This window comes from Rhipicephalus sanguineus, chromosome 2 (assembly GCF_013339695.2).
Source record: "Rhipicephalus sanguineus isolate Rsan-2018 chromosome 2, BIME_Rsan_1.4, whole genome shotgun sequence".
Lineage (NCBI taxonomy): Eukaryota > Metazoa > Arthropoda > Arachnida > Ixodida > Ixodidae > Rhipicephalus > Rhipicephalus sanguineus.
In genome coordinates, this window is record NC_051177.1 from 152653034 (window position 1) to 152900382 (window position 247349).

Genomic DNA, 247349 nt, shown 5'->3' on the forward strand with positions numbered 1-247349 from the left:
GTCGCGTACGTCATGAAACCCTTTCTCTCAGTCACGTGTGGCACATACCCGTAAACCAGAGTTAATGTTATGCGGGTACGTGCCACAGGTGATACAGGGTCTCATCCAACACAGCAACCGCGAACACACATTGACATGCAAGGAAAGTGATAATAATAATAATTGTTAAGGTTTTATGTTCGAAAACAAGGATATGATATGAGAGATGCCGTAGCTAAGGGCTCCGCAAATTTTCACCATCGGGTATTCTTTGACTTGTACCGAGAGCGCACAGAACACGGGCATCTAGCATCTAGCAGAACACGGGCATCTAGCAAGTGTGGAAACTGAAGACAGAACAACCCTGGAACACTCTCAACTACCATCCAGTCGTCCACGTGGTCCGCAACGTGGACCACGTGGATTACGCAAAAACCGGCGTCAATGCTTCCTACAATAAATCTGCTGAGAGAACCAGGCCTCTCATCATTACCGGTGACTTCAACATTGATTTATCAAGACACAACAACACTTCTTCCTTATACTGCGTGATAGACGGCTTGGATGTGGAGAGGGCATCAGAAGACCTCGCTGCCACGTCCACGACAGGAGGCATCAAGATCGTTTCATCGGAAGAGGCATCCAGGATTTCCACCAGCTGCACTATACCTCGCACATCACTACACTTAGACTCCTCATAACCGCGATCACGAACGGATCCGATTAACAAGTCCGGTCCAGCTGCTGGTGCTCACTGATCACGGTGATGATGACCTTGTTCAAGAACTGTCAAGAACCTCTTCTACACATACGGACGGGTTCGTGAAACGTGCGTGCCTTCTCCGTCATAACGGACAAGTATAAGCATAACAACTGTTTCTGTGACTGTAACGTACGTGCAGTGCGCCTGCGCGTGCGACTCGGCTGTGTATATATCTAGGGAAACTTTCCTGAATGAAGCTTAGTTGCGAGTAACGCCTGTCCTGTGCATCTGTGTTCCTTCTTTGTCCAGTTCGGATTCGCGCTATGCAGTATTGTAGTACATAAGCACTACATATCAGCTTACCGCGTCTGGTGTTATAACACCCATGTTGCTGTTGACATCGTTACGCAACTGTAAACAGCTGGTTGTATAATAGATATGCGACTCTTCAACATACGAGTGTGCGTATACAACGTCCGTATTTCTCTAGCGTCATTCCGTAACGTTTCGCTCAATGTGAAAAATTACGCGACTGTCACCATCCCGCGCATGCTTCGCATAACATCGATTCCCACGGTACGTGGGATCTGCGGAATTTTTTTTCTTGGAGTGTACGGTGAAGATGTTTTGAAATTTGAATGCTGAAGTCGCCAATGAATAGCGTTCATAGAGATGGTCTCGCTACGCAGATAACGCAGAACCCAATGAAGCTTAGGAATCCTGCAAGATGAATTTAATACAAACGTGCAGTCCTTCTCGCCTATCGGACGCTTCACTTTGACTGAACATAACGCTGCTCTCCGGGGAAAACGTCCAGTACTACCTGAATGCCTTCTTTGTTTTTAACTTCTAAAAACACACATGCCAGTGACGTGTTCGGCATATAAATTCGAGGCTGCATGCGCTTTTTCCATGTCAATGTGATGCTCTCTAAGATGCTGGTTGAAATAAACATGCTCACTCTGCATGTGGTATCGTGGCTGTCCTGAGTCCGCATAAAGCGTGGCTGCCTAAAAGTTATCTTAACACATTCAACTAGAATCACTGTATATTTATTCTACTAATAATGCACTAACGCGGACAAGCGGTACCATGTCAGAAGTCTATGCAAGATCTCTGAGAAATCTAACCCCTACTCAATAGATGGCATTCTCCTTTTTCGCTGTTTTGTGAACAACGAACGCATAAGAGATCCGAAACACAAAATTAAAAGCTCTTATTTTAATTCTTTTTTTCCTGTTTTAGAGAGTTTGTGATTGTTAAAACAATGGCTGCGCATATATCATTCAGAGAAAGTAACAAAAAATGAGAGTTTCATAATTTTAGGTCAGAGTGGAGTTTACATCTTCGAGCTAAACTCTTCGAAAGGGATATTAGTGCTTCCGTCGCAATGTCTAGTGTTCGCCTTGCGACTGCGACGGTGTAAGGTCTCAAAACAGTGATGCTAGATTCACATAGATTTTTACGTTAGTCGCTCGAATTTTCGATGCAATTGTCACGCTGGCCTAAAATCAACAAAACAAGTTTCGGCGGTCATTGGAATTATGTGTTGCTATTCCAATCACAGACCAGGCTGCCACGGCCAAACTTGTTATTGGGCGTGTCTGTTCGTGCTGAATATATCAGCTAAGGCGTTTTTTTTTTCCTATGGCGCAAGGGCCATTTGATATCCAACAGGTAAGGTGCAAATCCGTGCACGTGCAATCTTACCAGCTTAAATGCAGCGTACAAATCAAGAGGCAGGAACACAGGAAGGCAAGGGCAAGGACAGGCGAGCTTTTAAGCTGACCTTTTAAGAGAAAAAGAATTATTATACACAAGCAAAGAGTCCGAACAGTTCATGCGCTAAACGTATGCAGACCCTTGCCTGCAATACCACTGCAACACACCCGTGGCACATCCTTAATTTCATTCCTAAATGCGGTATTTCTTTATCGGGCACACTGAGCGATATATATATATATATACTTATCACAATTTTCATATCTGTGCAGCCTGAACCAGCTCACGCGCCATTAAGCTCTTATGTTAAAAAAGTAAACAAAAAAATCGAGCGAAAAACTGCATTACGATCACACTGCCGGCAATGCAGTGATAAGCGAGACACAGTTAGAATGAACTTTAATAAAACAAAGCAGTAGACAGATTAGGGCAGGTGTGCCCATTCTTCTAGGGCCTCGCCGGGCCTCACCAAGCGTAGCCCGCTCGCCTTCCAGGCTCAGGCGACAACCGCGCTCGTATTTATCGTGTAATCCTAGATTCGACTCTGTGGACAGATGCACTGTTATATGAGGAAGTGTTGGAGTGCCTCCGCTAAGGGACGTACGTCTGTGTATGTGTGGAGATATTGTGTGTAGTTTGTGTAAATTAGGATATGTGTGTCTATAAATGGCGCTAGTCCTACGATTGTCGCTTACTGAGTTTTTCGTGAGGCGGTGCCGTAGTTTTGCGGTGCAGGTGCTGTTTTTCAAGCATGCTCTCTCGTGTCACACCTTATGTAGGCAGGATAAATGAGAATTTCGGAAAGGCAGCGGAAAAAGACAAGCACGAAGACAGAACACTGTCTTCTTCAGCATTGTATTTTTGGCTTCGTTTCCTCGATTAACAGTGAACCAAGTCGCCGAAAAACAAAGTTCTATGTGAGAACTATCCGGGCCTTCCAGGGAATGTTCTTGCTCTGTCATTCCCGCGTTGAGTCAGCACCCCACCTGTCCAAATAAATACGATTTCACGATAGTCGGATCGAGTATACCGCAGTGATGTTTCAAGGTAACATAAGTGCGAGCACTTTGGCCGTATGCGTCGAAACCTTGTGACATAACTATGAATTGTCGCAATTATGTGTCACTCAGGCTTCGGTAATTCTGTACGATTGAGTAATATCGTATCTAGGAATAAAGTGAACGATGTGCCATGGGTGTCTTAAGGTGGTGTTGCGTGCAAGGGTCCGGACGTACTTCCCGCATGTACTGTACGGACGACTGCTTTGTACGTAATTGTGCTTTCCTTCTGTTGAAGGCTCAATTGAATGTAAGCCTTTGTCCTTGTCTATATGTCACGCTGTGCCAACGTCTCGGTTTTCACGCTATTTTCACTCACGAAGAATTCATAAGAACTGGCCCAGCTGACTACACTTCTATTACAAGCGCACGCGAAAAGGATAGACGCGAAAAAGTGCGGCTCGACGAGATTAATTCTGTTTCTAGATACAAATCCTTTTTGTGCATTTGGAGATGCACATGCGCGTGGTTTGCTGAGGCGGCGTGCTTATGAACTAGGTAATTTATACCATGGGAGAGAAAACTAATTATGTTTCATGTAATACAAGCGATTTATCATAGCTGCGTTACGTTTGCAAAATATTGCAGAGCGATAGCAAATAATGCTCAAAGCTTTCGTTCAGTGAATCTTAAAAGAAATATGCCTTAGGTTTGTAGTTTTTCTCTCCATATTAATCCACACAGACACAACGCACTTACCTTGTCCCGCTAGCAATTGATCAACTTGCGCTCTAGCGCAATAAAATAATAATAATAATAATAATAATAATAATAATAATAATAATAATAATAATAATAATAATAATAATAATAATAATAATAATAGTAATAGTAATAATATAAAATAATAATAATAATAATAATATCTGGGGTTTAACGTCCCAAACCACGATATGATTATGAGAGACGCCGTAGTGGAGGGCTCCGGAAATTTCGACCACCTGGGGTTCTTTAACGTGCACCTAAATCTAAGTACACGGGCCTCAAACATTTTCGCCTCCATCGAAAACGCTGCCGCCGCCGCCGGGATTCGATCCCGCGAAGCGCAATAAAAGAAGAGAAAAAAATAGAAAGACGTATCAGGACATACTTTGCATTTTCTCGCTGCCGTATGCATGCCCTGCTTACCTGGAATCTTTTATCCTGAGAGATCTGTGCGCGCGCAAGCATCCAGACTTTTCTGGGGTGCGACGGCAGCTGCCAAACAACTTCACTCTTTCCATCCGCTTTAACTTCCACCTACGTGCCAAGAATAACAACCACATAATTACCAGAAGAGCTTTCGAAGAAAAGCGAGGTATGATCGATTCAAGCGCCACTACAATGCGGCTATGAGGTAGCGCACTGAAACAGATCAATCAGAAAACAGTCAGAACTTAGGTGATGTGCTTAGTTTCTTATGAACTCGCCTCTCACGCCCACATTATCTCAGTTTCTAAATGTACTGCCGTATATAAAGAATTGTTTCATAGATCCCCACATTGGGATCTTCAGACCAGGGCTGTCATTTATAATATGATAATTGTTGGGGTTTATCTTTCCAGAACCACGATATGATTATGAGAGACGCAGTAGTGGAGGGCTCCGGAAATTTCGACCACCTGGGGTTGTTTAGCGTGCACCTAAATCTAAGCACACAGGCCTCAAGCATTTTCGCATCCATCGAAAATGCGGCCACCGCGGCGGGGATTCGCGACCTTCGGGTCAGCAGTCGAGCACCATAACCACTAGACCACTGTGGCGGGTAAAGACTGTCACTTAAAGTGCAACAAAAATATGCGAAGCTGTTGGACGCCACTCAGCCGATATCCCGGCAATTCCGTCGCACCGGCTTGCAAAAGCGTTGTGCAGCCTAAACCTCAGTGTCTCTTTTTGTCCCTTCCAGGAGTTAGGCAATAGAGACAGAATACTGCTAATTTTGTTTAGAAGAAGTGAATGATTGAGTCTCATTCATTTTATCTGTAAAGACCGAGGGTATTCAATGTAGAACGGCTTCTCTCTTGGTTTTTCGCAATTCTCCGTTTCACAATAACTGCTTCATCGCAGAACATAGATCAACATGCGAGAATGCATAGATAACGAGTCGGCGCATATATTTACATGGGTCAGCAAGTGCTAATTGTCATTTCCCGCAGTAAAGATTCCAGAGAAGACGACATAACGGAATTTCTCAAGGCCTCCAGTGCACCACTATGCTGGAAAACCGCCACTTTGATCTTAATACACAAGTAGACCGACGCAAATCTTCCGAGAATTATCGACCCACCAGCTTACTCTAAGCAATATACAAGGTAGTTACAAAGGTGGATTGAAGGAGTGCTAGAAAGTTTCGACTTCAATGAACACAAAGATCAAACTGGCTTCACGAAATGGTACTGCATAACGGATTACAGCCATGTGATCAATCAAGCAAGTGAGAAACCCGCTAGGTACAGGAAAGCCTTTATATGGCTCGTTCTTGTTCTGCGCTAGAAATGGAACAGGGGGACGACACGGGAACACAGACGTGCGCAAACTTTCAACTGTTTATTTGCGATCAACGCTCGTCAGTATATACACAGACATGAAAGGGCAAGACGCAGATACAGACGTGACGTAGAACATAAAAAGGCGTGCAAAATGGAAGAGGGTGCAAATCTACAGATTTCATGAAGACGCGTGTGTATTTACGTGATGGTTGTCTATGAAATTAAAAGCGGGCTTTCCCAGAGCCACGGAAGGAGAGCTTACGTATGTTGATTGATCATTTTTTTGCATGAAGTAGGCCTCCATGATTTCTCGCCCTTTTTTCGATTTGCTGTGTTCCAAAACCTTGGTGTCGCTGAACATAGGCTTACACCCGCAACGTGTGCAGTGCGCTGCTAAGTGCCCTGGAGACTGTAGCATTTCAGTCGCGTATCTATGTTCTCTTAATCTGATATTTAAGCATCGTCCCGTCTGTCCAATATATGATCTTTCGCACGTGAGGGGGATCTTATAAACTACGTTGTCCACACAATCCACATACCGGTTAGCATGCCTTATCCTGCAGCTGTTGCTAGATGGTTTTTCTTTTTCGGAATTAACTTTTTTGCAGAGCCCTTTCAATTTCAAAGGCGCTGAAAACACAACTTTTGTGCCGCGCTTTTCAGCTATCTTTTTTAGGCCATGTGAAATTTTATGTATGTAGGGTAACACGGTCACCTTCTTCCTACCTTCATCTGTGTTTTTGGCTGCAACCTTTCCGCCGCTCAGGCCCTTCAAAATCTTTTCAGCGACGGACGCTATCATAGAAGGGGGGTAACCACTGTCTCTGAGTCTAGAGACTTGACGCATCATACTGTTCTTGATGGTATGGGGGCACGACTTTCGGATAGACTGGTTGACGTTGGAGCTAGCTATGGCCCGCTTCACTAATTTTGAGTGTCCCGAATCGTAAGGGAGCAAACTCTTTTCACTTCTCGGTTTATACTCCCAACATGTATGTCCTGCGCTAAAAGTTAATGAAATGTCTAAAAACTGCAGGCATCCCTTATCTGGCATTTCAACTGTAAACTCTAATCCCGGGTGCGCTCTTGCAAACGCCTCGACACATTTCGATTCATTTTGCTCTGGAAATTGATGAAAAGGAAAACATACTAAAAAGTCATCAACATAACGAAAACATTTTACTGCTCCAAAGCTGCTAAGCTCATTGTGCAGAATTCTATCACCCTTTGCAAGAAAAATGTCACATAGTGCGGGAGCTAAACAAGATCCTATGCAAATCCCCGATTTCTGTAAAAACACCTTTCCCGCGAACGAAACATACGGGGCCTCGAGGTAGAGTCGCAACAAATTCAAAAAGACGTGCACACCTATTCCACTACTATTTTGGAACTTCACCGCACCGTAGGCATAAATACACTCTTCAACTGCCTGCAGGGCTGCGTCCTGTGGCACATTGTAAAAAAGTTCCTTCACATCTATGGAGAGGCACTTTACGGTCTGTCCTTGACTGAAGGACAGATTTTTTTTACAATGTGCCACAGGACGCAGCCCTGCAGGCAGTTGAAGAGTGTATTTATGCCTACGGTGCGGTGAAGTTCCAAAATAGTAGTGGAATAGGTGTGCACGTCTTTTTGAATTTGTTGCGACTCTACCTCGAGGCCCTGTATGTTTCGTTCGCGGGAAAGGTGTTTTTACAGAAATGGGGGATTTGCATAGGATCTTGTTTAGCTCCCGCACTATGTGACATTTTTCTTGCAAAGGGTGATAGAATTCTGCACAATGAGCTTAGCAGCTTTGGAGCAGTAAAATGTTTTCGTTATGTTGATGACTTTTTAGTATGTTTTCCTTTTCATCAATTTCCAGAGCAAAATGAATCGAAATGTGTCGAGGCGTTTGCAAGAGCGCACCCGGGATTAGAGTTTACAGTTGAAATGCCAGATAAGGGATGCCTGCAGTTTTTAGACATTTCATTAACTTTTAGCGCAGGACATACATGTTGGGAGTATAAACCGAGAAGTGAAAAGAGTTTGCTCCCTTACGATTCGGGACACTCAAAATTAGTGAAGCGGGCCATAGCTAGCTCCAACGTCAACCAGTCTATCCGAAAGTCGTGCCCCCATACCATCAAGAACAGTATGATGCGTCAAGTCTCTAGACTCAGAGACAGTGGTTACCCCCCTTCTATGATAGCGTCCGTCGCTGAAAAGATTTTGAAGGGCCTGAGCGGCGGAAAGGTTGCAGCCAAAAACACAGATGAAGGTAGGAAGAAGGTGACCGTGTTACCCTACATACATAAATTTCACATGGCCTAAAAAAGATAGCTGAAAAGCGCGGCACAAAAGTTGTGTTTTCAGCGCCTTTGAAATTGAAAGGGCTCTGCAAAAAAGTTAATTCCGAAAAAGAAAAACCATCTAGCAACAGCTGCAGGATAAGGCATGCTAACCGGTATGTGGATTGTGTGGACAACGTAGTTTATAAGATCCCCCTCACGTGCGAAAGATCATATATTGGACAGACGGGACGATGCTTAAATATCAGATTAAGAGAACATAGATACGCGACTGAAATGCTACAGTCTCCAGGGCACTTAGCAGCGCACTGCACACGTTGCGGGTGTAAGCCTATGTTCAGCGACACCAAGGTTTTGGAACACAGCAAATCGAAAAAAGGGCGAGAAATCATGGAGGCCTACTTCATGCAAAAAAATGATCAATCAACATACGTAAGCTCTCCTTCCGTGGCTCTGGGAAAGCCCGCTTTTAATTTCATAGACAACCATCACGTAAATACACACGCGTCTTCATGAAATCTGTAGATTTGCACCCTCTTCCATTTTGCACGCCTTTTTATGTTCTACGTCACGTCTGTATCTGCGTCTTGCCCTTTCATGTCTGTGTATATACTGACGAGCGTTGATCGCAAATAAACAGTTGAAAGTTTGCGCACGTCTGTGTTCCCGTGTCGTCCCCCTGTTCCATTTCTAGCGCAGAACAAGAACGATGCAGTACCAACTAGCCCCCATTGAATCCTTTATATGGCTTTCATAGACTCCGGAGAAAAATTCGGCTTGGTAGACATAGCAGTTGTTTTCGAAGCTTTGGGTAATAAAAAAGTATTAGAAAAAAATATTAGATACTGTAACCAGGATCTACAAAGGTTCAGCAACTACGCTGCTTCTACAAAAGCAAGCAAAAAAAAAGTTGATATCAAGAAAGGGGTCGCGCACTCAGATACGATCTCTCCAATGCTATTCGTAGCACGCTCAGAAGTATTGAAACGACTCGACTGGGAAGAAACTACAGTTAAATATAACCGTAAATATCGCAGCAACTTACGGTTTCAAGATGACAATGCGCTCTCCAGCAATAATAGCCACAAAGTGCCAATATTGATGAAAGACCTAAACCAGGAAAGTGTTAAAGCAGGACCGACGGTAAATATGCAGATAACAAAGGTAATGCTCATTGCACCGACGACAAAACTATAGGTTACGACTGGTAACCGTGCAGCGAAATCTGCGCAAGAGTCTGTATGCCTATACTAGATCAGTTAGAGTGGGACTTCTCGTGCAAAGGAAATTTAACCAGCAATAAGCACGGCCTGGAACGAATACGGTAGACATTCTCGTATGTTGGCTGCCAACTTATTGCTGTCCTTCGAGTGGTAAGTACATAAATATAGAGCAATTTTAATGACATCCTAAGAAATGTAATAGCCTCTTTAATCGCCTAGCTTGCTACTCCGGGTGTCGGGTGATGAAAAGAGCGGTAACTCTGTACTACCATTGTGTTATAACCCTAGCCAGGTGGTGATGGAAAGGGAAGGGGGAGGGTAAGAGCTGGATTGCTGAGCAGTTGGGCAGTAGAAAAGGCAGTGTGGAAGGTCTGCATATGTAGATGGGCAATTGGGACAGCAGGGGTTCGATCTATATTTATAAAGCTGGCTCGACTGGATCGGCGCCGAAGGGGAAGAAGAACAGCGTCGACTGATCGCACAGGTGGTCGAAATGCTCGGCCTATGAATTTGGCTGAATAAAAGTCTATTACTACTACTACTATAACCCTAGCAACATACGGGACAGAAACTCGGAAGATAACGAACGAACTGGACTAGTTAAGGATCGTGGAACGTCTGATGCGACGGAAAATGATCAGCGTAACATTTAAAGATAAGAAGAAAGCAGGGGCGTAGCTAGAAATTTTTTTCGGTGGGGGGCACCTCTTTGATCTAAAGGGGGGGGGGGGGGTCGGACAGGCAGACATGTTCGAGTGTCATTTTGAACTCTATGCCAAGGAAAAAAAAAATTTTCGGGGGGGGGGGGCACGGGCCCGGTGTGACCCCCCCCCCCCTGGCTACGCCGCTGGAAGAAATCATAGTGGACCAGAAAAGAAACACAGATAATCGATATTCTAGTTGACATCAAGAAAACAAAAAGAATGAGTCTGGGCGGGTGACGTAAAGCGTAGGATATATAACCGATAATCTGTGAGAGCGACGCAACAGATACCGAGGAATGGGAAACGCAGGTGTGGACTGCCAATGGTTAGGCGAGGTGAAGCAATCAAGCAATTTGCTGGCGTGAAATGAAATCGGCACGTGCCAAACACACGATATCATTATGATTAACGTTGAATTGCCGAGAGTGACGATCATTATTAACCACGAGGAATTCTTGAACGTGCGCCTTAGTCTGCAAGTATACAGTTGTTTTTTTTTACTAATTTGGCCCCGCCTATACGCGGTCGCCACGGCAGGGAATCTAACCTAAGACAAGGACATAGCCAGATATATTTCTTTTTCTTCTTTCTCTTTTTTTGGGGTGGGGTGTGAACCAACCATTATAATGTTCTTGCGTATGTTTGCATGTGCGCGCGTATATATATATACACGTGGACAGTTGAAAAATCCCGGGGTGGGGATTGACGTTTGAAGTGAGAATTTGTTAAATACTGTTATAACTTGACTTTTCTACTAATTTCCTTGTGTGCTTTAGCCTCATATATAAACGGAACAGAGAATTGGCTTTACTGACAAAGTTTCTATGTACATTCAATGTGACGCAGTCGCCAATCAAACGCTGAGGAATCTTCTTGTGTAACTGGCATTCCTACCTGTAAGGTTGGGTCAGTCGTTCCACCGTACTCGTACCAGAACTCCAGGCACTGAGGCTGGCTCTGTCCTGACCACTCGGGACTAGTGAGCAAGGCGCCATCAGGTGGTGCGTTGGTTGGCACGGCTGTCAAGGAATAAACTGCAGGAAAGAAATCATTTGCTTTGGTAAAGAATAATAATATACAGACTCGCACTTAAGGGGCTTTTTTTTCTTTTAATTGCGAAGCATTTTTTAGCGAACCTTTAGCACATTGAGCGTTTCTATCTATCTATCTATCTATCTATCTATCTATCTATCTATCTATCTATCTATCTATCTATCTATCTATCTATCTATCTATCTATCTATCTATCTATCTATCTATCTATCTATCTATCTATCTTGATAGTTTAGGTACGGTGAGCGTCTTAGAGGCGAGACAGCGACGGGACAGCAGTCAGTTTCCAAAAACGGAGCCAGCACGAGCACCAACCACAACAACCGTCTTCTACATCGTTTCTCTACGGTAACCGTATTTATCACTACAATCACTCCCCGGCAGAAAAGGAGTGATCCTGGCGACCTATGGCACAGGTAATACTGGTGGGTCGTAGTGAGGTTTCAATCGATCGACGTGAACAGTCTCGCGCCCGCGGCGGCGTTGATCCGTAGGTGGCTGAAAAGGCTCAATAACGTAGTTGACCGGTGAAGTCTGGCGGAGGACCCGGTAAGGACCGTCATACTTAGGGACGAGCTTTGCGGAAAGGCCGGGGGCAGATGAGGGCACGCGAAGCCACACGATTGTTCCAGGTGAATATGATGAAGCAGATAAGTTTCGGTCATGAGAGTGTTTCTGGCGGGCCTGGTCGTGCGTGGTAAGCGAGCGGGCGAGCTGCCGACATTCTTCGGCATAAGTGGCGGCTTCGGCTAGAGTCGTAGTTTCTGAGGGGTCCGGTCGGTACAGAAGAATAGTATCCAAGAACGAGGAAGGTTCCCGACCATAAAGCAGGAAGAACGGAGAAAACCCCGTAGTAGACTGAATGGCGCTGTCGTAAGCATACGTGACAAACGGCAGTATGCGGTCCCAATTCGTGTTGTCATCGGAAACATACATAGAGAGCATGTCGCCGAGTGTGCGATTGAAGCACACTCTACGGCTTCGGATAAGAAGGAACGTCCGCGGTCACTGAGTAGCTCGCGAGGTGCACCATGCCGAAGAACAAGCTTTCGAAGGATGAACAAGCCGACCTCACGCGCTGTGGCCTCTGGAAGCGCGGAAGTTTCAGCGTAGCGCGTGAGGTGGTCCACAGCGACGATCACCCAGCGGTTGCCATCTGGTGTGTACGGTAGGGGACCGTACAAATCGACCCCGATGCGGTCGAACGGCCGAGAGGGACAAGGCAGTGGCTGGAGTGGCCCTGTGGTCGTGTGCAGAGAGCTCTTCCGGCGTTGGCACTTGGAGCATGAACGTACGTACTGCCGAACAAAGCGGTACATTCCGCGCCAGTAGTATCGAATCCGGAGGCGTGCATATGTCTTCACCACACCAACATGGGCGCATTGCGGATCCGCGTGAAAGGAGGCACAGACGTCGGAACGTAGATGGCGAGGGATTACCAGCAACCATTTGCGGCCATCAGACAGGTAGTTTCGGCGGTACAGGAGGCCATCACGGATTTTAAAGTGGCAAGCAGTGCGTCGAAGCGAGCGGTTGGTTGTACGTGGAGACGCCTGAGACAGATACTCTAGGAGAGAGGCTATCCATGGATCCTGGCGTTGCTCAGATGACATGTCGGCATGTTCAAGAGATGAACAATCGCAGCTGGATATAGACGCAACACCATACTCATGGGGAAGTGGCGAACGAGAAAGAGCGTCGGCATCCGAATGCTTACGGCCTGACCGATAGATGACACGGATGTCATAATCTTGAGGACGGAGCGCCCAACGAGCTAGGCGACCAGATGGGTCTTTTAATGACGATAACCAGCACAAAGCGTGGTGATCAGTCACGACGTCGAATGGGCGGCCATATACGTAAGGTCGAAATTTCGTGATTGCCCAAACGATGGCAAGGCATTCTCTTTCCGTGACTGAGTAGTTCTTTTCTGCTTTAGTGAGAGTGCGACTGGCGTAGGAAACGACAAACTCGTCGAAGCCAGATTTACGCTGGGCAAGAACAGTGCCGAGGCCTACTCCACTAGCGTCCGTGTGGATTTCGGTTGGAGCATCCGGGTCAAAGTGGCGTAGGATAGGTGGGGATGTCAGAAGATGGCGTAAAGAGGCGAATGCTTTGTCGGAAGCGGAAGACCACGCCGAGATGTCTTGGTTGTCGGCAAGTAGCTGCGTGAGTGGGGCGATTATTGTCGCGAAATTGCGCACAAATCTGCGAAAGTACGAACAGAGGCCTATGAAGCTACGTAGTTCTTTTAGTGTAGACGGCCTGGGAAAGTCAGCGACAGCGCGAAGCTTGGCAGGATCGGGACGGACACCATTCTTGCTGACAACGTGCCCTAAGATGGTAAGCTGGCGTGCGGCGAAATTGCACTTCTTCAAGTTCAGCTGCAGTCTCGCGTCCGCAAGGCAAGTGAGGACGCTTGCGAGGCGAGTGAGGTGGGAGTCGAAGTCCTTCGAGAAAACGACGATGTCATCCAGATGGCACAGTCACGTGTTCCATTTTAGGCCTCTTAGGATGTTGTCCATCAGACGTTCGAAGGTGGCAGGCGCATTACAGAGGCCAAACGGCATCACGTTGAACTCGTACAATCCGTCAGGAGTTACAAACGCAGTCTTGGGGCGGTCGGCTTCATTCATAGGAACCTGCCAGTAGCTCGATCGAAGGTCTAAAGAAGAAAAGAACTCCGCTCCTTGCAGGCAATCGAGAGCGTCGTCGATTCTGGGTAGCGGGTAATCATCTTTTCGCGTGATCTTATTAAGACGCCTATAATCAACGCAGAATCTGATGCTGCCGTCCTTTTTTTTCACCAGCACAACCGGGGAGGCCCAAGGGCTGTGTGAAGGTTAGATTACGCCACGTTGAAGCATGTCGCTCACCTGCTCGTCGATGACCCGGCGTTCAGCGTGAGAAACTCGATACGGACACTAGCGCAAAGGTGCGCGGGTGCCGGTGTCAATGCGGTGAACGATGGCAGACGTGCTGCCCAAAGAACGTTGGTTATGGTCGAATGACGTCTTGAAGCGATCAAGTAGCGCCAAGAGTTGCGTACGCTGAGCAGGGGGGAGTTCAGAATCAATCGATGGAAGGAATGCCTCGAGAGATGAAGGGGTAGTGGTATCAGAGGCAATGCTGTTGACGTGAGGAGTTGTCGAGCCATCAGGTAGGTGACTGCAGTAAACAGAGACTATTTCCTCAAGGTGACCTTGAGTTCGCCGCGGAATAAGGTGGCTGGGGAAGAAAACGGGTTCGTGATATAGATGGCGCCGCAAGAGTTTTCTATAGTGACAACTGCGAATGGGAGAAGGAAGCTCTTGCGAGAGCCAAAGGCTTCGGAGGGTGTAAACAGGGCAGTGACAGAGGACGCGCCGTCGCAAGAGAGTGGCACAAGAACAGAGGACAGAGGAGGAATGTGAGTGTCCGCAGCGACGAGACTCGAGAAGATAATGCCTGGTCAGAGGGCCCGTCATACATCGGCGTTTGACACAGCGGCAGTTCACACATCGTTGACAACTCTAGTTCGGCACGCGCACAGTCAACGACGGCATGATGAGCGGAAAGGAAGTCCCAGCCCAAGATGATGTCATGCGAACATGGTGAAAATACAACAAATTCAACTGCATACAAAACGTTCTGTATGACCAGCCGAGCTGTGCACGCCACAGAAGGCTTGATGTGGTGCGAAGTTGCCGTACGGAGAGAGACGTCGGAAAGCGGAATCGTAATCTTCTTTAATTGCGGCACAGTTCACCACTCAGCACAGACACAGCAGCATCAGTATCAACGAGCGCTTGCACAGCTACACCATCAATATACACAGTTATTTCGTTGGCGGGTAGGCCTTGAAGTTTTTGATATGAGCGCAGCTCTTGCCTCGGGAACTGCGATGGTTAGTTTTCCACTGGGACGGTTGGCGGGCGACGAACCATAGGCGAAACGGAACGGCGCCGTGGTGAGGGTGACCGATGCCTGTCGAAGCCGCGACGACTTGACGATGACGTGTCCGACGTGGGGTGGAAGGAACTCGACTGAGGTGGCTCTGTACGATAGTAGCCGTACCCTTCTTCGCCAGCACCTTGGCGGAAATCACGACGACGACAGAAACGGGCGACATGGCCAGGGAGACGGCAGGAGTAGCAGATCGGCCTGTTGTCGGGTGTGCGCCAAGGATTGGAGGACGGTGGTGCGGGACGGCGAAAAGGAGGCGGGTCCGGGCGTACAGGCGGACTTGCTGCGTAGAAGGCATTAGTCTGTCGAGCGGGTCCGTGACTAGTGGTAGCGACAGCGATGGTCGTCTGGCGACCTCAGCGTAAGTCAGAGGTGCGGAGATAGGCGAATGATGGTAGGTGGAAAGGAGAGCGTCAGAGACTTGCTCCTCTATCGCTTGTCTGAGCGTTGGGGTCAGCGTATGCGCACTGGCCGGAACGTAAGGCACAAGAGACAATTGTCGCGCCACTTCTTCGCGGACGAACTGCTGTATCTGTTGCATTAACGGGGTCTGGTCGGTAGAAACAGCGCCAACGGTTAATGCAGACGTTGCGGCCGTGTCGAAGCTCGGCCGTCGCGTAGAAATGCGCTGTCTCCGCAGCTCGTCGTAGCTCTGACAGTACTGAGTTGCCTCTGCGGCAGTTTGGGGGTTTTTGGCAACGAGCATGTGGAAGGCGTCGTCTTCAATATCTTTCATAATGTGCCGGATTTTGTCAGTATCAGATATGTCTGGATTGACACGACGGTAGAGGTCCACAACATCCTCGATATAAGACGTGAAGGTCTCACCAGACCGCTGCGCGCGGCCGCGCATGCGCTGTTCGGCGCGGAGCTTGCGAACAGCGGGTAGGCCAAATACTTCCGCGAAGCGTGTCTTAAAGGACGACCAGTTAGGAATGTCAGCTTGGTGATTGTTAAACCACAGCTGTGCCACACCCGCGAGATAGAAGTGAAGGTAGCCAAGTTTATCGGCTTCATCCCACTTATTGTGCGCGCTTACTATTTCGTATGAAGATAGCCAGTCTTCGGCGTCTTGCTCGTCGGAGGTGTTGAAAAGCACCGGATCCCGCTGTCTTGGCATGCCGGAACAGGTAAGAGATGGAGTTGGGGTAGCAGCTTGCTGGGCCATGGCGTCAGGAATTGACGAGGCGGGGGGTAGAGTCCGAGAACGAAGTTCCAGGGTGAAGAACCCAGCACGCTCCACCAATTGATAGTATGCGTTTAATAGTTTAGGTACGGTGAGCGTCTTAGAGGCGAGACAGCGACGGGACAGCAGTCAGTTTCCAAAAACGGAGCCGCACGAGCACCAACCACAACAACCGTCTTCTTCATCGTTTCTCTACGGTAACCGTATTTATCACTACAATCTATCTATCTATCTATCTATCTATCTATCTATCTATCTATCTATCTATCTATCTATCTATCTATCTATCTATCTATCTATCTATCTATCTATCTATCTATCTATTTATCTATCTATCTATCTATCTATCTATCTATCTATCTATCTAGCCGCCTACGTCATGGGTGCTCCCATGATCGCCTCCTTAACTTGGTGTAGACCAAAATTGGTATGGCAGGGAAAGAGGATTTGACAAATATGACTGTCGGGTCATGACATGAATAACGTGAAAAACCTGACGAATGCGTCGCCAAACCCGTTCCTCCAGACACGTGTGCCACATACCTGTTTACCACGGACCGCGGTGTACAGGTATGCGCCACAGGTGTTTGACAGTTTTATCTACCCAGGAACTGCGAGAGCAGACAGTGATCATTTAAATGCGAGAGCGTTAAGAAAAGCCGACATCGGCAGCGTTGACCCGACGAAGGCAAAGAATAAAAATCAGGCCCCAGCAGGAATTGAACCCAAGCATTCTGCGTGACAGCCAGGTATTCTACCCCAGTGCCATGCCACGTCTTGAAACTGCTTTGGAAAAAGACCATATGCCGGTGGAATGTCGGTGAAACCTCAACTGTGGCTATGGTGCTCGCTATCTAATTTTAGAGGAAAGCAATTACTCCTATGATACAGGCGTCATATCGGATTAACGTCTGTGGTTCCAGTGTTAGATCCGCTTTTATAGCAGTCTCATAAACATTACATTTGTATGATTCAGCAAGCTAAATTGAAGCATTGCTCTACCCCGGAGGGATACATTAATGAAAGTTATGTACGATTTTCCAATGAAAGCACCATCAAGTGCACTTAGTTTCTATAATACTGACGTATGTACTCTAACGTGAGGGCTGACGTTACGTCGCACCATAACTTACCCTTTACCCGCCAGTGTTGTCGACGTGCCTGGTAAGCCCACGATGCGCACACAGCTACTACAGTTAAAAATCACGTCGATCCACCTCGTAACGCTTGGCTCAAATCCATAAAATACCGCATAGACGTACTCAAAAACTGCTTCGCATGAAACCGATTTCCACAACACGTGGGATCTGCCGAATTTTTTAAGTACTGAATATTTAGGAATGTCATCTTGAAAACTCTGAACAACTCGCGAATTTGCCGCCGTACAAAAAGGCACGAAATTGCATGGTTGTGTTCCACCGGTTTTGTAACGTAAGCATTGAACCGAACTCTCGAAGTCAACAGAGCATCTTAGCCACCAGGCTCTTGTCGCAGGCGGAGGTGACCGAGAAAGCAAGCCATAGTAAAGGAGGTTAGAGCAGTTCGATATGTCCCACGTCGAAACCGCCTGTGCGACGACCTTGCGTAGAACTAAGCTTTCGTCTTCACATTATTGTGAAGTTCTAAACATCCCCGCATTTCTTTCTCTCACCTATTTCCCAATCCGTCACGGCGAGTCAAGCACTCGCTGCCGAGACATGACGTGGCATGCAAGTGTTCGGAAGTACGCCTCACGGTACTATTGCCCACTTTGGCGTGAGTATGAATGACAACGCTGACTCACGAGAATTGACTGGTCCCGAGAACGCATCTGTGCCCACCATCGATGTAAAGGTCCTTTGCCTTCTCCATGTGGCTCCTGCTGTCCAACCACAGGTGTTGAACTCGAAGTCACAATAACCTGTGTGGGTAACGCAGGGTATTGATTTATTCCGGAAAATGAAAAATTAAGCCTACCCTAAGCATTGCCGTAATTCACTTAACACAAACGAAACGTGACAGATCTGTGGCTACCTATTGGTTGTGTCTCAGTGACAATTTGTGGCGAAAAAAAAGGCAGTCATGAAAGAAGACGTGAGACGGCATACAAGGGCACGTATATCCTCCCGTATCTTCTTTTATGACCGCGTTGTTTTGTGCTACAAGTAATTAATGTTGCAGGTATGTTAGGAAAAAGCTTTCATTTTAATTGGTACCACCGTCAATGACGTTTCATCGGCAGCGCTATTTTTGGGGATGTGTGTGTATATTTACTTCCTGGAAGTTATTGTAACCGATTTTCCTGAAGTTATTTCTTCTTTCCTTGATAAATATAGACTACCTTTGACTTGGTGCCGCTTTGCAAAACTTTGACCTGCATGCGTTATTATTCTAGAAATGTTTTTGTATGCGGCGATAAAAGTATATTACATGCAGGATATTTTCTTAAAATACAAAGGTACATCTTTATGAAAGAAACTGTGGTCTTCTTGGTGCATTTCTTCCTTCTTGCGCTTAGAAGGTTCTGGCATCCATTGTTATATTACTGCCCAGTTGCGCAGACAGCGGTCAGCCACCAGTTCTTCAACAATGTTCAGGCCGTACTAAATTTAGGAAAGTTGGGTGTCTCGCCGACTGTCGAGAATTCGTCTATTCGTAAGTGAGAGAAACATTTATTCGAAGAGAAATGAAATAAAAAAACTCCATCCCGTACTACTACGTACAGCGGGACAAAGAGGCAAAAGGACAGAGGAAGTAGACATGAAAATTCGGAAGAACAAAGACTGCCGTAGCAATAGAACCGCTACACTTTAACAACGCTCAGCGAAGAGACATTCTCAAAGAGGCAAGGGGTGAGGGCTAATACACATCGACAGATAAAGAAGACCTTACAGGGACAAACACAAAGAAGGCCGGCTCACCTTTTCCGTCCGTAAGAAAGTCGCACTCTCCCATGGTTAACTGAAGTGGTCCCAGGGCGACCACCACGTCTTTACGCAGGGACGGAGAATTCGCAACAGTGAAAACCATCTGTGAATTGGAAATAGTTGGTACAATCGCGCACCCCTGTGTTTCATGTCAAGAAGAGGAAGAAATCCGGAAAATATTGCGACTGCGGCATCATGCACACGATCGGTCTCGCCCAGCCTGGTAGTCGCGCAAAGAAACCACTCGCGCGGCATAGTGAAAATATTAGAGGAGAGGGGGGTCGACATATCAGAAAAACACATAACTGCCATGAATTTTACGTAGGTGCAGTCTTACAGCACGCGCATTACCTAATGCGAAAACACTGTTCGCTGTATGTATGCTCCTATTGGAATTATTTTTTGAGGAATCCACAGGTAATTGTGCATATAATCGAACAGCCATTTATGGACAGTGTTCTTAAAAACCGCGCAATAACATGTGAGGAAAAAAGAGGAGAGGCGCTGACTCCAATCGAGAAAGTTTACAGATTTTAGCTGACATCACTTACACACGATGATGGCACGTGCATTCTGAGAAATGTTATAAAAAGCAAGCATGCTAAGAAGAACGTGCGAATATACCAACATTCGCGTCCTCTAATATTTTATTGAAATAGCTTGGTATTCGTTTGGCTTACAAATGCAATCCTATTATTCAAATTATTCAAACACGTCGAAACTTCAAAACATATTTCAAACACGTGTTTAGAGCGTAGAAGTGACATTAGAATGTGATGGGGCCATCGTGCCATATAATTTCGTGGAATTAACAAAAAAACTGCTTTTTTATTTTACTTATAATTTATTGGGCCCGTAGTTTCGGCTAGACTTCCGCAGCGGCCCCGCTGAGAGCTGCGGGCGCCGCCATTTTAGTCTGGCCGGAAAACTAATTTCTCTGTCTTCAAATATGCCGCTTTGGCCATTCCCCCCCCCCCATTTTAAGTAAATACAAACAAAGCAAAAGCTTTCAGATTGTTCGAAGCTTTCCGATCCGCCGTGCTCCTTGCTCCTGGCATGATGACGCAACCGAAGGCATTGGGTGTCACAGTGGGCTCTCGATAGTTCCGTGCCCGCACTCATTAAGTTATCGTGAATCGACAATCATAGCTGCGCATCAATTTGCTAGCCGCAAACTGAAGTCGTCTAAGGTAAAAAAGAAAGCTTAATCGTCATATGAGTCAGAGCAACGCGTTTGTGGTGAACCTTACAGAAGGGCTACCGACCCATCGTTCGTTGTCCTTGACTTCGAGGCAAATGGCGTGTTCCCTTCTCGGACCAGCCGTTAAACATTTCGCAAATCGGTACCCGAGTTTTAGAATGAGATTGCAAGTTCAAAATTAGGTATTCGCACACCCCTATACATCGGTATAATCTAAGAAAAAAAATGCAACGCCCACAGAACCGCGGCGCGCCTGCCTGTCACCTGTGAAAGACAGCCACGCTAGCTGGTTTTCGCTCGAATGGCAAGTACTTTTAAAGTGACAGCGTTAAAGGGGTCATTTCGCAGAAATTCCGGTGTCGGTGTCGATGTCAGCGTCGTTGGTTGCGAGCAAAACATTATCATCTTGTCTGTGACCAAATGAAATAAATAATAAAGACGTCGGGTACTAGTGAGAATCAAACCCAGGCCGTCGGCATGGCAAGCAGGTGTTCTACCACGCAGCCACGCCTCTGCCCGGGACTCCACTGAAAGGAAATTTCATGCTTCACAAACATAGTAACTTTCGTGCTTCACAAGCATACGCGTCCGGTATACGGGTGTCACAGTACGAGATGTAATATCGCAGTGATATTGCGTGGTACAAGCGTACATTCCCATCGGGCCTCACACTATGTGAATATCAAGCGACTTGGTTGTTTAAAGCCAGCCACCCATTAGAAAAGGCACACATTACTGCGCGTATTCCCTTGTGACCACGTAGTGGGTGCATTGCAACTTCGAAAAAGTTTCTCGCGCATAGTTGCTCCTGGTTTAAAGCATGCTACCCAACGCATAAGGTACACACCTTAGTGCGCGCATTCTGTTACACACGCGTAGTGGGTGCACTGATACTTCGAAAAAAAAAAATGTCCCTCGAACAGACGTGCTCTCACGCCACCGGGCTCTAGACACGCTTGTGATGACTCGTGTGTCGTCTACTAGCGCCAACCACACTGCGGTGTCTTCCTCATCGGCGAGTTTTGGTGGGGCATCAGTGTCAAGTGGCGCAATGCAACGAGGGCGGCCAAGCAAGGCACCAAAGCTCGGCGTGCTGCGTCTAGGCGACCATATTGTACTTTGTCAATTACATTGCAGTAATGCGCAATCTGAACTTCTCAAGTAACAACATACAATAAGAAGTGCCCACTAAGTGCTCGAAGTACGCACTAGGAGCAGGATATCGCTATCGCGTTCATCTCTTAGAAGCGAAGCTTAAGCGTGCCCCAATATTTGTCCAAACTCTTGAACATCAATGTACAGTAAACAGTCAACTATATTTCTGCGAAGACATGGTCCAATTTCGTGTTATACCGATTCCCATGACGGAGGAATCAACAATGGTTCTTTTTTTTTTACCACGTTGTAACCTACTATAGTTCTAGGTAATTGCAAGAAAGCTCATATCGCCCAGGCATCGGCATTAAGCATGCAGCACAGATCTTAACCGTCGTCTTCAGTAGAAAATACAATTCACTCTGGGATAATGACAAGGAGAACTGGCAAGGGGGGGGGGGGGGGCTGATACACACATATTTTGCTTCACAAGCACGAAGCCACTCTACTGTCTGCCTTATTAGTTCACATATATTAATGATAGTACATTTTCGTATCTCTTTGTCGTCTTTCCTGCCCATGTGTTTGATTGCGCTGTTCTTAAAATAACCTGCCAAAGTGTCTGTTCATAGAAACCAGCGATGAGTTTGTATAACAGCGATATACCTTGTTGTGGACGCTTTCCAGGCTCACCGTCCTTCGCACGTTGTACCATCGGTCGGCTGTGGTGCGATCCCTTTGGAGAAAAAGCAGCGCGGTTTTCTTCACACCTCCCGTGCTGGGAGACTTATCTAAGGCCAGTTGGAGCCAAGCACCGCGGCCGCCGAACATGTGGTACCAAAACGAGAAGCAGGCTAGTTCCGACTGGGGTCCAACTAGTGGTGACTGAAGCGCCGCTGTTCCTTGGACGTTCGCCAGATTTGACCCTGTCATGTAGACTGTGCCACCTGTGTCAGAAACAAGCGGAATGGAAAATCAGAGCCGAAAAAAATGAGGACAACAGGCACTTTTAGTAATGGTGAATAAGATCAGTGTCGACTTCTTTGCCGTTTTTTATACATCGGCACCCGCATCGCATTGGTCAATTTATAATCTCACTTTTCGTGAGTGTCGATAATCGGGAAAGTTGGCTTGTACAATATAAAGTGGTACAGCGCCACAAGGAAAACGAAGTAACTGCCATTCTTACTTTTTTCCCCAAATTTCTGTTATGTTTATTCCTCTTAGTTGTGTTGGTTTACTTCTTTTGTTTTCTTCTTTTTATTTCGGTCAGAAATCGCACCACGCCTCCCATGAGGGAATATGTCTGAAGCGGCCTAAGTATAGAGACACTAAAAAAATTGCCTCGAAATTTCATTCGGTGTGTCTTTTTTTGTGCGAAGCGAAAGCCAACAATAAGACCATAACTAGCAGCATCCAGTAGTAGCCAACATAATCAGTGTTTAGCCAACACAAGCTAGCAATAATCAATACTGAAATTGTGCTTGAAGGGGCCCCCCGCATCTCATTCGCAACGGTTTCTTATTGGAGTTTTCTTTGAAAATAAATTAATTTGCTTACTTATATTTCACCTTGAATATGCTTTCATATATTAGTTTTTATGACCAACTTGAATTCACTGGCAGTTTGTTTTCCTTCTCTTAAACTTCCGGCTCAGAAACTGGCGTTTTCCGGTCAAGTATAAAATTCCTCTTTAGACTCCAGTTTACTTCGCATAACACGCTTTGCATTAACACGGTTTCTTTATTGGCCATTGCGTGACGCCTGCGGTTCTCTCATCGGTTTCAATAGTACAGATAGCACAAATGTTTCCGAAATAACAGCCTCTACACCGGCTCTATCACGCCGATCAATCGCTCGAATCTCAGCCTTATTGCCATCGCTATAACGCTACGCTAAGTGTTTTGTCGCATTAAGCCAGCAGCCTCTGCAATTAAGTAGCGAGAACATTTTCACATCTCCTATTCCGTGCCCATGTTGTTTCCATAACGCTTAATACGCCAAGCGAAAAAACCCAGCGCGCGACACTTACGTTTCTCTTGACATCAATAGATTAAAGGGGGGCTGCCCTTTATCTGAACAAAAATAATTAACCGAGAAATGACGATCTAAAAGAGGTCTTTCACTTGCCTCAATCTGTACTTTACACTTAAATTGCGCGGTTGTGTAAAGGGGTGCGTTATAAGTATCACTTCGCACTGCTTACTCATGCACGCTTGACACAAAATTCCAGCACACACAGTATCGGTAACTTTTAGGTTCTGGTTCTACGTGCATCACATTCTGTGCAATCTGGTGAGCCTTAATATTCTTTGAACAGATGTACTTACTGTACGCTGAACGTTGCGCACTCTGAAGCTCTATGCGGTTAATAAATAATGACGGTGGTAAGCGCTGTAAATATGTTTTGTCAATAAGTGTTCAAACTAAAAGAATAGCTACGAATAATGCATTGAACGTTGCGAATTAGCAGGCGTTCGCGTTAGGAGTTAAAGCAATACACTCTCCATGAGCAAGCAGGAAACAAGTTCGACAAGGATGGGCAAGTTCGACGAAGCATTCGTTAATTGAGTGTATAGAACAGCACAGAGCGAGTGGACGTAAAGTGACTTGCAAAGGCACTGGCTATAATTATGGTACTGTTGAACGCGAGAAATTACGGGTTGGCTTTCACTTTCTGATTGTCCCAGCGCTAGCTGCACGCACAGATCCAACCTTAAGAAACTCAACTATTGATTGATTGATTGATTGATTGATTGATTGATTGATTGATTGATTGATTGATTGATTGATTGATTGATTGATTGATTGATTGTAAACGTTACGGCAGAATTCGTCGCAGCCCTTGCACAGAGTAATTTTCGCTTAAAAATACTCTTCGTTCCCATTGACTGTGGCCAAACCAATTTAAACAAAATCTTTTTCGTTCAATCAGCTTAATCGAACAGTAAATGTGATAATGAACTTTGAGTTGCTTCAAAACTACATTTACCGAAACTTTCATTTGAAGCAAACTCCCATATACCTGAGTAGTTTGAAGAACTGGGGTGCTGTGCAGGATGGCCCGAGCTTCTCGTATACACGAGTTTCCTCCGAGCTCGCACTACGGCGGTCATGACAAGAAGACAGTGCAGAGCGCGCAAAGGCAGCGTAAGAAACCGGCTACGAAAACGCCTCATTCCGTCATAAACGCATGTGTGGTGTTTGCAGAGGCTTTCAATGGAACCGCACGTGCGAGCGCCTCAGTGCCGCCACTCAGCGAACACTTCAACAGTGCATCAACGCCAGCGTGACTGTCGCAGCATCTCTTTGCCAACTGAACATCCCGCCTCCCACAGGTGTGTTCGTGGGCAGTGATCCTCTTTCGGGCAAGTTCTTTCGTTCCACTTGGAACATTGACATTTCCACTTTCGAAGGCACCACGAGCGCACACGCAGCACTCTCGCACTCTCGTACAGCTTGTTTCACTTCAATCAAATATTGCATCTATTATTTTGTTACGTCAAATATTATGACGTTACGTCTCAGCTTATAGCTGAATCGTGCCGTTCACTGGCGTTGCGGCGTGAGTACTGCGCCTCGGCAAGAGCAAACGCGGTGATCGGCCGCGAGCCTTGCCGTGGGCGTCTGTCTACTTGGCACGCAAGCTCGGCTTCAAGCTCATTGACATTGAGAAGGCCCCTGTTTAACTCGTAGCTGTCATAGTGTCAGTGTGACTGCCAAGCGTTTCATGCAGTGGACGCAAATTACCAGCTTCTTTCAGCTTTTTATGTGGCTCAACGTCAATGCAGTCTTCTCGGTCGGCTCAGTCTGCTTCGGAGTGAAGTCCGCGTACGCTCGGTATTAATTTTCATTATATAAATTAGACTGGTCTTAAATATGTGTTTCAATTAACAGGGCATTGAATACACCAGCCTTCATGGGTATGGTCTTTATTACCATGACCACAGTCAGATTAGGCCTAATTAATTAACTAGACAATACTTCACATGAAGCTAATTAGAATAGTTTTAAGTAGCACTGTCTGAGTGAGCAAGGTTTTGATTAACTTGGTCGTGATTAGCGTCATCTAAACTAGCTTGGTATTCATTAGCTCGGCCTTACATGACACGAATGACACACATTTATTAGCGCGTCCTAATTAGCATGGTCATAATTGGAATGTTCTTAGTAAGACGTGGCTTAATAATCTCGCTCTTAGCATGACTTGGCTTAATTAGCTTAGTCATAGCTTTGATTGATTGAAATAACTTTAATGAGGTCCTGCGGGACGCGCCCTAGCGCGCAGTGGGCGATTCTCACGTCGGGACTGTTGAAAATAGAAGAAAACGACTGTCGCATCTGGGGCATACGCATCATCATCAGGGGATTAGGGTGTTCCCTGGTGTTCCATTAAAGCGAAGAGGACGGAGCAGCCATGGCATCGGTTTCACTTGTTTACATTTGGTGCCGTGAAACACGGGACCACGACTCCGGCTGGAACTGAGACCGCTAGGAGCACCTATGGACTGAAGTGACTGTAGGCGTCGTCTGGAGGCTCGCGAGACGGGAGCCCTCACGTCTAATTCTGCTCCGTGCTGACTCGCCCTTCACGACGATGGCCCGGTGTTCGCAAGGCAAGACAGTCCATGGAGGTCAGCAACGTCCATCTTGAGAGCCCAGCCACGTGACTGTAGGCGTCGTCTGAAGGCTCGCGAGACGGGAGTCCTCACGTCTACTTCGGCTCTGTACTGACTCGCCCTTCACGACGATGGCCCGATGTTCGCAAGGCAAGACAGTCCATGGAGCCCAGCCACGTGAATGCAGGCGTCGTATGGAGGCTCGCGAGACGGGAGCCCTCACGTCTAATTCGGCTCTGTACTGACTCGCCCTTCACGATGATGGCCCGATGTTTGCAAGGCAAGACAGTCCATAGAGGTCAGCAACGTTCATCTTGAGAGCCCAGCCACGTGACTGTAGGCGTCGTCTGGAGGCTCACGAGACGGGAGTCCTCACGTCTACTTCGGCTCTGTACTGACTCGCCCTTCACGACGATGGCCCGGTGTTCGCAAGGCAAGACAGTCCATAGAGGTCAGCAACGTTCATCTTGAGAGCCCAGCCACGTGACTGTAGGCGTCGTCTGAAGGCTCGCGAGACGGGAGTCCTCACGTCTACTTCGGCTCTGTACTGACTCGCCCTTCACGACGATGGCCCGATGTTCGCAAGGCAAGACAGTCCATGGAGCCCAGCCACGTGAATGCAGGCGTCGTATGGAGGCTCGCGAGACGGGAGCCCTCACGTCTAATTCGGCTCTGTACTGACTCGCCCTTCACGATGATGGCCCGATGTTTGCAAGGCAAGACAGTCCATAGAGGTCAGCAACGTTCATCTTGAGAGCCCAGCCACGTGACTGTAGGCGTCGTCTGGAGGCTCACGAGACGGGAGTCCTCACGTCTACTTCGGCTCTGTACTGACTCGCCCTTCACGACGATGGCCCGGTGTTCGCAAGGCAAGACAGTCCATTGAGCCCAGCCACGTGAATGCAGGCGTCGTATGGAGGCTTGCGAGACGGGAGTCCTCACGTCTACTACGGCTCTGTACTGACTCGCCCTTCACGACGATGGCCCGATGTTCGCAAGGCAAGACAGTCCATGGAGGTCAGCAACGTCCATCTTGAGAGCCCAGCCACGTGACTGTAGGCGTCGTCTGGAGGCTCGCGAGACGGGAGTCCTCACGTCTACTTCGGCTCCGTACTGACTGGCCCTTCACGACGACGGCCTGAGGTTTGCAAGGCTTGGACGTGCACATAGAGAGGAACATCTCGACAGCCTGCACTTCGACCAGTCAACGGTATCTCCGCCCATCACAAGATTTTCTCATCAATGAGAACTTCGAGACGTACGATGCCAGGGCGACAAATTTCTGTCCCGACACCCGTCCTGTAGGTCCAGCCTTCGAAGCAGCAGGAACATGAAGCGCAGGTGCACACTGCCATAACGAAGGCGGCTTCGATACTCAAGACCCTATAGGTGATTAATATGCTGAATCTTGATCATGCAGCATTGGCCCTTGAAAGCACCTGCTGTGCAGCCGCTTGCCTGATGACACTTCGCTACACCGGTCTATAGAAGATTCACGAGGCCAGGAAGCTGGACATCGCCAGCAGACGCATCGCAGCAATTGCTCTAACATATGCAGCAACGTTAATGACCGCCTGTGCCTCTAACTACTGAACTCGACGCAAGCCAGTTGACGAAGCTTCGAAGTGCTTAGGGACAATACTCGTCTTTCGATTCAGCGTGTTCATTTGGCGCCGGTGGGAATGTGTTGAAAATAGGAGAAAACGGGTGCCGCAACTGGGGCATACGTATCATCATCAGGGCATTAGGGTGTTCCATTAAAGGGGAAAGGACGGAGCAGCCATGGCGTCGGTTTCACTTCTTTACAGGGACTGTCAGTCCAAGCCTGTCGGCCGCTTCGCGGGCCTGCTGGACAGCCCAAAGCTGATCGGCCAGGAGCGGGCTGCGGATGGCCGCCTCCCACCTGGCCATGGAGGAATCGGGGCTTGACCGAAGGCACCCCCAGAGCATGTGTGCTAATGTGGACTTCTCCCTGCATGCGGGGCACACGTCATCGTCATCCGGATAGTTATCAGGGTATATTGCATGTAGTGCACAAAGATTCGGGTATGTCTCCGTCTGCAGCATTCTAAACGTAAGCGCCTGAGGCCTATTGAGTTTCGAGTGAGGAGGAGGGTATTCTCTGCGTGCAAGGTAAAAGTGCTTCGTAATTTCATTGTACGTAGCGGGCGCGTCCCTGCCGTCCATAACGTCGTCTTCGTCGAGCCCGATGCCGGCGCGGTCGGTGAGCGCGCGCGCGGCTGTGTGGGCCGTCTCGTTGAGGTTCGTAAGGACACCCGCTATGTGCCCGACATGTGTTGGGAACCAGATTAGCGAACAGTGTTTCATCATGTCGGGTCCGACACTTTAGAGTAGGCGAAGGGCTTGTTCGGAGATTACACCGCACTCGAATGCTCTAATCGCCGATCTCGAGTCGCTGTATATGACCTCAATGTTGGTATGAATAATCGCCAGTGCGATGGCCACCTGCTCGGCTATTATGTAGTTACCGGGTCGTTCATTCGTATGGATACGCAGTTTGTGAGACGCCTCTTGTCGTCCACGACACCCACAGAGAAGTTCCGCCCCCCCACGGTAAGCCGCATCAACGAAACTGGCCTTGCACTCTTCCCCATGGATTTGCTTGAGTACAGTGGTGTCTCTGGCCCTCCTTCTGCCCTTGCTGTGTTCGGGATGAACGTTTCGTGTCTCCTCGGCTCGTGCGTAAATGAATATCGCTCTCGGCCAACGGCTTCCATCCCTTGGGCTTGGGTCCCCTCCTCGTAGGGCGGTAGAGTAGCAGCTCCAACTTTTCGGCCGAGCATCTGAGCCCACTGGGCCGGAGAAATTCCTCGGTTACACCAATGGCTTCTTGTAGCGCGCTTTCGAATTGTCCGTCACTCCCACCAGTGCACCATATGGCAATATCGTCGGCGTAATCGTATGACTGATACCTTTGAGCTGCGAGAGCATCCTGGACAGTCCGATCATGGCAAGATTGAATAGAGTGGGCGAAATCACCGATCCCTGCGGTGTGCCCCGTGTTCCTAGCTCAACCTCTCGGAGTGCCGCCTTCCTCTGGGTGCCTTCATTTAATTATATAGGTCTACTGCCTACAGCTAATTAGCTAATCAACTGGGCGCAGATTTCGGGAAATGAGCAGAAGATGAAGAAGAGGACGAAGAGAGCGCGGGCCGGCTGATGAACACACTAGAAAGTAGAGGCCGTTCGTGATGATCATGATGATGATACATGTGGCCTTGGCAATTAGCCCTCGGCGCACCCTGTTGAAAGGCGTTCGGCCAGAGCTAATGTCGGAGGCCATAGTACTAATTATTCTAAAGAATATTTCGTGCAGGCATTAAACGCTTGAAAATGAGTTTAAACAGCCCGTGCCTCTAAAAATTATTATTAGTAAAATTTCTGGCACTTTTCTTGCATGCGTGCACTTATGCACTGAGGGGAACGACAAACAAATGAGAGAAGATGCCACTGGTTTGAAAACGTCCCCAATGTTGTCGACCGCCCTTCACGCGACGCCACACTCCATCGTAACCAGTGGAACGCGGCGCGTGCGGCGGGCTGGATATGACCTTTTCGTAGCATTAGTTCGTTAAAAATGGGACGTCGCCAGAGCTGGGAAATATTCCGAGTTTCGCCAAACTCGGGCCATCCTGTATAGCACCCCAAACCAGCCTTTCTTAATCAGCCCCCTCGAATCAATTAAATTTCCACAGCTAGATTGATCAATTCCATGTTATCGCCATGAAAAACGACAATATGAAAAGAAAAATCGTACAGTTATCTCTGGTATTTCTTGCGCTTTTCTGCGTTTAATACGTTTTAAGGGTGCATAAACGGCAAAGAAAACGAAAGATAGAGATAAGGTTGATTTGGAAACATTGGCCTTTGTGCGATTAAACATTTTCACGGACTTGAACCATTTGTGTTAAGTAAAAAATTTGCCAATCTCTGTTTTCTTTTTTTTTTCGCGTACTGTATAACTTTTTGAATCAATACGATAAACGTAGCCGCACGAACCAATTCATTTTGCGCCTCTTTTACGTCTTTTAGTATCCAGCGCGTGCATGCTTCAACATACAGTTTTAATATCCTTGTCGCCTAGCGGACTGTAACGGCCAATTAGAATTAAATGCAGGAATTGCAAATCAGCGCAACCCCACTATATTTCAAACAACTGCTCAAAGAAGGCATCGAAGTATAATGCTTATACTACAGAGTGAAACTGTTTGCTTATATATCATCATAGTGTGTCTTCTGCAGGCTTAATTTATATTGTGACACTTTGGGCTATTTTGCATTTGCGTCGTATTAAGTGCGCCTTTCAGTTAAATTAGCTAAAGAATCCGCAGCCTGACTCTGGCGTGACACTTTTGTAACGATATCACTATTCGCTTCGTTTACGGTGACGGTCTCTCCCTCTTCTTTCTCTTACTTCATACGCAACAGCACACCCTTAGTGCGAAAATAATACGATAATGATGATTACGCTGATGAAGATGCTCTGCCAAGATGAAACTAACGGTTCAATGGGTTGAAATAAGGCGCATTGTGAAGGCATCAGAACGATTACGCATGAATTCGCACCTTTGGCTGTATCCGAAGGATAGGAAAGAGGACCCAGTCTGGAGGATCGGTTGAGCCCAAACGTCCATTTAGGTGTCGAAGAGCCCGTTGACGACCATTTGCAGAAGTTCCAGTCGTAGAAGTCGCAGGTTACCAGCTCCGCTGCAATTGATCACGTGAAAATTTCAAAATGAACGCGCACAGCTGCTTTACTTTTTGCTGATGCACACCGAGAGAGAGAGAGAGAAAGAGCTCATGAGCCTCAAGGCACGCAGAGTGCCACATTGGAGTGCATAGCTTTGCATCCATGGGGAAAAACTTCAGTGAGATACCTTATCACGTTGGGTCTGATGTTATTGTTGGATGGAGCGAGAGGCAACGTCATGCGTTTTACAACTCCTGTTTGAATGGTTCATCACGCCGGGGTTGTGAAAGTTATTTGCTGCAGTCGTCAAGTCACATGTGTTTGGTTTCACCTTACAATCTATTTTACATGCGTTGGTTGCGATGTATTGCGACCAACAGAAAACCACGAACGTTAGTTTGTATAACTATTTACCGTATTGCTATACCCCAATGTGCGCTTCAACTATTGGGTGAACTGTGGTTCACCTAAAAAGTGACCATAAGAGCTATGCAACGATTGAGACTAAAAACGATCGTACTCTAGGTACGGTATGCTCACTGGTTACTCTGCTATTCAGGTAAGTAAGTCTTTCAAGGTCTGATACTTATACCAAGCCTCACAGGAAACGTACGATGTCACACTGTACTTCAATGCTCTCCCGGTCAGAAAAAAAAAGGATGGATTGGTATTTCCCAAGCGGCGTAGAGTAATGTATTTCATTGAAGTTGTAGATGCCGCAAACAGCTATGGGATTAATTTAGATGACCTAGCTGCATAAGCGTATCTACCGGGGCTAGCCCCCCCCCCCCCTTCCAAGGACAAATGGTAGGGAGCGGAGGCCCCCCTCACTTTCGATAGTGGTCACTGTCGGCTGCACGCTGGCAAAACAAGAACTGAGGCGAAGTTTTCCTTCAACACACTGGTCACGTAGTTGTGTAATGAAATTTCTCCCAAGCTTCTGCTGTGAAGATTGTCCGCCGCGTCTCACGACCATGCACAGTAGGCTCTCTGCGGTGCAAGCCGCTTGTGCAACACTTTCGCGCCTTGTACTCCAACAATGCAGAGCAGGCTAGCGCTGAGCAGGGGATCTATAACGTTAGATCAGTCTGTCATGCATTTATTCTGCTCTGTCTGGCCTGAAATTTAAATAATCGATGACGTGGCGGAAAGCAGTAAACGTTTTATGGAGCGATCCAACCTGTTTCTGTTTCAGGAAATTCATTTTCTTTCAGCGGAAAGGAATAGCATCACCGCTGCTCTATGTCCAGGCAGCTGTGAGTCGATGGGAGTGCAGAAGTGTTGAGTGTTTTAGTTTGGCCGAACTGGAAGCGATAAGAAAGGTTTCAGCTTTACTCTCCGATCAAACTGCTTAGCACTGCTTATCATATGGTAACTTGTAGTGATCGCGACGGCTTGAACCAAGGCGACGAATATGGCAGTGAACTCGAGCACATTGGGAAGCCCAGCTTTCAAGCTCGCCTCGCAACTCGATCTACCGGACGAGGGAGATGGTCAAGGTCCACGGTTTTCTGGACTAAGGAGACTGAATTACCTCCGCGCAAGTTGGTCTTGATTCATCCTGAATTAAGTTACAGTGCAAAATAAACAAGTAATACGGACGGCAAATAAGCACGCTAAGCGCCATTTATTAAAGACGATAGTCTTTCTTGGGGAACTTAGACGCAGTAATTTCGGTCTGTCTGTCTTTCTGTTTGTCTGTCTGTCACCCGATTCAGCCACCCGGCCAAAGTTAAACCACTTATCGAACGCCCGGCCATCTTGCACTGGTATCGCCGTTCATACTTGGCAACATTGTCGATCAAAAAGCAAATGTTACGCATACCTGAGGCGCAACATCAATACGTAAGTATTGGGATGTGTGTTCCTTTACTGGAAATTACAACATACGTAATTCTAAAGACCCTATTGTTTCTTGAGCTGCGCTGAAAATGTTAGTGTTTTTGGGGCTGCGCTGCAAATGCGACGCTAGGAGCCAGATGCTACGATTCAACATAGAGGAGCAGGACTCATGTAGTGCGGCCGGTAGAAGACTATCGTCTTTCGGCGACATTTGCAGCGAAGCACGCAGATACGCGGCCAATTTTTTTTCTCTCTCTTTCTCCCTCTTTTTCAGCTAGGATGAGTCCAAAGAGTTGTATACGCGCACAAACAGCTCAACATCGTTTTACTACAAATAAAAACATTTTTCTTACGCATAGGAATCCATCTCGCCAACTGCTATAAGTGCGCACTGCCAATGTGATCGGCGGGTAGGCTTCTTGAATTGTGTTCAGAAGGAGACACTGTTCGGCTGTACTATAAAATGTTTAGCTATTTTCAGCATATGAAGGCGCTGTTTAGTTTGCACACGTCATTTCAACGCGATGAGATTTCGCTGATTTGTGACGTCCTGCAACAAGCAGCTTATTTTATGGCACACCAAAAATTTCTGACGAATGCCGAAGAACTAGTTGCGCACAAGTGGTCATTACGCGATGAATCATTTTCGCGCCATTTGTTGCATGGCTTGACAAGCAAATGCTTTGTACATTATACAGAAAATTTCCACCGATCGTAAACAGCTAATGACCAATGCGAAAGGAAAAAATACGAGGCAGCTCAACGTTACAATCGCCAACATTTTTTTTCAAAGAAAATTTATGGTGGCACCGTTTGCATCGGTGTATTCACTTGGAGGTGCCGGAAGGCCCACCAAGGAATGTTGCAAATACAAATACCATGCGTATAAACAATGTACAACTCCTCTAATACCACAAATTCTTAATTGTTGAAACAGTACACGTGGTTGACAAATTAACAATAATAGTAATGCAATAATAGTAATTAGGATAATATTAACTACGTACTAGAAACACTATTCCGACTAAGAGCGAACAAGGCAAAATATAGTTAATATACGCAAACCTGAATATGTAGTTATTGCAACCTATATTAAAAGCAATTATTAATGAGCAGCCTTTACACATTACCGAAATTTCGTTTAATGACACAAATTTATACTACTTGGAAGGCCGCCATAGATATAATTGCATTCATGCATAAAGTTGAGTGGGTAATGTGTAACAGGTGTTGCTTGTAGTACTATTACCTGCAGAACACAGATGTGTATGGATGTCACAGCGTGCGCTATGTAATTGTACTTTGTCTATTATGTTATTCAACAGTGCTAAGGAAATTCTCTCCGTGTATACGAGCAATTGAGTATTAATGAATTTCTCTCTCTCTCTCTCTCTCTCTCTCTCTCTCTCTCTCTCTCTCTCTATATATATATATATATATATATATATATATATAGCTGCAATGTGGCAATTCTTTAAAGAGTGGGAGGGGTCTTTATTATGCCCTCTTTTTATTTCTGTGCCCAATGGTCTACTCGAAACTTGTGCCCACATGCAGCAGAAATTAATTTGCCTTCCTTAAGGGCATCTTCGTTTAAACTCAAGATGACTATTACGAGCTGACGGCTTTGTGGACGTACGGAAAACTTCTTCGCGTCTGTACGCCTGTCGCTACTTTCCTGCCAGTACTAATAGCTCAAGATTTTGCCACCTGAAACATTACCAATCTGCAGTTCTGCACTTCTTAGAGCTATAGTGCGCCACACCGAAGAAACAGGGTTTTTGTCGTTGACATTTTTTGGCTCAAAATTTTATTCCTGTCGTTACTTTAGACAAGAAGAAATCTTAAGATATGTTACCTTTGTTATACGGAAGCAAGCATGATATATATCGCATGTGAGTTAAAGAACAGCGTTTCAATCCGCTCAGGTTTTTTTTTAATACGAAGCACTCACTTGCGGAAAGGGCCTCGCTGCCTTTTGGAAAGGTCTCGCACCGATCGCGGTGCACGATGGCGATATCGTCGAGTGCGACGAACGCTGGTATTGAGGCAGGACGAACAGTTGCCCGGAAGATCACCTTGTTGATGATAACACCAGAAGTCGTGTTACCTGAGGTCCTTGTTTTCCTTCTGCTTGGAATGTGGCCAATTAAGCAGCAGTGCACAAACAACGGAAGCACTGGCACCTTATACTCTGATAAGTACAACCGGTACAAGTAATTTAAACGTTTGATTTCTGACGAACAGAATACATTACAAGAATTTGTTTTCATTGTTCATGTAAGCACTCAAGGTAGTGTAAAGTATAATTAAGCGTGTTTGTATACATTTCAGTCAATAATTTACCAATGTACGATGGCCAATGTACAGGATTATCCGAGTATATCTTTAGACTATCGTCATAAAATATTCAAGCTTAAGTGGACATGGAGTAGAGTGAGTGTCATCAATTTTACTGTCGTAATTTGCTTATCTATCTTATGCCGTAGATAAATGCGGTATTTTGGGAAGCCTTCCAAATAATCATCCATCCGCGGTATCACACTAATCTTTAAGCTAGCATTGAGCGTTTTCATTGTAGCCTGCTGTCTACTGCGCAATACCTCGCTTTTGAGGCTCAAAATCCATTAAAATATTTTTTGGCCATGGCCTTGTTATAGCTGCGAAAGGTGAAGTGTGTAGATTTTAAACCTCCTTAGAACACCCTGAGTTTTCAGTACTTCCATCATTATTGTTTTCTATTCATTGCCATGAACATCCGCCATCTTATTAAAACAATTACTTTTTAGGTTTCTTTCACCCGCATTCATTGGTGGGCTATGTGCATTGATCCCATTCGCGCAGAAATAGAAAGCACTTAAAGAAGAAAAAAAATTCATAATATGCATTGAAAAGAAATGGCAGGGATGATAAACATAATAGAATAGAAAGCAACAAAGTATTCAGTGCAGGAAAATATCAAGCAAGAAATCAATTTTAAAATGAAGGTATGGCGCAGCAGTGAATGCATGAAGGAATTTTTAAAATTCTAGGCTGCAATCAATCAATCGATCTCAATCGCATTCCTGCCTGCCAAACTGTTTTTTTTTGCATTTATTCGTTACATTCACCGGTATATATATATATATATATATATATATATATATATATATATATATATATATATATATATATATATTTTAAATTCACATAAAGTAAATATAGCATTTTCACAGCAAGAAAATAAATTTTGACCAAAGGGGGCCAAGGAAACTGAGATATGCCCCGTCGTGCAAAAGCGAGTCTCGAGCATTTTACGGAAAAGTTCTAGGTAGTTTCTACGAGATACAGCCGCTTAGTGTCGAAACCCAAGTCAGATTTTTGTGATAATTGTGGCGACTGTTTCAATGTTTCTTGTCTCACCCTATTCCTGTGGGGCACAGCGATGCGACCCATCTGCCATTCTGAGGATGCCCCGCTCTTTTGCTTCCACAAAGGAAGACGATCGTGCTCCGCCTCAGTTGGGTTTCGAGTTATCACCTGCAAACAAATGGCATTGAAGTGTAAAAAACAAACGTTAGTGCCATATATAGTCCTATTCAATCAGTATTGAATGTGAATGTCTCTAGAATTCCTTGCACCCCTCAGCCCTACAGCCTTACGTCTATTTCCTACTTTTACAATGCTGTTACGTTGCAGTGGCTGAGACTACACAGACACTGCTAAGAGGTGGATGAATATAGTAATTTTTTTGAACGCTGAAAAGCAGATTTCTTTTCCTATCTGTTTTTGTTATCACTAAAATCCCTTTTCAGATGGTACGTGTCATTATTCCTAATACATCTAATTTCGGCAGGAGCTCTACCTTTCCTTGACAACCCTACACATAAAAAGAAATTACAGCATATCCACGGGTGAATGATGAAGGGCTTGGGCGAAGCTCCTGAAGCAATCATGGTTACACAGTGAAATGTTCAGTGGTTTCGCCCTGCAGCAATCAAAGCGATATGCCGCTTTGATTACTGCACGCCATCTAGCGTGCTGGGTGCCGCTGCTTTTCAATTCTTTTTTTTATTCTCTTTTTTTGCACACATATTGCACACATCGCTATGGCATAGCGCCATCTAGTATATCGTCACCCAACTGCAGTTTACATGCAACTCTATGGGATAGCGCCATCTATTGAATGATACGGGAGACGCGACGGCGGGGACACGCCGCATGGAGTGACGACCGACCAGGTGATGCTATAAGGAGCTTCGCCCTTAAAAAACTGAATGCGTAACGGAAATGTCTGCATGTCGCAGCTGCAAAGTGCCCGTTGCAATGCGCAGTGTCAGACTTGGCGGATCTTTACATTGCAAGGTGCATGCGACAGTTACCAACATGATCATCACCGCAATAACATTCGTAAGGTATCATGACTGTTCCATAAAATGCGAAATGATGGCATATAACACATATTTATGTATTTCCCAAAGGAAGCATCACCTAGAGACCAGCGTTAGATACCTTAAAAACAAAAAAAGTTTGTTGTTCGTATAACATTGAACATAACGTGCCTCATATCTATTTTTCTTAACTTCGGCTGTCTACATTACTTATAGACCTGTAGGAAAACAGAGCTTTACAAATGGCCTCCGTAGAAGACTGAATGCCTACACCATCTATATGCATCACGCTGCACTCGAACATAGTATATTGCATCGCTGGTACCTATTTTAAAAAGTGCAGGACTTTCCCAAGTGTATATACACGCTAGCGTACCTTGAGTTCCGACTTGTCACCAGAGATGATGTACCAAAACTCCGCGCATTGTGTTATCTTGCTGCTATAGGAAAGAACCTCGCTGATGAGATCGCCTTGATCTCCAATATTCTGCTCGTAGTTGCTAAAGAAGACGTATGAACCTGTGTGAAAATGAAGAAACTGTTCTTTATAAACAGTGGGTCAGACGACCTGCGCTGGAAGAAGGTTTGCATCAACGCACTCATGCAAAACTATACGAACATTTCTCAGGTCTAAAAATATAGTCAGTTTCATGACGCATTTACAAGCACATTACAAAGATTTCAAGGACGCCCACAGCGGAATTTGAGCGCCTAAATGACGAATTAACTACGTCACTTTTGGAGTATTGGGCTCGAGCTAATCTTTTTCCATCCTAATAGGCCACCGTACCTGCTCAGCCCGCGTAAGCACCAAGTGTCACTAATGAAATGCTACGTACCATATTTTGGCGACGTGGAAAACAATTTCCGTCACCATCTCACGAAAAGTTTTCATCGAACTAGATTGTCGCAATCGCTTGGCGCCGTTGAGTACCGTCTGTTCTAGGACGACGCCATCAAAAACAGCATCGTCAAAAGGCGACCATAAGCGCAGATTTCTTTTATTGTATTTTGAGGGAATTTTATTTCAGGTGTGAAATTGAAACGAGGCCCATTTTCTTTCCCTCCACCTCCCCCCGCCCTACAGGGACGCACTCCATTTATGCCACTGGATCGCCATGACGTTCCGCATTAAGTTCAGATCGATAACATCACACCACATGTTGCGTGTTTATGTGCAAGTGAAAGAGTGCGAGGGCAGGCCAATGATCATTGCTCAAGATCAGTGGAAACGGGTCGGTCATCTCCGTCGTGAAAAAGGCGCCTAGAGGAGTCTTAGTGGATCCACCAGGCACTGCTCACGTTGACCTGCCAAGTGTGGTCGCCCGCGATCGCGCCCGTCGTATCGTTAAAGGAGATCAGCAGAAGTATCATACCTTTGTACGTGCTGTGTTCCAGCTGCTCGGTTTGCGATGAAGTGATAGACAGAACAAAGGTCGCTTCGCTCGCTACAGCGGCCACTTCCGTATGCGAGAATTTTGTTTAGTTAGACCAGGTCGCATTTTAAAGGAGTGAGTTGGCAGCACTACGTTATATAACATTCCAATTTCCTGCAGTCGAATTCGCCGCTTCACTCCTGAGGTGAAACTGTGACTTTTGTACACTCACGTGACGCCACAAAGAAGACGTGGACGAAGTTGATCCGCAGCTCGCACGCTCACGTTTCTTTAGACGAGATCAGCAGAAGTATCAAACCTGTGTACGTGCTGTGTTCTCGCCGCTCGGTTTGCTTGCGATGAATTGATAGACAGAACAAAGGTCGCTTCGCTCGCTACAGCGACCACGTTTCCGTGTCAGAGCGCTTTGTTTAGTTAGGCCAGGTAGCATACCAACTGAGTAGTTATAAGTTCTACTTCGTACAACATCGCAAACTGTTGTTGTCGAACTCATCGCGTCACCCTTGAGGCGTAATTGTGACTTTCTTTTGTCCCAAAGACGACGAAGATGACGCGCAATTCGCGCGCTCACGTAGTTTTATATTTTTAGGCCATATTTTTTGGACCTGACACGGCCTTCAAACATAGATATTTACGGCTTTCGCCTAAAAAAAGTTGCCACTGTGGGTGAAGTTTATCTTGTGTTGCATGGGTGCGCATGAGTGTGGGTATTCTGTCCAGCTGAATAATTGTCAATATATTTTTTTCCTCAAATATTTCTCATATTCTGCGCTCTGCTAAGCAATAAGGCCATTTCTGTGCCCAAAAAGACAGACTAACTAGAAGGTTATGGGCTGGAGCTAGTCGAACGGATGATTCATTGTAAACAGAGACCAAGAAAACAAGGACAAAAAAAGAGAAGATACATGCCTTTCCGATAAATGCTAAAAGGACAGGTTCGAGGGAAACAATGCTGTAGTCGTCGCACCTATGTGTCTTTTATCTCTCAGTCGGTCACAATTTTCAAATTAAGTATGGACTATCTCCTCCTAGTCAAGGTGTCATTCGTGTCCACTTCAACGCGTCCTAGAATCGTATTACTGAGCTCTCAGATTTAGCATACTTCGATACACTCCGTTCTAGCATTGCAAGGCTTCCTCGTTTCATTGCTCGAAATTTTTCATACTTAACGGTAATGAATTATTTTCAGGAGTGTAGCATTATGCGAATATTAAAATTACAGTTTGCTGATGTGCTCATTTGATTTAAATTTTTAGAGAAGTTTATTGAAGTGGCAGGCAAGGCAGTGCTGATGTGTTCATGACTCTCCCCACTAGGATGCAGGATTCTCCAGCGCTTTCCTAAGGCCCTATATGACGGCTATTGTGCGGGTAGCAGGGGCGTAGCCAGGGGGGTAGGGTGTTCAAAGTCCCCTAAGATTTTCAATTTTCTTGTGTATATATACAGGCGCACATACAGGCGCACGCACGAACATGCATGAAGTATGGTTGAACCCCACACCCCCGAAAAATATTTCTGGCTACGCCCCTGGCGGGTAGATAATATAGAAAGGGCTTGGCAATAAATCTAACAAAAATATGGCGTTTAGGAACCGCATAATCGTAGACACCATAGGATGGCAAACTCACTCATGAGTCGACTTACTCAGAATCATTCCTGGTCAGACCTACCCGTGAATCTGAGTCTTAGTGAATGTAAGTTGGGATAATGTGAATACGAGTGAGTTCAGCTGAATATAATTCAGTCTGAGCATGAGTCGCATTAAAGGGGTCATGAAGCACCCCTTGGGCTTGTTGAAAAAACATATCCTGCGGAAAGCTGACACGACTATGAACTGCTCTGCCAAATACTACAGTCGTGCGCGCCGCGTAAAGGCCACAAGCGGAGCGCGAAGTTGCCGCTTCCCCAGGCGCCCTCTTTTCAAACAGAGGCCGGTTCTCACTCTCGTCGGTGGGCGGGGCGTCTGTCAGTTTACGTCGCGGATCTGTCAGTTTACGTCAGCCGACGTAAATCGAGAGCGGCGTTCGGATCAGATGCGCTTCTTGCCGCGGGGTGCCGCCACTTGCCGGCGCCGCACTCCTCAGTACACGGTAGCCGCACTCGCGCAAGCAAATCACAGCGGGAGAGCGATCGCGTTTCATGACGCGCACTGACGTAACTTTTTTCCCCCGTGTCATCCCTCCCTGTCTAGCTTCGAGTGCGCTCGTCGGCACGAGAAAAGAGAGAAAGCGCTGGGAGCGTGCGCCAAACCCCCGTAACTCCGCTGATTCTTGACTGATTCGAGAAATTTTTGCGGCAATCGATTCGGGAGGCAGTAAACTCCGATACTAAGGTCATTAGATCATTACTTGGAAAAGTGGTTCATGACCCCTTTAAGCCCTTACCAGAAATCCATTTGTGCGTACGTATGAGTGAGTTCCACGAAAGTGTTGCTGAAAATGATAAGTCGCAATGTGCACATGAACACTATCTTGGCACTGGGGCTCTTCGATTTTCGGACTTCTGGCAGTTCTCTGGCAGCCAGAGATAGCCAGAGGGTCAGCCAGCTAGTTCCGGTAGGGACAGGAAACAGCGTCTTGGTCACGTGTGTGGGAAGCCCGAGACAACCCGAAGCTGCCCCAAGATTACAAAATCGAACGCTGGGACAGCCAGCGTAAACGTAAACAAACGCTACCGCCGTGGCAGCAAACGAAACTTTGCGCCGCGTGCGCGTTGGTTTTTCTGCATTGTCCGCTTGAAAATATGTGGCTAGCTTTGCTGAAGAGCTGAAGTGATATTCTCGAGCATACGGATTTGGGATACGATCACGTACGTTCGCAAAATCGTGCGCAACTCGCCCCGTCCGCGAACAAAACAGCCAGCTGGCGCACGGCGCCACGAAAGCGATGCAAGGTGAGCTACCGCGCCGCTAACGGCTTAACCAGCTCACGTCTGCTTAGTACGTGTAACAGTCGCTGCACAACACGACGCGAAAATCTCGCGAAAGTGATCGTGTCCCCAAAAGAGCTAAAGGATCTATCGCGTACTACGTCGCACACACGCGTTGACCAGCTTGCGTTTTGTCATAACTTGCGGCGGTATGCGGCGGTATGGGTACCATGCGGCGGTATGGGTACCACGAGTGCGCGTTATATCTAAAATAAACGTGCATGTGACGCGTCTTCGACTCGTTTTGGCAGATGTTGCCTGCGCCTCTTTTCCAGTCCTAAGTGGCACTCCAAAAATCTCATGCTCAAATAAAAGCTCAGCTTTTATTTGAGCTACTAGGTGATAACCGCGTACATACTGCATGGAATTATTACTAAGAGGTGGAAAAACACAAAGCCGACGATGAAATAAGCAACAAAAGGATGTATACATTTCTGAATTCATCTTCGTTTTTTCACATCGACGCGTCGTAGCATAACATAATACTATACCTCATATACTGGCCCGTAGATCGAAGTACGCTCGCACGCCGTTCGCGACCAACGAGGATCACACAAAAAAGAATGTCGCGATCGCTTTTATTCGATCAGTGCATTTTATCAACATCGAAGACCTAGTTGAAATAGTTAAGCTCTGACGGGGTTCACGCACGCAAACATACGACGGAGCGAAATAGGTAGTTCGATCACAATCGTCTCAGCTAAATGCACATAAAGTACACACGACACCACAATCGAATACTACTACGAAAAAATAAACTCGAAATGGGTCTCCATGCGTTCGTACGAACGTGTACATAACTTTTGGGACATGTGCACGACGCAGTTAGAATGGTTAGAACGCGACAGTTCGCCGCGTTGTTCACGGAAGGAAACTTCACGGGACACATAAGAAAAGCAATAAACATTAGCTCCAAATGCTCGCCGCCACTCGTAATCGCGCCATCTCGCACGGCGGAACGGCGCCGAGCGGCCCGAGCGTATGGACAAGCAAAGGTGTTGTCCGCAAGCGCCCGCATTGCAATCCGTCGAGTCCTCACAAAGATGGCGGCGAGCGCGTATCGTCTCTTTTCGGCGTCTGCTAGCCCGAAACCTTCCAGAGAGCTTCCACGACTAAATTGTCCTGGAAGGTTCTGGCGACCCTCGGGCTCCCCGCGGGTCGCCAGAACCGTCCAACCCGAGAAAAACGAACGCCAACCGGAAGTGCGCCGCGGGGGGGTCGGAGCAACCCGAGAAAAACGAGCGCGCTCTGGCTGGCTCTGGCAGCCCGCGGGTAGCCAGAAGTGGAAAATCGAAGAGCCCCACTGATGTGTCGGAGGTTACTGTAGAACAAGATTTCAGCTATCTGAAATGAACTAGATACATTTACCCTTTGGTCGCAGGTATAATTATTGTATATCAGCGTGATCACTTCTGACTGCATCTGCTCACACTAATTTCAGGGGCCTGAGTATGTCGATAAGCGAGCGACAAAAAGAGTGAGGTGACGTGAGTATAAACGTAATAAAAAAGAAGTAACTTTTGTTCCTTCTCGCGTACGCTCAGCAACAGTCACTATTTTTCATTCAGTGAGCGGCAGTCATTCTCATATTTATTAACGTCTTGCTACTCACCGGCTCAGTTCTCAGCTGTGGTTTAACTATGTTGTGTTTTCGACTGCATAGATAGGCAAATAAGCAAACTCACTGCTGAATCGACTCACTCAGACTCATACCGACCCCTGAGTTGGAATCTTGGTGAGCCCAGCTTAGTAAAAGCTTAGTACGATTGTGTCCGAGTCAAAGTCAGCCGTGTCGAGGAGAGTTTTCGTGCGTCTGAGTGAGCGAGTGAGCCCGGCAGTTATTATTATTAGTGAGCTTGAGTCTGAGCGAGCCCAACACGGCAACATTGCGTGAGCCCGAAGCCAAAATTAAATTTTTTGATTGAGCGCGTGTTAGTGAGTTTCATTTATTTGGCCGACGTATGATTAGGCAGCCACAGATATCAGTACTATTGTTTCAAGCGCTGTATAAGGCGCCGTATGGCTTTAACAGGTTACACCGAGCCCCTCATCTCGCAACTGGCTTTAGTGCATCCTTATCATCATGCGAGAAAAGAACTGGAAATCGGCTAATTACAAAGTACAAGGTAAGATGAGAGTTGCATGCGTATTGTTCCTCTTAATGGCGCCACATGCCGCTTAATTCGACTGGCGAACTCACCTGTGGCGTTCCCGTACGTATGATCGGTAGGTGGCCTTGCCAGTGTAGTCCTGATGTTTCCGCCACCCAACAGCCAAGAAAGACGAGTGAAACTGAACCGCGTGCTTTTCCAGGAACACCAGCCATCCTCAAAATCGCAGAAGCTATCATTCTGACCTGTCAAATTGGAATAAAAAACATTGATCCATTAATCATGTTGTCAAACGCGTCTATGCTGTAAACACCTCCCCTCACTTGAGAGCACAAGCAGCGCCATGTAAGATGTTCCGGGAGTGCGAATTTGGTACACCCTTCGGTAATTCTTTACGCTTGCTTTCTCTAATGAAGGATAGAGGTCAACCGCGAATCCCACATGTTTTCAGCATCTCTTGCACTGCAAAATGTACTTCGCCATTCCATATTCCTTGCCAAATGGCCCGCGCTTCCAACGCGCAAAGTACTTGGGCGCTCACGCGGCCTATCTTTTGCGCACTGACCGATTTCTCCAATGTATTGGACTAGCTCATACACGTCGTCGCTCTCGCACTGAAGAAAGCTTTCTTTTTGCTTTCTCTCGTAACTGGGTTTCTCGGAGCCGCAGCAGCTGGCCTTGCACAGATTGGACAGGTTGTTTGGTGGTGAACAGATCACCCTTGCATATGCGGCTTACATAATCACGCACATATTTTTCTGCGCGCGCTGCTTCCTGGTTTCTATACTTACTTGGATTGCTTCGTAAAATAAATCACTCATTGGAAGTGTGAGCTGTGTCCGTGTCGTACTGCTGTGTCGTGTTCCTTTTATACGCTATAGGTGTTAATAGAGAGTACCAACATTCCTAAGCTCAGGCTCTTTCGCATGCGTTTCTGCCATATTCCTGCAAAAAAAAAAGAAAACTCCCGTCTTTAGTAGAGATTTAAATGTTGCCGTAGTGGGCGAAACCTAGCTTTCTGAAAAAATTCCTCAGAAATGCAATTCTACACGGAACGCTATAAATATCTGCTGGTCGCTATAAAAAATAGAGCCTTATTATTCTCTCCCATTGGTGTCCGCTACTTTGTCCCATGATATGCGTTGAGGTGAAGCGATACGGTGATTCTGCTCCCTTTTTGTCATTTTTTTTTCTGAAAATTCTACAAAGTTTCTAAACGCAACAGCTACATCACATGGCTTGATAATTGCCAGCTCTCATGTCAAAAAAGGTAGGAAACTCCATGATAGTGTGGTTTCGAGGAAGGGGTGCAATCATTAAATACACCATCTCCCGCTAAAGGGGACCATGAGGCGATGCGAAGCAGCGTTTCGGCATGTCGAGCCCGCGTTTCATCCTTAGCAGTTTCCCGCCGACGTTGCCGTTTGCGCTGGGCTTCCCTAGCCCGGGGCTCGGGGTCCGCTTGCCGACGTTTACGTTGCGCTTCGCCGTGTCGAGCCTTCCGCTGCTCCGCGATCTCGGTAGGCGTTAAGGTATTACTGCAACTGGCGGCGACGTTGACGTTGGAACTCATGACACCGGCGCAGCCGGCGCAGTAACTGAGCGTGTGTACGACCTAACGCGAGCCTTTTATCTAAACGAGGAGGGGGTGTGGAGAGGGGAGAGGGGGTGTGGAGAGGCGAGAGGGGGAGCGGAGAGGAGGTGTATGGAGAGGGTTTGCGCATGCGGAGTAAGAGTTGTCACGCCGCACACCGGATTGAACTTCGCCATAAGCTGCTTCGCATCTAAAAAATGCGTGGAATTCTTGTGTCCTGGCACGTGCAGATTGGTGTTGCAGTCCAAGTGAAAATGCATATTTGCACTATTTTTGAAAGTGTATACAAAGGAGATTCATTTGTGAAAGCTTCGTGGGGGGCGATTTTTGTTTTCAGCGAGAAAAACATGTTTAACACTTTGAGCATCTGTCGCGTCCCTGGGAGCAAATATGCCCGCATCAATGCGTCGCGCATCCTTCAGGACACGGAACAACATGGTGGCCACGCTGCTCGCAAGATCGTATGCTGACTTGTGGTTTTTCACGCTTTGACAAGCATTCGGCGGATTTCTGCAGTGCCCTCGACAAAGTCTTGGGTCATTTGTTTAGAAAGCTGTTTCGTTTAGAAATGAACTATTACAGTAAAATAAAATTAGGTAACAAACACTAGGGTTACATTTGTTGCTCTTCTTTTTGCAGCATCCTTAAACGTGACTCACGCCAATCGTGCCTCGGAGCCGACTGCTGATCTGGTTTCATGCGTGGGGCTCTTCGGGATAGAGCTGAATATTGCTTCAGTAATCGCGTCACCGATCGAGCACGCGGCATCCGCGGATCGTCTTTCGGCAGCATCTCTTGGGAACGCGTAACATAAGCGTTGCGAATGGTGAATATACGGCTTCATTGTCATACTTTGCAAGGAGAGCCTATACAATGGAAAGTGGGAACTGCAAATATCTAGGACGGTGGAGGCTGTCATACCGCGCTCTACTTTTGATTATTTCATTAGGGAGCGTGGCGTTGTCAAGCAACTCTTTAAAGTAGTGTGGAAGAGTCATCACGTATTGGTGAATAAAAATTACAAGAGGCGGTGGTCTGGTCGAGTGATGGAAGAAAAAAAAATTAAGTTGCTTACTGAGCAACTTTGCTCCGCTTTTATGCAATCAACAAAGTTGAACTAATATGTGTTATATGTAAACTGCTGCATTAGGTCAGTTCACAGGCATCTGAATCTTAATTAATCGTCTACATAGTTAAGTGAACATCAGAATAATTGACTGTACCAATCATTCCAGTGATCGTGAACTAAGATCAACTCACCACGCTTGCCTTGACAGTCCCGAAGCTTTATGCCATCTATAGCGCAGAATGACTTGTAGACACTACGTCCTCTTATGACACATTGGATTATCGCCTGCGTGTAAGAAAATCCCTTTATTAAAGACAATGTAGCCGGACATCAATCCGCGCGAAATATCGTTTTTCTACATGACATGCAATCAACGTTAGGTAGAGTGCAACCGCATTTATTGCATTAAATTTCTGCGAAATATTCTTTTTTACGACTAGACGCACTGTTCCATGCATGTTAGATCTAAAAAATGTTACCGATCGACATTAGCGATTCATATAATTGCGTCCAGGGATATTTCCGCGAGATGTACATTTCGATATATGGCAAACAGCCCACATATATTAGAGTACAAAAACTATATTGATTGACACTTAAGGTCCGTGCACGTGAGTCCACTCACACTTCTGCGAGACATTATTTACTGTTTGACACCCTGTATCCGGCATATTAGACTACAACACTTGCAATAATTGGTATTTGAGGTCTATAGGCACAGCCCGATTGTTTTACTCCCACTAAGTTTATTCGTTTAGTTCATTGACCCTTGAGGTGCACATATTGAATCATTAAAGAGCGGTATTATCATGAAGAGAACATGCTCAAGTGTATACGTTCAGCACTGCCCTGCACAATCTTCCTACGAAAAGCGTTTGCAGAAATGTGTCTGCAAAGTGCCTTATTATGAATCTAATTCACTCTGCCTGCTTTCTTTCATAGATCTGGTTTACAAAAAATGAAGGCTGTGACTCTTTCAGCTGATTTTCTTTTTCAATGCACCGACCCTGAAGTCGTTTCCTTGCTTGAATGATATTTCCTTCGTAAACCAGGATCCTCTCAACAGCTCGCTCGTAGGCCATGTCCAGTGAGCTTCTTGAGAACCTTTTAGAGGAGAGAAATAAAAAATTGGATTTGTTATAAAGGCATTAAAGCGTGAAACAACCATTATAATCGATCGAACTTCTCACATTCTAGGAGGCGCTTTCGCGGCTGTATTCCAATTCGTGGACTCAAATACTTCCTTGACTGGTGTATTTTGCGAAATAGATTCTAATATTGCACTGTATCCTGAAACGCGTGTGTACGTGTGTGTGCGTGTTTTTGTTCTTTTGTGTGTATGAAGGTATACATCTGTGTGCGTGAGCGTTAGTGAGTATGTATGCTTGTGGCGTTAGTTCGTGTGTTTGTGTTTGGCTTGTGCATGTCTGCGTACATGTGTGAGTATGCACGCAAGTGTGCACACGTGCAAGTTGCCTTGCTGTGTATGTATGTGCGTCTACGTGCACCAATAGGCTCACGTATACGCATACACACAAAATAACAATTTCGCCGCAAGGGACAAGCTATGAACGATAGCAACAAACTAGAATGTCATACGAGGTAATGCGAGGAAATGATCAGTTGGTTCATGTTGGCTTTGCGATGCACTTATGGTTGAGAAATGCGACACAGGACACAGTAATAAGAACACAGGACACAGTATACGAAGTAACGCTAGCGGCTAACTCTTTTGCATCTGATCTGCTTAAAGGGACACTAAAGGCAAATATTAGGTTGACGTTGATTGTTGAAATAGCGGTCCAGACACCTCGTAGTGCTACTTTTATGCCAAGGAAGTGCTTATTTTGAAATAAAATCACATTTTAGTGGTCCGCATCGCTTTAGCTCACTTCAAATCGCCCACCTGAACGCGATATTTCGCACGTCACTGTTGCCGTGCCCAACGTTGCCCGCCTTTACTGCGCGGCGGCGTGCACTGGCGGCGTGCACCATTCGGGCATCCGGCAACATCAGATGAATGCGGCATTTTGTCGAACTTTCTGTCAGAGCGACTTTCACGAGCGTGCGAAACACACGTGGCATTACGCGAATCCGAAACTACCACTGAGACGCTACCGCGTGAGCGAAGCAGGGCGCCGGGCGAAGCGCAGTTCGGCGAAAAAGGAACTTTTGAACCACGCGCGCCGTTACCCATGGCAACGCCAAAGAGGTACTTTTTTCCATGAATGAAACAGAAACGATCAAGCAGCATTCTATTACGTCTCTTGATGCACGGAAGTTTCTTTCTTTATCGCAGCTAGTTTTATTACTAGCGAATAATTGTATTCAGACTCTCACAAATCATCGGGGTCTCTTCCAAAATGTCCCACTCGTGGCGCTCATCGTGTGATACATTTAGCTCAATTTCTCGGTAAGTAGGACACTTCTGTTGAAAATATTGCCGTTTTAGACGTTGTCATACATTGAGCTTTTACTCTGACATAAATTGTTATTTGCCTTTAGTGTCCCTTTAACTCAACAAAACGCTGGTTTAATGGAATACGGCCATTCCAGAGACCGAAGCGGTTTTCGCGCTGTCAATTCCCTAACGCGAAGTAAGCGTTGAGAGCACAACAAGCTTACAAGCGGTCTCCTGATGTCTGTCGAGATAGCACGCGCGCCAGCTCTTCCGACCACGCCCTTATGACCGAAGTTCGCAGTTGCTTAGGTATGCTCGACTGTGTCGCAAATATGTTTCGTGAAATACGGGTGGCAGCGAAAAGGAGAAAGTGAAGCGCCGACTACCAACTGTTTAAGGACACTCCGAGGAACGTACATGGAAAAAGAAAAAGAAAGACACCTTCCGCAGAGGCGTTAATAGCCAGCGTATGATGTGGAACGATACGGTCAAGATAACATGGTATCAAAAAAGCGCATTTCTGATTAATACAAAGTTATAAATGTGTCACTGACGCAATAAGACCCTTTCTTTTTTTATATAGAAGGCTTCCAACAACTCTTTAGCAGTTTGTTTCTTACTTTTGCCGAGAAACAGCTCTTGCACAAACCATGCCACAACACGCAAAAGGCGTTACAACAGGCGTTACAACAGGCGTTACACAGCAGGCGTTACAATGTGCGGGAAGATGCCATGCCAAGGGCAACTGCCGCCTCTCACTCAAATGCCCATCCCCGCAGTCAGCGGACTTGTTTTTAATGTCTGCCTCAGAGGTTTCTAGACGTATTTCTTTGTCGAAGGAACCAAACTAGACATGATAAGAGAACTGGTCAGCGGTTGCCAACAATTATTCTCAAGGCAACTTGATCCTCTTCTTTTTCTAAATCAGGTCTTCAAAAGTGAAATTGCTCTTTGACTTCTTTGTAATATAAAATTTAAATTTTGGGCAAGTTCGTTGTGCATAGTTCAAAGTATTCTGCGAGATTTCTGGAAACTGGTACAAAACACTGTGCTGATGGTAAAATATCGGCCTAATGATTGTTTTACATGTTCGAATGTTTACTTGCCCAGTTCAGTAACGAGGTGCGCACGCAGTAATTTCTTACGCACGTTTTCGTCGCTTTTTTTTTTTGCCCATATTGCAAGAATTCAGGATAATTGCGTTGAACTGGCCCTTTTTCCTCGATTTCATGCAGAAAAGGTCTTGTAACTTACCCTGTACAGACACATGAAGGAGATATGCAGTCTTCTCCCCGTTGTACGGAGGTAAGCGATAGCGGAAGTCAAGGCACTGGGTTCCGGGGCGGCCAGTTAGCTTTGGCGACGTTAGCATAGCACTTGTCTCGTTCCCTTTCAGCTCCAAGTACAGCAGGCCACCTGCGAATAAGTTGGATGTTACCGCCGACGTAATGAGATGTCGTTATAGTCCCGAGCGTTCCAAGAAACAGTATTGACTATTATGCAAGTCAGTGGAGGGAGAGATAAAATGCACTGCTCGCCAGGTTTGTCCGTCTCTTATGCACATATTTGTTTTAAGATGTTAAGATAGCTGTTTTAAAGATGTTCAAGCACTATTACCAGCTAGCCTAGTCGTCAATTCTTCTACGCAATTTGAGCAATGCCTTGGTTGCTTGAATTCTCGATGACTTATCAGTTTCTAGTGTCAACGGTCTATTTTGAAGACGAGCGAGAGCGAATAACAGACTTACACGAGCGACTGTAGACTTTTTAATGATGCCGCATACCGCACAAGAGTGCCGCTCTGCGCTGTGAAGTTATGTGTGTGCGTGTGTGTTCCCCTCTCTTTCTCTCTTTCTTTACTCTTCTTTCAATCTCCCCCATTCCTTCCCCCTGTACAGGGTAGCATACCCGTTATGCCAAACTGGTTAACATCCCTGTCTTTCCTCTCTCCCGTTTTCCTTCCTTCACGCAATATTACACCCGTTAACCGACGAACCCCTCCCACTACATTAAGGCTGTATCGTTTTTTTTTTCCCGACGCAGTTACGGTCACTGGCGTGGCGCTGTGGTAAAACACCTGCCTGCCACGCAGAAGGCCTCGGTTCAAACCTCAATCGAGGGGAAGGTTTTTATTCTGTATGTATTTATTTGCATCTACCTCGATTTGTCTCTCACGGACAATGCCGATTTTTCGCTCAGCACCAACGACACCGAAACCGCAATTTCTGCTAAACATGCTTTTAGCGCTCTCGCGCTAATACGCTGAATATTTCGTAAATGCTGTTGCGGCAGCACTATAGTAGTGATGAGGACAGTGTGGGCTTTAGGTGTTTTTAGAAGACTTGACACAGCGCCGAAGGGATCGCAACCTTAACCATTATTCAGCGTTTACCGCGGCGCCACCTCTTGAGCCCGCTATACTGCGGTGAACCTGGCGGCAGGTCGGTATTCCCTCAGCAACGGCATACAAGCATTACTATACGGCCTTAAATGACAGCTTACCAGAGTGTGTGTTTGTCGTGTAATCAAGTGGAGAGAAAGAAATTCGCTTTTGGCCTTCCAGCAGCCATTTGCCGTAGCGGTCGTCTCCCAGGTCGTAGCCGCAGCTATCACCCCAGTCAAAGTCGCAGGAACCATCCTTTGGCTCTGAAATGTTTTTTGGTAATATAGAGTAGGAAGAAATGAGACAGCTTTTATGTAAACAATCGTAAAATTAGTCTTTTAAGCTAACGACGCCCCAAACCATCAGCATGCGTTTTGTGAATAACACATAATTAGAACGATAGGTACGCAGAAAAATGTATTTTGTTTTCGCATTTGTTTAAAAACAATACCGTTTTGCCTGTTTTCACTTGATTTGCGGTGGCACGCTCACTAGAACTACTACACGGAAGTTTAACCACTACACGGAATCTCAAGGAATGTTCAAGCGAAGAAACAAAGGTAAGGAAAGTAAATTTGGGGCAAGCTATTTTCACAAATGTAATATACAAGCAAAAAGCGTTCGGGAATTTGTTTACTTCTCAAAGCCTCGAAGTGATTTCTGTTTGAAGAAACAAGCAGGAAATCACAGTCTGTCAAATTTAACCTTTACTGTAGCTATATTTTCAAGACCGCCGACTAACGCGCACATGGATAATACCGGATGTTATCTTATCGTTTACTTCCGATGATTTCTCTAGCATGCGAAAACGTGTGAGATTTCATTTTCGATATTCGACATCGCACATTTCAAGCGGTCAATCTGTTCCCTTCAATATTAATATTACCAAAAAGCAAAGACCAGACAGAGCTCTGCTTTGCTAATCGCGGATGGAATTATTGAGCACGCGAGCTCAGTCGGTATAGAAGGGGCTGACGACCGATCAGCACGTGTGATTAGATGTTAACGGAAGTGGAAAGGCCGTGAATTATAGTGACCTAGTGGAACATTCTTTTCGTGATTTGAGTAGGATTTCTGACAGCGGAGCTGTTTATACAAGGCGTTGGCTGTAATCCGTCGACAGAAAACTATCATCATCATGGACGGGCACGCGCTATGTTCGTCGTCCTCTTCTACCTCTTCGTCCTCTTCTGCTTCGCTCCCAGAACACGTGTGGCGATTTGTCTGGCGAGGGACGGAATAACTCTGAAGGGTGAGTGAACGAGTGTAGAGAGAGGGAATTGGATTTGGATTGGAAAAACTTTATTAGGATGAGGAAAATCTTTAGTAGAGAGAGAGAGAGAGAGAAAGAAAGAAAAAAAATCTTGAAGAGGTGGGATTCGAACCCGCGTGTCCGCTATCCGAAAGCGAGCACCGTAACAACTCGGCTCTTGAGGCACGCTAGCAGAGCATGACGTATGCTTGTATAGTATAGTATACCAAGAAGGTAAGAAAACTAAGCGAGCTTGAAGAAGAGAGGGTCGAAGGAGGAGCGAAGAGAGTAAAGCATAAGATATATAGAAAGGGAAGAGAGAAACAAAAATAGAAGGAGTGAGGAATAGAAAGAAAAAATACTATATATATCTATATATATATATATATATATATATATATATATATATATATATATATATATATATATATATATATATATATATATATATATATATATATAAACAGAAAGGCATACAAATAAACAGAGACAAAGAAGGCATAATAACATAGAGAGAAGATAGAAAGAGAAAGAAAGAGGCAAATAACGAGAAACAAAGGAGGTCGCTGAGCTGCGCACTTCCTTCAGTCTTGGCACCACAAGTGCCAAGCTGACCTAATATTTTATGTTTTTCAATTCGTTTGAAGCTCCCCAAAACTGGTATGTCGCGTCGCCAGGTGGACAGTACTTGTAAATGAGCAAACGAGTCGCTCAGATTGCTGTACATAGCCTCTACAATGGACTGATCTACGCGCGGCGTGCACGCATGCGCGGTGTGCCGCAGCGCGCGAACTCCAACCGCCGCAACGTAGCCTTCATTGACAGGGTCTCACTTGTTTGCCGGCGAATAATCGCTATCGTGGTAATCTACCATTGTTTGCAGCACGTGTTGCGTGTACGACTTCGAAAGCACTGGAGATCGAAAACGAAATCGATAAAAAAAATGATTCACGGCGTTTTTGCTTGTCTCCATTCCATGACTATAGACACACTCACCGGTAAGCTTCCCCATGCACTTAAGAAAACAGGTACCATACAAGTTAGTGTCAGCCTCTTTAAATCAGTTATCGAGCGTGGCTATATGGACTATAGGGACATAAACTTTGCTCTTCTACCAGGCGACGCTGCTGCACCTGCACGCGGTTACTGGTAGGTAGAGAAGTGTCTCCTGAACACGTATTTCATAGCGGTGGTAGTGCTTTACTAACGAAGCAAAGCTTTTCCTAGTGGTTTGCTGCTAATATATTATTGCTGGGGTTTTAGGTATAAAAACCAGAATACGATTATTCGGCAAGTAGTGGTGGGGCACTCTGCACTAGTTTTGACTGCACGCGAGGTTTTTTAACGTGCACCTAAGTCTAAGTGCACTGCAGTTCTTGCATTTGTCCCCCTTGCATGTTGCGGCTGCCGAAACCTAGAACCCAAACCACGTTATCGAGCCTAGCAGCGCGTTACCTTATTTGCTAAGGTACTTCCTAGGCCGTGTCTTTACGAAAAGTGCCAATTTCTCCCAACCAATTAGGATAGCACAACGGAAAGCTCTGGAGGGAGACGGGTTATGAAAGATATTACGCGCCACCTATTGATTCGACTTCCCATGCGCAACCGAGTGCCAGGTCGGGCTGCCTCTCTCCTCATTAGAAAGGCCAGCGGTTGCCCGGCTTCACTGGGAATCGAACCCAGTACCTTCTGAATTGGAGGTAGACACTGGGCCACTTGACTTCCGCCGAGGGGTGGCCTTCTAGGTGGCGAGAATATGCTATCCCTCTCTGCCAGTTTCCCCTCAGAGGCGCGTCATTTTCATCTTCGTATGCGAGTGGTAGCACTGCTTTTCATTTTCGACATGTCTCGCTCATTCTGGGCAACTCGTAAGGCTGTGTCATTCAAAACACGCTACTTTCTCCCCGGAAAGCCGCTCGAACGTTGCGTATGTACGGTGAGGTCCAATGAAGTAACATGGCGGCCACTTCGTTGTCCGAGGCGTCGGCAACCCGTTCCGGGCACCACTCTGTGCGAGGAATTGGCCAAGTCCACCGCAATGGGCACTCCTTGTGGTGTTTGGAAAAACGCCTTTTGTTTCCCATCGTTTTCATTTTCTGTACTTGGTGCCCACGTGTCGAAGGGAAGAAAGCCCATCCCGAATCTGTCGATCCGCACTTGGGGTGTTAAATAACTGTAGGGACAATAGCGCTCAATTTCGAACCGTGCTATCTCTGCTGGTCATGCATACACGTGTTTTCACTGAACATATTTCATGCGCATTGTCAAATGGTGTACTTTTGCAGCAGACGTCTATTGTACTGCGGCCGGCTCATATGTAGCAGTTCCGTGAAGCGCGGTTAAAAACACAGAATGGTTTATTGGTACGAGAGCTCGCCAAACCTACGTCATTATTCGAACTCCTTCTTCCTCCTCTTTAGCTCCCTGCCCACTCTTAGTTCTTGTCCCAAGTAATAATAATAATATGTGGGGTTTTGCGTACCAAAACCACGATATGATTGAGGGATGCCGTATACGTAGAGGACTACGGAAACTTTGACTATCTGGTGTTCTTTAACGTGCACTGACATCGCACAGTACACGGGCCTCTAGCATTTCGCCTCCACCGAAATGCGACCGCCGCGGCCGGGATCGCACCCGTGACCATCCGGTCGACAGCCGAGTACCGTAACCACTCATCCATTCTGGCGGACTTCATGTCCCAAGTGGGGACGCGCCAGAAGAAGAGGAAAAGTCTGGCACAATGTTAAATAACTGCTATAGATCCGAGTAGTGAGTAGTGACGTCATAAATGAGCGTTGCATCTAAATTAAGGCTTTGATTTTGTTTCTAGGCTAGGAAGTTCTTTAGCTGAGGTAACAACATGTGCAAACAACATGTCGCGAAAGCAAACACCAAAATACATGAAAGAACTGCAGGTGCTTCGATTAGGCTGTTTATCTGTATAGCGAAGAGATTATAAAACGAAATGCAATTTATTAATATATGTTTGGTTCATCGTATTGTACCGCGCACCTTGCACCCACACCAACGGATCCCTGATCAGAATGCTTATCTTTAGTGCCTGTACATGTGTGCCATGTTCAGCAAGCACGACACTGGTGTCCATGGAGAACTTCTGGAAAGTGCCTAAGCGATTTAAATTTTACAATCGTCACGTAAGACGTATAGCCTACAGCAATAGTCTGCAGGAGGCGAAATTTTTCAGAAAGCCATACTCCGGGAATGTCTGGGAACTTATACCCTCCAAATGAATATTACATCCTGTAGTAGTTCTTGCGACCTATACAGTCGCCCGCTCGATTAGTAGCGCCATGCGACAACAGAGAAAACATTCGCATTTGTGATGGAGCGCACGTCCGGTAAACATTTGTCGCCGGCTGTACATCGCAGTCACAGAAGTTATAAACGTTTAGCTGATTTTGCCAGCAGATTCATATTCGGTGAAAACGGTGTTTGGATTGCTCTGTCATTGCTTTAACTACTAACACGCAGTTCATAGTTGTTTGCTACAAGACAAATGCTTTTGTTTTACAAGATATGAGGCGGATTTCAACCAACGACTGATTTGCATTCGAGCAATGCCCTACCATTGATACAGCTCTTACACGTATACATCGATTGAAGGATGCAGGGTTGCAAATGGTGGCTACTTTTCGCCAAATTGGCGAATTTGAGAGGCCCGTGGCGACCTAAAATTATGAATGGCGACATGGCGAATTTTTGGCGATTTTCGGCTTAGGTCTCCACCGAGTTTTGAATCCTAAGCTCAGTGTCTTCCCAACGAATGAGCGGCAACATTCTCAGTATTTTTCTTGGTTTTAGACCGACGAGTAGAATATGCACATTACGCGTCATTCGGTATGTCCGTCCTGTAACTCGTGTGTACCTCCTCAATTCATCTAGAGAGATAATAAAACGTTTATTTGATGTTCTGTGAAAATAAGATCAGTGAGTGGGATCCTTAGTACGGGATGCCATCTAGATGCAGGAGGTACTGGAACGTCCCCCAGCGACATTCTAGCAAAATGTAAGTCATCGGACTGCCTTGCAAACCGCGAGTGAGCAGTGATTGACCATAGGTTTATGGCTTTAGGTGTTTTAAGCTTATCTGAAGTTTCGCATCTGAAGGGGCAAGACGACGGGTTGGCCGCGTGTTCCGACCATTTGTTCCGCCAAAGGTCCAACCGCTCTGAATAGCCTGGGAACTTATTCACTGTTGCAGTACCCCCAGTTCAGCTCGCCAAGACTGTTTTGGAATAGCGAAGAGAGGCGGATACGCGGCTATTTCTGCAATAAAAAATTATTTATTGAGGTATTTTTCACTGTTCTCGGTGAGCGTGTGCAATAAAACAATTGCTATATAACATTTTACATTGTTATACAGCAATAACGCATCGTATTGACACGTGTAGATATAAGTAACTATAAGAAAGGTTCGGTGATGTCCGGTATCATATTAGTTCACACTGAAAAGGTGTAAGACTCACTAATGATCGGTTCCTGTAAGAATTCTGTCGTGTTACCTTCAATAAACCTTTTAATCCTTTTAATTCATATAAGGGTACGTAAAGCTGTCTACAAATAATGCTTTCACGGTTTCCGCCCAAGGTTTATACCACACTTTTAGCTTTGAAACGAGAGGACAGGGATGGAAGGATATCATGAGCGTTTCGTTCATTCACCCTTGCGCCACCACGCACATCTTGCGGCTAGTCGGAGAAGCAGCACCATGCACTCCCATGGTGAAGCGGGCGATACGACTGGCATCGAGAAACGTCAATATAATTTAAGGGTCTTGGATGGTACTGTGTTCTACGGGGCTATACGTGAGTGGAAATTTTTATTACTGGGTATGCCGCACATATCTAGAATGGCTACTTTTTTGGCGAAATTTGTAAAAAAATGGCGACTTTTGGCGACTTTTTGCTCGTCGTTTGGCAACATGTACTCCAAAGTCAGTGGCAACCCTGGAAGGATGGCACGATACTACACAGGGTAAAGGTGTAGGTGCTCAGAGAACGATCCGGGTCTGCCTCGGTGGAACGCTGGTGACGGTGCTCGACTGCTGACCCTAAGGTCGTGGATTCGATCCCGGCGGCGGTGGTCGAATTTAGCTGGAGGCGAAATGCTAGAGGCCCGTGTACTGTGCGATGTCAGTGCACGTTATTGAACAGATGGGCGATGTTTCCGGAGCCTTCCACTACCGCGTCCATCATAATCATGTCGTGGTTCTGGGACATAAAACCCCAAATAAAGAAAAAAAGAAAGATTCGGAACGCCGCCGCTCGCCGGCAGATTAATCCGGTGTTGCAATGCAGCCGTGGTCTGCGCGTACGCAGTCTTCCTAGCAAGTATGACTCGTTCTTATGTGCAGCTGCAAAGGCGTTGCTAGTGCGAAAATACTTGCGTTAGGTGCACCTTAGCTTTGTCCTAGGAGGGTTGGGCAGATGGCGCCTGCGACACGCTGTGTGTGCGTGCACGTTCGAGTGCTTGGGCGCCCCTTATCTTTTGTTCCGCTTGGCGCCATTTATCTTTCCGATACCATTATCATACATGCACAGTGTACTTAGGGTGCGCGACTGTGACTAACGCTGGAAAAGCCAACGTTTTGCTTAGTTCAAAGAAGCTCCTAAAGCCATCATTTTGGCGCAAGGCAACGTCAACCTATAAATACACTAGAAAGGGAGGCTTGATCGCCAGAGATGCTGCGCACGCGCAGAGATTGGCACTATTGTTTTCGTCGGCGCATTTCGCCGATGAGCGGCGTCTGTCTGTTAGCATCTGTTAGCACCGGTACGTCAAGTCAAGGTACGCAAGTTTAAGAACCAGTAACATAGCCAATTGATACATGCTCTGCAATGCCCACCGTAGCAAGCCCAAATTAATACAGGGGTGCGCACCCGTGCCTTCTTTCGTTGTGTATCGTTCTTGATGTACATTGTATTCTTTTGTTTTACTTGTCGAACATAAGCGTGTACTTACCGGTGCACACTTTGTTGTCCAAAGTCAAATCGTCAACCGCAAAAACTCCTTTCTGAGGGGGCCTCAACGTGTAGTAACGTATATTAATCTGTTATCATTGAGAAGAAGAAGAAAAAAAGACATCCGCACAGTTACGTGATCATTAACCCCCGTCGACATTTATAATTGGACACCTTGCCTCATGTGGCATATTTTCTTATTTGCTTTCACGTCTCTATTACATTTGTATACGTTCACATAATATGCAAATAAAATTAAAAGGGAAGGCAGCAAGAGCAATTTTCGGTATTCACATTTTGTTATCGAGAGAAACAAATGCAACAGAACAATGTGAGCCCACCGCTAACCATAAGAAAAAGGTGTAGAGGTATAATCCGGCGAGATGTAAATATTGCGGCGCGTTTTCCATGAGAACATTGCAGCCGTATTAATTTCGCTTCTATAATGTAGGAATATGACTAACGTAGGCGATGTCTTAGCCGAAGACACGAAATACAGAGGACGTATTCGCAGTTCGATCACTTTATTAGCAGTGGTTGATCAAAGGTATATTCTCGGCAGCTACACTTACTCTGGGAGTTTATGCACTTTATAGCACGTATTCATCTCTAAACGTCGCCAGATAAATGTGACAAAAATGGCATTCGCTACGGAATTAGAACGGGAACAAACATTCTTGTTCCTAAAGGCAAATCGGCGGCTTTCAGGGCGTAATATCGCTGCGGCATCGCTGCACAGTTCTACGCAAACTTATTGCGTCTATACTTAAACTTTCGAAAGAAGGTGGAATTGTTCGAGGGTTTCGTTTCTGTGTCAGACAAAATCTATGAAACCGACATACATTTAAGCCGAGGAAAGTCCAGGGGACATTACTTGTTCTTTTTTACGGCAGTGTATTGATTAGGCCTAAATTAGGTCAACGGGATCCGAACTCACAACCTTCGAATTACGCGTCCGATGCCCTACCCTGGAGACTTGATGCCTTAGATAGCATGCGAGGGATTATTGGTCAGCTGCCGTCGCGTGACATAATCACGTGTCACGTCACGCCCTCTCTCAAAGACAGAGTTCCACCCTCGCCGCCTTGGCTAAGAGTGGCGTTAGCTAATACTTCCAGGGATTAAACGCTCATAAATACCCAACAAAATGGACGAGGGTGTGCCCTCCGTCGTAGCTGAATTATTAAAGCATTGAATGCGCAATTAGAAGTTTCTGCCTTCCGATCCTACTGATGGCAAGGACACTTTTCCATCCACTTTAATTCCTTTTAACTGTCCCCTTGCTTTCCTTGAATAATGTCCCCTTGCTTTCCTTGGTTTAACTGTCTGTTCATTTTTATTAGTTGTGTCTATACTGAACCGGTTGCTTGCTGGGCTAGTTGGTTGATTGCAACACATGTAACAGCGTGCAAAACGGGAATGGACGACGACAGAGCCAGAGCGCTGTTTTTTTCCTTTTTAAAAGAGAGCATAAAATGCACGGGGTGATATCGACGGGGTCTTAATCACCACCTTTCTAGACATAGCTCATCCTTGGTCAATATAAGCGATGGCATGCTGACACACCCCTTTCCAGCAAGAGCAATCTCTACCGCCTCAATCACCTCCCTGACACACTAGTCTTTGGCGATAAGCAATGCCACTTTTTTTGAAATCAGGTTTGCAAGGTTTAGCTAGCCCTGGTTACTGTCCCTTGTATTCTTGTTGTGCTCTCTTGGCCTCGTGTTTACGCATCTGCCAGTCTGCCCTATGCATTCGCGTCCGCAAGAACAAACCACGCGGCATACAAGGCCTCGTCACAACACAAAAAAAACGATTTCGGTGTTGAATATACTGCACGAATTTTCTTCGCTATTGCACGGGTTCGTTTTCCTACAAAGGATTGAAAGTTTCAACGGAGCCGAAAACACGACATTGACACCTACGCGTTTTGCAATCTTCTTCGGGTTATCCGACGTCTAGTAAATATACGGAATAATTATAATATAATATTTGATTTGGGTTAACATCCCAAAACCACGATATGATTATGAGGAACGCTGTAGTGGACGGCTCCGGAAATTTCGACCAGCTGTGTTTCTTTAACGTGCACTTAAATCTAAGTACACGGACCTCAAGCATTTTCGCCTCCATCGAAAATGCGGCCATCGTGGCCGGGATTCGATCCCGCGACCTTCGGCTGAGCAGTCGAGCACCACAACCACTAGACCATCATGGCGGGTTATACGGAATAACAGCTATTTTCGGCTGTTTCTTAAACTTATTTGACAAGTGATTGCCTTCCTAAGCGTTTACGAAGTTTAGCAGCTAGTGCTCTTTACCAGTCCGTTTAAGCTAGCGCTCCTTACACTATGTCTCTGTGGTCGCCCTTGCCAGTCTTGCGCGCTGTTACGTGTGATACTAAAACTGTTGCTTGTATCATGACAGATTAACAAAATGCGTCTGAAACTTTCTTACGATTGGTGGTAATTGACCGAGAAGAAAAATAAAATTGTAAAAAGATGGCTTTCGCCTTGAAGGCGTCTTAGGCAAATGGATAAGACACCGTGGGACAAGGCGTTGTTACTACAAAGTTGTCTGTATCCGCAGAGCATTATTTCTGCCTCCGAGTCAAAACGATACTATAGCACCGTTAATGAACCTTGTTTGTAAAACGAACGTCGTTTTTTTCCATGTCCAACTGCAGCTATGTGTCTGGTTATTCAATCACTGATGAACACCGGCTGGCCATGAAAGCTTTGCAGAAACACTCGAAGAAAATTTTCCCAGTAATTATGCACGTTCGAAAACAAAATCTCACCGGCGTGGTTTCTGAAGAAAGGTACTTAGGTATTTCTTTAATGTGACAGGCGACAGATTCGGCACTTCTATCTTTATAACAGGCGCACTCCGAAAGTTTGGAATATCGCATTATCTCATAGTTACGTATTGCGAACATTTTACAATTCGGCGAGGCTTTCATGGCCGAGTTATCGCTTGTGAATACGTCTAGTTTTACGTTTATTTCTACGTTGAGAAGGGAACTTCGCATGTGCATATATGCGGAAGTTATAAGATAGAACTCGTAAGTGAGCAAGACAGGCAGGAAGAATAAAAAGTCACAGTTTCGCCGCAAGGGCGAAGCAATGAATGCGATAGCAAGAAATTAATGCTATACGAAGTGAGGCTCGCCAATGGATACTCTCAGTTTGAACAGTGTTCCTGTTGCAAAGGCGGCCGAAGCAGCGAAGGAAACTAGCGTGCTTCAACTGTCGAGCTGTGACACTTGATAGTTCGCGCTCATCTTCTGTTTGTTCGTTTAGCGGCGTCCCTTCAGCTCGAGTGACTTTCGTACGCTCGGTAACATGAGCGCGGACATCACGGTGAAAGCGTGAAACATTCCTCTTCCCCTCACCGCGAGAAAACCGCGCGAGCAGACAACGGAAGGGCAATGTTCTCGCTGCGCAAATATAAGAAGCGAGCGAGCTCGACGACGACTTTTAAATGCGCCCGTCTAGAGTCACTGGAAAATCAGAGTACCGCAAAGGTAGGCTGCACGCGGGCAACATTGGGTGGCGGCGGCCATGTCCCTTCCAGACCGTCCGTCGCGTTGCTAGCGTGTGTTGAGAAGTGACCGATCTTTTCGCCTCAGTGCCGTGTTGCGCTCTGCAGAACGGCATTATGTGTGTGTGTTTCTTCAAGAGGATATTAGAAGTGATTTCGAGTCATCGACAGTATATATATGGATCGACTGCGCGGTTAGCGGTGTAACTAATGAAACGTACGGCGAATGTTGCCATGTGCTCGCGAACTCTCTTCATGGCTTCATCGGTCTCTTTTCGTGTTACGCCCGGGCGTGTTCGCTAGGTCCGGAGCTGTAAACATAGTTGCATTAGCGCAGTGACATCGTGCGAGATGTCATTTACTTCGACATTCGGTGAATCTTGACTATTTGCGCTAGCTTTGCAGTCGGTGTTCAGGTTCACTGCACTCGATAACGTTATCCAACAACATCGAGAACATTCAACATTGCGTCCTTCGACCTATTGCTGACACATAGCTTGCTTGCGCACCATGCTTGCTGTTCAACTGGTTAATGTGTGTAATAGAAGTTGTGTGTGTACGGTAATTGGAAGTTGTGCGCGACGTCTTGATTCGGAACGCCAGCAGCCGAACGCACGGGCGAATCGGCGTGCGGTAGGTAAGGTGCATCTTATCTTGCGATACGTAGAAAATAGGTCATCAAAAATGATTGACATCACTAAATTGTTTCATTTCCTATTTCTTGTCTCCTTAATATTCCTAACGTTGCAATGAATTTGCAAATATTTTGCTGTGTTCCGACAAACAGTTCTTTTTTTGGCGTTGCCAGCGCGTAAACAGCTGGGGTTCGGTTTCTGCACTGCTGCACTTTTTTGTTTCATAATGCACTCTTATTAAAACTTCCTCGACATGGTGCTTTATGTTCTTTCGATCAGAAATAGCACATCCCGGAATTTTTAAAGCGCATACTACTGCAACACAGTATGTATGTAGACCTAGGGCTCGCATTAAATCGACTCCCTCAATACGTGGGTCTGCTTTTTTTTTGTTTTGCTGTGACCATTTCTCACCAACTATACAGTATTTTAAGGGTACGCTCAGCGCAATGCAGCATTAGTAGCATTTTTTGCAACAAATTTAAAAATACGCTTGATAACATTGCCTTATACCAAGTTTATCAACAGAGTTCCACGCTTCTATTTTGTGCAATGCCAAATGATCATGCCACAATTGCCTCCAAGGTATACCAGTAAACAGTTATTAACGCGATAGCGTTAAAGAGCTCGTATCGCAGAAATTCCGCCGTCGGCGTCGGCACCGTTGGTTGTGAGCGAAAAATCATCATCTTGTCCGTGACCGAAAAATCGAAAAAGCTGCAAATAAAATAAATAATAAAAATGTTGGGTCCGAATGAGAATCGAACCCAGGCCGTCTGCGTGGCAAGCAGGTGTTCTACCACACAGCCACGCCTCTTTTTTTTTTTTTTTTTTTTTCTTTCATGGTATTTATTATAATGCGTATTTGAAATTATCACAAACGCTATGACGTAGTGATGCATTCACTTAGCGACAATAATCGCACAAGCACTGCACAAGCATTCAAAAGCTTACATGCATATATACTGTGCAAGTCCAGAGAAGCAGGAAAAGTCACTCTGCCTCTGCTTGGAGTGCACTGAAAGTAACTTTCACGCTTCCCAAAAATACGCGTCCTGTATACAGGTGTCACAGTACGAGATGCAATATCGCAGTAATATTGCGTGGTACAAGCATACATTGCCATCGGGAGTCGCACAATGTCAATATCATAACGACTTTGTGGTTTAAAGACAGCCACCCATTACAGAAGGCACATTACTGCGCGTATTCCTTTAAGACCACGTAGTGGGTGCATCGCAACTTCGAAAAAGTTTCTCGCGCATTGCCCCTGGTTTAAAGCATGCTACCCATTACATAAGGCACACATCTTAGTGCACACATTCTGTTAAACACTCGTAGTGTTCGAAGTGCGCACTAGGGGCAGGATATCCCTATCGCGTTTAACTCTTAAAGGCGAAGCTTAAGCGTCCCCCCAATTTTTATTTTAATAAATCTTCGATTTCGCTCTCGTGCGTGACACGCTTATAACTCGGATAGCATGCGTAATCTGTTCAACAGATCTAGATATAAACAGCCGAGCAAATAGAAAGGTATGTAGTTTTCAATATCGCTGGCCATAGCGAACCGAAAAGGTGAAGTATCCTGTCGCATAAGATCTTTTCCAGCAAAGTTAGTGTAGTTCACTGCAGGAAGGAGTGTTATTCGAGGGGGGCGAATTCGTTCGGGCCCACTATGCAGCCACGTAGAACGGCGCTCTTTGACATTAATTTTTCCCACACAGCAAACAAGATTCCCAGAGTAGCTCACCAGTAACGTTCGATTGATGGTGAGCTACTCTCTTCTGGCATCTGCATGCAGTGGCATATCAGGGGTGGCACACCGGGCCCGTGCCCCCCCCCCCCCCCCCGAGAAAATAATGTCTGCTTACGCCCCTGTCTGCATGACGCGTTTAAAAAAGCGACGAAGTACTTCTGGGGACCGTGGTAATGCTAAATGTCCGGCCACGCTCTGCATTGAACGCGCCTGCACCCAAAGCGCTTGGAAGGGATATGGCGGCGAGAGGTCACGTGATGCAAGTAAGCCAATCGCGTCGGCGGCGGCGCGCGGAAAACAGATGCGATACTCTGAAAATTTTCCAGTGACTCTACGCCCGTCGTGCTGCTAGCGCCATCTCGCTGGTAATGAAGAAACGCTTATTATCGCCTGCCGTCTCTGAGTCCGTCCAGCGGTAAAGGGTATGTATATAACGCTCGCCGTTAGCTACGTGGAGGATCCGCGTTTCGTGGCGTAGTGGATAGCGCCACTCGCTGCGGAGCAAGAGGTCCCTGGTTCGATTCCGCGCTTCGGAGGCATTTTTCTGAATTATTTTTCTTTGGGGCTTTTATATATATATACATACTTATACATATATGGTGCATGACGGCGACGGGGTGGACATTTTCCAGCCGGGACTGTCCATATAATTGCTATCGCAATAAAAGAAAGGCAGGAAGGTTAACCAAGGCTCAACCCCGTTGGCTACCGTATACAATGCGCAAGAAAAGTTTAAGGATAGAAAAGAGGTCCCTGTTGTTGCCTGCGACAAAGTAACAGTTCTGTGCTCGACGTCACAGGCGGTTAGTCCGTCTAGTGTGTGGTGGGCTCTCACCGCTTACTGGGTGTTGAAGCGATAGACAGGACGAAAGCTGCATCGCTTTCCACAGTGCCGTATTCCCTTAAGCCATTGTGTTGCAGAGTTGCGCCAGATCCGACACTAATGGAGCTAGCTGCTTGTCTTGCTTTGCACAAAATTCCAATTTGTTGCTACAGCATTCATAGCTTCACCCTGGCGGCGAAACTGTGACACTTGTATTGTTTGTTTCTGTTAGAGCTTACGATACTGCTTATGCAGCGCTTCACTATATCCACAGAAACAAGCACACCGTTCCACCCACCTGGAAGTCGTCGGTTCGACTCTCTGAGTAGCGCACTCGCTGCCAACGCCCGTACCTGTCCTGCTGCGAGTCGTGAAATTTCACGCTTGTGTGCGATTTCAGATGATCCACAATGAACACGGTCATCGTAGGTTGCGTCCCCGACTGGTGGTACCATCCAGTGAAACAGAAAGGCCCCTTAACCCTTCGGGTCAATTTGGCCTCAGGAAGCCACCCATTTGCTGCTGGTATTGCGTAAGCGCTCCAGCCGTCCGCTGCAGGAGTCATTGCAAAGGAGAGAAAATGAAAAGGACTATCAATGATTACTATGTCGATGACCAGAAATGTGCGCGAAACACCCGATTTCAATTCAGCAATATATATATATATATATATATATAATATTTGTGTTTGTATGTTTGTGTCAGAAAAGACACGAGTGCACGTACGAGAATACAATTCTCTTATGCCTCAGCTTTCGGCCGTGGTGCGGCCTTTGTGAGAGAATGAAAAAGCAGACGGCATAGGCTACTTTAAAAGGCCTCTGAAATCGCACTATGAATCACAATGGTGATTAAAAAAGAACATACTGACGACATATGTGGCGTTGTTTTTTTTTTAAAAGAGCCAAATGCACTTTAACTGAAACTGAGAAAAACGCACTTTTTTTTGCTACTGCCAATATGGTCGGGCCTGCTCTAACAATTTTTTGCCGGTGTGTTCCTGTCCCCTAAATAAGTCAAATATGTCTTGCGGCTAAAATCTGCATAGCCCACTATTGTCGATATTCAGCAGTAAAGTTTGTATTTGGCTTTTATAGATTGGAACATTTCGTTTGGGCTTGAATAAGCTCATAAAAGAAGTCTCAAACGATTCGAATGTACGGTATAGCAATATTTTGCGATAAAATTAACATCATCCTTGTGCTTCTGTAGGTGCCGTCCTCCGTCGCATAATGGCGACGACTAGACTTGAAGAGCGAGTGGTCCGTCCTGGCAAAAGACGCACTATTCTGGATTATCGGCAGCGTTTTCTGGTTCTTGGCATCTGTTGAAGGCATTGAAAAGTGCTCTAGATCTTCTTCTTCTTCGGAGCTCGTTTTATGCCGCGCCGTTTCGGATAACATCTTCTTGTTCAAGGAATAGATCGGTGCCCAATATCTTCATTTCATATACCTTCTATTTCCAATATATCGTCTTCGAGCGAAAGAAGGCCATGATACTGCAGAGCTAAACTCGAAGAGAAACGCTAAGAGGCAAAAGAGGTAGGAAAGTGGGCCTCTTACTCTTTATATTCGTGTTTTGCCCTACAATATCATATCCATCAGTAAGTGCAAAATCGCCCTAGAACAATTAATTCTCTAACGTAAACATGAAAGCAAAGCAACGAGGACACAAATGAAACAGCTAGGTTGGATGAGACCATGTTGGTTGTTTTGGTCACGATTGTTGACGCAGCGCTGGTTTAATGAATGTGGCTCAGCTTGATTGAAACAGATGCAGCATTTACCTCATTTTTGATTAGAAACTGCCTTTTTGAGTTCGCGTTACAATCAGGAATGGCCCCTTTTTGATCCCAACTATTTATAAGATAAAGATACTTAGGCGCGCTTTACGCTCCCGTGAAATTTAGTCCAGTTTCGGTTTCTGCATTTGGCTCTTTTTGAAAAAAAAGACACCGCATATTTTGATACACCAACATTAAGTAACAAGGTCAGGGTTTTAAATCAAAGTGCGAACACGTGTCTGCGCACAGAAAATGTTTAAAGCAACGAAACACTAATTAAGCTATGAGAGAGAAACATAGGTGATTAGGACAAAAATTACCGTAAAATGAAATCTCATGGGCACTTCTTATGCACAGATGAAGGTACTAAAAGCAAAAATGGTTGATCCCTGCGTTACACGAATCGGTATAACACGAAAGTGAAACATGTGTCCACAGAAGTAGTTGATTGTTTATTGTACGTTCATGTATGATAGCCTACACATTGACTATTCGTATTTGGCAGCTATAGCACCGTTTAACGCGGATGCACCGACGTTGACGCCTGGTGGCACATTTACATCCCGACGACTAACGTCCATTATCATGAATAAAACGTTGTGGTAGTTGAAGTAGTTAACATATCCTGGACACAGCATACAGCAGGACACAACAGGCGCATAATGTGCACTGGTTCTCAATATCCACTAATTCCAAGCACCGTCATTTAAGAAGAGAAACGGAAAGGTGTGCGCTCCCCAGTAATAGGGTAAACTATGACCACGCATACACTACCGTATAGCGCTTCAGGAACGCGATAGGCAGAGTTCGTAGCTTGAGCCGCGAAGGCGTTCCATTTCACGCTGGCGTCTCTCACGCGGAAGAGGTGTGAGAGATACAAGGCGCGTTTGTGAAGCCTCGCGTATGCGTTTCTGTAGCGCATTGGGCACGACGCCCGGCACCCATCGCCGCGGACCGAAAGGTCGTGAGTTTGACACCTAGGTCATACGCGTCAACGAAACTTTTTCTTCTCGTTTGTCTTGTGCATTTTACCAACGTCATTTCCGGGACGTAAATGACGTTTATGAAGTCTTGGTGGACCTCGGCGTGAAACACTTTCGTGTTAAAACAGTGAACAAAAGGCAACCTCTCACCGCGGTCGCTTAAGAGACAACGAGGCAGAAGCTTCAGGGCGGTGCGTGAAAAAAAAAAGCCACTGCAACTACAAATGTACAAAAAAATTGGTGAAAGGAGTTGAGGGTGAGGGAGGTTAACTATCACATTGGTATCATTAACGTTGTTCTGCAGAAAGAAAAGCAACGGGGCCGACGCTTTCGTTTATGCCAGAGTGAGAACGTTTAATTTTTTAATAAGGTAACACTTCCGGAAATCTCGGTCAACATCAGTTTTAAAGCCAGATAGTAGTATTGTGGCCTTGATTTCTTCAAAAGCGTGACTTGTCATCTGGACATGATTTGACAGTAAAGCATGTGGAAGTATAAAAGCATGGGCTATGTGGTTGCTGAAACGCAACCTGAATGGCGTTTCGGTTTGACGCAGTTTGAGCGATGTATTGCTTGCGAGAAACGGAGCGCTCAAGCACGAAGAGCACATTGGTGCTGTCGCAATTGGTGTGTCCGTTGATTCTTAGGGAACATTTTCAGGCGGTGTTAGTTGCGTATTACGACGTTGTCATATGTAGGCATACGTAGCGAAGGTGTTTTACAGCGAAAGCTGTTATGAGATCATTTCACCGGCCGTTTTTGGTGGCGTAGTTGTCCGCCGCCGCCGCCGCCGCCGCCGCCGGTGTCCGTAACCAGTATCGCTCGAAATAAGAAAAAAAACTAAATAAGAAAAAAATTCCAGGATGGAACGAGGTTCGAACCTGGGCCCTCTGCGTGGGAGCCCAGTATTCAACCTCTGAGCCATGCCGGTGCTTGAAACTGCTTTGAAAAAAGGTTCTATACAGGCTTCATGTCGGGAAGGAACCACATTAGCACATGCAATATAGAACGGTAGAAGAGTAAACTAAGCAACAAGCGTCGCACAACGCGAATTCTGTAACCAGGCGTCACACAGTGCGAATTGCGCAACGAGTAGGTTGTTGAATGCTTCGAACCCATTACGAAGGGCTCTGCCATAATTCTACATCGTCATCAGGCAGAGCATGAACAAAGTGCGCATAATGCCTTACATGCGTTTAGCAGGTACCAACGCCCTCCGTAGAATGACGAAAAATGGCACAGTGCCTGCTGCCCTACTTCTCCAAAATTACAATGATTTATAGCGTAGTGGGTTCCTCGCAAGTGCACTTGTATTGGTTGCCAAGGAAGCCCATAAGCGCATGATCCACTTCCTCAGGGTCTCAGTAAAATTACAATGATTTATAGCGTAGTGGGTTCCTCGCAAGTGCACTCGTATTGGTTGCCAAGGAAGCCCATAAGAGTATGATCTATTTTCTCGGGGTCTCAGTAAAGTGCTTCGCCCCCCCCCCCCCGCCCCGTCTCTCTCCCACATCAACGTATGTTATACAGCATGACGAAAGAGGGAAATAGCGATCGGGAGTCACCCAATGCAAATTACATAACTGGTGGGCCGTTTAAATATTCCAACCCATTACAAAGGGCTGAGCCATAATTCTTCATCGTCATCAGTCGTCGCGTCAACAAAGTGCACATAATGCCTTACAGACGTGTAGCTGGTGCCTCGCTTATCGGCAGAATGACGAATAATGGCTTAGTAGGTGCTTCCCAACTTCACAAAAATTGTGATTTATGGCGTAGTGGGTACCTTTCTACTGTACTTGTATTGTAGCCCCAAGAGAGCTTAACTGGCTCTAGAAACGCCGCTCTTCCAGCTTTCGCTGTGACTGTGCTGCGGTTTCAGCGCAGGCCTGGCGTTTTTTTTTTAAAGACGATAGTCTTTCTTGGGGAACTTAAACGCAGAAATTTTGGTCTGTCTTTCTGTCTGTCTTTCTGTTTGTCGGCACGTCACCTATTCAGCCACCCGGCCAAAGTTGAACCACTTGCTTACCGCCCACCCATCTTGAACTGGTACGGCTGTTCATACTTGTGAACGTTGTCGATCAAAAAATAAATATTACGCATATCCGAGGCGCAACATCATTAGGTAAGTATTAGGTGGTGTGTTCCTTTAATAGAAAATACTAGATACGCAATTTTAAAGACCCTAGTTTCTTAAGCTGCGCTGAAAATGCGACTGCGCTGAAGCTTGTCTTCCTCCGTGCCCTCTGCACAAGCTCATGTTGTGTTTCGGTTTCGGTTCAGTATTGCATTGTACGAATGACAGGGGGCGCCGCTCTGGCATTCCTGTTTTACCCAGGCGACGTGTAAATAAGAGAGTTTGTGGAGAGTACTCGTTGAGTGCGGACGTTTCTTCTCCTTCGGCGCATCGCGCCAAACAGCGTGTTCGGGCTGGCCGGCGTCCCCACCGGTCGCGTTGGTCACCGCCGGTCTTCGCCTGCCGCTGCGCCGGGACTACCAGCCCGCAACACAGCACTCATGTTTCCCGACGTATTGCCAGATGGCGTCCGTATCTCACGCAGCGCCTCTTCTATCGTCTTTAGACGACATTTGCAGCGAAGCACGCAGATACGCGGCCAATTTTTTTTTAAAGGGCGACAGCCATGTGTTAGATCGATTGGTTATTCTCGTGGACGTTAGCGTGTCCTGCACTTTACGCGATCGGCGATAAGCACCCTTGGCGGTTTCGTAAAGTATCTTTAAGTCGGTATTGAGTCGCGATATTGTAATGTTTCTTTGTAATGCTGGTCACATTGGGCGATGATGCTCAGTGTGTAAGGACAAGATTCAGAGAATTTCGTGAATAGCGTGTTGATTATTTGTTACTTTTATGTTACTCTTTACGGTCGATGTTGTCCGCCTTCTTGATGGCATCGTCAATGGTTGTCGAGGGGTATCTTTGTCTGCTTATTGCGCATCGAAGATCTTCGCAGTCACGAATACATTCACGGTGAACATGAGCAGCGCGAAGCACTGAAGTGCGGAAGTACAAGCAGGGAAGGACTGAGGATGCGAAGGAGGAACAAACATGAATGCAGTACTTCCGCACTTCTATGCTTCACGCTTCATGCTCATCCTCACCGTGAACGTAAAACGGCTCACCCTCATCGCCATTCTTATTCAGTGAATGAATTCCCTATTGTCTGAGCATATGTGTTTGTCTAATGGCCTGACTATATGGAATACTAGTATTTCAGTGTCTTTCTACGGCAGAAACGAAAGTACTGATGTATATCGCTTGGTTTAATATATACCGTGGTCGTCAGTTTCTGTTTGCACAGCGTTATTGCCACGTCAAGCAAGGTTACACTAATGGCCGTGTATGAGAGCGAGAAAAATATATTTGGATGGTCATTATCTAAATCTTCGATGAAAAAAATCAGCTCGGATTCACCACGATGCCAGATTTAGAAATGTTGTCTATAAACAATTTGCAACTAAAGGGCTTCAAATAGCGGAGTGAAGGAAACTTGTCTTTTAGGAGTCCCAGAAAAAATACTTGCGTAATTAGGGCCATTTCTGGTACCCATAGAAGTGACAGTAACTTAAGCGTAGTGTTGGCCGTTGAAGTCGAAGTTATCTAGTTCGAGAATGAAATTGAGGCATAGCTAGTGTGGAGGAGTCAATTGTGTTATCCAGTTCAGACTCGCTGTACGCTTGCAGATCACCACAATATCCACCAGAATAAGGAATCGGGTTTTTTATTTAATTCATTGCATGTAGTCGATTATGCACAATTCTGAAACAGAGTGCAACTCTATATACAAAAAATGCGGTGCAAGAGGGGACCATACTCCTCATATCTGACGGCAAGCTGCCCGTTAGCATTGCGAAACCAGTGACGGCTCTGGTAATCATAAGAGTCGTCATGAGAACGCTGCCACTGCTTTTCAATAAATGAAGCTGGTATTTGACCAATTTCCTTTCTATTCCCGATTCGAGATGAAAAAAAGTAATGTCAATGCGTCAGAAGCACGTCTAAACACGACACCCAATACGACACTAGAATTTTATTATTTGAATTTATTCCTGGAGACGCGCATTAGTAAGCTTTATAACCAGCTCAACAATTTCTTACCACTCTTGTTCGTGTGGTCGTATGTCGGTCCTAGTTGCATAGAGGACACCTTGCGAGCCTGGAAACAGGCGCCCTGCTTGCAGTTCGATGTTGCCCATTGTGGACAGATGCCTTTCTCAAATGTGCAGGTGTCTGAAAAATAGAGGAAAACAATACATTGTTGATCCCTTTGTCATAAGAAAGTGAAACGGATCTTTAGAGAAGTAGTTGCTTGTTTAATGCACATTTATATATAAGAGCTTGCGCAATGACTGTTGGTGTTTGGCAGCTATAGGACAATGTAACGTGGATGTACCGACGTTGGCGCCTTGTGGCGCATTTTCATCCGAACGACTCACGTCCATGATCATGATTAACACTTTGTGGTAGTTGCACCTGGATACAACATATGGCGAATCTAACGCAAATATGGCGTCAGCAAGCACATAATAAACACTGGTACTGGATATGCATTCATTCAAAGGGTCGTCATTCGAGGAGAGCAACGCTATGGTGTATGGTCTCCACTAATAGGGTAACCTATACCTCTGCTCATGCATACACTACCACACGGCGCTTCAGGAACGTGAGAGGCAGATGTCGTAGCTTCAGCCGTCAACGCGGGAAGGCGTTCCACTCCTCCTACCGCTGGCGTCCCTCTCGAGTGAGATGTGAAATATATAAGGTGCGTTTGTAAAACGTTATGTATGTGTGTCGGTAGCACAGTGGGTAGAGTACCCGGCACCTATCGCCGCTGACCGAGTCCTAGGAGGTGGGTTCGTCTCCCAGGTCATTCACGTCACTGAATTTTTCTCTTCTATTTCTTTCTCTGCCATCTGTTCGCGTGCATGCCAACGTCATTTCCGTGACGGAAATGAGGTCAGTGAAGTCTTGGTGGACCCCAGCATAAAATACTTTCGTGTGAATAATGGGAAGTGATATGACAAAAACAATAAGTAATGGGTAAGGGGGGCGGGTGTTTCCACGTTATTTCACGTCGTGTGGATTTTGCGTGCCAGTGGTGCAGCATCGTTGTGCCGAAACAAATTTACTGTCTCAATTATTATGTGAGCGCAGATCAAAATGCAGCAATGTACGGTGGGGGAGCATGTCTGATTTAGCTATAATATACTGATAGGAATTACAAAGGACGCTCGTTCTGCGACGTTTGGCACAGCCGTCGTGCCGCACGGATACGGACGGCACGCCTCCTGCTCGCTGCAAGGCTGTTTCACATGGCGCGACACTCCTACATCTAGGCAGTGACTTTTCTCCCGCCCCTGCCATGGCAATTATCCCTGTCTCTCGTCTCGTCGTCGCAGTGATCAGAATGATTTGCTCACCGGAGTCAGCGAAGGCAATTGAAATAGGACGCCTTCTGCTGAGACCTCTTGCACGACGTGTTGTTCTAACTGTTGTCGACGACGACGTCTTGTTCTAAGTGCTGTGAGAAGCAGCGAGCGGCTGCTGTTCGTGTTGATATGATGGCGTAAGCAACGTAAGTTCCGCCATCTAGGGATCCCGCCCTGAAGGGCCGTAACTGAAGGGGCCCTTGGCGCTGGTGTCGGTGGAGCGTCTGCGTTTACACAACCAATGACGTACATACGACGATTCCCTCCACAGATGCGGGTTCGGTTAGTATTGTGGAGGCGAAAGCTAGAACACCCGTCTTTAGACGTATGTGTCGTCGCACATTGAGAAGCCCCAGCCGGTCAAAGTGAATGCCGAGTCTCCGCTACGGCGTTCCCAATAATCATATCTTGGGTTTGTCACGCGACATCGCAGAAATGAAAGATGTGTAATATATTTAAACGCAGGTACGATAAGATGACAAAAGAACACGTGCCTTTGATTTTTGTTCGAGCTAAAACAGAGCATGCGAAGGTACGTTGATTCGTTCTTTTTTTTTTCAATTGCCATTATCATCGTGAAGAGGCTTCTCGTAGCTGCAGCCTTGTGCAACGATCTTAGGCCCGGGGCAAAGATAACTGGAGAGTGTTAGCTGATATGGTATAGAGGATGTCTATGAACAGCCACGTTTTCGCTTGAGATAAGAAAAAGACACAATGTTATCGGGGCTGTCGAAGGTACAGAAAGGGCGAAAGTGATCGACCTAGTAATCACGGGCACGGAATATTTCAGGCAGGGTTTGCTACAACACCTTCCCATTCATTATCACTGATTGATGTCTGCAAAGCAACTTGGCTGATTCAGCAGCCACTGCATAAAAAGCATTCAAACGCACACAAGTTGTTAAAATCGGCGTTGAAGAATGACAGTGACATCATAGACATAACACCATTAGAGTAATAAATAGGGGTAGCAGTGCTGAGTGCCTCAGCGCAAGAAATTGGAAACGAAAAAAATGGGGCACCTAGACGTTAACGTAGCCAAAGCATGAGTAAATACTTAAATTTGTCAAGGCACGAAAGGCGCAAGAAGAAGTGCACAAAAAAGTGCTCTTGGTTTTACGTACCATGCGTACTGTCACAAAGCGGCTCTTTTCTCTTCTTTCTAACGCTCAAAAACCGAAATGCCCTTCCTGATGCCCCAAATTCTATTCTTATTCGATAAAAGCTAGGTCAATAAGTTCTACTTCCTATTTTAGCATTAGAACGCGAAAACTCTTAGTCTGCCTAAATTAAGCTACCCACAGAGTTTCCTACATGGATGCTGGAGAGAATACTGAGGCTAGTGTCTAGGGAAGTTACAAGAATGATGGTAGAGCCAGCTTGAGAACGATTTCCAGTGCATGATACATTTGCCAAAACATTTACCTAATGCGTCCACACAGCTTTGTGACGGAAACTTTGTCGTTATGCTCATATAAGGTAGATGAAAACGCGACAGTTTGCTCTGTTTCTGCTCGAGCGCAGTCTTCTTTCTTTGTCTTGCAATATATCGTACATGATAATTTTTCAAATCTGAAGTAATAAACCAAATACAGGGCGAGGAAACCACCACTGGAAAAGCTGGCGCCTCCATCGGCATGATGTGCTATGGAGGGTCACGCGGTCGCAGCGGCTGCGTCGTCTGCTTCGGAAGCGCCGAAGCGAGCTGAAAACGAAATTTTAGAATGCCACCTGCTCTGCGGCTCCTATTAAGGGGGGGGGGGGAATTCTCGCGTGTCGGGTTGCGCTTGACGTCACTTGAAGGCACCGCAATATGCAGTCGCTGCCTTTGAAGGCGTCTCATATGGCAGACCACTGCTCCTCACGGGAGTGCCGCACGCACGCTGCAGAGCCCGTTGTCAGCCTTCGCACTTGTCCGCAGTGTAAGAACATGCATGGAACTTCGGTTGCGAAAATTAGAACTGGAGGGCGGCCCTCGACTACAACTCGCATGTGTATCGAGCACTTCTGCGAAGATTTCTGTTCCAGAGTGGGGCTGCGCTGTTCGGTGAATAGTAGAAAGCGCTCACTGAGACGCTCGCCCGTGAATGGTGCCCAGCTATTGACGTTCTCCTACCACAAGCTGGCCCGTACGTATGTTTTCCACCCCCATATAACACGAAACGTTATGCTGACCCGCTTTTTAAACAAGTTGGCCCACCGCAACCCCATTTATTTTCGGCGGGTTCGTACGTATTCTTAGGGGAAAGGTGCTACGCTTAATGCGTTACAGTCAGGATTATGCCACCAATATTGATAGAGAATTCTAGGAACAATGTTAGGCATGAAAAATTTGCATTTTATTTATTACACACGTACACCCCGCTTTGCAGCAGCAAGCAGTTGATGCCATAAATTCTCTGTCTTTCAGTGCGATCCCTAGCTCGTGGGGTTACTTGTCTACTGCCGACGTTTGGAGGAGTAGCCCAGCTAGCTATGCTATGCTTCGTTAAAGGCAGAAGTTCATGGGGAGCTGGAAGAGATTCAAAGTTCATGAACGGAAATTTTGCAGCACGTAGCCGAGTTGCAGCCTTGTAGAACACAAGACCGCTTGTTGAAACGTCGCCTTCAGCGGCACCCCATGTTCACGAATTTTTCGCGTTGCACAATACATGTCTCGGCTCATAAGCTACTTGTCCTTCCAACAGCAGTTGCGAAGTCTGCGATCTTTAACTTTATTGAACATGTTGCTAGATACTGGCAAGTTCTCTGGGCTGGCAATGGAGCCGTAGGATGCGTGCTAAAGAAAACATGGCCCATGCACATGCTTCTTTGCTCGAACATATAAATGTGCTGGGTTAAGAAAAAGAAGCAGTCGGAAATCGGTTGCTGAGGATACCATTTAGCACATATTACGATGCGACTTGTGAAATAAGGATAATGAGACTGTCAAGAACACATAAGAAAAATGTGAATTTTCCTGACTTTGTGAATCTTCCTGATTTTAATTTTAACGAAGTTATTTTCAAAAAGCTTTGATAAACGTTCATGCAACAAAACTTGCTGGTGTATACTGTTCATGATTATATGCTGCGGCCGCGCGATCGCTGAATTGAGGCTTTATTCAGGTATGCCACAGTTAGTTATACAGACGGCACATTGTAAGGGCATATGTCACACAGTTTTCTGTCAGAGTTTGCGTACGCTCCGCGCAAGAAGCCGGTTTTGGGATACCCGATTGTGACGACCGTGCGCACTGTCCGCTTAGAATACGTGTGTGTAAACAGGCAGCGCCTATAAGCAATTAGGTGCACTTTTTAGTCCAATATTATTATTTTGTCTGCAAAAAGCTGCCTCGTTTTGCGAGTATTTATAGAAATATCCCGGAGGGCACCTGCGCAGGGTTTTCGTAGAACGCCGACAACCAAACCTATGAGCAATACGCCGGCGTTATCCTACATATCTCGCAAGCGAGGTCCGTCAGTTGTATATGTGAACAATCGCAACGCCATTGTTTGCTACTGTATCTTAGCACAAATAAGATTACCCATGTACGCGTATTTCCACTTCCTCATTGCGTCAGCATGTCTGAAGTTTTTACTGTAACGGGTGTGTAAGGAATCGTAACTCCCATTTCGAAAGTTATTCTTTCGAAAAAGAAAGTAAGAGAACTTATAGCTGCCACACAACTGGAAGAAGCTCTGTCACAGAAAAGTGCTACACACTTTTTGTACAAAGCTTCTTATTTCGGTACTGCATATGTCTGCCCCATTGTATGTCCAAATTGAAAAGGGAGTATTGCGAAAAAAATCGGGTGATCACATTTGAAGATGTAAGTTTATGTGCTGAAACGTCGTGCTTAGAATCACTCCACAATTTTCGCATGTAAGACTACAGAATATATTAACCAGTTCTCGTCAATTCTTTGTTTTAAGAAAGTGACTATCTTACATTCATTTACTTGAATGACAAATGATATATCACATTAAATTTTTTGGAAGCGAAGGCTGTCTCATGAGCGGCCATGGGCTCAAAATTTTTCTAATTATACTAAACTAGTCAAAAATATTTAGTGTAGTGCCAAGGCATTTGACTGTTGGCGCCGAAGGCATCGATGATGATATCAGCGTGATTCGAATCGAGGGCTTTTGTGAAGTAGATAAATCATGTAATTAGATGTCACTGTATATCGCACGAAAGAGAATAAGGACTGGAAGGAAAGACGCGGTCACAGCGCTTCCCGATGTCGATAAACGAAGCTACACGAAAACAATGACGGAACTGGCAATCCTAATTCTCCACTTTCTCCACTCTCGTCTTTTAACTACTCCAAATGTCAATGAAGCAGATGGGAGGACGACCACCGCCGTAACTCAATTGGTAAAGCATCGGACGCGTTATCCGAAGGTTGTAGATTTGTTCCTTACCGGCGGCAAGTTGTCCTTTCGTCCATTTTAATTTCTTTACATTTATACCGCAATTACTACAACGCAGTTAAAAAGATTACAAATAACGTCCCGCATACCTTGCTTGCCTTCATTGTATGTTGGTTTTAATAGGTTGTGTTTAACAAAGAAAACGATCCCTTGATCCCTCTTCCTTCTTACGCAAGATTACGGAACACTTACCGGCTGCAGCGACTGACATGTGAGCCAAAAGCAGGACCAGAGACAAGGCAAGAACGAGCCGGGCGAGAAACGACGACATCGTAGCCAGCAACCGTGCTCGATCGGGCACCATCGTAGATGAGCCCCGTCAGGCTGCTCAGGTGGCAGCAGCCTAAAGTACGAAGAACACGCCGAAGTGTCTGATACGAGAAAGAGAATTTATGTCTGCTGCGAGTAACGTGGCCGACTGAGATACCTCACGGGAATCATGTTGTGGGCGTTACTTGCCTGAGCGCAATGCCTGGGCTTGCGGAGGGTTGGAGCGGGAGGAGGGGGGCGGGAAAGAGATAGCATGTGTAGATAAGATCTATTCACAGGAACAATGGACGGCGTTCTTCGAGCTTCATGTCACCAGTGTCGTTCATATCTCTGTTGCCTTACTTTCGACCGGCGTGTGTAGCCTAAGCCTGCGTTTGAGGTCCGTTCCGTCATTTAGAGGGATCCTAACAGTTTACACCAGCCTCGACTACCTTTTTATTAGCTAACATCTTCGTTCTTGATTTTACTAACGTTTTCGCTAGCTTTCGTTCAAACTATTACTAATTACAATTTTCGTTTTCTTTAAGGAATTGCAGCAATCTGAAAAGGAGGATGCATTGAAGTACGCTCTTAAGAAATGCAACAAATAATAAGCGAACCCTCCCCCGTGCGCTTAGAAGTGTTATTTCATTTGTACTTGCTATTGTTCCTGTAATGTGTCCATGAACGTAGACAGAACAATGAAGAGCCCTTTAAACTATCTTGGCTCATTAGAAGGCCCATACAGCAGCGCGGCTGTGGTGTCATCATTGTTAATTTTGGTACTGAAGAACAATGAATAATACTTGCACAGAAGTCACCAGGAAGGTAATATTTATTAAGTATGTTAAATTCTTATGCTATATTTTTGCACCTTTTGGTACAACAGATGTGGCTCGAAAGCGATAGAATTGGAAGCTACAACTTTACGTAGTTTTACGGAATGATGTTACCGTCAACTGGCCCTGCGTCAGCACTATCAAAGCTGCAGCCCGTTTGTAAACTCCTTGAAATTTTAAATTCAGTCAAACTGCTGCTGCCTTAAACCGACAAAGGCTGCGACCTGTGGGACGCTACCTCTCCAGTAACCACAAAAGCAATAGAAATCTGGTTGAATTCTGATTCGCCAAGATGAAATGGACGTTTCGAGCCAACATTAAGAAATACAAGATAAACGCGGGTGACGCGCAAGCGAATAGGTGCCATTCATTTTTGCATTGCCCGTGGAATGCCTCAAGAGGTTATCTGGGATGGCTCTGTCGCCCTCCATGTTTCAGGGCAAACCACGGAACATGATATCAGTTTCCATGTGCACGTTCACCCACCGCCCCCCAATGCCGTTTTGCCCGTCACTGTAGAGAGGCTGCCGAAATTGCATAAACGGCATCCGGGGGAGATATCAGCCGCTCTGCAACCGAGTAGAGCATGGATAAGATAATTGGCTTTGGCGGATAAACGTACCAATCGAAATTTCAGAAACAGTAGATATGACCCTTATGAGGCAAGCCTTGGCTTCTGCAAGCGTGGCTGGTTGTTACGTAAACCTAAGAAAACTGTTGCTCCAGCACGAGAGCCCATGCTTCGTTAACGGAAACGATGTCTCGCAGATGTCAGAGGTGATTTAACGCGCAACAGTGAGACACCGTCGATGTAACGCGACATAACACTAGAGATGCGGAGTTGGTCAGACCCGCTACCATCAGTGGGCAATAGGTCCGGGTAGGAGGAGGCACTCTGTTGAGCTCCTCTGGCCGTTACGAAGGCAACCGTCCGCTTGCACTTCGCCAGTGTTTACGGAGCGAACCGTCGCGGTAATTTTCTATGGTAACGGTGTTCACAAGGGGGCTGACCCGCTGCCCCTTGACCCCAGCAATGGTACAGGAGTTGTTCGCGGCCATTGATCGAGATGTGTTCGTGTTCGCCTGTGTGACCGGGCACTGTGCTCGTTAATTGAATTTGTTCGCGAATGCCTGTTACGCCTGTCGGCGTCGTTGCTCTGGGCTTAGACGCTTCACTCTCCGCGACACTTCATTGCCCCGTCTTCTTTCTCGTCCGATTTGCCTCAAGATGGCGTTGCTTTCTTGCTCCACGATGCCACTTTCACATATGGGTCACGTACGCTCGAGCGTAAAATTTCTTAAATCTATTCAGCGGGTCCTAAATTGGTCGTTGGTAATGTTCGGTGGACACGACTGTCTCAAGAACACCTAGAAACCTACATAAAGCGGGTTCGCGAAATTCCTTCTTAAGTAAAAGGGCTTTCGGAAAACCACCAACAGGTTCAAAGTACTCGTAGAATCATTCTACAATGGGGATGGTAATATCCATTCCCTTTTCCGATTTACAGCGTGACTGCACCCCACACCTATGTGCTCCAGTTTTTTTTTTATTTTTAACAGCGAAATAATAGCGAAACTGTTTAGAAAATCGTTCCTTGTCCGGCGAACCAAAAAACTATTATCATCATAAACGGGTATGTGTCATCAAAATTGGGTAAATACCACTACTCACCGCTGGTCCACTAAAAACGTAGAAGGCAACAGTTAGCTCAACAAATGGCTGCAAAGCGGCGGCAGCTCCGAAGTGATAGAAGGCCTACGACAGCGTGCCGGTAGGTCTATGAGAGGTCCGAACGCTTGGTTTCAGCGCGACGTTCTGTCAGGTTCATCACCAGCTAAAGCCTAGCAATGACCTAGAAGCAACCTAAAAACAACCTTCATCGCCTAGCTAAGGCCTAGAAACAACCTAGAAGCAACCAGCTTAGTCTTCAGAATTGTCCAGTTTCGCTCTTTCAAGGCTTGCGCGTCTTAGTGCTTAGTGCATGCTTCGCCCATTTTTTTTTTCATTTCCTCCTCCCACCGGACATCTATTTCTTTGCGTTCTTGCTGCTATCCTAGCTGTAGCCTGCGGGATTGCCCTTGCGCTATGTGAGGGTTGCGTACAAACAGTCAGGCAGGCAAAGAACTTTATTATTATCCAAAGGCGGCGCTCGACCACCCTTAGGGGGTGACACCGGTGGGCCACTCCCACGACGGGACGGGGAGGTTAAACTCCACGGCCATGTCGCGGGCCCTCTGGATGTCCCTAAGCTGCTCTCCTTTGTCTTTGCTAGTGAGAAGAAAGTTCCAGTCCGCATCCGTAGAGGGAGACTCGCTGCTCTCGCGCAACGCAGGGCATTGTCACAGCATGTGTTGTAAGGTACATTTGGGGTGGCCACAGCGCGGGCAACCCTGCTCTATGCCATCCATGTATTTAGAACATTTTAGAGGCGATGCAAACGCCTCCTTCTGTAACAGGCGTAGAGTGATAGATTGAGCTCTGCCGCTCAATCTATCGTAGAGTGATAGAACCTCCGCCGCTCCAGCTGGTAATGTTTGCAGATTTCATTAAAGGTTAGCAACGGATCTCTGAAGTACCAAGTAACGTCCTCAGCCTCCGAGTGGTTCTCCCCGAAGTGGAATTTGAGGCCTAACACGAATATGACTTGCAAGCCAGCTTATTTTGAATTATAGATCTCGGTGGTGGCGGCGGTGGCGTTGTAGGCAAAAAACCCGGCGTCGGCGTGTGAACAGAAATGCGGCCCTGAAGGTTGCGTCGTTCACGTGAGTGTTTTAACAGCGAAGCTGCTCTTGGTCGACACTTTTATTTCTGGGACCTGTGGTAACGCTTGTGGGCGGCATAAACGGGTGTGCGCCACAGGCATTGGGTAAATCCCACTACTCCCCACACCACTGGTCCACTAAAAACGAAGGCAAAAGTTAGCCCAACAAACAGATGTGTGCCACAGAAATTTGTGCAGCCTATTCGAATACTATAATCATCATAAACGCGTATGTGACACAGAAATTGGGTAAATCCTACTGCACACAACTTCCACTAAAAAGGAAGAGGGCAACAGTTAGCCCAACAAATGGCACTGTCACGACAGTCACGCCACTGTCACGTAATACCCTGTGGTTATAAAATGCGGTGGCTATACTACAACCTCAAAGCTTAACAGACTGTTTAATAAATAGCAGTGATACAACACATCGAAGCATCTTAATCGAAAGCTTCTTTGTAAACCTGTGTATAAGAGTGGTATGGTCAAGATGCATTAAAACCATACTACCACCTCAAAGCTTAACAAAGAACGTTTAATAGAGAGCAGCTAGTGATACAAAATATCTGAAAGACTTGCAAAACATAGAAATGCGTTAGCCTGACGAAGGCAAGGCTACCAGCTTCGCTCTTAAATCAGTGTCCGCGAAGCGGAGCTGGTTGAATTTTTGTTGGTGATCAGCGTTTTTGATATGGCAATCCAATCTTTTACTGAAGTGACTGGACATTTCACGTTGCCGCATTTCATTGCTGCCTGGATACGAAAGCATGACCGTCGTTGTTGCGTGCAGAAACTTAAATGTTGCATTGCTTGCATTTCGCCTGATTTTACGGAGTGAACCGTCCCTGTAATTTTTATGGAGGTCCGATTTCCGGCACGGAGGGAGGGAGCAGTTGAGCTGAAGCATTACGCAATTCGATAGAGGAAAAAAAAACAAGAAAGAAAAAAGGAAATAAATAAATAAATAAATACATAAATGAATAAATAAATAAATAAATACATAAATGAATAAATAAATAAATAAATAAATAAATAAATAAATTAATAAATAAATAAATAAATAAACAAATAAACAAGCACGTCAGGAACGCAGACGCGAAACTTTGCTTGCCTCACTTCCCATAGGGCAAGGGCTTCTGAGTTTATACCTCCTGGGTTTCTTTCATTGTATATACAATAGAAATGCAGGATCGAAAAGGCATGCTGCATGCACGATAATTCAACCGTTCATAGGACACTAAACAGGCATATGGAGTACGCTTGCAAAGTGTTACATTCGCAAAAGGTGCAAGGTCGTGCACTGTGCATAGTAAATTAACAACAACACGGAAATGTTTAAAAAGCATCGCCAGTTTCCTACACCTTTGTGGAGAAACAAGCACGAGGCGGGGCATATACAACCCCTTATTAGAGACTGGATATAATAGCAAGAATTAGAACACAGTATTTGTATTTGCATCGACGTACGTACTATTGAAAACTCCCAACTTATCTTTTTAATTATACATCAAGCTACGCATTAGAAGAGCTAAATTGTAGTGTCACGGAACACAAAAAAAGAGGTTTAAATACAAGAAAATGTCATTTCTTCACAGTGTTCATCCAAAGCAGCAACATTAACATCTACTGCATTAATTGAACTAGATATATTTTTTTTTTCATACGACATGCTCTCATATAGAGCGCTGCACACGTGCAATAGCTTTCGCAGCATCATCATTGAATTCATTGCTAATTCAGATGTGGGTGCAAACTTCACGGAAAACAGCACAGAAAAGCAGTTTTGTCAGCCAATTTTTTTATACGAATGTACAGAAGCTGCACGCACTTGTGTTCTTTGCACTGTAGCTTTGATGTTATTTTTTGGAAACCCCATCGCGTTCCGCAGGGCCAAATAAAGTTGGGTTAGATTCAAGTGAACGCAGACGATAACGTTAAGAATAATGAAAACGCGAACTAACACACACGCCCAAAAAATCTAGACACGCGTGTGGGTAGTGTGTTGCATATAAGCGGAACAGTAGGCAGCGAATGAAGGCATAAATCATAAAGATCACACAGTGGTTGAAAGGAGATTACTTCGGCCAGCAACAAATTATTGGTGGAAAATATTTTTCGAGGGAAACGTTGAAGGAACAACGACTGGATGCGCACTACTATTGTCCAAACGTCTTTTTTTGGTTTTTAGGTAAAAGCATCGGTTTCATTACAAAGGCATGGTAAACAGCATTTGAGGTGAGAAGAAAAATACATTCATTTATAACGACCATATGTTATCTAGAAAATGTACGTCTTTGTCGTGGAATGATAGTGCAAGCAGGATAACATGTCTTTATCAGCGTTGCATGCCTCACTGATTTCTTTGTCAAGTGATCATCGTAAATGAACAAAACAGATGTATGATTTTAGTTTGGTGGGAAGCCGCAGGAATGCATTGTCAGCTAGAATAAGCATGCCTCAGCAGTATTCCACTGTCAGCGATCTCCTTTTGTGTAACATTCATGAAACTTCAGAGTGAGAAGCATTGTTAGTTGATATGAATACATTCTGTGAAATGGTTTATTGGCACCAAAGCAATACTCCGAAGCAAAACGAATCCCAAGGCAGAATACTCGCTGGTCTAACTGACAAAATAAGTACAGTAATTCGGGCGTAAAGAGCCGGACTAATATGTTGCAATAGGGCGCATTGCGCCACCATTGAGTGCTGCGTGATCCACATAAAAACTCATCTAGCCTATTAATTGAGCTTGCTTTGCCGGCGTTGATGCGATGAGTGACAGCAGTTCTCAGTCCGAGAGGGTTCAAAGATATCCTAACAAGGTGACAGAAAGTGACGAAGAACTTTTCTTTGTTGGGGACAAAGTTCAGCAGCAGTCACCTCAGAAATGTCGTCTGCGGTCAACGGAGCTAAATAGCAGGCCATATTGGGGCCGCTATACTCGGCGACAACTTTTCTTGACACCTTTGTGGAAGCTACAGAGCCAAAGTGCCTGCATGCGCGCGCACCAAGAAAATAGTATACCTATATTTATTTTCTAATTCGAAAAGTTACCTAGTTCGAATAATGAAAGATTTCTTCAATATAAAAACAGAACGAGTATGGGAAGCCGTTCGTGAAAAAAAAGTTATTGTAAGCTTCAATTTTGTTTCTGTCTTTTTTATTTCTTGGACAGCACCACGTTTTCTCCACGCCTGCTCTCTCAGTAAACATGGCGTCCGCGATGCCGCCTGAACCATGTGCGGCCGCAAACTAGCCGTTTCGTTCTCCGAAGAAGCAGTACTCTAAATGTGACAGAAAGTAGATATCAAAACAGACCAAGCAAGTTATCTGCAATGTCTACGCTGGAGTGAGGTGCCGTCAGCCTGACCATCGCCTCCTCTATTTTTCTGTGCCTGGGCGAAGGAGAGGAGCGCAATTGGAACCGGCCGTTGGCGTTAGTGCGGATTTTAGCCACTAGGCGCCACTACCGTAGTGGACCCGCCGTCGCGTCGTCGCTCGCGGAAACGAATGCCGTGGCTGCATTCGAAGCTGCTATATGGTTCAGTTTTCGGCTGTATTCGCGTTGTTTAAAGTATAATGAAAACTTGTAAGCGGGAATCATGAAGCACTTGTCGTTCTGGGCAACCAGCCCATTTCGAAGGCATGTGCCGTTCGCGGCTATTTGATCGAGACGCTCGCGCGTCGTCTGCTAGCCCGATACCTAAGCGCATGCCAGTGATGCGCGGAAAATTGTTTCGTCGCTGTCACGTTCGCTTGACTGAGAGTCGGTTTTTGACTGTCTGAAAGTCGATTTTCGAAAGCAGCATTTACCAGGAGCTAATACTGAAAGCTTGGACGCTTAAAGTTCCCCGATGCGTGCTAGCGCCCGCATCGCGAAGCACACTATACGCAAGCCTGGAGTTCATGTGCTAAATAGCACTAAACGTCACTAGACTACTTCCATGGATATACGTGATCACCCGTTCCCTCGTTCCCTTCGTGAAGCTTATGAGAATAACATTTGTTGCCACCGGGATAACGCAACAGCTGGTACCAGAAAATGAGGAAATATGCCAAGGTGATTCCACCATTTCAGAGCTTAAACCAGTTAAATCGTGGTGGTACGAAAAACAAACACAAACAGCGGCATATGCCACGCGCTTCCTGCCACACTGACCGATGTGTGTGAACAGACGCTGTCGTTCGAGTATAAAGTCGTAGTGCCGACTCTCAGCTTGAGCCAATGTGAAAGGCGTGAAAAATGGCGCGGCCTGTTGTCAGTTGCTTGAGCTCGTCTTTGTATGTGTCAACGGATTGTTGTAGCCTCAGTACCTGGCTCCTCATGTATCTTTCTTTTCTCTTCCATTTGCCCTTTTCGGTAGTAAGCGAATGGCTGCCGACTTGGACGCTTTCGTCGCATGGGGCAGCCTGCTCAGCCTTGTGCACTCATTTATTGTGACACTGTACATAATGATAGTCGGTTGTTTCGGCAGTAGCGCATGTGGTGTCCATGGGCTCCGATTATTCAGCTTCGGGACCTAATGTCAGCGCTGCATGCACGTGGCGGCGATTGCGAGGCAGCGTTGCTACTGGTACTACACGCATTCGTTGACTGTTCGGGCGCAACACGGTCACGTTTAGTGATACTTGCCAGCCTTGGTTCAGTTGTTACCTTGAGCTGCAGACGTGAAGGGTAGTGTGCAAAGACTGACGCTACTGCATCCTTGTTAAGCCGCCGCTTCTTATATTCTATGAAATCGGGTCGTAAAGGACGGCTACATATTCTAGTGTAGTTTGAAGATGTATTAGACCAATTATCGCGCCTAATTACTGCAAGCCACCTCTACCGAACACCAGCGGCAACTAGAATTTCATGGAACGACAGCCCAATAGTGCATTAAGGCTTTAGATGCCTCATCAGACGCGAAAATTGACCATCGGCGGCGTCAGCACGAGTGATGCAAAAATAATTAAGATATGATGTCATCATATGATGTCATCGATCATAATATTTTGTGACATCATCGTGACGTCACATAACGTGACGTCGTCATAGAACATCTTCGCTTGGTCAAAATGAGCCGATCACGAAGGCAGTGCATGCCTCCGCTGATGTGCAGAAAGCTTGCACTGCCTCCGATCCTTCATGCTGTAAGAAAAACACGTTAGGCGCAGAAATATCTTGGAGGGAGGCAGGGGATGTTCAATACATTGACCGTGCAGAAAAAGAAGATGGCTTTCGCTTTTCAGTCATCTTAGTTGAATGCATAGGTGACCCTGTGAGATTTTTTTTATGAATGAAGGGAAATAAAAAAAAAGACATCGTGATTACTTTCAGTTGCATTTGCAGAGTGGCACACAACAGTATGACATACTAAGGCATGCGAAAGGCGTGGTTGCAATAGCCTGAATAGAAAATAAAACGGGAATACTATCAAACTTGAGTGTAAGTATCGAACCGGCAGTACGGCCTGACAGACTTCCTGCGGAATACGTACAGGGGGGATCGAAAGAAACGCGAACATGCGGCATCTACATTCTTTGCTGTTTCGCATTTATTTTCAAGTGGTTGTAGCCTGGATGATTGACGAATAGACGACGTCATCCATGACACAATCGAACACCGTCTAGCGTCTTTTTATTGCCACCACGGTTAGAGCGTGATGAAAACAGCGCGCCGCTATGTTCGCGTTTCTTTCCATACCACCTGTACCTGTGAAAGCCTGCGAGAAGCACAAATTCAATTAAACTCGGATGCAAACACGAATTCGTGAGCTTCGTAATACGCGCGGCCATTCAGCGCGAGCTTCCTGTAGTCTACTCGAACAGCGTCACCACGCCGCAGCGACGAGCGGAGGCGGAGCGCGCGCTCGACGGCCCGAGGAGCATGCCGAGGATAGTGTTCGCCCAGACCACCGTGGCCCAGGCACTGAAAAAATAGAGGAGGTGCTGGCCGGACTGTCGCCGAGCTCACCGGAGTGAGCGAGGGAACAGTTAAGCGGATCAAGGCTGAAGCTCTGCGGGCCCCACTTGCCTCCCCGAAGCGCAAGAAATTGAATTTCTCGGGCCGAACTGAGAAGCGCATCACCGGCAAGACGCGGCTGCTGCGCTATGACACGTTTGCGTTGGCAGCACTGTGGCGTAAAGTGCACAGCTACTTCATGCGCAATGAAGTACCTACGGCCGAGAAGCTACGCAACGAAGTGATCAGCGACCCTGACATGGACATGCCGACCATCAACGCTCGTACGATCCAAAGAATGCTGAACGACTTGTGGTTCGCCTTCTGAAAAACAACCAGAAATTCCGCGTTGCTCGAGAGAGACGGCATCGTTGCTTGGCGTCTAAAGTACCTGCGGACCATCCGAGAAATGCGGAGGCAGCGGCGGTAAGTTCTTACGTTCTTTTTATTTCTGCAAACTTTCTGTTCACTACGCGTGATTGTTGGTAAAAAAAATTCGGCAGATCCCACGTACCTTGGGAGTCGATGTTATGTGAACCATGCGGCGGGAATGTGACTGTGGCGTAATTTTTTTACTGAGCGAAACGTTAAAAAGTGACGCTATAGATTTGTATAAATTTTCTACGCACACATATATGTTGAAGAGCCGCATATGTGTTATATAACCAGTTGTTCACAGTTGGGTAATGCTGTCAACGGCAACGTGGGTATTACCAACACCGGAAGCGGTAAGTTGCTTATACTTGTCCCTTATCATGAAGAACGCACGCAGGTTTCACCTTATGTTATGTGTGGAAGAGGTTCTTGACAGTTCTTGAACAAGGTCATCATACCCGTGGTCAGTGAGCACCAGCTGCTGGCCATGACTTGTTACTTGATGCGGTCGTGATCGCCGGGACGAGGGGTCCATGTGTAGTGAAGTGTGACGTATACTACAGCTGTTGCGAATCTGGATGCCTCGGTCATTCCTTCGATAAATCGTTTGTCCATAGAGCCGGCGAAATGTCGGAACCTGAAGTCACCCTTCGCGTTGGTGAGTTATAGGCCATCGAGGTTGGTAGGCCTGAATAGTGCTACGTTGAACAACATCAGTGGATGGTCCTTGTCATATTTGTAGAATACACAGGGCGCATGTGGCCTGCGTAGCCCAGTCTACGAAGCGGCTGTCAGTCAATCTGCCATCATCCTCTGTTAGCATGACGTCATCACCCAGCCTCGTAAGAAAGGAAGGGGACACTGCGTCGTTCTGATGGACTAAGTGCACTTTACGGTGCGATGATGGGAATATCATACGTAACTTTGGTTCATATATTCTTCCGGGTCGAGCATTGCTTCAATATAACTTGCGGAATCATAGGAATACAAATGTAATGTTTATTAGACTGCTATAAAAGCGGAGCCAACACTGGAACCACAGATATTAATCTCATATGACGCCTGTATCGTAGGAGTACACATCGCAGGAATATCATGTAGTGCTTATTAATTGCTTTTTTGCAAAATTAGATAGCCAGCACCATAACCACAATTGACGTCACAATGACATTACGCCTGCATAGGCTGTTTTTTCAAGCCAGTTTTATACCTGGCATGGCTCTGTTGTAGAATACCTGATTGCCACACAGAAGGCTTCGGTTCGATTCCTGCTGGAGTCCTAATTTTCATTCTTTCCATTTGTCGGGTCAATACTGCCGATGTCGGTTTTTCTTAACACTCTCGTATTTAAGTTCGCAATCTCTGTTGTCGCCGTTCCTGGGTAGATATAATCTGTCAATCACCTGTGACGGTGTACCCGTACACCGTGGCTCGTGGTAAACGGGTATGAGCCACACCTGTCTGGAGGAAAGGGTTTGACGACGTACGCGACAGGATTTTCGCGTTATGTAATCATGCTGTGACCCGACAGTCATATTCGCCAAATCCTCTTACCCTCCCAGCCAAGTTTGGTCTACATCAAGTTAAGGAGGCGATCATGAGAGCACCCAGACGTAGGCGGCTAGATAGATAGATAGATAGATAGATAGATAGATAGATAGATAGATAGATAGATAGATAGATAGATAGATAGATAGATAGATAGATAGATAGAAACGCGCAAAGTGCCAAAGGTTCGCAAAGAAATGCTTCGCATTTAAAACGTGGACGCGAATGGCGAGCATGCGTGTGTACTGGTTAGCGAAAACGATAGGTGTACTTTGCATTTGTGATCGCCAAACGTGTGCTATTGACGTGAGTGATCAAAAGCCTTACATAATCCTGACTTAAGTCGCAGCGAAATTCTCCACTAAGATAGTGTGGCTGTTCATGCTTGCGCTTGTACGGTAAACAATAGTATTCGCCAGGGATTACGTTGCATGTGATGTAGGTTTAACTCAGCGTTTTGCAGCATTTCCCGTAGCATCGTTTGAGAAGACTTACTGCCGTTTTTCCGCGTAGGAGCAAGTAATCTGAATGGCTTGGAGAAAAAAAATAGCTAGTGATGGCCCTCTGAATTGGAGATTTCATTGAGCGAATACGCTGCGCACGTAATTGCGGATTGGGGACGTGGTGGCATCAGCTTTGATATACAGCCTGCCGGCGCAGGCAGAAGTTTTTTACAGGAGGAAGGCACAACTTTTGTCTGAGCTGGGGGCCGGGTTGGACTATGTGGTCGAGTGCCATTTTGGGCTCTGTATTCCATGGAAGAACAAAAGTTCAGGGGGGGGGGGGAGGGTACAGGCCCGGAGTGCCGCCCTCTAGCTACGCGGCAGCCTGAAACAAGTTTCCTAAACATTGGTGTCAGTCTTTCACAGAGATAGTTTTGCCAGCTTATCTATGTTATATGATTCACATAGGTTTTGTCAGTGAACTTTTTTTTTTGCCCTTAAACAGAGGCATAATCTCGGATGAAGGCTGTCTCCTTTGTTAATGGGCTCTTGCCAGTGATAGTGCGCAGTTAACAATAAGAGTGCTTTCTCTTTTACGAGACCATCTACTACCTTGATGAGACCTGGGTAAACGCCGGCCATACAAAGGGGAGAGTTTGGACAGACACCAGCGTGATGACTCGGCAAGACGCATTTCGTCACGTACTCTCAACTGGCATCCGTGCACCGAGCGGTAGAGGAGAACGCCTAATCGTTTTGCATGCTGGAGTGCAAGCTTTGTTGATGGAGCCACCCTAGGTTTCCGTGCCGAGAAGGGCGCATGGTGATTACCACACAGAAATGGATGCTTCGCGTTTCCAGAAATGGTACGTTGAACAGCTGCTACCGAACATCAAACCACGCAGTGTGATCGTGATGGATAATACGTCATATCGCAGTGCTCACGTTGAGAAGCTACCAAGCTCATACACCAAGAAAAGCGGAAATCTAGTCCTGGCTGATATCAGAAAATATTCCTTTTTCGGATGACCAACTGAAAAGTGAACTGCTGCAGCTCGTTAAGCAGAATAAGCACCTTTTCCTTGCTTACGAGGTTGACAAACTTGCCAGTGCTGCCGGGCATGAGGCTGTGCGCTTGCCTTTTACCACTGCGAGCTAAATGCTATAAAGCTTGTATGGAGCCAAGACAAAGAGTATGTTGCTTCAAGGAACACAAACTTCAAGATTGGATCTGTCGAGAAGCTGCTGCAGGAATGAATCGCAAGTGTGACCCAACAGAACTGGCCCCATGACTGCACTCATGTGATGAGGCTTGAGGATGAGGCATGGGAGCGTGATGGCATTATAGACAGCCAAACAGGAAGTCTCATCATTTCTTTGTGCACAGACACAAGTTCTTCAGATGAGTTCAGCAGCTCCAACATGAGTAGAATTGATGAACTGCCGTGACATCGCCATGTGTGCCTTGCCAATGCTTCGAGTAAATGATTGCACATGTACCTAACCAGAAACTGTGATATTGTTTTTGAGGACTATCAGTCGCTGCAGTTCCTTTACATTTTTATCGCTTATTCACTTCATTGTGATTTAATCTGCTGATCTCTTTTGTTGCACTTCGTGCATGTTCTGGTTACGTTATCGTGATGTGATAATCACTGCTGGGATTTTGTGTGCCAAAGCCATGTTGTGATTATGAGGCATGCTGTGCTTGAGTTTCTAGATTTTGACCTCTGGGGGTTGTTTAACGTGCACCGAAATATAAGTACACGGGCATCTGGCATTTCCTGTTCATTGAAATGCGACACGCTCAAACGTGAGTCTTTTGTGTCAGCAGCCGGGTACTGTAACACTGTACCGTCACAGTGGCTGGGATGTGAGTACCTTAGTCGTGAATGTTAACATCATATGCTGTATCAGCGAGAACCACATTGCTTAGTGGAGATTTGAAATTCAGTAATACGTTCGGCAGGCCTAGTTGGTTCATTGCGATAAACTTTCTTAAGCTGCGCTCGTGGTGTTCTGAATGTTTCCTTACTTGTGTCTTCGTCTTCTCGCGCAGTTTAAGAAAGATTTGAAATGATCAATATAAGGTTCCCTTTTCTTTTTGATCCCATGTCAATGGCGCTTGCTGCCTTGTTTCATTTCTGTCGCAATGGGAACTGAAATTGTGGTACTACTTGTCATTTTTGTGTTTTATTTACTCATTACTTAGTTATTCTACCCTGGCATTCGTTGTTATCAATGTGTTCCTACTCTTGCGTGTTCAGCTTTGGTTATTAGAAATGGTTAGTCTGCCGAGCAGTACCAGCGACCATTGTGATAATTCTGATGCTTCAGTGGAGCATCTACTTATAGAATGCCCGAAATATGAAGAAAGCGTGTTCGACTTAGTGATCGGCTCAAGAGACTGGTCAAACGACTACTCTAAATTTACAAGGTCTGGACCATGCCAAATCATGACAATGAAAGACGGGCTATGAGTGCTCTTTCAGATTTTTCATTTGATACAGGCTTAATGAACTGCTTACGATTGTCATGATTCTTTACTTTCATAGCATTGTATTATTGAGAATACTTTCTAGTAATGTCATGTGTCCTTGTATGGGAGACTGGCTGTGTGGACTGCATCCGAGGTGTTATGTGACACAACTCTCTGTGTGTTAGACTCGGCCCTTGGGATCTGCAAGTGCTAAGTTGTACTGACGCATGTTGCATATGTGCATAGTTCAGCTGATTCTCTTTCTCTTTCTTTTTTTGTTTCCATTTTTCTTGTTATGGCCTTTTCCTTCTGTTGGTGAGGTGGCCGGCTCTAATGTAGCCTACCTTCTCATGTTATTTTTTTCTATTTAAATAAAAAATGTTTGAGCTCGAGTGAGTATGGCCGAGAAAAGGTTTAGGTAGTCCGGATAGGGGAATTTAGTGGGTCTGAGTAACAGTGAGCTCTCGGAGGAAAATATTTTTCCTGAGTAAGTGAGCTCCAGTTTTTTTTTGCCGACCTATGGTCGCAAGTGGGAAATCTGAGTTGCCATGAATTTCCAGCTGAACGTTGTTATGGTTATGTTCTGTGTCATGACTCACACGTGTAGAATGTCATCTTGACATCGAGTGCCAGCTAAAGGTTGTAATGCTTATCATGTTCTATGTCACAAGTGCATTAATGTTATAACTGCCCGCAAAAAGGTGTTATGGTTATCACGTTCCGTGCCGTAAGTGCAAAACAATATGTTGACGCGGAGTGCCCAATTATTGTATTCCCCACTGCGGAAAAGCTTTCTTATTTGCGCTTGAAAGCCTATGTTGAAATGCTTTTGTTGTCGGACATAATGATTAATTTGAAGAAATATAAAGTGATTTGCGAATTAGACAAGACTGATTTGTTAACGAGGCGTCTGGAAAATCCTGATTTAGAGCAACAAGAACTTTTCGTCTTTTTCTTCGCAATGTGCCTTCTTCTGCTATAAAATATATTTACTTGCCTTTTGCTTTCGTGCTCTTTCAAATCACGCCTGGATGCAATGCGATAAAAGACATGAACGTTTTTTTCTGATTTATTTTTTTCTACGAGTGATAATCGGTATTATGGACAATACCTGTTACATACTGCATGTACAGATGAAAAAAAAAAACATCGGTGGCCGTTACGCTCTGTGAAGGTGTGAGACCAGCGAAGCTTGATAAAATAATCTGCGTCAGTCTCTTTTTAATTAAGCGTGAGCTCTCTTTAAATCTAAACCCAATTCAGTGGCATCATGGTACTTGCATTCCGTATTTAGTCGAATGCAAAGCGAGCTTTTTTTCCCAAATGTTTGCTACTAAAGTCGCCCCTCGCGTTACAATCGTGATCATGTTACATTCGGGCAAACACCGTACTCTGGCTGCGGTGTGCGCTTGGCGGCTTTCATCATATTGCCATGTGTCTTATTGTGTTGTCTTCGGGCTTCACCCGCAAAGACTGTTTGGAATACTCCGCGCAGACCTCGATGCGATGTTCCTGAAGCGTCACGATTGTTTTAGATCTTTCCGTTAAGATTGCGCGCGGTACGCGAATAGTCGACACGCTTTACCACTCGTCAGAATTATTGACGGACGACGCTCTGACTGACTCGTTTCCCGCCCACAAGTTCGGCCAAGTACACAGTTTTATCTTCGGCACGCCCACTGCTGCCTTCGTCAACGTAGCAACCCCGTGACAATATACAGTTCAGTAGGCAGATGCATTTACGCACACTGACCCCAATTTCACTATGTTCCCATTCTGCATGTATACGTGGGGCTAAACGCTCTAGCGATGCGAGTAAGCGAAACCGAAACTGGAACTTAAATCGGCTGCAAGATGCCGAACAACTTGCGTAGTAACACAAATGTGCGGATTCCCCGCCTCCGTAGCCATCTCTCAAATGCCATATAAGTTGTCGCCGAGTAGAGTGCTGATGACTAGATCAGAAGTAAGAAAAATTTAGAGCCGTTCCAACTGTTTTGTGCAGAGGGAAGACCAGAGAAGCTGGGGAAGCGTTCTGACGGCGAGTCGCCGCGCGTACGTTTGGCTTCTCTTGCCCGATCGTCGTCGGTGGCATGGCTAGAAGGCGACACGCACACTCGCGCGTCTGGGTGCGCCGACGTTCATGGTACTGCCCCTGCTGCCTTTGGAACGTACGACCGGTGTCCCACCCTGGGCGAATTCAAAGAGCCAATGAACACGTCGTTAGCATAATCTCCTACGTCGTGATACAATGGGCAAACGCGATTGGTAGGCGAGATGTAGTGGAGAAAGACTATGACGTCTTATTAAAGACGGCCACGCCTGTCGCAGCACGCGTACTAGCGGGGACGCGCTCACCTGGCCGCCAGTGTGAATTAGGTGATCTAATAAAGAAGCGAAACCTAAGTTTCTGCGAAAGGCCAGTGAATGCTCGCATTCAAGAGCGGAGCTGTTTAAGCCGGGCGCTATGTTCCTACTGAAACGTTCCGTATGGCATTCCAATAATTCCGAATGGTTCCGTAAGAATTTTACGGAAATATATGGAAAACACATGGAAAATATACGGAAAACATACGGATTCCTTGTGAAACCATAAGAAATATTGGAATGGCTTACGGGACGTTTCAGTAGGGACGTGTCCGCTGCATTCGAAAACTATCATCATCATGAACCGGCACGCACTCTCTGCAAGAACGCGTAGGCGTTCCAGGGGCAAGCTAGCCGGAGATGGACCCTTAGTGCGCTCACCAACGGTTCCATGGACGTTCCAGAACGCGGTGGGCATTCCACAGTTTAACTAGATGGAGACGGAGCGCTAGGACGCTCGCCAACGCGTGCCAGATTGTAGCTTAGTTTAGTTGTGGGTCATAAGCGTGGGCACATAGTGGAATGAAACTTCTATAAGGAGGGTAAATGCGGGATAAATATTGTCTAGCTTTATATAACATAACCATTGGAGCAAGAACGTGAAAGCTTGAAATGACTTACCGAACTTAACGAAACTTAGCATAGTGTAACCTTGCACTATAGCGAAACCTAAGCAAATCAATCAAGAAATCAATCAAAATACTCTATTATTCACATGAAGATGACACATCAGTTATGTTATAAAGGCAGGGCCCCGTAACTCGCGTAGGAGTTGTGAAGGGGGCCCTTATGTCATATTCTGTTATACAAACACAGAGCGCGTGAGAAAAGTGTATGACGCTATGACTATGGGACATTTTCTTCAGAGAAGGGACGAGAGTATAATGGAACGTAGGTTAGTTTTGTAACAAGTAAATGACGGTGGTTCTGTTAGGTCAGTGGGTAGTTTGTTCCAAAGATGTGATGTGGTATGCGTGAATGTAAATGATCCATAATTAGTGCGAGATTCTCGAATGGTTAAACTATTGGAAATAACTGATGGTATTGGGTAGGGGGTATTTTGGTAAGCAATTTTTACTGAGGGACACTGTATGATTCTGCGCATGATTTTATATAGTAAATTGAGAACGTGGTAATCAATGCAGCGTCTCACAGGAAGGGTAATGGGTATGCGAGTGTCATTGAATCCGTTCTTTTTAGAAAGAGAATCGCTCGGAGCGCTGTCTTTCGTGCAGCAATAATTGGCGATAATGTGGTGGGGTATGTGAGACCATATATGGCAACAGCATATGTAATGTGTGAATGTATAAAGCTGATTTAAAAGAGTGCAAATGATGTGCAAAGGAAAAATGTAACGCAGTTTATATAATATTGGGATTTTCTTATATATGGATAGTGTTGTTTCATGAATGTGTTTATGCCACTTTAGTTGGCCTGTAGAGGTAGGCGCCGAGAAATTTCGTCTCATTAACTAGTTCCAAAGGAAAGCTCTTGAAGTTCAACGATGTAGTGTTCATTAGTCAGGTGTTTTAGGCAATGAAGACTATATAGTTGTTTTCTTTGTGTTTGCGAGAAGACAATAATTGGGAGCCACTTAGCTTTTGCAGGACATCATTACCTTTTTTGTAAAGCTCAGTTTCCGTTTCAGAAGTCAGGAAGATATTGGTATCGTCTGCGTATAAAATGCAGTCTTCTGAGAGATAAAAACAATCGCGAACAGAAAATACAGCTCCGCTGCTGGTGGTGGTGGTAAAAACATTTATTAGAAAAACAAGGGAGGCGTGCAGGGACTGTCCCTTAAGAGGACGGCACCTGCAAGCAGTAGGTGGGGCTTCCTAGTACGGAAGCCCATTGGCGGCGGCTGCTGCCTGGGCTCGTCGGACCAAGGCCTTTTGGGCCTGCAGGTCAGAACACCCAAGCAGGGTCGCCTCCTACTCCTCCCGGGTTGGGTTGGGGATAGGGGTTATAGCAGGATTGGAGGGGCCGGCCCGCACCATGTGGTAGATGTCCGAAGACTTGTCTCCACAGTGCAACTGCCGGAAAAGGTAGGATCGAAGGGTTTTAGTGCTGCCGGGCGCAGAATATTGTTTGTGTAGAGTCGGAGTAAAAGCCGCTCCTCCCCTTTACTTAAGCCTTTACACGGGCGTGGATAAAGGCTGTGGTCAGATTGGTAATGCCGCACAATTTCGCGGAAAGTATACACAGGATTGAATTCGAGGTCATCCTGATCAAGCGAGGCGAGTGGAAATGACCGACAAGACAGCGCGCGGGTGGCGGCGTCGGCGTGGCCTGCCTCATTCCCTTCTAGTCCCATGTGAGCAGGAGCCCAGTCTATACGGCGGCGTGCTGGGACTTCCTGATAGTCACAACATTTCAATAGTCGATAGGCTAGGTACGCGACACAGCCGTTTTCGATGTTCCGACAGGCCCCTCGCAAGTCGGAGATCATGGTTTGCGATGGTGGGGTGAGAAGCTGCCAATGCAATGGCGACTTCCACAGCGTGCATTATTTCCCTAGCTCGGAAAGTGAGCCCGTTAACTGTTCGGTACTCGTGGACGACAGCGGCCGTATATCATCCCCTGTGGTGCGGGCCGGAGGCGTTCACGTAAAAGACGCCGGGTTTCGATCCATAATGACGGGCCAGGGCTGCCGCCCGCGCCAGGCGGCTGCCATTGTGGTCTTCTTTTGTCATGTTGCTTGGAAGAGGGCGCACGTGAAGGGCGCATCTCCACTTACATGGGAGTTTAACACGATCTTCCGGGATGGTGGTATGTTGGATGTGTAATCTGCCTAATAGGCGGCGACCCGCTACCGTCTTTGAGAGAGGAGTGTACTGATTTGTGAGCTGGGCCTCTCGAAGCTCCCGAAACGTGTTCGCCATGCGCAGGCCGAGAAGGCGCTGGTTCAAGGTGTTCACGGGGAGGTCGAGGGCCCGCTTAATAATTTTGCGAAGGATGACTTCAAGTGCATCCTTGTCTTGCTTCCGCGGGTGGAGGTATGGGGTGGAATATAAACTTCTACTGGCTACAAATGCATGTGCCAGCCGCAAGGCATCTCTGCACCGTTGCCCCCAGTGTTTGTTAGAGACCCGGCGGACCATGCGGCCCACCTGGTCTCCCACCTTACGGAGTTTGCCCAATGTGGCGTCTGACCGTCTCTTTTGATTATTAAAGAACCCCAGTACCCGGACTTCTTTTTGTTCAGGGATTGGACCTGCCTCCATCGAGAGTTCAATTTTGGCCATGCACTTTGGCGAGGGGCGTATGCGCACGAATTCTGATTTGGAGAGTGATCATTGAAGGCCGAACTGGCGGGCATAGCGGTCGACTATGCTCGCGGCTTGTTACAAGTTAGCCTCAATATCTCTCAGTGAGCCCTGAGTGGCCCACATGGTGATGTCATCAGCATACAACGATGTTGTATACCAGGGACATCAGCCAGCTGAACCGGAAGGTGCATCATGGCCAGATTGAAAATAAGGGAGACAGCACTGCGCCTTGTGGTGTACCTCTTGTTCCTAAGGGGAAAGGGCCATGTTTCTTGCCTTGTATGCGGATGTAAGATTGTCTGTCGGTTAAGAACTGCCAAATGTATTGGAACGCTCTCACGCCACAGCTGCTTTGTGAAAGGTGTGTTAAAATTACCTCATGGGTTACATTGTCAAAAGCCCCCTTTAGGTTCAAGGCGAGTACGAACTTGTCGTTGCGAGGGCATTCGACGGGGTCTAGGATGCCCCGATTAAGCTGAAGCAGAATGTCCTGCACGGATCTGTACGGGCGAAACCCGTGCATTGATTCTGCGAAAATACATTGGTTCTCCATGAAATCAGACAACCGATCCCGCACCATCGTCTCCATCAGTTTGCCCGTACATGAGATGAGAGAAATGGGGCGAAGGTTGTCCGTGCTCACGGCCTTGCCAGGTTTTGGGATAAATGTGACCAGGGCAGTCTTCCATTTAATGGGGAGTGGCACTTCCCCTGACCAGATTGAGTTGATGTAAGCTAATAGTGATTCATATGCCGGGTCAGGAAGGTTAGCTATTATTTTCACAGTAATTTTGTCCCGACCCAGAGTGGTGCCACGTTTCATTTTAGCAAGGGCCTTCCGCAGTTCGAAAAGCTGGAAAGCTCGATCCAACGCAACGTTCTCCGAACCTGCATAGGAGTACGCCAGGTATTGTTCCCCTAATTTGTGTGCCAGCTGAGCTGTATTGTCCTGAAAGCTATGGATCGCCCTTCGTAGGTGCTTCTGAAGTTTCGGTGCGGGTTTGCGTTGGGTCTATGAGCCTCCAAGTATTCTTGCCGGACATTTAGCGCGCTGCCGTGTTGCATCTATTCCCCCAGTTGTCATCCGCGAGTTGGGCCGCATACTCGGCCACCTTCTGGGTGAGCTCGGCGATTCGGTTCTAAGTTTTCGGTTATGCTTTTGTCGGCGCCATCGGCGAACAAGGCAATGCCGCGCTTCCCAGAGGTGGAGCAGGTGGTTATCCACGTCCGAGACCGCCTCTGAAAGCTGAATTTTGGTTTCAGAGGAGCGAAGGCTACTATCTAATTCTTGGGATCACGTGTCGTGGCCTCGCTCGAGTACTGATGTTGCGGCATTATATTTAGCCTAAATTTGGACGATTTTGTGAGCCGGGCCTGTGATAGGGGTTGTGCTATTGGTTTGGTCCGGATTGTTGTATTCAAGTATCCAGTGGTCACTACCGAGGGTTTCCTCGGTGTTGATCCACTCTGCATACTGAATGTTGCTGGTACAGGTCAAAACTGGACACGCATCTCGTGTCACAAAACTGCCTCTCCGAGTTGGGCGGACTGGACTGGCGAGACGCAAGTTCCGCCAGATTGCGCGCGCGCTTCTCTTCACGACGGTGCCCCCACCCGGCTGGGGGCGTTGAAGTCACCCACAACCGGGAGGGGGTCCCTACCCGCAACTCTTAGCGCGCGGCTAAAGAGGTTCCGAGAATGAAACATTCGGCAGCTTTGGAGTGCAGTATACGTGAAGAATATGTAACGATGGATCTTATTTGATGATGGGAAGGAGAGTCATCATTACGTGAGTATTCAAGTTGGAGATCAAGGTCAACCATGGTGGCAGTATAGTTCTTATGGACGCAAAGAGAAGATGAGGGGTCCTGTTGGAACGTCGTATAATTTGGTAAGGTGGCGCCCTTTCCTGGCTCCTGAAGGGCCACCACGGCGGGCATTTGCTGAAATATTCAAATATGGAGTCCGAGGTCGGCACGCTTAGTACGGGACCGGAGTCCCCGACAGTTCCTTTGTGTTACTAGGGTGAGGGAAGCCAATTTGGACATGGGTGTGTGCAGGTGTCTATAGAGGGTGTCCTGCATTCTCAGCTTTGGGAATTACAATTGAGAGGACTGTGCCTCCGGAGCCAGCTCCCTTCAGGGCTTGTACCTACGTCCCAAAGAGGGAGCCACTGTCCTCATCGTCGTTGAGGATGATCGCGGGACGGGAAAATTTACTTGAGCGGCCAGATACATCCTTGAGCTTACCCTTGGGCGCAGCGCGGGCAAGCATGTTGGGAAGGGTCTCCGCTACTTGAGCGTTAACCTGAGCATTAACCTGATTAGTAATTTGAGCCATGATTTGCGTAGCCAATATGTTCATCATGGTGGTAAATTTTGTTTCGAGGCGCGGCTCAAGGGCGACAATGGAAGACTCCAGAGTCGTGGGCGGCACCGCCGCGCTCTCCATGGCTTCCGCATGCAGGTAGGCTGGGGAGGGCGAGCAGATTGCTTTTCAAGAGCTTCATTTTTGGCTAGAAGCATCCTGTTTTGTGCCCGGAGCGATGCTACTAGGTTGTGGAGCTCAGCGTCAGCCGTTGAGCGGGAAGGGCGGGGGGAAGACGGGGAGGAGGAGGCAACCCTACTCGTGCCGCTGACCTTTTTGCCATTTTGGACGATGGCTGCCCAGGCCTCACCCGTGCCTTGCTTCTTGAGTTGTTGCTGCTGGGAGCGGCTCTGGTTCCCTTGTCCGCCGTGTGGTAGTGGTGGTGCTGCTCCGCGCTTCTCGGTGCACCCACTGGGTGGCACCGGCGTCGAGTTGACACCACTATGTCGTAGTGAGTCCTCGCAACAGCCAGAGCTGTGTGCCGGCGGACGTGTCGCCGACTTCCACGCCGGGTTGTTCTTGCCGCCCTTTGGGGTGGCCAACTTGGCAGCCGTGCGGTGTTTCACTGCACAGTCTTTTGAGTTCGTGGCGTGGCCACCACCACAAACTGAACATTTCGCGCTACACTCGTGAGGGGCTCGCACCCCCTCGACAAATGGCGCGTGTTGTCCACACAGGCCACAACGATCTTGGTTTGGATTGGGGCACGTGTCCGTCCTGTGTCTCACGGCGCCACACACGCCGCAGGCCAGCATGGTACGGAGGTAGGGCCGGACAGTGATGATCTCGGAATTGTAGAGGACAGTCTGTGGCTTGACCTTCCCGGTGAAGGTGAGTCGGGCCTTGTGGGACGTTCCCAAACTTACGAATATCGAGAATAACGGCCTGCCTCAATTGAATGCTATCCTTCAGGGTTTCATCGGTCTCATTATTAGCTGTGGAGACGACGCCATAGCTGACATCCTCATCATATTGTTTGAGATGGCCGCGGAGGGACACATCCCCTTGCACCGAGTTGATGACGAAGTCCCCAAGAAGGCGGTCAGCCACGTAGGAGTTCTTGGTACTTGCAACAATAAGCTTCTGCTCACGGGAGGTCACAAAGCTAAGGTCTGCAACCAATTGCGCGCCAAGGTAAGTGCGCAAAGACAGGCCGAGCTCACCAGGTTGGAACGTGGCTCCGAGTGCCAGGGCGGTCCACGGCTTTAGAAGAGCTGCAATGTCGTCCGGGTGGAATTTCTGAAGAGGTTTCGGCCTCTATGCTGGTTTCGCTTGCCCCTTTTCTTTGCGCGAGGTAGGAGCTTGTGGCTTGGATAGCTGCTTGGGCGGTGGCCGCCGTCAGCTTGGCCTTTCGTTGCTGGGAGCGTGTCTCCACAAGAAGCAAGATTTTCATGGATGGGCTCCGCTGGTGTCATATCTTGGTTCCTGGCAGGCGAAACGGTCGACCATGCCATTTCGTCGGGGTCGTAGCCGCGTTGAGCTGAAGAAGGATCCATTTTGGCAAAAGCATTGATTTCCCCGCTGCCGAACGCTAGCTGAGCCGCAAAAATCAGCGGTGGAGCCGCGAGGCGGTGCGGAAAAGTCGTTCTAATTTGTTGATAAATCGGCCTACCTTGGCATATTAGATGTGTTCGTGGTCCAGGTGACTTGCTGGGTCCAGAGGACTCAAAATTCCCAGTTGGTCCCAGTTGGTCCTAGTCCCAACTGGGACCAGTTGGTACCAGTCCCTGCTGGGACCAGTTGGTACCAGTCCCTCCTGGGACCAGTTGGCACCAGTCCCGACTGGGACCAGTTGGTACCAGCTGCAGCTCGAAATAGTAGAAATGCTGGCACCAGCGCCATACAAGGTGCCCACGAGCAACCATGCTTGCACAGCTGATGCTAAACAAGGACAGTTCAGCTGGTTAAGAAGTTTATGTATACTTCACACTGTCGTCTTGCTCATTGCAGCAAGCCGTTTCGTAGACTTGCGTGCATCTTGTATTTTCTCACAGAGGACCTTTGTGATGTTTGCATTTGTTGAAGAGACGCCTTCCCCTTGACGGTGCTCCAGTGGTGGACTGTGGCTGTAAAATACAAGTGAAGAACATGGTCAATGCCGCGGGTAAAGAAAGCCAGAACTAGGCATATTATATGTAATTTTAGACACATCTCCTCAACTGCAATACCTGAGACAGCATCCACATTTGTTGGTGTGAGGGGCTGCTTTGTCAATTGCGCAGTGGCTTTTGCCTTAGGTGCAGCAACCCCACACACACTTCGTTCTGCAAGAAGCTCCGTGACCCAGATGGCCTTGGTGGTGTCCTTTCAGACTAATGTAGCATTCTTGTTATTTGGTACATTTGCCGCCTGGCTTGCGGTAATAACAACAGCTTTTGCCAGGTGAAACTGAAAAAGAGCCACGGAAAAGAACATCCACACTCACAAAATTAAATAATGCCAAGCATAAAAGATACCTATTCAAAAAATGGAGCTCGATACAGTGGTTTTTTTGCCTGAAAATACAGCCAAGCTTAAGAAAAAGCACTTGAGTAACTGTTTAAAGCATGCATAAAAACATACTAATTGAGCTACAGGAGAATCAGTGTAATCATAACTAAAATGAAAACTACTCACATGCCACTCCTGCACTCTCATGCTTATGTGCTGTTTTATCAGGATGTATGTTTAGATTTGCTTCATTATTGCAGTGAGTCAAGCAGTCAAGTGAGTCAACTGCAGTGAGTCAAGTAGGGGGACACCATAGCACAGGGTTCCACTTTTACTGATTACAATTACCCGGGGGGCCTTGAAATGCAAAACAACCACCTTGAATGTATCATGAGATATTGGCGCAAACTAAAATGAATAATTTATTTTGATAGTCATCATGCTGTTTGCAGCTTCAAAATTATAATTTGACATTGGCACGGAATGAGGCAAGAAATGGTAATTTTTCACCCCCTTGTGGAAAGCATTGGTACTTTGTGATGGAGCCATTAACAAAATGGTATTGTGGTCGGCTGCTCATTACTGCTTCGGTGTCACCACATTTTGTTCTTAAAATTAGTCTTTACTGTCTGTACAGCAACAAGTGTAAAGGCATTCTCTTGACAAGCCGTGGCAGGGCGCTTTAATGCATTTTTGTACATATGCCAGTTTTCAGGTAAGCACGCTGATTCCTGCAGTCTCCCTGCGAGATTCAAAAGGCCAGTAGTTAATTCTACCATAAATGGACGATGGCACTGCATAAACATTACTAAGGCTATGCCACTTGTTGCCAAGAAAAAGATATTCAAATAGTTTTGCCAAGTGCCGAAATTACAGCTCATGTGAGCTCATAAGGTGCGAAACTTTCTAATGTTATGAATTGAACTGCCATTCAGAGTACCCCTTGTGACAGACACTGATTGCTACAAATAGCTAGCTGAAAACTACTTTGGCGTGATTTTATCTTCACATGAAAGAGGCTGAGAGCACTCACCTTCTGTGCCAGTTTTCACTTCACTGGTGAGATGGTTGCTGCAGTAAAGTGGTTTCATATTACTAGTTAAACTTTACCGAATATTGTCAAAATCGTTCTGTCCCACAAAGAAGCTTCTTGCAGAACGAAGTGTGTGTGGGGTTGCTGCACCAAAGACAAGAGCCACTGCGCAGTTGACAAAGCAGCCTCTCACACCAACAAATGTGGATGCTGTCTCAGGTATTGCAGTTGAGGAGGTGTGTCTAAAATTACATATAATATGCCTAGTTCCAGCTTTCTTTACCCGCGGCATTGACCATGTTCTTCACTTGTATTTTACAGCCACAGTCCACCACTGGAGCACCGTCAAGGGGAAGACGTCTCTTCAACAATTGCAAACATCACAAAGGTGCTCTCTGAGAAAATACAAGGCGCACGCAAGCCTACGAAACGGCTTGCTGCGATGAGCAAGACGACAGTGTGAAGTATACATAAACTCCTTAACCAGCTAAATAGTCCTTGTTTAGCATCAGCTGTGCAAGCATGGTCGCTCGTGGGCACCTTGCATGGCGCTGGTGCCAGCATTTCTACTATTTCAAGGTGCAGCTGGTACCAACTGGTCCCAGTTGGGACTGGTACCATCTGGTCCCAGCAGGGACTGCTACCAACTGGTCCCAGTTGATCCTAGTCCCAACTGGGACCAACTGGGAATTTCACCATGAACCAGTTCAACTGGTTCAACTGGGACCAATTGGAACCAACTGGGACACTTGGGCTATTTTAACCTGGACCACTGTCAATAAAGCGAAAACTATGCAATCACTGCCTACTACCAGTTCTAACATAAGGAGCTGAAACATGGAAGATAACAAAAAAATCACAGCATATCCACGGGGTGAATGATGATGAGTGGGGCGAAGCTACGGAGGGAATCATCTGTAAACCGTGAAACTATTCCGTGAAATGCGCCCAGTACATAATATAAAGAGTGTGAAACATCGTGTATATATTAAACATCAAACTTTTATTGTACTGTTGGTTTACGTGGTCCCTTCATTATCACTTGTGATCGGTGAAATGCAAGGAAGAAGTCCGCTCCCGAGCGAAAGAGCGCCAAGAGCGACCGCATTCCCCGCTCGCCCTGTGCGAATTAAAGGCAAGGCTAGAGGGAAGACAGGACGCGCGTTCCACGACGCGAGGTCGGTAGCATGCCCAACGAAAGCCAACGGAACGCGATCGTGCAAGTGCTCCGGCTTCGCATCGCCTCATGGTTCCATTTAGCGTCCCAAAACCAAATATATTGCTCAAGGTGTGCCTTGCGTTTTTCGTAGAAATAATTTCTTTATCATGTACATTAAGACGAAAAGTTGAAAGCTCACTAGAGTGTATCGCCCGCAAAGTATGTCTTTTAGTGTGATTTAACTCTCGTACGGCAGGGTCCTCGCGCCGTTGCCGGTCCTCCTCGCCCGTTGACGATCGGGCGAGGTGGCTACATACAAGTACTACTACTACACTTTAAGAAAAACATCTGGCGTTCTTTCGTTCTGCTTTTACAAAACATCTGGCGTCTTTCATTGGTTTATTTCATCAATCAACGGCGTTTTGAACAAAATTTTTATTGTTTAATCACGCACAGGAGAAATCTCACCAGGCACTACCTTGGAGGTAAACAATGGCTGCTAATGGGAATGAGAGACAGAAGAAGTCGGCTTTTAGCTAACACTTACACTTCTACTTCTACTAACGTTTCCTACTGGAACATGCCAATGGCTGCTAATGGGGAATGAGAGACAGAAGAATTCGGCTTTTAGTTAACGCGCACGCTGCGAATTTTTATTGTTCAACAACGCACAGGAGAAATCTCCCACCGGCACCACCTTGGAGGTCAAAGCGTAAGACATGTTACGGACTACTACGACGACTACGAGGGACGAACGGGTGCCGCCTTAAGGAGCTTCGCCCCTAAAAAGCAACTATAGAAAAAGTTGAGGATCACACAGCGCGCAATCAAACGAAAACAACTGATATGAGTAGCATTAAGAGATCGGCGGACGAAAGAATGGTTCAAAAAACAACGAGAGTAGCCGCTGTTCCCGTTGACATCAAGCGAAAGAAAGGGACCTGGGCTGACCACGTAATACGTAGGACAGACAAGCGGTCCTACGCTACAGAATGGTCACCTTGGGAGGGGACGTGCATTCTAGGAAGGCACATACACGGAGTGACGAAATTGAGATGTTCGCAGGAATGGAATCATCTCGCACAGGATAGGGCAAGCTGGAGATAACTGGGAGAGTCGTTCACTTTCCGAGTTGGCGTATAGGGCAAAAAACAACGACTGTCCGACAGTATCCGCGATACCCCGTAACATGCATCCCACACATAATGTGGGCAGACGTCAGGCACGGGCGCGAGCCCTACTCAGTACCGCAGTAGGCGAACACTTGTCGTCTATGACTTTATTAAGTTTAAACGCTGATCACGCCGAGTAGGTCGCTGTGGCACTAGCTCTCACTGCCACCGACCGCAGCGGCATTTACACAGATTCGTGCGCAACCGCACGGGCCTTCATGATGGGCTCGGTTTGTCGGGAAACGGCGCGCGTTCTCTCTGCTGCCAATTGGTCCGACAAAAAGCACATCATCTGGTTCCCGGCACACGTTGGCCGATACGTACACGGAACCATCCTTAATGCCAACGAATTGGCTCACTCCCGGGCGCGATGTCTCACCTTCCACGTCGGAGGCTGAGGACGTTAGTTGGTACTTCAGAGATTCGTTGTCAATTTTTAATGAAATATGCAAACATTACCAGTTGGAGCGGCGGACGTACCCACTCCCGCACCCAAACTTAAACAGAGCTCAATCTATCTATCTACGTCTGTTACAGACGAAGGCGTGTGCATGCCCTCTAAAATATTCTAAATCCATAGTATTAATGAGAACCAACAGACAATAATGCCAAAGAAAGTATAGGGATGTTATTCGTTGTAATTAGGGTAAAGTGTGAAGAAAGCAAAGCGGACGAAACGATAACTTGCCGCCAGCAGGGACCGAACCTGCGACCTTCTAATAACGCGTCCGATGCTCTACCACTGAGCTACGGCGATGGTTATCCTCCCGTCCACTTTATGGGGCATATATGTGCGTTTAAACCTAAAAGTGTTAGTCAGCGCCAGTCGCAGCCATGGCTGCGACTGGCGCTCGTTATAGCGGCAGGTGCGTTAAAGTGAGTCAGGGCAGTAAATACAACATTAAAGTAAACGAATGAACTTTTTAACCACAGCATAGGCACAATGAAATCGTGTGCGAAAATGTAAGCCTTACCTTGGCAAAGGGAGTACATATCTGCTTCAATATTTGCATAGGCCAATGCTGCAGATTTTCCATGTTGTTTCCTCATGGGAAACAGAAACTGAAGTGCCAGTGAGTCAGTGCACAGTTCATCCACTCTGGCAATACCCACAAGGAGAACGGGCACAGCAGCAAAGCAAGAAAAGTCAATGCCTGACAACAATGCTTGCTCATCCTCTCCTCAATGCAAGGGAAACAGTTCTGTTACACTGGACACTACCAAAGACGTAGCAATCGCACTCTTAAGACCCTTCAGTTGTCGTTTTCTGTGTAAATATCACTAAACGTCATTTCACCATAGAAATTATTAGCGTCATTTTTGTTAAAATCTTCAAACGAGCGTAGATTTCTTGTTTGACGGGCTTCTATTGAATTATGTTCGATCATGCCACTGTGAGCGTATGTCGCTAGCTGCGGTTGTAATTGCCTCCCTGAATCATTTTGCAGTGTCTCAAGCTGCAGTAACAGTAGCTTCGCAAGAATATGCAAATGGCTTGTCATGCGTAGTGTTGTCACGTAGTCGTGAGGTTGACGAAGCCAGCAGTCGGCGTTTTCAAGACGAAACTCCGTATTTGGGCAAACTTGGGCCCAGGAGCTGAAAAGTTAAAGTACACGCAATACACGCTGCACAGTGATAGCAGCAAGCACTGTTGTCGGAAATCTCACGCGTCGGCATTTACATATGTTGCTTCGAAGATTCCAGCCTCATCATTGGTGGCCGCGTCAGTTCCAGAATAAACTCTGCTGTTCGCGTAATGGTCTCAAGCTTACCAGAAGATTCTAAAATAACCTGGAAGGTTGCCAGACACGCGGACACGGTGTTCGCAAGGCAGTGGTTATACGTGTAACGGACCGGTTACATAAAAATTTACGAAGAGGCACGCGTGCCAATATAGCAGACATAGAAATACATTTTATCAAACACGCAGCATATGTACTGCACACTAATTTATGGCTTACCAGGACATGCAGATCATGACAAATTAATTTATGATAGCTATTAATACTATTCGTGAAGGCTTCGTTCGCATTTAAGAAGCAGCCTGAGCGCGAAAGAACAATGCGGGCAGAAATTCTTTTCGCCACTGATTGGAGATGTGGGCGCTTGTTGTGCCGCTATCGCCGCCACTTTAGTCACTGTGCTTGCTCCGTGGAAAAATGTAGCTATTCATGCAAATTACGGAAAACAAATAGTTTCGACCTTTGTAACTTGCTATGTTCTGGAGAAGAAACTTGTTATTTTCTAGGGTCGGCAGTGGATGTGCCCGGCTCTGTGAAGTCAGCCATACCAACTTGGTAATCTTCATTCATATTTAGATCTTAAGCGACGCATCCTTTTAAAGGAATAGGGAGGGAGTTATGTCATAGCTAGCGTAGTTTCGGATTGCTCTGATGAATCATGTTGACTCTTTGGCAGCCATTTTATATTTGTGACCGTACGTTTACATGCTACTACAGCCAAAGTGCAGCTTCTGCTCAGCAGAAACATGTGCTGATGTCGCTCTGGGGAAAAAAAATCTCCAAGACCTGCGACAATCGTGTCCTGGTGTTCCTCCAGGTTAGGCGGCGAAGCGAGCGGACTTCTAACGTTCTGTTGCCATCTGCTGCCACAATTTTACGGGGAGGTTATTAACGTGCGTGAATGACGCTTAAGTAACCATGTAAAATAGATGTCGCTGGTGCTGGAAAACAACCTTCTTCACAATATTAAGGCCCCAGCTTTCAGACAGGGGAGCAATGTTATTTCCTCACCGGGCAGCGGCGAGCACTTCAAAGCTCCACGCTATCTGTATACTACACTACAGCCTGTCAGCCTAAAGTCCTATCACCAATTACCTGCGCCGGGTTCCCCTTCGGGGGGGGGGGGGCGAAGGTTCGTGGAAGCGCCGCCCCTCCCTAATTATGTCAATGTATGGCGCTGACATTGCGCGCCTCCCCCGAGTGGCAGCGCCCCCACTCCCTATTATGTCAATGTGTGGGGTTGACTTTGCGCCCCCACCCCTTTCAGATGAATAGGGACGGCGGCCACTCCCCCTGCCCCCCCCCCTCCCCGTGCGTACGCCTATGCCTATCACTATACACTATCAGCACCCTGTGAACATAACGCTAGCAAAAATTGCAAGATCGCGATGATGGGTCGGTTTCTAAGCTAAGCACGCGAGTAAGTTGCCAGGAGGCATGGACAAGATTTATATTTCTATTTTTATGACAGCTCTAAACCAACGGAGAAATTTCGCTGAGCGGATTGCAGCACGGAATAAACTCTTCGCATGAATGAGAGAAATTTCAGAGCTGGCAGCGTACAGTGTTGTTAGTAATTGTGGCCTTTGTGATGCGATGCTCCCTTTCTCGAAAATAGCGCCGTTAGATTAAATAACTGACTGCCTCACAGGGAAATTAGCATAGTGCTCGCATTCTATTCTGGTCTTGTGAATATCGTCTTGGTCACATCGTTGTTGGAACTTGCATCATTGCCGTTAGACAAAACTAGCATGCACATGGTGCGCGGCACCCCAACAAAGTCATTTTGCCTCTTTTTTGTTTTGTTTTGTATGAATAATAATGGTAACTATTTTTCGATTAGGTGGCGTATGTGATTTACATTCAATTTCTATTTATGCTTTTGCCGTTATTTTACACATCCATTTTTGCATATAACGGTTTGTCTATTACAGCAGAAGAATCTGGCTTACAATTATAGCACGCAACTTCTTCGGATACTTTATTATTCTTGCTTGCTTACATAAATATTATGATTAGACGGATAGACAATGTAAATAAAGTAGCTGGCAGGCGTCAACTCCTTGCTTTTGTACAGTGCGCTTATGTCCTGCGATGCTATTAGCGATGTTCCCCTTCATTTGAAGAACGCTGAAATGTAAGAAGAAAACGGACAAAAAAAAGCTGGTTTAGTTATTTATGCAGGAGGATATAGTGATAATCATAACTAATATTCAGGTTCCACCGAGAGTACTCGTAAACCGACAGCCTTTTTGCCTAACAATATTTGGTATGAATATCGCTTACTGCCTTTTTAAAAGCCTAAATTTTTGCAGAAAGCAATATCACTCCCTCTTTTCATACATTAAAAACGAAGCTTGTTTTGTAGCAACAAATGACAGAAGAAATGAGAAAGCTTGAGGGAGTAAAAGAAGGAACTGAGCTGAACACCTGCCTTCAGCTTTACGGAGCTTACTTCAATAGCATTGCATTGTCTCTACGATGAATCTGCTCAGTGTTTATCCTGTGTACCTGCACTTTACTAGCTTGTAGCAAATGTCATCACTGCCGCAGTAAACCACTGGCTTCATCGTCCGTTGCTATTTTGATAAGAAACAACGGCAACGAATCCCCAAAGCTTATTTGTATTTATGTAACAGTTAATGTATTTTATGTAACATTTCGCAATGCGCCCAGAATGTTTTAGTTGTGTCAGTTTTACCTCTACTAACTAGTGTTCAATATTAGGATTAATCATGAAGCCTAATGCGCTCACCAAAGAGAAATTATGTCTCACATGTACAATAACGTGCATGTGTATGGTTAGAAAATAATTATTAACGAAATTACAGATTAGCCGTTATAATCGACACTTATTGTGCTTACTTGTTTCACTCGTTGACGCATCGTAGGAAGGGTTGAGGATGAGTGGTGGGTCCCTGCATGTGCAATTTGTCAACAATGATGAGCAACTCTTGTAGATGTTGCGGTAATTATGCATGATGCCACAATGTCATTATCATGACTTTGTTTAACTAATATAGAAATGAATTCAGCATAAAGGAGTGCTGCTGTGAGGGTTTCTGTATGCCAGTAAATGAGTGCTACAGCATGATGTGTGTACCAGTGCGAGTTCTAGGTGACGTATGTGCACCCGGACAGACATACAGACAGACAGAAAACGAACATTATTTGATCCTGAGTAGTTACTAACAGGATCCCCGGCGTACGTTTATGTCAGTACCCGGGTTGTGCACAGGGATGGCTTATGGCTCTCCCACAGTGCAGTATACAGTACTCTGAGTCGTCAACCTTTTTTTCTGAACACACATCTACAGGTCTTCTGTCTTCATAGATTCGGGACGGCTTACAGCTCTCCAAACAGAATGAGTACATGCAGTCCTCACCGACCTCCTCTTTTTCTAAACGGAGTTCGCACCAGTAAAGACTACAGAACCTATAGAACCGGGGATAATGTTTTGCGACAGGTGCACACAGCTATCCTGTAGTGGAGTAGCTGTAGTACTCTAAATAGTGTAAATTTTTTTCTACAGCCGCAGCGCTAACAGCAAATAGCAAGAACAGTGCGTCAATTAGGACCAGGACAGTGTCTGTAAGAGAACCTACTTGGAAATTATTACACAAGCAAGACAACCGCACATTGACAACAACCAGTCTTAAAGATCGATGGTTCCACCATGTGTAGTGTTGAATTGGACATTACAATTACTGACTCAATAGAACGAGGTTGCATGCAAAATCCATGAGCAATCGACCGCATTTCATAAAAGCAGTCCTGATAAAGGAATAGAATCGGAAATACTAAGTTAGTAGCTTCTTTGGTTGTGCAATGTTCAAGTGTCTTCATGCTGTTATTTTGTTTCTTCTCTGTGCACGCGACAAAAAAACACAGTACAGATAATTCGTGCTGACTGAAGTGGTAGTGCAGAGGATCAGTAGTGTATAGCAACGTGCCAATTAAACTCACACTTCCTCATGAATGTGAAATTCAGTAAAAGGAAATGACGGTCGCCCAAGCCAAACCATGTTTATAATGTCTTCCCCCCGACTGAAAGAAATACTTACTCTGCGTTGCGTCGTTTGCGGATCAAAACGAATGCGGCTACTGCGGCTGTAATCAGGACAGCCAAAGCAAGAACTACCCCTGTCGCAATGCCGGCAATAGATTCAGAGCCTGCAAAGCAACGAAAAAAGATATACAAATAATCCTAAATAACCATTATCAATGATAATAGAAATTGCCGCGTTGCCCGCAGAACCAATATAAGGCTCTCCACTTTCACAGTGCAATTGTGACAAATTAGGCCATGGACAGCGTGAACTGCCAAATGAATGTCCATCATAGAAGAAAAATGAATTGAATTGAAAGGAGGGTGCAACCAAATGGTAACTGCGCTTCTGAAAGTTTTTACCTAAAGCAACAGTTGAAAATTTGTAGAATTATCTCTATATTGACTATCCGCCTCATGCGCTGGTATGGTGGCGTCACTGTTCACCTCAGCTGGTGACAGGCGAAAGAAAAAAGCGAGTGCCCTTCTCAACAATTTCCAGTGCAGCCAATGCATTTTGGGGTCAACGGCCATGCTTCAGCCACCTACTTCTGCACGTTTATTCGTGGGTCATGAGATGAAATACAAGATTGCTTCATACCAGACGCTGTTCCGTGAGCAATATCTGTGGCTCCTAGCGCTACAGCCGTTCGATTACGGGACTGCAAATTGTGCTACCTACATTGTGAGATCCACCGATATAACCGCAAACCATACGACAGTATATTAAAACAATATATCACTGGGCTCCCATATACGGACTCTATCGCATTTAACAAATCGATACGAGGCATTCTGCACAAGGGTCGTTAAAGCAGCACCCTGTAATGCGACAATTAAAATCATGATCTTTGTCTTGCACGTCAACTTGCGAGCATTTTGAGGCAAAGGGTGTGTTGTTATCGTTCTTGGGTTGGCTAAGGTTGCTTTCGGTTCGGAATACTGTTTGCACAGAGGTGATCGGGGGTGCATGCAGTTACTTGTTATGGTGCACATTTGTTGCTTCTAGAAACGCATATTATGGAATGTTTTACACACCAACTGTAGAATGTAATATATACGAGAGATTCATTGTTCACGCATACATAACGCCGTGCTAGTTCTGACTGATGCCATGCGTAATTAAAAACTAATGTGATATAGGACAGCGGTGCAATTGAGGAAGGCCATTGGACTGTTTTCGAGAAACGTGTGATTACAATGCAGTTTGGGAATTGGGGAAACGTCTTCTGAAGCTTCGTTTCCCTTTTTTTGTGTGAATCTAGCGCACTATGTGCGGCTGAATGAAGCTTCTTAAAACATAAGAAAAGTTACATTTCCAGTTTCTTTATTTTGTGTCTTGTATTGATGAGTGCTCTATGTACTGGTGCTGAATTAAACAAATGGGCTATGCGCGCTTTTGTACTCTGCCAAGCAGGCATAAAACATTATTGTGCGTCGTTGGCGTACCATGAAAGGGGGCAACAAAAATTAAGACGATTCTTTATAATGCAAGATGACTTATTCTATCTGCCCTGACAAACAGATGAAGTGCAAGCGCACAAGTGACGCGACACACACGCAATTGATTGATTGACTGAAATGAATTTTATGAGGTCCTGCGGGACGCGCCCTAGCCTAATGCATTGCATAATTTTATTGCGCGTGTGTCCACTGCGCGCTAGGACACACATGCAATAAAGTTATACAATGCATTACGAGCACGCAAGACCGTTAAAAAACCGACACAAACCTTTGGAAATAAGTAAAATAAAACAACATACGTATTCAATGGAAAGGGTGGAAAATGGAGCAGCGCTGACATGCAAAGATGAAAAAGAAACATAAGAATTAATGCAGAAATGGGGAGGATAGCCTTGTCTGCGGTAACTTCTGTGGGGCTCACGCACTAGGTATTCGCCGCCGTTCACCGTGCATGGTGCCACTTGTACAGCTCAAAGCAGAAGTGCACTAGGCGGATAGGCATGGAAACACATTTTTAATTTGGTGTACAGTTACTACCGGCTATAACTTGAAAATGTCTTCTTCGACGCATGCAAATTGGAAAAGCTGATACATAAAAGACAGAAAATCAGCATGATATCTCATAAAGTTTCCGAAGTACTATTGGTCTGCTTTTTTGCTGTATTTAGCGATTGCTCCTACGTGAGACAACGAGCATAACACCGTCATCTTTGAGCACCACAGTCGCACCGAATAGCTGAGCAACTCCTGTTGTCTATTGTTGTCATTGGCTACAGCAGGAACCCCAACACCCGCACCAGTCATCACGACCACCAGATATGCGGCGAAACAACCACGAAGAGCCGAGCACTCGACGGTGATCGTGTCTTCAATGCATGAAGCACTTGCTGGACGTGAAAACGGTTAAGTTCTGGTCAGAAAGTGATGCCAAATTTCTTTTAAAGCAGCCGCACTGAAAACGAGAGAGAAAGCCATGAGGACAAATGCGTTGCGCCGAAGGCTTTCCTTTGAACGTCACCGTGACCATGGCATGTTACTTGGGGTAACCATCCTATGCACATAAAAATGGCCTGTGAAACATCCTTGGTAAAAAAAGATAAACAACAGGACACAGGTCTCGCCACATGAATAGTACGCAGGCCGTTGGGTATTTTACATAAACGAAAGTAGAGATGGAATTCCGCTTGCAGGCGTTTGCTCAGCCAATAGGGGTCAAATATGTTGGCAGTGGAGCTCTCCCTCTGTCGGCATGGTAACAGGGCACATCAATATCTCGTCGCTCTTTCATGGAGAACCGATTTGAAAGAAAATTAGTTCGAGCAAAACTCTCTTTATGGGGTTACCTGAGAGCCTCCTGCATGTAACCAGCATTCGCAATGGGGCCCTGATGGTTGGTCTAAGCTAAAGAAAAGAAAGAGGTGCGCATTTTTCCCCTTGCGCCTGATAAGCAAACGAGCGTTTGCTGTGAGAGAAAATTGTATTTACACTAAATAAAAAGCGAACACATTTCATCAATTTTCCTTCAAAGATGGTCAGCACAGAAAAGGTACCTTTTGAGGCAAGCTTGCCCATGTCCGGCATGGTTCTGGTCAACACATTGCAGCGGCGGCCTTCGTAACCGTCACGACAGTCGCAGGCCGGACTTGGTGCTTTTGGAGTCCACCCACATATACCGCCGTTGAGGCAGAAATAATGTGGGCATGCTGAAAGTACAGAAACAACGAAAACATTCTATAAGAAATCATGAAAAAGTATACAGCAATCAAGCAGTCTGAAAAGGAGCCGCCGTGGCACAGGGGTTACGGCGGCCGGCTGCTGACCCGAAAGACGCGATTACGATCCCGGCCAGCGTGGTCACACTTTCGATATAGGCGAAATTTGCTCCAATTTGCTTAGATTTAGGCAAACGTTAAATTACGCTGGATGGTCTAAATTTGCGGAGCGCTCCACAGGGGCGTGCCTCATAAATATATAGTGGTTCTTGAATGTACAGCCGCAAAGATTGTTCTAATAAAGCCACCTGAAGACTTAAAGAGCGTTGTGCTTTCTTTAGCAAGTTGTGGATATGGACGTATTATGTAGAACTAGAAGTTTGTAAATACAAGACAAGAAATTCCTTTGTTGAGTTGGCGGTTCATCCAACTTAAAAGTAGGACTACCTCAAATGCAAGTCACAACTAAATGGGTCCAAGACACTTAGGCCAGAGGAAGGAGCGTGGAGAGTTGGGCGAGTTGGGCGAGCTCGACCAGAATGAGGCCAGAGAAAGCATAGGGGTGATAGATTGTTACGTAGTATAGTAACGTAAATTGGAATCAGCTAAAGTGGACGAGAAATGACCATTCCGTAGGTCGGAATTTTCGCCAACTTTCATTCTTTACAGTTTACGTCATTATTACTACACTACAGTTAAAGTCAACAATAAATTCCGCTATACTTCCTCGGGCCTAATTGCCTTGGATTCATTTGATTGTGTGTAACGAAATTCCCTTTCGTTCACGGCAATGCAAATTTTACTGGTAGTACCTCCCCCCCCCCCCCTGTCAATCGGGCAGGAGCGACTTGTACTGGCCGGTTGGGTCACGCGTTCAGGTTATATGATTGCGTTGTTTTGCGACTGCTACAGAGCACCTCCAGTACAATTAGCTTACTATAAAAGTGGGGCAATATGCGTACCTAATAAACGCGACTCGGTAGTGTCGATGATGTGGTTTGTTATTGGTACTGACCACGAATTGAATGTAGGTGGCGAAAAACGCCTCCAAGTGTCGTAAAAATAATGAGAAAGGTAATGAAAGAGCGACGTAAAAGAAACGGATGTAACAAGGTGTTACACCCGAGTACCCTGGTAAAAACTATAGGAGAAGAGGAAGCCATATATTTATGCACCATCGCTATTTTTTTTATTCGCATCGTTATGAGCCAGTGAAAGGCTGATCCTTGTGAACAAGCGATAACAGATATTGTCTACAACCTTGTGAGGTTTATGGGCATATTGTCTGTTGATGTAGGCGTTTCCGAAATCTCATCCCTTGTGCATCTTGCGTAAACATCTGGGACCGAATCCACAAAAATTCTATTTCGTGAGTGCGCTTTGCCAACGGTCAGCCGGCTTCGCTAATGATATGTTTTTGCATCGTCATTGGCTGAACTATTTTCTTGAGAAAATTTTAGCGCAAGACGTTTTTGTAAATACGGACCCTGTTTTGTTAGAAAAGCGGTGCTTTCAGCAAAGGTGATAGTGATTGTTCTTTAAGTTCCATGTACAGTCTTCCTTAGTTTCGCGCCTAATTTCACGTGCAGAATTGGCGAGTTAACGTGAACATGGCAGCATCAAAGTATATTGGTACACACACAACCCAGATATGGTTTGAATTCTATGCAAGGTACTTTAGTGGTACTTTAATGGCTTCTTCCTATTTGGTTTTGTCAGCTGTTAACCAAAGGTCCGAACTTATCACGGATGTATTGTTGTGAAATGCTTGGCATTATTAGCAAACAATAATTTTTATCGAGAAAATCGTGTGTTCTACCACAAATGATCACTAAGGAAGCGTAACGTCTACGTATAATTGGTCATGTAAAGGGCGTAATAACATCTGTGATATAACATGTTGCATGACACGGTAGAAACCCAACTAACAAAGGATACGACAGAACACAGAACTGACACACCCTTTAAGCACCAAGTGTACGCGTGTGTGTATATAACAAGGGTGACACCCTTGATATACAATATGTTAAAGCAACGATTCCAATGTTCATCATTCAGGAAGTTCCGAAATAACAGCTAGTCGATGCTTCTAAATCAGATCTTTTCATTTTGTGCATAACAATCTTCATTAGCAACACTCAGTTTCTGGGTTAAGTTATTGTGAAAAAATTACACAAAGTGATCGTTTGTCATCACAGGAACAATCTTTTACAGTAGGGGTACACCTAAGGAGTGGGGTGGTCTATTTCTAATGTGCAGTACTTTAGACATTTCAAGATAATGCTAGTGAATAGCAGAATCACAGCACGAGCACGCAACAGGCACTCAATCTTACCGCGACATAACGATTCATCGGAGCCGCCATCGCAGTCCTCGCGTCCATCACAGAGGAGAGACCGGGGCATGCAAGTGCCAGGGTAGCCAGTAGCGCAGTAGAATTCATTTTCTTTGCATTGCATGGTGCTTCCTGCAAACAGGGGTCAACAGGAAAGCCGAAGACTAGACAAAGAACCGAACAATGAATGGTAATACATAGTTCTCGCACCATGGGAGACGTTCAATGATCAACAGCTGAGAGATATTCTTGCACACTTATTGGTGGTCGTCCAATGGAAAACACAGTATGGATCCTAGCTATGGGAACGCTATTAGGTAGAGTTCCGTCATCAGTCACGAGAAAGACGACTAGAAAATGAGCAACGACGAAGTTAAGATGACGGTTATATTTTTAGCTAGTTCAAAAACACTATTTTACGAATGCGTTTCGATGACGCCATATTCGGCTGTTACTTTGCCGTTTTCCATCTTGTAATAACTAAACGAACAGGGCTACAGTGAATGTATACCAATGAAAACGGTTGGGTTGGTGCACTCGACGTTCCCTGGCATTACCAAGTCACGTAACGAGATATAAAAACCAGAAAATATTTGTTTAATAGCCAAGGTGGTGGCGCCCACGTGTATTACGTGACATCGTCCATAGAATGCACTCGCTTCCAGTACTACTTAAAAGTTTAGTTCGAATAACCAACCTATGACAGTTCGGTTCGTGTACCATTAACATTATGTATGTATGTATGTATGTATGTATGTATGTATGTATGTATGTATGTATGTATGTATGTTTGTATGTATGTATGTATGTATGTATGTATGTATGTATGTATGTATGTATGTATGTATGTATGTATGTATGTATGTATGTATGTATGTATGTATGTAATTGTATCCATGTATGTATGCATTTATTTCAGGTTGTTTCGCTGAAATAATGCTTGCTCGATTTCCGTAACATGTCACAAGATTTTACGAAAATGCATGTTAATAAAGACTCAAGAGCCAGTGCCCTATTGAAGAGAATGAGGATGTTTCATTTTTACGCAACACGGAAAACGCCAAAGACGACGAAGAATTACGGCAAAATCAATAAGCAAACGTGAAGAAAAAATTATTTTTATACTTCTCACCGCACTTCTCGTCCAGTCCATTCGGACAGTCCTTAACACCATCACATAGCAGTGCAGATGGAATGCAAGTGCTATCGTCTCCGCAGCTGAATTCGCCACGTCGACACTCCACGGCTGGTTTCGGCTCGGCAGGGGCCGGCGTTTCAGTCGCCACTGGCACCGGTGTTTCACTTGGCAGTGGTTCAGGAGCCTCACTTGGTACTGGTTCAGGAGTTTCGCTTGACACTGGTCCGGGAGTCACACTTGGCCGTGATTCCGAAGTAACGACTTGTGCGGGCACTGTAGGCGGCTCTGGTAGGAGAAATTAATTACTTCCTGAATATAATTCGGACTATAAGATGAACTTCATACGCCATCTATTTGCTCTGACACATACATATTCTTGTAGATAATGGGAGCACAACGCAGCTTGAGACCGAAAGAAGATCAGAAGATACGATAGCCATTATCCATAAAAGACTTCCCAATCACGCGATAACCACCCCGCCAATGCTCTGTGTGGTCCGCTCTTCATTTTTAAGCTTATCTACTATCCTAGTTGAAGATTATAGTATGGCGTTGTGATTCACGCAATGTGGAGTATAAAAATACTCTCTCGGTAAGCGTAGAGCATTCTTTGTACTTAGAGTGATAGTCTGTGTATAGAAGTCGACAGCAAGGTGTAAGGCAGTCATATGTAAGGCCGTGTCCCAGAGCAGGGCTGGGCAAAGATACTCAGAAAAGTATTCCGGAATACAGATATCGAAATACATGAACTGGACGCCTAAAATACAGATACTGAGATACATTTCCTTTTAACGTAATGGGATATTTCGGAGATACTTTTGCAATAAGACGAAAAAAGTATTCCGGAATACAGTTACAGTGATACAGTTAATGGAATACTTTTTTTATTTGAAGGATGCTCATACTGCGCAAAGACACTTATTAGTGCAGCATAATGTTGTAATTAAAGCTACAGTGCATCGAAACTTTCAGTTCATTTATTTATTTATTACAGTACCCTCAGCGCCATTAAGACATTGCAGGGGGGGGGGGGTGGACAAAGTACATAATTAGCAATAATGACATAATTACAAGTATCAATTGAAAAAAAATACACTATTTCACAGCAACTGTAACAAGGATTGGACACCGAAATCGACATACTTGGCGAACAAACTAAATTATGCTAGAAATAGCACACTTTATGCAAATCACTCGAATCACTAATGAACACTAGTGAATTGAGAAAAAGTATGCATTTACTTTGCACATAAGATCTGCTTTGCTGAGAAGGTTACTCTGTGAGCATCTCAAATAGGCTGTCTTCTAACAGCGTCGGTTCAGCCTCAGCACAAGACTCACTAAAGAAAAAAAGTCTGTCTACCGCTGAAGGCGAGCACAAATTCGTGTTATAGTGAATAAATATCGCCTTCATAGCCGGATTGCCCTGCAGCGTGGCGATATCTCTTCTCGGGTCATCTAGATACCGAAACGCTTCCGCCCTCACTTGGGTTGTTCTGACTGTTCAGAATCCGAAGTCTGTCCCCATCTTCGGAACCCTAAGCCGTCTGACCCTGTCGGTTTCAATGAAGCTGTCACCACCACCGACGCTACCAGGGGGGGGGGGAACCTGCTACCACAAAAGACTGTTTCACGCATGTAATCAATTAGGAACGCACCCTGACATTGGAGAGGTGGCTGAAAGCGCTTCAAAGATTGCCATCTTCTAGTCCCTTCCGCAGCGACTACGGGAACTGCTTTTGGAAGTGCCGCCGCTTTGAGAACTGAATGCACGTGAAGCATTGCAAAGCCTGTTCCAAGGCGGTATCCGCGCGGGAGGTCGCGAAGTAATAGCTTGCCACCTGAAAAAAATTAGGCGTGCTGCACTGACCTTGAGAGACAGCGACTTTCGTCGGCAGAGGCCGACAACACTGCCCCCGCGATTCTGCCGTCTGCGGCGACGCGCGCTTTACCACATGGACCATTCTGTGCTTGAGCGGAAACCATCGCCGCCCTATCTGTCGGCGACCGGCGGCGCGCCTTTGCTTGTCTTGGCACGAAAAAGAATAAAACACTATTCCCCCATTGGAAACACACCTCAACTCATTTCCGACACAAAAAAAAAACAATGTAGCGAGATACCCGTGTCCAGCATAGTATCGCAATACAGGCGATACATCGTAAATATATTTCACTACTGAGATACAAATACATTTTTCAAATGTATCTCTATACAGAAATACAGGTACTCAAAAGTATCTCTGAAATACTATCGCGATACTCTTGTATCGCGATACTGCCCAGCCCTGTCCCAGAGCACCTTCATTTATCGTTCAAGTGGATGACACCAGCGTTAGATGTCGACTATGAGCTCGCTCACGCTGGCAAACTAATGCAAATTTTCACCCGCCAGTGTTAGACAATGGTCTTCCACCACCACCGTTTGCTTATCTACCTTCAGCCGAAATATGGGGCAGGGGGGTGCGAAAGACTTATCAAGAAAGTTGTACGTACGCCGCTCTACAGACCAAGCGCAGCCCAAGTTTCTCTTGTGGTTCTGAGAAACGAATGTCTTTAGTGGAAGCGCAAGGTGTTGCGAATCGCATATAAACGCGAAAATGACGTTCGTCGCTATAAGTTCACGCGATTGGCAACAGAAGAATTATTAGAAAAGAGAATAAATTGGTGAATGTAAGACTACGCCTTAGAACATGACACAAGAAGGAAGTGGACAGGACCAGCGCAGACTCTCAGTCTGCGCTTGTCCTGTCCACTTCCTTGTTGTGTCATGTTCTAAGGCGTAGTTTTACATTCACCATGTCCTACCAAGTAGTCCTCACCGCACGCTCCATGAGAGTGTATTCTTTTATTTATAATTTCTGGCAAATCGCCACCTTTTGCTGTTCCTACATATGAACACGGGCTAGAGTTGCCGGTTCCGAAGATCCTTAACTCTTCTTAAAGCACGCACCTACAGCAATATTTAAGTAGGTTTGAATTAGTCGTTGAGCAGATGCGACAGTCGTAGAACCAACAGGTTTGACGCAACCAAAAAGTGAACAGGGCACGAGCCACACGATAGCGACGTGCTCCTGAGCGTGCAAAGCTTCTTCCTCAACACTGTCCGATATTGAGATGAAGAAATATAGCCGTGCAATCGGAGACAATCTACAATATCCAGAGATAAGGCCATTCGGATGTTCTCTTTTAACAAAGAAGCTGTGATAGCTGGGCGTAGAGCATGTAGATATGCCCCAAAACTATCATCATCATGAACGGGCATATGCCAGAGAACTTGGGCAGATCCCACTAATCATCACTACGGCGTGGTCTGTAATAACCTTGAGAACGAGGACAGAGAGAGAGAGAAGGAAAGAGAGACACAAACAGAGTAAGGTATAGAGGAGGGCGAGTTGGAATTGAGGCATATTGTAAAAAGTCAGTGCAAACAAGACGGAGCAGAAGAATAGAAGGACACAGTACTAGCACTGTCTAACAACTGAAGTATAATGAAACAAAAATTAACACGACGAAAGCCAACACATGCGTGCGCAGAAAAGTTAGGTGGCACCAAAGAAATGGTTTAGCTTAGCTTGCGTACTTCGCAATCTAGTAGACAAACAGACCGTTCAGATGTACAATGATTACCCTCGTTTTGCGATAATGAACGCTTCAGCAAGTTCACGCGCCCTTTTGTGCTTATGTTTCAGTATAATAACAGTGTTACTGAAATGCGGTTTGCATCTGTCATAAATTGTTTCAACCTCCAGCGGGAATGTTCCGCGCATCGAAGGACTTTCGGTAACGACGAAGAAAGTAACGTGAGTGAAATGGAACACGCTCTGAAACATGGATGCTGAGTTTTGCGTGTCCTTTCTCTGGCGCCTTTAGGTGCCGGAGCGTGGTTTTCCCACAGCATCCACATGATCTCCATCGGGCCGAAAGGTGTGCCGTCGGCGTTCCCTTTAAAATATTACTGTGCGGGCGAAGTCTTTCGTTGATGCACTTGCTGGAATGGCTTCTATACCTTTCCACAGTAGAGGGGGATCCTATAGACCAAACTAACGGAGAAGGAAACGACGGGATTGCAACGTTTCACAATGCAACCTACACCCGCTATTCCTCTAGCCCTGTTCTCAATCGCAGCACAAGCTTTTCAAACTTTTTCCTCCGAAGAAAATAGAACGTCGACGTCAAAACTTTTAGCTATCTTCATAAACCGATGTGACAGCCGGTGCACGTAAGGCATGATAGCATATTTCCTGGGCTTATGCAAATGCATCAACGAAAGAGTTCGCCAGCACAATAATACTTTAAAGGAAAGGCCGATGTCACACCTTTCGGCCCATTGCAGATCATGTGGATGCAAAGCGTTCTTCAGTAACACTATTATGCTGAAACATAAGGACAAAAGGGCGCGTGAACTCGCTGAAGCGTTCTTTATCAGACACGAGATTGATGATTGTATATCTAAACCGTCTGTCTGTCTGCTAGAATGCGAGGTAGGCAAGCTCAACCATTCCTTTGACGTCGCCTAAATTTTCTGCGCACGCATGTGTTGGTTATTGTCGTGCTCATTTTTGCTTCACTAAACTTCACTTGTTAGACAGCGCTCGTACTGTGTCCTTTTATTCTTGTGCTCCGTCTTGTTTCAGCTTTTTTTTAACACGAAAGTGTTTTATGCCGGGGTCTACCAAGACTTCAGTGACGTATTTCCGTCACGGAAATGACGTCGAAAAAATGTACACGATCAGATGGCAAAGAAAAAAAGCTCCGTCAACGGGCATTGAAACCACGACCGCTCGGTCCGCAACAACAGATGCCGGGGGCGCTATCCACTGCGCCACGGTCGCAGACTCTAGAATCTTTACAGACGCGCCTTTTATATCTACCACTCTCCCGATCGGCGGGGTGGTGTTGCCCTGTGGTAGCGGCAAAGTAAAGTAAGTCATCATTACCGTGGCCTCCGCGATTAGTACCTGCAACGTGTTACACTCGTCCTATTCGGCGCGTTTTACCCCCGTATTTGGAATCGCTCCTCGACTTGATCTTGACTTGCCACCGCCTTGCACAGCGTGTTCGGAACGCGTTTGTGCTGCCTTGGCACAGCCTAAAAGCAGCGCGTTCGAAACGTGTTGAAGGCGGTTGCAAGTCAAGTTCAAGTGAAGGAGCGTTTCTGAATACGGGGGTTAGATAGAAGTGCAATTTTGTCAATGCTTTAACAAACCGGGAGGTGGCGACTTTAACGCAAGCGTCGTAAAAGCGTCGGCCTCGCTCATAGCATCAGGCTAATCAAAGCAAAAATAGCTCTGCGACGCGCGCGTGCCTCACCTGGCTGTAACACCGCGTACCCCCCCCCCCCCCTACGAGCTCGCCCCAAGAAAAATTGCGGCCGGGCTATCGGGGCAGCACGACGCGCTTTGCGTTTCCCTCTAGTGCTGCCGTGGTGTTCAATCACATCAATTTTAACGTGCCGCAGGATGGCAACCAAGTTCTGCGTCCAATATGCGACGATCTTCTGGCTATCACAACTCGTTCTCTGATTACGCTTTCATCGTTAACTACTACAGCTACCACAAGGGCTTGTTTAATCGTTGAACATGGACGTTAGTCGTCGACATGGAGATGTACTACCAAGCATCAAAGTGGGCGCACCTACGTTAAACTGTGCTATAGCTGCCAGACATCAATATACATTGTGCAAACTCTTTTATATCAATGTACAGTAAGCATTCAGTTACTTGTATAAGGGCACGTTTTACTTTCGTGTTATTCCGATTCCTATGACGGAAGGATCAACCATGCTTTTTTGCAATATACAGAGAGACGGAAAGAAAGATATAAAGAATGAGAAATATTCTTCCCGAAAAATGATTCTTTGCAAAGCGGGATTCGAAACCGTGTACCCTCAGTCTGGAGGCGAGCGTCCTAACCACTCGGCTATCCAGGCACGCTAGCTCAGCATAGCATAGCCTTGTAGAGTACAGTGTATCAAGGGGGTATTAAAGGGAAGTGAGCCTGAGGAGGAGAGATGTGATGGTGAGGAGGAGGGAAAGGAGGATGGAAGAGACTAAAGCATAGCATTAGCCCACATTTAGAGTGAGGGTCTGGTTTTACCTACAAAAGCAATAGGTTATGTGAAATTCTGTGTTCAAGTGAAGGATCTTTGAAACTATGAACTGTGAAATTTTGTGTTTAACTAATGAAGGAAAAGCTTTGGGCTTTTCGAAATTCGTCACTTCCTTGTCACGAGTAGTTCCGGTTAACAGAATGGCCGTGTTTTCTGTGTGCCGAGAGCGATCAGTTTCGATTTGGCCCTTAAAATTTGATTATGAATATCGCGAATTGCCTGCAACTTTCGTGATTTGCAAGCAGTAGGTATGCCAATAAATTGGCACGCACTACAACTTTTCTGTGTAAACGACTGCGCTTAAGTTAATTATTAAGAAGTTAGTTGACCAGTTTTTGTTATTCTCGTCAATGTCATTTTAGTTGCGGCAAATATTTCCGCCTCGACATAGGGCTCGTGTGCGAAAACGGCTGGAGCGTGACTGCAATCGAATTTTTATTAAAATCGGTATTGTCTAAAAAACAGTCTGTATAACTAAAAACGCAACAAAGGTAGCCAGAGTTGCGATCGCCGTGCCTAGGCTGACATCTTTGCGTTAAGATTCTTACATCCTTCACGACATATTGAACCAGTGAATGGTAACAGAAACGTGTTCTTAAAAGCGGACCATACACGCTTACAGATATATGTGAAAATAAATAAAAATTATTGGATATTTGCTCTTCTATTTGTACTTTATAGCTCGTTATTTCAAGTATGTGCGTTTCAGATTTTCCTCTAGGCACTACTCTGTCTTTTCATTTTTTTCTTTTGAACGATCGGTAAAGCATATTACCTGATAGTGACGATTAATCATAAGTGTTTATTTTCAAACATTAGCACTTAGCGTAACACTCAACGGAACTGAACACGCTTGAAGCGAGAGATTCGGGTCTAAAACAATATGGCCTCTGTGACTATTCATCGTTTTATTTCCTTGAAGCCGCAGTTCGTTCGCTTTGTGAACTACAGCATAAAACACATTTTTGATTACTCCGTGATAGGAATCAATATAGCACGAAAATGAAACTTGTCTTAAGAGAAGTAGTTGATTGTTTATTCATGTTTGTACATCCTACGTGTTTATTCTGCATGATTGTTTAATATGGATGCATCGACGGATTGTGCCACCAAGCACATTTCCATCACGACGACTTACGTCCGTGAACATGATTGAACCTTTTTGGTAGTTGAAGGATCTAACATACACCAATGCACATCATATAGTGAATCCCATATACAAGCACACGATAAACACTGGTACTCGGTATGCACACGTTCAAATCGTCGTCACTTGAGAAGAAAAACGGCAAGATGTACGCTGCCGAGTAATAGGGTAATCTGGGCTTCTGCTCGTGCATATACACTACCATACAGTGCTTCAGGGACGTGAGAGGTGGAGTTCGTAGCTTGAGCCGTGAACGCTCGAATGCGTTCCATTTCACGCTAGCGTCTCTTTCACGGAGAAGGTGTGAGGCATATAAGGCGCGTTCGTAAAGACTCGTGTATGCGGCTTCTTAGCGCAGTGGGTAGACCGCCCGAAACTTATTGCCGCGGACCGAGAGGTCATAGGTTCAACTCCCACGTCATCCCCCACGTCATCCCATGACAGAATAAAGGTGAGACACTGTCTATCCGTGTGACTTATCCGTCTATCGGTATGGCCTATCTGCCTATCTGTATTTTGTGCCTTACAAGGCGCATCATACGTGAGCTGAGTCTTGAACCCTTCCAGGGCAACCTTGAACGTACCTGGTGTTGTAACTATTGTGGTGAGCGCAGTCTCTCCGCATTCGCCACGTCGTACGTCGATGTCATCGATGATGACGTCACTTCGGCCACGTGCATTCTCACCGCTGATTACAACCTGCGCAATGTGACATGAATCCACGACGGGAAAAGTCAAAGTATTATTACCGTTATGATGAGAAAATGAAATAATGTAATTGGTTCTGTCGTGACATTTCGCAGTTTCGTTTACGCTGATATATACCCAATCCGCAATACAGTCGCTGATGTTTTTAAAGTTTCAAAACCTAATAAGCCAGCTTGCGTTTGCGTATGTCATTTGTATTTGAAAGAGAAATCCTTTAAAAAATCATACATTGTAGAACAATGTATTTGTGCAAGACAATGTGGTAATTCGATTTTATCAACTGCATCGCTTGATATAGCAAATGCAGCGCAAGCCCCCACTGGTTTGTTGCGACTATCTGCTGAAGTCAGAAAGGCTATGGGTGTTGTAAAGTTACTGACGCACCTTACGATCTTCACTCCGGAAAAATTTCTGCGCGATGAAGCTGAGCTCTTCTTTCTCCTAATTGTACCATATTTAGTGGTAAGTGAATTCTACTACAGATAGATTGTTTTTTAAACGAGAGAAAGGTATTTACTGCAGTATGATTTGATGAATATCCTTTGGTGACGTTCGGATAAAAAATACGTTATTTAACGGCACAATAGAACAGCAATGTCTCTATTTCGCCGTATGGGCTTCCCGTTCATAACATTATCTTGCAGTTTGCGGGCTTCTTTTGTCAGGTGTATGTGCGACAATGCACTGTTCTCATGACTGCTTAATAAGGGAAGTCTGCTCGATTTCCTCCCGAACCATCAGGGCCCTAACTGCTTAAAGACCCACGTATACTTGTCACACATAAAAAAAACAAAGCATATATATTACATTTACACAGGCGAGGAGGTACGTCGCTGGCATGGCACTGCCAGATCGCGAAGTATTTTTCTGTAATAATAGCATTGTTTTGCCCCACGTTACGTTTCTGAAATAGGTTCGTTCATGCGTATTGTGCAGCATTTCGTTTACTAAGTGTTTTCTGATGATCTGCCTCTGAGCTTAGTACAGCGTGTTTTGCAGAGTGCTGCTTAATCATGCTACTTAACTTCTCATCCCGTAGACAGAACTGTGGCGTGCTGTGGAGGCGACGCACAGCTTACCGTTGCCTTCTACAGTTTTCTCTCCGATAATATCTATTTAACACCGCACAACATTCACAGGCATAGGCCTGCAAAGTCACCCAGGAGTTCATTCACTCAGACTCACTCAGACTCAGATGATGTCGTGAGACTGAGTCTGAGTGAGCCCGCGTGAGTAATATTTTGGCGAGTTCGCGTGCGAGTGAGTCCGGTTGAAAATGAAGTTTGATGACTCTGTGTCCGAATGATTCCTGTTGAGGAAAACTCGAGTAAGTCCTCAGAGTAAATTATGATTCTTGAGTGAGCCTGTGTGAGCTCCAATTTTTTTGCCGACATATGTTCAAAATAAATGTCACTGCTGCGTCTTAGAATCTCAACGTTACATCACCTAGGTTTCGCGGAGCGCTTGAGCCTCGGCCACGTAGCAAAACACGGGATCCATTGACACAGTGTGTTTCATATTGCCTAGGAACTCATAGATGTTCAGGAAAATGCTGCAGATACGTAAATGTTCATGCTTCATTTAACTACTTCTGAATGGAACGCCAGTACTTATTATCAAGCGTTTTTCAATTGTCGAAAGCCAATGGTATGTGCACTACAACTAGTCAATACGCTCAAAATTACTATTACTTGTTGATGTAATAATCTATTTTGTTGATGGCTGCTTCGAGCAATATCCATGCCTTAATATCTTCAGCGTGAACAAATTTCTGCAGGCGCCTTACCGAGAATACGTTAGGCATGTCAGAGCGTTCAACAGTAAGACGTGTCCATTCGCCGGTCGCAGAGGCTTCAACCACCTGTTGACGACCGAGACTGGCTCCAGTCTCATTGAAGAATCCAAGAATCAACAATGCTCCCGCTGAGGAAGGCAAAAAAATAGAGTTCTCAATAAACGTTAACACTTTCGTTGGACACAATACAATGTTTTTTGACTGATAACGGGCTGCGCAACCACAAAAGAAAGAAGCGAAGGTGCAGGAGAGACCGTAGGCTACCAAATGTTCTATGCCTAAAAGAAAAAACGAAACAGTATATAAGTAGTCATAACACTTTCAACACCAATATGTGCAAAAACCAAGCATTCATTGTTTTGCCAAAGCTATCGCGAAGTGCCAAGAAAAAATTGCAGTGGCTTAGCTCGGTCATGCCAAGATATACGTAGCGTGACCTAAGGTTCAGCTGATTATTGTTAGCTCTCCTGGTTGTCTAGGAATAACTTGATTACGATGCTTACTGCTGCTTCAATGACACACACATGGTGTACGCATTATGGGACACATGTATACTTATTTTTTGCTCAACACCATTCCTCTGTTGCCACAAAGACGGCTCGGTGGTCAGTGTAGTAACACGATCCCGTCTCTATCGCAGCGACTCGTGCCCGGTCAGCACCGCCTAAAGAAGAGAAGGCCTGCGCAATCTCTTCTTGACGTCACAGACTTTGCCCGACGCAAAGGTACGCTATCGCAGCAGTGGCAGCAGTGGACACACTCTGTCAGTCGGCGCTGCAACGCGACAGGGACGCGATCAGCCCCCCCCGCAGCCACGGGCTCATATCGTTACAGTGTTCCAGCGTTTCGGTGCGCCAGCTGTGTGACATCACTGCTCCTCGCGCATGCGCAGCACGGCTCTTGTACGCGCACGTGAAACCACTCCGGATCTGCCAGTGTAGCTAACGCTACAATATGCATCCGTGTCATTTGTCAGCCGTACGCGACACGCTATTGCCATTTCGTCTATCAATGTAGAATTTTATTGTCAGCACGAAGACGCGCTTCTGACCAGAAGCCATCCGAACGCTCTGCTCGCTCTAATCGCACTGCTGGGCAATGCTGTCTTCCTTGACGGTGCCTCTGATAGCGCCCTCGGACCGCTAGCAAACCTCTTCACAATTACTATTGAAACGGGGTTTTATCAGTGACAAGTAGCACTTGAGGAGGCTCCCGGACGCTGAAGGCGGGCGGCGAAAACCAACACAAGAATCGCAGTCCAAGCGCCAACAGCTCGCGCTCGGCTCTTTCAGCTAAGGTCGTGGCCCACTGCGGCATATGATCTTCTTCCCTACACTAATATTATTATCTAAGTTCAGGAATCTATGTCACTCCTATGCGAATACCAAACGTTCATTTTTGTAATATCACAAGATGGGAGGATGGACGAATAAACTTTATTTTGGTCCCACGGAAAGCACCCTAGCACCATGCGGGCCGCTCCCACGTCGGAACAGAAAGACCAAGTCTCTCTGCTGCGTCGCGGGCCTGTTGGACTGCCTATAGCTGTTCTTCTAGTTCAGAGCTGGTAATAGCAGCCTCCCATGTACGAACCACCTTTCTCTGCCAAACATTGTCTCTCTTAATAATGCATCTGGGCAAATTTGTGATGACACCAAAAACAAAAGGCCAGAAAGAATACGCTTTTTAACAAAAGCAAGAAACAAAAACAACGAATAAGAATAAACAACGCTGTTAATAGGTAATTGTGGCATTCAAAATGCATAACAGAAGAATAAAAAAATGGCGAAGCTTGCACTAAGCCGTGCAAGGCTTGAAACAGCAAAACGGGACGATTGTGTAGACTAATCTGGTTGCTTCTAGGTTGTTTCCAAGCCTTAGTTAAGTAATGCAGGTTGTTTCTAGGTTGGTTATAGGTCGTTGCTAGGGTTTAGCTAGGTGATGCTGTGTTGTTTCTACGTCGATTCTGAGCGCAGATAGCTTCGAAATAAACCACAGACAGTCACAGACGCGACACGGCAGTCCAAACAGCAGAGACAGAACCTCGCGCTGAAATCAAGCGTTCGCACCTCTCATAGATCTATGGGCACGTCGTCGTTGGCGTAGGCCTTCCATCCCTTAGGTGTATTCTGGCAGCCGCTGTTTCCTTTCCCGTTCCCTGGTATTCTCTCGTCGCAAGTGCTCGGGGTGTTTGGCTTGCCGCGGTCGCTTCGCAGCCATTTCTTGGGCTAACTTTTGCCTTCTTCATCTTTCGTGGACCAGTGGTGAGAAGTTGGACTTAGACAATTCCAGTGGCCCATAGCCGTCTATGATGATGATAGTTTTTTGGTTCGCCGGACAAGGAACGATTTTCTAAACAGTTTCGCTGTTAAAGAAAAAGATCTGTAGAAAGTCCTACTTTTAGTTTCCTGGTGGCATGAGCGTGGGTTTCCCTTGCAGCAACAAAAATAAAGATGTTTGATTGACAAATATAGTTTTCACACTTGTTGATAGTGTTGCAAGCATGAAGATTTGAATAAAACTTCTGTTGGGCATAGTTGGTACATGACATTAAAGTGAAAACTTCAGCGCAAACCAGGACGGACCACAAAGAATACATTAGAGAAAGAAGCACAGGCGCTGACAAGCACAACGCCTGTGCTTTTCTCATCTATTTGTGGTCCGCCCTGGTTTGCTCTGATATTTTTACCTTAACGCATGAATATTTGTTTGTTTTGCATAGCACTTGTGCTGAATGTGATACGGATGTGTAATGCTTGCTACCTTGCGATAGCTTTGAGGGAAAAAAATGAATTTTTGGTTTTTGCGCATTCCGGTGGCGTAGGTTGTATAAACCGGTATATCTTGAATTTCCTGTGGCTTTCACAGTAAACAATTTGTATCCTCCGCTCTGTACTCTCAGTCTCTTTCCAAAAGGAAGAATAAATGGGATACATGGTAGTTCATTGGAAAAATACAGCGCGCCGATTCACTGGGCAAAGGAAGGTGACGCGACACAACTGCATCATACGTGCTCATACGTGTGCGAAGAACTGAGACAGCGGGGATAAGGACGGCAGACGAGGTAGAATCACAGAACACGAGCACGTGTTGTGTGCTTCGGCCACCTCTGTCGCTCTCAGTTCCTTGAACAACTGTCTATCTCTTTCTTTATGTGGTTGCGCAGCATGTGACAATATAGGTTAACGTTAACCACAAGAGTGCAAGGCAATGCAAACATGTAGCTAAATTTTTACTTCTGCAGCCATAATTTCTAGTGGACTTTTATGCCTTTATCGGCTGCTCCGAGAATAACACGCACTTCACATTTGGAGCGAAAGTTAGATTTAACTGTGATTTTTCCACTTGATTGCCAGCAGCAACATGGTGCACAAAACGGTATTTCGTTTACCTGCACACATGACTCGAGTTATACTGTCGTCACATTAAGCCTTGTATATATGATTGCTAATATCACCCTCCATACAAAATTAGAAGCTTTCTAGAATTATTGTTTCACGTGGGAAGCGCTTTACAGGGGAGCCGTTAAGCTTTACATTAATCCGCGTGGCATGACCTGAAAACTATCATCATCGTGAACGCGCACGTGCTCTCATCGTTCTCTTCTTCATCTTCTGCTTCACTACCAGAACGCGTGCGCCCATTTGTCTATCGTAGGATTCAGTTACACTGTGATAGACGTTGCACTGTTGTTAGCACGGTGGTGGCGCCTAAAGATGGCCACAGAGCCGGTAACGCACGACTGATGAGGAAACATTAGATAATTTTAATTTAGCGTTAGCGTGATAGCGGGTGTTAAGGGAATGGCGTTACGGTGTCGCAAACGTTCGCTGCAGAGAGCGCCTTTTAGTAAAGCGAGATAGCGTGATAGCGTTTACGCGTCCGAAATCTGACTGCGGCGTCTCGTAACCTGTTAAAAAAATTTAATTTTTAAGGAAAAAAAAAACTGAAAGCGCTCGCCTGTGTCCCCGCATGCAGCAATATTACTACTTTTTTTAGTAATTAATAAAAGTAAATAAATATGAACCACGCACCAAAAGCGACAATTCATTTGTTGCAGATTTGTTTATATCGATCTTCTTGTTAGGCTTAGGAACGTTCGAAATGGGAAGCCATCTCAAAAACTCCACTAAGATATCCGTAATACTCGGTCGTCGAAGCTGCCTGAAGGGAAGCGAAGCCATTTAGCAACCTCATTTGCAGCGAACGAAGCGAATCCTTCAACAACAACGCCAACTTCAGTTTGGAGCGGGCTTCCGAAACCGCCGCCATATTTTACGTGCACTGCGTAAGCCATGCAAACACGGTAACGCTAAATCTGAAAAAAAAAAAAAAAACGTGCATACGGTAAACGCTACGGGTCGTTTAGCGTGCTGCGCATGCGCATCTGGATTCCGCTAAGCACGCTGTTCCCTAAGCCCGTAACTGTAACTGTGTCTTTATGCCAGCATGCCCCGCCACGGTGGTCTAGTGTTTATGGCGCTCGACTGCTGACCCGAATGTCGCGGGATCGAATCCTGGCCGCGGCGGCTGCATTTTCGATGGAAGCGAAAATGTGTGAGGCAACAAGACGGTGAGATGGGCTAGTTGGTGAACATTCATGTTAAAGCACAAAGCTTATAAGCGCACATAAAACGGGGACCGAAGATTTAAGAACTTGACAGGACAGCGCTGTCCTGTCAAGTTCTTAAATCTTCGGTCCTCGTTTTATGTGCGCTTATAAGCTTTGTGCTTTAACATAAATGTGTGAGGCCCGTGTACTTAGATTTAGGTGCACGTTAAAGAACCCCAGGTGGTCAAAATTTCCGCAGCCCTCCACTACGGCGTCTCTCATAATCATATCGTGGTTTTGGGACGTTATACCCCAGATATTATTATTATCTTTATGCCAGCATTATAATACGGAAGTCGTACACACAAACATTTCGCATCACAAATTTTTTCCCGGCAGTGCAGCATGCTCGCTATTCGAAAAAAAAAATCCTTATCATCAGATGACTCACGTTCAATGCCACAAATTTAACAGATTTCACTCGTGTATTTACGCGATTAGTAGCGTCGCTGCGCTACTTTAAAAGTGACCAGTATGCAGTTCATCCCTTAGTAATTTTACGTGATTCCTAGTGATGGTGGTAATTATGAGAATCAGCTGGTGATTATGCTGCATGTCCTACTACGCACTTGCCTATATGGATGCTGCATTGGTTTTTACGCATTTTCATGTATTTGGGCATTGTTGCCGATGACCAGCATTATTATGAATTAATTGACTCCCCATTTTCCCATAAGTTATTAAGGATATATTTCTCGCCGGCGAATACTCACAGCCTTTTTTCATGGAATAATAGAGGCTAACACACGCTGAAGGGCCGAGTGACAACATTTCACTATGTACACTGCCGTATCCATGATCGGCCAAGTCAGCTGCGTCGAGAAGAAGGTAGTACCCTGCAAAGACAAAAAGTGTACAGCGTGCGCTGAGACCGATGCAATATAGAAATACCACGAAGATTTATTAAAGCACAGAGAAGTGCAAGCAATCGAAAGGTACTATTGCTGTGTGTTGCTTATAAACTGCAACAAGCGATATGTCCTTCGCTTAGTTAACCTACGCGTTACAAAATTTGCAAAATTTAGTTTCGCTGTTTCTGGGTTGATAAAAAAAAAAACTGGGAAACACGTGCGGCGCATACACACATATCACGGGCCATAGTATGCAGGTGTGCGTCACAGGTGATGGGGGAAAGGTTTTCAGGACGGGCGCGTTAGGCGTGTCATGTTTTATTAAAGCGAAGGTTTATATGCATGATAGGAAAGGTCACTTGGAGAGAGGCCGGCGTTGAATAAAAAATACACACGCACACGAATCATCAAAAGAAACTGCAGAGCGCCTCGTCACTCCAACTGCTCGAGCTACGCAGTCACTCCGTGTTTGTGATGTTCGCGTGAATAGCCTTCGACAGCTGGTATGGTGGCGCTACGGCACTAGGACAGTCAGCGCCGCGAGTTGCGACCGCGCGCTTTATCCCGTTGTGGCATGCTGCGAACGCCGCTCTGTGGGAGCAGAGCAATGGCATTTCGGAACGAGCAGCGCGCGTGATTGTGTGGATTACGCGGAACTGAATACCTAGAAAGATAATTAAAATAAAAGCAGGCTTCTCCACGGCAGCGATCTTTACGCCTGTAATCATGTTTACAGTGTTATAGTGAGGAAACTGTGTCTGCAAAGGGGCCCTTCTAAGTCAGTTGCAAGTATGTTGCTCAGATGAAGAGCGTCGACTAGGGCGTCCGTCGTCAGGTTATTAGAGTTTTATCCAAGTCTTGAATTATTTACATTTAAGTAAGAGCATTGTGAAGAAGAAGATGCGCCTCCATCCACCAGCATCGAAAACGCTTGGCTCTCTCGGCTCGTGCTTTTTTCCCGCATTTAATACGCGAAGACCTCCCTTTGACTTTTGCATCCGTTCTCGCTATTCAGCGGCGGTTCTCGCTAATAATCAGTATGCGTGTGTTAATTGGTGTTCGGGCTAAGCAAGATAAAAGTTCGTTCGTCCCTCTCGCTTTTTTACATTCGCTCGTTCCTTCGGGCTTTCCGGTGATTTCTGCACATTTTCTCAGTTGTCTATGTATAACCAATTGCACATTGTAGGAGCAAGGTGCACTTGCATGGTTGGGCGCTGAGAATGGTGTAAGCACGCGTCGTCGCCTTGTCTGTGTTTGTCAACAAGTGCGAGCACACATCCTCCACAGACCTATCATGCACCGGCAGGTCTGGCCATCACCGCGTCCCCTTCTAGACACGGAGATGTTTAACGCTTCGTCGAAAGGAAAAAGTGTCGAAACATACAAGCAGAGTGCAGGGCTTTCGAGCTTCTCATCATCGCCCAAGAAGTGGCCACTGCATATGCGGTTTCGGTCCTTCACAAGCTGTCGAAAACCTCCATCGGGGCTAAAAAATGCAGAGTATATGACCACGACGAGCAAATATGCGCAATAATAGCAAGGAAAGCATGTAAAAGAATGAAGAACGTCTGTTTATCTCCCACGTCACACCGCCCTCATCCGACGCTGTGATCGGTCGTTCTCGTGAGCCTTCCATATAAATCCATATAATTTTATTTTTGGCAGCTTACAGACAGTGTTTCTGTAGCTGTTGCGACAGCCATGCACGCAGCAATAGCATAGTTACACTCCTGTTCGACCGCGAATTAGATTCGACCTTCGGGCTGCTATGGTTCCGCCCGTACGCAGCCCAGCTCAGCCGCGAGTGATTAGTAGCGCGCCGCGCCGCGGGCGGCGCCACTTGTTCAGACAAAACTGCAGAGCTCTAGGCCTATACATGATTTTAGTCTGTCCGGCACACCGCTATACGCAAAAAGCTTTGCGTTTACCAGAATACCGGATGTGAACTGCGCATGCGCACGCCCGGCAAACATGGCCACGCCGCCGAAAGCGATTGCCGTCCACTTCGAATCTATCAAGGGGCCGTCGCGCGCTCTCTCTCTCTCGTTATTTCCGAACTGATGTTTTTATTTGCTTTAGATTTGCGTCCTTAAGCTTCGAAAGCAAAGTATTCGTGCCGATTCGGCACCGTTTTCGAGAGTCATACTCAAATATTCAATGTGTAGGCTTAGCGAGTGACAATCCCGGAATCTTGGAGGACATACATTATGTGTTTGTTAGTTGTTTTTATCCTCCATAGCTGGCGCCACTTGACGTTGCGGCAGTTACGGCACACGCTATCCGGTATTACGCTATGCCTTCGTGTTACCGGTATACCGGACAGCCTAAAATCCTGTAATAAAAATTTTAAAAAGGGGTGTTGGCGTGACTAGACCTAATCTCACATGACCGTGACAGGGCCATTAGGCTAGACTGCCGCTCCCCACAAAAGAGTAGCCGGGTGGCGCGGGGCAACCTCAGCGTCTGCACTGGGCTCTTAATAAAGTTGTACTCTCTCTCTCACTTCCGTGACCATCCACGCGCCTAGTGGACCTAAGCGCGCGAGCCGAGCGTTAAGTTCGTCTTTGAGGCGTTGTCGTGATTAAAACAAAAAACAGCGTTTGCGTGACTCGCCCTTACGCTTGTAAACAGCATTGAACAGAGGCAATAAAGAAGACAAGAAAGACGTTTCACAAATGCAGCAGGCGTCATAGAAAGCGGCGTTCGCGAGACTCCGCTAGCTGATGCCTAGGGCAGCGAGTGTCAGGCAAAAGCCAGAGAATGCGTGACTGTAGTGCCTATATTTCATGACAATCAATCACAGATTAAATGACTAGTGAGCTAATTAGTACAAGCTAACAGCGAAAGTTAATGAGTTATGCCAAGGTTACTGAAAATTAACTAGTGCAGCTTGCTTGTACGATAATAATGATAGCAAATTTAGCGAGAACTCAGATTATTTTGTGGAAATGATATTAGTTAAACTTAATTAGTGATAACTAATTTGCGATCATTCGAAGTGCGTGGTACATGGCCACACAGGATGAATTCTCCCTTCTAGTGATCTCAGGCGAATGAATGAGGGAGCCTCTCAGTTTTTGAGCCCAGTGCAGACGCTGAGGAAAATCGTGAATCGTGCCTGTCAATCACGTTGTTCCGACACTCGAGTCATCCTATGCCCATTGTAGAATATATATATATATATATATATATATATATAGACTACACAAATATTTTGCCGCCGAGGTTTTCAACCCAATTGAGAGCTTGGGTGCTGAAACTGCTTGACACAGCCTTGTGTTTATGCACAAACTGGCGATAAGTAAAGAATTTATGCGTTTTTTAGGGCAGCGTCATGCTCTAGGAGGTGGCATTTAACTTGCGGGAAACTGGCGCACCAATGCTTCACAGCGTTTAACAGAGCTGTCTCCTTGTCTCATTCAAGCTAGATCATTGATAATTAATACGCCTCGTGAGTTTTCGCAAAGCTGAAGGTTTACAGTCTCTCTGACCTAATGCATGCGCTCTTGAGGAGCGACGCCCGCGCCACCACCATTGGCGGCGGTGTTTATCGCTCTTGTGTATCGCTGTTCGACAACCGGTGCCCCAACGCCCGACGTAATGCAATTGCATTTTTATTGCATTTCTCGCAAGCTCGACACTTTTGGCGCTTGGACTGTTATAGGCGAGAGCATATCGTAGCGCGTACCACATTCTTATTTGTGAACTAGCGGTGTGCTGTGAATCGTGAACGGCGAGCGGGGGTATCGCGGCCTGCTCTATTTAATTGCAGACATTACCCAGTTAGCACCGGCTAGTGTTATACAGTGTCGACTTGACGAAGAATAACATTGTTTCGTGTTGGCGAATATCGGCTTGTGATAGCAGCAACACTATCTTCATTCAATGACAATCCAACAGCACTGTCCCTTTATACGACACTTTAAGTGGTAACCGATAAACTTTGCCGAAGCCATTGTTAGGCATTAGGGCGCAAAGCCTTTCTGTCGCAAGAAAGAAAAAGCATGACAACATTGCTATTCGCAGAATTATACTTCGTGATTTTTGCAAGTTAATTAGTTGGTGTCATTAATGCTTTATCCCGTTGAGTCTTATTCTCATACTTAACATGCAGTGCATCCTAAAGAAGAAACTGCGCAGATAAAGCGAGATGTCAGCTCATTAAGCAAAAAAAAAACGTGTGAGAAAACTAATATTTATGCTCAAAATAACGAAGAACGCCTCGAGGAGACTGCCGCTTCAAAAACATAGACAAACTCTGCAGAAACAACCAAATACTGGCCTTCACGTGAAATTAGATACCTGAGTGTTTTCTTCTTAGAATACCGTATTAGAACTTTTCAACCTATCTAACACCGAGAATGCTAAACATAGTTAACCAAATTCGATGAACTAAAAGCAAATTAAGCTCCCAAATGCTGCACTTAATAGAACTTGTTTTCATTTGAAATAATGAGTGTTACCCACTAGCGGGGCTCAGCAAGGAGCTTATGGTTTCCCAGCTTCTTCAGTAAGACATCAAATTAAACCGGTAATGTTATATGTGGAGTGGAGATACAGAATGTCGAACCGAGAAGATAGCTCTAATAAATTCTGCAATGAAGCAATCTGAAATCACATATAATTAAAAGAATTCAGATAGCAGTAAGTTTCTTGTGATCGCTTCATGTGCGTCATTTTTTGATTAACTACAACTAAGTGTTATTCTAGCCGAATACTGGAAAAGAGTCACAAGGGAAAAGAAATCGCTGGTGAACTTAGCAATGGCAAAGCTGACAAAATTCAATTTAAATAAATTGTTTGGCTCTTTCAAATCAGCGACTGGGTAAGAGAAAATCGTGAAGAGATACAATGCAGAAATGATACAATTAGGACAGAAATACTGCCGCCCTGTGCAAATTTTCACAAGTATACCTCGTTATTTTAATTATAGAATGGAACAATTCAACAGTGCAATCGAAGTCAGGAAATTCTTCATTTATGCATGCATGCTTTAGTAAAAAAATGTACTTTTAACACTTTTCCCTTCTCGAATTCACGAGGCTGTCGAAGAACACCAGCATATGTGCGCCCCTCTTAAATACACTGACGATCTGGAACTACTGACGTAGAAGAATGTGACGCAAATATTCGTCTACACAACGCACTGAAGATGTCTATAATGTTTTAAATAGTAGAGGTTTGCGCTACCTCTTATCTCATGACTACTGGCTATAGGCATAGCGCTAAGCTCAATATGGCGGGTAAAGTCGCAGAGGCGAGCTTTCCACTCTGCTTCAGCTGTTTGAACAAATTAGACCATCCTACGCACCAAATGGAGTGCCTTACCCTTGGCTGTGCCCAACGTGTGGTCTTCCTGCACACCAGTCGTATTGGAAATTGTAGCACCCCGATGTCGATACCAGAGCGCGCTCCTCCTGATCTTGTAGCTGGCCCAGTCACACATGTCCTCCTCGAAGGAGCAGCTTCCGGGGGAAGGGCAGGGTGAATTGCCGAGGCTGATGTCGTCTAAGGCTACAATTGCGCCCGCGCTATCTGAGGTTGTTGCGTCGAATATGATCTGCACAGCCCCAAAATGCGTAATGCGGATGTTAACAGCACAGCTGTTTAAGCCGGCCGTAATCTGTGCAACGTGGACAAAAAAATTCCGTGACGCGATGACGTCACCGCACGTTGCCTAGCAACCGGTTGCACAGCTGTGCGCTTGCTTCGCTAGCCCATAAGCGGCTTCGTCACCAGCCCGCCTGCCTGGACACTGTGCGCAACCGTTCGGTCGCGCCAGGCGTGACATCATGGACGACTCCGCATGCACGTTTTCATTCTGTTGAAAGCCGGCGAGTGGCGTCTGCGAGCCACACGCAGACAACGGGAGACCGAAGAATGTTCGCACTACGGGGGGGGGGGGGATCGGAGATCTGTTCATTCCGCTTGTTCGTTCTCCTGGGGAAGAACAAGCGCGCTGATTGGCTGAAGCGGGAGATGCCACTCAAGGCCGGGGGGTGTCGCCATTTCTTTTATTTTCCTTGATCTTTTCTTTTTTGATGACGTCATATCGCGTCATAACGAGTAGGGTGATCGGAGATCTCTGTTCTGCGCCGTTCGTTCTGCACCCATTCTGGCGGCGCACGCGATTAGGCGAAGCCGGAAAAAACCACGTCTCTGAGGGGCGTAGCCACTTTTTTTTTGCTTGATCTTTTATTTTTTGGTGACGTCATACCGCGTCATAACGAGCATGTCGTCTGCTGCAAACGAACGGAGCGCGAGACCGTTCGCACGCGTTCTCTCGAGCGAACAAACGGCTTCGCACGGCATGATGCGGCGGTTGCGGCTGCCGCAACAGCTGGTTTTCAGAAAATGGCGCTTGCGACGTGTGCTTCTTTTGCGGTTGGAGGTGCGAGATGCGTTTGAAGCCATGAGCGAGTGCGGCGTCGCTTTCAGTTCTCGAAACGAACAGTGCGAACGAAATGAACGGGCCTGCCACTGGGCTGTGGTCTTACGCGCAGGGACTTCTTAGTTCAAAAGCGCTACCAGCTCTTGCCAGGTGTCGTCCCGGTCCTCACTCGTGAACGACGGCCCAGCGGGCGCGACGGCATAGCTATCTGTGGGTGCTCTTTTATAAAAGCCAGCAGAAACTCCCTTTGACGATCCGACACCCGGGAGCCAAGCAAGACATTCCGGTGGGACGACATTTTGAAAAACTGCGCCAACCGCTACTTTTCTTTTTTTTCTTTCGCGTGCGCGACTTAACATAGCAAGCACGTTAGAAAAACTAACACCAATAAATATCAGCACTCAAAGCTATTGCTGTTTCAGAAACTGCTTGAGCTTGAAAAGAAAAACAATATCTTTTCGTATAACAACTGTATTTATTAGACGGCGAGAAGCACTTCGTTTTGAAATATTAGGTCCCTTTGCCGAGGACAAGCGATGCGCGTCTACTTCCGGAAAGCTCGCCGCTCACCGCTTGACGATTGGCTTTCCTCTTCCTTTCAGCGGAAGAGAGCTGCGGACCACCCACTTTTGTGACGTAACACCGCCAGATCGAACGCGGAACGAACAGAGATCTCCGATCCCCGCCTCCCCCCCCCCCCCCCCCCCCCCCGATGAGGTAGTGGCTTACCGCGAATCACGGCACGCTTCCAAGCGAGACTGCTGGACTCGACTCGTTTAATGTAGTCTAGGACGTAGCCCGGCCGAAACGGCGATAGGACACTATGTTGGGCTCGAATGATATGGCATCCCTTGGCATTACTTCGTAAAACTTAGCAGCACTTGGCATCAACTTGTATAATTTACCATCACTTGGCATCACTTCGCATTACTTAGCGTCATTCGTATGAGCAGAACGGGCTAGGAACCGGTCAGCTCTGCTGTGCATTAGCCTTGCGCCAGTAGTGCAAGCTACGCCCGGGTTTTCCTTTCAAATATTTAAAAGATGCACAGTTTTGTTAGCCCAAATGCAGAAGGAACATTGTGGCACCAGTACGCAACCCTGCGCATAGAATTAACGTAAGGTTTTAGACGCGTGTGCCGATGCACTTACTTGTGCTTTTGTCTCAAGGAAACCAATCCACGTCGGAGCACTCAAAAGGCACATGCATAAAACTCCTCACGCGCGTGCTGGTCTCAGTGAGCGTGCGTGTAACGCGAGCGGGTAGCACTGGAATAAATCCCATCGACTTAGGTCGAGTGCGAACGGAAGAGGGATGCTAGGTGTTCGTCGGCTCAATTTTATGAGCAATATCAATCCCACCATAAAGGAGAACCCAGGCTAGTTGTTGACATTTCATTTTTGAACATCTTACAGCGCTAAACAGACGAAGACGAAGTTCAAGGACGGCAATGGAATCGAGTTCCTTAAGTGTTCAAAGGAAAGATGACTTTTTAGTGCCCATTTTTCTTTATTAGGCACATTAATAATGAGACCTAACAGACAATGAAGCCAAGAAAGGTGTAGATGAGCTTATTTGTAGTAATGAGGAAATAAATACGAAGAAAGTAAAGCGGGCGGAATGATAACTTGCCGCCGGCGGGGACCAAACCTGCGACCTTCGAATAACGCGTCCGATGCTCTACCACTGAGCTAAGGCGACGGTTATCCTCCCGTCCACTTTCTGGGGTATTTATGTGCATTTAAATCTAGGAGTGTTAGTCAGCGCCAATCGCAGCCATGTCGGCGAGGGAGGAACACTCTTTTTCTGCCTGTTGGTGTCACGTAATACGTGATCATTTTATGAGCTGGCAGCTGACCAATAATCCCTCGCATACTACCTGAAGGCATCCAGTCTGCCAGAACGAGACCCTCGCTATGAATTAAGGAAAGTTGAATTTTAAGGGCTCGTTTTTATTTGTTAGACAGAATATCAGTGAGAACTAACAAACAATAATGCTAATGAAAACGAACAGGTGTTCACCGGCTCAATTTTATGAGCAATAGCAATCCCAACATTGGCCAGCGCCAATCGCAGCCGCCATGGCTGCGATTGGCGCTAGCACTCCCAGGTGTAAATGCACATGTATACCCCATAAAGTGGACGGGAGGATAACCGCCACCTTAGCTCAGTGGTAGAGCATCGGACGCGTTGTTCGAAGGTCGCAGGTTTGGTCCCTGCCGGCGGCAAGTTATCATTACGCCCACTTTACTTTCTTCGTATTTATTTTCCTATTACTACAAATAACCTCCTCTACACCTTTCTTGGCATTATTGTCTGTTAGTTCTCATTAATATTGTGTCCAACTAAGAAACGAGCCCGTAAAAGTAATCGTATTTCCTTCATTCATAGCGAGGGTCTCGTTCTGGCATACTTGATGCCTACAGGTAGTATGCGAGGGATTATTGGTCAGCTGCCAGCTCGCATAAAGATCACGTGCTACCTGACGCCAACAGGCAGAAAAAAGAGTGTCAACACTTGCCGCCATGGCTGCGATGGGCGCTGACGAAAACTCCTAGGTTTAAATGCGCATATATACCCCATAAAGTAGACGGGAAGATGACCGCCGCCGTCGCTCAGTGGTAGAGCATCAGACGCGTTATTTGAAGGTCGCAGGTTCGGTCCCTGCCGGCGGCAAGTTGTCTTTTCGTCCACTTTACTGTCTTCATATTTATTATCTATTTCGTTATTACTAGAAATAACCTCCCCTATATCGTTCTTGGCGTTATTGTCTGTTAGTTCTCATCAAATGTTCAAAGAGATTTGGGCTATAAAATCAATATTTACTTGTTTTCATACTTTTCCAAATTGCTTTATTTTTTGATCAAATTCCCCGCTTCATTGCATATATTATCTTCTATTATTCCATTCTTAACATTTTAGTTTCACTTTGACTTCTTTTATCTTAAATAGGCAAACTTTAAGCTTTAATTTAAGAATTGTTTTTTTTTTAACTATCTGGTTCATGGCCAATCCCCCGGCGTTCATGCGTGCCAGGGTTTCAAGGAGCTAATCTACTCTACTCTACATGTTACCTTCTTTGAACTTGGTTCTCATCTGTTTAGCGCTGTAAGCTGTTCAAAAATGAACAGTTGCAGCATGTTGTGTGCAAACTGTGTAGATTGACGTTGACATTACTGCAATGAGACATACAACACTTGTAAAGCAATTTCTTATCATTTATGCGGTGCAGCTTTGTTTGCTTATTATTTTCTGTTAGAAAAGCTTGGGAACTGACGTAGTACTCGAAATATATTTTGAATATTGCGCGGTGCGTAAATTATTCCGCGCTGCAGAAGCCAAGAGGTGTTTGGCAACGCGATCTTCTTTAACTCTCCGCGACTCTCAATAAGCCGGGCTCTTGAGAAAACAGATGCTTCAGCTGGAGTACTTCAGAAAGAAAAATGAACTACATTTGATATATAATGCCTTTCCTGAAACAGCAGGGCACACAATATGGTGCTTAAGGATTTTAATTTCTAATAAAATACGGAGTGGAACTACTCCCGCTTGAAAACGCGAATTGTATTGCTGTCTATGATCCCTGCTGTAGCTCCGACTGGGTAGTTTGGTGTTATTTAATTAACTAATTAATTATAGTAATATTTTGCTAGTTATATTTCAACTATTTATTTATACTATGCTATGTCCATTGAAAATTTCTGCGGGATGGAAAAGGCACAGCGGTGGTTAAATCTTCACTGTAACCATTGCCTAACTGTTTGCAAGCGTTCACTAGCGCGCGCTAATTTTCGCAAGCGACAGATAATGTTGGTTTACTGTCACTTAGTGTTCGCTTGTGCTGGGTAATCATGGCTACAAATGTGGGCCATTGTCAGGTCTACGTGGCTACAGTCGCGCACCTTTCGCTATCGGCTCTTATATGAATGTAGTGAAGATTACACATCTATTACTATGACACAGTAACTTATTGTCTAGCGTTACTCGACCACACAGGAATGCGCCAACAAATGCTGCTTATGATCTCCTCGTCAGAGCGCCGTAGCGAGCATTTATACTCGACGAAACTGAGGCTTTTGTTTGAACGTGAGTTACTACATGCTACCCTTTAGGCCCCACTGTGTAGACGAAGTGCTTGGTTAGCCCACGTCATACACGCAACTACTTAATTCACGCAAAGACGCCTATACCGTTCGTAACGCTTGGCTCAATGCAAACAATGCGGTTGGGTCGTATGTATGCAAGACTGAAGCATTTGCCTTTGCATACATTTTAGATCCGGTAAGAATGCAAGTAAAAGCCGCTTTACACTGGTTCAAGTGTATAATTAACATGAAACAAACGGCCTTACATTAAACGCTTCTGGACTGCTTCTTGAACTTTCATAGGAGATTCTGTAACATTTATTGCGCGCGTGAGACTTCACCTTTACATTGAAAAGTATTTGTTAGTCTAAGAAAGCTAAAGAACGCACCACTGTCGTTTAACTTGAAACAGATTTCGTTGTATCATGTGGTTCGAAAGACTGAGAGCTTGCACCACTGTATATGTAATATGAAATGCTGTCTATATACCGATATTACAAGAGCTCCACTGGGAGCGCGTGGAGGAATTCGCCTGTGAAGCCTTTGTAGAAGAAAATGGGCCGCACACACAATACTACCACTGCCGAGTAGCACTGCACTGCGTTATCGTAAATTCTGATTCGAACCAACTTGCCTAGTAAAGTTTTCAGGCGCAAAAGACGAAATCCGCTTTGGATGATGAACAATTTTTGAGACCTGTACTGCCTTCTATTACTCCATCATAGCTGTATCAATAGAGAAAAAAGAAGGCTAAGGTTTTATATTTTAATTTCGCGATGCAATTTTCAACATCTGAATATCAGGCGGAAATCCCAACAAGGCACAAGTTTAGGTGAACCTACGAGAAGAACTTCAAATATTTTTTATATCTTGGTTATATTGGCTCATTAAAGTTTCCTGAAGTTATATCTCCCTTACAAGAAAATGCGGTAAGTTCGCAATCAGTTGCGCAAAGCTTGGCACAGCGACGCTGGTTGATCCTGAGCTCGTCGTGCTGCATCACGGGAATCACAACGCCGGTGGCGATTAGAGCCAGCGTGCTTGACTGAAGAAGCGGCAGCCAAGAGACTGCGATAGGAGCATCCGGAATACGCGCGAAGCTTGCCACTCTTAATGTGTTGAAATCACTGTGCCTGAGCCGTGGTGTAAGAAACAGTGGCGGTTGCTATGGCGACGGGGCAGCAGCGGTTTTTTGTTAACGCACGTCTTACTGCCAGCATTAACAGTTTCACTGTTAAAAACATAATTCACTTGTATTGATAAATAATTATGTGGGCCCTACTAGACGCCGCCATTGTATATAATATCACGCGGTTGTGACGTTGAAGAAGGCATCAGTCAGCGTTTTCAAGACGAAACTTTTTAGTCAGGCAAACTTGTCCCCAGGAAATGAAGAGTTAAAGTACAGGCAATGCAAGCTGTACACTGATAGCGGTATGCACTGTCGTCACTCGACGGTATTCTAATCTTAATTGGAACGCGTCGTATCTTTATACGTCAGTCATCGAACCTACCAGCGATATCACTGATGGTCGTGTAGGTCCTCGAATAAACTTGACTGTTCACGTCCAGCACGTAATCTTAACGGAATGACCTCAAACCATCGCCAACCTTCCCAAACATTCAGGAGCGGTCTGCGTCGAGCGTTGCTAACATTTTTTATGGGTGAAACCTGAATAAATCGAAACAACGCAAAAAACGCGTCCGGCAATAATGTACGTCATGGTGACTTTGCGCTGGAATTTCGAGAAGGCGTCACCAACTGTATTTCTTTTTCGCTTGTCTTGCGCCCTATCAAGCTCCTCGCAGCAAAAGTGTTGCTTTCAGTACTGCGAGAGGGAACACTACTAATATGAGATGTCTCGCTGTCTTTCTTCACTGCCCCTTTATGCATTCAAGGAAAGACAATAGGTAAATTGGGAATATATGACTTAGAAGAAGTTAAGAGACACTTACGGTAGGTGTTTTGTTGTAAGTCTGTATGGTGACAGACGCTTGGCGCCAGTGTCTGCTGTTGTCTTTAGGTGGGGTGCCTCTCCACAGCTCGACCTCCTGACGTTCTCTGTTCACTTCGGTGACCGTGAGCTCTTCCGCACTTGTACCGGTGAGGAAGTACCAGAAGCGGAAGCACTTCAGCTGATGCCCATCGTACCAATTTTCAGGGCTAACCATGCGGCCACCAGGACTTTTGACCAGGACGAAACCACCTGTGATGTGGAATGTAGCATAAGCAAAGAAGAAATGTCTGTGTCAGATGTGGTTGGATAGTGAAGGCAGAATATATATTATGATATCGTCCTATTTTGGAAACATTAGTTTTAAGTGAATTTTTCTGCAAAGTTAGAAACGTGTTCAGCATTTCACCTGTGACTTTTACGGGGTACCAGTGACTAGCATGATGAAAACGTTTAAGTGCATCGCCGCCTATACCCCGAGACCAATTTCTTGATTCAGAGAATCATGACGAAATAAGAGCAGCAGCGTTTGCGATTCAACTGACGCAGTGACACTCATCAACAAGTTCGTTTTACTTCAAACACAGTACTATATTACGAGGGTTTATTGTTATGTTTCTGCACAGCTGATGCTGTTATGATCAGCATCCCATGGTAAATGCTAATCATTATTAATCAAGCTTGAAAAAAATTATGGCATGTGTAGTTTCGTAGTTAGCAAAGTTAGTCAGGTCTGGTCGGTGCGAAACTGAAGTGTGATAAAGTGTACATTCGCTAATATTAAATGAGATTCCGAAATGCTCCGAATTTCAGCACACCAGCAAGAAAATCAAAACCACGAGAGAAACAAAGCTACGTCGTTTCTAAAATAAGTGAGCTAGTTTTGCCACTAGCTTAATGAACGGACCATATGATATGCACTCGTAAACATTGAGATATTTGTTTTAGGTAAGCGTCGTCCTTATGATTCTACGAAGTATGCCTTAGGCTTGTCTGCATGGTACCAAGGGGGTGCCATATGAAAACAGTCGAGGTAAGTGCAATAAGGCTTATCGGCCTTTCCGATTAGAAAACCATACAAATTTCGCCCTACAACCCAGCTTGAATTCGAAGATATTTAAAATATACTTTCAGTGGTGCCGAAACAGTGTTATAATTCGGCTTGGCGTTGCTATCGGAAATAGAGCGGACATGATTTCTTAAGCTTAAGACAGAACTTTTGTAATTGAATAAGACGACGAACGCGGCAAGCGGTTGAGCGAAAACGTCAAAATTTATCAGCTTGTAGCAGGTAACGCCTAAAGCAAAATAAAAATGCTAAATCAGGAGCAGATTTCTGTCACCATCCATCGTTTCAAACTGACTTTTTGCTGTCACCCAATGTTACCTTTCCACGACGTGATCATTCAAAGTTAAGCGCATAAAGTGCCCTTGATCGTTCCACGCTCTCATTATTGCTTGCACGATCATTCATTGGAACAATTTGCCACGAAATATCGCAGCGAAAACTGACATAAAAATTCCTCGATCTACTTAAGTGTGATCAAAATTTCTAGTAATATTTCATTGATTGTTCTTTTGTTCTCTTCTTTGCGTGGTATGACTCATCTTTGAATTGCTGTTTTTAACGCGAAAGTGTTCTATGCCGGCGTCAACCAAGAGCTCACTCGCGTATTTCCGTCACGGGAATGCGTCTGCGAAAGACAGGAGAGAGAGAAAAAAATTACACCATTTCCCGCTAAAGGGGACCATGAGGCGATGCGAAGCCGGAGCACTTGCACGATCGCGTTCCGTTGGCGTTCGTTGGGTATGCTACCGACCTCACGTCGTGGAACGCAAAGAGAAACGCTACGCGCGTCTTGTCTGCCCTCTAGCCTGGCCGTTATTTCTCACAGGGCGAGCGGGGAACGCGGTCGACAGGCGTGCGATAGGGGGGCAGTGTAGAAGAGAGAAAGGGGGAGGGGACGCGCATGCGCTGGTGCTCAAATTCAACGACCTCGCTGTGCCGTCAATAAAGTTGTTTCTCTCTCTCTCTCTCATCGCACCGTTGCGCAGGAGAGAATTTCGGCATGTCTAGCCCGCGTTTCAGAGGAAGAGTGGAAAGGAGGAGGGGAGAGGGGAAGTAGAGAGATGTATCGGAGAGGGGGAGTGGAGAGGAGGTATGTGGAGAGGGTATGCGCATGCGCAGTAAGGGTGGTCACGCCGCGCACCACCACCACCGGATTGAACTCCGCCATAAGATACTTCGCATCTAAAACGCCATGCCTGCGCTGAAACCGCAGCACAGTCACAGCGAAAGCTTGAAGAGCGGCATTTCTAGAGCCCAATGTAAACTCTCTTGGGGCTACTAATACAGGTTTACTAGCAAGGTACCCACTACGCCATAAATCATTTTTGTGAAGTTGGGAAGCACCGACTACGCCATTATTTGTCATTCTGCGGAGAAGCGAGGTACCAGCTACACATCTTTATTTTTCATTCTGCGGAGAAGCGAGGTACCAGCTACACATCTGTAAAGCAGCTACACATCCGTAAAGCATTATGTGCACTTTGTTGATGTGGCGGCTGGTGACGATGAAGAATAATTGCTGAGCCCTTTGTAGTCGGTTGGAAGCGTTAAACAACCCACTATTTAAATAATTCACATTGTGTGACGCCCGGCTGTTATTTCACTCCCACCACGCCATATGACATATGTAAACGTGAGAAAGGGAGGGAGAGAGAGAGAAGGAAAGAACTTTATTGAGGCCATGAGGAAATAGATCACGTGGCCTTATGGGCTTCCTTGGCGACCAATACAGAGCACTTGCGAGGAGCCCACTACGCTATAAATCATCATAATTTTTGTGAAGTGGGGAAGCAACCACTAGGACATTTTTCATCATTCTGCGGATAACCGTGGTACCCGCTAAACACCTGTAAGACATTATGAGCACTTTGTTGATGCTGTGCGTGATGATGATCAAGAATTATGACAGAGCCCTTTGTAATAGGTTGGAAGCATGCAACAACCCATTCATTGCGCAATTCGCATTGTGTGACGCTTGGCTACAGAATTCGCGTTGTGTGACGCCTGGTTGTTATTTTACTGTTCTACCAGTACATACGTTAATTTGGTTCCTTCTCGACATGAAGCCTGTATAGGGCCTCTTTGCAACGCAGTTTCAAGCACTGTCATGACTCTGAGTGATATTAAGGAAATTATTAATCATACATTTTTAAAGACAAATCAAACACAGAAAACCAGTCTAGAGCGTCACTACAACGTTCATATATCCCGCGTATTTGAATCACTTGTTCCTCGAATATGTTTTTGCTGATCGCGGAGGTTCAGCATTTCTGTCTATCTGTCTTGCTCTGCGGAGACTATGCAGACCAAGGAGAAAGATTAGTTCATAGGGTATTGGCCTGTCCATAGTCACATGAAGGTACCTAACGTTTACAGGGTTGATTTCAAAGTCTTTTTTCAGTGTTCGCTGCAGAACATCCCAAAAGAAGACTGCATCACAACAATCAATGAAACAATGTTCAGTAGTCTCCGGCTTTTGGCACAATCTGCAATTTACGTCCCAGGGAACAAGATCTTTAGTGCTTTGCCTTATCTTCACAGGAAGAGTACCTGTGTACATTAAAAAAAGAATCTTTGTTCCTGGCTACACACACATTTTGTTAACTCGAGTTAGTACAAGGGGTTGCTTCCCTGTAATAAAGAAGAAAAAAAAGCGCTGGCATGGCTCTGTGGTAGAATACTGGGCTCCCACACAGATGACCCACGTTCGAACCTCTTTCCGTCCTGGATATCTTTTCTTACTTCGTTTTTTTATTTCGCACTATAGCGGTTACGGACACCGGCGGCGGCGGCGGTGGACAACTACACCGCCAGAAACGGCCGCTGTTGTGATCTCATAGCAGCTTTCGCTGTAAAACTAGGAGCAAAAGCTTCGTTCATTTGGATGATCTGGGAGTCGAGCCCACAATCCCTCTCGTCTGTCCACGACGATAGGTGCCGGAAGCTCTACCAATTCGCTACCGGCACACGTGCTTAAAGGCTCACAAACGCGCCTTATATCTCTCGCACCTTCTCTCTTCGATGGTGCTCTTGGTTTGCAAGGGCGGTGTCGCCGCCTAGGAGCAGTGAAGTACACATCATGACACTAACGAGCGCAGACAGGGAGCGCTTTTATAGTTTCAGCACAGCGGAGGCTGGCTGCCCGATTTGTACTCCTATTTTGTTTCAATAAAGTTTATCCCTTCTACCCAGCGAAGCTGTCGGTGACACGCAGCCATCGTGGCGATTAGATTCCGAGACTGCGCCGCTAAACGCTCTGTCATTCGCGTCTTCTCGGAGTGTGCCGTCTCATCTCAAGCGTAGTGAAGCTTCCATGTGCACCAACGGCGTTTGTCATCAGTCTACATCGCTGAGTGTGATCGAACCGACTAAGAAAACTCCTGCATTAAGCTCACCCAAAAGGAAATGACGTCATCGGGCGAATGTAGCGCGAGTAAGTGCTTTGCTGCAACGAGAGACACGCCAGCAGGAAGCGGAACGCCTTCGCGCGTTCACGGCTCAAGCTACGAGCACAGCCGCTCGCGTTCCTGGCGCGCTGTGTGGTACTGTATGCATGAGCAGAGGTTAAGCTTACCCACTTAGTGGAGAGCGAACGCCTTGCTATTTCGCTCCTCAAGTGACGATGCCCTGCAACGCACATATCGAGTACCAGTGTATAATACTTGGTTGGTGACGCCATCTTTGCGGGGGATTCGCCATGTGCTGAGTCCGGGTGTATGTTTACTACATCAGCTACCACAAATGCTTAACCATGATCATTGACGTTAGTCGTTGCGGTGGAGATTTGCCAGCATGTGTGAATGTATTTATATCCGCATCAAACGGTGCTGTAGCCGCGAAACACCAACTTACACTGTGCAAGCTCTCTTTTTTCAATGTACAGTGAAGATTCAACTACTTCTGTGAAGACACGTTTCACTTTCGTGTTTTACCAATTCCTATATGTATACGATGGAGGGATAAACTGTTTCCCAGCTGTCGCGCTGTATGTTGTTGCTCTCCTTCTGAATATGTATAGCGTGTAATATTCCAGGATGCAATGCCCAGCCTTTGAGGGCAGGAAAAGGAGTACAATGAACTTGACAAGTTGGTACTGGTTCATTATGTTACAGCGCGACAAGGAGGAAAAAATTCGGCAGATCCCACGTACCGTGGGAATCGATGTTATGCGAAGCATGCGCGGGAGGGTGACTGTGGCGTAATCTTTCACATTGAGCGAAACGTTACGAAATGACACTGGAGAAATGTGGAAGTGGTATACGCACACTCAAAGGCTGAAAAGTCGCATATGAATTATATAACCAGTTGTTCATAGTTGCGTAACGATGCCAACAGCAACATGTGTGTTACCAACACCAGACTTGGCAAGCTGATATGTACTGCTTATATTCTTTAATACTGGATTGCGCGAATCCGAACAGGACAAAAAAGGAACATAGATACACAGGACAGGCGTTACCTGCAACTAAGCTTCATTTAGGAAAGTTTCCCTAGATATGTGGTACGCAGCCGAGTGGCAGGCGCAGGCGCAACAGTTGCAGTTGTTAGACTTGCGTTACAGGTGTTAAGCTTATACTTGTCCGTTATGACGGAGAACGCACGCACGTTTCACAAACCTATGTGTATGTGTAGGAGGGGTTCTTGACAGTTCTTTAACAAGGTCATCATCACCGTGATCAGTGAGCACCAGCAGCTGTTATCGCATCCGTTCGTGATCGCGGCTACGAGGGGTCTAAAGGCTGAGAGAGACGGTACGATTTTCCTTCCGATGCGACGTCCGACGCGGCGGTGCGGCAGCCAGAATGGTGGTTGTCCGATGCTGAGAAAGGTCACCACTCCGGCTTCCTCACGGCCGTGTCGGCCGTCGCATCGCATGGAAAATCGTGCCGTCTGTCCCGCGCTTAAGTGTAGTGAGGTGCGAGGTATAGTACACCTGGTGAAAATCCCGGATGCCTATTACGATGAAATGATATATGATGCCTCCTGTCCTGGACGTTGCAGCGAGGTCTTTTGATGCCCTGTCCCCATCCAAACTGTCTTTCACGAAGTATAAGGGCCAGGCTTTGTTGGGTCTTGATAAGTCAATGTTGAAGTCACCGGTAATGATGAGAGGCCTGATTCTCTCGGCAGATTTATTGTAGGGAAGAATTCAAACCGTTTTTTTTCGTATTCTACTTACTCCACGTTGCTGACCACGTGGACGAGTGGATGGTAGTTGAGCGCCATCCAGGGGGGCTCTGTCTTCAGCTCCAAATTTTTCCTTGCGTCGACCGCGGTGGTGTAGCGGTTACGGTGCTCGGCTGCTGACCCGAAGGTGGCCGGTTCGATCCCGGCCGCGGCGCTCGCATTTCGATGGAGGCAAAATGCTAGATGCCCGTGTACTGGGCGATCTCGGTGCACGTTAAACAATATCAGGAAGTCAAAATTTGCGGAGCCCTTCGCTATGGCGTCTTTCATAATGATATCGTGGTTTTGAGACATAAAACCCCAACAATTATTATCACTTTCTTTGCGTGTCAATGTGTGTGTAAGACTCTGTGTCACCTGTGGCACATACCCGCATAACATGAACTCTGATATGCGGGTATGTGCCACACGTGACTGAGGGAAAGGGTTTCATGACGTACTCGACAAGTATTTTGCGTTATTCATGTCATGACCAGTAAATCGTGTTCGTCATACACTGATCTCCTGCTATGCCAATTTTGGTATACAAGTTATGGAGATGACCAGGAGAGCGCCCAGACGTAGGCGGCTAGATAGATAGATAGATACGCATATAGAAACGGCCAAAGTGCCTGAAGTTCCCTAAGAAATGCTTCGCATTTAAGACGAGGACAGCGCTGAGTCCTGTACTGTGTGTGTGCCTTAGCTTTTTTCCTCGTTCTTGTTGCGCTGTAACATATGTTAGGGAAAGCATGAGTAAATAAACAAATAACTGTGCAGAAAATTAGTCAGCTTGCGGATTTAATCATTCTTTTGCATGTTCTGTCAAGTTTATGTACATATTACGTGGGTAATTTTCATCCAGAATAAATTGTTATATACCCAGGTGTCATTGTATTTTTATTGTTATCCAGTTTCACCGCGCATGCTGTAACACAATAACACTCGGAACAAGTGGCGGCTTCACGTATCGGAAAATTCTGGAATGCTTTCTTTTATTGCGATAGCGGAGTTCATTCCGGAAAATACAAAAGCGATCACAAGTGATGATGCGGGAAGTGATAGGGACTAGTTCATAAACAGTGAACGCTTTAAGACGCCTGAACGGGATTTTTTCCTGGCTGACTACTCTTCGTGCCCCTGTTATACGGTGAGGGTTCTGTAGTTTGCGGGGCAGAGATGGGTCCAGTAGAGATTTGGTTCGTCAACTTAGGCTTTAGGTTTTCATAATATGCACCGTCAAAACGTGACAACGCTTTTTTTTTCATAAATAATGCACTGGTATACCTCTAGCGAATATTAGAGCGAAGCTAATAGATGCACCTTGAAATCTCTATCTCAGCCTTACCCGAGGATGACTCGGTGGTGTGATCAGCGGTAGGCTTCAGACTGCTGCTCGCGCTTGTGCGTTCCCAGTTGTGCAGTTGCCACCCGCACGAATCAGAATCGAATTTGCACCCTCCAGCTGCACGACGTTGTACAACCCAAAATTAAGAATCAAGAAACCTGCAAGCGCCGTACGAGCTCTTTCGGCAGAGTGCTTTGCTAAATTGGAATCTCAGATGTAATGTATCAACGCCGAGTTTTCACCACCAGCAGTGACCTAGTTTCGAAGACCCCTTTGGTGTCTTAAGATTAAAAGGAAAGAAAGCTCTGTCGTAATAAATGCGCTCAAAAGTGTACAGAACATAGGAATTTCCAATACTTAGCAAAACAAATAAACGTGAAAGGCATCAAAATAATGTGGAATATTTTAGCCGATATTTTTAAGCTCCAGTATACGTAAATGGCGTTTCTTCGTTGTGTAAATCGTTCGCGATCAACTTCTGAAATATTTCACCTATTGCAACGCGCATTCGCAAATACCGCCCCCATGATGCTGTTTCCAGATGCGAAAATGCTTGAATGCTGCGTATAAGGGTCCTAATTCCTCCTCATGCAATTAGTAGGAGCGTAATGTTGTGTGTATGGGTAATGTTATCACTTTAATCTCTGCCTCGTATGTCAGTTATGCTAGCCCTAACGTGCACGGAAGAAACAGTTTTGCAAGTGGTAGTTCTCAGTTTCTTCTGCATTTAGGTTGCATGGTGAAAAGTGGCAAACTTTTTTACAGCGAAAGCTGTTATGAGATCATGTCACCGGCCGTTTTTGGCGCCGTAGTTGTCCGCCGCCGCCGCAGCCGCCGCCGCCACCGGTGTCCGTAACCACTATCGCTCGAAATAAAAAAAAAACGAAATAAGAAAAAATTCCAGGATGGAACGAGGTTCGAACCTGGGCCCTCTGCGTGGGAGCCCAGTATTCAACCTCTGAGCCATGCCGGTGCTTGAAACTGCCTTGCAAAAAGTCGCTATACAGTCTTCATGTCGGGAAGGAACCACATTGACATATGTATTGTAGCGTGGTAGAAGATTAAAATAACAACCAAGTGTCACACAATGCGAATTCTGTAACCAGGCGTCACACAATGCGAATTGCGCAACGAGTGGGTTGTTGTATGCTCCAACCCATTACAAAGGCCTCTGCCATAATTCTTCATCGTCATCAGCCACAGCATCAACAAAGTGCACATAATGCCTTACAGGTATTTAGCAGATACCACGGTTCTGCGCAGAATAACGAAAAATTGCGTAGTGGCTGCTTCCTTCGTTCACAAAAATTATGATTTCAAGCGTAGTGGGTTCCGCGCAAGTGCACTTCTATTGGTTACCAAAGAAGCCCATAAGGCTCCCATGATCCATTTCCTCAGGGTCTCCATAAAATTAATTTCCTTTCTCTATCTCTTTCTCATGTTAGCGTATGTTATAAAGTGTGGTGGGAGAATGAAATAACGGCCTGGCGTCACACAATGCGAAGTACGTAACTAGTGGGTCATTTAAAGCTTCCAACCGATTACAAAACGCTCAGTGATAATTCTTCATCGTCATCAGTCGTCGAATCAAGAAACTGCACATAATGCCTTAAAGATGGTACCTCGCTTCTCCACAGAATGACGAGTAATGTCGTGGTGGGTGCTTCCAACTTCACAAAAATTATCGTTTGTGGCGTAGTGGGTACGTTGCTAGTGTAGTTCTATTAGTAGCCACAAGAGAGTTTATAACGACCTCTAGAAATGCCGCTCTTCAAGCTTTCGCTGTGACTGTGCTGCGCTTTCCGCGCAGGCCTGGCGTTTTTTTAAATTCCGAAAGGAATAAGAACATTCTGCGTGCCATTTATCGCACAGTATAACACCCCCTTCCTCAGAAAAAGAAGGTTTCTTAGAAATGACGGCATTATCACTTTAATATTTGATTCTTTGTGATGTACATAATAGAAGAAAAAGAAAACACTGCAAGATTTTCAATGAATGAATGAATAAACTTTAATTTTTGTCACTCCGGCAGTTTCTGTCGGACGGTCCGAACCAATTTTTTTGGCAGCTCTGTTATATTTGTTCGCTTATTTGAGCGATTTTCCTGATGGTCTGTTTGGGCGTATAGTGTGCCATGTATACAATACATGCTAAAAATGTTTTCGTACCGCTGTTTTTGCTATGTTATATACTTGGCGCTACTTGTATAACTTCCAATTCCCAATAATTTTAATAATTTTTTATCGCTCTAATAAGTGCCTAACAAAACATTGGGTGCATTTTCACATGGATCATTAGGTATATTTCACTGGGTTGCACATAGTTCTTGTTGCGCGTATCGAAACACAATGAAAATATACCCAATGACCCATGCGAAAATGTACCCAATGCTTTGCTCGATATATATATATATATATATATATATATATATATATATATATATATATATATATATATATATATATATATATATACTTTTGACGTTGTATTCGCTGTCATGATATAAAGCAATTTTTGGTTTAGTTCGCGCAAAGCTACTTCTAAGACGATGAGGCCTAAATAAAAAAAACACGGTTGATCACTCCGTCATAGGAATCGGAATAACACGAAAGTAAAACGTGCCCTTACAGAAGTAAGTGAATGCTTACTGTACATTGATATAAGAGAGATTGCACAATGTATATTGATGTCTGGCAGCTAATGGCGCCGTTTAACGTGTATGCACCCACTTTGATGATTGGTGGTACATCTCTATCCCGACGTCTAACGTCCATGTTAGAGGATTAAACAAAACCATTGTGGTTGCTGTAGTAGTAACGGTGAAAGCGTAATCAGAGAACGAGGTGTGATAGCGAGAAGAGCGTCGCATATTGGACGCAGAACTTGGTCGTCATCCCGCGGCATGTTAAAATGTGATTGAAAACCAGGGCCGAATTAGAGGGAAACGCAAAGCGCGTCGTGCCGCCTCGGTGGCCTGGCTTCGATTTTTCTCGGTGCGAGCGCGTGAGCGTGGAACGCGGTGTTACAGCCAGATGAGGCAGTCGCGCGTCGCAGAGCTATTTTTGGTTTGTGTTAGCGTGATGTTATGAGCGAGGCCGATGCTTTTACTACGCTTGGGCAAAGGTCGCCACCTCGCGGTGTGTTAAGGCATTGACAAAACTCAACTTGTATTGAAAACGCGCCGAACGGGACGGACGCCGCAGCAATGACGAATTACTTTACCTTACCACTCCCAGAGGTCAACACCACTCAGCCAACAGGGAGAGTGGTAGATATAAAAGGCGCGTTTGTAAAGCCTCGAAAGTCTGTGACTGTAACGCAGTGGATAGCGTGCCCGGCATCTGTTGTTGTGGACCGAGCGGTCGTGAGTTCGATGCTCGTTGACGGTACCTTTTTTTCTTAGCCATCTGATCATGTATATTTTTTCGACGTCATTTCCGTGACGGAAATGCGTCACTGAAGTCTTGGTGGACCCCGGCATAAAACACTTTCGTGTTAATAAATTATCAAACTTCGGGTTCAAGTGAGAATCGAACCGAGGCCGTCTGATACAAGCAGGTATTCTAACAAGGGCTGAATTTTGGCCTTGTTGGTACGACATATCTGAAGTGTTTAGCCACAAACTGCAGCGCGTGTGGTTGCGTTCCGCTTTTTCATAAATGTTTCATTGTCCGTAGGCACCTTGACGAAACTACTAGTTTAACAATCGAATCAGCAACTATTCATAGGCTTGGCGAAGATTGTGTTAGCACCCCGTCACTATCGCTGACTAACAAGGAACTGGTGTTCCTCGACGGTACTGTATCTGCGCATGCGTGATTTTTCTCAAGTGTATAAAGATGTGTGATCCGGATTCAAATCAAATAAATCATTTGTTGAAAGTTAGCGCATGTGTACGTGTTCTCCCTTTTTGTCCCGTCTTCATAATTCTGCGCTAAACACTTCAGATAGGTATTCTAAAACAGCCACGCTATTTTTTGAAACGTCTTCGACAAAAAAAAGAACACTACATGAATAATCGAGAAAGATGCAAATAAAATAAATAAATAAAATCTTCGGGTTCGAGTGAGAATTGAACCCAAGCCGTCAGCGTGGGAAGCACGTGTTCTACCACTTGTTCTACTGCTTCGAAAGGAACAACACTACATGAATGTCATGGTGTGGAAGCAGTCTCCTTAACGCATGCAATATTGCGTGGCAAAAGCGTAGAATCGCGCCAGGCGTCAAAACATGTGAATTGCGCGATGGGTGGGTGTTTTAAAGGCGCACCCGTTACAATGCGCTGAGATATATTTAAGCATCTTCATCAGCAAAAGCATCAACACACTGAACAGCTGCGTAAGTTCACGTGTTCCCTTATGGACGCGTAGTGGGCCCTTCGCTGATTCGCAAAAGGAATAAAATATTGCATGTTGCAGGCCACTATGATATCGTGTCAGAACAGAATGAGCAAAAGCCCGGATATGCAAGTGGAGCGCTTGCGAAAGAGTGGTTTTTCGAATGTGGCCTTGGTGGCGGTGACGGATTTCTGCCTGAAGAAGATAAACAATCCCGGTAAAGCTAAAGAAAAAGATGGCTGATCCCTCTGTCATAGGAATCGGTATAACACGAAAGTGAAACGTGTCGTCACAGTAGCAGTTGATTGTTTATAGTGCATTGGTATATGAGAGCTTGTACAATGTCTATTGTTGTTTGGGAGACATAGCACCGCTTGATGTGGACGCACTCACGTTGACACCTAGTGGCACATGTCCGTACCTACTACTAACGCCCAGTATCATGATTTAACCCTTGCTGCAGCTGAAGTTCTTAACACACATGTGGACACCGCATATGGTGAATCCCGTGCAAATATGGCATCAACGGGCACATAATAAACACTGAAACTCGATGTGAACTCCTTCAAAACGTCGTGAAACGCGAAGAGAAACGCTACGCGCATCGTCTCTTCTAGCATGGCCGTTAATTCCCACAGGGCGAACGGGGAACGCGTTTTTCGCTATGGATTTTGCGATATGGATGGATGCTATGAGCGAGGCTTGGGCTAAAGCCACCCCGCGGTGTGTTAAAGCGTCAAAGAAATTACATTTCCAGTGTAAACGCGCCAAATGGGGACGCTCGTAGTAACGGCGCGTTTCTTTTTTCAAACCTGGTGGTACACATCTCACCAACCCGTTATATAGGGGACGCTCACAGCATCCATCCAAGAGCACTGCGAGAGGAAAGTGTGAAAGATAAAAGGCGCGTTCATGTAGCCTCCGTTGTTTGTTTGGCGGTGGCTCAGCGGGCTAAACCCCCGCCAGCCATCGTCGCGGACCGAGAGGTCATGGGTTCGACCCCAGCCATCAAAACTTCTTTACAGTTTTTTATTGCCATTTGATGGGCGTTCATTTTGCCGACGTATTTCCGTGACGGAAATACGTCATGAAAGTCTCGGTGGACCCCAGCATAAAACATTTTTGTGTTAGAAAAGAAACAGGAATCCGGTGGTTGTGTTGCCGTTCTTGCACACAATAACGCACAGATTAAATATAATGGCTTCCCACTGCGATGCACCGATGATATTCGCGGCTCCCAAAAAAAACGATACGTTTGTGTCTAAAATTCACATGATGAAACGCCCGAGATACGACATGTGACGTCAAACGTGTCAAGTGATTTGTTGAGTGCAAGGAAAAAGTAGTTCATAGAATTCCTCTGTCCTGCGGCTCATTATACATTCGGCAGACGGGCAGGTGCCTCAACGAAAGGCTTTTTCGGTAAGTCACGAACACACTGGTATTGCTGACATCAGCCGCGCAATTTTTCCCGCGTGAACGCTGTGAGCGATCATGAACTTTTACACAAAAACGTCGAAAACTACCAGCACCTATTGCTGAAATAGAGAAACAAAGAAAAGGTACTTTTTGTATTAGCTATAGAGGGCGGCAAAGTCAAAATGTCGCGTTTTGCCGCGCGTCTCATTTTGCCCCGCCTTACCTAATATTGCGTGGCAGAATTCTAGAATCGCGCGAGGCGTCAAAATATCTGAACTGAGCAAAGAGAGGGTGGTTTAAACGGACACTAAAGGCAAATCAAAATTTATGTCAGAGTGAAAGGTCAATGTTTGAGAACGTCTAAAACGTCAATATTATCAATAGCAGTGATCTAGTAATCGAAAAATTAAGGTAAATGCAGGACACTGTGTGCGCCACCAGTGGGACGTTTTGGAACAAGCCCGATGGCGTCAAGAGTCCCGGGTACAAATTATTACTAGTATTCAAGCTACTCATGATGAAAAAGAACATTCCGAAATTTGCAAGACGTTGTGCAACACGGGTTGTGCAAAAGTTCCGTTTTCGCTGGGCTGCGCTCCCCTCGCGCGGTCGCGTCTAAGTGGTAGTTTTGTCATCGCGTACTGCTGCGTGTGCCTTGCACGCTCATGAAAGTCCCTCTAGCGGACACTCCGACAAAAGGCCGTGGCCATGTGATGTTGTGTAATGTGCCCTTGAGAGCAGAAACCACGGCGTTGGCTGCCGGGCAGTAAAGACGGGCAATGTTGCGCAAGGGAAATGCTACGTTAGGCCCTTTCAGGCGCGTGATTTGAAATGCTTTAACGCTTTGCGGACCACCGAAACGTGATAAGCATTTCCTTGGCACGAAACAAGCACTGTGAGGTTCCTGGAACGCTATGTCAACAATCAACGTCGACTTAACGTTTGCCTTCAATGTCTCTTAAAGCTGCCGAATCATTACAAAGTGTACAGGTGCGCGCGGCACCTAACTGACGCGTAGTGAGTACTTCGCAAATTAGCAAATGGAGGAATAATGGCGTAGCGGGCGCTTCGCAACTGTACTTGCCGTAGACATTCTAGGATAGTTCGAAACAGCCAATGTTACGCGCATGAACGTTCCTTTCCATGCGGCACGGTTGAAAACAGTGCGCACGGGGCCCGATTATGCTGTCGTGTTGTACTCTTGAAGGCGAAGTCATGCTCGCTTTACTACGTGTATTGTTTTGTACAACGTAACTAGGAGTATTGGCGCGTCATTTCATCGATTCAGAAACATATTTCGTGTTTCCGTGAGTGTAATGAGTTTGAAGTGCATGATTTTCGCAGCACCCTAAGCAAGCAACATATCGTGTACAAAGTCAGCTTACAGGTAGAAGCCACTGCATTTGCAGCACAGAAATGTAGTAATGAAATGGGAAATTTTTATGGTTAATTTTATTCTGAACACTAAGATCTGTGTATTTCAAAGTCTGTGAATGTCCACCCATACCTCTTTACTAGTACCCTACTTTGCTGAATTTCTGTAGTTGAGCAGCCATCTTGATCTATTTGGATTCTACATAAACAGCAATCTATAACACCTGTTGTTTTATTGTTTATCTGAACCGCTTCGTATTGCCCTGTTGTGGAAATCATTGTTTCATATGCTTCGTAAAACTGCTGCAGGCTTTCCTCTTGTACCATGCTAAAGGTGTCAGTGCTATATCGAGTAGGTCCGTTAATTACGACGTGTTGGGAGCTCTGTTTAGCAGATGCGAGAAACGCGCATCTCGACAGGTTGGTAGAAAAGAGTAGACTCAGGTAAATTTACAAGTAAACAATCACAAAACAGTTCTCGCGGAGTGTGTCGAGAAATGCCCTTGAGTGCTGGGGCCGTTGCCTCACTACTGTGGGAGAGAGACAAAAGAGAAACGGACTGTCGCTAGAAAACTCATCTGGATCAGAGCCGCACGAAGGCCAGGGACTCAGTCTGTCAGTTCCAAAATGAAAATACATCAATTCAAGAAGTTTTGCCCCGTATTCGCGGCCAACCTGAACGTCATACTGTAAAGCGCCCTTTTAATTAAGAAAGTAGAAAAAGTTACAAGAAACTCCCGGAAAACGTGCACATGTAGACATTCATTGTTACCATGCGAGCGCGATAAATCACTAACTCCGCTTCTACCTGACCGATTTCAAAACTTTTTGCAGTAAGCGATTCGTGAGGCAGTAACGAAGCACATTCTGCACGCGGTTTGCTGTGCGCGCAGGCACGAATCTGTCATCTCCTCCCCTCAGGCAGAGTCGGCCAAGCGCCAGCAAACGAAGTTTGCTGTGCGCGCAGGCACGAATCTGTCATATCCTCCCCTCAAGCAGAGTCGGCCAAGCGCCAAGCGCGTTGTTGTTGTTGTTGATTCGTTCAGAGGTTCCCCTTACGCCAACCTGTTCTGGCTGAGCCTGGAAGAACGACAGTGACGCAACAACAACCGCACGCACCTTTTATTAACTTTTCTTTAATATTATGCACGGAAACTATGCCACGTCAGCCAATGTTCTAGCCGGCTAAGCCATCCATGAACATGGTCATGGTATTAAACAAACAATAACAAGACCAGCTAAACAGAATAAAGCAATAGACATCAAACGAAAATAATCACAACATATATGTACATATACGACGTCCAGCGCACAAACATTGCGCAGAGTCAAAGGGCATATCCAACGCATACAGGGTGGTCACGCATTCGTTCGCGTAATCACACGCTCACGTCGCGACTGCCTTTAATCGACGCTTCTTCCCCGATGTGAGCGAGTTCTTCGAAGCAGACGCACACCGCAGGAGCCGCTCACGGAATCACCTTGACTTTCGCCGACATCCAGCATACTCCTCTTCACCCTAATTAAGTGCAAAACAAAAACGACACGACCGATTACTAAACAGACATGCTCAGGTAAGTGTGAGAAATCTAAGCTTAGTTGAACTTAACGTCCTTGAAAATGTGATTAAAGAATAGACACCAGCATTTCTCGTCCACTACCTTCGTCTTTCCTGCTCGGAATATTCACGTAGCACTACTACGTAACACAAGGTTGCACTGGTATGCGTTCAGGGCTCACACAACGAACGGCTATCATTACGTCCGCCTAAAATTCTGGTGTCGTATGCTCCTAAATGGTCTACTAGAGCTACGAACCAACAAGTTCTTCGACTTAAAACCCTCTAGTACTATTTACCTGAACGAATAGTAAACGTCACGTTGTGATGAATTAGGCGCGAAATACTAATGCAGTCAGACTGGAGAAAGAACACTGTTCTTTTCGTTGGTTCTCTGTTGCCAATTCATCACGACATGGAGCTACACCAACTCACCCTAAAGTCTACCCTACTTCCGCACACGTCAAAATCAAGCTGCATATGGTTGGTAACTGCTCAAGCAACGACATTAGTGCGAGCATTCACTGACAGTTACGGAACTGAAGGTATAATTTTTTCGCCCAGTATTCTCCTACGGCGGTAATAGGATGTACATGGCAGAAGTTTTATTCAGTATGCATCATTCCTTAAGAGTTTCAATGTGCAAACTAATGAGCACACGCTTTCGCAATTGAACAATTCAAAAGCGAAACCACACGCAAGCCACACACATTATTGGTTCTCAATTGATAATATACACCTCGGTGAATGTATTTACGCACCACCATTTGATGGTCCTTGAACTCTGTTGCTCTTGGTCCACCGGTACTGCAATAGTTGAGCATCTCGATTGCGGGGAGAACGCAACTCGCTGACAAGCACGCTCGGTCGTGCAGCACACTTGATCGACAGAACCCCAAAGTACCAGATGGAGAAGACGCCAAGTACGCTGGCATGGGTCACCGAGCCGCTGCGAAGCATTGTCGCAACAGCTGAACCCCTGGGCATCGCTGGGCACGATGCGAATTCTGCTACTCTCCGGATCCTGCGAAGGAGACGAGCACCCATATTTCTACAGAGGAAAGATAAAACCACACCATTGCTTCTATAAGGAGAAATCATGCTACACAGTGGCTTAATAAAACTCCTTGGAATTGCAAGCCAAAAACCTTGCATTACAGGACTAATCTTGCTATAACAGTCATGTTGAAAATTTCTACATTGAGCTCTTTTACTGGAGGAAATTACTTAATCGGGAATGGCTAAGTGATCAGGTAAGGGAGCTTGAGATGTGCTTGAGCAACACATACTCCTCCTTCAGGAAATGGTTAATTCAGCAAACGCTCGCAATTGCCATGGGATCTTCCATTCTATGACTACCGGCAATTTGGGAACGGAAGTCATTAAACAGGAGGCCCTCGCTTACTTTGCGCCCACACCAAATATTTTCGTCCGTTACGTAGACGACTGCTTCAGCATTATAAAAGTGTAAGACGCAACATGTCTTCTGAGTCTTCTCAACACCATAGAAACAGCCATGCAGTTCGCTGCAGAATACAATTGGATAACATCCTTTCTATCCTCCACGTCTGCGTGAGTGAACAGGAACAGACTCTCGTTCGGTGCCCGGAAGGACTCATACCGGCTATTCATGCCATCAGGCTTGCCAGAAGCCTTCCGCTGTTTTATCTCTCGTTTTATCGAAAGCCGTCTCAAAGCAGGTCTTCTGCAGGGCGCGCCGGTGTTCCGTCCGTTTCAGGTATGAGCTAAGCTCTAAACCGCATGTTTACATACGACATTCACAATCCACGCATGCCGTCCAAGAAACTGAAAAATCAGCTTGCTAACGTCGGGGATCCGATAAACAGCGAGAATTCCCCCTTGTCGACAAAGTACCATGTGCAGACTGCAGCTACATCGGCGAAACTGGCAAGTTCACAAGGATATTGAAGAAGCGTCAGAGAGAAATCTGCAACAAGAAAGCATCGAACGTCCTGGCTGAGCATGCAGACATTCACGGTGTCAGTGTCGGAGCACTGCCGCTCCGTGTGTGTGTACCTCCTTTCGTTTTCGAGCCCTGCGTGGGGCAGTATTTGTTTCCTGTGCGACGCGCCACCGAAACTTGAGACGTTCGAACTCACGGCTTTTTACGAGCGTATTCCGCGAATTCTGTGTTGAGCGCTGCCTGCAGGGGTGTGGTCCCCGTGGGGACAAAAGGCCCATCTCGACGGAGGAGCCAGGCCGGAGCCTCCTGGCAAGGCAGTGAGCTTCGAGGCACGAACTGGGACGGACCGCGGGGCAGCCAGAAGAACGGCATGTAACCTTTGTTTTGATACAGTTTGCTTTAAATCTTAAATTTGTATTCTTTCCTTCATTATTTCCCTGACAACGGTCACCGCATCGATTGGGATGACTCCAATACAATAGCTAAGGAGAAGATTCTAGCAACTAGATTGCTTCTAAAATTTTTATTCAGTCGACGACACCGCCAACAAAAACAATGGAAATCTGCCCGCTAACGACACCAACTCGCTAAGTCATATTTTAGTATAAGAGACTTACGTCTTCTGCCTGCTTTAGCGTCAAGGAACCCGTACAAGCCCGTAAACGTCCCTCGTGCATTTTTGCCTTGACTTGGTTAGTCACCGCAACTTCATCATAATGTTACCTGACCAATCGAACTTTCATCGAACTCTTCACTACATATTCTACCTGTCAAGATTTCGCATATTGACAATGGATGGGAAAAGTCCATTAAGATCCTTCGGAGCGCGCTCTATCAGATGTCGCAGGTGTCGGGAAATAACACGGGGCTTCAACTGGACTCACCGGCGGAATGGATTGCATGTCAACGCAACAAGCAGTGCACAGTTTGGCAGTGTAATGCAGGATAAGATTGGCAATGCATGGTTTGGTATATTGGGCATTTTCAGGCCCACCCAAAAATGACTGGACGAATTTGAATGTTGATAAGTCTAGTTGGAATCGGGTCATAATTGGCTTCGAGCCTGCCTACAATTCAGCGCGGACCTTCTCGACGCTACCTTGTCCTACTTCCACAATGGACGTGGCTAACGCCAACACTGACCTTGCACAATTCCAGCATTGAGTAGAACCATGTGCGAAACTGACTACCCAATTCAAAGGTAGAGTTCACTCATGTTCAAAACAGACCTGGCCCACTCCAGACGTTTGAGTTATAGAATTGTTGAGGTTTTACGTCCCAAAGCCAGCATTTATGAAGGACGCCACAGTGGAGGGCTGCTGCGAAAATTTCAACCTCCTGGAGTTGTTTACCATGCACCTAAATCTAAGTAAGGCGTTAAGAAAAAACGACATCGGCCGCGTTGACCAGACGAATGCAAATAAAAATTAGGGTCCCAGCAGGAATCGCACCCCCGAATTCTGCGTGGTAATCAGGTATTCTACCAGAGAGCCACGCCTGATCCAGAAACTGCTTTGGAAAAAGACCCTATGCCGGCGTTGTTGCATTAACTTTATTCTGATTCAGAGAACACGCAGGCGTAATGTCGGTGCAACGTCAGTTGTGGTTGTAGTGCTGGTTATCTAATTTTGTAATGAAACAACAAACATTACATACCTACTTCTATGATACAGGCATCATGTCGGGTTAACGTCAGTTGAGGTTCCAGGGATGGCTTCGCTTTTACAGCAGCCTAGTAACAATTACATTTGTATCTGATTCAGCAAGCTATATTCAATCGTTGCCTGACCACAGAGGAATACGCTAACGAAAGTTACGTATGGCACTGTAATGTGCGCTTCGTTTCGATAATACTGATGTCTGTGCTCTAACGTGAGTGCTGACGTTACGTGCGACTATAAGCTACCCTGTGAACGCCAGTGCAGTCGACGTGCCTGATAAGCCCACGATATGTACACAACAACTACACTTACAACAACACGTCGGTCCACCTCGTAACACTGGCTCAAAGCCAAAAAATGCAGCAAAGACAACTACTCGCTGACTGCATCGCATGAAACCGATTCCCAGAAGGCATGCGATCTGCCGAATTTTTATTAACAATAAAGCTAAACCAGTGTTTCTGCACCTCTAAACAACATTGCTGAAATCGTGCTAATTGAGCAAATCGTGCTAATTGGCACACAAGTAAAGCGGGTACAATTATTAAAGACAGTGGAAATGTACTTTGGAAACGCGTGGCACGTTCCTAATTAGCCACATCAATTACGTCGCCTCTGCCCACAAGTGGACAAAGGTGAAAAAGACGAAACTCATGTGCAAAAGCATTAGACAAGTCCTCAGCCTACCCCAAAACACGAGTATCTCCCATCTCGACCAACTATGCATGCACAACGACATCGACGAAGTCATCGAGGCCGAGACTACGGCACAAGTGGTCCGCCTCTCCTCCTCTAAGGCAGACCGTCGACTTTTAAACGATGCCGGCATGTCCCCCACACCCCTACCTTGAAGCTCAGTAACCCTCCCGAGAGATGTCAGAGATACCTAAATGGTAACCCCATTCCCACGAAACGTCCACCAACAGCCCAATAAGGGCAGACGCCTAGCCCGGGCTCGCGCGATCCTCGACCGCACCGCCGCGAATCGCGACTGTACCGTACTCGTCGATGCGGCGCAATACTCCCCCCACCTTTGCACTCGCGGTAGTAGATGGCGACGGAGCCTTACGCTCAGCCGCCTCGGTTAGACTAGCAACGAGCGCCATAGCCGAGCAGGGCGCCATAGCTTTAGCGATGATCGATCCCTCGCACACCAGCGTCTTCACAGACTCCAGAGCCGCCATCCGGGCTTACGAAACCGCAGTATCGCGCGTGACAAACCCACATTTTACAAACACGCAAGCACATTGGCTGGCACTACCTCTCTTGGTTCCCTGCCCACATGAGCAAAGACGTCCACTCATGACCGAGCGCGAGACCTCACCCACCGTAACCATCGAACAGCCACCAAAAAGCTGGGCCCACACATAGTTTCCAACACCTTACTTACCTTCCATGAAATCACCTCTCACTACCGTAACAACAGAAGCCATTACCCCCTAGCACACACAAAGCTTGAACGCGCGCAAGCGGTAGCCTTTCGCATGCTACAAACGAGATCGTACCCATCACGTTGCCGACTCGGCCATTACAACTCAGACATCACTCCACAACGCTCAGATTGCACAGAAATTTTATTGTTCACTCTCGCACATGCTCTGGCAATGTCTAGCGTTACATAGGGGACCTCTCACCAGTTTGTCCGATTGGGAAGAGGCACTCAGGAGCTCCGAGCTCGACCGTCAACTCAAGGCAGTCCAGAGGGCCCAAGAACTGGTGGAACGCCATCACGTTCCCGCCCCGACTCGGGCGTCGCCTACGGTAGCGGCTGCTAGGGTGTCCCTCGTGGATGCCCCGGCGGCTTAAACTCCTCAGGACCTGTCAATAAAGTTCTTGTTGACTGACGAAATGACCACGCAAACCATACGATTATTCTGAACTCTGAAAATGCGTCATATTTATCGCAATCGTCCTAAATCTATCAGCATGTTTCTTTAAAGATACACTTATTGCCAGCTTACAGGCTCGCACTATTACGAAAGCACGTCTTTTGTGCAATATGTAAAGTGCCAAACCTATTTCACTACCCCCATTGATTTTTTGTAGAACACAATACTACTCAAGTTAGTCTAACGCGAACTTGTAGACCATGACGGAACTACAAGCATGGCCTATATTATAACACTGAATAGCGACAAGCACCCAATTAGCGACAAGACTCAATTAGAGGGTCTAACTTTAGTTTGTAAAACAAGAGCTACAATTTTGCTACGAATGAAAGAAGGAATTTTGCAGGGTTCGTTTTTCTTTGTTAGACACAACGTTGTGTTTAACAAGAAATACGAGCCCTTAAAAATTCCCTTTCTTTCGTTCATTCGTAGCGGGATTTTCGTTATGGCAGACTTGATGCCACGTTATGTCTAACAAAGAAAAACGAACCCTTAAAAATTCCGCTTCTTCTAGAGGTGTGCGAATAGTGAATTTTTAAACCAAATCGAATACGAATCGAATAGTGATGACACCGAATCGAATACTCTTGGAATAGTTTTCGAATTGTAAGACAACCATTTTCAAAACAATCCTACACTCCACAACATTTTAATTTAAACAAGTATTCAAAAACTTTCACCAAAGAACATTACGGATACTTTTAACCGACCCAAATACCTCGTTTATGAATACTGAGGTAAGCTCGTATACAGCAGTGACCAGAGCCTTCGAAATATTTCGCAACTGTAGGTTTAAATACAGCAGTGACTACCGTAATCATGGTGTTATTTAGTCGATTGCTTGTAAATAAAATTGAGACGAAAAACTAATAAATTTTTAACCGAACACGACGCATACAGCTAAGTCTGTCATAAAACTGATAAATCTGAAATTACAACATGAGCCTCTGCACAGAAAGCATCAGCGTTGAAAGCTGCATCTGCAAGGACAACTTACGCAAACATTTTACGCGTCTGTTGTCTACAGTGAAGCGGAACGCAGCCGTAGTCCCCACCGTCAGTTATTACAAGACGAAGACAGGAACCGATTAATGCGATGCAGCATAGTAAAAATTGAGTAGGAGTGGAGTTTTAAGAAGAAAAACGCCTTTATACGGTAATCAATTTAGCACAGGTAGTCACGTAAAATGTTGGGCTGCGTGCATATTGGTAATTCAGTGATTAAAGACGAAAAATGACCTTCGGCTGTTCCAGAGCTTCATTGTGTTCGGGTTCTCCCATCGGTGCTGATTATCCGAAAACTATTCGAAAAAAATCGCGAAATTTGCACTAAGCCGCGCAAAGCTTGAAACAGCGATACTGGACATTTCTGAAGACTTGTGCGAAGACGTGAGGCGTTCGTTTTTCCACACATTTCATGGATGCTTGCTCTCTCATGGGCAACCACAGATGCTGTAGATGTAGATACTGTACAGCTGGCTCACACCCGCTCAGGGGGATTGGCCAAGAATCGGGTAGCTTAGAAAAAATTATTTAAAAACTAGTAATGAGAATAATTTCCTATTTTGTTTAACAAAAATATTTTTTACAAGTTAATTTTGTGAGAATAATAATTTAAAAAAAAGGAAAAAGGTGGGTGGAATTCATTTTCATCAAATAAGAAATACATAAATATAGAAAAGAATCTTGCTGTACTTCTGGTTAACTATGGAACTTTTGAACTGTGGTTCTTGTTTAAATCTCTTTGACTGTTCTATGAACTCTTGCATGGCCTCGCATACTTTCCCGCTGCTGTGCCCAAGGGTAAGTGCACCTAGAGATAGTAAATTTGAGGTTCTCAACTCTAATCCCGTTATGCGTAACGGCGTTTCCAGAGATGTCTTTCGTAATGTAGAAAACCTCTGACATGATATCAGAAAGTGTTCTATTGTTTCCTCTTCCCTACAATAAGAACAGAGGGGTGATGGTGCCAAACCGGCTCTATATAAATAAAAATTTAATGATTGAATTCTGCAACGCAACTTCGTAATTATAACTTCTAGATCTCTGTTATGACATGTTGAACTGTCTTCTTGCGGGCCTCCTCTTCTCTCGCGCTAGGCTCGAACGTGCGGAGCCGCTGAGGCGCAACTTCGTCGTTTTCTCCGAGACGCTGACGGCTCGCAATAGACTAATCTGGTTGCTTCAGGTTGTTGCTGGGCCTTAGCTAGGTGATGCAGGTTGTTTCAAGGTCGTTGCTAGGCTTCAGTTAGGTGATGCTCGGTTATTTCTACGCTGATTCACAGCGCAGAGAGTTGCGAGTTAAACCACAGACGGTTACGGACGACATAGATGTCCGAACTCCAGAGACAGAAACTCGCGCCGAAACCAAGCGTTCGCCACTTTCACATATCTTCGGGCACGTCATCGTTGGTGTAGGCCTTCCATCGCTTCGCGGTCTTCCCGCAGCCGCCGCTGCCTTTCCCGTTACCTAGTATTCTCTCGTTGTACGTACTCAGGATCTTCGGCTCACCGGCGTCGCTTCGCAGCCATTTTTTGTTGGGCTAACTGTTGCCTTCTTCATTTTTAGTGGACCAGTGGTGAGTAGTGGGATTTGCCCAATTTCTGCGGCACATACCCGTTCATGGTGATGATAGTTTTTTTGGTTCGTCGGACAGGGAACGATTTGCTAAACAGCTTCGCTGTTAAAACAAGCGGTATTTCGAATGTCTGCTATTCGATTCGAGTACGGAATCGAATAGAATGCTATTCGAAATTTTCGAATATTCGTACACCCCTACCTTCTTTCGTTCATTTGTAGCGGGGGTCTCGTTCTGGCAGACTTGATGACTGCATGTAGTATACCAGTGAGTACTGTCCAGCTGCCAGCTCGTAAAAAGATCACGCCCTACGTGACGTCATCAGGCAAAAGATCTCATTCATGATTACACCAACATTTGTACATTAATTGTAATAACATACGAAGTGCCGTGTGCGTATACTGCTTACGTGTAATACGTACATGTATGTGTCGAAATGTTTTATGTAAAATGCACTGTAGTACATTGTTGTATTTCGGAACATGTTAACAGCAGAGTGCCGTTTCATGCGTATTCAGGGTGTTTCAGAAAAAAGCACCAAGTATTAAAAATATTAATTAGGTGCTACGCGTCTCCAATTAGCGCAGTATTGTTCTGAGCCATGTCCAGGAATTGGGGACATCGGAAACTAGCGCCATCTGTTGAGTTGGCGGCTGAGTGGCAGCGTCACTGAATGGGAAAGGACTTAAACATTTACTGTAGTGCAACGCCTGGAGTAGCATGTCAGGCGAATAGCCAGGCAAACATCTCCAGCTTTTCATTCAAACATTTCTCTCTCTCTCTCAATATACGCTTAAATCACTTCGTCCATATAATCTGGGAGTACATGTCACAGTGCGAGAAGTTTTGCTTTATTCCCATAAACTTCCTGGGTTCGAGAACCACTTTAATGTGCTGTGTGAAACTCCATGGGAGAGAATTTAAAGATTTATATAAAAACAATGCGCCCTCATCTGCTTAAAACACTGAAGTGACGCAATCTCGATTATGCAATCTTCGAACCTGTGAAGTTTGGCTGATGTTGGCGAAGTTTGCGAGGTTTGACGGGAAGTTTTATGAAAAGGTGCACTGCGGCGAAACCACCTTATAGGGGTGCATGCGCTTCATAGTGTTTTCGGGGGCCCCAAAACACGTGAAAATGTCAGTGTTTTTATACAAGTTTGTTTTTCTTGAAGCTGCTCAAGATATAGAGGATACGAATACTGTGGAGGTCTTCAGTTGATATTTAGCAATGAGAGATCGTAGGTTAATTAGAGCAGATCAAAAACGAGAATAGTTCCACGTAATTCAAAGCAAGTAAGAATTACCAAGAGACATTGATACGCATGCTAATCTTCCTCTATTGAGTATATGTAATCAAAGGTAGTAATGAATTTAACAATTTCTTTAAAACTTATTGGTGAAAGCGGTCTGTATAGAAGGACATGTATAATATATATATTTACAGATAGTACTGCAATGTACACCATTGATACTAGATGGCTATCGCATGTAACTAGCAGTAGTTACTGTTATAGCTAATTTCCAATCGAAGGTATAAAAGATATGGTAATCGTACTCTGGAATTATTAATACTTACACTTAGTGTTAAATAGGAAAGGGGTAATTAAGAATCAACTAATCGGATGATCACATGGAGTGAAGACGAAGAGGATGAAAGATTAGGGGTCTTTTATCTTATTTAGATATAGGAATCTTACGTTGCTAATTCGTAATTGGGGGTCTTTTAGCTTAATTATTACGGATAATTAACAATTTGGCAATGACCCGCAAGAAGTCACAATGACTGATGATTACTCAGCAACATTATGCACATTTGCACCCTGACGATATAAGTCATCACTTGTAATATTGAAATGGCCAATTTTAAGCTCACAATAGAAGGCTTTCAGTATACAAGCATACGTACATGAAATACATACGGTATTCAATGTATGACATTGCGATCAGAGATACATAGTAACAGGCAATTATCTTTAGTGGTAGTGATCGATGATTAGTAGTCAGGGATGATTTTTGGGGAAAATCTATGGAACCGAGTGATTAAAGGTGTCAAATAAAATTTTATGCAAGAGAAACATATTTTATAGTTTATTAGTGATCGTTGTAGGCAATTATCAAGTGTGGGTAGATAATCAAAGAGTTAACAGGATGATATCATTGTAATGCATCAAACGAAAGCATAGAGGGAGAGGCTGAATACATTTAGAATGTTTTTGCTAATTGGCAAATAGGGGCTCTGCAGCGCAATTAAAATATTTATTCTTATAGCAGAGCTGTAATGCCCACCCTTTGTCAGACTAGCGATGTCGACAAACAGTCATCATCATGCCGGCGCGCTAAGCATAGCTGTGCCTAGCTAAGCCAATTGAATTGTAGCCAACCCTAATTAAGCCTAGTTGAGCAGGGCAAAACACAATTAGCCAGGCATAATTAAGTCAAAGGCTAATTAGCCATAATAAAGGGACACTGAAGCACTTTTTGCAAAAAAAACGAGGTTGTCGTGTCATGTTAAGTAATTTCGTGCGGCAAACTCGAAAATCAAGTCGAAAATTTGCATAGAACAACGCAATTTATTTTGCCGAAAACGAGCAACAGGCACCTCGGGCGGCATTGCGAGTCTCGCCGCCGCCTGTGATTGGTCGGAGCTCCGTGACATCATCGACAGTATCGTGAAGACAGCTGACAGCGCATTCCAGCAGACGATGCAGTGTTTTTCTTTTCTTTGTTTTGCTGAAATTTCTTTTTTTGTTGAAGTTGCTGTTAAGGCGAAATCTGGCAGTCGTAACGAGTTCACTGTATATCCGTACATGTTCGAGCCGGTCGCCACTGTAAAGTCTGTTTCACACGCAGCGATTTTGCTCGAAGAGCGGAGCGGCTGCCGTCGCGGAAGCCCAAAAAATTCGGCAGATCCCACGTATCGTGCGAGTCGATATTATGCGAATCATGCGGGGGGTAGGTGACTGTGGCGTAAGTTTTTTGCATAGCGACACGTTACAAAATGACGCTAAAGATATGTATAAATTTTATACGCACATATATATATATATATATATATATATATATATGTTGCAGAGCCGCACATGTGTTATATAACCAATTGTTTACAGTTGGGTAACGCTGCCAATGGCAACGTGGGTATTACCAACACCAGAAGCGATAAGCTGATATGTAGTGCTTCTACATGTCCCGAGAAAGCACGCACGTTTCACGAACCCGTGTGCATGTGTTCAAGAAGTTCTTCAGAGTTCTTGAACAAGGGCATCATCACCGTGATCAGTGAGCACCAGCAGCTGGTCATGACTTGTTATAGGATCCGGTCGTGATCGTGGTGACGAGGGGTCCATGTGTAGTGAAGTATGTGGTATAGTAGAGCTGTTGGAATTCGTGGATGCCTCGGTCATTGTGTCGACAAATTGTCTGTCGACAGAGCCGGCGACATGTCGGAACCTGAAGTCGCCATTCTCGTTGGTGAGGTATAGGCCGTCGAGGCTGGTAGGCCTTGATAGTGCTACGTAGACCAACATCAGTGGATAGTACTTGTCGTATTCGTAGACTACCTGGGCGTATGTGGCCTACGTAGCGTAGTCTACAAAACGGCTGTCAATCAATCTGGCATCATCCTCGGTCAGCATGAGGCCATCGCCCAGCGTCGTAAGACATGAAGAGGACACTGCGGCGTTCTGGTGGACGAAGTGGACCTTGCACTCTTAATCAGGTCCTGGTTAAATGCGGGCTATATCCAGGAAACCAGACGAAAAATGTCCGGTTTCCTGGTTATATCTAGCACTTTAAGCGGGACCTGATTAAGAGTGTACGGGGCGGTGATGTGGATATCATATGTAACTTTCGTTAATGTATTCCTCCGGGGTCGAACAATGCTTCAGTATAGCTTGCTGAGTAATAGAAATACAAACATAATGTTTATTAGACTGCTATAAAAGCGGAGCCAGCACTGGAACTACAGACGTTAATCTGATATGACGCCTGTATCGTAGGAGTGCAAATCGTAGGAGTATCATGTAGTGTTTATGGCTTTCATTTAAAATTAGATAGCCAGCACCACAACCAAAATTCCCGTTGCACCGATATTACGCCTGCGTAGGCTGTTTTTCCAAACCAGTTTATAGACCTGGCGTGGCTCAGTGGTAGAATACCTGATTGCCACGTAAAATGCTTGGGTTCGATTCCTGCTGGGATCCTAATTTTCACTCTTTCCATTCGTTGAGTCAACACTGCCGATGTTGGTTTTCCTTAACGGCTCTAGCATTTAAGTTACCAATGTCTGTTCTCGCCGTTCCTGGGTAGATAAAAACTGTCAATCACCTGTGGCGCATACCCGTACACCGCGGCCCGTGGTCAACGGGCATGTGCCACACGTGTCTAGTGGAAAGGGTTTGACGACGTACGCGAGGGGATTTTAATGTTATTCATGTCATGACCCGGCAATCATCTTTGTCCAATCCTCTTACCCTCCCATGCAAATTTTGGTCTACACCAAGTTAAGGAGACGATCATGAGAGCACCCCGACGTAGGCGGCTAGATAGATAGATAGATAGATAGATAGATAGATAGATAGATACGTAGATAGAAACGCTCAAAGTGCCAGAGGTTCGCTAAGAAATGCTTCGCATTTAAAACGGGTTTTTTAGAGCGACCAGTGGACGCTCGCAACGCCAGCGATCGAGATCGCCGGAGTTGGAAAAATTCGCTAGCGGCAGAGCGTCTGCCCAAGGTCAACCAATGATCAACCAATGGGAGAGCAGTGACGTGCGGAGCACGTGACTGCAGGGGTGGAGTTGAGGAACGGGCGCGCGCGCGCCGGGAGGAACTCGGTTTGCTAGCAGACGACATCCGCAGCAACGAGCTGGCAGTGTAGAAGTGCCATTCTTTTCCTTTTGTTGTCCTCTACGGCGCTTCCGTCAAAACAGACAAATCGTTTGCACGTGTCATTTTGTTCTTTTGCATTTTTATCGAATCGTGGCACCAACATAGGTCCGGTCAGGGGGACCCTACGGCACTCCGCACTTGTAGCTCGCAGCACATGCTGCTGTTTTTTCTTGTTTACCACTCTGGCCCAGCACGTTCGAAAAGATTGCTGTTTTCTTTTTTTGAATGGTCACGGACCCCGATGACGACAAGTGCCGCGCCTCTTTACTGGAATGCCCATGGGCAAAAAGAGGGACGAGCCCCTTCACAAACACAATATCGTCGACTGGGCCGCTTGCATCTGGATGCTGGCCCAGACGGCGCACCAACGCCTCGCGGCATTCGAGAGCAAAAGCCACCGAAAGCCCCGTGAAAGCTTAAAAACACAAAAGCCAATTCTTTCATTTGCTTTTCCATGGCCAAGTGTATGTGCGTGCAACATGACTTGCGTGGTAAAAAAAGAAAGCTGGAACAGAAATAAACGTGACTACTGAAGTTGTTTGATTGCACTCTGATACACTGCACATTTTCATCATTCAAGGTCTAGGCGCGTGAAAATCGATCACCGAAGCAGAAGGCTGGTGAAACTTGCAACCTAAGCGCACCAAAACAAGCGAGCCCGGAGAAAGGAAACCCGCGGATAACGGGCGCTTCCCACAACCATCACTGCGCTTCGCAGAGGCGCGCGCCGCGCAAAAGCGGTGCATGTGAAACGAAGCCGCGTCCGAGCGTCCTGCTGCCGCTCGATCGCCGCGGGCCCCGCCGCTCGCATGTGAAACAGGCTTAAGAGCGACGAGCGAAGATGCTGCCAGCGCCGATGATGCGGCAAAAGAAAGCGTGTCCCAACCGGTAACCTTCACACACGTCGGAAACATGGACTGGTACGTGCAAGATGCACGTTAGTGCTTAATTTCACTGCAGTAAACTGATAGACATGATACGTTCAGCCGTGTATATTAAATCCTATAAGGAACAGCAGCATTGGCACTAGCTTTAAGCCGCGTATTGGCAGGGTCCGCGCTGCGCGCGCACATCGTACGACAACATCAGCTGTTCATGAATTTCACTGCTCAAAAAGCGTTGTTGACGCCATCAGTATCACACTTCGCAGCGGGCAAGAAGCATGTGATGAATCAGTGTGCTATCGCGAGAGAAAAAAGCACACGAGAGCCGCTCTTTGCCGCAGTGGTGACATGTGCTCCGAACTGCGCTGCAATCTTGCTGCACCCCCCCAGCCTGGCTGCAACTGCGCTGCAGCCAGGGTGGGGGGTGCACACCGAGCCCGTGCCCCCCCCCCTCCGAATATTTTTTTTTTTTTGCCACAGCATATAGACCACAAAATGACACTCGACCACATCTTCCTGCCCGGCCCCCCACTTCAGACAAGGAGTTGCGCCCCCCCCCCCCCTGAAAAAAATTCTGCCTATGCCCCTGATCTTGCGCATGGATAGTTTGGCTCATATATTGCAGCTCTGTTTACAATGTCATCGCTTTTTCGGAATTCTGGCCAGTACTGCAATGGTGGTGTATTGAAATGCAAACGGTATATTTGCTGCGTCATAAGTATGCGACTGTCGTGTAGAGTACCCGATTTCGAGATGTCATCGTAAGACATATCAAAGCGTTTAACACGGAAGCACCTTACGTCCTGGGCGAGGGCCCCCTCAGGTGCGGGAACACAGAAGGAACCGCGTCGCTGTTCACTCACATAGACTTGATCGTCAATCCCAGCGACTGCATCAGAGACGGGCTTCGTACGTAGTCGCTGTCATGGAAGTGCTTAGAGCACAGCACACTTGCTCTCGTAGGTTTGAAGTCTTTTCTTTTAACTCCAGTGACCCATTTTGCAGCCATCTTCTGATCCCGGGGAAACTTATGAAAATAGACCTCATCGCGACCGAAAGTGTTGCAGCAGCCATATGCCGCGCAGTACTGCGGCATCGCGAGTCCGCTTCAACCCCCGACAAACACAACTAATGAATGCCGGACAGCAGAAATCTAATCGAAACAAGAGAACGGTGCAGCGGCAAGATATCCCTGCGATTTGGCACAACTGATGCTTCGCTAGGCAGCAGGTCGCAGCAGGAACAAGGAACAAACCGAAGCAAACAGGCGCAACGGCCCTGCTCGTTCCTGTCGATGACGTCACCTCTCCACGTTTCTCTCTCTGCCGTCCTCCTCCCTGCGATCCGCTTCGCAGGGGGGCGTTCCCTCGGCCAAAGTTTGCTCGCTTATAGCGCCGTTGTTTAGTTGAAAATCGGGAAAAACCTACGCAGGCATGTTCTAAGAGGTCGCGAATTCAAAGCTGCTTCAGTGTCCCTTTAAGCCGAGTTGAGATTCTGGTGTGCGTAGCCATGCTGCGCTCGGCAAGATGTGCCGAGCAAAGCCTAATGAAGACAAAATAGTACTGCGTCTAATTAGCTTTAATTATGATAATTAGCGCATTAGGCTTAGATTGACTTCGAATGCAAGCTAGTCGAGGCCGAGCCTCGAGTGTTCGAGTTAGGCTAATTAAGCTAATTAAGTTATAATTTAGCCAATTCAGTTATAATTAAGGCTTGTCTAACTTGGGATGCAAGCTAACCGAGACCAAGTCTCCAATGTGCCACTTAGACCTATTAAGCTATTGCATGTCAGTGGGCTAGTTGGTTTCGTAGCATTGTAACGAAAAATAAAGCGCGTGGATACAGGAACGGAAGGGGCACCTGCACGAGCGCTGTGTGTGTGCCCCCTTCCGTCCCTGTCTTCTCGCGCTGTTTTTCCGTTACAATGTTATTAAGCTAATTATTCCGATTGCCAAGCGATACCCAATCGCACCCGATCAACAACTATAGTGTAGACTCGTGATTTAGAATGTGATCCCGTGAACACTTCGTGCATCGGCGTGTGAATGCACGTGTCGACACTTGGCTAATCAAGCCAGGACCAGCCAAGTGTCGACCAGCTTCCCTCTAGCCATGCTTTGCGCGACTCAGTGCAAGCTGCGCGAATTTTTAAAATTAGGTTAACCAAGCAGAATTCACAGTAAGAATGACTGATGTTGATCTACATTCACACCTTCGCATGCAGTGCATTACTAATGAATGGAGACAATTCAACATATTTTAAATGTAGGGGTGCAAGCTGTCAGTGTAGGACATAATCAAGACAGATAGATAGCTAGTACCTCAATCTATGCAGTTATAGCACGATGCCGGGAAATGATAGAATATCGTTAATTATAAGCAGCGATACATATAATTAATTCGTAATCAATGATAATTCTACCTTTATTATAGATGCCATTTATCACTCACATGTGTCACAAGAAACATTTACGAGAGATCACGATTTAAAGGAGTACAGCGTTGAAAACAGCGCGAAAACTGGACAAAGGCTAAGGAAAAAACGACCAAGCGCTGGCACATTGATGAATTATGCAAAGCACTGGGTGCGAAAAAGCCTGATGTAAGAGAAACAAATCGCAGAAGGCTGTGTTGAAGCGCCAGTTGCTACATGTTACTGCGTTGAAAACAGCGCGAAAACGGCACGCAAGCTAAGAAAACAAAGGAACAGCGCCTTGTGTTGTTTTTTCCTTACCCTTCGTTCCGTTTTCGCGCTGTTTTCAACGCAGTAACAGGCACCAACTGGCCCTTCAAGACACCCTTCCGCAATTTAAATGAGTAATTAATTGCGCTGATAGTTATAGGCAAATAATAATTAAGTAGAGATATATAATAAAAATTAATTGAAGGGTATGTTGCAAAGCGTCAGATGATATCCTAAAGAGAGGGTGAATGCATTGGGAGATTCTTGCTAATAAACCCTTTCAAGCAATCCCAGAACGCCCCGCGGGAGTGCGAGGCACTATGGGAAAAGTGTGTACATCGATCGAGCCAGCCGTTCGGTCGCCCGCTGCTCGTTGGCGCCGTGGCAGGACGAGACGAAAAACAAAAAAACACGTCGCAGCTTGAATATTCTTACATCGTAAAACACTGCACATATCCAAAGGCATCTGCATGTATCTCTACGCATGAAATGTGAAAGGAATAACGCAGTCAGTGTAGGTATTGCCGAGCGTATGTATGTATATCGGACGTAGCACTTAAACGGCATGTGCGTTATCGCGTGCCGATGCCGTCAAGACGTTATGTTGTCATCAATATGAGCCGAACACCGAATTAATGTTTAGTGTACGAATACTTGTAATGTGAGTGTAAATGTGACGTACTGTATTGCCATACACACCTTTCCGTTTGAACATTTGGCGTCATGAACACTTTAGTCGCTATAGCCTATTCAAAAGGTAGTGACACTCTCGCGCTAATTATGAAGCGTGTGTAGGGGGTTGTTTTTCACGTATTATTTCTGTTGTCCCCTAGCGTCCTACGTAAATAATAATTTAAGGGATTTTACTTGCCATAACCACATTGTCATTATGGAGCAAGTCGCAGTGGAGAATTCTGTAATGGGTTTAAACACCCGGGGTTCTTGAACGTGCACCTATATCTAAATGAGCGGATGTTCTTGCATTCCGTCCCCGCTGGAATACGGCCGCCATGACAGGGAATCGAACCCGCGACCTCGTGCTTAGCAGCACCACACTAACTGCCAATCGCTCGCACGGCGAGTACATGCATTATCTCGGCGGCGCTGGAATAAAATTTAACCCCTTTAGCTCACGTTAAGGAGACCACAGTAGCCTATGCTCTGGAGGGACATTCATTAATTAAACTAATTTAACGTTATTAGTCAATTGCATTGTTCGTCCCACCCTCACCCTGAAGAATTTTCTACCTCACCCGTTGTTGCACAGCCTGCGGTATCGGCCCACTCGAGTTTTGGTACCAATGGTATTCGCGCCGCCGAACGCCGGATTTGTAAAATCACGAGCCATACAACGCTCTCTCCTTAATGAATGATAGTTACTTAGCACCCTCTGAAGGTGCGATGTGTTTATTGACATTACTGTACAATTGAGACGATGGTAATGAGTGATATGGTAGCCGAGGAAACCGAAGAATGTCATCATCTAAGATTTCTGACAAATTAGGTCTGTAGATTAGTAGGTGAACATCGTGTCTGCCAAGCATGAAAATAATAAAAAGTAGTCCGCGCATCTCAGACGGGGCCACACTTCCTGCGAGACGCGAGTCGCGCACTGCAGCAGACTGCTTTCAGCGTCATTGATTACAGCACGTGACTTCAGTTAACCTCGCACTGCGAGACGCTCAATGTGGTCACTCTAAAGGCGCCGCGAAGAAAAACAGAAAGAAGGTGGGGCTCGTCACGTAAGCAAAACAGGGTACATTGCCTACGATAGCAAGGGAAGGCAGGGCAAGAACTCCGCTTGCAGGCCATCACCTTGGCAAAGGTAAGGGCAGCATTAATAATACTATCTAGGGTTTTACGTCCCAAAACCCCGATATGATTATGACAGACGCCGTAGTGGAGGGCTCCGAAAATTTCGATCATCTGGTGTTCTTTAACGTGCACTGATATCGCACAGTATACGGGCCTCTAGCATTCCGCATCCATCGAAATGCGACGGCCACGGCCGGGATCGAGCCCGCGACCTTCGGGTCAGCGGCCGAGCACCATATTCACTGCTCCACCGCGGCGGACAAGGCCTGCGTTGACAGCAATGTTTACCTTCTGGCGGCACGGTAACAGGGCAGTTCAATGCCTTCCAACTCTTACACTAGCGCGCATCGAACCTATTGTCAAAGAAAAAAAAAAAACATTTGTGAAAGGTTGCTAAGCTTGCCCCAAACATCGCCTGGTGAGGTGCTCTACGTTGTCTTACGGTAAACAAACACACGACCCAGCGAATAAAAATAGAACGGATTTTCGAGAACCTTCCAGGTGTCCTTGCTCACATAAATGAAATCTTGCAGCTCGTAATCAATATATTAAACGGGTCCTGAAGAGGGATATTTTAGCGAACTTTACCACGTAAAAATAGAACGCGCTATTCTGTCCGGAATAAAGCTGGCCGCAAGAGTGGGGTTCCAAGCCGCGACGTCCAATGTTTCTGCAGACCAGCATAGGCAGTCAAACAAGAAGGCAGGTTTCTCCATACCTTATAGAAATCTAATCTGTCTCATTACTCCTTCACCAACACTTGACAGAGAGGAAAACGCGGCCTGTGTAGCATGTCATGCGTATAATGAAGTCAGTGCTTTCCGACGTCTTTAGCTATGTTATTTAGAAACAAAAAGCACGCTGTTGAAACTAAAGCGACTTTATTAAAACCATTCTTTTCAAGAAGATCATCCAACACTATTCTGCTTGCAAAGGTATTCTTCCTTTCTTTCTGCTTTTTATTGAGCTTTGAAGAAAAATGTCTAACACGGCCAGGCGTCTTCACGTAATAGTGCGAAATATCGATTTTATAAATTGACGCCAACAGAAATTAGGGACGTAAAGACTCTCTGCACATTCGGAAACCCGCGATCGTCGTCACCACCTCCCAAGCTTGCATTATTTTCTGGAAGTTAGCTTTTTTTCACATTTACAAAAAACAGCAACGCTAAAGGACGTTCTTGCTTTCTTTTAAGAAACCCGTTGGAGCCAACATCGGACGAAATATTTTGAAGAGGCAGGGGATGAGAGGAAGGGCAGCGCTCTCTTTCGAGAGTTCGTCGGCGCTTTTAGTGACCTCAAATGCAATAAGTTGACCGAATTATCAAAGGCTGCTCCGCGCACGAAGCTCGATGGAGCAGGCTACCGGTGACTGCGATGGACGCTAAATGATGATAGGGGCGTACCGCCTAAAGAAAAAAAATCACACGATCTCCCGCTAAAGGGGACCATAGGGCGATGCAAAGCAGCGTTTCGGCAGTCGAGCCCGCGTTTCAGAGGGGGGAGTGGAGAGGGGGAAGGGGGAGTGGAGAGGAGGTGTGTGGAGAGCTTCGCATCTAAAAGTCTACGAAAGAGCGGCCGCCACGTGTGAGTGAATCTTATCTCGGTCCTTCATCGCGCTGTCACCCTCGCCCCTTCCAATGTGTGTTTAACAACGTGCTTGATTGGGCTCGTTGGTGCTGCATAGTAGACGAGGAACGAAAACAGCGCTAAACACGGGACGAGAAGAGGACACAAACACAGCGCCGTGTTTGTGTCCTCTTCTCGTCCCGTGTTTAGCGCTGTTTTCGTTCTTCGTCTTCCAATGTGTGTCTGCATTGGTGCGAAAAGAAAAGAAAAAAAATGACTACGCTGCATCAAATGCTGCCTACGGTCTCACGTGGCATTTGCTCCGTGGCTGCCGCTTTTTCGTTGAATTTTTTTGTTGTTGAAACGGTGTGCTCCTTTTGTCGCTTAACGTCCATCGCAGTCACCGATAACCTGTTCCATCGATCTGCGTGCGCGAAGCAGCCTTTGATAATTCGCTTAACTTATATTTGAGGGCACAAAGCGCCGCGCGTTTGGCGGCAGTCACATGGTATTTTTTTTAAAGTTTGCGCGTTTTCAAGAAAGGCCGGAAAAAATTAAGCAGGGGAGTTATCTTAACATAGATGGAAAAATTCGATGTTCCTGAACAAGCGCTACAACTTCTGGATTGAAAACTTTTCTCTAGAGTTACTATTTAAAAGTTCATTAAGCAATCTTTGTTAATTGCCGAGCTTGGCGGATTGAAAAAAAAAATGTTCTGACGTGCTCTATATTCCTACGAACACTACTGCACTAATTGTAGACGCGTAGCGCCTATGCTTAATTTTTTAATACTTGGTGCTTTTTAGCTGAAACACCCTGCATAGCATGGCCTTTGAGGCTGGTCGTGCAGCTATTAGCTTGGTCTCGCGCAACACGTATTGTATCTGCGAAGCAAGTGATTGGGTTTGTTGCTCCCTACGTCACTTGTTTCTGAAACTATGGGTGCGATTATGCAGTACTACACGCGATAGCACTTTGATGCGGCTTTGGTCAGCTTTGTAGTTTTTTAAAGACGATAGTCTTTCTTGGGGAACTTAAACGCAGAAATTTTGGCCTGTCTTTCTGTCTGTCCTTCTGTCTGTCTTTCTGTTTGTCGGCACATCCCTCAATTCAGCCACTCGGCCAAAGTTGAACCACTTGCCCAAGGGCCAGCCATCGTGAACGGCTGACTAGGTTCATACTTGTGCACATTGTTCATCAAAAAGCAAACATTACGCATATCTGAGGCGCAACATCACTAGGTAAGTATTTGGCGGTGTGTTCCTTTAATAGAAAATACATAGATACGCAATTTTAAAGACCTTGATGGTATGCGTTTAACGTTGAGACAGTAACGCGTTTATTAAAAGATTGCCACAGCTGAAGCGATCAGCGGTCCAAGCCGAGCAAGCGCGAGCGCCAACAGCCACCGTCTTCGTCTTCTTTCGCAGGCGTTCTTGTCTGCGCCGTACCATGTTACAAATCACTCCCCCGCGGAAAAGGAGCCATCCTAGCGACCTAAGGAACAGGTACAGCTGGTGGGTCATAATGCGGCTTCAGTCGATCGACGTGAACAGTCTCGCGGCCGCGACGACAGCGGTCCGTAGATGATTGAACAAGCTCAATCATATAGTTAACTGGGGATGCTTGACGTAGGACGCGGTAGGGGCCTTCGTACTTAGGCAGTAGCTTTGTGGAAAGGCCAGGAGCGGAGGAGGGAACGCGAAGCCACACCAACGTTCCAGGCGAATACGACTGAGGAGGCAGGTTTTCGTAGTGACGGTCCTTCTGGCCCTACTCGCCCTACAATGTTACAACACTAATTTCTTAAGCGGCGCTGAAAATGCGACTGCGCTGAAACTTGTCTTCCTCCGTGCCCTCTGCACAAGCTCATGTTGTGTTTCGGTTTCGGTTCAGTATTGCATTGTACGAATGACAGGGGGCGCCGCTCTGGCATTGCTGTTTTACCCAGGCGACGTGTAAATAAAAGAGTGTGTGGAGAGTACTCGTTGAGTGCGGACGTTTCTTCTCCTTCGGCGCATCGCGCCAAACAGCGTGTTCGGGCTGGCCGGCGTCCCCACCGGTCGCGTTGGTCACCGCCGGTCTTCGCCTGCCGCTGCGCCGGGACTACCAGCCCGCAACACAGCACTCGTGCTTCCCGACGTATTGCCAGATGGCGTCCATATCTCACGCAGCGCCTCTTCTATCGTCTTTAGACGACATTTGCAGCGAAGCACGCAGATACGCGGGCATTTTTTTTTATAAATTTATATATGAAAAAAATGTATATGAAAAAAGGTAGGCTACGTTAGAGACGGCTATCCCATCATCATGATAGTAGTTTTGTAGAAATACACAAAGACAAGAAAATTAGGAAGAATAAAAGAATAAGAAAATAATAAATAATCAGAGGCACTTTGTACATATACAATATGTGGCGTATAAAGCATCAGCAGATTCTAAGGGCATAGTCAGTACATATAGCGGATAGAGTCCGTTGAAACCAATCGTATGTTCAATGAATTAGTCAACCGGTCTTTTCGTTAATCACTTCCCTTGAATTTTTTTGTGTGTGAAAAACGTACAAATGTCCTGTGCAAGTGACAGGTGCGGGAAAAGGTCAGGCAGGCCGTGGATGTGATTTTACCAAGCTTTCTGAATAGGTTCGACTAGCATCGCGCGGCGTTCTTCGCGATAACTTACCTATACCACATTTTGGGCCTATTTCGCTAATGCAGACTATTTTTGTAATAATCGTTAGAAAGAAAAGAAAGATGCATCCCACGTGCATCAGAAGGCTAACTGCAATGAAATTTAATTTTGTCTAAGTTAGTTACATGGGAGCAGATTTGCCCCCACCACATCTCTAACTGCCGTCCCATCGCGTATAACGACAGCAGAGAGTCGTCAGCCGCGCTGCACGTGTGTTTGCTACATGAAGGATGCTCAACGCTACCGGCCAATCTGCGCCGCTTTTGAAGCAACACTTTTGCATGTTTTGTTGAAAAGTGTGGGCCAGATCATCCACAAAAGTACGTGTTACCAGCAAAACGGAATCGCAGTCGGCAGCACAATAAGGGTGGATTACTCCTGGTGCTCGCTATCGGTGGGTATATGTGCGTATGCGGTCTTACGGTTTTCGGTCACGACGATGTCGTCGCCGTGACGGCCTGCATGAAATGCCCCCCCCCCCCGCCTTTTTTTGTTGGCGATTAGCTTGAGCAATCTGCCTTATGCCACCATGTCTGCGCAATAGTTCGTACAAAGTTTTCGCTCAACGAGCGGCGCACATCCGGCACCCCGCTCGTTGGCCACAGAGCTCTCAACTTCGCTGCAGCCGTGAGCTACAAAATGGTTATCGCTAATCCCACTTATGCGATTAAAAAAAACACAAGAAAGCGGCTGCATCGCGTTAATGGATGTACTGCTTTACCGGGATGGGTTCAATTGGTTGAAGAGGTGAGCGAGCTTTAAAATTGCAAAGATACAAGCTGAACGACCCGCCGTGGTAGCTTAGCGCGTAAGCTGTCGCGCTGTTAAGCCCGAAGGCGCGGGTTTTGTTTCCGGGCGATGGCGGCCAGATTTCGATGGAGGCCGAAATGCGAAGAACACCCGTGTTCTCAGAACTGGATGCAATTTCATAGTAATATTATCTGGGGTTTTACGTCCGAAAAACACGATATCATTATGAGAGACTCCGTAGTGGAGGGCTCCGGAAGTTTGGACCATCTGGCGTTCCTTAACAAGCACCGACATCACACAGTACACGGGCTTCTACAACTTTGCCTCCATCGAAATGCGACCGGGATCGAACCCGCGACCTTCGGGTCAGCAGCCGAGCACCGTAACCACTGCTCCACCACGGCGGACTTGCAATTTAAGTAAATCCCGGCGGGTCTACATTAACCCGGAGTCCCCACTACGGCGTTCTTCAATCGTATCGTGGTTTGCACGTGCTTTCTCAGGAGTTATATCATGCAAGCAAAAGATTCCTCGAGAGCATCAGTGAATTAAGATGCCTAAAATTGTGTTGCAGCACGTCACGTACTAGGCCTAACCAATATTTCACAAATTCTTACTTAGAAAATGGCATTTGTACGTGAACTTGTACGGTGGGTATGGTTTTTTTAAAAACAGCAACAAAAAAGTGACACCACGGTGTGTTTGAACACCAGGTTTTGAACGCAGTCACAACGAAGTGCTGTCGTCTAAATTTCAGTGTATGCCTGTGTCCGTCCCTGCAGGAAAACGTTGCATGGTCTTATGAAAACACATATCTAGAACATCTTGTACCCGCACGGACACAATTTACTGGTAAGGAGACAATATTACGCAGTCATGTATTTGCTGCAGCACTGACCACCTGAAAATGACCTTGACTTCGTCTATGATTCAGTTAACGTGCGCATGTTAATCTATACGACGTAACGTCACTTATTCGCTCCTGCATTGCCGAACGGGCGCATTTCGAGGGCTAACTGCTACATCTGACGAGTATAGCATACGACAAAAAGCAACAATCTGAGTTTTCAACAGAAGTTGTTGTGCAAGCGCGCCATTCAGAAACAAAAGTGGAAGTTATCGATATAGATCACACACATGTGTACCACTGATCAGCTTTCTTCATGCGGTCTTGCACGGTTGTCTCCTTTTTCCGAAAGTATGGGACACATGTACATCATTTCGAAGCGCAGCGCCGGCAGGCGAACAAGAGGGCGCGCAGCGAGATGGAACAGTTGACACGCCGCGGACAACTGAGTGAAGCGCTGGGTGTAAAAATTTGAAGACCACATCAAATATGTCCCTTTAACCACACAGTGAATGGATCAAGAACTGCTCCTTTTCCACGCAATAAAGATAGCGAGTTTGTTCAATCATGCGCGAGGAAGGCGTCCCAGTGACGACGAAGATTTACCGCCAAATCGTGAAGCATATGTAGCGTTTTTTTTTTCCTCTAAAACAGCCAAATCCAGAAATATAAACTAGGCGAAATTTCATGGGAGCGTAAAACGCTCTATGTATCCCACTTCTAACACAGTTGGATTTAAAATGGGGCAATTCCCGATTATAACGTGAACCGAATAAAAAAAAATGAGCCAAATCATACCTGTTTGAATCAACCTGAGCCAGATCCATTGAACCAAACCTGCGCCAACAATTGCGAGGAAAAAAACAAGCCTGCATCATCCTTCTTTTGTGTCCTAGTTGCTTTGCTATCGTGTCTTTGCTTCCCAATTGGTTTTTATTGGGCGAGTTCGTACGTAAAGCCGTGGCCACCTCTGTGTAGAGCGCGTGAGCAGCCGCTTTTTGCTCTGAAGGGCGACACTTTGAGGCAGTTTCGGGTTCTGATGTGGTCAGCCTGACTACTACACTAAGACAAAAATGGAGTATTTGGGGAGTATTTCCGCCACACAACTATAATCGTCATCCATCTCGCGTACTTGCCTCGCGTTATCGCCGCGGTCACGGCACTTCCCGGTCACGAACGGCGCGCGTGTTATCAGCGTGACATGGCATTCTCGATCGGAAAGTGACGAGAGCCGGGTTTTCAAGAAGGAAGGCGCGAGCAAGCCCGATGACGATTATTGTTACATGGCAGAAATACTCCCCAAATACTCGATTTTTTCTTAGAGTATATAGGCCGCGCACGCTCCTGACACCACGTCAGAGCCCGAAATTGCCGCAAGGTGTCGCCCCGCAGAGCAAAAACCGGCTGCTTGCGCTCTCTACACGGACGTGACCGCGGCTGTACTTGAAGGACATGATGTAGGAAAAAACTAGAATACACAGAGGAACAGGCCGACTTTCCTACTTTCTGCCGTTTAGTGTTTCTGTTCGAGTTTTTCGCTACGGTATCATGTCCTTGTTTCGTTCCAAGACAGTACATTTGAAAACGAACACAACTGAAATGAAGATTTTGAGCACCAATCCATTCTTTGAAGAAGTGGTCCGCAAGGGTGTGGCATAAAATGAGCTAAGAATAACAAGAATACGAAGCGCTGAAGCATTTTTGAAGGCCTTCACCAGATGTCAAGAACAAGAAAACGCTGCCGACAGTCCAGAATGGTGCGCCTTTTGCCTGGAAGGACCGCTTGATCTAGTCATCGCCATTAGAGCCATGCAACGAAGGACGGCACTTTATCGCAAAACATTGCTGTATCGTTCATTCGTTGCGATTTAAACTTTTTACGAGCTAATTCAACCCAAATGCAATGTTCCAATCTATAAGAGCCAAATCCAAAATTTACTCCTGAATACCGACGATAGTGGGCTATATAGATTTTAGCCGCATTATATATGTGAGGTAAGTTGGTGACATGAGCGCCCTGGCAAAATAAGTTGGAGCAACCCCAACCAGATTTGCAGCAGCAAAAAAAATGAGTTTTACAGCCAAAGCTGTTATGAGATCAGTTCAACGGCCTTTTTTGGTGCCGTAGTTGTCCGCCGCCGCCGCCGGTGTCCGTAACCACTATCGCTCGAAATAAGAAAAAAAAACGAAATAAGAAAAATTTTTAGGACTGAACGGGGTTCGAACCTGGGCCCTCTGCGTGGGAGCCCAGTGTTGTACCTCAGAGCCATGCCGGTGCTTGGAACTGCCTTGCAAGAAGACACTATACAGGCTTTATGTCCAGAAGGAACCACATTAACATGCAATTTAGTGTGGTAGAAGAGTGAAATAACCACGCACCACACAACGCGAATTTTGTAACCAGGCGTTACAGAATGCGAATTGCGCAACGAGTGGGCTTTTGGATGCTTCCAACCCATTACAAGGGGCTCTGCAATAATTCTTCATCGTCATCAGGCACAGCACCAACAAAGCGCATAATGGCTTACATGTTTTTAGCGGGTACCACGGCTCTCCTTTGAATGACGAAAAATGGCATAGTGGCTGTTTGCCTACTTCACAGAAATTATGATGAGCTATAGCGTAGTGGGTTCCTTGCAAGTGCACTTGCATTGGTTGCCAAGGAAGCCCATAGGCCCATCATCCATTTCCTCAGGGTCTCAATAAAGTTCTTCCCTCCTCTCTCTGTCTCTTTCTCACGTCAACGTATGTTATATTGCATGATGGAAGAGTGAAATAGCGACCGGGCGTCACATAAGGCGAATTACGTAACTGGTGAGCCGTTTAAAGCTTCCAACCCATTACAAGGGCTGAGCCACAATTCTTAATCGTCATCAGTCGTCACGTGAACAAAGTGCACATAATGCCTTAGAGATGTGTAACTGGAACCTCGCTTCTGCGCACAATGATGAATAATGGCGTTGTAGGTGCTTCCCAACTTCACAAATGTCATGGGTACGTTGCTAGTGTACTTGTATTAGTAGTCCCAAGAGAGTTTACAACGGGCTCTAGAAATGCCGCTCTTCCAGCTTTCGCTGTGACTGTGCTGCGCTTTCCGTGCAGGCCTGGCGTTTTTTCTCGATGGACCTGGCTATTTTAGAAAAAAAAAAAAGAAAGAGCGCCACACATGTCTCGCACGAAGACAGGTTTCAGGACTGGAGACAAAAAATAAAAGAGCAGATCGCCGACTGTTAGCTACTCCTTCATAAGGGTACGCGCCTGTACGATTTGTTTACCCAGCAACAGTCATCTTGGTGCCCTCCCCCCCCCCCCCTCGATAAAATCTTAACACCAGCCCCCAGTTCCACAATTTAAACGAAACGTCGGGATTATCACAGCTAACGTTGATAGAATGAGTTGCATTATCATATATACTGGAGTCCGTTTCAAACAACAGGTGCAACACTGTGGGGGCTAGCAAGACCTCTTGCAGTAAGAGCGTTCATAACAACAAATAATGTAACGTTTATACATCTCGGAATGAGATTTATTCTTTCTTAGACTGAGTAATGCGTGAACGTGTTTTGAGCATTAGAAATATACTCAGTTATACGAATATCAATGTATCATTACGCATCACTTAGCGTTTGGATGTTTTCGGTTTCTCGCATTTCATTTGCAGCAGGTCGCGACGCCTCACGCGCAGACTCGTGCCCGACTCGAGCAGACCACGAGACTTGCGGAGTTATACACTTTGTTGACTGAAATTCATCTCATCTGTTAAACTGAGTAAATGTAAACCTTCTCTTTTCAAAGAGTATCGAACCTTCTTTCTCGCGCAAACCAAAGTGCGGGAGGCTTCTTTCGTTGGAGATATGGAGGAGACATCTATGCGCATGCGTGAATTTGGTTCCGCGCGCGGAAAGCGTCAGTTCCTGGCAAGCGGCCTACGACTGAGGACGTTTAAGGAGCGTTATCCGGATTACAGCAAGTTGTAAAAAGACTGACCAACAAGAGCAGCGATATTGAATTGACACTCGAGCGGAAACCGTCTGCAAGATTCATCAGGCTATAGGTGACGATGAGATGAGCACCTCTCGGACACAGGAGTGGTACAACCGCTTCACAAGTGGCCGCACATCAGTGGACAGGGAACCGGGTTCAGACAGAGCCTCAACAAGCCGAAATCAGAATGTAACTGCAAGCGCGGAGTTTGGTCAAGGAGGACCGCCACACCACAGTCTCAGAACTTCCGAACGAGATAGATGGAGCTATGCATTCGATCAGTATACGCAAGGATTTGGGCATGAGGAGTGTCCGCAAAATTGGTACCAAAACTGCTTGCAATGGAGCAGAAGAAACTCAAGTCAAGAAAACATTTATGCGATTCGTCAAGCTCCCTACTTCCCTAACAGGCTCCGTGTGACTTGGCGTTTCTCTGAAAATGCCGCCGAAACGAATCAGATTCGAGCCAACAGATTTGGAATGCGACGACCCGATTGATCATTCCTAAAGGTGCATGCCAGAAGTGTGTCCAACAAGGACGGGAGCGCTAGGAGAAGTGTGTCCATTACAGAGGAGATATATTGAAGGGAATGAGGGTTTTGTACCTTTTACTCAAATTTATTTCTCATGACCTAAAATTCGATACTTCTCGGACGCACCTCGTATGTATAGTCGACTTCGTCAATACTCCCGACACAGATCGCAACCTGGTGAAGGAAATGGTCATTGCTCCTGTACACTAATGACTATTCTTCCCCTGCAGGCCATCCTCTCCCATCCGCGAATATGCAATATCTAGCTTCATTATCTGGATCATATTAATCTATAAGTACCTTGGAATATGCATGCGCTCCGCTACGCGAGACTGTGTGCTATAGCTACCCATATCTGCCGTTAACGTGTAATTAGGATTAATACATACTTGGTTATGCCTCCGCCGCTCTGTCCCAATATAACGGGTGCCCCAGCTATCTTTAGCCAAGGGATAAAAAATACAATATTAGAGGCAGGCGCGTGAAATCAGTTGCAAATTGCTGACAGTCATCTTGTGCACTACAGACAATTTTTTGTTTGGTAATTAATTTGTTAATTAGGATTATTTAACTAAATCGCTAAACGTTGACTTTAGGCAAGAATTGCGACTTTCAAAGTTCGAGAGTGTCTTCAGAAACCCCAATTGAATTTTTTGCTATAAAGAAAGTCTCACGTATACCATTTTTTCCAGGCTGCAAAGACGCCAGACCAAAAGCCCGCATCTGCTACCCTTGCAAGAAAGCCCGCAAATACAAAAGAACCACATGACTAGCGCATTCGCGCGCAGTGAACATGCTGCTCTCAGCCGTGGTTTGAGCGAACGAAATCAGCTGCGGCCGCGACACGCCGGCTGCGTTGCAGCGGTAGGCCGATAGGTTAACGGTGGTTCCTTGGCCCGCGTCAGCCAGTTGGCGCGCGTGACGGTGCAAATTGTACCGAGCGCGCGCGAAGAAACCACCGTTAACTTATCGGCCAGAATACAATCTGGCACGCATCTACGAAGTTTAGTTCTGGGCGACCATCTAGTCTTTGTTCTTTGCATGCAAGAATTTCAACTTCGTGAAGTGTTCAGTACCTTCCTGCATGACGAAAAACACCAGAGGGGCACTAACGCACCTTATCGTACCTAATTTGTAGAGCACTACAAGCACTTCAATCTATTCCCAGTGTATTCCACAGAATAGAGAATTTTCTTTACACTAAACGGTTAGTTGACTCGGCGCAAAATGCTTATGTTCTGCCATAAAGAACAAACTAGCGTGACTAAGACGACTGGTCGACGGCACTGAACGTGCGGTTAGATTGTTTCAATGTTTTCCAACGGTGCGGCTGCATTTATCGGCACTGGTAACAGATATGTAGCGCCATATAAAGGAAACCACGCCAGGACAAAAGTCGCGGCGCTAATTTCTAAGCTGTGGAACGCAGAACCCGCGAAAACAGGAAGAGTGCAAACACGCGACTACCTTCGACCAAAACTGAAGTGAACACATCACGGTATCGCACTCAAGTTACCTTACTCACTAGGCTTTGAACACATTCCTTGTAGTCGTTGGCGCAAATGTCGCGGTATCGCACTCAAGGCTTTGTGATGTATAGGACGACAACATGCTAGGTGTCGACGGAAGCCGGTCGAGCTGAAAGAAGCGCTCCAAATTCTTCGCAGGAGCAAATAAATGAAAGAATAACAGGACTACTGCGTATTATTAAAGCACTGCTCTCATCATCAAATTTCTTTCTCTGCGAGAGTAACTATCTGCTGCTCATTTGTTGGCCCGTTCTCCGTTACTATACTGAAGCGCGTTCCTCATATTCATATTGTGGTTCTGGCACGTAAAACCCGACGAATTGTTATTACTCTTGAAGGCTTTTTGTGCTAATGTCGAATTTCTGTATTACCACTCTACTCTGAACAAATGAAACTTCGTTGCCACCTGCAGCGAAACACGAATGCTCCAACGAAAATATTACAACGCATAACTCACATTCACTTAGAGCGCTGTTGGTAGAACCATGAGGCCTGGCTCCTGGTACGCTGATACCAAGCCATGCCGATACGCAGATGCTCGATCGGTGAATCGCCCGTTCAAGCTCACCTGCAGGAAGACGCGAAGTGCCCACCGCGGGAAGAAGCCGCACGAATCGTTGCCAACAAAGAGTTAAACCGCTGTTACTTGACAACCATGCGGCTTTGCCTTTTATACCAATGTCGCTTCCACACGCATGCGCAAACTGCTTCAAGAATGGAACATTCGTCATGCTTTTTTTTTTGGCTCCTGTACGCAAAGTCTGGTCTGACATGAACGCTATCAGAATCCAGTCGTAATTTATTTTTTATTTAAATTTTCGTTTTTATTTGTCCAGCAAGTGTCACGATTTCTTTGGGCTTATCAGCTGCCGATGCTGCCTGTACGCGGGACTGAAGAACAACGCACGCGCTTTTGCGTGACCGTAGATGTAACTACGTGCAGTTTGCATGTCTTAAAGGGGAACTCCGGCGCATTTTCGACCATATTGAGATAATGCCGTTTTCAAATAGTATTAACAGTCTTGTAACAGCTAGTGTGGTTCATATTGCTGAGAGACTCGTCAATAATTTTAAATAAGCAATAAACAATGTGTCAAAACCGAAACCGAAGTCGAGAGCTGCTTCAGCTGGGCTAGACGATGACGTCACGAAGTGATTCTTCTACCGCGCGGAAAGCAACACGCCTGCCTCCACCCATCGTTTTTTTACCACATGCACCTAACAAAAAGCAACAACTGTGCTAGCGTCGTCGTCGCCTCGAAGAAGAAAGCGCGCGCAGCGTCCGTCTGGTGGGTGAGGCGGGGTAGAAGATGAGGTAGAAACGATGCGTCACGTACACAGGGTGGCCCGCAATTAAAGACGTGATTCCAGAATTGGCTACCAATTTTAAAATTTCTTTTCTAAGAAACTAAATGACTTAGGGTTATATAATTTGGCACATATTATCACGGCACCGATGAGAACATATGTTGAAAGTTTAATTGAAATCGGTGAATATCGGAAAGTCCCCGGAGTTCCCCTTTAAAGGAGGTGTGAGAGAAAATTTGTGAACGTCATTTCTACCACTCAGTGGCGACAGTCTCGTTAATAGCGGCAACGAAACTCATTTGCCCCCGCGCGAGACGAACGTTTATTTATATGCTCGTATATTAGGACTTGAGGCAGTTTCGATTTCGAAAAGCACTCCAGGGTCCCGTGACGTAGCAGGCCTACTCTTTAAAGAAGTACTGACATGAATTTTAAACATTTTCGAATTGTTGCTACAAATAAAAATTCGGCAGCTGCCATGCTTTCTGGGAATCGGTTTCATGCGAAGCAGTCAGCGAGTACTTCTATGCTGTATTTTATGGCTTTGAGCCAAGCGTTACGAGGTTGATCAAGGTGATTTTGTAAGTGTAGTAGCTGTGTGCACATATTTGGCTTACCAGGCACGTCGAGAACACTGGCGTTTAAAGTGTAACTTATGGTGCGACGTAATGTCAGCCCTCACGTCAGACTACATACGTCAGTATTATCGAAACTAAATTCACTTTACGGTGCAATCATAGGAATATCACACGTAACTTTCGTTAATGTATTCTTCCGGGGTCGAGCAATGCTTCATTATAGCTTGCATTATAGCTATACCATGGGAATACAAATGTAATGTTAGTTAGACTGCTGTAAAGGCGGAGCCAACACTGAAACCAGAGACGTTAACCTGACATGACGCCTGTATCGTAGGAGTACATGTTTATTGCATTGTTATACAATTGTATATCCAGCACCATAACCACAATTGATGTTGCACCGACATTACGCCTGCATTGGGTGTTTTTCCAAAGCAGCTTCTAGACCTGGCGTGGCTCTGTGGTAGAATACCTGACTGCTACGCAGAATCCTTGGGTTCGATTCCTGCTGAGATCCTAGCTTTTATTCTTTCCATTCGGTGGTCAACGCTGCCGATGTCGGTTCTTCTTAATGATCAGGCATTTAAATTTCCAATGTGAGTTCTCGCCGTTCCTGGGTAGATATAAAGTGGCAATCACCTGTGGCGCATACCCGTGCACCGCTGCCCGTGGTAAAAGGGTGTGTTCCACACGTGTCTGGAGGAAAGGGTTTGAAGACGTACGCGACAGGATTTTCATATTATTCATGTCATGACCGGACAGTCATATTCGTCACACGCAATATATATATATATATATATATATATATATATATATATATATATATATATATATATATATATATATAACGCCATAAATGAATAGATTTCCGTCAAAGTGCTGTAAAATACTCCTGCATGAAACTGGGACTCTGTAAGTATTTTTTCGAGGAGTTATATACTACTGCCTGTAGTGGGCTCACAATGAAAAAAAAGAACGATGTGTTGAATCACCTTACCCCGAAGAAACACAAGCGGAGGAGCAGTGATAATCAAAATATTTTTTCATGTATCTGCAAATTTAACCGTGTTGCGTGCTCGGCTGTTTTGACTCCTTAGAAGATCTCAAAATTAGCAACCAGTGTTCAGAACCTGCGCGAGAGCATACACATCGACACCAATAACTAAAAGGGTAACCTACTCATGAAACGAAAATTCGCCGATGATGGGCTGGAGTAGTGCTTGAGATAGACATTCCTAAGTCATGACAGGCAATTCACCGCTATTCGTAAAGCGGGATGTATACAACAATTGCGCATAGGTGGGCAAAAAATTGGAGCTCACTCAGACTCACTGAAGAAATACATTTTGCTCCGAAGGCTCACTCGGACTCAGACTCACTAAATGTTTTATCAACCGGACTAACTCAGACTCAATCTCACCAACATATTACTCAGCCGGACTCACTCAGACTCACGGCTTGACCTGTGTCTGAGTGAATCTGAGTGAGTCGATTTATGAGTCTGTTAGCGTTAAATTAGCTTTTTCGGTCATGGTGCCGATGCTCTTTAACACCAATATCTCACGTAATCGGTGCTCTACGATGCGCCTTTTGATCTTGCACCATGAAACACGTATTATAAGTGGCTGCAATCATGCAAGGACAGTTTTATAAAATACGCGACTCACGCGAGATTATTATCAAGAACTTCCCGTGAAAGAGTTTACACGGGGAGGTAGACTTTCCCCCCTCCCCCCCCCCCCCCCCCCACACACACACAGACACAGACGCCTCAAACCTCTGATGAATGAATACTGAGGTGGCGCATTAACGCTCGTACGTTGACATATGTGTGAATAGACTTGGGTATAATGGTAAGCCGATATAAGACTGATAGGTAATGCTGAAGATGAGTAGATATGACCATAGGTCGGCAATAGACGGTGTAGCCCACTCAGACTCAGTCAAGAAATATATTTTGTGCTTAGAGCTCACTCGTACACAGACTCGCCAGTATGTTTCTCAAGTGAACGCACCTGGACTCAGGCTCACTAAAATTTTCCTCAGTCGGACTCACTCCGACTCAAACACACCAAAACATTACTTACCTGGACTCGCTCAGAGTCAGACTCATGGCCCAATCTGAGTCCGAATGAGTTTGAGTGAGTCGACTCATGGGTGAGTTTGCCGACCTGTGCAATTTCGTATTATTGGTAGTAACGTACGGGGCTGAAAACTTGGAGGATAACAAGGAAACTCGAGAAAAAAGTGAAGTACCACGCAATGTATGACGGAAGAAAAAAATGACCCGCATTAAGACACCGAATGATACGTAGAGGAAATAAGGGAACAAACAGGTGTTGCCGACGTCCTAGTTTAAATCATCAGAAAAAAGTGTACTTGGGCAGGTCACTAATATGGAGGACCGATAATTGATGTGCCGTTAGTGCGGCGTAATGGATACCAAGAGAACAGAAACGAAGTCAATGACAGCAGAGTGTTAGGTCGAGGTGATGAAATTAAGAATGTCGCAGGAATAAAGTGCAATCAACTGTCGCAGGATAGAGGGAATGGGAGATCGTTAGAGAAAACCTCAGTTTTGAAGTGGTGACGGAATAGGTTGAAGATGATGATAATCATGTTTATGATACTCACAGAGGCATTTCTTGGACTGACCGAAAGAGGGCTTAATTGCAGCTGAGTGAACAGTGTGCCCTAGCTGTTGAATATAAAAGTCAACTGGATTTAACGTAACCTAGCGTTCTAAGCTATAAGCCCTGATGAAATACGTCAAATCAGGTTAAAACGGTCGTTTTTTAATTGTCAACTGAAACTGCTAATGTGATCGTTTACACATAGTTGTATTGGCAAAAATGAAAGCTCAAGAGCTTTCCATTGAAGCTTGTTCAACATTGTATGCTCGGTGCACCGGTGTACGAACAATGAGCTACACAAGTATTAAGCCTCTAATCAAGCTGTGGATTTCTCAACCTATGGCGCGAGGAAGAAAAAGAAACGCAGATACCATGAGAATAAATTGCTGGACTCGTATCCCACGAAGTAAAATGCACTGCATTGAAACATTTCACGTGCAACAGCAGCGCCAGAAGACAGCCTAGGGAGCAGAAGCAAGATTGGAGGGGCGGAATAAACATCCGCCGTGATGACTGCAATACGTCATCGCGAAGCAATAGCGTCCGTAATCTGGAAAAGTTTACATGCGCATAGCATGCGCATGTGAACTTTTCCAGATTACGTACGTACTAACTTATGCTTGCAATAGAACATTCCCAAGCTTAATTTCGGCGAAGCTTAGTGCGTGACACTCCCGCTTTAACGACGAAGCATAAATGTGTGGTTGTGTTCAACGGGTCATATCTTTTTGCCCCCCAGTGACCCATGTCGGCGACTTTGGACTAATAAATGCTAGTACTGCCCTCTGAATTTTGTGAAGTGCCTATTGGTAGTATCGCATGACTAAATTTGTGAAGATGAGGGACAGCGAAGTCAAAGGCACCGAATAGGTGTGGTATGGAAGTTGTCTGAACAGGAAAAACTTAGAGGGTCCCTTATGCAATTGCCTAAGACGACTAGAAGGCCTAAGCCATCTTCTTGTTCTTTTTCTTCTCGGTCGACGCGCTGATCCTCCCCTCCACCGTAACGTTCAAAAGCTTTCCGAGTTCAACGTGCTTTTGCACTGCCTCCCGGATCGGAGGCATTACAAGCTTTCTGCTCCTGGCATGGTTTTGCAGAGCCTCCGTGATCGGCCCGCCTTTAATCAAGTGGCGATGCTCTTCGATGTCGTCACTACGATGTGTCAAATTCTGGCGACCTGTGACGTCATGCTGACGTCATGTCACACTGAGGTCATGTGGCTTTTGGTACACCGACACACACACACACACACACACACACACACACACACACACACACATTCACTTGTGTATCAAGTGACTCTGAACCCACTTTTGTTACTTTTTTTTTGCATCCTTCAACGCCAACGCCGGTCTCGCGAAGTATCGAGAGATATTGCCAAATCTCGAAGACGCCGACGGTCACTTTTCGCGTTTGATGAGGCATCTAAGGCTTTCGCCAAAATAGGGGCTTCATACCGGTTAGCTGATGTTTCGATGGGTGGTTTATTCGTCAAAGGCACCATATGTTTGGAAGCGTTGGTCATTGACGCCTTTGACCAAGATAGGCCCACCTACGAAGACATCGGGAGCCTGCCTTCTGCCCTTATTCCTCCCCTGCACTTCGGATTTTCTCACTATAATCAGTGCGCACTACAAATAAATGGGCAGTACACATCATTCTGTAGTGATCGTGTCTACAAAACATGAGTGGCTGCTTCGCAGAAGGGCGGCCAAAATTTGATACAGAAGGTCATGCCTTTCTGAGGGAGCCGGGCTTTCTGCGAATGTGAGCCACGGGCTGCAGCGCAGTGATCCAGCCACTGACTATGACACGCAACTTCAGTTAACCCTCTAATCTGAGACGCTCAGTGACGACACTAGAATGGTGCCGCAATGAAAAATAGCGATAAACAAATGCGGGGCCCATCACGTGAATATTACAACGTACTGAGGCTACAGTTTCCACAGGAAAGCGGGAAAAAAGAACTATGCTTGCGGACTCTTGCCGAGGCAAAGACACAGAGTGCCTGAGTTGTCAGTGGCGCTGATCTTCTGGAAATGCGGTAACAGGACACTTCAACATCTTGCAACTCTTCCTACAATTAACTAATTTACAGAAAAATCATTCTTAAAATCTTAGCTATAGATGGCATCTACAACTTTAGGTGCAATCGAAACAATGTCTTGCAAAGAACCTTTTTTCACGGTAAACAAGCATTTATCACAGAGAACAAGAAGACATGCGTTTCGAGACTCTTGCAGTTGCCTTGTTTACATAAGCAACAGAAAACTTTCAGAATGTAACAAAAGTTTTCAATGGATTTCGTGAAGGGCCTGTTAACGTACGTTGTCACGTAAAGAAACACGTTCTTGCTTTCGTTTTTTTTTGCTGCTTTAAACAGGCCGCAATAGCTTGGTTTCAATCCATGACTTCGCACAAATCTGCAGACTAGCAGATATCCATTCAGGCATTGAGGTGGGATTTGTCAGTTTATTCGATTTCATTTCATTTTCAGAAACACTGACAAGAAAAGCGAGGGCGGGCTGTAAATTGTGTACTGTGCTTAGGAACCTAAGTTACTTAAGACGTACTTTATTATGAGTTCGAGAAATTGAAACAACACAGTTGAAACTATGGCGCCTAAATAAAATGCTTCAACGAAGGCTACTGAATAATAATAAGTATTCAAATAAATTTGTACCTTAGTTCTGTCGCTTATTGAACACGAAAAAGCGAAGTCTGTTAGCGACTGTAACACGCTGCTTGGCGCTTTCACCGAGTTGTGCAATATAATGGGTTTGTAAACTGACGCCAACGAAAATGAGGGAAGTCAAGCCTGAGTATGCATAGTCCGAAACGCACGACCATCATCATAATTTAAGATGGTATTTCTCAAAATTAGCTTCTATGTTTCAAAACATGGCAGCGACAAAAGGCGTGCTCGCCATCTTTAAAAAGAACCTGGGGAGGCCAACGGCACTACGATCGGACGAAAAATATTCAAGAAACTCAGAAAATATTGAAAGAAAAATGATAGGAAGGGCAGGACGCCCTTTCCAGATTCCGTCGTGTTGAAGAAGGACCGAGCCACTTTGCAACAAAACTAGCGCTGATTCACAGTTGTGCATCCGCCCGCTCGTCGCATGCGTTGCGGTTATCAGTCGGCGATTGCCGGTTCGCGCGCGGTGGTGAAAGCCGATATTGTCGTCTGTTTTTTCCCCTACGCTGTCGGAGTCATAGCGGGAATTATGAATCTTTAAGGTCCGTACGCCACGTGGTGCCAAGAACCGCGAACTGAAAGCGATGTCCGGAATTGCTGGGTATGCGTGTGACGCCCGACAATATACGCTTGTACCCCGATTTACTGCGATGTTACATCTCTTACTGTGACACCTGTAGACGGGATGCCTGTGCTTGTGAAGCATTAAAGTTAACTTCAGTGCAGTTTCAAGCAATGGAGTTCCACTACACGTTGTGTTAGCCATCTAGTGCGCCCTTAGTTACGCTTGAGCGCTTATAGTCCCAATGTGATTGTAATTTGGTTTGCTTTATTTGTGCTCTTATTGTGCATTCTTATACACAGTGTAATAGGTATCATGAAAGAAAAAAAAAATGGCGAAGTTTACACTAAGCCGTGCAAGGCTTGAAACAGCGAAACTGGACGATTCTGAAGACTAATCTGGTTGCTACTACGTTGTTTCTAGGCCTTAGATAGGTGATGAGGGTTGTTCCTAGGTTTCTTTTATGTCGTTGCTGGGCATCCAGCTAGGTGACCCAAGGTTTTTTGCACGTTTATTCTCAGCGCAGAGAGGTTCGAGTTAAACCACAGACAGGCACAGCCACGACAACGATGTCCGAACTCCAGAGACAGAAACTCGCTCCTAAACCAAGCATTCGCACCTCTCATAGATACGGGCACGTCGACGTTGGCGTAGGCCATCCATCGCTTCGGGGTCTTTTCGCAGTCGCCGTTGCCTTTCCCGTTACCTAGCATTGCCTCGTTGCACGTACTCGGGGTCTTCGTCTCGCCGCCGTCGCTTCGCAGCCATTTGTTTTCGGGCCAATTGTTGCCTTCTCCATTTTTAGTGTACCAGTGGTGAGTAATGTAATTTACCCAATTTACCCGCTTATGATGATGATAGTTTTTTCGGTTCGCCGGACAAGGCACAATCTACTAAACAGCTTCGCTGGTAAAAACAAAGGAGTGGCTCAGTGGTAGAACACCTGCTTGCCACGCAGACGGCCTGGGTTCAATTCTCACTCGAACCTAAGGTTGTTTTATTACTTATTTTATACAAGATGATGATACTAGCGCCTGGCTACGGCGCTGCGGCGGACAAGCCTCGACCTTAATGAGTTTCGCCTCTAAAACGAGAGAAGACAGGATAGGGTGCCCGATTCACTACAGTTGCCCCAAGAGGCAGGATTTTGCTGTTTCCCACAAACTATATCTGCTACAAATCCTCGTCGCCTCTCTTGGATACCACGCATTTCCATCGGCACTGCGTGAATGGACAAAATATATCACCGCACAGCACGAATAGGACATATTTGTACACGCCTTCCTCTATACGTCCTCTATGATGAATAGCGGCCGGAGCGTAAATATAGGATGGCGCGGAGTCAACCGACTTTTTCAAGTTGGAAATTTTAAGAGGTCGTTTCTTTCTTTGATAAAACCTTAATGAAAGCCAACAGATAATGAAGCCACGGCAATGGGACATTAATTGTACTGTTGTAACTGTATTGTAGTAATTGTGATATAAATGTGAATAAAGTAAGGTGGACGAATGAATGAATGAATAAACTTTGTTTGAAATTACAGTCCGGCAGCTTTCTATGAAGTGACAACTTTTTCAACTGTCTTTTCGTTCACCCTTATTTTTTTCACATTTATATCACAATTAATGTACCATTATCTGTTAGTTCACATTAACGCTCTATTTGAAGTTGTCATTTATTATATACGGACGCAGGGAAAAAATAGGCGTGTCTATATATAGGACCAAGAATGCGATTCAGTGACGACCAAGGTCAAGGTCATTTCCTGAAAGCTACAGCTGGCAGATGGCCTCCTTTTGCATCACTGCGTTGTTGCAAACGCTTCTTTAGGTTGCGCATGCGCCTCAGTCAGTCCTCATGAATAGCTGCAAGTTCGTCATCAATGGCTTGCGACTGTCATCGGTGACTTCGTCAACAATTTGAAATGTGCAAGTTCGCTCCGCGCCACACTGTATATAGCTTCGGAATTTTTTATTATTGGTGAAAAGACGGATGTTGAACGCACTGTAGTAATCTCTGCTTCAATGCCGACACAACCAAGACGGGGACGCGTATCCAGTAACTCGATCGATCACTGCAGCTGTGAAGCAGGAATGAACTCTATGTTCAATGCTTCATGCAGATACTCATTTTCTCTGCACGCGTGAACTCCGACCACGCACTGGTAGCGCATGCAGCAAATTGGTTTACCTTGTTCAGCGCACCTCAGTAAGCCATGCCTGTCGTCTGCTTTCTTGGTGTCTTCTATTTTCGAGTCGGTAGAATTTCACTGGTGGGGTCAAGCCCCTCGTGTATGGATGACCACTGTGACAGCTAAGAACGCACCAGCAATTACCGCCCCCTCCCCCGTCGGGGCGACAATACAGAACGAGGGACGTTTCACGTGCAGTGCGGGCTTCGCAAATGCATGGGAACCACGGTGGTGATAACAAAGGGTTGCGGAACGGTCGCACCAGTCGGCAGACATTCGCTTTATCCAGTAGGGGAATGGCAAGCGCTGGCGTCGGCGGAGACACTTGAGTGGGTCTCCCCCATATATGGCTCTCCCGAGACCATCGGTTATCGCGTTATTTATTTGTTGATGACTTAATATTACGTAGGGAAATTACAAGCGTTGCTGATACTGCTATCTTATCAAAATATTAAGCTAAAATAGAAAGCTGGCGCAGCAAATAAACGCACAAAAATAGTCCAAATGCGTTTCACTAAGTAGTGCATTCTAGCAGCAGCGTATAATCTGCCACGTTTTTCGATTGGAGACTGTATCCGAGTATAAGTACTTCGGGGTATTCTTCAAACCTTCCATGTGTTGGCAGATGCACGTCGATTTTATAACAGCAAGGGTGTGTAAATTGTGACGATTATTACGACGTAATTCGAAGCTGTTTCCGCAGCCAGACCGCAATCTTCTCTAGAGAAGCTACGTTAGTCGAATTTTAGAGTATGGAAGCCCTGTACGGGACCCTTCCACAGGCATCGACCGCGACAAACTTGAGAGAGTTCAGAATATATCAGCAAGGTACGTAATCGATAGTTATGTAACAAACCTTAGCATTACTGCTACAAAAAAAGAAACACTAAAATGAGAGCCTTTAAAAAAAAAATTGCGGGCAGTTCGCACTAAGTCGCGCAAAGCTTGGTACAGCGCAGCACGTGCCCGTCGCTGCTCGTGCTCCCCGTCGACCGACACGTCTAGCTTCAAGATGCGCGGCTTCCTCCTCGGCAGTACGCAGCCAGGCTGTGCACTAAGAGCGGAGGTTGCGCGCGATGTCTCCGTCGGTGGGCATGGCTGACCTACTGTGCATGTGCGGCTTGGCCAGGTGGTGCGGTATCTGGTCGCTAGAGGACACGATGGTTGCTTCCTCTTTTTTTCTATCTTTTCTTCTCTCTCTCCACTTCTTTCTCCCTCCTTCGTTGATGCTTTCTCTGTTTCTATTTTTCTTTCTGCATTTCTTTCTATCTCTTTCTCTTTTTCTCATTCTTTCTGTGCTACGCTTTGCTCCCTCTCCTCCATTTTTCCCCGCTCCTCACCATCACCTCTCCTCCTCATGTTCACTTTCCTTTCCTACGCTCTTGCTACGCTTACTATACAAGGCTATGTTGTGTTCTGCTAGCGTGCCTGGATAGCTGAGTGTTTAGGACGCTCGCATTCAGATGTAGGGTGCGCAGGCTCGAAGCCCGCTTCGTGAGAACTTATTTTTTGGCAAAAAATTTCTTTTTCTCTCTCTTTATATATTTCCTTCAGTCTATCTGTTTCTCTCTTTCTTTAGTTCTTTCTTTCTCTCTCTCTTTCCGTACTTGTTTTCAGGCCACGTTTCTAGAACCAACTGAGTTTTGCAGCTCCCCATAGACACTTGCTCTCCGAAGTGGACGCGAAGGCCGTCACTAGCGGCGCTGCAGTGCTATTTTGCATCCTGCCTCACGTGCGGTGTGCTAGAGCGCCCATGTGCCCCATTTAGAGCGTCCATGTGCCCTATTGTCGTCGAGGCTTTCGCCGGCCGTAGCAGCGGAGATTCGTAATTTAAACATTTTCAACAACCACGATTGCTTCAAAAAGCAAACATTTCACACGCCCTGCTCCATAAACATGACATTATAATCAAACTTGTCCTATAATATTGGTATCAATCTCACACGTATCGCTTTCCGCTCGCATGAATATTCACATGCCACCAACCTGTCTTTAGGTGTTACAGTGGTTACGGTGCTGATTCGAAGGTGGCGGCTTTGTCGCGGCTGCAGCGATCGCATTTTCTATGGAGACGAAAATGCTAGAGACCCATGAACCTAGATTGGTCCCCCAAAACAAGTTGTCAAACACGGGAAGGCTGTTAATTCTTTGGCGAACTATGCTTTCCGCTTTTTTGAGAAAGGCGCAAAACCCGAACAACGACTGATGAAGGTAGCCACGCTTGAATTCCCTAAACTCCGTTAGGCGACTTGTAGTGAAATTGGTTATTATCTTGTCGAGTGTCGCGGAATCAGCGTTTACAATCTCAAAGTAGTTCTTGCAAGTTGCCGCTGTGATTCGAACTCATGACCAGTGTCATTTTTATAGCCGCTCCTGCGACTCGGCGCAGAGAGATGACATTCTTCAGCTGTGTCCCTGTCACACACGCTAAATCAAAATAACTGCTCCCCAAGCGATCACAGCTCACAAACTACAGTGCACTGAGTACGGAGAAAGCGAGCACGGAGAAACGCGATATGAGTCGCTAGCGGCTGCTCCTTGCGCGTCTCAGCTCACGGCAGCAGCTGCGTGGCCTCCGCGACTAGCTCCGGCAACGCGTCGAAGAGAGAAACGGCACGTTGCCGGAGCTAATCGTGGAGGCCACGGCAGGTAAACCGAGATGAAACAGCAGCGCCAGTAAGTTCACGCGTCAACCGTGTGTGCCGGCTCGCGAGCGTAGCTGCAAGACTGAATTAGTTTTAAAAACCTTGTTCTTAGGGTTATTGCCGGCACCGCCGTAGCGGTGAGTAATGGGATCTGCCCAAATTATGTGGCACATGCCTCTTCATGTTGATGATAGTTTTCAGGGCTAGGTTGATAATTAATGATAAATAATTGATTCAGTTCACTGAAAGATTCGGATCGTTGCAGCACCTGGTGACTCAGATCACAACCACGCGTTTCGTTCGACGTGAACTCTGGAATCCACTTCGGCAGGGCGACGAAACAGAAAGTCGACCCCGAAGAAATACACGAGGGCACAAGAACACCGAAGAGCGAGTGCCACTACCAGAGACCTAACACCCCGTATTATAGAACGGCCCTCCCCTCAACACTCCACTTTGGCTGGAAAATAACGATCACAGCGCCGCCCCTAGGTAGAAATGGTCTCTGTATATAAGCAATAGTCGGCGAAAATGCTTAAAATTGCGATATCATTGTCAGTCGGGCGGTGGCGCTGTGATCAACTCGGTCGAGTGAAGGACGAACTTCAACTCGAGGCTTGATTGAGACAACGGGCGTTAGTCATGTATAAGGGTCAATTCCAAATTTTTCCCTTTGAACCTAGGACACCCGTTGCGGTCACGACATATCGTGTGCTGTGAATGGGTACGCGAACTTCAGCTCTGACTTTTACAACTTAAATGCAATTCCTGCAGGATAGTGCGGCAGTGGGTGAGCAGGAAGTATTTGTGATTATCGCTTAAGCAATTTATATGGCACGAAGAGTGAAAGAAACGCATAAAATGTTGCTCAAAATATTAACGGATGACGTACACACCTCTCGCCATTTTACTGCACAATATTTACATATTCGTGTCCCTAACAATAAAAGTCGATCTCATACGTAGCAAAGATGTTTCATGTAGGCACGCAAAGTTGCAGAGGATCCCTAAGCATATTCTTATCAGTTGAGAAAACAAAAACCTTCCCTTCGGCTGTGTTTTTTCGGAGGGGTGTTGCAAAGTGGTGTTGCGGTATCAATTATGAGGCAATACGATGAGCCAGATTGCGTTATTTGCAATGCGCATAGACTGTCACGCTACCAAGCGGATTTCAGGAGCTCCCTCTGGAGGAGACACAGCAGACGACAAACTGGCAGCTCTGACAGCCGCTCCCTTGCTCGGCTGTGCTAGGCTGATTGTCAACGCGTTCGCAGAAAAGAAGGACTACGACTTTGCCTGCTTCCTGCATCGGTGAACAAGCCGCACCCACCGTGACAGGATAAGCCTGCTTCGTTCTTGCGAGACGCAATATTTTCTTGAAAGGACGTGGCAAGTCGCGCTTCCATTCATAGACCACAGCGTACAGGTTTCAGCCTCGCAAGGTTTTATGTAACCACGTAGGTTAGCTATATGTTTTCATCAGACGTCTTCAGTTGAAACACACGCATATTCACCTGTATATAGCATCCTTCGGTGTTCTTGTAGTGGCATGAATCCTATAACATTGTGCGCGAGAGCCAGCGTGAGCTCGCGATGTCCTTTTATAATTGAGCAATCTCAAATAGGCAATACTTTCAAACAGGGCGCTTCATCATTTGTCAGAAAAGCGCTCTTATGGATCGTGCGAGCAACCACTGAGTCATTTCAGGCGGCGTTCGCTCCACGGCTATTGTTGAGTGAACGCTCTCAACGTCGTCTTTCACCTGTGTGTTGCTTTCATACCCAGCGCGGCGCCACTTCTTTTTGTACGTTGTTGATAGGTGGCAGCACACTGCGAGTGATCTTATTGTTGGCAGTTGTTTTCAGAGCCAAACTGGTCTCCGAGCCTATACGCTTCTCTCATTGTAAACATGGTGACACGGAGAGGTCGAAGGCTCTCGGCGGAGAAAATTCTTTAGATGCCTTTTAGCAGCGATGTTGAAGAACGTCACTTCTCTAATTGACGACGAGGATTTTTCACTGGATATAGAAGGCTGCGAGAGCAGTGACAGAAGATAAGCTGCTGACTCACGAGGAGTGAGTTTTGCAGCTTCTCTCCCCTCGTGCGTTAACGTTTTTTTTTTCATGCTCGTAAGTCATTTTGATTGTATTTACTGCAAAATTACGTTGGATGAGTTGAAAATATAAGCATAATTGTTCATATGCATTGCATTGACACTCGTTGTGGATATTATCGAGCGCCGCATGTTGCCAACACGCATGAGCTCGACCAGCGGAATCGAAAGGGTTAGAGTGATGAAGCGTGCCGTCATGGCAACGTACAATCCACGCCACTGTGTTAACTTCACCTGTACTTCTCCGTAAACTTCCGAACGGAATTGTTGTTCGACGAATTTTCGCAACATCGAAGAATTTGACGTTGCTGATCGAACCTGCAACATACGAGAGAAGTGAACTGCGCGCGGCTAGAGTCTGAGCATGGCTGTGATCGAAGCACTTCTGAATGGGATGTTAAATGCTTGCGTTCCGTTGAAGAAGTACTCCGCATTCTTGACTGCGCAAGTGATGACGAGGCGTACCATGTTTGGAAACCATGGTTATGTTAAACACGCGGTCCCGTGCAGCAACGATGGCACTAATCGCTAATGGTTCATTGACTTACTGTGCATGGCTCCTTTAGGGTCTCAAAGAAGCAACATACAGAAACTTTAGCGGCCGATTACTCCGGCAATGCGTCAGGCACGCTCAGTACGTACTACCTCGGAGTGCCGTTTAGTTCATACCTTAATTCAAGTTCGTGCAGTTTTCTGTAGCACACACAGGATTTCGCGAAGCATCGTCTATGCGTGTTAACGCAGCCGAAATGTAACCTTTCACGCCGCGGCAAATAATTACGCCGCAAGCATTTAGCGCTTTCCATGGTTTGGGCAAGTATTTTGGTCTCATATTCATTTCAGTGCTTATTATAACTTCATCCGGCGAAATCGGCACGGGCCGTGCGTCCGCTCGTCCTATCTGTCCCTGTGCAAGCAGGCGGGTTGACCCAAGCACGAGCCCGGATTCATTTTTCAGTTTTTTGTACCCAGCGTCAAATACACGAGACGTTTTCTACTTCGGCTCCACTTCTTGGTGGTTTTCAACAGTGGAGAAGCTTCCTGCCGATGTCGACATCCGACTCCCTGCAGGTATGCATGCTGCACGGACACTCCCTTCACAGGAGTTCAGAAGCCATTTGATACATCGAACATTGCCACTCGCCCTTCGAGCCGGGATTCCCTTCTCCAGAGATCCACTAGTAGCTAATCCGTGGCTACAGTGACACATCACGGCTGGAAGTTGCTGCGGACGCCGTCGTATATCAGTTCCGGTGGGGGCGGTCACGTGTCTGCCGGAAGCAGCTTTTGTGAACAACTGGGTAGCGCTCGCGCTCGCGCTCGCCAGGCCAGGCAACCTAGCCGAGTAATGCTTTCGCGTCAAAACTAATCCTTTTTTTTTGCAAATTCAGGGCTCCTAAGAGCCTCCGCGCTAACCTAATGATAACGCCGTTGCGCTGCTTAGATGTCGAGGTACGATCCCAGCGTGAAGCGTGCATCCTGCTTGGCAGAACGTAGTAGCATCTGAGATTTCATTGTGTGCGCCTTAAAGAACCCCCGATTGCTCTCCACTACGGTTAGCCTCATAATCAGACCGCAGCGCTCGCGTATAAAAACATGCCGCAGAGCGTTATTTTCTTTATCAAAAATTTTGAGGTCAGCCCTGTGGGACAATTAACCATGTACGTGTATACCTTAGAGACCAAATCAATGTGGGTAGTGCCCTGGAGTCAATCCCATAGGAAAAAAGCCGGCAGATCCCACGCATTGTGGGAATCGATGTAATGCGAAGCAGCCAGCAAAGAGCTGCATACATCGTCTTGTATGTCATTGAGGAAAATGGGTGTCATGGTTTTCATGTTAACTCCTATTATTTATGTTCGTCACGCAGTAATGTCGCGCACTACCAACTTCGGGTTCGATCAAGCTAGAGAAACGGCAGCTAGCGCACCATGAGCGTGGCACGTAAGTCATGCTGTACATGATATGTGTGTCATGATTTTCATGTTAACTGGCGTTATTTATGTTCGTCAGAAAGTCACGTCGCAAGATACCAATTTCGGAGTATATCAAGCTAGCGAAACGGCCGCCAGCGCACCATGAGCGTGGCACGTAAGTCATGCTGCACATGACATGCGTGCAATGATTTTCATGTTAACTGGTGTTATTTATGTTCGTCAGAAAGTCACGTCGCAAGATACCAATTTCGGAGTATATCAAGCTAGCGAAACGGCCGCCAGCGCACCATGAGCGTGGCACGTAAGTCATGCTGTACATGACATGCGTGCCATGATTTTCATGTTAACTGGTGTTATTTATGTTCGTCAGAAAGTCACGTCGCAAGATACCAATTTCGGAGTATATCAAGCTAGCGAAACTGCCGCCAGCGCACCATGAGCGTGGCACGTAAGTCATGCTGTACATGACATGCGTGCCATGATTTTAAGTGCGAATGCACTTTATAAGCGACCCTGAATCCGCCGTCCCATAGCAACGGCGCGAGGAGCGGAGAGGAGCGTCTGTAGCAACGGCGCAGCGACGTCACGCCCCACGTGACTGCGCGCGCTCCGCCCTCCGCTCCGTGGCTGCGCGCGCCCCGCGCATTGCCTGTGGTGATGAAGGCCGGCGGCGAGACGCCGAACGAAAGCGTGCGAAGCGAGCCGAGCACCCCGAAGCCGATCTGGCGCGGGGACGCGCGATGCGTGAGCGAGCGCGGGCCCTCGAATTCGATCGGCCGGACGCGCGCTTCAAGCGAGACTTCCTGGACCGCAGCTTCGGATATAGCTGCGCGGTGTGCGATCGACTGTGGTTCGACAACAACCTGAGCCCCATCTCGGGCGTGCGCAACGCCGCCAACAAGTTGAACGCGTTGCGGGTTCTTTGGAACGAGTTCGGAAGACAGATCATCATCATCAGTAAAAGTGCTTTGCACTTAAAAACGGCCGGACCTCCGTGGGTCGGCTGGCGCGTGCTCTCTCGCTGCCGTCTCCTTCGCTCGGCTCTGCAGTTTAGTCGCGCGCCCCCCCCTCATAGCATCACCCCGTGCATCGCACACGCATGTCATGATTTTCATGTTAACTGGTGTTATTTATATTCGTCACACAGTCACGTCGCAAGATACGAATTTTGGTGTATATCAAGCTAGCGAAACGGCCGCCAGCGCACCATGAGCGTGGCACGTGAGTCACGGTGTACATGACACGCGTGTCATGATTTTCACGTTAACTCCTGTTATTTATATTCGTCACACAGTCACGTCGCAAGATACGAATTTTGGTGTATATCAAGCTAGCGAAACGGCCGCCAGCGCACCATGAGCGTGGCACGTAAGTCATGCTGTACATGACATGCGTGTCATGATTTTCATGTTAACTGGTGTTATTTATGTTCGTCACACAGTCACGTCGCAAGATACCAATTTCGGAGTATATCAAGCTAGCGAAACGGCCGCGACCGCCCCATGAGCGTGGCACGTAAGTCATGCTGTACATGACATGCGTGCCATGATTTTCATGTTAACTGGTGTTATTTATATTCGTCACACAGTCACGTCGCAAGATACGAATTTTGGTGTATATCAAGCTAGCGAAACGGCCGCCAGCGCACCATGAGCGTGGCACGTGAGTCACGCTGTACATGACACGCGTGTCATGATTTTCACGTTAACTCCTGTTATTTATATTCGTCACACAGTCACGTCGCAAGATACCAATTTCGAAGTATATCAAGCTAGCGAAACGGCCACCAGCGCACCATGAGCGTGGCACGTAAGTCATGCTGTACATGACATGCGTGTCATGATTTACATGTTAACTCGTGTTTTTATGTTCGACACACAGTCACGTCGCGCAATACCAATTTCGGGGTAGATCAAGCTAGCGAAACGGCCGCCAGCGGTCCATGAGCGTGGCACGTAAGTCATGCTGTACATGACATGCGTGTCATGATTTTCATGTTAACTTGTGTTATCTATGTTAGTTACACAGTCACGTCACAAGATACCAGTTTTGGTGTATATAAATCTAGCGAAACGGCCGCCAGCGCCCCATGAGCGCGGCACGTAAGTCATGCTGTACATGACATGCGTGTCATGATTTTCATGTTAACTCGTGTTATTTATGTTCGTCACACGGTCACCTCGCAAGATATCAATTTTGGTGTATATCAAACTAGCGAAACGGCCGCCAACGCCCCATGAACTTGTCATGTAAATCATGCTGTAGACGACAAGCGTGTCATGATTTTCATGTTATGACTTGTCATTTATGTTCGTCATACAGTCATGTTACGCCATACCAATTTTGGTGCACATTCGATTAACCAAACGACCAGGAGAGCACAAAGTCGTAGGCGGCTAGATAGATAGATAGATAGATAGATAGATAGATAGATAGATAGATAGATAGATAGATAGATAGATAGATAGATAGATAGATAGATAGATAGATACGCTCAAAGTCGCAGAAGTTCGCTAAGAAATAAAAGACAGATCACTGTTTCGTCAATACAAATAGGAGATCTTGACAGTTCTTGGTGCTCCAGGAACACTCGGCTCGTCCGCCATATTTTGTTGGGTGCCATTGCGAAATCGTCTGCTCGTGTCTCCATAAGGAAAGGCCACGGATAGGCTGAGCCGCAGTTGCTGACGAAGCTTCTGAACCAAGAAAATGCGGCTGTTTCTTTCATCGTCCCCTGCTGACCGGTCAAAGGACCTCACTGTGCTGCCACAAATCAATGAGAACTCAATATCGGAGCTCTGTACGCTTAAAAACTCATCCGTACGGCAGCTGAAAGAAGCGCCACCCTTCGCAAAGTCTAACTGCTGTTCTCTATGTGGCGTGCGCTTCCGATGTGAGGAAGAAAAGTGATGGTTGCAGAGGAGGTGCTGCTCTCAAACTTCTAAGATAACCTTGCACTGCAATACATCTCTGTAGCGGCACTCCCTCGCTCCCGCTTACGGCGACACGAACTCCAAGCGGTGCGCTCAGTGCACACCCGCTTACAGCGCCCGCACCGCGAGGCGCAATGCGCGTGAAATAGAGATCATCTTCTCTCTCCAGCGACCATCGTGTGCTGACGCACATTCCGCTGCTCGCCTATGCCTGTCTGTCTACAGACAACGTATATCGCGTTCCCTATAGCTTGGTGACCCGGACGTGATGGCTACTAACTCGAGCACGACAGCGGACAACGGCACACGACCACAGCAACCGCAGCAACCTCACAACCACAGCAACCACAGCAACCTCACAAAAAATGATGATTTGTGGCGTAGTGGGCACGTTGCTAGTGTACTTGTATTAGTAGCCCCAAGAGAGTTAAAACGGGCTCTAGAAATGCCGCTCTTCCAGCTTTCGCTGTGACTGTGCTGCGCTTTCCGCGCAGGCCTGGCGCTTTTTTTTAAGGCAGCAATACTGTCATCCCGTAATAGTTCATCAAGACGCGCAAGAAATGGTGGTTAGGTGAAGTGCATGCCAAACGAGGAACAGCGCGAACCACAGGACAACAGGACAGAGACGGACTACGTGCTGCTTGCCCTGTTGTCCTGTTCACGCTGTTTCTCGTTTTCTATAGATATGAACGAACAGCCCCAAATGAGAACTCTAATGCAGATGAACTCACTTAAGGAAAAAGTGAGACGCCTACTGATCATTTTCTTTCTGCTTTCGTGATATCTAAAGAATTTAGCCACTATGCCTGTGTATCACGCGTAAACTGCTGCATTAGTCAGGCTACAGCCCACTGAATCCTGATGAATGGCCAACAATGTTTAGTGACTGTCCAGATATTTTAGTAGTTATTCCAATTATCATAAACCAATGCAAACTCACCACGCTGGCCCTGGCATTCCCGCAGCTTTATGTTATCTATGGCACAGAATGGTGTGGCACGGCTACGTCCTTTGATGGCACATTGGATTATAACCTGCAAATAATGCATTGCTTTAGAAAAACATAGTGTAACATTTCTAAGAGCGCCAAGTCGTCTTTTCTGCTCCATATGCAATCAACGCCTGTTAGAGTAAAGCCTCATTCACTGCCCAGATGTTTCAACTAAATATTCTTTAATGTCTGACGTACACTTTCAGGCATGTTAGACAGCGAACATTTTAACCATTGGATTTATTGGTTTTTAGGCATCAACCTTATCATATTTCGGCAATTTTTTTCTACTCGACAAACAGTCAGCATGTATAAAATAACAGAGAGATGAGCTAGTTGGTAAGTATTCATTCTAAAAAAGACAGGGCGTGCGAACACGGACGCAAGAAAGAAGTCAGGACACCAGATGTTTCCTGACGTCTTTAGAAGCATGTATAAGAGAGCAACGCTATGACTTATTGGCCTTAAGGGACTGTGCACGTAAGGTTCCTTAAGTTTCCGCAAAATATCCTTTACTAGTAGGCTGCCCGGGCCCAAGGACTCCGAGCCGTCACCTGGGGCACCGCCATTATCATCGACGGAAGGCTTCATCCTCTCTTCCTTCCACCTCGCCTGAAGGAAAACTGCCGGAGCAGTTTTAAATAAATTTTGTTCCTTCATGCATCCACTAGGCATACAGTTTCGCACGGCTTACCGCCGTATTCACGAACCGACCTTAACTTATCGCGGTAAGGCTACTTACGAAAGGAAGAGAAAAGTATAAGAAAAGGATAAGGTGAGTTTCAAAAACCTGCCTTATCTTGCCATAAGTGCGCCTTATGAAAGGCGTCCTTAACTCGTCAAGTATGTGCCCTGGGAGCCAGGGTAGGCAAAGTTTTGTTACAAAATGATTACTTCGAGCAACAATAAATTAGTTTCATTGCAAGAAACATTATTGCAGTGCAATAATGGTATGCACAAAAGTACCCATGCATAAACACCAAAAATGTTTGCTAAGGCACCGCCCGCTTTTGGTGAAATCCACATTCTTTGTCTGGCCACATTTGTTGACCCCCCGTCGACACAGTCGGGCCGCGAGAGCACGATTGCTATTTCGACGTCTTCTCACGTACGTTTTGTTCGTTGATGGTATTTTCGTGCTCGCTTCAGCGTTTATCGTTATCTCTCACTTTTTTTTTTACTACACTTGATTTATGCAATTGGTTGAGCGGTTTAGAGTCTTTTGCCTTCTTAAATTGCGTTCATTAAGAAACGACGCATCAGGAGAACTTCAACGACGAAGAGTGCGGCATCGCGGCCATGTCGCGGCGTCTTGACGGATCTCGTCAACAAGTCCCGTGGGGTACTGCGTTGTTGACTTTCTTTCGGGCCATGAACGTGAACGAACTTCGTAAACAGTGTACTCTGTGCGTGTGTGTGTTATCTTGTGAGTTTCTTGAATACAATGTTTACCACCACCACCACCACCATCGGTATTTTCCTGCAGAGGCAGCACTGCGAGCAACTTCTTGACGGCACTTTTTCTAAAGCGGAAGCGACACAGAAATTCGTGCCCATCGTAGGTCTCCATCGGGTTCCACTGAGGATTCGCCGCGGCGGGTACGCGTATGCATACGCTGTGCCGTTCAATGTTTTTTATTACGGTCCACATATAATCAACCAACTGCGCGAAGTTGTTCCCCGCCATGTTGTGTGTCTACAAGGAAGCCTTAAGGTAGGTCATAGGCTACCTTAACCGAGCCTTACTTATGACGGCGATAAGTACAAGGAAAGTTCAGCGATAAGTACAAGGTTCGTTCTTGAAACGCGTTAAGGGCGGACTTATGGTTAAGGGCGACTTAAGTCATAAGCATAAGGTTAAGTTAGGTTCGTGAATACGGGGGTTAGAGTGAAACTATTTTCATGCCTTAGCATTCCTGCGATAGTCTATCTACGTCAGCGCACTAATATTTCGGCAAAATATCCTTGACTACTGGGCGTACCGCATCGCGTACGTTAGGCTGCAATGCCTGTGACATTGCATTTTAGAGGTCTCTAGCACAACTGCATCTTCTTACTTGAATGTATTTATTCCTATCATTGACTCTTTCAGTATACATATTCCATTACTGACAACCACAATTATCATAAACAAAACATTATCGACTGTGAAGGACGTCGAGCACGGCCCAACAAACACTTGCTGCAAAGGTCGTTCACAGAAATGCGCCTGTAAAGTACCTTATTATGCACCTCAATACCATCTCATCCACTTTATCCGCAGGCTTCCGTAAGTTCTAATTAATTTAATGCAAGGTTACGGTTTTAGGGCAATTCGCTTGCTTCATGCACTGACCCTGAAGTCTCCTTCTTGCTGGAATGATATTTCGGCCGTCGTCCATCCTCCTCTGGACAGCTGCTCTGAAGGCCACATCCCAAAAACTTCTCCCGAATCTTTCGAAATAGAGAATGTAATATTAGGGTTCCTACAAAGGTAATAATGTACGAAATCACCAACATAAACCATTCGTAGATTTCACGTTGCAGAAAGAATTGTGGCGGTGTTCCGATTGGTCCACTCAAATTCTTTCTTCTTGCCTGGTCTAATGGTTTTCATTTCGCGAAATAGCGTCTCGTATTGAGCCCGGCCTCTAAGCATGGTGATGTGTCTCGAGCCTCCATTAATGTGAAAACTTCAGCGGAAGCAAGGACGGACCACAAGGAAAAGATGATCATCTCTTCTTCGCGGCTCACATTCATTTTCCGTTGAAGTGTTTGCCTTAAAAGTTAAGTGGTAGGTTGTGTACCAACCAGGCCCAACCAAAGTTTCATTGAACGCTGAAATAGAGCCCCTAGGCGTGGTGATATAACATTTACACGCATTAGAATAAATAAGAAGGCTTGCACACTAATTGCTGACACAAAAGAGCCAGAAAATACTTCGTGATAATCGGCAGCCTTTAAAATACATGGCGGCAAGCAGGCGATTAACGAATGCGACTCGCTTTCGTGCGGACTCTTCGGCCTACTGTTGATAAGGGGTGTGCGGCCAGATGCTTTATTTAATTATTTTGTACCCGAATATAACGAATGTTGCGAAGGGGTTACGTGAGCTTGGAAAAAAGGTCCATTGGCAGACTTCCCTCAACAACGTGCACAAAGAGGACGTACCATTTTCCGTCACCGAAAGGAAATATTCAGCCTCTTGGTTCAGGTAGGAAGGTAAAAGATAACGAAATTTAAGGCATTGTGTGCCGCGGCGGCCAGTCAGCTTTGGTGATGTCAGCATGGCACTCGTCTCGTTACCTCTTTCCAATGTCATGTACACCAGGCCACCTGCGCGAAAATTAGATGCTACCGGAGGCGTAAGTATATAAGCTAACTTTATTAGTGTGCTTCCCAATCTTCTGCTCTTTTCCGAATTCTATCATTGCACTTTGGTATCTACTGTACCTAATGATTTTTTCGTTAGCGGGCTGCATTCCGTTGTAGATGGGGCAAATGAAATTTTCCTTATTATAACGTGATAGCGTTGAAGACCTAGTTTCGCAGACATTCCGGTGTCGGCGTCTTTGGTTGTGAGGGAAAAATCAGCGTTGTTCATGAGCGAAAATTCGAGGTAGATTCAAATAAAGAAGCAAAAAACCTTGTGTTCAAGTGACACCGGGGATTCGAACCTGTGACCCCTCGCTCCATGGAGCGATTCCTTTAGCCGCTCGGCCTCCACGCATACATCCTCTAGCACACTAACGGCGAGCTATTTATATTCACGATTTACAGTATGTGGTACGCACATCTCGGAAGTGCTTCGGCGTGGCAGAAGCTGTACTGTCAGCCGCGAGATGGCGCAAAGTGCCCACGGGCGCGCTCGCCCCGCCGTGGTTCGTCGCGCCTCATGCATAGATATAGGAGGAGGAGGGCGTCCGCTCTTTGGCTTTCCTTGCGTCACGGTTTGTTTAGGTGTTCACCAAGCAGCAAAGTCAGGCTAGCGATTAGGAAGGCGATATGAACATGGTCCATTTACGCTACCGCGTTGTGTTCTTGAAAGCGAAGCTCAAGTGTTCAAGAGAGGCAATGACAGCTGTGATAGCCGTCAAGAAAAGTTAGCGAAACACGCTATTTTTAGGCACGTCGACGCCAACCTCTGCTTGCAAGCATTTCGGTGCGCTCCTAGAGACCACACTCCCAATGTTGATATATGCAGTTATTCGTGTGTTGTTTCAGTGAACTGCCATGCAAATAAATCTTGCAATATACATTAAGAGTTTTAGTGGTACGCATCAGGGAGGTGACAGCATCGTTCATCGAGAAAGAAACTTTTACACAGCATACCATTCATTTTAACATCGCATGCTATTTTTGTGGCGGGCCCATAATACCGTAGTGTAACTGCAAGCTAATGTCGCAAGACATGAAGAACGACCGGAAGTTCAAATGAACAGCAAGGCATCAGTAGTTAAAACTGGACAGCTGGTCATTCTCACCCGACTTGGTTTCGTGCTCGTTTTTTAGCAATAGGCATGAACCAATAAGTGAAGCAGCAGGCTTCTTAAACATATCGCTGTACACTCTGCCGAAAAAAAAAAAAAACTTTTTTTTCTGACTGGTAAGTTGAGCACGAAACGTGCATGCTACCGCAATAACAATTTTACTTTGTAGGAATGCATAAATATCTATATGCAGGGCATGGAGAAGCCCCAATCGATGGCAAATCATTACATTCATACGGTAAAAGGGCGCCTTCACACTTGACGTTCAGGTAACAATTCAATTGCGTACTTATATTTGGCCTGGAAAGCACCTTTGGCATTGGTAACGCTCAGATGATGCAGAGCAGTCATGCACACGAAATATTTTGTAGAAGTTGCGACACGACAAGTAAGGATGATGAGCAAGATGCCACTGGGAGCTTTCAGAATATGGCCACGTGTGTTTCTTATTATCATTTTTGCTGTATTCGGTTTTCGCCCAAGAAGACTGTCAGCAATGCCCAGCGCAAACCGGGCCTCATTGTTCGAGATGCTTCGCGATTATTGTACATCGTTTTATTAAGATTGCGCGCCAGACGCGAACACTCGAGCTTATTCTAGAGCTTGCGCGACAACCAGCGATAACGCTGGGATATTCGACGGCACATGTGTAAATGCCGACGCCCTTCACCGCTTGTCAGTTTTATCGACGGCTGCCGCTCTGTTCTCCTCTATCAGTGTACGGTGTGTATCGCTGTAGTCTGACTTTCCATTTCGCGGCCACAAGTTCGGCCAAATAAAGAGTTTCATCTTCGATAAGCCGACTGCCGCCTTCGTCGACGTCACGACCCCGTGACAATACTGCACACACACGCCCGAAGAATTCGGGACCTGAAAAGCTCTTCGACATTCGCCATTGCTTCATGTACGCAGCCATCCATCGCGATGAACATGACGGTTCGTTGGTGGTCGGTTGTCAAAGGCACGCAAGCTTTACTACACAGCCCTGACTGACAACTTACCAGAAGGTGTGTTCGTGCTGTAGTCGGGAGTTATAATCGTGTGATTTTCGTCTTGAAGCAGCCATTCACTGAATTTTCCGTGTCCCAGGTTGTAACCGCAGGTGTCACCCCAGTCGAAGTCGCAGGATCCATCCATTGGCTCTGAAGTGTTTTACAAGAATTTGGCTACGAGACTGAGAAATGAGTATGGTGATCTATTTATGCGCGTTTATTGCACCGTCTATTCGATAAACCTAAAATTGTGCCCGTGGGTACATGAATTCAAGAGAGCAGTCTTGTTTAAATTTTTTTTTCGAATGAGAGACCGTTTAGCTGGTATTCAATTGATACGCTGTGGCACACAGCCACAAGGACCACTACTTGCTAGTTTTTTAAAGCCTCAAGAAACGTCCATACGAAGCAGCAGTTGTAAGGAGACTGGAGTTGCAGAAGAGATATTACTCCAGAAAGAACAGGAGAGAAAATTTCTTTTTACAAATTCGTCCACTTTAAAGGCCTCGATGTGACTTCTCGCTGAGAAAAGAACGAGCAAATGTCGCTGGGTAAGCTTTCATATTTATCGAAGCTGTATACTTAGGGATTGTACAGACACCTGCGTTTAAACAATGTAGGAAAAGCCCTAACGTTTTTAGGCGGTGCCGCTGGCATGGGCAACCGTGCAAGAATTCATTTTTGCTAATGGTGACTGCAGATAAAAATGTCTCTCACCTATTTATTCTTATGCACTAAGAAAAAAGTAAAAGCATGACGCGACTCTTCTATGACCACTCGTAGAATGAATAGACAAACAAAACCTGCACTAAATCTGCATGATGCTTCGCGATATGAGGTAAAGGCTGAAACATATCGTATTTCCACCAGTGATCGCTCTGCGCGTGCGGTTCACTTGAATATCGAGGGGTGTCAACTTTGAGGAAGACACTAAAGTGAAACGGTGAGCCACTTTAAATTGACAAACCCTTCTACAAAGAGTCTTCTGTCGCTAATTTCACCATCAATTTCCTATTTATGAAACAAAAACTGATAGTCAAAATATACTTAATAAGATCTTGTTGTTGGGCGGATTGGTGAGTACGTAACATTTTGATTTTTGCGCCAAGAAAGACAAACACACGAGAGAGGACAGGACAATGTCTTCTCTTTATCTGTTCATTTTTCTTAGCGCGAAAATCACGATGTGATGCTCAAACTTTCCTTTATTCGCAGATCCACTTTAAAAATCTCTGCACGTGGACGCGTGACATCATGTCAGCTTGACGTCATAGATATTTAACAATCCCACAGAAGGACGTAATGCCTCATACGTAAATAACCCCCCTCTATCCTCTCCCTCTCTCCCAAACGTGTACTCCACCCTCATTCTCTGATGTCCGCCGTTCAGGTGTCAGCTGCTCGAGATAGTCAGTTACAGCGCGGTAATGATTAGTTTCTTTTTCATTTTCCTATCCCCCTTTCGGGATATATTTCCTCAAATTAAGAACAACTTAATTTTACGTGATGTCACAGAGTTTTTTTGTGTTTTTTTTTTTCATATTCTGACCACAGTGTGTGAACGAGATTTTCTGATAAACGAACCAGCCCAATCAAGCACACTGTTCAATTTTCAGAAACAGGGCGCAGTAAGTTTCTGACCCCCTAAGAAGACAACGTACCTCATTTTTACCGTGTGAGAGCTGTGCAGGCCCTAATAGACGCCGTCAAAATCCATAACGTCAAAGCGAGTTGGTGTGAGCACTTCAAAATGGCGTCGCCACCTACACATCTTCATGCGTTTTCTTTTCTTGCAAAGCTGGCATCTTCTCGCAGCAAGAGCTGTGCTTTTGTTGTTGTGAAAAAGCTGATTATGCTTTTTTTTATTTTTGCTTTTACCAGCACGCGAACGTTAGCTCGAATTCTGCTCGCATGGTTACCTTGAGGCTTTAACCATCTCTGGAAACCCCATAATTGTCGGCTTGAGATGTCACTCACCCATTATCGCATGCGAAAGTTGTTCGGCTTTGTAATTTTCTGTTCGCGTTAAAATTGCCGGCGACTGTACGTCAAGGGAATGTAGATGAAGTACAGAACCAGCAGATTTCTCACTTAAACTGAGCTCTGCGTTTAAAACAGCAAACCTCAATATGCATATGCATACATGCGTAGTTTCTTGTGCATCGTTTCCATTTAGCATCTCGTTTTACTTTTTCAACAAAGAACAGGCGATCCTACGTAAGTGTCCACTTACCAGTGCACACTTTGTCATCCAAGCTCAAATCGTCAACGGCGAAAACTCCTCTTTCAGCAGGTGACAACGTATTGTAGCCGATGATAATCTGTTATTGATGAGAAAAACGAAAAAACAATCACCACAGTTACCCGATCATTCACTATGATATATTTAGGATATCACAACTTGCCATATTTGACGCCATTTGCTAGATTCAAGTATTTGCGACGTTTGTTCGGTCGATAAATATCATAAAATATAAGTGGCGAAGACGGCAAGAGTACTTTACAGCGGTCATCTTTTGTCATTGGAATTAAAAGTGCGAAAAGATTGCAAGAAATTAGCGTAAAAAGTGTTTAGAATGCGCAGAAAGGTTAAGAAGAAAGTATTAAGGTGTGTCCCCATGATGTATCTGGTATCCGCCGAGTACAAACGTCTGCTGTCTTTCTACAAGAAACATATGTTACTACATACCCTACTCGTCACCAACAACACTGAATCATTCCACTGACCCACCGCGGTGGTCTATAGTACATAGTTTCGTGTAATATTTAGTAGAGGGAACCCTAGCGCTTATGGGAATTCGGAGCCTAGCTTCGTGTTGCGGCCACGCCAACTGCGTTTGAAGTTTTGGCGATCCGTATTTGTAGCAATGTAGCAATAGTAGTAGTAGTAACAGACTTTTATTCAGCCAAATTCATAGGCCGAGCATTTCGACCGCCTGCGCGATCAGTCGACGCTGTTCTTCTTCCCCTTCGGCGCCGATCCAGTCGAGCCAGGTGGTGATGGAAAGGAAAGGGGGAGGATAAGAGCTGGATTGCTGAGCAGTTGGGCAGTAGAAAAGGCAGTGTGACAGGTCTGCATATGTAGATGGGCAATTGGGACAGCAGGGGTCCGATCTATATTTATAAAGAAAATGGCCACAGAAACTGCCAGCGCTCGATAGCGACGCACACCACTCTGTGCATTGCAGGCGTCGCGAGCCAAGCGAAACGCCGACATCCCCGTTACGCCAAGCGAAGAGAGGGGGAGTGGTTCATAAAAGAAGAACGAAGAAGAAATGAAAAGGGAGCCGCAGTTCTCGTACCAGCCCTGAATACGCACGAGCTCCAACCGAGGAGCCAGCGCGCGTGACGGAGGAAGAAAGCTAGGCTAGAGGCCAGTGGGTCTTCATATCGACAGACTCGGCGTTCGCTCTCTTTCGTCCTCGTTCGCTCTATCGGTTACGCCGACGCCAGCCAACGGTGACGCCGCTCAACGTAGGAGCGGGCGCCTAATAGGTGCGCTCTAATAACGCCACGCCTGCACAGACCATGCGGCACAGTCAGGGAAAGCTGGAGGAGCGGCCTTTTTAGAGTTCGCTTTGATTAGGATGTCCAGTTTTGTGTTTAATACTAAGGTGAAAAATCCTTTTGTCATGTGCACAGGTATGCAGTCCTTCAGATGTAAGTGGTAAGGATAGAAATTTAGGACACTAATATTACTATAGCAAAGCACAATAGCGATAACTTATATAGCATATCAACGCTTTGAGTAAAATTCTTTTGTTCGGTCTAGCCGCTGTATGTAAAGTATTGGCTTACTAGAATCATGCGGAATTTTTCCAGCGATAACTCGTTGTCTAAAACTGGTTGACATGAAGTAAAGAGAAAGTAACATGCGTTACTCTATCATGCCATATGTAATGGCAAGATGAAATGGCAAGGGCTCTATTCCATAATTAAAATTGCTCAGCGCGAAAGTGGACACTATTAGGAGTTCCTGCGGTTCACCGTCATGATGGCACCAGAATCATTTATCGAGGCTGTAACAATAGCTAACGGAAGATGCGTCAGTAAACCTTCAATATTCCCATCCGATAGAGAACTGGTTTACCTGGATTCATCGGCAGGTGATGCACCGCCTTAGTTTTTTTAAGGTACAGCTGTACTTTTATACTTCTATTCTTGGTTTTTTTTTGTTCTAGAGTAGAGTCGGGATGTACGAGACGGGCACGTCTTTACTGTAACAACGCCTATACTTTATTCTGTATGCTAGAGAGAGGAATGTAGAGCAAGTGTCCACACATCACCGGAAGTGGCAAGAGTGAAAGAGAGGAAGGAGAAACTGAGAGGAAAGCAGCACGTTGTTTGGAATGCTAGTAAAGGAAGACAGAGAAGGGAAGACGTAGTCCGGCAGCGACACGAGAAATATTTTTTAAAGACGATAGTCTTTCTTGGGACACTTACACGGAGAAATTTTGGTCTGTCTTTCTGTCTTTCTGTTTGTCGGCACGTCACTCGATTCAGCCACTCGGCCAAAGTTGAACCACTTGCCCAAGCGCCAGCCATCTTGAACGGCTGACTAGGTTCATACTTGTGTACATTGTCGATCAAAAAGCAAACAATACGCATATCTGAGGCGCAAAATCACTAGGCAAGTATTAGGTGGTGTGTTTCTTTGATAGAAAATGTATACATGCGTAATTCTAAAGACCCTAGTTTCTTAAGCTGCGCTGAAAATGCGACTGCGCTGAAACTTGCCTTCCTCCGTGCCCTCTGCACGAGCTCATTGTAGTGTTTCGGTTTCAGTTCTGTATTGCACTGTACGAATGCCATGGGGCGCCGCTCTGGCATTACTGTTTTACCCAGGCGACGTGTAAATACAAGTGTGTGGAGAGTACTCTTTGAGTGCGGGCGTTTCTTCTGCTTCAGCGCTTCGCGCGAAACCGCGTGTTTGGGCTGGCTGGCGTCCCCGCCGGTCGTGTTGGTCACCGCCGGTCTTCGCCTGCTGCTGCGCCGGGACTACCAGCCCGCAACACAGCACTCATGTTTCCCGACGTATTGCCAGATGGCGTCCATATCTCACGCAGCGCCTCTTCTATCGTTTTTAGACGACATTTGCAGCGAAGCACGCAGATACACGGCCAATTTTTATAACCGTGGCGGTGGGTGACGCTCACCGCGCCGCTACACTAGCATGAAAACATTGTTCTTATCTCGTGCGTAGGCTATATATTTCTGTGCTGTTGTAATAAACTTCAATCGGAAGCCTGTGCTTGTCCTCATCTCACCTGTGTTGCTGTGTCTACTTTCGCGTTGAACCACTTTTAATTATAGGTAGCATAGAACACTAACGCGTCCTTTTCTTTTTTAAATGCGGAGCATCTCTTAGTCACACCTGCGGCGTCGGCCGCCGTCCACACCCCCACTGCGCTGCTCGGCTCGTCTCGTGTCGGCAGCAAGCCTCTCCTCTCCCTCCCTCGCATGCTCGGCTCGCCTCGTGCCGGCAGCGGGCCTCTCCTCTCCCTCCCTCCCTCCCACCCTGTTCTCCGTCCCTCCCTCCTCTCGATCGAACGCGGGCGGTGTATATAAGCGGCGGAGAGCGCGTTCGGAATTCAGTCAAGGGCGTCTTTAGTTGGCTTTCGCTTGACTTGACGATTTGCTTCATTCGAGTAGTTGCGATGGAGGCAACAATACCTTGAATCAGCGTCCCTCCACTCGTTGAAGGCAACGTTACCCCACCCTCACCGTCGTCGGCGTCAACAGCAAGCAACGCAGAAGACAAGGCTGCGAAGAGACGAGAATACGACACTGAACGCAAGCGTTTGAAGCGAGATGCGGACCCGGAACTTCGTGCACGAGAAGCTGCTGCGAGACGGCAACGACGGGCTGCGGATCCTTCACTCGGGGAACGAGAAGCAGCTGCGAAACGGCAACGACAGGCTGTGGATCCTGAACATCGTGCTCGAGAAGCAGCAACCGTTCGTGAACGTCGAGCAGCGAATCCATCACTCGGGCAGCGCGACGCTTCTGTGAAACCCAATTCCGCAACATTCACGCGATACCCCCACCACTCTGCGACGCATTTACTCGAGTTCCCTCCGTGGGAAGATGCGGGCGACATTTTTTGGCGGGATGCTTGTTCTCAGTAACGTCTAAACAACGCTGCTTATTTGACAATTCATAACGTCCCGCGCAAAAAGTGCAAAGGTGTACCCACCTCGAAATCGCCGGTGCGCTTCTCCGAGTACCGTACACGATGCCAGCGCCCACTGTTGTCCAGTTGCGATTTGTGAAATAATTTTGTTTTGCGCGACTTCGGCACACGCAGCGAACAGGGTCGCCGTAGCTTCAGTGCCCGAGAGGTGGTACCATCCGGTGAAGCAGAAAGGCCCCTTTGCGCTTCGGGTCAATGTGGCCTCCCGATTTGAGACTCCTGGCGGTGCTGTCGCGTAACCGCTCCAGCCCTCCGCTGCACCAATCATTACCAGACAGCGAAGCAAAAAGAATAGGACTATTAATTATGGTCACGGTGATGGTGACCAGAAATTTGTGTGGGAAAGATATGGCGCTTGATTATGGAGAGCCTTAGTATGCTTCACACACGCACACACACACACACACACATACACACACACACATACACATACACACACACACACACACACACACCACACATATATATATATATATATATATATATATATATATATATATATATATATATATATATATATATATATATATATATATATATGAGAACTAACACACAAGTATGTCAAGGAAAGTATAGGGGATATTATTTGTAGTAATTGGGATATAAATCTGAAGAAAGTAAAGTGGCCGAAAAGATAACTTGCCGCCGGCAGGGTAGAGCATTGGACGCGTTATTCGAAGGTCGCAGGTTCGGTCCCTGCCGGTGGCAAGCTGTCTTTTCGTCCACTTTACTTTCTTCACATTTTATCCTAATTACTACAAAAATATCCCCTATACTTTCCTTGACATTATTGCCTGTTAGTTCTAATTAATATTGTGTCTAACAAAGAAAAACGAGCCCTTGAAAAGGCATCTTATTTCCTTCACATATATCTATATATATATATACAGTCAGTAGCAGTATTTTCGCTGAACCCGAGAAAATATTTGCAAAAGAAGATACACACGCTTCAAGACAAAAAAAGACATTATAATTTCTTACCTGACGCAGAGGTCCGTTGAGGATCGCAACGTTAAATAACTATATATATTTATTTTCCCTCAGCGTCAGATATCGTAGGACGACTCGTGTCACCATTAACACCAGTAACCTAAGATTCACTATTAACTTTTCATTAGTGGACGACAGGTCGCTGGGTCACATGAGAAAAATAATTTCTGCAAAGAGGCCATTGCCCCTGTCAGGTTTTCAAAATGTGGACGCTGGTAATTTTAGCAAAGTGATGAAATTAGAACAATTTCGCGATCGAAGGCGAAACTGAAGCGCGCAACTGCCATATGCTTCCGAGACGCCCAAAATGAATGTCCTTCGCACACACGAAGCGACTTCGCTTCGGCTGTGCGCGCACAGCGCTTGGGGCTATGGCATGCATCGTGCACGTATACGTCGACGAGTTAAGAAATAACACCACTGCAGTCGTCGTGAATGTAGACATCCTTGGGGTCGTCTTCAACTTGCACTGATTTGGACTTGCGTTTTCCCTTCGCCGGTGAATTTGGTCGAATTTAATTACGCCGCAATTACCACAGCCCGCTTTTTCGATATCTCAAAGCAGTGGTCGGCTCTTCGCAGGAACGACCTCAATTCCCCCACATCCCACCGCCTGCCTCCACTAATTAAAAAGTTAATTCATAGATGTTTCTTTATTTCTGCCGTAATTGATGTCTCTAGCCATCTCAAAATGTATGCCGCTAGAGAAAAAGTAATTACTGAGCGTCAAGCAGATATACGATTTTTCTTATTATTTTGGATTTTAGGAGATTTCGTAAGTATAAAAATATCTGGGTCTTTACGTCCCCAAACCACAATATGATTATCAGAGATGCCGTAGTGAAGGGCTCCGGATATTTTGACCATCTGGTGTTCCTTAACGTGCACTGACATCGCACTGTACACGGGCCTCTATCATTTCGCCTCCATCGAAATGCGACCGCTGCGGCCGGGATCGAACCCGTTCAGAAGCCGAGCACCGTAACTATTGTACCACCGCGGCGGACCGGAAGTGTATTTTGAGACATCCTCTATGCATGTGACAACTTTTCTTGTGAATGGCATAACTCGCTAGGTACATTCATTTGGTGTGCACTTGGCAAAAAGGATTCGGCGGTGGCGAGGGGGCAAGGGGTGCGAAAATTCACGTTCTGCTAGTCGCTTTTTTTCCGCGGACGCGGTATTGTTCTGCGGATCGGTATGTCCGCGGCCGCGACTCTCCAGGTCATAGCCATGCACAGCTTGGCTGTAAATAATGTGATAGCGGTATAATGTGGCATAGCTGATTAATAATAATGAATTACCACATGCAGTCTATCAGAAAGAGGTGTAATCGTATTTACCAGAAGACATATCCCAACAAGAGCCCATTAAGGTCAGATTAGAGTGTAAGCTGCCCGATAGCTCAGGGAAACCAGCGAGTACCACTGACAATGGTGCAAATTGTCGTGACGACGTTACAATTGTTTCACGGCAGGTGAAGCGGTCATTTGACCCCAGTCCATTTAGTTCTCGGATCGAGATTAAAACGGAAACACCAATATGTCAAAGGCCGTTACTAAACACGATACACGATAGGACACGAGAATTTCAGAGTGAGCATTCATTCGTACGGACAGAAGTGGCTTAATTGTACAACTTGCTAATACTTACCACTCTGTTTAGTATGGTCGTAGCTTGGTCCGATTTGCATAGATGCCACCTTGAAAGCCTGAAAACACGCGCTTTGGCTGCAGTTCGAAGATACCCATTCGGGACAGATGTCATTCTCAAAGGTACAAGTGTCTGGAAAATTGAGAAAGAGAGAGAGTTACTGCTAGGGGAAAACGAGAGGGAGGAGGAAGAAAGATATACAGAGACGAGGAGGTTAGCCAGTTCTGAGACTCACCGTCTACCCTGGGCTGGGGAAAGTGGGTAAGATAAATACGAGATACGAGAAAAGATCTGTTACCAAAAAATTAAAACAAAAGAAAAATAGACAGGAAAAAAAAGGGACACTGTTTGAAGACTATCTCAAAGACCAGTTGTCCGCAAAATTGCAGCAATGGTTTCAAAGCCATCTGTTTCTGAGGATAATCTCATCAGGGCCCCAGGACCCACACCCCGGAAATGCTGCACTCTAATTCAAGTTACTTGGATTTAGTGGGCCAGCGGTGTAACGTATCGTTGTAGGAGGCAAATGCTGGTCAATTGCTGTGTGAGCCCGTATGAGAATTCTGCAATGTGTGCCGTACTGGACGCGGGGAGCAGGGGAGGGGGAGGCGTGGTTAGAGCCGGCAAACTTTGTTAAAACCCGTCACCACGTTTATGTGTAAGTGCACCTCTACCTCTTTGTTTAATTACTCGTTCAATTGGTTCTCTTTTCCAATTGTGACTGTCTATAAATACCTTGAAGATATAAATATCTTCAGACCGATTATGTCGTGGGGCAGGCGTGTTGATTATACCCGATACACCACTAAGAACGATAGGGTACCTAAATCGTACATTGCGTGAAGCCTCGTACACTGGGCGAAATATGACGACGACTATTTATGACTGACCCCTTCTAATTGATGGACAGCTTTAATCCACCCGCTTATATAGTGAATCACATGGTGTAACGTGTGATGAGATTCTTCGCTTTTGCCACACAATAGTACATCTGTTAAAGTGACACCTCACCCCGCATGTCGCCTGTATAGGGTCATTTTCTAAGGCAGTTTCGAACAATCGTATGGCTCTGCAACGATAATTGACAACCACCTAGAATACTCGGATTCTATTCAGGCTCAATACTGTCTCTCTCTACAGCACTGCTGTCACGCCTGCTCTTTGTCAGGTTCGCGATATAGACAAGAAACTATGAAGTCTGAACGCGCTCGCTTCGTCATCTTCTGCTTCACTCCCCGAACACGTGCGCCCGGCGCGCGCTCTCCTGCTGAGGCGTATTGTCCGACGTGGTATGCAGTAACACGGATGAGTGAGAGAACCAGTGCAGATAGAGAAAGAAAGAGAGAGAATGAGAAGAAATAGATAGAAAGAGGAAGACTGAAATAGAGAGAGAGAGAGAAACAGGAAAAAAGAGGAAAAAGAAAGAGAGGAATAAATTCTTATATAACAGAGAGGAAATCATTCTTATATAACAGAAGCTCTAAGAAGATAACTGCAAGAAAGTGCACAACACGTCATTGTCTTCTTAGCGCTTCTAATATACAGGGTGTTTCAAGAAATGTGTCCAACCTTCTCGAAAAATCAGGGAAATGCGATATTTGCTCGGGGCTTTTAGAATTGCTTTCTGTGTAGCGGCAGGAATCTTAAGGTTGTTAAGGACATCATTTAGGACAGTAATTAAGAAAGTTACATTAATTAACTTTTTAATTCGTGGAGTTAGGTGATTGTGTCAAATGGGAGAATTGAAGTTCTTCATGCGAGGAAGCCATCCGAGCTTTGACATTTCGAAAAAGCGTCATCTAGTAATTGTTGTGGCGTAATGAAATTCAACGAAATGCAACGGCTTTCAACAGCGAAAGCCATCGAATTTGGTTGAATTTCATTACTTCGTAATTATTACTAGAGGCCGCTTTTTCGAAATCTCAATGTTGGGATTGGTTTCTGGCACGAAGAACTTCAATTCCCCAATTTGACATAGTCACCTAACTCCACTAATTAAAAAGTTAATTAATTTAACTTTCTTAATTACTGTCTCAAGCAATGTCTCCAAACATCTTAAGACGCCTAGCGCTACAGAAAAAGTCATTCACTCATTTTGGACGTCTCAGAAGAATATGGCAGTTGCGTTCTTCCATGTTTCTCTTCAGGTTTCGCATTGAATTTGGTTGAATTTCATCACCTCGTAATTATTACTAGATACTACTTTTTCGAAATCTCAAAGTTGCGTTGGGTTTCTGGCATGAAGAACTTCAATTCTCCCATTTGACACAACCACCTAACTCCACTAATTAAAAAGTTAATTTAACTTTTTTAATTACAGTCCCAAATAATTTGTGTAACCATCTTAAAATCCCTGTCACTACAGAAAAACCAATTCTGAAGGCAGCAATCAAATATCGCATTTTCCTGATTTTTTGAGAAGGTTGGACACATTTCTTGAAACACCCTGTACAAGAATGAACCACTACCAACTAGCTCACGTTTCCGTTTTGCTTCAAGAAAGAAACAGACACAAGAAGACATAGAAAACACAGATATCAAGACAGAAAAAGAAACAAAGGAACAAAGAAATAGAAAAAAAGAAATGGAGAGATAGAGAGAGAAAGAAAAAGCAAAAACTAGAGCGAGAGAGAAAAAAGACAGGGAACAAAAATAGAAAAGGATAGAGAGAGGAACTAATACATAGAGAGAGAAAGAAGGAGATAGAAAGAAACAGAGACGCCCAATCGAGCGCGATCGATACCCAGCCAACACGCGCAATTTACAATGTGATCATCACGTCACCACTTCCTGCATCGGGGAGTGAATGCACATGTGCATTGTGAAGCCAGGACGAGCCGAGGGCCGACCAGCTCTGCTGTGTCCCAGCCATGCGCTACTCAATGCAATTTGCGCAATTATTTTTTATTGTGCCCGATACTTGTGATGGACACCGGCGCCGACCGACGACATCGACACCGTAATTGGCTGTTGTGAGCTCATGACGGCTCTACGCTGCAAGAGTAGACTTCACAGCTGCCAGCCAGCATAGGTAGATAATCTCAGTCCAGGGAAGTTCTGCGGTTCCGCCGTTAGGAGCGACTGGCGCTCGAATAATTCGCAGTTTCTTAAATTATAATGGGGCAATATAATAAAGCTCAATACAGAACAATATCTGGCCGGCAAGCTGTAGACTGCCCGATGGCGATTGAGTGAATTTCCCCTGTTAATACTGTTTAAGCCAGGGTGTCGGAACAAAATGTTTTGCGTTTCGGTTTTAGTTTCGTTCCACCGCAAAACGTCCTGTTCCGTTTCAGTTCCGGAACGAAAAAAAATGTTGCGTAGCGGTTCGTAACGGTTTTTTATGCAAAAAAATGAAGTTAAGGTAATCATAAACACATTAAATTTGTGATGCAGTTACTTGCCCTCCTCTTAAGAAAGTGGGACAAGGGTAAAGCACGTTTTTCAGAGGAGCGGAAGTAACTGTACCACGGATTCCTACCAACTAGCACAAACCAGTATTAATTTCAAAGTCGTAGTAATAATTTTCTCAAAACAAAAATACGAATTTTTTAGTGGGCTAAATGCTTTGTGTCAAGGGAGTGAGCACGATCTCAGAAGCAGCACACCATTGAGTGTACTCTATGATGTGCGAGACCGCTGTTCTCATAGAAAGATAACCAGGCCTGTGCGGAATACGCAGCACAGTCAAGGCGAAAGCTGGAAGAGCGGACTTTGTAGACATGGGCGTCCGGAAGCGGGTGCAAGGGGGGACGGATAATATTTAGGATAATATTTAATTTAGGATAATATTTTTCTATCCAGTTGCGATAAGGTACACAGCTTGATTAGCACACTCAGTTCCTGGCCTTCAGGTTTACCATTCAATTTCGCGCGTTACAAACTACTGACTAATCTTGCCTGTCATGTCACGGCAGTGAAAGAAAGGCTGCCAGTGCTGAATGCCCCCCCCCCCCACTTGCGTATGCACCCCCCTGCAAAAAGTTCTGCGGACGCCCTTGTTTGTGGATCCCATTGTAGAGTCTCTTGGGGCAACTAATACAAGTACACATGCAAGGTACCCACTGCGCTATAAATCATCGCAATTTTTCTGAAGTAGGGAAGTTCCCACGATGCCATTTTTCTTCATTCTTTGGAGAATAGCGGTAACCGCTACACATCTGTAAGGCATTATGTGCACTTTGTGCTGTGGCTGATGATGATGAAGAATTATGGCTGAGCACATTGCAGTGGGTAGGAAGCAGTGTTGCGGAATGGGCGCCTCCATTACATTCAAATTCCATTCAGGGGAATTAGAACTTGCCGCAGTTCCATTTCTTTCAATTCCTCGGAATGAAAAGGCTTAGCCTATTCGCATTCTGGGAATGGCCGGACAGTTCAATTCCATTCCTATAATTCCTCAACGTAGGAAAGGCTTCTTGATATAGTTTTAAAGAGTTAAGAATGAACGCTCCATCAAGCTGATGTCATCAGATGCATCAAGAACTGCAAAAGTACGCAAAACACGTTACCAAGCTCGAGGATAGCAGCTTGGTGACATATCTCGTGCTGTACAACTACCTTACTAATTCCCGTGGGGGCAGTTCTCCCGCTATACCTATAGTATTTGCATGGTCAGCATGTTTGAACAAATGGTGGTGGTTTAATATTGTTTAGGCTTAAATGTGTTTATGCTAAAATGACGACATAGCGTATTTTTATGTTGACGAAAGTTGTATTCAAGAAGGGCAAGCAGTTTTTCCACACGTATAGAGCAGTCGTGAGTATGGAGAAAAACTAAGATTTGGTTAATGGGGAACAAAACCCTCTAGATCTGCTGGTATTAGTTAGAACAGTGCACCGCTCGGGCACCTTGTGTCTTTGCACTGAATACGGAACACTGGGCCGCACTGCTCGTCTGCACTCACGCTTGTCAAGCGCGCATATCAAGCATGGATGGGGTGAGGAGAACTTTCTGTGTTCGCCTGTGCGCAGGTATGCAATGTCTTCCTTGTCGCAAAAGGTTATTTACGTGTGTCAGGTACAAAACTACTCGTGAGATAAAGATCAGGCAGTGCATAGAGTATTCGCCACTTTCGTGTGGGGGTATCAATGGGAACCAACGCGCAGGGATAATTCATTTCTCTCTTCAGTATCTGCTGGGATAATGCATTTCTTTGTACACTAACTTATACCTCGGTTTGTTGTAGGCGTGTTGCTTGTAAATGTACCGTGCTTTTAATCTGCCAATCGATTTTGAAAACACTGCTTCATTGTTAATTTCGAGGCTCTGACTTACTAATGTTTGAAGTTTGAAAAGCAGGGCGTAGACAAAAACGTACTCTATTTTTGGAAAAAGGCTTAATTCCGTTCCCATTCCATTCCCCGCGAAAGGCGCTCTATTTCATTCCCATTTCATTCCTCCAAGCGTTGTCCCCATTCCATTCCGGGGTCGCGAAATGTGGAATGATTCCGGAGTCATTCCAATTCCGGTGGGGCAACTCCGCAACACTGGTGGCGAGCATTAAGCTATAGACTTTGCACTATTCGCATTATGCGATGACTCGTTGTTGTTTCACTCTTCTGTCACGCTATATTACATATGTTAACACGATTCTTTGCCCGACATGACGCCCATATAGAGTATTATTGCGAAGGAGTTACAAGCACCAGCATGGCACTGTGGTGGAAGACCCGACTGCCACGCAGAGCGCGCAGGTTAAAATCCCATCCGATCCTAGAACTTTGTTTCTCATTTAATTTTTTATTTCATGCGATAGCGGTCACGGACACCGGCGGCGGACAAATATGGCACCAAAATCAGATATTGTGATTTCATAACAGCTTTCGCTGTAACAAACTTCAGTGCCGACAATGCCCTCTCCACATTGTCCTGCGTGACATGCGAGCAAAAGTCCACTTGCGTTAATCTAAACATCTTTGGTTGCCACTGTTTTCATTTTTCGCACAATTTCAACGTATCTTTGCTTTGGAATTCCTGCCTGAGGTACACGCTCATACTGTACCCTGAAATATGCTCACATTGCATGAGTTCAGTTGTTCCGGATTGCAATGTTTTCTCGCGAACCGAAAAACAATTGAAAAAAAAATTTGGTTTCACTCCGGAATGAAATGAGAGATAACGTTTCTGTTACGCTTTCGTTCCGGTCAAAAATATCGTTTTTTTCGTTTTTCGTTTTCGGTTTTCGTTCGATTTCGACACACTCGTTTAAGCTTTGCACCTGCGTTAAGCTATTCGTCCCGCCGTTGCGCGTGTGTGTGTGCATAACTTTATTTAGCTCCTGCAGGTTTCCGTGCTGAGTTGCCGCCTAGGAGCCCTGCCGAGAGACCGCGTCTCTCAGCGGCGTCCTTGGCCTGCTGGATCGCCTAGCGTAGGTGGTCTGAGCTGAGCAGCGCGGCCCGCCAACGCGCCCGAAGGTTCTCATCGGAAGACACGTCCCTTGTTTTTGGAATAATTGCTGAACACTCCCAGTGAATATGCGCCAGGCTGACCCTATTAGTGCAGTACTTGCACGAGTTCGTTGTATAAAAATCAGAGTAAATGTGATTCATAATGACAGGGTTAGTGTAGGTGCCTGTTTGTAGGTGCCGCCACTGAACGGACTGGGCCCGGTTGATTTTGAGGTGAGGCGGGCGTCATTCCCGTCGCTGTATTTTGTAGTGTTGGGTATTATAACGTAAGCCCTCGACCGGAACGTAAGCCCTCGACCTGCGTAGTGCGCCACGTCGTTAAGCTTGTCCTCTGTGTGGTCGAAGGGTGCGTGGGCGGGAAACCAGACGATGTGCGCATTTTGTTCGTCAGAGAGAGTTTTGCCTTTAGTAATGACTTGAAATGCCACGGGAGAGATCCAACCGTTCGCAAAATTTTGTAGGAACGTTTTGAGTCACTGATAATATATTCAGCTACGGTGTGGGCTATGGCCAGCGCGACAGCTGCGTGCTCCGCCATTTCGGCTTGCCTTGTGTGGATCGAAGCATTGTTGATGCATTTGTGCGTATTGTCAACATCCGCAATAGCAAAACAGCGACAGTCTATATAGCACACTGCATCGACAAAGACCGCCTCCTCGTTGCGTCTAAAATTCTGGAGCAAAGCACTGGATCTATTGATTCTTCTGGCTTTGTTGTGTTCTGGACTCATGTTCTGTGGCAATGCCGGTGTTATGAATTTAGTGTCGACGCTGTGGCGTACCAACTCGCTCGTGGGCGGGGGGGTCTGGCGTCGCTCACTCTGTCCGCCGTACATATATATATATATATATATATATATATATATATATATATATATATATATATATATTGTGATGAAGAAGAAGTGCACCCTGAAGAGCTAGCTACACAGTCGTATCGTCAGCGCTACACAGGAGCGGCTCGTGCTGAACGTTGTTGCTGTTTGCGCTGGCTAGGCTTACGGTTCTACACTGTCATATTACAGTTTCTCTTGTCCACGCCGTGTCTCAGCTCTTTATTATAATTGGTGGAGGTTGCTAGGTCTTCTGACAATCCTGGAGTTGCGCAACCGGACTCTACCTGCCGCCATGACCACCGAAACTCACACAAGCCCGCCGCTACCTGCTCCGCAGGCCACCGCATGCTCCGGCGCGGTTCGTCAGCGGGACCCTCCAATATTCAGCGGCACTGATGACCACGACGTCGACGACTGGCTGTCTACCTATGAACTTGTGAGTGTCCTCAACAAATGGGACGACGCCATGAAACTGGCCACTGTCGGTATTTACCTCGCCGGCATTGCTCACTTGTGGCTTCGGAACCATCAATCCGACGTTCCCACCTGGACCGCGTTCAAGGCTAAGTTCAGCGAAGTCTTCGGCCGTCCTGCTGTCCGCAAGCTTCGCGCGGAACAGCGCCTGCAGTCGCGCTCTCAACAACCTGGCGAGACCTTTACCAGCTATATTGAGGACGTCATCGACCTGTGCAAACGCGTCGATGCGACCATGGCCGAGGCGGACAGAATCAAGCACATCTTGAAGGGCATCGACGAGGACGCATTCCAGATGCTGATTTCGAAGGGCCCGGGTACTGTCGCCCAAGTCATTGAGCTGTGCCAAAGCTATGACGAGCTCCGCCGGCAACGCCTCGTCACCCGCCGCCCTGTCCAACATCAGGAATCGTTGTCCGGCTTAACTCCCTCGCAAGATCCCGTACTTCTCTCGCAGATTCATGCTTTTGTGCGCGAGGAAGTTGCTCGCCAGCTCTCACTAATCCCCAACCTGCCGGAGCGAAGTACGCCGCTCAACCCCGCACTACAACGCCTCATACAAGACCAAGTGTCTGAGGTTCTTCCACCAGAGCTGCCGCCACCAGTCACCGCACCGTTGACGTACGCCGAAGCAGCAGCACGACCACAGACGTTCCGCGTGCCGCCTCCGTTGTCTACTCCTGCTTACGCCACGATGCCGCCACGACCTCCGGTCCATCGGGTCGCCAATCCTTGGCGCACAGCCGACAATCGACCAATCTGCTTTTCATGCGGTGTACCCGGACACGTTGCACGCCTGTGCCGCCGCCGGCCACTACATTCACGTGACGACCCCCGCGCACCTGATTACAGCCACACGTTCTCCTACGCTTCAGACCGCGAGTTGCCCCTTCCACGACCAAGCCTTCGACCAGCTTCTGACCGTCGTTCTCCTTCTCCTCGTCGTCGCTCGCTCTCCCCGATGCGTCGACGTCCATCTGCAACCGACACGGAAAACTAAATGGCGCAGTTCCTGAGGCAAGAACTGCGTCATCGTCGCAAAGTACAAGCCCTCTTCTTCCGCCGCCGAATGTTATTAATGCCGTTCTCGAAGGTGTATCTGTTCTTGCTCTCATCGATACGGGTGCCGCAATATCTGTCATAACCGAAAAATTGTGCCGCTCAATCCGAAAAGTGACGACCCCCTTCTACGGTCCGTCTCTTCTCACTGCCACAGCACAGCCCGTCCAGCCTGTTGCGGCGTGTACTGCCAGACTCATCATTGAAGAAGTACCCTACACAGTCGAGTTCGTCGTACTTCCGCACTGTTCTCACGATATTATTTTAGGTTGGGATTTTCTGTCCCGTCACCAAGCCGTCATCGATTGCGCCCGTGCAGAAGTCGCCTTCTCATCTCTTGCCGATGCTTTACCTGCTGGCGATCACCTTTCCTGCGCGAAGTTGGTCATCACCCACGACACCCAGATCCATCCGCACGCTACTGTCTTGGCACCTGTGTCATGTTCCGCTGCCTCCGAAGGTATCGCGCTCTTCACGCCTTCCGCTGCTTTCGTTCATCGCCACCTCTCACCGCTCCCAACCGCTCTGCTTACCCTTCAAGGTGGTACGACCGACGTCCCTGTGGGCAATCCATTCCCATTCCCGATTACATTGCTTCGAGGTGAATGTATCGGCACAATGGAGCCTTGCAAAACCATCACGTGCGTTCCTGATGGTTCATCAGAGGTCAACGCCCTCTTCTGTAGTCCCTTAACTGGCGCATCGGCCGGTGACGTTTTCAGCCATGTCATCGACGACGATCTAAACCCGCAGCAACGCCGTGGCCTTCTATGCCTCCTTGACAAATTTCGCCCAGCTTTCGACAGCCACAGCACTTGTCTAGGCCGAACATCAACTGTATGCCACCGGATCGACACAGGTTCTCACCCACCACTACGGCAGCGAGCGTACCGTGTGTCATCGACTGAACGCCGCGTCATTGATGAACAAGTAGGTGACATGCTAAAGCGCGGCGTCGTTCAACCGTCAGACAGTCCGTGGGCATCACCAGTTGTTTTAGTTAAAAAGAAGGATGGCACGATACGCTTTTGCGTAGATTATCGTCGTCTAAACAAGATAACGCGAAAGGATGTTTATCCTTTGCCCCGGATAGACGACGCCCTAGACTGTTTGCAAGGTGCAGAGTTCTTTTCCTCCCTCGATCTCCGCTCTGGTTATTGGCAAGTACCTATGGATACAGATGATCGGCCAAAAACCGCATTTATCACACCGGATGGCTTATACGAATTTAATGTGATGCCATTCGGCCTTTGCAATGCGCCTGCGACATTTGAGCGCATGATGGACACTATTCTACGAGGCCTCAAATGGAACACATGCTTGTGCTACCTGGATGATGTGGTGGTATTTGCGCCTGACTTCCCAACGCACCTTCGTCGCTTGGAGCAGGTTTTACGATGTCTCGCTGAAGCTGGCCTTCAACTAAACTTAAAGAAATGTCACTTTGGGGCACGCAAGCTGACCATTCTCGGACATGTCGTATCGAAAGATGGCGTACTCCCTGATTCCGCTAAGCTACGTGCCGTTAAAGAGTTCCCGAGGCCTGCGTCTTTAAAAGAGTTGCGCAGTTTCATCGGCCTTTGTTCATACTTTCGCCGATTCATTCGCAATTTCGCCTCGATTATGGCACCTTTGACAGACCTGCTTCAAGGAGACCCCAATCTGTCCGCGTGGTCCCCGGCTTGCGATCATGCGTTTGCGACGCTACGTCAGCTACTGACCACACCACCCATACTGCGTCATTTCGATCCAAGTGCTCCCACAGAAATCCACACGGATGCTAGCGGTGTCGGTCTTGGAGCAGTCCTCGCCCAACGAAAGCCCGGCTACCAAGACTATGTTGTTGCGTACGCGAGTCGCACACTAACAAGAGCTGAAGCAAATTATTCAGTAACTGAAAAAGAATGCCTAGCGATCATCTGGGCCATTACAAAATTTCGGCCTTACCTGTACGGTCGACCCTTCGATGTCGTTACCGATCATCACGCACTTTGCTGGTTGTCCTCCCTCAAAGATCCCTCCGGCCGCTTGGCAAGATGGGCTTTGCGGCTCCAAGAGTACGACATCCGGGTTATCTACCGCTCAGGCCAGAAGCATGCCGATGCCGACGCTCTTTCGCGTTCGCCTGTTTCCACTGACATCGCGAGTGTCTCCATTCTGGACAACTTATGTTCGCCATTAGGATCCATCGACATGGCTTTGGAGCAACGCAACGATTCGTGGATTGCGTCTTTGATGGATTACCTATCTGACGCGCTCGCACGCCCGCCATCTCGAGCACTACGCCGACAAGCCTCTCACTTCGCCATCCGTGATGGCATCCTTTATCGCCGCAACTACCAATCTGACGGCCGCAAATGGCTACTTGTCATACCCAGGCAACTCCGCGCCAGCATATGTGCTGCTTTTCATGCCGATCCACAGTGCGCACACGCTGGTCTGTTTAAGACCTATGCCAGACTACGTCTCCGGTTTTACTGGCGCGGCATGTACACATTCGTACAAAAGTACATTCGATCTTGCACAGAGTGCCAACGCCGCAAGGCCGATCCTTGCGGCTCTTCTGGACCAATGCAGCCGTTGCCGTGCCCAATGCGACCATTTGACCGGGTTGGAATAGACCTTTACGGTCCTCTACCATACACATCCGCCGGAAATCGCTGGGTTATTGTGGCGATAGACCACCTCACGAGATATGCAGAAACAGCCGCTCTGCCAGCCGCAACGGCACGTGACGTTGCGTCTTTCCTGCTTCAACGCTTTGTTCTACGTCATGGCGCTCCTCGTGAACTCCTGAGCGACCGAGGGCGCGTCTTTCTCGCGGATGTTATTCAAGAACTTCTCGCTGAATGTCATGTGATTCACCGCTGTACTACCGCATATCACCCTCAAACAAACGGCTTGACCGAGCGTTTCAACCGAACTCTTGGAGACATGATTTCTATGTATGTCGCCTCTAACCACACCAACTGGGACCTTATTCTTCCCTACGTCACGTACGCCTACAATACGTCACTCCAGGCGACGACCGGCTTTTCTCCCTTCTTTTTACTCTATGGCCGAGAACCATCGTCTCCGATCGACACCATTCTTCCCTACCGACCCGACTCCTCAGAGGGCACACCAGTTTCCGAAGCTGCTCGATATGCAGAAGAATGTCGGCAACTAGCCCGCTCCCTTACAACTCAGGAACAGGGGCTACAGAAATTTCGACACGACGACGGACGGCCCCACAATCAATTTTCGCCTAACTCTCTTGTTTGGCTCTGGGTGCCTCCCACTCCTGCGCCAGGTAACTCCTCGAAGTTTGTTAGCCGGTACCATGGACCCTACCGCGTGCTACAGCAAACTTCTCCCGTTAACTACATCATCGAACCCCTCACGCCCACTACGGACCTGCGTCGCCGAGGCCGCGAAACTGTTCACGTGGATCGCCTCAAGCCGTATCACGAACCCCTTGTTCTTACGACACCTTAGAACGCCTACTGGGCTCCGTCTTCAGCGAGGGGGAAAATGTGATGAAGAAGAAGTGCACCCTGAAGAGCTAGCTACACAGTCGTATCGTCAGCGCTACACAGGAGCGGCTCGTGCTGAACGTTGTTGCTGTTTGCGCTGGCTAGGCTTACGGTTCTACGCTGTCATATTACAGTTTCTCTTGTCCACGCCGTGTCTCAGCTCTTTATTATAATATATATATATATATTCTACTTTTGAACGTTGGACACCATGAAGTCACGACACACAGAATCCACATACGTATACAAAAAATGGTGAGAGGCTTGTGTCTTCTTTGTTTCGGTGGGCCAGACAATAATAGAACGAAAATGACTAAGAGAGAATGAAAGCTGGAACACTTTCTTTCTATTATTTCTTTTTATTTTTACCTTCTTTCTTTCTTTTTGTCTATATATATTTGATTTGAGGTGATTTTTATATTCATAGAGTTGACCAGATGACTTGCTTTTCAAAACTGTTTGCTTTAAATCAAGCAAGAATGTGCACAAACAGATTGCGCAGGCTGGGCGGCCCTATACCGCGACAACACAGCAGTGTTCAAGAACATTTTGGAAATATTACCATGAAGTTTAAGAAATGCCGCCACATTTAACCTGTTCTTCATCTGAGCATTGGATCTGCAAACTTCAGAGTCTCAGTTTGGCGTTGAAAATACGACGAGTATGAAGAACCTGCTATGACTCTATAGTCGGGTACAACTTTAGAAGGCAGCGACATTTTCCCCTCCAAGGTGAATGCGCACGAGCCTCCATCAATAGGCGCGCACTTCAGGTGACGTCATGAGCCGGACGGCCGGTGACGCCGCCGACGGAGGGACTTTTCTTTAGTCGCAGAGGCAATTGGCTGCTGCGCCCCGATCATCTGGGCGAGGCCTCTTCTGTCTTCTGAAGTTGTACCTGTCTATAGTACCTTAAATTCTCACTTACTAAAGAAAACATGTGGCTGACAAAGCAAGGTAATTCGCAGAAGTCTTCAGGATAAGCCGTGTGCCAATTTCTTTACTGTTTGAGCGCTCTAATACAAAGTCTTTCTAAAGAAGAAGCTCAAGTGCAGTTGATTAATACTTAAGGAGACCACATTGAGCTGGTTGTGTATAGTTATAAGATTATAAATGAGTGGGATTTTATATAATCGGTGTCGTTCCTTGCCCTCCTACTTTTCCCAGCTTGGGTGGGGGATGGACGGAATCCTCCGCTCCGGTTCCTCCAAGTAAACAGCCTACGTGAAGTGTGTAAGCTGAAATTTTCCTTAAAAAATGTGGGCGATTATAACGTTAAACTACCCCGCACTGTTTCCTTTTGTATAGGTCGTTAGCTGTTACCGATTGGTCGAAATTTTCGGGGTTATGGTCAGAGCACCTGCTCGTAAAACCACGCAACGTGACGCGTAAGTGATCCATCGCGTAATTACCACTTACGCATGACTGCGTAAAAAATAAATAATAATGAACTGTTTTCAGTATGGCGCATTCTTTGTCATTGGTTCTTCGCTATTCGTCAAAAATTTTCAATGTGCCATAAAATCGCCTCCTTGTTACGCGACGTCACAAGTCTGCGAAAACTCGCGGCTTAAAATGAAGTGTGCACAATAAGCAGCACATTACTTTACAAACAATAACCCATTTTTTCGGATTAGCCAGACAGCGTCTCTTCCTGAACGTAATTTAAGAAGCCTGCCCACCAATGACATTGGCAGCGGCTGCTTATAGCAGCGTTCAAGATGGATTCATATGTGTATAATAGATACTTTCAGTGGTAGTATAACGATGTAGAGCTGTTTTTGCGCGTGTACAACTCTCTGTGAACTCATCGTTGCTAACAAAGAGGTAGAGAGAGAAATAAACATTATTAGGAACAGACACAATCCTTTGCAGGTTGGCAGCCTTCTTAGTCCAGAAAACCGTGGACGCTGATCATCTCCCTGTTGAGGTATATCAAGTAACGGGGTAAACTTGAAAGCTGGGCTTCTCAATGTGCTCGAGCCCACTGCCTTGTTACAAGCCGCCACGATCGCTGCAGGCTACCATGTGATAAGCCAAATGAAGCAGGCTAATTGGAGACTGAAGTGGGAATCTATCTTAGCTGTCATGGCTAGGCACAACTAAAATACTGGACACTTCTGCACACTCAACTCATAGCAGCTTGGATATGGAGAAATGGCGATGCTATTCGTTTTCAAAGAATGAAGCTGAATTTCCTGAAAAAGGAGAGCGTTTGATCGGTCTATAAAACGTTTACTGGTTCCCGCCCATATTTGCGTCGCCGATTACTTAAATTTCAGGCCAGGCAGAGCAAAATAAAATCATGACAGATTGCTGTAATGTTGCTGCTGAGCGACAGCCTCTTCTGCAATGCTCGAGAGCAAGGCGCGCAAGCGTGAAATAGGTAGGCTGCACCACAGGTAGCCTACAGCACGTGGTCATGACACACAGAGGACAGTCGTCATAGCAGAATCGTAGGACAAATTTTATTACATAATTAGGTTATTGCTGCGTTCAAGTAAAACTTTGCCTGACTTGTTAGTTTCCCAGTCTGCAGCCGACAATAGCCACGGTCGAATATGGGGGGGCGCCGCCCCCCTAACATTTCTCAATGGGGGGGCTAGAGCCCCCTTGCCCCCCCCCGGTAGATACGCCTATGTGTCGACGTCCCGTGGTGTGCCGTGTTTGATACCGTGCTGTGTGTGATAGGAATTTTCGAGACTGTCGAGAATGTGGCGGCCTGTTTTGTTATTGGTCGAACGCTCGTACCGCGAGATTTGTTGCGTTTTTATCATTTCGTCAAGCGTGTTACGTAGGCCTAGTGTAGAAGGTGTTCCGTGTTGGTATTCTGCCGATGCCCCAGTGCCTCTCTGTAAACTCCTCTAATGAGCCCGTTGAGTTTCTTTTTTTTTCCACTGCAAACCATCAGTGGTAGGCAGCGACATAGGTAACATGGCTGAGAAAGAAGGAATGGATCAGGTGGAGAATACTTCCTTACTTAATGCCCCGATTTGTCTTTGGGACTAGTTTATTGAGTCGCATCGTGTTCGCGACTTTAGGTTCTAATTTGCGGATGGTTTCGCCCTTTGCGATCAATATAGACTTCAATAATGAGTCCTCAAACCCGCATTTTGTCTACTGTCGCTAAGATACGTCTGTCCGCTGTATTCAGGGCAATGTCTGCATATGAGCATGTTGGACTATGCTGTTTGGGGGTTCTTCTCTTAAGTGTGGGAAAGTATAGGAGGAGTTCGGACTTCTCCGCCGAACTGGAGAGCCCTGTCCTGTGTAGGTACCATTCACCACGTCTACCGCTTCCTGTAATCGTTCTTCTATAGATCCGTCGCTGCTGTGATATATCCAGAGGGCGATATCATCGGCTTAGACGCTGTCATGAAGCCCGGGAATTATGGACAGCTGTGAAGGCAAGCCGAGAAGAGCCAGGTTGAATAACATGGGAGATATCACCGAGCGCTGTGGAGTTCCCGCGCTTCCTATGGGTATCTCAGATGAATCGAGTGCGCCCACTTTAACGACAGCTTGTCGGTTCGCGAGGAAGTCGCGAATGTAGTTACACGTCCGAGTTCCCAGATTTAAGGTGTTAACCTTTTGTAGTATTGTAGAGTGTGTAACGATATCAAAAGCTTTCCTGAGGTATAAACCTAGTATAGCTTTGGTGGAGCGGTTCATGATGTCTATGATTTGGTCTTTTATATGGAGCATGGTGTCCTGCAATGAAGGTGCCTTCGGAAGCCTAACGTAGTGTACGGGGGAATGTCATTGTCCTCAAGGTAATTATCTGCTAGTCGACCTAAGAAGGCGTCTTTCATGAGTGTGCCAACGTAAGAAGTCAGAGATGGGTCTAAGGTTGGTAATGTTCAGTGGCTTTCCCAGTTAAGGCATAAGGATCACCTTGGCAGCTTTCCATTGCTGGAGCAAACCTCCTGTGGCCCAGCATGCAATAATGTAGTCCGCAAGGTGAGGAATAGATTCGTTGTCAAGGTTACGTATTGTCTTCATCTTAATGGAGTCAATACCAAGAGCGGACTTGGTGTTAAGGCGATGTAGCACTGAGCGAATAACTGCCTCGCAAATTTCCTCCGCAAAAGCTGCATTTCTCTGAACGGTATAATCAGGGTGTAGGTGAACAAGGTACCTGGAAGATGTGTGCATTTGCTACCTCTCACAGGAGCTCCTCCTCCGTACCTGTGTAATTACGGATAAGCTTAGTGATATTTTGACGGTCGACTGACTTGTTGGTCTCGTGGTCTAATAGATGGCGAAGAAGGTACCAAGTTTTGCTGATACTTATTTAGTTGGTTGTTTTGTTGCAAAATTAATTCTAGTGTTCTTGGCTTAATTCCTTGGCGTTTGTTTCGATCTCTGTTTCGGAGCGCTATACGTATTCGAAACTTTCAGTTTTTTGGCTTTTGCGCGTATTCAGGAGTAACAATTTGGCTTGCAGGCCAAACCATCAAGACGAAACCCTGGCTGTCCAGTGCGCCCGTGACAGGGCCATTAGGCTAGACCTGCCGGTCCCCACGCTGCGGGCAACCTCAGTGTCTGCACTGGATTCTAATAAAGTTGTACTCTTTCTCTCTCTCTCCATGTGGCCAGAAAAGTAAGATTTGCCTAGCGCGTGCCACGAAAAAACTCGGCCGGCACGCGATCTCTTCGTCCCCTTCTTCATCCTCTGCTTCGCTCTCAGAAACGTGTGGCAAATTATCCGACGTGGGATGCAATAACGCTGATGGGCGAGAGAATGAGTACAGAGAGAGAGGAAGAGAAAGAGAAGGAAAGAAAGGAAAGAAAACCAGAAAAAGATAGAAACATGCAGAAAGACATAGACAGAGAGAGAAATATATACAAAAAACAGACACAAAAAAGGGAGAGCAGAACAGAGAGAGAAAGAAAGAGAAAAGAAGGAAGAGAATCAAAGAAATAGAGAGAAAGAAATAAAGTGAGAGAGGAAGAAAGAGGAAGCATGAAATGGAGAGATAGGAGAAAGGAAGGGAAGAAATAAAGAAAGAAAGAGCAAGTAAGAGAGATAAAGAAATAGAGAAAGAAAGACAGAAAAAGAAATTAACATACACAAAAAGAGAAAGGCAGAACAGAGAGAAAGAGAAAGAGACAAAGAAAGAGAGCAAGAAAGCAAAAAGAAATAAAGAGAAACGAGGCAGGCTGCCCAGGTCCACACTTCCTTCAGACTTGGCACCGCGAGTACGAAGCGGCCTTAATTTTTTTCTGCATTGCCTACTAACTTGGCGGCTAATAAAGCCTGAGGCCAGCACACCCACTGAGGTTGACACGATGTGTGTGCATTGCAGGCGTAATGCGTGTGCGTTCGGAAGAAAACAAAAAAGCACAGAACAGTTAAACGGAAGACGAAACCGAGAACGAAATAGAGAGAGATCGAAAGAAATAGACAGAGAGAGAGAGAGGAACAGAGAACGAGAGGACATTGCTAATTAAGACCATGCTAATTATTATCACGCTACTTCAGGCAATAATTATGGCCGTGCTATCTGAGACCATGCTAATATATACCTCGTTGTTAATTAAGATCTGGCTAATCAAGCTCATACTAATTAAGACCTTGCTAATATTGTGGGTCGGCCCCAAGCTCCGTTCTTTGTCCAGCCTTGCACCACTAGTGGAAGCTGCTCACAGTATTTTTTTTTAAATTTTTTATTACGGGTGTCGTAAATTTTAGTATTGATGTCTGGCATGTTAAGGCCCCGTAAATTAACAGTTTTCATTTAACAAGTACCGTTGCTTTCCAGTACAGTCGTTACACGAATAACTTCAAAGTCCTTTGCGCAATAGCTGCCATTGTTGTTTACCCGGTTTTTTTCTTTCCCTAAGGCACACGCACCAGCTGCTGAGCCTTTGTAGATCAGGTGTCACACTACTTAGCTTGAGGATGCACTTCGATTAGTGGCCATGGCGGCATCATTTTAATGGTGGTGATATGCAAGAAGACCTGTGTACTTATATTTACGCGCACGTTAAGGAGCACCAGCTGGTCAAAGTTAATGCGGAGTTGAGCCCCATGGCGTGCCTCATAATCCCCATAATCCTGTAGCGGTTGCATGCCTCATGCATACGTTGTGCTATATGCACAATGCAATAAAAGAAGTTTTAGAGGGAAAAATATAGCCTTTCAATTTCTTCGCGGTAATGTAGATAACGCGCGAAAGTGCGTGGATTTGTTCATTCACTTGCCATTATCGTGAAGACGCTTCAATTACCTATAGGCCTATATGTCAGTATTAGACAGAGGCAAAAATAGGTCGAGTGAAGAGGTGATAAGAAACAGCGGGTATGTACGCGGAGCCTCCTTTTCGTTGAGATGAGAGAGAATACAATGTTATCAGTGCTGCCGAAGGTCATGGACTGCATGGTGGTAGACTAAGTAACTGCTGGTACGGAATTTTTCAGATAGAGACCGTTACGCAGCCCTGTCATGCGTTTGTACTGGCTTCAATACTCATAGCAGCTTGTCTGATTTCGCGATTCAGCAGCAAATGCAGGAAAAGCATTCAAACGGACACATGTTAACATTGGTGTTCAAGCAGTATGCATAATATTTCGCAGTGAGTGAGTAAGTGAGTGAGTGAGTGAGTGAGTGAGTGAGTGAGTGAGTGAGTGAGTGAGTGAGTGAGTGAGTGAGTGAGTGAGTGAGTGAGTGAGTGAGTGAGTGAGTGAGTGAGTGAGTGAGTTCACATTATGGACAAGACACCATTCCGAGCACTAAATTAGGTGACGGCTAAGCGCTGTGCGCCCTAAAGAAAGATAAAAGTAGCAAAAGACGTCACATCTAGTGGACACTGTGATATAACAATTATGTCTGCCCAAACCCCGATATCATTATTTGGTACAACGTAGTGGAGCCTTCCGGAAATTACGACCACCTGTAATCCTTTAGCTTGCGGATAAATGTATAGTACACGGACCCTTAGCACTTCGTCGCCGCAGTCGCGATCGAACCCGCGTCTTTCGGTTTCAGCAGTCGAGAACCGTAACCACGGCACCACTGTGGCGCCCAGCAGACACCGTGAACAAAGCAGAAGTACGGTTACGCGGAGTGACAATTGATGCGGGGCAAAACGCGACCTTTTGGCATTATTGCCATGTATTCCGAAAACAAGAACGCACTTTTGCGTCGCTCTTGGCTTCACCAACGAGTACGGGTTGTTGGCCACTAATTTTTATGAAAATCTTCTTGGTTATTAGCCTTCGTGTGAAAAATGATTGCGCGGTCGTTGCCAGTGAGATCGTGACGTGCCCAAAAAGGGTGAAATTCTGCTCGATGAAATTTTTGGAGCCGTGCACGAAGGTACTCCAGCATCAGTGCCGCAACCTAGGAATATTTTGGCTCTGCGCAGCTACATGCCTTCTGCCAGAATTTTATTTCAATGATTGCCGTGCGTTAAAAGGAAATTTTATTCACTGGGGTAATTGAAAAGGCAAAACGCGACAGAAAAGCGTCGAATCAGGGAAAAAAGTTTCTTACTAAGCCAACAATTTCCTCACTCGCGTTATATATTGATTTTTTTTCATTAAGAT

General features: G+C 46.1%; 1 protein-coding gene across 1 annotated transcript; it reads right to left on the bottom strand.

Annotated features, from left to right (window-relative positions):
• Window positions 1–109775: 109775 nt before the first annotated feature.
• LOC119383808 (MAM and LDL-receptor class A domain-containing protein 1-like) lies at window positions 109776–218814 on the bottom strand. Its single transcript, XM_049412965.1, has 12 exons — window positions 218679–218814; window positions 146112–146362; window positions 139007–139238; window positions 133541–133663; window positions 128207–128343; window positions 126297–126411; window positions 118451–118741; window positions 117319–117450; window positions 114822–114974; window positions 111824–111932; window positions 110624–110676; window positions 109776–109888 (listed from the first exon to the last, which is right to left on the bottom strand). The coding sequence occupies exons 1-12, from the start codon at window positions 218812–218814 to the stop codon at window positions 109875–109877; spliced, it is 1746 nt and encodes a 581-aa protein (XP_049268922.1). The 3' UTR covers window positions 109776–109874.
• Between the last annotated feature and the right edge of the window lie 28535 nt (window positions 218815–247349).

What these genes read in the sequence shown, in the direction of transcription:
- LOC119383808 (XM_049412965.1), bottom strand. Translation starts at nt 218,814, where the DNA reads ATGGATGGATCCTGCGACTTCGACTGGGGTGACACCTGCGGTTACAAC. An exon ending in CACAATAGTTACAACACCAG is followed by an intron (nt 118,742 to 126,296) that starts GTACGTTCAAGG and finishes TTCTCCTACCAG; the next exon opens with AGCCGCCTACAGTGCCCGCA. An exon ending in TGGACTGGACGAGAAGTGCG is followed by an intron (nt 117,451 to 118,450) that starts GTGAGAAGTATA and finishes CCCTGTTTGCAG; the next exon opens with GAAGCACCATGCAATGCAAA.